The sequence below is a fragment of the Eleginops maclovinus genome, chromosome 16 (assembly GCF_036324505.1).
Source record: "Eleginops maclovinus isolate JMC-PN-2008 ecotype Puerto Natales chromosome 16, JC_Emac_rtc_rv5, whole genome shotgun sequence".
NCBI lineage: Eukaryota > Metazoa > Chordata > Actinopteri > Perciformes > Eleginopidae > Eleginops > Eleginops maclovinus.
This window is the reverse complement of record NC_086364.1, coordinates 20,510,770-20,756,990: the sequence shown is the minus strand read 5'-3', so window position 1 is coordinate 20,756,990 and position 246,221 is coordinate 20,510,770. Positions and strand designations below refer to the sequence as shown.

At 41.6% G+C, this 246,221-nt stretch overlaps 21 protein-coding genes and 2 non-coding genes across 42 annotated transcripts; 12 read left to right on the top strand and 11 right to left on the bottom strand.

Annotated features, from left to right (window-relative positions):
* Window positions 1-1,444: 1,444 nt before the first annotated feature.
* On the bottom strand, window positions 1,445-17,342 carry LOC134878284 (trinucleotide repeat-containing gene 6B protein-like). Its single transcript, XM_063904222.1, has 21 exons — window positions 17,043-17,342; window positions 14,860-14,947; window positions 14,530-14,551; window positions 13,785-14,207; window positions 10,317-13,121; window positions 9,472-9,627; window positions 9,109-9,299; window positions 8,883-8,948; window positions 8,383-8,544; window positions 8,163-8,300; window positions 7,533-7,742; window positions 7,247-7,363; window positions 6,942-7,149; window positions 6,581-6,724; window positions 5,861-6,028; window positions 5,454-5,600; window positions 5,240-5,332; window positions 4,849-5,064; window positions 4,591-4,661; window positions 3,609-3,748; window positions 1,445-3,484 (listed from the first exon to the last, which is right to left on the bottom strand). Exons 2-21 carry the CDS (start codon window positions 14,914-14,916, stop codon window positions 2,911-2,913), a joined length of 6,108 nt encoding a protein of 2,035 aa, XP_063760292.1. The 5' UTR covers window positions 14,917-14,947; window positions 17,043-17,342; the 3' UTR covers window positions 1,445-2,910.
* Window positions 17,343-18,452: 1,110 nt separating this feature from the next.
* On the bottom strand, window positions 18,453-35,323 carry zmp:0000000896 (caspase recruitment domain-containing protein 10). Its single transcript, XM_063903001.1, is given in 25 exon segments — window positions 18,453-19,415; window positions 19,605-19,720; window positions 19,894-20,006; window positions 20,421-20,579; window positions 20,677-20,779; window positions 21,229-21,295; window positions 21,703-21,943; window positions 22,031-22,154; window positions 22,478-22,655; window positions 23,391-23,511; window positions 23,616-23,662; window positions 23,746-23,831; window positions 23,920-23,957; window positions 24,416-24,452; window positions 25,049-25,153; window positions 25,243-25,422; window positions 25,565-25,690; window positions 26,155-26,274; window positions 26,419-26,471; window positions 26,474-26,633; window positions 29,442-29,580; window positions 29,842-30,028; window positions 30,480-30,617; window positions 31,589-31,828; window positions 35,198-35,323. Coding segments are annotated over 25 exon segments (3,093 nt in total). The 5' UTR covers window positions 35,205-35,323; the 3' UTR covers window positions 18,453-19,207.
* Window positions 35,324-44,323: 9,000 nt separating this feature from the next.
* cdc42ep1b (CDC42 effector protein (Rho GTPase binding) 1b) lies at window positions 44,324-56,120 on the top strand. Of its 6 annotated transcripts, none has more exons than XM_063903963.1 (5): window positions 44,324-44,439; window positions 49,944-50,017; window positions 50,229-50,443; window positions 51,968-52,504; window positions 54,543-56,120. In XM_063903963.1, exons 4-5 carry the CDS (start codon window positions 52,048-52,050, stop codon window positions 55,214-55,216), a joined length of 1,131 nt encoding a protein of 376 aa, XP_063760033.1. In that variant the 5' UTR covers window positions 44,324-44,439; window positions 49,944-50,017; window positions 50,229-50,443; window positions 51,968-52,047; the 3' UTR covers window positions 55,217-56,120. The 6 variants fall into 6 exon arrangements, with proteins under 6 accessions (XP_063760033.1, XP_063760034.1, XP_063760030.1 ...); XM_063903964.1 differs by having other exon boundaries at window positions 49,944-50,021; XM_063903962.1 differs by adding an exon at window positions 44,602-44,676 and having other exon boundaries at window positions 44,356-44,439; window positions 49,944-50,443.
* Window positions 56,121-56,187: 67 nt separating this feature from the next.
* On the bottom strand, window positions 56,188-61,908 carry LOC134878132 (galectin-2-like). Of its 7 annotated transcripts, none has more exons than XM_063903966.1 (6): window positions 61,694-61,908; window positions 61,130-61,274; window positions 57,803-57,863; window positions 57,556-57,635; window positions 56,874-57,045; window positions 56,188-56,490 (listed from the first exon to the last, which is right to left on the bottom strand). In XM_063903966.1, exons 3-6 carry the CDS (start codon window positions 57,809-57,811, stop codon window positions 56,344-56,346), a joined length of 408 nt encoding a protein of 135 aa, XP_063760036.1. In that variant the 5' UTR covers window positions 57,812-57,863; window positions 61,130-61,274; window positions 61,694-61,908; the 3' UTR covers window positions 56,188-56,343. The 7 variants fall into 7 exon arrangements, with proteins under 7 accessions (XP_063760036.1, XP_063760040.1, XP_063760037.1 ...); XM_063903970.1 differs by having other exon boundaries at window positions 57,556-57,632; XM_063903967.1 differs by having other exon boundaries at window positions 57,803-57,858.
* pick1 (protein interacting with prkca 1) lies at window positions 59,628-66,456 on the top strand. Its single transcript, XM_063903959.1, is given in 14 exon segments — window positions 59,628-59,781; window positions 60,247-60,320; window positions 60,928-61,039; window positions 61,154-61,282; window positions 62,873-62,939; window positions 63,048-63,137; window positions 63,232-63,285; window positions 63,379-63,441; window positions 63,734-63,867; window positions 63,953-64,045; window positions 64,128-64,178; window positions 64,329-64,473; window positions 64,575-64,603; window positions 64,605-66,456. Coding segments are annotated over 13 exon segments (1,233 nt in total). The 5' UTR covers window positions 59,628-59,781; window positions 60,247-60,279; the 3' UTR covers window positions 64,830-66,456.
* A 626-nt stretch (window positions 66,457-67,082) lies between these two features.
* Window positions 67,083-67,155, top strand: trnar-ccu (transfer RNA arginine (anticodon CCU)). Its single transcript has one exon. It is a non-coding gene; the product is annotated as a tRNA-Arg (tRNA).
* A 169-nt stretch (window positions 67,156-67,324) lies between these two features.
* Window positions 67,325-72,568, top strand: plbd1a (phospholipase B domain containing 1a). Its single transcript, XM_063904991.1, has 11 exons — window positions 67,325-67,534; window positions 68,189-68,411; window positions 68,621-68,704; window positions 68,903-69,044; window positions 69,739-69,879; window positions 69,967-70,111; window positions 70,199-70,399; window positions 70,533-70,673; window positions 70,762-70,947; window positions 71,339-71,445; window positions 71,892-72,568. Exons 1-11 carry the CDS (start codon window positions 67,465-67,467, stop codon window positions 72,066-72,068), a joined length of 1,617 nt encoding a protein of 538 aa, XP_063761061.1. The 5' UTR covers window positions 67,325-67,464; the 3' UTR covers window positions 72,069-72,568.
* A 3,348-nt stretch (window positions 72,569-75,916) lies between these two features.
* gucy2ca (guanylate cyclase 2Ca) lies at window positions 75,917-88,446 on the bottom strand. The gene is made up of 27 exons (XM_063904840.1): window positions 87,940-88,446; window positions 86,071-86,183; window positions 85,360-85,427; window positions 85,061-85,279; window positions 84,862-84,980; window positions 84,457-84,556; window positions 84,230-84,335; window positions 84,002-84,143; window positions 83,112-83,197; window positions 82,906-83,020; window positions 82,709-82,790; window positions 82,402-82,495; window positions 82,122-82,184; window positions 81,949-82,020; window positions 81,696-81,800; window positions 81,080-81,166; window positions 80,230-80,362; window positions 79,996-80,133; window positions 79,805-79,893; window positions 79,584-79,675; window positions 79,308-79,466; window positions 78,875-79,067; window positions 78,526-78,700; window positions 78,109-78,207; window positions 77,762-77,856; window positions 77,571-77,647; window positions 75,917-76,968 (listed from the first exon to the last, which is right to left on the bottom strand). The coding sequence occupies exons 1-27, from the start codon at window positions 88,148-88,150 to the stop codon at window positions 76,761-76,763; spliced, it is 3,240 nt and encodes a 1,079-aa protein (XP_063760910.1). The 5' UTR covers window positions 88,151-88,446; the 3' UTR covers window positions 75,917-76,760.
* Window positions 88,447-94,461: 6,015 nt separating this feature from the next.
* Window positions 94,462-103,494, top strand: LOC134878290 (phosphomannomutase 1). Its single transcript, XM_063904236.1, is given in 9 exon segments — window positions 94,462-94,848; window positions 95,746-95,857; window positions 97,217-97,293; window positions 97,413-97,504; window positions 97,773-97,872; window positions 98,927-99,002; window positions 100,856-100,971; window positions 102,288-102,342; window positions 102,345-103,494. Coding segments are annotated over 9 exon segments (777 nt in total). The 5' UTR covers window positions 94,462-94,764; the 3' UTR covers window positions 102,410-103,494.
* Window positions 103,495-105,784: 2,290 nt separating this feature from the next.
* On the bottom strand, window positions 105,785-113,697 carry csdc2b (cold shock domain containing C2, RNA binding b). Its single transcript, XM_063902919.1, has 4 exons — window positions 113,510-113,697; window positions 109,789-110,122; window positions 108,903-109,025; window positions 105,785-107,513 (listed from the first exon to the last, which is right to left on the bottom strand). The coding sequence occupies exons 2-4, from the start codon at window positions 109,968-109,970 to the stop codon at window positions 107,351-107,353; spliced, it is 468 nt and encodes a 155-aa protein (XP_063758989.1). The 5' UTR covers window positions 109,971-110,122; window positions 113,510-113,697; the 3' UTR covers window positions 105,785-107,350.
* A 1,403-nt stretch (window positions 113,698-115,100) lies between these two features.
* On the bottom strand, window positions 115,101-118,559 carry polr3h (polymerase (RNA) III (DNA directed) polypeptide H). The gene is made up of 6 exons (XM_063903038.1): window positions 118,178-118,559; window positions 117,896-117,992; window positions 117,631-117,717; window positions 117,479-117,542; window positions 116,756-116,984; window positions 115,101-115,834 (listed from the first exon to the last, which is right to left on the bottom strand). The coding sequence occupies exons 1-6, from the start codon at window positions 118,286-118,288 to the stop codon at window positions 115,784-115,786; spliced, it is 639 nt and encodes a 212-aa protein (XP_063759108.1). The 5' UTR covers window positions 118,289-118,559; the 3' UTR covers window positions 115,101-115,783.
* A 767-nt stretch (window positions 118,560-119,326) lies between these two features.
* LOC134877823 (aconitate hydratase, mitochondrial-like) lies at window positions 119,327-132,846 on the bottom strand. The gene is made up of 18 exons (XM_063903482.1): window positions 132,771-132,846; window positions 129,687-129,823; window positions 128,349-128,607; window positions 127,896-127,988; window positions 127,636-127,794; window positions 127,372-127,522; window positions 126,828-126,932; window positions 126,656-126,747; window positions 126,382-126,487; window positions 125,892-126,049; window positions 125,739-125,812; window positions 125,446-125,557; window positions 125,137-125,319; window positions 124,564-124,659; window positions 124,271-124,462; window positions 123,206-123,338; window positions 122,519-122,640; window positions 119,327-121,977 (listed from the first exon to the last, which is right to left on the bottom strand). Exons 1-18 carry the CDS (start codon window positions 132,804-132,806, stop codon window positions 121,846-121,848), a joined length of 2,340 nt encoding a protein of 779 aa, XP_063759552.1. The 5' UTR covers window positions 132,807-132,846; the 3' UTR covers window positions 119,327-121,845.
* A 1,443-nt stretch (window positions 132,847-134,289) lies between these two features.
* On the top strand, window positions 134,290-142,251 carry LOC134878680 (protein Tob2). The gene is made up of 3 exons (XM_063904863.1): window positions 134,290-134,538; window positions 137,193-137,796; window positions 138,020-142,251. Exons 2-3 carry the CDS (start codon window positions 137,397-137,399, stop codon window positions 138,805-138,807), a joined length of 1,188 nt encoding a protein of 395 aa, XP_063760933.1. The 5' UTR covers window positions 134,290-134,538; window positions 137,193-137,396; the 3' UTR covers window positions 138,808-142,251.
* Window positions 142,252-144,387: 2,136 nt separating this feature from the next.
* tefb (TEF transcription factor, PAR bZIP family member b) lies at window positions 144,388-152,641 on the bottom strand. Its single transcript, XM_063903785.1, has 5 exons — window positions 152,097-152,641; window positions 150,596-151,108; window positions 150,519-150,563; window positions 149,212-149,414; window positions 144,388-148,461 (listed from the first exon to the last, which is right to left on the bottom strand). The coding sequence occupies exons 1-5, from the start codon at window positions 152,236-152,238 to the stop codon at window positions 148,246-148,248; spliced, it is 1,119 nt and encodes a 372-aa protein (XP_063759855.1). The 5' UTR covers window positions 152,239-152,641; the 3' UTR covers window positions 144,388-148,245.
* Window positions 152,642-157,224: 4,583 nt separating this feature from the next.
* Window positions 157,225-172,214, bottom strand: zc3h7ba (zinc finger CCCH-type containing 7Ba). The gene is made up of 23 exons (XM_063904833.1): window positions 172,004-172,214; window positions 171,290-171,357; window positions 171,142-171,178; window positions 169,975-170,172; window positions 168,924-169,082; window positions 167,913-167,993; window positions 167,548-167,607; window positions 167,095-167,149; window positions 166,808-166,980; window positions 166,090-166,570; window positions 165,336-165,397; window positions 165,147-165,249; window positions 162,632-162,790; window positions 161,659-161,873; window positions 160,898-160,998; window positions 160,611-160,792; window positions 160,114-160,199; window positions 159,849-159,997; window positions 159,555-159,660; window positions 159,292-159,400; window positions 158,622-158,758; window positions 158,359-158,528; window positions 157,225-157,909 (listed from the first exon to the last, which is right to left on the bottom strand). Exons 2-23 carry the CDS (start codon window positions 171,346-171,348, stop codon window positions 157,729-157,731), a joined length of 3,063 nt encoding a protein of 1,020 aa, XP_063760903.1. The 5' UTR covers window positions 171,349-171,357; window positions 172,004-172,214; the 3' UTR covers window positions 157,225-157,728.
* A 1,167-nt stretch (window positions 172,215-173,381) lies between these two features.
* On the top strand, window positions 173,382-181,419 carry rangap1a (RAN GTPase activating protein 1a). Of its 2 annotated transcripts, none has more exons than XM_063902928.1 (16): window positions 173,382-173,533; window positions 175,127-175,246; window positions 175,341-175,468; window positions 175,958-176,017; window positions 176,197-176,376; window positions 176,639-176,773; window positions 176,880-177,038; window positions 177,369-177,482; window positions 177,758-177,857; window positions 177,979-178,063; window positions 178,182-178,314; window positions 178,744-178,860; window positions 179,063-179,168; window positions 179,336-179,424; window positions 179,996-180,117; window positions 180,740-181,419. In XM_063902928.1, the coding sequence occupies exons 2-16, from the start codon at window positions 175,135-175,137 to the stop codon at window positions 180,819-180,821; spliced, it is 1,722 nt and encodes a 573-aa protein (XP_063758998.1). In that variant the 5' UTR covers window positions 173,382-173,533; window positions 175,127-175,134; the 3' UTR covers window positions 180,822-181,419. The 2 variants fall into 2 exon arrangements, with proteins under 2 accessions (XP_063758998.1, XP_063758999.1); XM_063902929.1 differs by having other exon boundaries at window positions 179,996-180,160.
* Window positions 181,420-182,784: 1,365 nt separating this feature from the next.
* Window positions 182,785-189,198, top strand: chadla (chondroadherin-like a). Its single transcript, XM_063904451.1, is given in 11 exon segments — window positions 182,785-182,943; window positions 183,117-183,311; window positions 183,475-183,538; window positions 183,541-183,629; window positions 184,146-184,291; window positions 185,040-185,278; window positions 186,633-186,889; window positions 187,458-187,794; window positions 187,884-188,236; window positions 188,582-188,748; window positions 188,883-189,198. Coding segments are annotated over 11 exon segments (2,316 nt in total). The 3' UTR covers window positions 189,193-189,198.
* Window positions 189,199-190,011: 813 nt separating this feature from the next.
* Window positions 190,012-190,083, top strand: trnaq-cug (transfer RNA glutamine (anticodon CUG)). The gene has a single exon. It is a non-coding gene; the product is annotated as a tRNA-Gln (tRNA).
* A 17-nt stretch (window positions 190,084-190,100) lies between these two features.
* rbx1 (ring-box 1, E3 ubiquitin protein ligase) lies at window positions 190,101-192,331 on the top strand. Its single transcript, XM_063903928.1, has 5 exons — window positions 190,101-190,355; window positions 191,281-191,359; window positions 191,536-191,606; window positions 191,905-191,990; window positions 192,171-192,331. The coding sequence occupies exons 1-5, from the start codon at window positions 190,215-190,217 to the stop codon at window positions 192,181-192,183; spliced, it is 390 nt and encodes a 129-aa protein (XP_063759998.1). The 5' UTR covers window positions 190,101-190,214; the 3' UTR covers window positions 192,184-192,331.
* An 891-nt stretch (window positions 192,332-193,222) lies between these two features.
* Window positions 193,223-198,251, bottom strand: st13 (ST13 Hsp70 interacting protein). Its single transcript, XM_063903927.1, has 13 exons — window positions 198,084-198,251; window positions 197,561-197,700; window positions 196,672-196,720; window positions 196,495-196,579; window positions 195,504-195,577; window positions 195,347-195,413; window positions 195,149-195,233; window positions 194,950-195,060; window positions 194,686-194,788; window positions 194,427-194,543; window positions 194,265-194,304; window positions 193,961-194,091; window positions 193,223-193,846 (listed from the first exon to the last, which is right to left on the bottom strand). Exons 2-13 carry the CDS (start codon window positions 197,668-197,670, stop codon window positions 193,712-193,714), a joined length of 1,107 nt encoding a protein of 368 aa, XP_063759997.1. The 5' UTR covers window positions 197,671-197,700; window positions 198,084-198,251; the 3' UTR covers window positions 193,223-193,711.
* Window positions 197,561-204,899, top strand: xpnpep3 (X-prolyl aminopeptidase 3, mitochondrial). Its single transcript, XM_063903926.1, has 12 exons — window positions 197,561-198,729; window positions 198,820-198,932; window positions 199,443-199,565; window positions 199,704-199,891; window positions 200,334-200,553; window positions 200,891-201,075; window positions 201,224-201,286; window positions 201,837-201,950; window positions 202,039-202,124; window positions 202,552-202,735; window positions 203,425-203,545; window positions 203,684-204,899. Exons 2-12 carry the CDS (start codon window positions 198,869-198,871, stop codon window positions 203,848-203,850), a joined length of 1,515 nt encoding a protein of 504 aa, XP_063759996.1. The 5' UTR covers window positions 197,561-198,729; window positions 198,820-198,868; the 3' UTR covers window positions 203,851-204,899.
* A 1,341-nt stretch (window positions 204,900-206,240) lies between these two features.
* ep300b (E1A binding protein p300 b) lies at window positions 206,241-237,645 on the top strand. Of its 7 annotated transcripts, none has more exons than XM_063903205.1 (30): window positions 206,241-208,158; window positions 210,810-211,408; window positions 212,832-213,008; window positions 214,118-214,415; window positions 214,829-214,942; window positions 215,250-215,483; window positions 216,150-216,255; window positions 216,366-216,494; window positions 216,855-216,972; window positions 217,612-217,807; window positions 218,480-218,557; window positions 218,907-218,983; window positions 219,119-219,271; window positions 219,721-220,323; window positions 220,568-220,807; window positions 220,893-221,076; window positions 223,577-223,695; window positions 225,546-225,785; window positions 226,353-226,441; window positions 227,379-227,459; window positions 228,801-228,857; window positions 229,139-229,216; window positions 229,604-229,671; window positions 230,294-230,444; window positions 231,176-231,436; window positions 231,533-231,698; window positions 231,828-231,995; window positions 232,073-232,234; window positions 232,394-232,666; window positions 233,078-237,645. In XM_063903205.1, exons 1-30 carry the CDS (start codon window positions 208,065-208,067, stop codon window positions 236,405-236,407), a joined length of 8,643 nt encoding a protein of 2,880 aa, XP_063759275.1. In that variant the 5' UTR covers window positions 206,241-208,064; the 3' UTR covers window positions 236,408-237,645. The 7 variants fall into 7 exon arrangements, with proteins under 7 accessions (XP_063759275.1, XP_063759269.1, XP_063759273.1 ...); XM_063903199.1 differs by having other exon boundaries at window positions 223,577-223,728; window positions 225,543-225,785; window positions 227,349-227,459; XM_063903203.1 differs by having other exon boundaries at window positions 219,718-220,323.
* A 1,393-nt stretch (window positions 237,646-239,038) lies between these two features.
* Window positions 239,039-245,138, bottom strand: cbx7a (chromobox homolog 7a). Of its 2 annotated transcripts, none has more exons than XM_063903246.1 (6): window positions 244,873-245,138; window positions 243,877-243,920; window positions 243,426-243,485; window positions 243,218-243,284; window positions 241,527-241,845; window positions 239,039-241,431 (listed from the first exon to the last, which is right to left on the bottom strand). In XM_063903246.1, exons 1-6 carry the CDS (start codon window positions 244,939-244,941, stop codon window positions 240,911-240,913), a joined length of 1,080 nt encoding a protein of 359 aa, XP_063759316.1. In that variant the 5' UTR covers window positions 244,942-245,138; the 3' UTR covers window positions 239,039-240,910. The 2 variants fall into 2 exon arrangements, with proteins under 2 accessions (XP_063759316.1, XP_063759315.1); XM_063903245.1 differs by having other exon boundaries at window positions 243,426-243,491; window positions 244,873-245,135.
* Between the last annotated feature and the right edge of the window lie 1,083 nt (window positions 245,139-246,221).

Sequence of the window (246,221 nt, the reverse complement as noted above, 5' to 3'; positions counted from 1 at the left end):
ATGTATACAAATCAAAATAATTAGATTCCAAATTAAATGTGTATCATGTACATTTAGCACTTTTAAAACACACAGCTGTATACATTATTGTATACTTTGAATTTGCCATATTCTCACCTATTCTTATATTAATATTTCTTGTAAACATTTATCTCAATACATATTTCATAATGGATTCAACAACTAAATCTAGTGGGAAAATACAAACACAATTACCCTATGTGTTGTAGTGGAGTAGAAGCCTAAGGTATCAGAAAATAGAAATACTTCAGTACAATTTGACCATCGGTAATAATAACCCTTGACCAAATTTCTCCAGCAGTTGGGAAGTGTCTCATGTCCTACAGTTTGTGTTTATGTTCAGTTATCAGCAAAAATTGTCACATAAACTCAGGAAATCTTTTAAACCTGAGCTTAAATCTGAAGGACTTTCATCATAATGTGGTTGTTGGCAAAACTATGTCCACTTAACTCAATAAAAACCCAACACTGCATCAGAGGAGGCAACTCATTTCATACAGTATGCAGTGGCTTACTGTAGGGTGACGTGGGTTTAAATAGGATTGGTTTGTAGATGGTAATGAGAGGGAGACAGATGGACCCACTGACTTGTTTTTCTGTCCATGAAAGCCTTTAGGCCTTTCACTGGACGAAAGGTCTTTGTCATATTTATCAGCGTAACATTCTGTGTGCAGTGCTTAGTGTGCACATGTGCTTCATAGTGGATGCCCTAAAAGAGGAACAGAGACAGGGACGATTCAAACTAGGATTGTTAAACATAGAAACTATTTAATTGAGCTGCAACTTAGAAACATTTACATTTTCGATTCATGTGCTGTTTATATTTAGACTAAGATCAATTTAATTTTAGAAGAAAAAGCAGGAATTCTCCATATTTTCATGGGTTAAAACATATTTTTCTGCCTGTTTTTGCATTAAAAATCATTTTAATGATCATAAATAACCAAAAAGACACCGATTATTTCTCATCCAATCAACTCATTATTAAAGCTCTAGTACCTAACACAAAATAGATAACAAAAGACATTGATCACATCTTTAAAAAGTCCAGTCCAGCCCTTTAAATGTCTTGTTTTGTCAGTGCAATATTAAAAACACACAAAATGTCCATATTTTAAAGGTTGAAACTGAATTTTGCATTAAAAAAGATCAATTATCAAAATATATATAGATTATTTCCAGATTAAGATGACAAAGAAGGTTTTAAAAATTGTTTAAAAATAAGGCCCATCCCATTTTCTCCAAGATGACTCTTTCAAATGTCCAATATTGAATATGCAACAGGAGAGTAGTGCATATTTGAAGGGGTTTAAAATCAAATTTTCTACAATTCTTTGTCAGTATATTCAACGTATTGTTAAAATGTTTCACCTCCCTCCACAAACCTAAATACTCCCACACAAAAAGGACCACGAGGACAGAATTAGAAGCCAATACTTTCATCTTTATTAATCTTGTTCTCATTTGTTTAAATAAATTTTTCCTTTGTAAAATCTCTTAACGAAAACACTGAACAGGAGTGTTAAAGCCTGTCTTAATTTAAAACGAATACACAACAACAGAACATTGAAAACGTACGGTAACTCTTACTCTGCATCTGTAAACAACCCGCCACCCCCCCCCCCCACCCCACCCCCATGTCCCTCCCCCTTCCCCTCCACACAGTTTGATAAGATTTGGCATGTCCATTTACTCAACGCATATGCCTTCAGCTCTTTGTGTCATTAAAATTTTTCTTTTTTATTATTGCAGGTCGGACAATAAAAAAGACTAAAAAAAAACAACGAACAACTTCAAATGAGAGAAGAAAAAAAAAGCATTAGTGCCAATATTTCTTAACACAGTCAGCAGTTTACCGAATGTACTCAAAAACATTTTTGTATAGACCTTCTGTATAGTAAGCAGCCTTGCCCACATTATGACAGGCAGTAACATGCACACACACACACGCAAACACACACACACACACACACACACACACTATCCTCACATTCACACACAACAACTGTGGTTTTAATCCACAAACTTGGTCTCAGTCTCACTCATACTCGTGTCCATATAGTGTGTATACGACACATGGAGAAATGCAACGTAGCCTCAAACTGCCAGCAATTTAACATTTATCACTGCAACAGTAACAAACATGTTCAAGAGAGAATAACAGAGAAAGAGTGCGTGAGATACAACAGTAGGAGGTCAGCATTTTTGAAAACAGAACAATGACAAATTTTCAATATTTTCACTGTTCAAAAAAAAGAAAAGTTGAAACCATACATACAAACAAAAGAAAAACACACAGTAAGATACAGTTCTGTTTTCAATCAGAGCTGTTTGCATGTGGATTCGGTCTCCGCTTTTAAGGGGACGTGAATACAAAATGCACTTTAACCTCACATCATGTAGTAGTTTTTATACGATGAAGGTAATGCTGTTTACAGTGCCCATCTGTCTGAAGGCTCGTCTGTATTTGGTGTGTGCATGTGTATGTAAATCTGTTTTGAAAAGTCCCCTATTTACTAAGCACATTGCAATCCAGTCAAGTCTTTGAGACTCCTCATTCTTTCTTTTTTTCAGGTTTCAAGTCTAAGCAGTTGAAATCTTCATCTGTGGAAAAAAAGGCTGTATACACATCTAACAGTCCCTGCATTTGTTTATATAATAGCTTAAGTCTGGCCACGAGAATGTGTGTAAGCATGTCTCACATTTCTGCTTGATGTGTGTGTGCACATTTATATGCATACTGTGTATATGTACGCACGTGTGTGTATAGGTGTATTACATTAATATGCATACCATGTGTGTGTGCTATAGTAAGTACATATGTATCCCAGTGTATTTTTGTATCAGTGTGTCCAAACCTACACCTACAAATAGAGGGGGGGGGGCTCGTCAGATTGAGTCAGCCCCTCCCCCCAGCAGATCGCCAGGCAACAAGGCGGCAGGGCTGTCCATTTGGTGCCTTTCCTCCATTCGCGGTGCCCCCCACAGGCTGCTGCTGCTGGGGTATCCTGCAGTCATGCCCCCCCACAGCCCAGACCTAGCAGAGTCCACTCCCCCGACACCTCCCCCTCCCTCGCCGGCACCGTTGTTGCTCCACTGGGAGAAAACTCCCAGCCCGGGCCCTTGGGCTGAAGAAGCTTCTGATGAACTTCCTGTACCGTCGAGACCCTGCCAGGCGGAGCCAGAGGATCTCCCTCCACCCAGAGCCGCCGCTCCACTCTCCCCTCCGCCACCGTTTCCACCTGAAGTTGTGCCCCCCGCCACCCGCTCACTCCCAGGGGAGCTGCCTCCGCCACTGACCGCCGCAGTGCCTGCTCCAGGAGACCCTTTCGTCCCGCCGGCTGCCACTGACCCTCCCGAGCCGGACCCCTCCGCGCCTCCCGCCTGGGAATGTGCAAAATAGCGAGCCACTTCCTCCTCACTCACAAACTCTGCCAGGATGGTGGTGTTGCCCAGGACACACCTGAGAGGGAATTAACAAGAAAAGGGAGTTTAGATCCACAGCAGCAGGTATGAGGTTAAACACACGCGACCCGTTCATCAGAACCAGCCGGACATCTCAAAGTGCCAAAGAGAGGGTAACCTACATGTGCAGTGCACCCTGGGCCTTGGCTGCTTCCTGCCGGCTGCTGTAGCGAATCAGAGCGCTGCCCTGTGTGAGGCCGAGGTGGAAGGTCAGCAGCGGGCCGTGCTGCATGCAGATCGTCCTCAGCGTGGAGCCGTCAATCTACACAAGAGGAGAGGGGAAGGGTAAATGACTGATGTGCAACAAATATCCCAAGACTTCAGTTATAGGGACAGGGAAAGGTCAGGGAATGTTATGCAACACTGGTTATGTGAATAAACTGTGCATTAATGAGTAATACAGGGAGACACACTGTGGCTCCATCAGCTGTGCAGATGAGCCCTCTATTAGCAAAATGGATTATGGTAGAAAAACTAAAATCATTAAAAACTTTGTCTAGACTTCTTCAAACATTTCATTGCTTTTCCCAGAGCAGTGTCATGCAAGTGTCATTTGTGTAAGCCCTAATTGATTAAACGGCTCATCCAACTTCACAATCCAATTACAGCTGGGTCACGCATCATCTCCCTCATTTGCATAAGACAGGCTGAAGGGGGGGGAAGGGGGGGGGAGGCAGATGAATGTGCTCAACGATTTCACGTTTTGGGGATTTCAAACCCCGACCGATCGGTCTGAAGCTGCTTTATTTCAATTCTGCTTTTAGTCCTTATTGCTTGCACAGCATACTCCCGTTTAATCTCAGTTTATAGCAGAGGTGCAAAGTTACAAACTAAATGTACTCAAGTACCATACGCAAGTACTATTAAGTCACACTTGCTTTAAGTATTTCCATTTCATGCTACTTTATACTTCTACTCCACGACCTTTAGGAAGAAAATATTGAACTTTGTATTCTATTACACTATGACAGATAACCTATCTTCAAAGCTAAGTCAGAACCTTTCGATGGAGTCTTTACAGACTAAAGGAACTGGTGGTTAATTGAGTTCATTATTGACTTTATTAGTAGATTTCTGTCTCTTTCCACCTCTCTCACGTTATACCTGAGGGGTGAGGTTGCTCAGCAGCAGCCAGCAGCTTCCTCTGGGGGTAACACCATCGCTCCAGGTTGAGCCTATAGGAGGAGACAGAAGAAGACATGGATGGAACAATTAGTGAGGACGTTTTAGTTTTTGACAGTTTGCTGCAAATAAATGTATTCACAAAAAGCTAGATGTACAGATACAGTCTAAAGATGTGTCATTTTATCACTATCAAGAAGAGCTTCCTCTATCAAGATATACAGATAAGTCGACTAATACCTGGGCCGTATCTTGACTCTTGATTAATCCCGCCCCCTCCCCAGTTCCGAGCCATCCGCGGGCCTCCGCTGGCCCACGGGGAGGGCGAGGCCTGCTTCTGACTGGATAAGCCAGGAGGGGGGCGTGGCAGCTGTGAGCTGTTGCGATTGGTCTTCCACATCTTGTTTTGTCCGATGGGCTCCGGGGGCCAGCTGGGCTTGTACTCCGAGTACTTTCCTGAACAGGAAATGGGGAAGTGGGAGAAAGAGAGAGGAGGGGGTGGATGAGTTTGGACAAGCTGACCACAGAAATGTGAGAGGGGAGGGCGTAGTGCTTTCACATCAGGAAAGTACAGAGCAACAGAAACGAGCATATTACAGGATGAGGGAGAGTCAAGATGCCTCATACATACCTGTGCTGTGTGCATTGCTGAGGGGGCTGTCTGAGGCACTGTAGGGCCAGGCACCAGGTGAAGGCAGCGAGGTGTTGAGGGAGGGGTTTGGCCCTGCAGAACATTAAAGGGAAAGTTAAACCTCCTGTGAAAAAGGCTGGACTGCAGATAGAGCTTGTGTCACTGGAGCATGCTTTCAACTAAAACCACAGGTCTGGCACACTCGGAGACATACCTATGTTGTCTCGCAGTAACTGGTGGTCAGAGTCGTTGAGACTCGGGGGTCCCGGGGAGCCCAGGACACTCCCGGGGGTCATGTAGGGGTCAGACTCCGGGTCTCCACTGCTCTGGATTCCTTTCCAGGGCACACCGGGCTGGAACTCTGACAACAGAAACAGTGTTGGCTCTGTTCAGACCTGGCAGCAACATGCGTCTTAGGTAATCAGATCACTGGTGGACAACCGAGTGTGTCAGATCACAGCTGGCATCTGAACGCGGCTCCATGTGCGTCTCAAGTGACCGTGTGTGATCCGATCTCACTTACCTGCTCGGTGTGTAAATAAACTTGTGCTTAATTATGACACCTCACGTTCCAGTAGATGACAGAGGTGTATTCCTTCTATAATCCTCCTCCATATTCACCTGGAGGCCAGCTGGATGTGGCAGGTTTGTTGCCCATTTTACTCCCGGGGGTCCGGTGCCAGTTGTCTGCAGAACCTTGAGGGGGAATCCCCATTCCATCGCTGCCCAGCATCTCATACTGGGAGTACGGGGATCCTCCTCTCACCTTCATACCACTGGGTAAAGGACCTTGGGCGCAGAACACAAGACAGGAATAAGGATCGATTCACAACCTTAACACCGGGGAACTGAGGAGAATCACTTCAGAGCCGTCCCACAGCTTAACATCAACAGACCGGAGATACATTATGGTGCTTTCAAGGTCTATTTAGTCAAAAAACAACAATTCAAACTTGGATTGTCAAGCTATGTTCAAAGGTAAATGTAGAATTTAGCTTTTTGTATGACTTGCAAAAATATTAGAGGGAATTAATAACTGTTTACCTTTAAGCAGCTTATATTGCATAACAAAACATAAAATAAAATCTACTTATGCCAAGAATAATATTTAAATCAATGTAAATAATCTCACTTTTGTTGATATAGAGTACTGAATTTCAGGTATTTTCACTTTCCTGAAAGCAGTACTTACAATTATTATACAAGAGGATTAAATACGTGGAAATATTAATTTTAAAAAGGTACTCTTTGAACCATTAAATGAGAGAATCACTTCTGATAATAAAGTGTTTTAATTGCAATGTTACTCTGGAAAGGTTGGACCGCCTGGTGTTAACGTACCATTCTTGTGAAGAGCTGCGTCAGGGGGGGATGGAGCCGGGGAGTGTCCCTCCATCATCCATTTGAAGCGGGACTGCTGTCCTCCTGTGTCCTTCATCCCTCCCATCATGGGACCCAGCTCCAGGCCTCCACCAGGGACGAGCCCTGAAGAGTGGAAACACACATTTATGAGCACACTATTGTAATGTATTGTGTATTTTCCCCATTTGTTGTTGAAAATCCCTGGGATTGCAGCGAGGATTAAGGACTAGGGACCATTTAAAGTGGATTTAAATGAGCTGTAGGAACATGCATGATGTTTGTTGAGTCTTTCTCTCACAGTGAGCCATCTCTTCCTTTAACACCGGCCCTTCTGACTCACCAGAATACATCCCTTGTGTTTTGGCATGAAGATCTGATAAGGCGCCTCCCATTCCAGGGTGAGGAAGGGAGTCTACCATGGGCTGTTTGGATAGGCCTCCCCCCAGGTGAGAGGGGGACAGTTTGGAGCTCCCTCCTGGAGCTGCTCCTCCGACTCCACCCTGCTGATGCTGTCTCTGCTGCTGCAGAATAGCCATGATCCTGGCCAGCTGAGGATCAAGAAAAATGTGTGTTTAGAAAATCTGCAACCTAAATAGGCAGATTGAAGGCAGAGAAAGTGACAGTGTGTGACACTTGGGTGCTGACCTGCTGGGGGTCAGGCTGCTGCCGGAGAGGCTGAGGCTGGGGGAACTTCCTCTGGTTCTGCAGGAGCTGCTGCTGCTGCTGCTGTTGCTGCTGCTGCTGGAGCAGGAGCTGACAAGCCTGAGGGCAGACATGTTGAGGGGTGGAGGTAAAACAAAGGTAAACAAAGAGGAGCTCACACACACACACACACACACCCACACACACACACACCCAGAGTCATTGGAGGGTGGGTTTCGAGTGTGACGAATCATTACATCTCTTAGCAATCTCAGAATGTGTCACGTACCAGATGGAACTGCTGCATGTGGGGGTAAATGTTGCCGAGCATTGCTAGCTGCTGCGGGGAGATCTGAGGAGGGAACACTCCTCCGCCAACACCGCCGACCCCTCCGACACTTCCCACGCCTCCGACCCCGCCGACACCTCCCACTCCTCCAACCACTCCGCCCACGCTGCCACCGGGAGAGGGCATCTGCTTCAGCATGGGGCCCGGCACCTGCGCGTCACAGGAAGTTCTTAATGTACCGACACTTGGGGGAGGGTTTATGGGAAACGGGGACAATCTATTTATGGTTTATTGTATTTTTTTTGCAGACTATTGGCTTGTGTATTAAAGCACTGGTTTCCTCCCACAGAGTACACAGGAAATAATAAAAAGCTAATTATTTGGGGATGTTTAAACTCCGTCTTAATAGCAGCTGTGTCTTTTTATACCCAGACAATAAATAACAATGCGATCCGGCAGTATTAACATCAGTGGATTTCTTTAGCCTTTTTGAAGACCATTGGCTGTTAAATAATGTCCTGATTTCTTATTCTCATATACAGAATTTGTTAATGGTGTTTTAAAAACCGCTCAAGGTAAGAAATAAATATGCATCCTCTCTCTCTCAATGCATCATCCATCACCACCAACCTGAGCAGACAGGAACTGATGAGGCACTTGAGCACGTATACCCTGGGAGGGGTTCATGGGATGCATGCCAGGCTGGTGCATCCCTCGAGGTGGAGGCATCCCCCCGCTGCTGCCGACGTACACCCCGTGGCCGCCCATCTGGGGAGCGATGGAAAACACACACAAAGTTAGTTTGTGTTGTTGCATGTGTTCACTTGAGTCATCCAGCTCCCACACTTACCTTTTCACCATAGGGCCCCATGTCAACAGGACCCATGTCTTTGGAACTAGGCATGCGGTAGCCCCCTCCTCCACCTCTCCCTCCCCTCCGCATCTCTCCGTTGTAATCAGGCATTCCTCTCTTGTCTCCTTCCATCTTCTTGTCCAGACTGGGGTCATCGCCCTGGGAAAACAACAGCGTGGTAAACAAACTGGTGCATGGGACCGAAACGGAGACCAGGAGGTGAAATTACAGATTACAATTGATGAGTGATGGGTAAATATTCTGCTCATATACAGGTTATTAATTGTATTTTGGGTTTATAATACTATATGTGTATTTGCATTTACTTCTTTAGTCCCCCTCTTTTTGATAGTCGATTTTAGCTCCAGTTTTCTTTTAATTCCCTCTGAAAGAAGGGCAGTCTGCTCTGATTCGCTGGCTGATTAAACTGTATGCTGTTTGATTTGCCGCAGGGTTGAAAGTGCCATTATTCATCATTACTTTTTTGTGAATCTTACCATGAGACCCATGTTAGAAAACTGGCGTGACACTGGGTTCATCCAGCTGTCCCCCCCTCCTCCACTCTGTAGGGAAGAAATGCACACGTTACTCTCAGTCTGTGATACCTGTTTACTTTCAAAACACTTTCCCAACGTGGGATGAATGAAGTATATCTAATCTCATCTAATCTAAATCTGAAGATCATGAGGCCTTGTTTTTTCCTAGAGTCTCCTCTCCCCCTACCTTCATGTTGCCCCTCTTTCCTCCATGACTCTGCCCCCAGCCTCCGGAGTTGTAGGAGGAGTTGTTTCCCTGGGAGCCGCCGCTGTTCCACGGTCCTCCACCTCCATCGTCCTCTTCGTCCCAGCTGGGGTGACGGGAGGCCGCCACAGAGCTCTCTCCCTTCCCTCCCCAGCTCTCCATCGACTTGTTGCCTGCAGAAAGAAACACATCAAATGATTGGAACAATGTCGTCAGTCCTTCCCGAGTGTGGTTTTAAAATGCTGAAGCCATCATTCATCAAGAGAACCTTGTTTACTTTGAGCATCGTGTCTCAAAGACACCTGTAGGCTGATATATTGTAACTTTTTTTTCTTCACTTCTTACCAGGTTTACCAGGGTTGGCCGAAGGGTTCCCCCAGCCAGAAGGTTTGCTGGGTTCATCCTGATCCCCCCAACCTGGCGCTGCCTCCGACGACTGACCCCAGGTGTTCGTACCGTTATCCCCTGACTGTGCACCTCCTCCCCCCCACATGCCTGGACCTGGAGATTGGTGAAATACGAGACACATTAGGAACAGGAGTAAACGAGCTGAGGTCACAGAGGGCAATCTTCCATCCATCAGCCATACAGTCCTCTGTTTAGTGTCGTTATCATGCTGCTTTAGACCACCAGTGCTATGTTTGTAAGGTTTACAGACACCTTTATAAAGGAGAACATTTGGTACCACTTAACAAAAAGACTATAAAGGGATTACGAATAGTTTGTGATTCATTTGATAATTAGGTTGTGAAAAGCTTTTATATGACAAGATCTGTCACTGGCTGCTTGCCAAATAGTGAGCCCACATTAATCTGTTCTGCTAAAGCTTATATTGGCTACTTAGCTTAAGAGATGCCAAAAAAACATCAAGATGGATGGGGGAATCAACTCAGAGAACAACAGATACCAAGGATGCTGGCTGATGAAGACGGAGTAAGCTAGGTAGCCAATATAAGGCTTAGTCATCTTGCCAAATAGTGAGCCTATAGTGAGCCTGTGTTGATGTATGAAACTATGTTGAACTGGTTTATAAATGGTTCTTAATGGTTAATAAAGTGTTTACAACCTCATTAATAACCTCGTTATAAACCCTCTATGAATCCTTTATAACGGCAGTCTTATTGTAAAGTGGTACTGTAAATATAAATGTGTGATTCTGATGAGACTCTGGTTGTGGGACATGCTCTCACCTGCTGCAGTGTTGCCAGGGTTACCGTCCCGGCCGTGCTGCATCCCCTGCTGCCTCCTGGGTGGTTGCTGGATGGATGGCGGGGGGGCCTGCTGACCGGGCGTAGCATTCTTTTTGTCCCACAGATTCACATTCTTGCTTTTGTAGCGGGTCGGGTCCCCCCAGGCTGACGTGCCGTCGTCGATCTCCATCTTGCGGCTGATGGACTGAGGGGAGGGCTCTTCCCAGCCGCTGGGCTCCAGGGAGTCCCCCCCCCCACCTCCGGGGATTTCAGGTATCGGGCCAGATGTCCAGCCTGAACTTTGGTTCTGATTCTTGGGAGGTGGAGCTCCACCCCCGGCATTGGAGCGGCTGTTCCACCCTCCCTGCCCGGGGCCTCCTGGGGGGGGCCCCTGTGATTGGTGTTGCTGTTGATTTGGGGCTTTCATTGGAGCCGCTTGGCTGTTTGGTATCGGTGCTGCTGCTGCTGCTGGGTGGGGCTTGGAACTCCCCCAGTCCTGGTGAGGTTTGCCTCCACCCACATCTCCCCCTCCACCCCATCCTCCCCCCTGAGAATCATCCGAATGACCCCAGGAAGATCCCTTCTCCTCAGAGTTGCTTCCTCCTCTGCTGCGTCCATCTCCTCCAGGCATTGAGTCCCTCTGTCCCCTGTCTCCCCCCCAACCACCGGCCTCTCCTCTTCCACCCCCCTTCCATCCCATTGTCCCTTTATCCTCTGGACAGTCTGTCCACCCACTACCCTGTTCGCCGTAGTCTCTCCAGTTCCCTCCTCCTCCCCGATCACCTCCTCGATCCCCTCCTCGATCCCCTCCTCTGTGATCCCCCCACTTCTTCTCTTCAGTCCCCCACCCTTTGCCCTGGCTCTCAGGTGGGGGATCCCCCCATCCTCCAGCTTCTTCTGGCGTTCCAGGCTTCCTCGCAGCGCTACCAGCCATGTGAGGACCGGAGGTGGACTGTGATGCCCCCCCCTCCCAGCCGTCCCTCGCTCCGGAGCTGGAGGGATCATTGGTGGTTGAACTCGAGTTAGACGGGTAGCTGCGACTGGCGGGGGTGTTCATGGCGGACGAGGAGAAAGCGGAGGAAGATGAAGAGCTTCTTTCGCTTCTGCTCCTGACTCCCGTGACAGGGTCCAGGTCCCAGGCCACATTCTGTCGGATCTGGGTCTGCCCCCACCCGGTGTTGGACAGGATCCTGGGGTCCAGGTCGGATCGGCTGAGCATGCTGAGTAAGGCCACGTCAGCAGTGGAGGTCTTCTCGGAGGACGGGGGTTCGGACGAGGCTTGCTCTTGTTTGTGTCCGCTGTCGCTCCCTCCTCCGCCACTCCCGGCTGTCGACACTCCTCCGCTAGAGGATGAAGGCGCTCCACCTGCCGGGCCTCCGACCTGTCCTCCCCCTCCCCCTCCACCCCACTCCACCTCCCCGCTTTCCATCCCTTTCTGATTGTCCCAAGCTTTTGTCATAGTTGCAAACTTTGGTGAGGTGGAGTCCTTCAGAGCGCCGCCACTGCCTCCACTGCTGCTGCTGTTGCTGCTCCCGTCTCCTCCTCCTCCTCTTCCTATTGCTAAGTTGCTCGAACTTACACCTCCCGCCGTGCCCCCCCACTCCACTTCTGAACCGCCTCCCTCCCACGCTCCCTGAGATACCGCTGTGGTATTTGAGCTACCATCATTTCCCCTGCCCCACCCTCCCTTGTCACCCTGGCTTCCAAAGCCCCACACACTCCCATCCTGCCCCTGAGCTCCACTTCCTCCTCCACCTCCTCCTCCACCACCCCCCCACCCATCTGCCTGCGAGCTCCCACCTCCACTTAGGTCCGAGGACACCGGAGGCATGGATCTCCAAGAAGAAGAGGCGGCGGAAGAGGAAGACGAGGAGTCGACACTCCCTTCGCCTTCTGCACCTCCGCAGTCCCGCTCGTCGCCGCCTTCTTGATTTGGTCCTCTTGCCCCCCCGCCTGAACCCGACTCCGGCCCGAGGTTTCCTAAGTGCTGCTGAGCTCCACCTGCAGCCGCCTGCTGATGGACGCCCGGTTGATTCACAGATGAGAGAGAGAGAGTGGTGCTGAGGGCGGCGCTGGCAGAGAGCGAGGAAGCCGGAGTGATGGACGAGGGTAGTGGAAGTCCGTCGCCAGCTGATGTGGACGTAGCACCCGTCGCCAGGGTGGGCCAGGCGGAGGGGTTCACGTTGGGGTTGAAATTGGCACCAGGGACGCCGCTGCTGCCACCTGCGGGGCTCTCCGGAGGCCCGGGAAGAAGATGGGAGACTTTGGAATTGTAAAACGCTGCCGACCCGAGCCCTGTCTCCGCCTGAGAGGAGGAGGAAGAGCCCCACGCACCGCCACTCGACTGAACACATTCATTAAGCGAGGAAGAGGGGGAAAGAGGAGAAGAACGATGAGAGGAAGGATTGTCCATGTTCCCTGCTCCTCCTCCTCCTCCTCCTGCTGCTGCTGCTGCTGCTCCTCCCTTCTGCTGGATGTTTCTCTCACTCCATGAGGCACTACTGTTGTTGTTGTTTCCAGGGCAGTCTTGCTCCTGCATACCCCCTCCTCCTCCTCCTCCTCCTCCGGCCCCGTCAGAACTTGATTTGGCCCCTCCTAGGATGCTAGGCCAATCCCCCAGGTCCGTCCCGTCCACAATTACCTTCCCGCAGCCCTGAGAAGAGGACTGGCTGCCAGAGCCCGCCCCCCAAGTGGAATTTGCATAAGTTGAAGTAGTAGTAGTAGAAGAAGAAGAAGACGACAGAGCAGCGACGCATGATGAGGATGAGTTGGGGGGTGAAGCGGAGGATGAACCCAGGTTGGAATCTATGGGGACAAAGTTAAGACCGTTTGTATTATTAACAATTAAAGCTTTTTCAGCACCAGAATGGAAGCAAAGGTTCTCCTATTACTACAAGTTATTAGTCAGTACAGTGAATGCACATTAAAGCATAAGTCCCTGCTGCAGCAGACCCCGGTTCATATCCAGCCTAGGGTCCTTCTACACATGACATCCCCTCTATCTTCCCCTTTTAAATCTATCTCTTTAAAAAAGGGATAGATCATTATTGTAAAGACAGGTTTGCACGTACAAAGAATTTGCTTTGGTGTAAAGAGTGCATACATAGGCACAGTAGGATAAATTAAGTATAAAAGATCAAGAAAAAAGCAAAACATGATTTTAGAAATATTTACAGAAAATATAAATACAAACTCAAAAAGTTGTGCAGAGTGGAGCGCTGTGCACATTTTCTATTTCTGTTTGATAAACTGTAAAACACCTATTGTCCTTTCTAAAAATGTATAATTGCTGTATATATAATATCCTACTTTATATTTTGTGTATATGTTGTACTTCTTTAATGCTATATTATTTCTATTGAGATGTTTACATTTTGAATTGTTTATTTCTAGTCTTTTAATCTATCTATCTATCTACCTATCTAGTGGACTTCGTATCATATATTTTTCTCCGAGACATTAACCCACCTGCGCCTCCAGCTGTGTTTGCATCTGCTCCCTGGGAGGAAAGAGATGGGGCGCCTGCCCAGCCACTGCCTCCTCCAACACCCCCGTCCCCTCCGCCTCCCCCCAGTAGCATGGAGGACAGCGGTGGCTGGCCCCTCTTCAGTAGCACTTTATGGTCCTGCTGGCAGCGAAATCTCGGCGGAACCTCTCTGGACATGTATCGCTGCTGTTGGGAGGTCTGGCTTCCAGAGGGGGAGGAGGTGGGCTGTCCGTTGGCCACAGCAGTCCGCTGCTTTGCATTGTTCCCGCCACCAGGAGGAACTTGTGCAGAAACCCCGGCTGCACCAGGACTAGGGGACAAGGGGGCGACAGGGCCAGGGCTGGGGGACACTGAGCCTGGGGTGGCTAGCGGCTGGGAACAGGAGGGCTTGGCTGATTCTGGCACTGAAATAAACAGGAAATAAAATATATTAAATAATGACTTAAACATGATAAAGAGGAAGATGAAAGATGCATCTAAAATGCACACAAGTTAAGATACTGTATAGCTGAAAGTTTAAGAAAAGGTGTCTAAAACTGTAGGTATTTGTGCATAATCCTACACATTAATACTCATGACCATCACAGTTGTTATACAAACAGGAAACTACTTATTAAAGCATATTTTACAACAACATATAGAAGACTGCCACTGACATGGTCCAGTGGAATAGTGAGTGATAAAAACATGATAAATGTAATGATGACAAAACTAAAATAAACATACCTTTGATTTTCTGTTCTGGCACCTAAAAGACAACGAATAAGTGAGTCAGATAAAAGGCAGAACAGAATTTGTTGGGGGCAAATAAATGTTTTCTTGCGAAGCTTTAGTCTTAGTACTAGACCAGGACATGTACAAACATTAACAACATGGCATTGAATGCTCCTTTTACAATTTATAAGCATGACATAATCCTTCTGAAGATGATAGGCCATAAAACCTAATAAAATATTCCAATTCAACAAACACCGTTCTTGGTAAAGATATGTAAGCCAGATTATCCCGTGCAAAAACAGGAAAAGTCAGCTGGAAATGTTCTGTGAACTTGTTTACCTTCTGAGAGGTTTCCCTTTTCTTTTTATCTTCTTTCTTCTTTTTCTTGTCTTCCATGAACTACTGTTCCCTTTCCTGATTCTCCTGTCTGTGAAGAGCAATGTACACGTTCAATTATTTATATTACACACACACAGAGGCACACCGATAGTAAAGTTGAGCTCACGAAAGCACGACTTTTCTCACAGAGGCACATCCACACATGTATACACTTTCACTCAAAATGAATAAGCATTTCATCAGATAACAGCTAAGTAATTTCCCACATGGTCAAATTTGTAAATGCTCGTAATGTTAACCAGGGGTGGCCAGCTTGACAACAGTCCTTGGTAGCCTAGCTTCTCACTACATAATTCATTAACCAGCAAACGATTGCAATTCCAACCAACACACAACGCAGGCAGCAGGCAAACAAACAAGTGACTTTAAACTCTACAACATTTCTAGAAAGGACCAGCTCTTCTGCATTACAGTATAGACAATAATAGCAGCATGATCCACAGAATACTAGCTTTATTGTCAGTATGTATGACTGGATCTGTCCAGTGTCATAAAAGACAGGCTTTTGCTGACTTTAGCGTTGCAAAAGTAAACCTATACAACATGCGATTACACAACTCAAGTCAGGTACACGTATTTGGTAAAAAGCAAAACAAACTATAGGAGCTATTATTTGTGTTTGTTCATGTAGATCATGTGTAGGTGAACATGTCAAAAGAGATCAGGTACCTGAGAGCTGTAAATGCAACTGGGCCCTGTGTTTGTGTTAGCTAAACTGCACATAATTAGCATCATGTCACTCAGCGCTAATGTAAGCTAACTGGGCAACGTATGGCTCTAACCCTTCACCTGTACAAATGCACACCTGGCATGACCTTTATTATGCAGTTTATGTATTCCTTACAGAGGCAGACTATATTGGGAGCAAACAGTGAGAATATTATGTATATAACAGGCCAGTAAGGAGCAGCTAACACTAACAGAGCTTCACTCGCGTTAGCAGCGAGCTAATGCTAACCGACTTCAAAGCAGCTGAAGAGCCGTGTGCAGTGACCTGAGAGCCGGGGGCTGGAGGAGGTATTCTGCCCCAGAGCAAGGTGCCTCCGTGGGACTAAAAACCTCTACGCAGTTGACTACAAACAACAAACACGCCGTATAAATGAATGATATGCCCCACTATAGTCAAACAAGAGATAATCTCATTCACTGTATGCCAGAGGTGGATGAAGTACTCAGATTGTGTACTTAAGTAAAAGTAAAAGTAACAAACTCTAGGAATACTCTGTAGCATTCAAAATCTTAATTAAGTAAAAGTACAAAAGTATTAGCATGTCAAAGTACTTGTTGTTTGATTGGTCCATTTCAGAATAATATCTCTGATATGTTTTATAATGATTGATCATTAAAGTTTTCTCAAAGCTGGTAAAGGTGCAGCTAGTTCTAATGGCTTTGTATACTGCAGGGTAGCTGCTGAATTTACTCCAGGTGAACTACAGTCTGATTATAAGGGCTGATTATATTTCACACCATTAATCCAAATCTGATAGATATTATATAAATGTAGTGGAATAAAGGTACACCATTTACCTCTGAATTGTATTGCCGTAGAAGTAGCAAACATTTGAATACCCAAATAAAGAACACGCAAATCAAACGTTACTTACTGTACTTGAGTAAATGTACTTAGTTACTTTACACTACGGGTATATAGTTGAACAGAGCATTTAATATACATACTTTACGGTATTTATTCGTCTATCGTAAAACCGAGATCCTTTAGTGTACCTACTTTACGGTAATTATTCGCAGTGGTGTAAAGTAACTAAGTAGATTTACTCAAGTACTGTGCTAAAAAACAATTTTACCTGGCAATAAACTCGATTCTGATGTAATGTACCTTCTTTACGGTAATGGTTCGTCTATAGTGGAACAGAGATAATTCCATCTACACACTTTACGGTAATTATTCGTAACTTTATAGTAAAAACAAGTGAGGCTGGCTCATAACGATAACGGTCGACAGGGCCAAATCAAACGACGAACTTCAGTGACGTTTCTTCAGCGTTGCAACAACCTACCTCAACTGAGAAACACTAATGTTGTTACCTGTATAAACGCAATATATCCAACGTTAGCTACAAGCACATACAACATGAAAGCTGCGTTAATGTTAAAACACTCACCTCGGGAATCACATAGGACATAAAGTGCTTCTGTGCAAAAATTCTTGCAGACCCACCGCTAGCAGGCTAGCAAAGGTAGCTAGCCTAGCGAGCTAGTTCTTCGAGGCGTTCAAGGCTAAATTGAATAAGAAATGACATCACCGAAATGATAATCGTAGAAAAAAAACCGAGGAAAAGGCGAGTATTCCTTTTTGTGAGCGACTGTAGTTCTCAAGCTGTAAACAAAACATGCATAACCCCTTGATGACTGTCAGACGCTGTGTGATCGGTTAGTTTGCTATCGGCCATTTTGCTTCTGTGTGGAGGTTTTAGCAGCAAATGATATCACCAGGCTGGTTGTTGATCAGAGAGGGGAGGAGGAGGAGCAGGAAGCCGCCACCAGGGGGCGGTGCTGACACTGTATACATGACGTCATACACGAGGGTGCACAGTGCAAATAAGTAAACAAACATTTCTGCTGTGAAGGTATAGGGACACTGCTGAGCATTTATCTTGGAATAACCCAAATTACGAAGAGGTTTCTCGGGGCAAAATTGTTGCGCTCTTATTTATGACACTACTGCAGAGACGTTTGATTTGCGTTTGGGTTTGTTCTTGGTAAATAATCATTAAAAAATCCACTTATGTAATCCTGTTTTTATTCATTTCATTTAGCAGATGCTCTGTCAAAACATTGTCAGTGCTACAACAATGGCTTCAATTAAACCACACCTTCCTAAGTATGTTTTACATGATTATTTTTAGCCAAGATGCAGTTCAATCAGGTGTGTTTTCAGTCTGCTACGGAAGATGTAAATGATTCATCTTTTTATGATAATTGCCAAATTCCATATGCATACAACAAACAAAGACTACGACACCACTGTTGTGCATTAACACTTGTGTGCAATATGTAAACTGGAAAATGTATGTTATTACATTATGTGCATTCTGAAAGTGTTTTTATTTGTTGTCCCTATCTTAAAATTCGTAAATTTCCCCTCTGTGGGACGACTAAAGGTATTCGGATTCTGATAAATTCATATCAAATAAACCATGCTTTATTGCCTTTAGCATTGAGTTAAATATATATTATTTAAATTCCCCCAACCTGCCTGTTCAAATTTAAACTCAAGCATTAATCCTGTATATATTTCTTATTTTTCTCTCCTTTATCATGTGTTGCTTTTGTACAATCTCTTGAAATGGATGTGTTGCTAAACTCTCTGGAGTAAGAACTCTGTGAAATGTTTTTGATAATAAATATTTTTTTCATAATAAATTAATGTGTTCTCATTTTTTTTATGAGAACAAAGAACTTCTTAAAGTGGGAATTAATACAAAATAAAGTCTAGTTAGTTGTGTTTCAAATTATAAGTATTATAATGTTCCTGTCTTAAATGTTTGAGCACACACATGAAGTAAAAACAATTATTTTTGTATACTTTTAATATTGAAAAAACAAAAAATGGTAATAGCAATCAAAAGACCATTTTGTCATTGTGTACTACAGCTCTTACTGTACAGTTTAGTGCTATAAAGAAATGCAGTATTTGCAGAAATGTGTGTATACCAAAACAACTTCAGTTGATACCTTTAGGTTTGATCTGGATAAAAGTTTTTCATCATGAACTTTATTTCAGACTGAGAAGAATACTGTCGTTACTGCAAATACACAATGTGGATAAGCAGATTTGCACCCTTCGCTACAATGCCCACTTCACAATGTTTTCACTTTATTTACGTTGCAGCCAGTCCAGCTTGGCTAAATGTATAACAATATATATATGTTTGCATGAATGTACATATACCAAATGGGGCCTCACACATTGATCTTGATATACTATTCTATTGAACACTTATACTATGGTGTCTCTCTTTGAATAGCAGAATGATCCAACACCATAGTATAAGTGTTCAATAGAATAGTCTCATTTAGACAATTGTTATCAACCTCCGTTTTTAAATTCACAAGTGGGGTCTCTCACTGATGTCTATTAGTCGTAGGAAAATCTCTTCATCTTGTGTCAACCACAGACCCCTTTTTCACGCATTTAATCAAAAACATATTCAAAAACTATTGATTTCAAGACGGGTGAACCAGAAGTGTCAAAATGCGGACTTATTCCCAGGTTTCAGGACTCATTCCTGCACCTCTCCATATATCCACATTCTTTCTCTCTCTTCTATTGCAGTCGATCCAGTTCGATCCAGGCCACCGCCCTCTGCTGGCTGTGGATGGCGTTGCGTATGGCTGCCAGCAGCTCATCCGTGCAGCTCCAGGCGCTGGGCTCCAGGCTGAAGTAGAGCAGGGGGAGCGTCTCCAACTGCAGCTCCTCTGCCTGGCACGCCTCCTCCATCACATAGTCTTCTCCACACCGCGGGAACAACTTCCTATTTTGAATTGGAGATGCAGCAAGTTAAAGGAAAAAATGTATATCTGTAAGGTATCAACATATCACACTCCAGTATTTGCACATGGAGTTCAAGGTGAATCTGGGCTTAGTGATGCAGCTAGAATCCAATGCATTCTTACTTTAGCACTTAATTCACTGACTTACAAGCTTATAAATGCACCCTTACCTCAGCTTCTTGTGCTTTTTGTTCTTCGGGCGGATATGGATGACGATCGGGTAGATCCCCTGTCTCAATAAGCCCTCCACACTCTGCAGCCCCAGCTCCAGCAGACAGTGCTTGTCCTGAGACAAAGAGGGAGATTTGGATAATGTTTATCAGCGTTTATTCATTATTACACCATAAAAACCTCTTTCCACAAAATGAACAGCTTACAAAAAAAACACCCTTATGCTTTATCTTGAGAGACCTGGGATGTGAGAGCCTTTAAATGACTTTAAATCTCCTATTTCCTTACCTGGCTGATGACGTCCTGTATTGACTGCAGCCGTATTCCCAGCTCCTGCTCGGGAATGCTGGAATCCAACAGGAACACTCTCTTGTCTCGTTTCTCGGAAGCCTGGATAGGTTCTGCAGACCACAGGAAACAGAAGAAAGAGGAGAGTGATGAAGGTCAAAGGAAGAATCAGCAACCTTTTAGACGTGTCTGGGGCATTATGGTTTTTGACCGAGTTAAAGGCCCTGAAAGTATCCGAGCCATGCCAACAGTTGTATGATTTCTTTGGAGGGTAACAAAGGAGCTTCCATGCCTCCTTTATTATCTCACTTAGTTTAGCATACACTGGACCATCCTTTACCTTAGGAAAGGTAACGCTGTCCCACAACTCTTTAAAGTGACGTAACATTTGGCGGTTCACGGAAACAACATATCATGACAAAAAAAAAAAATGCAGATCATGTAGTTTATTACGCTTATTAATATCAGTGTGTGTGTGTGTGTGTGTGTGTGTGTGTGTGTGTGTGTGTGTGTGTGTGTTTGCATACCTGGTGGGCAGGTGTTGAACTTCAAACCAGACTCGGCAGGCTGCAGCAGCCTCTCGATCAGACCCCGGGAGAGAAGAGAGGGGGAGAAGATTACCGGCCGCTTCGTCTGAACCTGCACCGGCTGCACCAAGCTGTACGGGATCAAGTGCTCCTCGTGACCTGAGGGGTGGGGGGGGGGGGGGGTACATATATAGAGATATTTAAAGAAATGTAATAGTGACAAAAATAAGAGGATGAATAGAGGGTGAAATCTTACGTTTGCTGAGTGTGTATAGGACCTGCTGTGTGGAACCATTCCCACGGCAACCGGGGTCTACGGCCTTGACCAATCGCACACGACCGGGCACTTTCCTCAGGAACTACATGAGGTTACCAGTGTGTACGTGTTACCAGTTCTGTCATAGTTCAGTTTGCCCTGGTGACTTAAATCAAGCCTGCTCTTCATTTACATTTATTTCATGGCCAGGTAATTTTTCTACCACACATAATATTTACACATCATTTAAAAGTACAAACATATCCAGCTTTATGTTTGTTCGAACACAAACACTGATACATACTGAGGAACAAAGGAAAACACATAATAAAAAATGAGGATAAAATGAATGAATTAGTATTTAAAACACATAAGGTGTATAGATAGCATGCATAACTCAACATGTTCATTATTGTAAAGAGTTTATGAATAAATAATAACAAATAACAACTCTACAAAAAGTCCAGTCAGTTGTAAAATGATAGGAAAGTGCATTTATGTAATCTATGGGAGCTGTACATACTTTATGTCCTTTAAAATGAGCAGACTTACCTTCCTCTTGAAGTCCTTTTGCCCCAGCGCCATTTTTCTTAACCTTACAAGTAACAACTGTTGTGCCCTGGGATGGAAAAGATGGACTTGTTGTTATTTACACTCCTCATACTGCATAGTTTAAATTCAGTACCTTTTTTGGGTAACAAACTACATCAAGGTAGCACAATTAATCCAAAATGTATCAAATCCCAATATGGACGAGTGCAATATCTAATATCTAAATCGATTTTGAAGTAGTATTGCACAGCGACTTAAATATCCCATCATATTCTACAGACTTAACAAAGCATATTTGTTTGTTGCAGTTCCTCTTTAAAATGACAATGAGATGCAAAATGATAAGTATTGCAATTTCAATATCAGTCAAAAATAATTACCTTTTTCTAAATCTTGCAGCCCTGTACAACACATATTCCAATATTTGTAACATTTATAAAACAAACTGCACTGAAAGGAAGGTCTCTTGGTTACCTGTTGTAGTTGGGCATGGTTCCTGCCTGCAGGGGCTTGGCTGTGCACGGGTCCACCAGGGAACAGTGCCAGTTATATTTCTCATTGTGTCTTGTGTCTGTGACGTGTACGATATCATCACAGGACACACCCAGAGACGGCGGGTCCCCGTGAGGCTCCATGTTGAGATTGACCCGCACGTAGAAGGAGTCGACGCCTTTAAAAGAAGGCGAGGAGATCTGGGAGCACAGCTTGGAGTATCCTGAGGACGGGGAACAGAAACGGAGACGGATTAGTCTCCCAGAACATCACATCGGGGTTAGAAGAAGACAGAGAAACACAGACTCACCCTCTGCGTTGATCCGGTGTTTGAGAGACGAAGGGTCAGCCCACCACTGCAGAGAAAAGTGTGCGACCTCAGCGGTGCACTGACCCAGCAGCACACTGCCCCCACCGAACAGGACGTGCTCCAGCTGAAGGAGAAAAACCATGTCATGTTTCAGCCTTACTTTCTTATGTGCATTTGTTTTTAATTCATTTATATTCTGCGCTCAGGGTTCATTTAAAAATGTATGCTGTTATAAACTTGTTAAGTGTTGTCAAGTGTGAGCTCTTTTAAAAAATACTAAGAAACATTGTAATCCTGCTGTAATCCCCTTTTATTATGCAACTGAAAGGGAATACAGTTTCCTTATTTTGTAATCGGTAATGCAAGGCGTCTAAAAAGAACATCTATTTAAGAAGCATGATACACACATTTCTCAAACATGATTTATGCACACACACACAAACACACCTCCAACAGCTCACTGCCCTCCTTCAGTCCACACAGCTCTGCGGGGGAGCCGGCTCTCACGTGGCTGACGAAGATTCCTGTCTGGTTTCCTCCCACGATAGTGATGTCGTCAGCCAGACTGGCTTTCCTGTGCCTCGGTGAGACTGGGGGGCTGGAGGACGGGGAGCGGGAGGGAATTCTGAGACATAACAATGGTAGGACATGAGGCAAAGATTTGACAAAGAGCAGAATTCAGATTCATCTTATAATGAGTCAACCACCCTGCATGATGGATTATTAAAAGCTAATACTTTCATTAGTTGGCAGGTTTGTGCAGGAGCAACTACGCCCACTTCCTGTTCATGCAATTAATGAGATGTTTATCACATCTATATCAGCTAGAAAGGAATTGTTGATTGCGTAACAAAGGTCCCACAAACAAGATAAAGATCAGCAGTCGTGTAACTGTCAAAAAAGTTAATGGGCCACACCGTACCCTTGAAAATGATATCCATCATATGTGATACTGTGGTTGGATAAAACCCTTTAGCTAGTTTGTTTTTTATAATAATGAATGTTTATTGATCTTTGTTTTATTTAGCTCTTCTTTAAATGTATTTTCTTTCACCTTTTATTCACGTTAAAATAAAGTATAAGAAAATAACTGCTTTCGGTTTTATGTGATACAGTACAGCATGTTTTGTTTGACTTATGCTGCCTGTACAAGTAATCTTGTCCTTCCAGAAAAGTACAGTATGGACAAACCAAGTCAATAAATACAAAGTAAAAAATCTCTCGAGTTGTATTTATTCGTATCTTAGACGGTGTCAAATGTCGATGTGAGCAGGGTCAATGTGACATAGTTGGTTTGCTAATGCTTTAACAAGGTTTTTAGCGACTTTTATTCACAGGTGTTACAACCGAGTGATTGTACCTGAGGGCGCTGAGGTTGGGTTGGTGTGAAGGGACGGCCGGCAGGTTGACGAGGTCCGGAGGGAAGAGATGAGAGTGAAGCGAGTGCCAGGAATCCCACAGAGACGGTTCACTCTGCTCACCTGGAAGCCCCGGAGAAAAGCTAATTATACTCCAAACAAGAATGAAAACAAGCACTGGAGCAAACTGCTTTCTGGTTTCCAAAGCATAACAGAATCAGATATACCTGTAATGTTATCGTTCTCATCGCTGCCCCACGACTCCAAGTCAAACCTTTAGAGAGCAGGGATAAAGAGGTGTTAATAAACAAACATAATTTAAAAGGTGAAATAATCTGATCGTTATGTAAGGCTCACTCTTTGTTGAATCGTCGGTTGATGGAGTTCATACACGGAGGAAAGGGGAAGGTGGAGAGGCGATTGATTTCTTTTTCGTCTTCTGTCTGAGGGTGGAGAGGTGAATAAATAAACACATTCAGATATATATTTGAATCCTTTCCTTCCTGTGATTTTCAGAGCCTTGATACTCACCGATGTCAGGAGATTCTCCTCCGAGTTGAAACTAGAACCTGAGGAGCAGAAAAAAAAGTCTGAATTCATTGGAAAAAGTGATAATAATGAAAAAATAAATCAGCCATATTTAAAAGTGATTAAAAAAAAGATCCGAAAGTTGAAAAAAGTAACACTTTTGAAGAAATAGTCGGAAATTCAAATTTGGAAAAAAGGGCCACATGAAGAAGGAATGAGAAAGTAGTGGGACATTTTTAAAACTCAAAATTTACAAAAAAAGTCAGAATCTTTTTTTAAATAATAATAATAATTCAACATTTACAAAATATTTTCGAAATTTGAAAAACAAATCTGAAATCTGAAAAAAAAGTCTGAATTTTTACGAAAATTTTGAAGAAATAGTCGGAATTTCAAATTTGGAAACGAACACGTTTAAATAAAGGATATCAACAGCATATGAAGTTAATAAAGTACTTTACATTTTGCAGGACTTTAGTATCATTTTCACAATGCTTACCATCCGAGCTTTCATTGGTTTGGCCACTTGAGGGCGTCTGCAGCACAGAGGAGTAGATATAGTATCACTTCACAGGTAGTGAGAGGTATTGTGCAGGTACTAACACGCCGAGAGTTGCATAACAATCTATTACAAAGTCTCATTATCAGATAATAATAAGAGCCTAGGGTTTGTAGTGCAAAACATTCCTCCTTTAAACAACGTGAGAAAACATATGGCAGTGTAGAAGGAAGAAGTTCTATTTCTTAAACAGGACACATGCTGAGACGTCTAGTTTGTCCAAAACTTTTCTGTCTTAATAAACAGCGGTTACTAACAAGTGATAAAATGAGACGACTAAACGTCCTCTAGCCAAACTTTAGCCGTCTTTAGCTTAGCATCAAGTCATGCAATATTATGGAGTTTGTTTATAGCCTATAACGTTAGCTTTTTACTTTTTATAAATCAGAAAAGTGGTGGAAATATGTGGAAATTAGTGTTATCATAACTTCTGAAATAGGAAATTCTATGTAGATATCCCATTGCTCTTTGTTGATGGTGCTATATTTCGGGTTAGCCAACAACAATACAGCACCCATACACCATTATGTTGCTGATGTGAGTAAAATAACGGTTATAGGAACTAGCTCCGACCTTGCGCATCAGCAGGCGGCTGCTATTGGCCTGGGGTCGCAGGTCCAGGCCGAGGGAGCAGCAGGGGCCGTAGCACTGGTCCTCACTGCACAGGGAGAGGCGTGACTGGGGAGCAGATACACAGGGAGTAATATGTAAATGCTATGTGGTTGCAGTAGGAAGAGAGTGCTGCAACGCTACGTTTCTGTACTCACACAGTGCAGACCGGGGCTGCTCTGCTCCATCTGCTCCCGGCTGCGCTCCCTCTCTTTCTCCAGCTCCATCTCCTGCTGCTCCAGGTTGGCCTGCAGCTCTGCAATGCGTTTACGCAGACGGTTCTTATCCAGCAGACAGTCTGTGTACTCCAGCTGCAGACTGTCTCGACTCCGCAGAGCCTGGAGAAGAGAGAGGAAATAACTTGCATGGTGTAAACTCTTTTAAAGACTAGTCAGAGATCCTAATATGTGGGGAAATTAAACGGCATCACAAGTAACTCCAAATGCACTGTGTGAGATGATAATAGACGGGGTTCCGGACCTGGTCTCTCTCCTTCTCCAGCTCCATGATCTGGTTGAAGTAGGATAAACTCCTCTTCTGCTCGGTCTCCCAGTCCAGCAGCAGGGTTCTCTCCTTCAGCTTCAAATGCTCACTCTGCAACACCAGCTACAAACACAGATTACTTTACAACCTCTATTCAAAGGCAGAAAGGAAACACTGACACTACTTAGACAACATTTTGAAGTAAAAATGAAGAGTTGAATCTCACAGTCTGGTATCATGCCTAAACTTAGTGGATCATAAAACATTGGGTATGGAATGAATCTGCAGATGTTCTGGATCAAAATTAGACCACATTTTTCATTTTCTTTTTATGGATTTCAGTGGTAGATGGATCCAACAGAAGGCACAGTAAGGATTTGGATCTGATTGAGCACTTTTGGATCACTTGTGAATAGACATTTAGGAGTGAGGAGGAGTCAATGACGGTTAAACCCGAAAGAGATATTTGAGCATACAGTCATAATAGCTCACAATAAACATTAGCCTGATGTATGTGAGATAAGCGTTGGTATATTCACACACACATACACACACACACACACACACCGCACACAGGTGTTGTTCACCTTGTCCCAGTCCTCCTCGGTGCTCTGCAGCTCCGCCTGCAGTCTGCTGATGATCTCACAGAGCTCCTGCCTCTGCTCGGCCGCCTCCCTGCGGTCCTGCTGCAGGATATCCATCAACGCCTGAAGGTAAACAACAGAAAGCACTATAAATCATCACAAGACAACAATATGCTAGATCTTGAGGGACAATAATGAGGAGAAGGTTTGTTGAGACAGAAATTTTAAGTAAAAGGGTTGTCAGAGGATTGAGATGTGCAGACTGACTTTGACTCCAGTGGCAGGAACTGAGTCCCTCATCCTGGTCTCTTTATTCTCAACTTCTGAACTCCGATGCGGTGCAGCGACTTCTCTGGTAGATCAGGTGGCGAACTATTGACTCCATTAAAGAGCAAACTGTTCCTTTTTGAGGGCGAGGTATTCGCCGGAGGATCTATGGTTTGTTTCTCTGCCTCCGTCAACCTGGACTTCAGCTCCTCCACCTGCAGAGAGAACAAGCAGAAAGAGTTCTTGACCTACATTTTGACGAGGCATGTATGATGCTTTAGTAAAACAGGGTTTATTGCAAGTTTAACGAGCTCTTTATGGTCTGGCAACCGCCTTTCTCGCTTATTCTCTATTGTTGTATGTCCCTAGACGAGACCAGGTCTTAAATCAGGAGGGTTTTGGAATATTCAATAAATAGAAGTGATTTAAAATAGAAAACCTCCTTCTTTAATTTAGGTCTATTGGTATTTATTATTAATATTATTATTAATAATAATCTTTAATGAAGTATCGTTTAATTCATTTAGTATTTGTTATTATTTACAGTATTTATAAATGTTTTCTTATATATATTATTATCATTTGTTTTAATTTAATGAATTTAATAGAATTTTTACTGTATTTTTATTTGTATTATTATTCATTATTTTACTATTTTTTATTATCATTATTACCAAAAACAGTATCATTTTATTCTACGTTATGTTGATTAAAAGGTCATTGTGTGAATAAATAACATGCTTTTTTACTTACTTCTCATAACAACAGGTCTGTGCAGGAGTGTTTTGTAAGCTATGTGGTACAGACACATTTCTCCTTTCAAAGCTTGTGCAGGTGGGAGTAAATAAAAGGTTCACCAGCCTGTTTATTAATCACAGAGCATTCCTGTCAGTGGGCGCATGAGGTCATTAAAACATGGCGGGAGTTATGCAGCGGTTTATTGTAAAAAAATAACCGCATATTTTTCCAACAAAGTGATTCTGTGGTATGGAGGACATGCTGTGGCAGGGCAGTGACTAATTAAAGGAGAGGCTGATACCATCTTCAATATTTGATATCTTCTGTGTGCCAGCCTAAGCTAACTCACCTGCCTTGGGCTGTCGTTTTCTGCCTTATCAGGCTATCAAAACAGATACACATTTTTTCTGATGCTAGGTCTCTGCATGCAAGGTTTTTCAACAAACTCTATCTCTAGCAAACAGAGCCAAGTGTTAAGGTGCAAGTAAACAGAAGCGTTCAAAAGGGCCCTATAATTTCAGGTTCATTTCTGTATTTTCCACACTTTAATGCTCAAACTGCTATCTTTCTCGTACTGCCTGTCCTGCAGCACCTCTTTTCACCCTCTAACATATTCCCTAAATTAAGACAGTTTTTGTTTTACAAGTTTTCTGAAATCTGATGTTAAGATATGAAGACGGGGCATATTGTCATTTTTAAAACGGTAGAATCAAAGGTTTGTACACAGGGAGTTGTGGAAATCGCTTACAGTCTATTTGTAGGTTATTTTTGGAAATAAAATGCTATATAACTCAGGCATTAAATAACATGAGAAAACTCATGCATTTTATAGATGCTACTGAAATACAAGTATAAGATACAAACTCATTTTGAAGGAAAAGCCTTTAAAGATATATCAAAGGACATACATTTAATAATAAAATACAGAGAATCTTTTGGTCTTTATCCTTATTATTATTATTATTATTATTATTATTATTATTATTATTATTATTATTATTTAAATTCGTATCATTTTTTTATCGTTTAATTCATTTACTATTTTTATAGTATTTATAAATGTTTTCTTATGTCTATTATTATTATTATTATTATTATTATTATTATTATCCTTTTCATTGATTTAATTAATTTATTCTTTTTAGTTTAGTTTTTTACTGTATTTTGTATTTTGTATTTTTTATATTATTATTATTACTTATTATATTTTGCTATATTTCTTAAGAAATCCACATCACTTCAATTAAAGGCACTTTTTCCAAATAAAATGTGTAAATAATGCAAATGCAGTGTCATCTAATGAGTATTTTTGGTGAATTTAGGAGAAGTCTACCCAATTACAACATTTTAGTGGAATATACGGCTAAATGAGTATTTGGGATGTTTTCATTACACTAGTATTAAAGAAGACGTGCTACAGAAGCAAAGTAGCCTCAAATTGACCCGTGCATGGACCGTGTGTTTGCATGTCGTGTCTCTCCTCCCAGGAACCTGAAACTAATCCTTAAATGCAAAAGCAAACATGGAAAAACAAGTTGGGTGACTTGTGATGAGATGATCACTGTAATTAGTGAATTAACGGTTTCTACAGCAAAGACACAGCTGCTCTTAGAGTCGGGAGAAACTGGGGAATGTGGTGGGAGTCAGGGAAGGTCCTCTGACGCCTGCAGGAGTTTTGTAGTAAAAGGTTTGTTGTGTTTGCAAACCCCCAGGTAACGCTATCTGTGACTTCAATGATTTTGAAACCGGGTTATGATGATGAAAAGCATGCTCTGTCTTCGAGGCTTCTGAGATAAACTAACCTTAGTGTTTACTTCCCTGTGCACCTGTTTGTCCTCTGCAATCAGTATGAATCAAATCTGTGTCACACCTGTTTAGCCACCTAAATTCCAACTCATTACCACAGGTTTAACTCTTTCTTTAGTAATTCATGTTCAAAAGACCTCATTTACACAAAGTTACACCACATTTTAAAGGTAAAAAAGTCTGTGTATTTCTCTGTCCTCATTTCAGTCGATGTGACATTTCTTTGGTGTTCAGAGGACTGTGGGTAAGAATAGCCAGAAATCATGCAGGGTAGAATACTGCAAAATATGAACGGATACACGAGAACATGCAGGTATTATCAGCATCTTGCATTTGGCAACCTATATTAGGACATACTGAATCTTCTCTAGCATACTATGTAGGTTGTACAGGTATTGGAACGCACCACCTGGCTCTAGAAATGATCAAACGAATATCAAAGTGTTTTCAGTTTCTGTTTTCACTAATGCCGCTCTTACCTGCCCCAGTAGTTCTCTCTCGCGTGTGGAGGCCTTGCTTTGATCCTCCAGTGCACGGGAGTACTTCACCGCCTGCTCCAGGCGCTGGTCCTTCAGCTTCCCCAGCTCTCGAGTGGCCGACTCCCAGTCCTGACGCAACCTTCAGACCACAAATCATCCAGATCACACCTTTCCTCATTGAGCAACATCTTAAAACTCACTCAAGTTACTAATCCAATATGTTGCCTTCCTTATCCCTTCAGATTCTGTTTGTATAAAACAATCATAGACAAGATAATAAGGTACACATAAGAACTATTTCAACAACTGGATGTCAAAGTTGAGGCCATCATCAACAGTAATTGCCTGGTTGAACTGTAAGAGAATGTTGTCTAAAATCAAATCAAGAATGTAGTCGCACCTCTCCAGCTGCAGCCGGTCCTGCCGGAGCTCCTGAGTTTTCCGTTCGGCTCGGCTTCGTTCCTCCTCCACCATCCGGCAGCGGTGAGAGAGGCGGCGCTCACACAGGCGGCTGTTCCTCAGCTGCTCCCTCAGTTTACGCACCTCCAGGAGCAGAAACTGAGTCAGACCCTCCGGACCTTCCTCATCTGGGGGGGACAGAGAGAGAGAGAGGTTAAAGTAAAGTGAGGGATTTAGGAATGGTTTTGTGCATCAGTCAATCCTAAAATTCAATATAAAGGTTAATCACAGATCAAATGTACAATAAAGGTCTTGAATATCGGTTTGCTTTGCTACTGCATCACATTATTCCTCTGGTTTAAGATGCCCTTCAGTCCTGTAGATTTTATTGATACCCTTTAAAATCACCTTTATCTCAGGTCTGTTTGCTGGCAATGGACTACTCAAATATAAAGCCTGTGAACTCTGCGGTCTAAAGGTTTTAGCTCTTAGTGTCGATTAAGAACCTTTTAACACACCTCCCCATGAAGACACACAGGTCAGCAAACAGAACCGGGGCAAAGTCTGCATTTGAAAGTCAGATTTAAGTCATAAGCCGAAAGGGGAACTCAACAAACGTCAAGAGTCATCCCAGCTTACCCAGTATGAGGGAGCATCTCTGTGTGGGCTGTTGTCCGGTCAGCTGTGTGTACTGGTCTGGGTGGTAAAACTCCAGTGACTCCATGAAGGCCTGAAGACCTCTCTGACCCTGACCCCGCAGGATGTCCAGCAAACGGCCTGAGGAAGGAGAGAGGAAGGTGCGGAAAAAATCTGTAAAAACTTGGATATAATCACCATCCCAGGCACATCATTTTGCTTCTGTTAATGAAAGCACAAACATGCTCTCCCTCTTTGATGTGAGTGTAAGTCACCCTGTGGTTAGCATAGCTGTTTCAAACCTGACCGTGATGGATGACGGGCATTATGAGAGCAGTGAAACAACAGTGATAGGGAACCCGTCTTTACTTGAGACGTCTCTCCTTCATCTTTATCTTCTTTATCAGTCTGCCTCACACTCCCCTTGACTTACCCTCTTTCATCTTACGATCTGTTTGTTTCTCACACGGCAACATTTATCTGAACCCACCTGTTCTTCTCTGACAACCTGCTGTACAACCTCACACACACACACAAGAGTGTTTACGTTCATTTATCTTCGTAAGGACCATATCGTCCAACTGTCTTTCTTCCAAGGTCTAACATTATTTGTCTGATTTACAGGAGCCTTAACATCCCTTCACTCCATAGCTGATTATGGGCCTCAACTCTTAAAGACACCCTATTATGCTTTTTGGGTTTTTTTTCCCTGTTCCTGTAGAGCGTTATATAGGTTTTAGTGTATGTAAATGGTCTGCAAAGGCTAAAATCCCAAAGTTCCAGAGGGAGCTTCTCAGTAACATAGTGACATCAGTATTAAATACTCACTCTTCTGTTGGCTAGCGCTCCAACACATTGTACAAGATAGGCAAAAGGGGTGGGGACATCCCTAAGCAGTTGACCATTCACAACAGCTAACCAATCGGAGCAGACTGGGCTCTGGTTTCAGATGGAGGGTGAAAAGAGGTGTTGCAGCACAGGCAGTATGAGAAACATAAAGAGCTTTTTGAACATTAAAGCATGGAGACATGTCCCAGGAGAGGAAAAAATACAAATATGAACCTGAAATGAGCAGAAAAGGGGCTCTTATGAAATGATTGTCCTCCTCTTACCGGCCTTGCTGATGCGCAGAGGGTACTGTGTGGAGTTGAGCACCTCGTCTTCATCCTGCTCATCGATGACTTTGCACTGCCGCAGGTACGGGGTGAGTTTGGCCGGGTTGAGGATGCGGGTCAGTTTGTGCCGTACCCCCTCCACCCGATCCCAAAGCTCCTCACAGTGCTCCTCCGACCAGGGGGTAGAAGATCGTGCCTCCTCCTCCTCCTCCTCCTCTGCTGCCCAATCTGTGACACCTGCAGGACAAATACAATTAACAGGAAGCTCAGGAAGTTCAAGAGGGCTATACTTTAGGAATGAAATAAACAACGCTCTTAGACACAAAGGTACATTCCCTCGCTGTGGGACTAATAAAGGACTTCTGATTGTGGATCATGTCTCTTTCACAGTGACACTAAGGATATATATCTAATGTCGAGTCGCAGTCTTAATATTGTTTCCTCAAGAAGAGATTTTTTTTTGTCTGGGAAAGGTATTCTTTTTGTATTGAAATAAAAAAATACACATAAAGGACACAACAGGTTTAAAACATAAAACACATTTAAAAATAAATAAATATAGCAATAAATAAATAATGGAAAAAATACTAAAATAAATAAATAATAAGAATAAATAAATAATGGAAAAAAATACTAAAATAAATAAATAATGGAAAAAAATACTAAATAAATAAATAATGGAAAAAATACTAAAATAAATAATAAATAATGAAAAAAAAACGCTCGCCTGTTTGATACTCAAAAGAAACAGAAACACACATTATATTCAGAACATACTTTTACTTCCTTATAATCCCACTCTTTGTTATAGCTTATTTTGTCCCATGTTGTGTCTGGCAAAGCTTATCTTCTAGCCTCAGCCATCAGACTGTGAGTCATTACTTTAATGCCTGAATAAAACACACAACACACCTCTTTGAGAAACAAATCCCTCGGGATAACAATTTGTGGCAAGATGATCTTCTTTATCAAATGCTAAAATGTCTTTATGATAGAAGCCGTTGTTAAAGATCCAATAAAGGATTAATGGGTTTACGTGCTGCATTGTGAAGGGATGAGATGGGGCTCATTGCTGGGAATGTTCCAAAGAGGCAGATTTAATTCCTACAAAATAAAAGTCTGACGGATGAACATTTAGCCAGAAGTCTGTAGAGCAGAAGTGGTGTTAAATCTCACATAAGGAGGACGCCATTACACGCTTAAAGTCAAAGAAGTGGATGCATTTTAAACAAACCTATAATTCACAGACCATGGTTTCAGACACTGCTTGATTCCAATGGAGTTTGCCTTTACGAGGGTCATAAACTAAAGTGGGGGGAGGTCATTTCATGTGTCAGAGCACAGGAATGAAATTACTAGCATGACTCATAACATACACCTATACACACACCGGGGGCACCGCAGACCAAAGTTTTCTTTACCCCATTCACCTCACACTGTGGAGGAGACAACGAGGGAAAGTGAATAACCCTGACACTACGGGAGGCGGCTTAAAATAGCAAACTTATATACTCACACTGACGGTTAATGACCTACAGTGATGCGAGGGTGGGAAAGCTTTTAAATTGTACAAATGTAGAGAGGATTTGGAACCACAGAGGCCTCCCAAAGCTCTTTCAGTTCTACAAGCAGAACCCCATGTCTCATTTCTGTCGGTTTAACAAATGTAGTTAGAGGTCACCATTTTATTTCTCATCTCACTGCAACATGTGTTTGATTTTAGAGCAGCAGTGGTTAGTCCAAAATAAATGAACAGCTATCTTTATAATAGATTCATTTTAGGAGTAATTTATCTTTAAAAATGTCAGAAAACTGCTTTATCTTCAGCCTCACAAATAGAGAGATGTCCTATTTTATTTCATATTATTTAATTGTATCTTTTATTCATTTCATTTTAAAAGAAGTAACTGTCACACAACCCATTTCCCCCAGGATATATACATTTCTCCGAATATTATGACTGACTAAATTAGATATTTTGGGTTTTCAATAGAAAAACAAGACATTAAACACATCATCTTGGACTTTAGGAACCTGGAGATGATAAAAACCCAACTAATCATCTCTAAAATAACCAACAGATGGATAAATAATGGAAATAAACCAGGGTTGCTTGCTTATTTCATTGTATAAATGTACATTGTATAATCCGCTGATATGCCAAAGAAAGAAAGGCAAACAGATCCCCATAGGCTCTGACATCTTGCAATAGGAATGTGTCCCACTTTAAAGAACCATTACAGAAGCAGTCTATATTAGTCACTAATGGGAATGATCCTGTATGTATCCTCAGTGTTAAATAACAGTGGGGCTATAGTGTCAGCCGCTCTGTGCAGCTGATCAGAGGATCTGAGCAGAAGGCAGGTCGAGGCACGTCTGCATGCTCAGGAATCTTAGTCACTATAAACATCTCTGCTGCTCTCATGAGATCCTCTCAACTCTTCCTCGTCACACTCGGTGAGAAAAAACTAATGGAAATACTTTCCCGGAACTCAAATAAAAAACAAATGAAGTAAGAGGAAGTTCAATTAAAAAAACTGCCTGAAAATAAGTGTGAGAGTAAATGCATTTGTGTGTTCCCGACTGAAGTGGGAGTAATGTGACGTTTATTTTTAGCGTTAGCATCACCTTTCCTTCTGAAAATGATTGATTTAACCCAGGTCAAACTATTTTCAAAGCTGTAAAATAAACAGAAAAAAGGTTCATCTGCACTGAAGTAGCATAATAAAAGTTTCGAGTCTAGAGTCTAGCTTTTATACACAAAATGAAATGTTGTGTTGGACATGACTTGAGTTTAGATTTGTGTCTTAACTGCTTTGAGAAAAAGAGGCTTGTTTTGGAAAAATGAGCCAAAACATGGGAAGTGATGCATAAAAACCAGAACACAACAGAAGAGAAACAGAATTATTAGATGCCATGATGTTTAAATTAAGCATTTCAATACTTAATTCTGTATTTGACATTAATACAATTCAGTATGTCTCAACATAATCAAACAGCTTGATCGTTCATAGGAAAATGTAAGCAGTTTATGGTCTAATTTCAGTCATGTCCAATTAAAAAATCCCCCCTCAAATGTATTAAAACTAGACTCTTTCACACAAAAAAAGAGTTAAGAGTTTTTTCTGAACTGGTTTGAGAAAAATATATATTTAGTTTTGGTAAATTATGTGCAACAACAACAACAACAACAACAACCGCAGCAGCTGCAACCACAGAAAAACCTGGCTATCATTGGCTACCATAATTAATAAGTAGTGCACTTTTTAGACTGTCACTGGACACTTCATTTCTAGGGAAAGATCACACTCCGGTTCATGCTCCACCACTGACACGCTATAGTCTTACAGATTCACACACATCTTAAACATAATGTGAAAGACTATTGAAAGAAATGCAAGTTCAAAATGACGTTTTTTCAATTGTAGTTTAATTCATTGTGTTGACCCTGCCCGGAACACAGACTGATGTCAAACCAGACTACAGCGGTGTTAGTATCTGACGTTATAATGACTGACTCAAGTCAATCATTTCCTAGAGACACATTTCCAAGCGAATACGAGTAAAAACAGCGCAGTAAATCCTGAAATCTTAAATATTTCTTACCACTCATGTCTTAAACTTCCTTGAACGTGTTTTGAAAGTGAGACCAAAGCCCTCTACATCCCAATCAGCTCCAGACACGGTACTGAGCAGTGAGTGTAGGCACCACCTGATTTGGAGGTCTTTCCTTTACGCACACTTTGGCACGCTCAACTCCTCCACCCTCTGTCAACCACAACCAGCCAATCAGAAGGCAAGAAGAGGAATACAAAATCTCCCTTGTCACCTCGTCATGGCGGATTTCCTCTATCACAAGTTATTTATTGGTCACGAAAAGTGACATAGGAAGAAACCTGTGTAATGGGTGTGTGTTTGAGCACTAGATGGCGCTTTCAACCAATGAGTGTCCACTCCAGGCTGTGGCCCCGCCCTGAAACACACCACTTCTTTAATGAACTTTTCTTTCCCTCTTTTTACTCCATACATTTTTTGATAACATTAGTAACTTTGCAGGTTCATTCAATTCATTACATTTACTCAACTGTCATTTATATACTACCATATGTTTCTGCTACTGTAATATATTGGTCTTTTATAGAACAGTAACAGTTTAGTCTTTAAATGCCTATACACATTGTTGCTGTAACAAAAATAATCAATTAGGTATCTCTCTATCTATCTATCTCTCTCTCTCTCCCTCTATCTATCTTTCTATCTATCTATCTATCTATCTATCTATCTATCTATCTATCTATCTATCTATCTATCTATCTATCTATCTATCTATCTATCTATCTATCTATCTATCTATCTATTTATCTATCTATCTATCTATCTATCTATCTATCTATCTATCTATCTATCTATCTATCTATCTATCTATCTATCTATCTATCTATCTATCTATTATCTATCTATCTATCTATCTATCTAACATCCATCTGATACAAATATATAAATAAACAAATGAAAACTGGTTTAAAAATCACCTTCAAAAAGCTGCAAAATTCTAAGTATTCACATTAATTGACCATTCTGCACAATGAGTACTTTTAGTTCTGGTAATTTAAGTTTGTTTTTATACTCATACTTTTATACATTTGAGTTGCAACACAGTATGTCTACACCAAGGTATGACTACTCTTACTTAAGCAAACTCTTCCTTGTAATGGAGTATTTTAAACTGCAGCAATAGTTTTACCTAATCTGAAAACTCCTTGCTCATTTACATTTGTATTATGTAGTTTCCCCAACACCGGTAATATTCAAGTATTCTTACCCTCTGAAATTGTGAGTAATGTCTCTAAAGCTTGTCAAAGGATTAAGACTTAAAGAGAAATTGACTCATTAACTCTGAGTCAGTTAGAGGTGTTGACAGCAGTGAGCGGAGAATCACCACTCACCTGTCGAACCTACAAGAGAAACAGCTCTGTGCTGAGGGAAGTACCTTGAGTTCGTCACCATCACATGCAAGGATTAAGTCTGATCTTGTAAATCAATGAGACAGAGTACCATCCTATATCTCCTTAGACAGTGTTGTTGTGATGTCTCTCAAGTCCCACAGAATAACTTTATTCAGTAAAGAGGAACTGATGAGTCAAACTATATGATATAAAGTACTTCCAGATAACTCGTTTGTGTTGATTCGCTGGCTTCCGGAATGAAGGCAAGGAGTGATGTCAAATGAGGAGCCATGAAGCAAATGCATAATGCCAAAATTGATTATGTGGTGATTACAGGCAGAGGTGGAAGAAGCAATAAGGAAATGTACCTGTGTAGAAATACTCTGCAATTAAAATACGTACCAAAAGTACTCATTATGCACAATGGCCCATTTCATAGTATATATATATTATTGGATTATATATATAAATGCATTAATGAGTTTTCTTGAAATACTCCACTATAGTTTGCATTAAAATATGACTTGAGTAAAAGATGTAAGTGTTATCAGCACAATGCACAAAGAAAAAGTAGTTAAAAGACAGGAAAAAGAATGCTGTGTTTTAGTATTGTTGTAGAATTAAGATAAGATATACGTTATTCATCCCAAATTGGGAAATGTTTTTGTTGCAGCAGCATTAAAACAAAGTATTGCACATAATTAGAAATAAAAAAAGAGTAGAAAATAAACAATTAGACAATATAAACATCTCAGAATAGAAGAACAAAACTAAAAGAGTGGAAATATAAAAGTTGACCATAAATATAAAAACAAATACACACACAATAAAAAGTAGGATATTATTTACATGTAATGTGCAAGAGTGGCAAATTAAATCAAATATAAATGTAAAATTGCTGATGCACTATAAAAAGTACTTAAGAATTTGTACTTAGTCATCTAACACAATTGAGCATAACACATAAAAATGGTAAAAGTAAAATGAGCAGGAAATGGAAACACTTAAAGTACAAGTATTATTTAATATTTAAAAATAATATGTATTTATTTAGTTTTCATTTGTTATTAAATTTGAAATTAAACTTTGTTACATGAGGAGGATTTAAACCCCCACTTATTAAAAAATAAGTATGAGTGTGGGACTGTAGGGTGGGGGGGGGGGGGGGGTGTGAATGTCTTGCAGCTCCACAGAAGCACACAGGAAATATGGGGTGCCCGGCAGAAGAATGTGTCTTTTTCTTGGCATGTGGACAGGAAATGTCGGCCTGCCCTCCGTCTGGGCCTCCGCTGAATAAACAGGCCTCCTTCTCAGGGTCTCAGAGCTGCTGCTGGAAGATAATGCGGGGTTCATTTAGACAGAGATATTATGAGCGTCACCTGAAGGTCTGATTAGATATACTTCACATACACATTAGGGGCATTGACATCATTGCAGCAAAGGGACAAGAGTAGACAAACATGGACATAAAACAGCCCACCAGCACATCTTAATAAATAAATGAATATGAACACATGGCCGCATGCATGTGCAGGAATAAATACAGACTTCCTACCACACTTAGCATGTGGTCAGCTGTGCAAAAATAGCATCGATGACGCAGTTTTATTACCTCAGGGTGTGCAGTTATAAATGGAGTGTGATCTTTGCACACTGCATGTGACATGTATCATTAAATCTGGTCATTGATTTAAATGTGCTGGGTTTTATCTTCTGGTTGCATTTCTTAGCAACTCCTTAAAAACTCACACCTCCTGTGTCCTTCTTCCTGTACTTCTCTTATCACTCTTGCGTGGTTGTTCTTTTCTTTGTCAGTGTTTCTCACTTACTCTCGGCCTCTTCTTCCAACAGACCAACTCGTCCTCCAGCAGCAGTCCAGGCCTCGGTCTGATGGAGGGAGGGGTGGAGTGGGTGGGGGTAGCATTGGATGAGCATTCCTGTTGTTTCTGAGGTGACGGCTGCACAGAGGAACCATTGACGTCCGCGCTGAACCCCACAGTTTGCTCACGCTGGAATGTGTGATGTTGGGACAAACGGAAATAGGCTGTGCAGAAGTTGCATTTTTAGCCTTACATTTAGTGTGCATTCAACTAAAAACAATCAGGAGAGACATTTAAAAAAAGCACGAGTCCTGCAAGTCCTTTATCTGTCAATAAGCCAAACAAGTTTAAGAGCTACACACAGTGCAGACAATTGTGTTGGTGCAATTAAAACAGGTGACAGGACATGTGTAAACATCCTGCTGTCTATAGGAAGCTTGTTTGTGTTATAAATTACAGTTTGTTGATATTGATGCCTCTCCGGACAACAAGTGAGTAAGCAGTGCCTTTAAAAAAACAACAAAACCAAGTCAACACCATAAAAGCCCAAACCCATGAATCAGATATCAGAATTTATTTCAAAATGCAGTCCTGCATAACTACGAAATGTACATGATTTAACGGCACCAGTGTCTGTGGGTTTTGTTTCTATGTTTGTCCCACTCTGGTGCACACAACACCCCGGCTCTTCACCCTGCAGCTGACCCCCTGCGGCTCCAGCTATGACTCAAGGCTGGCGGCTGCACAGAATCGCCCCTTTGTCTCTGGAAGAATGTGTCTTTTCTGACTTTTTTTTTGGGGGGGGGGGGGGGGGGGGAGAGACAGAGACAGAGAAAGAGAGGGATGGTGCATGAGTAATGGAGACAGATTTAAATCTTGACATGTGATTTATCCCTTGTAGGCAGGATACTGGGACAGTGTAGCTTTCACTATTTGGGCTGGTGGTACTCACGACATCCACTTAAACCAATGGTTAAGACTTTCCTTTTTGCTGCTTCCTTTTAATTCAATGTTTTTTAGTGTTTCTTGATTGTTATGTACCTGCATAAGGACTACAGATGGGAATGAGCTATAAACTAAAATCAAGCATAAATCATCTCTTCTCTTTTCTGAGATAAATGCATTTGTAAGCATAGTCAAAACATAAATACTATCCATATCTTATACTGATCTGAAATTTGTATTCTTGTATTTATACCTCTTATGTCTCTTTAAATGAATGTATATGGAGCTTTATCTGTGTGAAGCCCTTTTAAAAATGTGCTTTATAAATAAACTTGCTTTGCCCTGATGTCTTACAATATGAGGAAACTGGGATTAAAAGTGTGAAATTAATACCAGGTTATGGTTGTCTCCTCTGTACATAAGAGACATATTTTTTAGGGTGATAAATGTCCATAGAAACCACTTGCACAACCTCAATGCAGCTAATATGTCCTCTCATTTTCAGCTCTGCAACTCTGTCAAATATGGCAGCACCAGCAACCCAATGAGATCTTGTAAATATCCCAGAGTAATACCATGCAATTTCCTGTTTAACGTGGAATCAACCTCAATAACACCAGAGGGTCGGAGTCAAGTGAAGAATTCTTATTACAGCAAACAACAAGCTTGGACAAACAATAACCGGGACAGAAACATCAGAACATTCAAACCAGAGGTCACTGTTATTTATCACTGAATTAACTTCAAAAGTTTGTCATTTTTCCACTGTGTGAAATATTTTCCGAAGCCATGTTTTCCCTGCTCCAATGGAGACAATGTGGCTGATCCCTAGTGATACAAATCAGACCTCACAGGATTTCATCAACACATTACATGCTTAGAAGAAGACTTTTCCTCCGTAGAGTGGTGCAGTGATGACGTACTTTTGCAGGCTAAACCAAAGTTAGCATTGCAAGGGCGCCTAGAGTTTTGCAGAAAATAAGCAAAACTAAGTTTGGGATACTTACACATTTTTCTCAGCAGGAAAATCTCCACATATTTACACCAATTTTATGATTTTTGAAGCATAAATGCAGAAGTAAAAAGCTAAAGTTACGGGCCACATAACTTCATGTCACCACCGCTAAGCTAAAGGCGGCTAATGTTTGGCGCGTTGACGATTAGGAGTCTTGTGTAGTCACTTGTTAGCTTCTGCCATTTCTATGACCATCAAAAGCTTCAAACATCCACCAGTGAGGTATTTACTGACGTATTTATGTCAAAGAACAAACCCAAAAAATATCTTAGGCTTGGGTTAACCACCGATCTTATTTCAGGTCTTTAACCAAAAACCTATAAAAGTGCTACAATGCTAACTCAGCATTTAGCTTAGCTTGTTTCCCAACACCCACAGTAGGTGTATAAGTCGATCCTATATGAATAGGTCGTTTGTATTATAATAATATTTGTAATAAATGTTCATTGAACTGAATATTACATCATTGACTCGTTTTAAGTCTGTTACTCGCTGAGAAATGTGCACACATGCATGTATTTATGGTGCCAGATAAAACTGTCGCTCCCCTTCCTGTCACTCTCCTTCCAACGCAATGAGGTTTGAGTGGACTTTTTGAATTACAGGGTGTTACATAGCTGTCTAAATCGGCGCTCCACCACACATTTGCACTGCAAACACAGACAACTTTACCAACCACTGCTGCACATCAATTTCCCCGATGCACAAACAGGTTTTTTTTTTTAAAGCAGCTAACGCTAACCGCATGCTAGAAGCTGCTGCGGAACAGGAACAGGGTTAAAGCTAGTAATAGATCAGTCACACTATTTCAGTATGTTGGATTTTATGTTCCTGCTGCTGTTTGTTTTTTTTCTGTGATTCCAATGGACTAACTTGGATATGATGTCCTCTGTTTTCAGTTGCATCATGGGCCTCACCTTCTGCTGCATCACTGGTTTCCCCTCTTTAACTGGCATCAACAAAACAACACCAGGAAGTACGCCATTTCTCTTGGGAAACATAAAAATAATGCAAGGGAGTGGCTGTGTGTATTTTCAGCCTTACACAACCATGTTTGTGTCTGCAATGTTGCAAACAGGGAATATGTTTAGGGTCCAACAACAAAGACATGCAATCCTTCTTATTGCAGGGATTAGGAGATGCTAGTTATTCATTAAGACAACAGGAAGCAATTTTGTTTATGCTAATAAACCCAATATAATAACACTTGGTCTCTGTTTCTATGTCTGAGTCTATCTGTGTGTATGCTCTAATCATACAGTCTGTCTGGAAGTACAATGGCTGTGCTCACCAGATCTACCAGACATCATCATTTGTTTCCTCCATTAGGCAGACAAAAAGGAACAACAGACAATCATGTGACTCCGTCCAATTTGTGTTATTGCTGGCATGTCAAACCATGTCAAAATGCTTGCTGTAATCCTCAGAGCTTTCAGCAACAAAAGACACACTGCATTTATTTACAAAACGCTTTGCAGTGGACACATATATATAGCAACATGGCTAATGCTAGCAGCGTAAGTTATTGTACATTGATATGATTTTACGCTCCTAAACACATTATAATGCACAAAGTAAATGAGTGTTTTTGAGCACGTACAACATCCAAGCTGAGTTTTAAGATGCAAGCTCCAAAGATTCAAAGAAGAAGAAGCTAAATATGTTGCAGGTTTGAGGTTTGTATCAGGAAGTTGTGCCTACTTTACATAGGAAGTGGACACAGCACCCATTGGTGTTTGGATTACTGTTTTGAATCCTCGAGTCTGGCATTGTGGCATTTCACATTGAGTTATTTGGCCATTGATGGGAGCCATTAACTCTGTCGGAAAATGTTTACTGGGAAAATCAAATGAGAAGTTAGATCACTTTTTCACAGACTTCTATACAATCAACCTTTTTGTACTGCCACCCCCCATAACAGAGACTGCAGGTTTAAGGCGCGTAACTCAATTCAAAGGTGAGTGTTTGACTCTTAAGGGATGGGTGGGGGTAATCTTAGTTGTATTAATGTAATTTCTCTGCAGTGCAGGTCGGTTGAAAAGCAATGTTCTGTCTGGACTCCTAAATGTACACCAGGTTTCTCCAAACAAAGGTGAGCAGTATTTGTCCAATGACAGTCAGAACTAAGTGTTTCAGTGTGTGTCTGCTCAGTATTCATGTCTGTTTTTATTATTGTACTCTGGAAAGCACTGAGGACAGAAGTTACAATGCTCCATTGTCTCTGGGCCAACACTCAGCTTCCTGAACGGCAAGAATCCACGGAAACAAGAGCACAGTCCAAACAGAGACACAGGACTCCAATCCTTTCATATACACCAGACCTCCATATATCAACCTCATCACCCGCCCCCCCCACACTTCAACCCAACAGTCCCACTTCAGGAATAATGTTCTTTAAAGGCAGAAATGGAAAGTATGACTCAGCATATTTACTCAAGTATTGTAATTAAAGAGGCCCTATTTAGTTTTGGGGGGTTTTCCCTTTCCTGTAGTGGGTTGTATAGGTTTTAATGCTTGTAAAGGGTCTGCAAAGGCTAAAATCCTAAAGTTCTCTCCCACACACTCCCCCAACCCCCTGCCTTAAACGCCTTCATTGGACTCCTTTGTTTACTTCAGGATCATAGTGACATCACTTTGTAATACTCACTCTTCTGAAGTGTAATACTTTTGTACTTTAAATGCATTTTGATGGCAATAGTTGTGTACTTTTACGTAAGTAACATTCTGAAATCAGGAATTTTACTTGTAATGGAGTCAATTAGGACAGTACTAATATCTGAGTACTTCTTCCAATGCCATTTAAATGCACACCTGGGTTTCATGAGAGCCAGATTCAAAGAACTAAAAAGAAAAATCACGTTCAGACTGACGGACACCCAGCATTAAAAGTGGTGCTCTGGGTGAAGTAGAATCACCTTTACTCTGATCCATAAAAGTGTTTTTACTGGAGGAATTCGGTCTGAGTGAAAGGGATATTAGTGAGCCGTTGAATACTAAATGAGTTTCACCTGATAGCTTCTTGGCTGCCTGATTTGTGAGCAAGTCATTTCCTGTGAAGAAAAATCTTTCTCAGAGACTCCTCATCCTGTTTGAGTAGAACTCCTTCCTCTCCACCTCCTTCTCTCTCCTCCTTTCCTACCCATGAGCTCCATGTTTAAGCCTCTTTTATCCAGGCTGGACCTCTGTTTCTGTCTGCATTCCTACCATAGCTTGAATATACAACAAGGAATCAAAATAGAAATTCACACAGGATTTTTTTTGTTTCTGGAGTTAAATTTCCACCTCGTTGCTCGTTGCTTTTTTCTGTTCCTCACCTTCATGCACTACTCATCACTTATATCTGATATTTGCAGCTGTTGTGAACAGGAGCTCCTCCCCCTCACAGTCACATATTAAAAATGATCCCTCGATTTTTCAAATGTGTTCTCAAGGCACAAACCCTCTCCTATCATCTCCTCTTTCCAACACTCAGGTCAGCCAGACCCAGTAGTCCACTCTGACAGCACAGTGTGGGAAGAGTCACAGCGGTTTATTATGGCAGCCTTCATCATGTACACATGGGCTCCTTCAACGGCCTCAGACAATGTTGTCCTTCTGTTGTTCTACTCTTCATGTTTCTCCTCTCTTCTTTTTTCATGTGTTGTCATAGTTTTGCTTGAAATGCAAATGTTTACATGGTGTGAAGCAGTCATCCACCAATCAGAGGGACTGCTTTGATCACAAGCCCTTGCATTTTCAACATGTCAATACTTAAAATACTTAAACCCAAATCTCCTCCTGTGGCCACAACGTGTGCATGTGTGTGAATGCTAGTGTCCCTGAGCAGGTGGCACCTTGTTTGGAAGCCTCTGCCTCTGTGTGAATGCTGACTTATATAAGTACAGTAAAAGCGACTTGTATAGCTTAAGCTCCGACACACTGGAGTCCATCCTCCCCTCCTCCTCCTCCTCCTCCTCCTCTCCTCTTCCTCTCCATCTCCCTCCCTCCACTTGTCAGAGTCTGTGCACGTCGCGCTGCACACACTTCATGTCCGAGCGGAAACACACGGTGAGGACCGCAGACCGAGGAGGATGACAGAGAACAGAGGTGTGTTTTTTTGCGAGGGGACTGCTTCATCTACAGGTAGGCTTACTCCGAAAAGCACACTTTGTTTGACGCATGGTGCGAACCGTGGACTGAAAGTAGCTCACGTGCAACCAGCAACAAGAGTGGTTTAGAGTTACTACACAGTCCACATTAATCCGGTATTGTTGGTTTACAAAGTGTATTTCTGTGCGTAAAAAGAGTCGCCCATCTCTTATGGAAACAACTTCTCCATGCCCACGTGTTTACATCGCTGTGCAGCCTCTTGGTTGAATGGTGAGTTCATGTTTCTGTTGGACATTTAAGTGATTTTGACACAATAATGTGTACAAATCGGGACTTGATCACCGTTATAATCCACAGGGGTGTAAAGTAACTACATGCAGTTACTCAAATACCGTAATCAAGTCAATATTGAGGTACTGTATGTTACGCTATACTGCACTACAATTCAAAGGGAGAAATTGCAGGTGTATTTAATACATGTTGTTAATTATTTTGTGCAGATTAAGTGATGCTTCCGAAATATTATTAACAAACAAGATGAGCTAAATTAATTGTATTTTTTATTATTTTCTATTTTGTTTATTATTATAATGTCACCTTTATGAGCTTCCACCTAACAACTACATCAATATATTAAATTATAGATGCTATGATATCATGTATAATTTATGTTAAAATGGTTTATTATGCATAATGAATACTTCTACTATGGGTACTTTGATTCAATACTTTTACTGTCCCAGCTCTAGAGCTAGAACATAATCTTGCAGGTGCATCTGTGCATTATACTTCATTACTTTAATGACTTAATTCTCTTACTCCTTACAAGATGTAGAAAACAAACTGTCTTATAATAAAGTCACAGCCTTTCTACATATATTTGCAATAGTAACTCAGCTATGATATATGTTAAATGACTGCATGCTTTATGTTACATCCTCTTCTGCAGAGTGACTTCCTGTTAGTTCAGCGGCTACTGGTGTTTTAAGGTCACGTTTTAAATAGAACTTGCAATTTGAAAATAAACTGTGCTGTATTATAAGCCATAGAGTTACTGTAAACTGTAACTCGAGCTGCAGCTTCTATGAGGTTGTGAGTCTTCGTTAGGTGGAAACAATCAATTGGTCACTGTGTGAAGAAGCAGAAGACTGGCAGCCCTTTGGGGGGGGGGGGGGGGTCATGGTTAGAGAGACGGTCCTTTATCTGTCCGAACATCTGGACTCTGTTTAATGGACACTGCAACAATGACAAAGGACCCAAAAACATAAAGAGGCCCCATTATGCTTTTAGGGGTTAGTGTGTTATATAGGTTTCTGTGCATGTCAATGGTCTGCAGAGGCTAAAATCCCTCCAGAGGGAGTTTCTCTCCCACACACTCCCCCCTGCCTGAAACACCTCCAGTGGACTCCTTTGTTTACTTCCTGAACATACTGACATCACAATGTAACACTTCTATGTCTAGCATTCAAAAGCATTGTACGTGATAGGCTAAGGAGCGGGACATCTCTCAGCGGTTGACCAATCACAACAGAGCCGGCCAGCTAACCAATCAGAGCAGATTGGGCTCAGGTTTCAGACAGAGGGTGAAAAGAGGTGCTGCAGCACAGGCAGTATGAGGAAAATAAAGAGCTTTCTGAACATTAGATCATGGAAACAGTAGAGGCACAAAATATAAATATGGACCTGAGAATGAGCACAAATCATAATGAGCTAAAGTGTGTGTGAGGTGGAAACATGAGGTCACTTACACAGACTTTCTAAACAAGACTTTAATGGAAACTTTCACTGTGCCTCTGTGTTTATATTTGCTAGGTGGAAGTTTGGAGAGGCCACATTTCTTATGCCTTTTGTTGGGCATGGCTTTTGAAGTGGGGCATGTTTGCACTTCACAGTCACTTCGCCTCATTTCCCTTTTGACAAGAGTGTACACACACACACACACACACACACACACACACACACACACACACACACACACACACACACACACACACACACACACACACACACACACATTAAACACAAAAAACAAGTTAATAATGGCAAGGGTTAAACCTGACCATAAAAATTGTTTTGGTTGCCCTGCCTGCTATTGCATTGTGGGTAATGATTTCTTTGTGCTGTACAAGCAGTCATTGAACTAGTGGAAGAGGTCGGTCTTATCTCGAACATTTCTTCTATCAGTTATTTTGTTGACTCGGTTATGCATTAAGGAAAGTGTGAGAGGGACAAACAGGAAGTTCACATGTGAGTCAAACTGCTCAGAGATAGCATTTATAAGATATCACACATATCTGTGCTCACACCCTGATACTGTCACACATCAAGAACATGCCATGAGAATATTAGAGAAAAAATGTGTTGTTTTTTTCTGTCCTGAAGAGATTAGCCTTTTCATAGGCGTTGTGAATCTTTGTGTAGTCTCTTTATGTGGCTTTGCAGCTGGTTTGCATCTCTTTGTAATCAATTTGTGTTTTTGTGGTTGTTTTGCCCTTATTCATGGCTGTCTTGAGTCTTTGTGTGGTCTCTGTATTCTCTCTGCTTGGTTGTGTGCCTCTATGAGTGAAAGGTGAATGTCAGTAGGGAGCCTAGACACTCTTGGCATGTGCCCGGTATCCTCAAGTAACATAAGTGCTCTAATCTTAATCAGATAGACAACAAACTATTCGTCAGTCAGATATCACACACTTCCTATTTAAATATCATTACATTCACATCTCTTGACAGTTAGCTATGATTGGAGCCAGATAACACACAGAGTAAGTCAATTGAATGCACAGACACACACAAGCAGGATTTGGTGTGTGTTGTTGCCACGTTGCAGCAGTAAATCCTGAGAGCATGCCGTGTTTTGGAGCCAGGGTAATGGTCAGGCTGTGCTGACCTCAACCACAGTTAGCTGCTTTCGTGCTGCAAAAGGTCCTCCGGTCCAGCAGAGGAAGCAACCTCAGAGCTGACCCACTGTGACAATGTGTGTGTGTGTGTGTGTGTGTGTGTGTGTGTGTGTGTGTGTGTGTGTGTGTGTGTGTGTGTGTGTGTGTGTGTGTGTGTGTGTGTGTGTGTGTGTGTGTGTGTGTGTGTGTGTGTGTGTGTGTGTGTGTGTGTGTGTGTGTGTGTGTGTGTGTGTGTGTGTGTGACAAAAGCTTGTGAAACAAGCTGTGAAAGGGGCCCTTTAGTGCTCATTCTCAGGTTCATATTAGTATTTAGTTCCTCTACTGGGACATGGTCTCCATGCTTTAATGTTGAAAAAGCTCTTTATGTTTCTCATACTGCCTGTGCTGCAGCACCTCTTTTCCCCCTCTGTCTGAAACCAGAGCCCAGTCTGCTCTGATTGGTTAGAGATGTTCCGCCCCGCAGCCTATCACGTACAATGTGTTGGAGTGTTAGCCAATAGAAGCGCGTCCAAAGTCCAATGGAGGCGTTTCATTCAGGAGGGAGCGTGTAGGAGAGAAACTCCCTCTGGAGGTAACACAGGGATTTTAGCCCCTGCAGACCATTTACATGCACCAAAACTATATAACACACTACAGGGGAGCGAAAAAGTACAGTAGTTGAGTAAATGTACTTTCGTAAAGGAGCAATGAGACCATGTTCCAGCGCACAGGCAAATATTTCTCAGAGCAGATGTGAATGAATGCTCCCTTAAATGTCATCCAAACCCAGTTTCTGCTGTCTGTGGCCCTGTGGCTCCAGATGTTTCCTTTATTCACTAAATCTGCTCGCACCGAGGTTGAGTGACAGAGACAGAGTATGTGTGTGTGTTGGTGACATAGGGAAAAGAAGGGACAAAAAAACCCAGCATGATTTACTGAAGGAAGAGCTGAAAATAGACGACAGGGAGAAAAACACACATAAAACCAGGAGGTGAAATGTGGTTCTCATCAGCGTCCTTAGATCCTTTTTATTTGATGGCCATAATAGACGGCGTCAGGTCTGCTCTCCTCATTGCAATCTGTTCCCATTTTACTTCTCAAACCCCCCCTTTCGTCTTGTCTGCAGGCATTTCAAGCAGAATAGGCTTGTTTATGGATGACTGCAGGTACAATTAACTTCCAAATAACACGTTTAGCAGATCTAAGTGGTGTCTAAATGAGACCAATTTCTCTCAATGAACTTCCCAAAGTACATTTCTCTGCTGGTATTTACCCTTAATTTGAGTCGAGCTGTGTTTACTGCTCGCAAAACCATGAAGGAAACCGTATAAAAGGCTGATATGAGGGTGAAAGAAATTGGCAGCTATAAAAGCAGGAGAAAACATGTTAATTACCCAATGAAAAGCTGGGAATTACGCGTGAGAAAGCTGGAAAGCAGCAGCATAATGACAGATGAAGGAGTTCTAGTTTCGGATTTTGGGGTGAAAACTATATCTCAAGGAATTAATCAATCTGGGGACTAATCTGTGTGATGTTTGGATGAACTGACAGTGCGTGTTTGCGTCTCTTAATGTTGATCTGCCGCTCACCTTTTCGTGCCCCACAGGTCTTAATCGCTCCTTTAAGCTAAATGTAACCGAGCTAAGGGATCAGAAGTTGTCAGGCAACGACTAAAAACCACTTTACCTTCCTTTCCTCAATTCATGTTGATTAGTCAGAGCCTTACTTTAATTCTCCCTCTCTCTGACGAACATTTGTCCAGTTAAAAAAACTGGGATTAGTTAAAGATTTAGGGAAGGTAATCAGTGCCCAGTAAGAGTGGCAGCATCACCTTGGCAGATTGGTCAGATTAATCCACCATGCCAGCAGTCTGGAGAGGTCACATGTTTCCAGCTTACCAGCGCTGGCTTTGAGTTATTTATTTAGTAAACAGAAAAAAGCAGATACACACGGCCTTTAGGGGGCTGTGAGAAATACTGGATGGATTTATGTTGTGTATTATATTATATGTCTGGCATCCCTGTGGCTCAGCGTAATGATAATTAAAAAATGTCTCGTATAAAATAATAAATATGAATTGATTGATTATTATAATATATTGTGATTATTATTTAATTATAGGTTGTTTTTATGACCATTTTATTGTAATATGTTGACATAATGTCATAGTTTCTCTGTCCAAGATGACATACTGTATATTGGCATCAACATTTATTTCTTGAACCAGCATTTCAACACCAGATGCTAAAAAAACTTAGTTTAAATGGCAATAGTGTTTGAATGTTGATAGCATTTAGGACTCTACATTAAAGACACAGTCAGCTTTTAATTGGATCCCTCTTTGATACAGTAGGCTCTAAAGATAAGGCTGTCGGGAAGAGAATAATGCAAAGTGTTTGTACTGAAACCAGTAATTAATCATATGGGTCAGACTTTGTTTGTACACAAAAGACTCTTCAAAGTTGTCGTTGTACTCTGGTTTTATTTGCAAGCTAACCAATTCCTCGAAAAGAGAAAAGCAAGAGGGATAGAGAAAGAGATTCCCAGCATCCATCAATCCAAAACGACACAGTTACGTGCGCCTGAATGCTCCTGCTTTCAGTGTTTGGTCCAGTGTGTAACTCACATCTCTCTCCCTTTCTTTCTGTCTGTCTGTTCTTCTAGCTGGCTGCTCTGAATGAAAACACAGAAGCCCCCCCTACCTGGAAACCCACCGGGGAACTAAGTGGATTGAAGAAGCAAGTGAGGGAGTCAGGGGAGGGAGGGAAGACATAAGGGATTAGCAGCTAATCCAGTGCATGGACAATCCTGGATGAGCCTTTTTTTTTCTTTTCTACGAGGGTGAGGCAGACAAAACAGTCCCTGGATTACGGCACTTTACATTATTGCCCTTTTTTTATCAAGAAAGAGTAACCTGGTTTTCCCTTCGCTCTGATTGCCTCTCTAAAGGCCCGGGGGTCTCGGCTGTAGAGGGAGGAGGACAAAGAAGCGGGGCCCGGTGACAGGATGTCCCGTGGACAGTGTGGAGCCACACATGGATAAACCTCTTTAGGGGGAGACGGTGCATGCCAGTGGACCCCAAGATCGAGACTCTGAGGAGTGAAGAATCGGATGAGACACACAAGAGGATCTGTTCAAGACACATCTGAAAGGACTCGCTGCAAGTAAGCTACAGATACTGCTGTGTTGAATTTCAATTTCATGATTGCAATATTTGTAAAGGCTTCTGTGTTTGTGAAATGACTCATTTTATTCCCCAATTTTTCATTATTTATCCGTTGGTTTTATTCACCGTTTGACATAAGTGCGTGTGTGTGTGGGGGATGCTGAAGTAAGGAGAACTGACACCTCAGACGTAAACCCATTTACTAATCCTCCAACCTGAAACTTAAAAAGTAAAAAGGGGAATCCAATGGTAGAAATGTGCCTTTGTTGCATCCGTTACGATGATTATAGGTTGTTTGTGGTTATTTTGAACACTGCATGACGTATTGATGCAACAGGCTGCGATGAGCAAACATCGTTTTCATCGTGGAGCCATGCACACGCTGTTTTTGGTCCAAATAAATGGAAAGGCAAGCTATAGTCGTCATCATTGGAGCTACTTTACCCCAGTTTATCAACCCCTGTGTGACAGTGAGTGGCAGCAGCCCGCTGGTCCAGACTCACTTTAGTTTTGCAACGCTTCTCGGTGAGACGATCCTATAAGTCGTTCTCCATGTTGAAAGATATGATATAAATTTGTATGTCCTTACTTTTGTGTATGAATCAGCTGAGTTGTATGGTTTAGTTTGTTTGCAGTTGCTTTACTTTATACTTTTACTTCCCCACATTTAGGAAGCCAGTATGACATAAATGCATCAATGATCATAATCCTGTATTTTCACATATATATGATTCTGAAATATTTAGGACATTTTTTAATGAAAGAACTGTCAGTATTTCTGATTCTGATGCTGTATATTTTGATGCCAATAATAAGTTAGACTTTGAGTCCAGTTTCTTTACATAAAGTATTTTTTAAACTTAAAGAGGCCCTGTTATGCTTTGTGGGTTTTCCCTTTGTGTTACAGGTTTTTGGGCATGTAAATGGTCTGCAAAGGCTAAAATCCCAAGTTCCCTCCATAGGAAGTTTCTCTCCCACACACTCTCCACCGCTGCCTGAAACCCCTCCATTTGACTCCTTTGTTTACTTCCTAAACATGATGACATCACTATATAACACCCACGGTCCTATTGGCTAGCTCTCCGACACATTGTACGTGATCGGCTTAGGGTCGGGACATCTCTAAGGGGTTGTGAAAAGAGGTGCTGCAGCTCTCTCCCACAGCATAAACTGAAGTGACCAGAGGAAACCAAGTATGGCTTTATTAATTCCCCCCCTTTTGTTACTTTGCCATGACTGAAAGCTGCTGTTGTGCAGGAGAAGCAAGCTGAGCGTTCAGAGAAAGAGACAGAGGAGAGAGAGGAGAGCGTGATGCAGAAGGAGACTTGACTGACTCTGCGCATACTGGCATCATTCAGTGCAGATCAAAAAGAGAAACCGGGGGCAGACAGTGGGTGAATGCTTGGCTCCGGCCATGTGGCGAATGGATTATAAACACATTCTCTCCTGACTTAGCAACCGCATATTTCTCTTCCCACTGTCCCTGCTTTTAAAATGTTCTTTTCTCTCTTTGGTTTTACAGTGGACCCAAAACTGGAATTTAAACTCGACTGACAGGAGCTCGGATTCAAATTAAGGGACATTACGCAACTTTCTGCCGCCATGAGTCTGGGCAAACTGCCAGCGATTAAGGGCCTTGTGTCCGGCTCTCAGGGGAAACGCCGCTTCAAGAGCGAACTGTGCGTGGACATGATCAGCCCGCCGCTGGGCGACTTCCGACACACCATGCACGTCGGCCGCGGCGGGGAGGTGTTCGGCGACACTTCCTTCCTCAGCAACTATGGCGGCCCACGTGAGCCGGGAAGTCCTGACTCGACAACCAGCTCCAAGTCTTCAGGGTTCTTCACGCGCACTTTTAGGAACGTGAGGAAAAACTCTGCGGTGCGACCGAGAGGGGGCTCCCGTGATTTGTCGTCGCTGCCGCCAGAGGTCTCTCCCATCATCAAGAACGCTGTCTCGCTGCCCCAGCTCAACCTGGACTCCTCCAACGGCTGCCTCCAGAGGGTGCAGTTTCCCAGCTCCGTCAGCTCCACAGATGACCCCCTCTGCACCACATATGGTGAGATAATGAGGTTAATCACTGCCTTCATGGCTGGGGGGGGGTTAAAATCACCTTCATTTAAAAATCAAGCTGAAAAGAAGTAAGGCTCTCAGAGAAGTGAGGAAAGAGGGATCAGGAGTATGATAACTCACTATTATTAGTAATAGTGTGTGTGTGTGTGTGTGTGTGTGTGTGTGTGTGTGTGTGTGTGTGTGTGTGTGTGTGTGTGTGTGTGTGTGTGTGTGTGTGTGTGTGTGTGTGTGTGTGTGTGTGTGTGTGTGCAGCAGTGAAGGCTACATGCCAGGTTACTGTAATAGGTATAAACTCACAATACGAACAGGACAATGTCAGTTTTTTACTGACATTGTACGCTGATGATAAGCTACACCTATTGAAGAAGTTTATTATTATTATTTATAGAATATTTGGATAATGCTACTCAAGGAGCAAAGCTTTTCCACAGACTTCTACAGAGAAGTTCATTTAGTTTTCAGCTGGACCTGTTGCTTCAACCATGGGTAACAGGTCGAATCATAATTTGCATTTGAGTAAAATACGTTTTTCAAAACTTCATTTTATATGTCGATTTATTAAATGGCATTATACAAAACAAAACACATTCCTGTCAACGCCGGCTCAAGTTACAGCACAGTCTTTTCTGCAACACTGTCACAAGCACTTTTAATAAACGCTGTCAATTTGATTGTTATTTTGCATCGTAATTCAAATGTTTTGGACCGTTGTCATGCGTTTGCACCTGTCGACCACCGTACACCACACACCTTTAACATGAGGGAGCATTTGGTGTGATGTGAAATGTCAAGATACAGGAAGAGGCATTGAGATTGTAGATTATTTATTTAGGTCACAGTAAACTGAAAAATAAAGTCATAAACGAAACTAAATAAAATAAGAAATCATAGTGGTAGACCAGCGATGCATTAGTCACTGTGAATGACAGAAAAACCCCAAACTGGTGGTGTATACACACACACACACACACACACACACACACACACACACACACACACACACACACACACACACACACACACACACACACACACACACACACACACACACACACACACACTCTTTCCTTCAGGACAAACATGCAAGCTTCTCTTGAGTCATCCACATTCACCATGGCAACACCTGTACACAATCAGGTCTACAAACACACACACACACACACACACACACACACACACACACACACACACACACACACACACACACACACACACACACACACACACACACACACACACACACACACACACACACACACACACACACAATTGGTTCAGCATAAAGAAAGATACTTAATGGGCTTTTTCCTGTCATCAGTGTGTGTGTGTGTGTGTGTCATTGCTCAGCATAAACACACCGGTCATCACACCCGCTAACCAATCAGAGCGTATCGTGCAGCAGGGTGCTGAGTCTCTAGCGGAAATCCCCGCTCCGTCTCCAGATCCCTTTCCCCGCTCTTCTTTCAGTGACATCATACCACCCCCACATCTCCTCCTGGTTTCTGCTGTCAGTCACAGTCACTAACAGATGTAACTTTTACTGAAACTCAGGAGTTTGAGGAGTTTCAGCAGAGAGTGACTGGGTTGTGTAATGTATTAACCTGTAGCTCAGCTCTCACACATATCGTTTCCTCTTGGTTTCTTTTTTTAAATATAGTAAGTCTCGGGTCAGATGGTTTCGTATAAAATCCAAAGACGGCTGATCCATCACTTGTTTGAAAATAGTGGTAGCAAACCATCTTAGGTCAAATCATTTCAGAAGAGATGGGGAGTTAGGTTTTGTTTAAACTGAGACATGTTGGTTTAAAATCAAAGACTTTTCAGAATAAACCTGATCAATGTTTAGTGCTTCCAGTTTTTCACCAGAGGGTCTTCAGTGATTGTGATGTTGCTCTGAAGGTCTGTGTCCTTCTGTATTTTCTGAATGTTTGTCCTTGTCTAGTCCCTTCTTTTCCCTTGGATGTTTTCATTATGTTGTGTCACATTTATCAGATCATTTTACTGACTTTTCTTCGTGTTTTTAGGTCTTCAGTCAGGTTTCGTCACCCTGCCTCGCCTTTCCCGCCTCGACAGACAGTTTCAGGAAGGAGACGTCCGGCGCGGCTCTCTCCCCGAAGCAGGAGACTTCCCCCTGACACGATCAGACTCCCTCGCCTCCTTCACCGTGGACCTCGGGCCTTCTCTAATGTCCGAGGTCCTGAGCTGGATCGACAACCCCAGCTGCTTCCAGATGTCCAATCACAGCCAGGAAGCAGACGAGGAAAAAGAAGAAGAAGAAGAAGACAACGGCTCTTTAACACCTGTGCAAAGCCCCGAGGGGACTTCCCCCAACCCCTCCATGAGCTCCTTCAGCAGGAACATGAACAGCAGGAGGCGCTGCAGTCGCAAATGGAGAGAGGAGGAGGAGGAGGAGGAGGAGGAGGAGGAGGAGGATGAGCAGGAGGTGGAGGTGGAGAAGGAGGAGAGGCCAGTGAGGACTCCAGATGTTTGTGCCGGGTCTCCTCAGAGAGTGGAGCATGCTATGGAGGCGGAGAGGTTTCAGAAGGCAGCGGATGTTTTGTCCCGTCACTACGGTGGAGGATCCTTCACCAAAGGAACAATGAGGAGCAACAACAGCACCGGCTCCCCGGCTTTCTCCCAAGGACGCCAAACACCAAATGATTCGTCTTCTGAGGAGGAGGAAGAGATCAAAGTCTAGATGTCGTGATATTTCCTATCAAATACGCTGACTTTACTTCAATACTGTGTGGTGGATATTAAAGCTTTCGCTAAATATAACACAATTTGGTAAAAATAACCATGTGCGATTGTTTTGACTGACATTGAGATTGCTATATTATTCACATAACCACTAGAGGCCCTATTATGCTTTTTTTGGTTTTCCTTCCCCGCCTGAAATGCCTCCATTGGACTCCGTAACAAAGTGACATCACTATGTAACACTCATGCTTCTGTTGGCTAGTGCTCCAACACATTGTACGTGATAGGCTAAGGGGCGGGACATCTCTAAGCGGTTGACCAATCAGAACAGAGCCAGCCAACTAACCAATCAGAGCAGACTGGGCTCTGGTTTCAGACAGAGGGTGAAAAGAGGTGCTGCAGCACAGGCAGTATGAGAAAAATAAAGAGCTTTCTGAACTTTAAAGCATGGAGACATACAAAGAAAATACAAACGTGACCCTGAAAATGAGCATCAGAGGGCCCCTTTGATCAGAACTCTTTAGTTTGATCTCTAACAAACATTTGAAAGTGAGTGAAGATTGTCCCACCTATATTAATTATTCTTGTAAGGGTTGATTAACACCTCTGGGAAACTCCGATTTTGATACTTTTTCCACCCTATATACACAAGGCATCACTACAGAGCAATGTATTTTACATAAGGATGTTAAGGCTCATCAGTCTGAAGCTGAACGGGACATTTAAGTTTGTAACGCTTGTGATAAAACCTGTGTACATTGTTAATAAATGACCTGGTGTAACTCCACTTATCTTTTCCTGAAGGCCAGAGAAAACATAATAATACAAGACAATAAAAACTGTAAATGTAACTCCTACTGTTGCATGTGTTTTGTAGTAAAGTAAGGGCAGTGTTGACTTGACTCATACTGTATCTCTTCAGTTGACCTACCGTTTCCAAACCCAGAATCAAGCTACAACCTTTCAAGATCATTTGAATTCAAACATTTTATTTTCTTGTGCACAACGGGACATTTTAAATAACATTTCAAATTCACATTGAAGATCTAAACCCTTCAACAATATTTCTTACAGTAACCGTTTAAAAGTCTCATCTTTAACCAATGCATGCGCTACAGGAGTCTTTTAGCAGATCTTAAAGGAAGTCAGTTTGAAGTCTCCTGCGATTCTGACGTAGTTGATGACATCCACATTCTCACGGTTGGGAAACTGCACTTGCTGTCCGTCAGGAAGCTCCACCTCAAACACGTCTCCAGCCAGCATCAACCCCAGCTGGAATAGAAAAGATTATAAGGAAGGAGTCTGAGACGGACATCTAAAAACGATTCCTAAAAAAAATTCCAATTGTTGATCTAATCTGGTTTAGTAAATGCACTTGAAGAGAAAATATGTGTTTACTTCCAGGATTCGCTAGCGATTCAACACACTGTACGATAGGCTAAGGGGCGGGACATATTGAAGCGGTTGACCAATCACAACAGAGTCGGCCAGCTAGCCAATCAGAGCAGACTGGGCTCTGGTTTCAGACAGAGGGTGAAAAGAGGTGCTGCAGCACAGACAGTATGAGAAAAATAGAGAGCTTTTTGAACATTAAAGCATGGAGACATGTCCCAGGAGAGACACAGAATGCTGATATGAACCTGAGTGTTCCTCACCTTGACCTCTCCGCCCCTGTGAAGGGGGTTGTGTGTGTCTCGTATCTCATTGCCCCAAGAGCCAGCAGTCTTAGAGTTGAAAACAAGAACGGATCCATCAGCGTCGTCGTCAAAACGAGGGTTAAAGTGCAGCGCGATGTCGTCTGTGCCAGAGCCGAGCTCGATCTTGAATCTGATTGGATCAGAGAAAATAAACACAGGTTTAACATGACATAATCACAAGGACACTTTAATGGAAATGTGATTTTAAAGGTGTGTGAGATGTACTGTAACCTTAAGATTTTCCTGAAGTATTTTAATACTAAACAGATGTTTTTAAATATAGAACAACATGTTTTATAACATCAAGATTAAGGGTTTTAGGAAAATAACAAAGCTTACCTGAGGTTATAAGGAAGAAAGATACTTACTGTTTTCCCAGAGTGAACCAGCATAAATATCACCATAAGAAGGAAATAAAAACAACATCTGTACAATTGACTGTTGTGTTCCCGTACTACTTTAACGTTACTCAGTGTAGGATGAGCCATACTCTCAAGAATTTAAGATCCTTAAGAGGGTAACTAAACATGTGTTGTGCATTTATTGTTCACTGATCATTCTCTAGAGAGCAACTGATTTTAAGTTGCAACAAAAACGTATTAAAGTTAAAAAATGCACGTTTTGTGTTTGGTTTGCTTACCTCTCAGCATCATGCTGGATGATCCCCTTCACCTTCAGCCTGTCTCCGGCTGTCAGACTCAGATTCTTCATTTCAAGCTGCTGAGAGAAACACAGAAATTAAAGTTTTAAACAATTTATTTGGAAAAGGACAGAAGGCTGAATGTCATCATAGAATTAGAGTTGTATTAAATCAATTTCAGGATGCAAACCCATACTCTGTTCATAAGGCAGTACATTAAGAGATGAAACAAAGCAGATAAACTTACCATGGTCATTTTGGTGTTGCTGTTGGTCAACACTCCTGCAGCTGATGGAAGTCTTTCTGCACTGGAAGACAACATGTAAGTGGTAAGACTGTGAAGTTTCTCCTAATTTATAATGTGAAGCACAAAGACTCGTTCATTATCATCATGACAATCAAGGAGCCCATTTAACGCAGAGGCTCTCTTTAATCACTGCTGTTGAACTCATTTAGAAAATGAGATTAATCACGGAGCAGATTTTGAGTAGCAGCTGCCACTGTGGTACTGTGATCCGTTTATAAAACTACTCTGTCAAGAACTTTTACAAATATATCAAGATTGGGAGCCATTGTTTCCATTGAGTAGGGTCTGCAATGCATTATACAAACACCACTCACTAGAATAAATTGTACATGTATTAAAATTAGTTAAATGTTTAACTTTCAAAAAGGAAATATATACAGGATTATTACTGAGTATTTGGGACTTGTTTTATTCTCATTCTATGTTATTGCATGCTACAAATGTACATTTCCCCACTGTGGGACTAATCAAGGATTTCTGATTCTGACTCTATAAAAACGTATTTTATTTGAATACATTTGTTACACTTTTGTGATTTCCATGACTTATTTATAAACGTATCTGTTTTGTTAAACATGGTTATCAAACATTAGAACTGCGAGACATACAATTAATCAAGCGCGTCACTGTATACAATTCACTTCCGGATAATTTCAGAATAAAAGATAATGTTACGGCAAACTAATTTAAGGAATAACAAAAAAGAGGTAACACAAATGACCACTTAACGGTTTCAAATTTTAAAAAACTCTTGTCAAACGACACGAAATGTGCTACAAAGTTTGACTTAAGTGGCTAACGGGAGTAACAGTTTATAGAGCCAACATGCCGCAGTGCTAGCAAACAATTTCAGTAGCATCAGTAGGCTACCGTAAACGTTAGCCACCTTCTTGAAATGTCTTATTAAGTAGTCTCCATCGGCAAATGTCTCAAAATTTGTTCCATTTTTGATTGACACTAGGGGAATACGGACCGACAATTTAGACAGATTAGTTGATATTGTCTCGAAATGCTTCGGTTCCGAAAATACTCACCGAAAGTGTTAGTATGTGTTCTGTCTTCAATGCCGCTGGCTTTATTAATTTCCTATCCTGCGGTTCCCTCTTGTGGCCACAGGGTGGCGGTAAATCTCACAGTTCTAATATCTGCCCCGACAATAGGACACATATTACGGTTAAAATCGAGTTTATTTAGAATCATACTTTGGTGTGGGTCTTTTTGGGTAAAAACAAATGAAAATTGTAAGGAAGGCGACCAAAAATCTATAGCCTCCTCCAATCTGTAATCCGTGTATGGCCAACCACCGCTTGCTCCATTTTGTTTTGAAAGTAGTCACCAGAAGTGCTATGATATGTGCATTGAAGCTGATTTATATCACTGTAGCTGACTATGATGTGCTGCAGTTCCAATACCATTTCATCTTTAAATGTACACCAGTTTGACGATATTAAAAATATTAGTATTTTGTATTCATTATCATATTTAGTTAGGTCATTATAATCAGAATTTCCCCTTTTTTAAAACAAAATGAATATGTGGCAGTTCCAGTCTCTGACCACTAGGGGGCATTACATACTCATGAATATAAATACTTGGTAGTCAATACATGGGGTTTGTATTGGTTGCTAACCAGGTGTACATAAATAAAGTGTTCGGGGTAAATATACCATTGAAAAATGTGGACTGGTTGTTTATAATAAAGAAAACCATCTAAAAACATTGAAGATGTAAAAAGTCTTTACCTATGACCACTTCCGCTATGACCCCGGCAGTGACGTCAGAAAGTAAACAGAGGAGCTGTCAGTGGATCCAGAAATTGAATTAAAAGAGAAATTGCGTCAAAAGACACCGATTTTTGGGGCAATTTATGAACGCTAAGGGACACTCGAATGAGAACCCGGTGCCTAAATAAAAGAAAGGTAAATTATTTACAAAGTTTTAACGTTTCTGAACAAACGAATTCTGCTCTTCCATCTGCAGTAGCCAACAGTAGCAGCTAATGTTAGCATGTAATGTTCCTGCTTTTGGCTTACGTCATTATATATATAGGTCTTACACATGTTGTTTTTAGATCATAGTTCGATGTATTTAGTTTATATGTTGCATGTGTTCAGACGGAGTTAACAGGTGAACACCAGGTAGATAGCAGCACGATAAGTCACCAGCTGTTTGTCCACCTGCTGCAACTCAGATCAGTTTCAGCGAACAAAGATCTTCTGTCCTGCTTTATTTAGGGCTGTAATCAATGTTATAGATACTGTCTCTCCCATCCCAATAAGCTTACTTTTAGCTCGTGAATCAGCTGCTCAAAGTGATATTTCTGTGTGTATTTTACCACTCCTACATGATTTGAATGAGGTGGTTTTTGTATTGATCATTCTCAGGTTTACCAGGGACAGGAGTGACACTGTGCTGGGATGTTCACAGACATGGACTATGAGTTGGAGGAGGACAAACTGTGAGTTATAATAATGTGTTTCCTTTTTGTAATCTGAGTTATTCAGTGTGTGTTTTTCAATATGGAAATCCTTTAATCTTCAGTTCATATAAAGACAAACACAGTAGCTAACAGTCTGACTCCTGATATGAACTTTATACGCTTTCTTCTCATTATTTATAAACCTGCTAAGCTTTATGATAAAATCCTGTATTACTGGGAATTTTGCAATGCAGGGTACACTAAAAAGCTAAGAATCACAATGTAGTGCGAGGTGATATGGAGAAAGTCAGATATCATTTCTTTCTGAGCAAATAAATATATATCCATATTTTAACGTCATTGCAGGGTTGGTATTTGTGTTTCAGCTTATTTACACAAGATAAGTAATCATCAGTAATGTGCATTTAATGGCAGAATTGGTAAATGCAGATGCTTAAACAGCTAGTACAGTCTGGTTCATTCAGAAAATGACATGTATTGCCGTAATGCATCCTTTAAAACCAGGAAAAGACACATAAAAATGTCTAAACTCTAAGACGATATCTTGTTTCATATCATGATATCGATATCATTTGATATATATTGCTCAGCCCTATTTTAATGTGTGATGTTTTCTTCTCATCAGGGGGATACCAACGGTACCTGGTACTGTGGTTCTGAAGAAAGACGCTAATAACCTCATTGGGATCAGCATTGGAGGTGGGGCTCAGTACTGTCCGTGCCTCTACATCGTCCAGGTATGTACAGAGCAAGGGATTATAAACCTGTTTATGAACGTAGAACATTTCGATCAAGTTTAGAATAAAAAGAACAGGAGTCATTGGTACCTTTTTTAATGTGTTGTCTCCCAGGTCTTTGATAACACCCCCGCAGCTCTGGATGGGACTCTGGCAGCCGGCGATGAAATCACAGGCGTGAACGGGAAACCAGTGAAGGGGAAAACCAAAGTGGAAGTGGCCAAGATGATCCAAGCTGTTCAGGTACACACATACTGACACAATGATTTACAGTCCCAAACCAAACCGGGATCAGAGGGTTTATTATCATCTCTTATACATATCTGAGGATACAAAGTCTAGTATTGAGCCAAATTCCAGGCATTCTTCTCTGTTAGTGATTAGAGAAGTATTGGATTCAAAATTAAACCCAGTCATCGAATGCAGCTAATTATTGCTTTGCTTTTCCCACATCATGAACATTTCCATTAATCATTTATCAAGTGTTTATACATAAAGGATTATTCCTCAACCCTGGAATTTGTGGTAAAATGTTCTATTGGTTTCAAAATTGAAAGCCACACCAACCAAACGTCAAACCACCAGTGTCTTTTAACACATACAAAATAATCATTTAAACAGGGTAACATGGAAAAGGAAGGAAACGTAACTCACATTTTTCCTGTCCCGCCGAGGCTGCAGGCTTATCAGTGAACAGTTGGAGAGTTTACTTATTATGGGTGCAAACACAGCGGCCGTCTGGTTAAAGGGACTTCACTGCCAGGGATAAAAGCAGGATAAAGTGACCGGAGCAGAGCGGCTGTGTTGTTTCTGCCAACCATTGTTCGCACCCACAAAAATGTCCTGACTTCCTGCATGGTGGATTAAAGATGGGGTGCACTGTGGATTTAAAAGATTACATTCTGCTGTCCGTGCAAATAAAAGTGCACGTGAATTTCACCCGTGCCATTTATTTTCTTCATATATTTTTTATATATATTTCTAGATTTATCGCATATTCTATATTTCCAAATTAAATTTTGTACAATTGTTTCATTGCAATTCTTTTATGCAAATATTTATTTTTACCACCGACAAAAACATTTAATATTTGTTTATCTGTTTATTGCATTTAAAAATATATAGTACCAATGCATTTTGTATTGGGCGTAGTACCCGAGGACTTCCTGGAAGATAGCCACACAAAATTGTTAAGGACACTTCTGCTAATTGCAAATAAAGTCATAACGGCCTCCTGGTTGAAGCCACAGCCCCCAACAATAGTTCAATGGAGGGATAGAGTCCAAGAGGTTTATCACATGGAATATACCACTGCAGTTTTACATCTTAAGTCAGAAGCATTCCTCAATAACTGGACCCCTATTGTGTTGTATTTCCACCTTGTATGACTGTATGACCTTTTTGTATGTTTTTCAACTTTGTCATATAAGATTTTGTTTTGATGCACTGCACGACTGATGTGAAAATAAAATAAAAAGAAGTTAAAAAAAATATATATATAGTAATAGTAATATTAATATTTGTATTTATAATTATATTTATTTATTGTATGTTTTATTTTGTAATATTTCCAAATGTGTCTCCTTTTTTATTGAATTCTTGGCACAAATGCTTTGAAATGTTTGTCATCTCTTCATGAATAATTATACATTTGAATCCATATTTGTTTATTTATTGCATATAAATGACTCCATTGTTCATTTACCATTTTTTATACATTTCCATATTTATTTATGATGTATTTATTTATTGGGATTATTTTTCTCTTGAAGTGGCTGACTCTGATATCTGAGGCGTGTTTGTTGTTGTTGATCTCTGCTCATGTTTCCGCAGAGTGAAGCAGTAATCCACTACAACAAACTGCAGGCGGACCCCAAACAGGGGAAGTCTCTGGACATAGGTACACACACACACACACACACACACACACACTATATTATTGTAGCATACATGTTATATACTGTAATACAGTCTGCATATTTGTTAAACCCCTGTATTTGTGGTTCAGTGCTGAAAAAAGTGAAACATCGCCTGGTGGAGAATCTGAGCTCCGGCACAGCTGACGCTCTGGGACTCAGTCGAGCGATTCTATGTAACGGTAAGATTAATATTAGGATAATTCTGGTATCTTTAGGGATTTTTATAGAGGTCAATATAAAGGTAAACCTGTGTGGATTTAATTTGCTTCACAGACGGACTGGTCAAAAGACTGGAGGAGCTGGAGAAAACAGCAGAGCTCTACAAAGGTAAAGAGAAATCTGTGATAAATCGTGACTATTTTAAATCTGATGTTTTAATGTTGTTTGTTGAAACCAATGCGTTGTTCTGGTCGCCTGTAGGACTGATGGAGCACACCAAGAGACTACTCAGAGCCTTCTTTGAGCTTTCTCAAACACACAGAGGTGAGTTACTGCGACACAATAGCTTGGTAAAACCTTTTCTGCCTTTTGAAATGTACTAGAAAAAGAAAAAACACATAAGAATGATCTAATCAAACCTATTGTTTGTATTTTGGATGTGTAGTTATCTGATTTGATTTCATTCATGTGTGCATGCCTCCTTATTATCTGCCTATAACAGTGTGAAGATCCTGCTGTGTGACAAATAAAGGATTTGTGATTCTGAAATCATCCTAAGCGATTCAGTTTTAGTGTCTAGTGTATCTGATTGTTATCGGGAAATGTTCCCCTGCAGCATTTGGCGATGTGTTCTCGGTCATCGGGGTGCGAGAGCCTCAGGCCGCAGCCAGCGAGGCCTTCGTGAAGTTTGCAGACGCTCACCGCAACATCGAGAAGTACGGCATTCAGCTGCTGAAGACCATCAAACCTGTGAGTACAGATCACGGTGTAGCTTTAAAAGCACAACCTTGAGACCTCTGGTATGTTTTTGAAATGCTCTCTTCTTGTTGTGCAGATGCTCCACGATCTGAACACGTACCTTCACAAAGCCATACCCGACACCAAGCTCACCATCAGGAAGTACCTGGACGTGAAGTTTGAGTATCTGGTAAGGCGGCAGCTCTTCTGTAAATCTGTTCAACAATTTCTCAGTCAACGGAGAAACTGCATTAATCCCTATTGTGTTTCAGTCGTACTGCCTGAAGGTGAAGGAGATGGATGATGAAGAGTACAGCAGCATCGTGAGTTCTCCTTTTAAAACATTGAAATAACTTTATTGTAATGCTTCGTTATTTTGACAGAGTTTGTCTTTGGGGTTTAACTTATTCAGTTTATTTAACATGATTTCCTTTTGGTGTATTATATTGTGTATAATGGGTTTCTTGCTGCAGGCCATGGGGGAGCCGCTGTATCGGGTCAGCACCGGGAACTACGAGTACCGTCTGGTGCTGCGGTGTCGACAGGAAGCCCGCGCTCGCTTCGCCAAGATGAGGAAGGACGTTCTGGAGAAGATCGAGCTGCTGGACCAGAAACATGGTCTGGTTTTGTTTTATTAAGTATCTCATCTTTTATGTTTGTCAGTGATTACATTTCTTAACAAACTTTTCCCTCGTCTTCCTCCTCTTCCTCCCCTACAGTCCAGGACATCGTGTTCCAGCTGCAGCGCTTTCGTCTCAGGAATGTCTCATTACTACGACGAGTGCTACGCCGTGCTGAAGGAGGCGGACGTCTTCCCCATCGAGGTGGACCTCTCCCGCACCACCATCAACTACGGCAGCCAGTCGTTGTACACCGGAGAGGACGAGGAGGAAGAGGAGGAGGAGGAGGGAAAAAGAGAAGAGGAAGGAAGACAGGCAGAGAACGGTGCTGAGAAACTGATCGATGACGAATGAGAGTGTGTTTGTGTGCTGTGTATTATGGAGATGAAGTCCATTCCTCTAACATGCTCTTTACTTTATGTCACTGCACTCACCAAGCAGCGATCCTTACAGTGGACGACCCTTCCAAACGTGCTACAGCAACTCGAAACATTTCCATCAGGAGAAACAGGCTGCAGTTTCAAAAATGATGCACATACAATAACACAAAGGTACCAAAACACATGCAAATGAAGGAACATCTTCACCAAGTTGAGGAAACCTGCGCAGCGTTTACTTATTTATTAAAAGCGACACATAAACGTAGCGCTGCAAGAAGCTCCAAAACGGAAAGAAAACGGGACACTAAGAGGTGATACACACTTTGAGGGATTAGAGAAGAGTTAGCCTTTTTCATAACGACCAAACTATTTTGTCAGTACATTTTAAATGGCTAGGTTAGACGTTAGCTAGCTAGCTCACCGCAGATCTGCAATAATATCAGAAGGAATCATGTGATCACAATGTTTAAAAAAAGCTGATAAAAAGTATATTTGACCAACATTTTGGCCAACTTTATCATCTCTGAGTTTCAACAAGCGCTCCGGCCCCAGCTGTGTGCGTCACTTTTTAGTGTCCCCGGTTCCGTTGTCTTTGAACTTCTTGCAGCGTTTCATTATTTATGCAGCGCTTTTAGTAAAAGTGTTTCGTCGTGTTGGTAAAGACGTTCCTTCATTTGCAGGTTTTGGCACATTTGTGTTTTTTTTTATGTGTTTGGATCTTTGTTTTCAAACTGCAGCGACAACCCTCTAATGGAAACGTTCACGGCCGTTGTAACGCGTTTGCACCTGTGGGCCACTGCAGCTAAAATGGATGAAAGCGAAGACTACTGAAAAGCGCTGCTATTATGCTGTTTGTTTGTCTTTTTGTTGGTGTTTTCTTTGTCAAATCAACAGCTTTGTGATTATTTTTCCATATCAACTTTACTTTCATTTTGAATCTGAATGCTTTGAAGGGTTTTTATTTGCAGTACGATTGATATGCATATCTGGTGTGCCTTCTTAGCTCTTAATGAATTGTAATGGGCTGTGTTTCAGTGTTGATATTGTTGTTGATTGTATAAGTTATTCCTTTATATTTGCATTTTTATTAGACATTTTGAAAAGGGAACTATCTACTGACTACCTTAAATGATGTTTAGTGGTTAATGTCAAGTGGCATTTTCTCCTCAGCTTAACAGACAAATAGCTAACAACACTACTGGATAACATGTATGAAATGTGAAGGTGTTGATGAAGATGATGACTGAAGCAGACTTCATTTTATTCCTACATGAAGACTTTGTTACATTCCTTTATCCCCCCCCCTTTTTTTTAAGGTCATACGATTTGATTCACTTGTTCCTGCTGCTTGCTTTAAATCAAATGCGTTTATTTCTATCCTGTAACACACTGGCATTGCTCACTTCTTCATAACAGCATGTTTCTGTTTATTGGGAGGGGAAGTGGACACACAGAGCTTTACCACTGTGTGGAAACAATAAATAATGCAAACACTACATGTACTGTAAATAAGTGTGTACAAATGGAAAGGGTGTAAAAACAGTGTACCTTCATATCAACTGTTTTTCTCTCTTAAACCAGTAAACAGAAAAGCAACTGAATTTGTTTTGTGTGTTTTTGCCTTATCCCATCCCAACAGATAAAACTCAAGAGCATAATGTCAGATCAGAACACACGTTTGGTTAATTATATCAAACCCTGAGAAAAATCAGTAAATATCTTTCTGAGAGCTATCTATATTTATATTATTTTATGTTGCAATTTAGACTTTTTCTTTATTTAATGTAAATATAAATGAACTGCTGTTGAGTTGGATCAATGTGCTGCTGCTGCTGCTGCTGCTGCTGCTGGTCTCTTCCTCCATTGTGAAGCGAATGAAAACATTTATTTTAGTACTTTGAATTTGGATTTCAACCAAACATAAACTGCATTTAACCCTAATATAAACCAATAATCCCTTTCAAATTGGACATGGTTTACTGTTGAACACTTGGAGGCAGCATTACATCATACATCCTGGCGTAAGTGTAGTCCTGAACATATTATTATCATGTTAAGTTGACTTATATGGACTTAAATCAAACTGATATGGTCTTAAATCAAACTTATAATGACTAAAATCAAACCGCTAAATAAACTATAAGTAAAATAATAATGTGTAACAATAAGGCTGTGTTCACTATATGAATCTATAAATAGTTCTATGACGTAAGTGATCTGCCGCATAGCCCCAGTGGCCTAATGGATAAGGCACTGGCCTCCTAAGCCAGGGATTGTGGGTTCGAGTCCCATCTGGGGTGAAACTCTTTTGCTTTAAAAAAACAAAAACTCTAAATACTTAAACACTCAAATTAACTGACTCCAAATTCCCATTTGCAAATTCAGATATATGTTAACCTATCCTAACGCTCAAATGGCACACATATAATGTAGTTCCCGTGTTCTCCTGCCTGCAGCCAATCAGGAGAGGTTCCGCTGCACACTCAGGTTGCTTTGGATTTTCCCTCCCTCCGCCGTATGATTTATTTCCTCGTCACCTAAACAGCTTCGGGACGATCAGCATTCCAGTCTGCAGTCATTTAAAACTTTTTAACGGTATTTGCACAGCCATGCCTTCAGTAAACCGACTGTGTGTATTTCTTTTGTTTACCGTGTCTACGACCTTCGCCTCTGCTGACAGTAAGTAGTCCGTGTTTACGTTAAAATTCGATTAGTTAAAGGATTTAATGGCTTTACCCAACAGATAGAGGTTGCCTGTAAGCATGCATGCACATTTGTATACATTTTACCCTGACTTTCTGTCAACTGTTGTGATTTAAGGTGTGATCGCTTGACTTGATTTTGTTTTCCTTACCTGTTCTTACACATAGTTTACAGGGTAATCTCCAGATTCACGAGTGATCCTGACACTGAAATCTATTAGTTTTCACTTTCATTTTAGTTTAATTCATGACTCTTACTAATAAAGACACAATAACACATACAAGAATAAAGTTAGACATGCAGGGGATGGATATTTTTAGTGAATGTGAGATGTAGTCTAGTGACCCCCAAGTAGATATATTCTTCTGTCACTCAATCTTAAAAAACAGCATCCAAAATGCAATGCACAGTGTGCACAGTGTAGATGCACCAATATACTGTATTACAAGTATTATAGGCCAGCACAAACCTAAAAAGAAATATAAATATAAGTTGATTGTTAGAGTTACTGAACATAGGACTTCATTTTCAACTGTTTTGTCTTTTTCCATCTACATAACTTTTGTAGCAGACTTTGAAAAGCCATTTTGTTGTGCCTTCTCAGTGCAATGTTTTTTTATTTCTTCTCAGATATGACCGCAGCCACTGTGTACTGGGATCCCGCCCAAAAGCTGGTCCTGCTGAAGGAGGGGGTGCTGGAGACGGAGGGGGATGCATACGGGTATCTGAATGACACGCTTTCCACTTCAGGCTGGAGCATCGTAGAGATCCGGGCCGGGTACGGGAACACCCCTGAAACTGATGAGGTGACCTTCTTCCTGGCCGGCTACCTGGAGGGCTACCTCACTGCCCAGTAAGTCTCTAGATGCTGTCTTGTTGGTCTCCATATAGAGAACGTTTTAATCTACAGGGTCTATTAATGCAACAGCTATTAATCTAGCATATGTGAGGCAAGGCTGTAAAAAAATATGTAAAAGGATAGAAAAGATAGTGGAAGGTCACATTTACAGATGAGATGCCACGTTTACATACAGTTTATGCATGCATTCTCTTCCTCCCCAGGCAGATGATGGACCACTATACCAACATGTATCCACAGCTGATCGACGACCCAAAGATCCTGGACCATGTTCAAAGTTTCATGTCGTAAGTTTGTTCTCTTTTACTTTTAAAAAATCAAAACCGCAGCAAAACATACAATCTGAGATATATCATCAGATCCTCTTTTCAGAGTTTTTCAGTTCAGCTCATACTGGTGCAATAACAATGTTTACAAGTGTTTTAAAGGAAGAAATTCTAATGACAACGGTAAACTGTAAAAACCCCTGTCACCTGGGCTTGTAGGAAGCAGGACTCGTGGACCAGAGAGCAGGTGAAACTGAACAAGAGCTCTGATCCTCTGTGGAGACACGCCGGCTTTATCGTGGCTCAGATGGATGGACTGCAAGCAGGAGCTGCAGCATGGGCCAAGAAACAAGGGAAGAAGGTATAAAAGGAGAAGAAATCTCCAACAAAACATATGCTTAACATGTATAAATCAAGGGGAAACATCAGATGTAAAAGTGTTTGGATAATACCAAGAAGTTCCGTAGTAAAAAGATCTCTAGGAATTTATGAATATGAAGTTTATCTTTATAATAGAAATTGGAAGTTCTGCTTCAAGATCTTAAAGCTTTAAATGGTGCTCTGCCATGTTCTTATTCAAAATGAGGAACCTCCTATTCATACCAACCATGTGACTCATTTATCACAGTTTGTCACTGTAAAAATGTAAATTATGAGACATGAGATTATACGTCTTATTCTAGTAGATAAAAAGATATAGTCATAATCCACAAAATGAGATGACTTTTGGTTCCGATCTGTCTTCTTACTATCAATGAAACTGACAGTAATGCTGGATAACACTTTTTAACCATGGCCTTATTGAATCTACACCTGACATACTATTATTTTATTGTTTTAAGCAACAGTTTAAGATCAGTAATACATTCTTGAGGAGACATAACCTTCAAACGCAGCTTAGGAAGTGCAGATTTGGTACGAAAAGCAATTGAGTTCATTGTTTTTAAGCTTGAGTTATATAATATTGTGTTGGTTATTTTCTTATTATGGAAGCGGCACTACTATTCATTTTCCTTTGCTGACCAGCATCTGTTTATCTGGTGTCCTTCCCACAGCCGCTGTCCCTGTTTGCCATCCAGTTCCTGAATGCAATGGGGGACCTGCTGGATCTGATCCCAGCTCTGGTCCCATCCTCCAAACCTCCGGCTAGAAACTACAAACTCCCAGGGATGGGACACTGCTCTGCTCTCATCAAGGTGGGAGGGCAACACATGTCATGCTTTTTACATGCTCTACATTATGCACAGAGCAACAGAAACAAAAATGCTGTTCCTCCCTTTCAGATGCTGCCCGGCTTTGAGAATCTCCTGTTTGCCCACTCCAGCTGGTACACTTACGCTGCCACCATGCGGATCTACAAACACTGGGATTTCCGCATCACTGAGCCCAACACGGCCACCGGGAAGCTGTCCTTCAGCAGCTATCCTGGTACGTAGGGATTCACCACAACAAGAATCCTTCAAACAGTTGTAACAGTTTTCCAGATTGTCAGAAAAGCTTATCTTTCTCTTTTAGGTTTACTCGTGTCTCTGGATGACTTCTACCTCCTGGGCAGTGGTCTGATGATGACCCAGACCACCAACAATGTCTTCAACTCCTCCCTGTTTGACACAATCACTCCCAACAGTCTGTTTGCATGGCAGAGGGTCAGGCTGGCTCACAATTTGGCACATACCGGGGAGGAGTGGGCCAAAACCTTCTCTATGTTCAACTCTGGTGAGTGTTGGCTCTAAAGGCAATAACAGAAACCTGCAATAGCAATATGAGTCACCCTGGGCTAGAGGCTACATTAGCCACTATTAGCAGGCGTGTAATAAAACAGAAGATGTATCTGGCTCTGCTTGTGAAGGTACCTACAACAACCAGTACATGGTGTTGGATAGGAGCAAAGTGAAGCTGGGCCACAGTGTTGAAGACGGCGCTCTGACGGTGGTGGAGCAGATCCCCGGGCTGGTGGAGTACTCTGACCAGACACAGGCTCTGCGCAGAGGTAACTTCAGCTCCTTTTTGCTATTTCACTTTAGTTTATTTGAACATTTTTTAGACCTTATGTTTCTCTTTGCCTCCGCTTACCACAGGTTATTGGCCGTCCTACAACATTCCTTTCCACCAGAAGATCTACAAGATGAGTGGGTATGGACAGATGTGGGAGGAGTACGGAGAGGACTTCTCGTATGATCTCTGTCCCAGAGCCAAGATCTTCCGCCGTGACCAGGCTGATGTGAAGGACATAGACTCCCTGAAGCACATCATGAGGTTCAATGGTGTGTGGATCTGTCTCGTTTTGCCTGGTTATGACCAGACTGTATATAATAAGTGGACGTTGTCACCGTTAAATCACCTGTTTTTTTACGTGACCAAATGTGAAAAGCTTTGTTGATCTGGACAGAAGCGAGGCCTGTCGGGTACCTAGTCATGCTAGCCCTAATTACCTAGCTTGAGTTGCATCTGTAATTGTGTGAATGCTGGTTCAGTGACACAACATTCACACTATATCTTTAAATCTAAAACTTCTTGATATTTCAGTTCTTCCATTCATTCTTTGCTGTCTTAACTACTGCAGCATATTTAACCGTGTGAAGGCAACACCTCTGCTCTAAACTCCATATCGAGCTCATTTATTGTTCCTATTGTTTTTTTTCTGCTTGTTTGCAGACTACAAGAAGGATCCATACTCTAAGGGGGATCCATGCAAGACAATCTGCTGCCGTGGCGACCTGAGGGCAGAGAAAGCTACACCAGGAGGCTGCTACGACACTAAGGTAGCACCCTGTCACCACAGTGCCATATCACTGTACTAATGACGTATTTTGTAGGCTGACAAAGCAAGATCTGTGGTTAACACATGTTTATGATATTTCCATGCCAAAGGCGGCAAATATTCAGCATTATGACGTGTAGTAGTTCCATTTAGTCACTTGTTGTCCACCCTTGTTTGAAAGACACATAAAAGCTTCACCAGTGGGTTACTTACTGATGTATTTTATGTCGTAGAACAAAATGTTAAAACCTCCTAAGCTAACAGACCTTATTTCTGGTCTCTAACAAATTACACAGAAAAAAAGTATTGACTTAGAGACGAGGGGATCAAAGGTGAACAAGTGCTAACTCAAGCCGGGTTTTTATGACTCATTCCTGCCCCACTCTATAGAGGCAAAATGTCTTTAAGCTCAGATTCTCTCTGGTCTCCGTGTTGTTGTTGGTCCAGGTGACGGATTTCAACTTGGCTGGAGAGTTTGTTGCGGAGGCTGTGAACGGGCCAACGACACAGGACGGACTCCCACCGTTTATTTGGGATAAATTCAGCAACATGAGCCACCAGGGTCTCCCGGAGTTCTACAACTTCACCTTCGTCCGGATGCAGCCTCTCATCTTCGAGCCATGAGGTGTGTGTGTGTGTGTGTGTGTGGGTGTGGGTGTGTGTGTGTGTGTGTTTGCATGCATGCGAGTCAGATTGAAATGCTGTCTGTCTGATGCTTTCAGACTGATGAATGATGAGTCAGGTGCGATTTGCTTACAGTTCAGAATTGCGTCCTTCCATAAAATGCTCTAAAATTCTTGCCTTAACCACTGAGAGTTACTTGATGATTTTATGAATGGCAAAATCAATGCACTAAATCCTTGGGTTATCTGTAACCCTTTTTGGAAATGCTTTAATGTCTTTTATGTGCAAACACTATCATTACCACGCTAAATGAATCAATAAATGCAATGTTGTGCTCAGGGCTGGTGATCTTCTCTAGTGCTGAGATTTGTGTGCAGTTTTTTCCGTGTACAAAATGAAAATATCTCAGGTTTCTCTTTTTGATTTTGATGTGTAACACTGCCCATCTGCATCATGCCAACATCTTATTTGTGAATTGTTTATTAAAGTTTTACAACACAGTCCTATCTCTCAGGTCATTACTTGTGTAACAGTGACTCTTGGTTTGCATTTTTGTTGCTGCTGTCAATAACGAGAAGTTAAGGAGATAAGGAGGAGTGGTAGAGCTCAACAGCTGCCGTGTAATATCATTTAGTGCCACAAATATTTGTACGTAGTTCATAATTACATGAAAGAGAGGTTTTATGTTTTAGGAGTCTGCCTGTGTTAATAATACAAATCGTATTAAATAATATCAAAATAAAATCATTTAAAAAGATAAAGCTTTTTTCAAATAATTTCAAAATAAAGTAATTTCAAAATAAAGCTTTAAAAAAATAGTTTTCTAATAAAATTACTTCTAAAATAATTTCAAATAATATAATTTACATGTTTTTTGAAGGGGGGTAATAATTAAAATAAAATACAACTAACATAATTATATTAGAGCTGATGAACGTAAAAGCTATCTTAACAACTCAAACAGTTGTAATGAATCAATATCGTTACCAATTAACCTTGTGGACAGATTAAAAGGATCATAGATGACAGCAATATTTAATAAAACTTAAGAAGCTTAAAGGTCAGGACCTCTTTGTTTTTTTAACAGAAACACTGAGTTCTCTCTCTCTCACTTTGCCCCCGAGGACACATGCAGTGAGTCACCTTTTCCTCTGAGATAGAGGAACTGAAACGTCTGTTAGGCACTCCGCATTAGTATCATCAATCCACCCGTCACAGCCCTCCTCTGTGTCTCGCAGCACGGTGTTTTCAACTACACGTTTTCTTCCTTTTAGTTTGTGTCTTAAACCATACGCTCAGGGAGACAGCAGCAGGTCTCCACTTTGCTTCTTCAGCCATGGGCAAGAATGACTGTCCTGCTGGCAGCAAGTGGGACAGCCTCATCAGCATGTGTGTCCATTGCATGACAAAACCAACAACAGGTGAGTTTCACTGAAAAGGTATATCATCTCAAACTGAAATCTGCCTTCCGAACAGAGTTTTGTTAGGTTTTGTCTCAAAACTTCTTTGAGTTAGTCATGGTTTTGGCCTTAGTCTGATTTGACATTTGTTGGTTACTTTCTGATGTTGACTTTGTCTTTCCATCTAAAATTGAAGTGTAGTTTTCAATCAGGGCTCGGCAATGATTTTGACAAAATAATCTGATCCCCTCAGAGCCTTCCCTGGCTGTTGTGGTGCAGCTGAGAGCCAAGGTCCCCAGTGCCCAAGCCCCCACTGCCCGGGCCCCCTCAGTAATGCTGCTGAGTCCGGCCCTGTGGATCGTTGTGGTGCTGGCCACAGTGGGATCCCTCCTGGCGGTGATTCTCTGGTTCATCATTTACAGACGCCAGACCAGGCACAGCAGCGACTCAGGTAATGAAAGCTGTGACATCGAGGATCAGTTAGATTTTCTTGTAAAGTCTTTGGAAGTCAGAAAGCTTGAAAAAAACATTGCATATTATAACACTCACGCTTCTATTTGCTAACTCTCCAAGACATTGTGTGTGATAGTCTAAGGGGCGGGACATCTGTAAGTGGCTGACCAATCACAACACAGCCGGCCAGCTAACGAATCAGAGCAGACTGGGCTCTGGATTCAGACAGAAGCTGAAAAGAGGTGCTGCAGCACAGGCAGTAAAAATAAAGAGCTTTTTGAACATTAAAGCATGGAAACATGTCCCAGGAGAGGCTCAGAACGTGACTGTCAGCAGGCGATCTGACATGCAGAGTGTGCAACTGAGAGTAGTGAGGAGGAAATGGGTTCGCAGAAGGATAGGCGATGAAGTGCAACGCTCATTAGCTACAGTAGAAACTCCACAGTTTCTGTTCTCTTCTTCTCTGTGTCCCATGGGTCAGTTATTCTGGTTTCAACACACATCCTGAAGAAGAACTGCGGAGAACCACCAACAGCTTGCACTCGATCGTATAACGGCTCTATCTTTAAGTGTGTCCTGTTGGACCGAAAGACATTTTATTCGATTAAGCGAGGTATTTGAAATCAGCTGAGCATTCACTTTGGAAATCATGCTTTCTGACTGCAATTCTTGGCTTTTAACCGTCTTTGCTAAATAAGCCAAAATGATCGTGGTCGTAATGTGAAATTGTCTGGAATGCAGCTCCTGCAGTCTTAACTCAGTTAACGAAGAAAAAAATGTGATTATTGAAGAGAAACTAGTGTCATTTTATCAATAGGGTGCCTTTTATTCTCATTCAGTAAATTGTCTATAGTGGACCTTTATCCGTCAGGACAGCCAGGAATGTAAACATCTTGATAAGCATAGTGGAGCTATTCAGCTTTGCCCAATAAATTGTTGTTAAACACATGATTGTTTTGCACATGATGTGATGTTATGTAGGAAAGCATACCATAACACCCCTATTAAGCTTTTGGGGGTTTCCCTTTCCTGTAGTGTGTCATATAGTTGTTTGTGCATGTGAATGGTCTGCAAAGGCTACAATGTTTACTTCCTTAACATAAAGTGACATCACTGTGTAATACTTGCAAACCCGTTAGGCTAGCACTCCAACACATTGTTCGTGATAAGCTAAGGGTCGCGACAATCACAACAGAGCCGGCCAGCTAGCCAATCAGAGCAGACTGGGCTCTGGTTTCAGACAGAGAGTGAAAAGAGGTGCTGCAGCACAGGCAGTATGACACAAATAAAGAGCTTTTTGAACATTAAAGCATGGAGACATGTCCCAGTAGAGGCATATGTCCTCTTTAATGTCAAAAATCTTCCAATATCTGACAGTTGTTTGTCATGTTGCAGAGGTTGCAGAACCAGAACAGCGTCTTCAGAAAACCGACCCAACCGCCGAAATCCACCCTCCGCCTTCAGAGATGTTTCAGAGAGCAGCATGGGTCCCTTCTCCCTGTCATCACCAGCACCTCGGGGCCCAAATAGCCTCGGAAGAGGGCTTCACTGCTCGCAGGGACCCCACAGAGCATGCATGGACAGAGGGGCCCACACTGTGGGAGCACAGGATCCCACTTCCTGCCACAGAGCTCGGTGGCACAGCATTAGTTACAACTAAAACTGTGTAGGGCGGTGGGTGTGTGTGTGTGTGTGTGTGTGTGTGTGTGTGTGTGTGTGTGTGTGTGTGTGTGTGTGTGTGTGTGTGTGTGTGTGTGTGTGTGTGTGTGTGTGTGTGTGTGTGTGTGTGTGTGTCTCAACTGTATATACTTTGGAGTTTTCCCTCATGTCTGTATGCAATATGTGGATCTATCTTTCTTTTTCACCATGTTTTTTTATACTTTTCCTCTACCTCTTGCATTGCAATACAACTTAAGACTGCTGACAGTTCTGTGTACTTTCTTGCAAAGTGTTTTAAATAGACAAACCAAAAAAAAAATTGCTCTGAATATCATGTAACATTTCAAACATCCTTTAATAAAACACAAACCAAAATCATTACAGAAAATGTATTTCTGATGTTTTAGGTGTTTTGGTGTGAAAGAGAAATATTCTCAGATGTCTGCTTTATCATAACAAGCACTGTTTGGATATAGTTTCACTGTCTTTGCAGCAGAAAAGGAAATTTACATGGTAAATAATTTCGTCCAACTTTCTCAATCAATGAGCTTCCTTCAGGTGACGTCTAAACATTAACGGAGAACTGTTCATAAAGCAAAGTCAGGAAGAATACATGCAGTATCGTTATATGGACACCTTACCATATGTATTTATAATAGTATATAATAAAAAAGGAGAAGGCAACAACTTTGTGATATATATAACAAAAAAGCCCATCCTATTTTTATTTTTTAAACATTGAATACGCAAAATACACCCAAAACAGTTCCAGGTACAATTTATAGCCATTATTTCTGGAGAAATGTCAGACTTTTGTGCCCCCAATGCACATTAATGTTCTCTTATATTTGTGAAACTGTGTCTGACCCACACAAAAACAGAGAAGGGTGGCTTATTTATAGCACTTCTTTCACCACAACTAAACATCTTTAATGATATATAACATGTATATTTTCCTTTTAACAAAAATAGACTAAATAAACATATATATAGAAGAGGGGGGAAAGAGAGAACTATGTGGCAGGCACTTTTATCCTCTGGGTCTACCTTTCAGCACGCCTGATTTCTCCATCTCTGCTTGACCGTCACTCAAAGAAACCCAGCAGCGGTCGTTCAGACAGCCACAGACTTTTCTACAATACCCATTTCTTGACCGTTACTGCACGGAAAGCTCCTCTCATCACAAGTAGGTGCTGGGGTTCTCTGTGACGGCCAGGTGGAAGTACTCTGGTGGGCCGTTCCCCTGCAGGCTGCTGTTGGTTTCCCTCCGTTTGATTTTGGTGGAGAGGGTCTTCCTGTTCTTGAAGCCCTCGTTCCCGAGGCCACGGTGGTCCAGACTGGACACGATCATCTCCGCTAGGTCCTGCTGCAGCCGCTGGAAGTTCTCCCTGAGAGACAACGTGACGATTATTGATTATTATGGATACAAATGGTATACAAATGTGCAAATTGTCCAAAATCAAAGCCTTGTCAAATTTTTAAAGAATTCACTACAGAAGGTCATAGGTCAAGGTCCTTTAATCCCATAAAGATTTTTTATTTATTTAAATAATAATGATACTTATTAATAATAATAATTCATAACAATACAATTGATCTAATATTATTTAATTATTATTGATTAAGTGATTAACACCCACCCCAATCTACAACTTGTTTCTGTAGGTTTATTATTATCATCATGTATTTATTGAGCACCTTTTATATAAGAGCTCAAAGTGTGCTACAGAAAATCAATTCAAATGCAACACATTAGATGCTAAAATATGTGGCATAAATAAAATAATAAAACATTAGAGAATTAGTAGAAAACATTTAGAAAATAACAATGATATTAATTATTATCCAAATTAAATAAATGTGTGTTCAGCTTTAGTTCAACATCTGTAATGGATTATTTATTTGAGAAAATACTAGAGAAATTGGGAAATGAATTGATGTTTTCATACTGTCAGTGTTCACATAACAGAAGTGAGTATAGATTACTCACGCTGTTGGCGGTATCGGCAGGTTGTATTTCCCCCCGGTCACTCCTGTTAACCAATAGGTCATCTCTTTGCCTTTACCCTGTGGGCCAGGTTCACGTTGACACAGGAAATAAGAGTAGCAAACAATATATGTACAGTTTCCACCGGATGCAAACAGCTGGATTAATTTAAAGTAAAGGCAAACCCAGCTTACCTTCAGGTACGTCTCGCCTCTTTTTTCATACTCAAAATTGCAGTCTGTCCTCTGCAGGATGTTGATGGTGGACTGGCTGGCATGAATTCTCAGAGCTGGAAAGAGGACATGAGGCAGAATCATGAGAGACTAACACTCAGGTCTCTTCAAATCATAAACCAGGGTGAAAATGAGTGTGTGTACATGTTCGTCTTTATGACATTGTGGGGCTCGCAACTTGTTAGTACAGTCACAGTGTGGGGTCCTTCCACAATACCACAAAGTGTGTGTGTGTGTGTGTGTGTGTGTGTGTGCGTGCGTGTGTGTGTGTGTGTGTGTGTGTGTGTGTGTGTGTGTTTGAATCTTACGCAGGCCTGTGGACTCCATGCGTGATGCAGTGTTAACTGAATCTCCGAAAAGACAGTAGCGAGGCATCTTGTTCCCCACCACTCCTGCTGCACACGGTCCTATACACAAATAAACAAACAAGCATTAGTTCCAGTGGTAAAATGAAACCAATTTTCTTTAGGTTAATTATAACATCTATGATAATGAGGAACTGTATCAGATGTTGTGTGATTTATCTTTGGCTAATCACTTATACGGTTCAGCCACTAGATGTCAGTACGTTTGCAAAACAAACAAAAAGATAAAAATAGGTTTGAAGGTTAAGTTACGAGCTTACATCTGGTTTGGACTTTAGTAAATAGTTGGCAGTGATTCAGTGTATAATTGCCAATAAATTTGGGAATTGTGTGGGGGGGAATGAGAAATATCGATATTACCTGAATGCACACCAATACGGATCCACAGAGGGATGCCGGGCAGGTGCTGCAACTCAAACGTCCCCACAAATGCCAGCATGTCCAGGGCCATGTGGGCGATGTCCACTGCATGCCGGTCGCCGTTGCGTTTAGGCAAACCTGATGCAACCATGTATGCATCCCCTATCGTCTCAACCTGAGGGACAGATGCATTAGTAAAAACATTTGAATTCAGCATGATTCATAAGAAACAATCTATCCTCTAAGTCCAAATCTTAGATAAAGAAGCAGTAGTAACATCCTGCCTGAGACCCTTTTGAGTTTCACTTCCACCACTGATTGGTAAATGGCACGTTAACATGTTTATCACCTTGTAGACATCATGGTGGTCCAGGATGCTGTCAAAGTTCTTGTAGATGTCGTTGAGCATGTCCACCACCTCCATGGGGGTGCTGTAGTGGCACAGTGTGGTGAATCCCACAATGTCGCTGAAGTAGATGGTCACCTCCTCGAACAGCTCTGGCTCCACTCGGCCCGTCTCCTTCAGTGAACGCACTACTGGGCTGAGGGAAGACACACAAAATACTGATGGTGATTGATGTCTTTTATTACAATATATGTTCAGGGAATATGACAGACATTTCCCTGCAAATACAGCATACATAAGCTCAAATGCTCAGGGTATTTTCAGTATTAGTCCTTAAATATTTCATCAGTGCAGCTTTTAAACGGCAATACAAAACTTCTCATAAATGCAAGATGACATCCCCAGCAAAACAGCATCAGATCCAGTACAAACCTACCCAGGGAGTAGCATAAAGTTGAGGCGATCCGCTCGGTCCCTCTCAGCTTTATACAGAGACGTTCTCTCCTCCACCAGATTCTCCAGAGTCCTGGAGTACATCTGCAGGCGGCGGATCAGGTTGTCCATGTACGTCTCAGTGGCCTGGTTGTGCAGGTTACTGTGGAACATCATCACATTACTACCAAGTCAAGAACATTTGATTTATATTGCCCCAAATCACATATCCACATAAAGTGTTAAATTGAATTGGAATGAACGAGTGATTTTGACGTACCTGAAAATTTTACCCAGATTTAACTCTATTCTCTTAAAATCTGGCCGTCGCTCTGGGTCTTCATCCCAGCAGCTTTTTACCAGCATGTACAGCTATATAGGGACAAAGAAAGAAAAAGGGAGGGAGGTTAGGGTCTTCTTTGTTTGACTATCATAAGCAGCTTAACTTTATAAACCATCAACCTGTACTGTTACCGGAAGAGCAAATGCTTTAATTCTTACCTCGATCTCTCTTTCTGACGCACCTTCAAAGATGAGGTCCGGTCTGAAGACGCTCATGCCGCTGGGATGCTGCACTCTGTAGAGCTTCTCTGATGGATTACATGACAATACATCAATCAGTGGGAGTAGGGGGTGTACATGTGTGTTTGTTTTGATGTCTATTGCAGGTGTACCAAACTATCTGTGCCTACCTGCAGGATCGGAGCAGTTCTGTGTATGGAACGGGGGCCACCTCATAATGATCTCATGAGCAATGATGGCATAACTGTAGACGTCGCCTTTTTGAGAGACTCCGTCTTTACGGAGGTGCTCCGGGGATGTCCACAAATCTGAGGAGGGAGAAAAAGAGGTGAGTGGATGGCGACTTTAATCTCAATGTTCTGAATAAATATCGACCTCAATGAGGATGAAACACTTTCTCTCACCTCTGCCTGGACTCAGGATGGTGTGACAACCAAAGTCGGTGATCTTCACCACCATGCGGTTGTCCACCACACAGTTGGTGGACTTGAGGCGACCATGGACCTCGATGTTACTGGAGTGGAGGTATGACATGCCCTGGAGAAGATATGACGCAAGTGGAAGAGAGAACACACCAAGAAGAATCAGTTCTCAGACCTCTTACTTAAGTCAAAGTAGTAATACTGAAGTGTTGAAGTACTTTTTTCCAATTAAAAGACCTGCATTAAAAAGCTTACTTAAGTAAAAGTCTAAAATGATTGACCTCAAAGAACTCATAGTGTGTTAAAGCACATTTCCAAACCATATACTGTATATTAAATGACTGAATCATGATTATTAATGCATTAGTATGTTCATAACAGCAAATTAAAGTGGAGCTTACTTTAAGTACTTCATATACAGCTGCTGGATATCTTAACCTATAATTACATATCAATGTTCATACTGTATATGAGTTCATTTATATTTGGTTTGAGCTTAAAACCTGAATCTATAATGTACCTGGGTAGCTGTCAAATGAATGTTGAAGTAAAAATTGGCACACAATTGAAATACTCAGGTGAAGTACAAGTATCTTAAAATTGTACAGAACTTCATTAAATGCCACCACTGGTTGTATCACTTTACTCTCCTTGAAATGCATGAAGGTTAAGTAAAAATATGCTGATTATTATCTTTAAAACACTTAAAACTAAATAAATCAGGCCACTTGCAGAATCAAATTAGATAAAAGTATGTTTCGTACAACAGAAAATGAGGCAGAATTCATATCCTTTCCCTATTAGATCCGGTTAAGTGAAAGACGGGCAGTACCTTTGCTATATCATACATGACTGATATCTTAAACTCCATGTCCATGAAGGTTTCATCTGGGTAGGAGATCCTGTCGTTCAGAATGTACTGCGGCAGAGAAAAAACAGATAAAGAAGTTGATTTTAATCCCTTTAACTACTCATTATGTGCATTCACACATCATATTAGTGCTCTTTAAACTGTGTCTCCATGACTTATCAAATGAACAGTAAAGTCATTGTGAGTCATAAACAACATGCAGCCTTCTGTAGTGATGTAACGGGAGGGAAAGTCAGACCAACTGAGCACAAGAGTGTATATATGCACCATCATTCAGAATGGAGGTCAAAACGATTTAAAAAGGTAATAAAAGCGAAGCTGAAAGACGGTAGAGATAATGAAAAGGAAGAGGATACAATAAAAAGGACACAGTAATAACTACTATGACAACAAGACCAAACAAATAAATCCACCGGGCGTATTCAATGATTCATTTAAATGTGTTATTGTTAATTCTCTATTCCACTTTTTAAGTATTTGTATTTTAATGTCTGAACACACTGCTGCTTCTGTAAGAAAATAGGATATAGGATATGACATGCAGGGAAAGTAAGTGGAAGTGATGCTCTGCTCTTACCCTGAGTGAACCCCTCTGACAGAGCTCAAACACTCCAAAGACGCCGTACTCAAACTTCACCGTACCGTAGAACTTGGTCAGGTTGTAGTAATCTATCCGCAGCAGCTGAGGAGAAAATGAAGGGTTATAGGCAGCTGAAACGCATCATTAGGAGAAAGAACACTTTATTATTATTGAGCTACCAGTGGAGAAGAAGGGGCAGGTTGTTGGACCCAAAAAGTGTCGAGTTTGATTAAAAAAATAAGTGTCTTACAGTGTTAAGCTCAATCCTTTGGTCCTCTGTGAAGTCTCCGTCTGTTTGTTTCAGCTCTTTCAGGATTACAGGCTAAAGAATATAAGATACACTTTAACACTGAGTGAAAATACTTTATTATTTCTTGGTTTTTACAAACTAAAATGACTTTCTGAAAGTTGGATTGATCGTACCTTCTTGTCATATCGGCCGCGATGATTGAAGCATGTGCTGTCTTTCCTCTGATCTTCATCAATCTGTTACACACACATACATGTTTTGCTCCAATTGTGAGGACCATCAACCCAAACTATGTTGTGAGGACCACCTTTTCTGATGTGGCCAGGAGAATGTACATATCATTATACCACAAGGTTAGGGATAGGAAATCCGAAAACAACTACAAATGTTTATACACCCAATGTTCACAAAACTTCTCTTACTGGACGTAGGAAACAGCTGATTGATGTTTACCTTCAGAGACACCTCTTTCTCATCCAGCAGACCAATCAGATGCGGGTTAATGTGAGACCACTTCTTCTGCAAATGACGCTCTTTCCTGTTCTGTCTAACATTAAAAACAAATAGTACATACAAACATAAATGAGGACAGGGGTAAAGACGACTCAATGAACAAATGCAAACGTGAATAAAACGCTGATTATTTTTGTGTTTCAGATTGATTAAATCAATTATAGCTGGCCGTCTCGTACCTTTTGGTCACTGATTCTTAATGCCAAATTCAACTTTATCGATGCTGTCAAGCGTGTTGGTTGTTTACCTGTAGAAGATGAGAGCGATGGCTGTCACCACGACAACACTGAGACTCAAAACGATCACAATCACGTCCTGCATATCCAAACCTGGAAGCCCACACAAAGAAAACGCATATACAGTCATACAGTCAGGTTAATAGTGACATTAGACTAAATCAATGTTGTTTTTGCTAGAATACAGTTTCGTGTGTGTGTTTATTACCATCTGGGATTTCTGGCTCGTCAAAAGGCAGGCGACCGTGCCAGGGCAAGGCGGGGTTTTCGTCTATCACTATAGTTTTATTTTGTGATGTGTCAAACAGTAACAGGGTTTCGTACTGGAGAGAGAGAGACAGAAGGAAAGTATTTAAAGCAACATATTTTAAACGGGGGAATAGGGTAACATTAACGTATGGACGATCGCCTTACCATGCCAGTCTCAGTTGATGTGTAAATCATAGAGAAGTTGGTGTCTCTGTCGCCGTACTCATCGATCACATAGTGTCCTCCCATACCTGTGTGAAGCAAATACACAGACACACAGCATATGTCAAAACAAGCAAGACAAGACAAGCGTGCATAAGTGTTTTCTGCTGGAGGAGAGAATAAACATTAGTCTAGTGTTGGAATAGCATTTTTAAGTATGGGACAACTGAGGTGGATTTTAGTCAGAGGGAGGGCGAAACGATATCATAGGAGAAGTAATCAAGGAGATTCAGCCTAAAGAATGGATTAGTTAATTTCTGGAAATGCTAGAGGTACAATATAATATAACGTAATTGATCCAAATAAAAACATGCTATTTCTTTGCACAAAATAGCAAAACTTGATTATTAAAACAGTTGCCAATACACAAAACACTAAATAGCAATTTGCTAGAAGCTCTGGCTTTGACGTTGGTGTTGTCAAACAGGTCCCCTGGCAGGAAAATTACTAAGTGGAGATGTACTAGAAAGCAGTCCTCATAATTTAACTTTTTTGTTGAATTTTGTGGCACTTTTAAGCATTTACAGGCACTGTCCTTTAACAATCTCCACCTAGAAAAAGGTTAAACATTGCATTTTATCATCTCCATAGCCTCAGACCCTCCTGAATGTCTGACTGTGGTAAAAGTGCAACACGTGTGCCAGAACCCCTGACACCTTGAAGTATATTTTCATTACTTCCTGCAGCTTCATTTAGGTTGCTATTCTCTTGGGTGTTGCCTTTACACAGGACCATCTCATGACAGTATGACCAAGCAACAACACAATTAACCACAAACAAAGATAATAACATTTATTTTGCACTGGATTTCTGGAGTCTGTCACTGAACATACCGTAGAAGGAAGTGTTCCCAAAAGGGTTGTCGCTCAGAGGCACATCGTAGTTTCTGTCATTGCGCTGACCCAGCATCGTCTCTCTGAGCACTTTGCCAAACAGCAAGGCCCCGTCGTGATACCCAGCCACGTAGTCGTTAATCTGCCCGTTAAAAACATCACAAAAAAGTCAAATAATTCACTAAGACGTTTCCTCTAAAAACAGTGTGGGTGGAAAACGCTGCTCACCGTGTCGTTCCAGAGAGATCCAGAGGTGTAGTTCCTCTGTGGCAGAGTGACAACCACCACATCTTGCATGGCCTTAATAGATGTCCTGTTGTCGTAATAATCCGGGCTAAAGGAAGGGAGAGGGTGGCACTGTGATACATCTTTACTTTCATAATGCAGAGAAGGTTTGACCATCAATTCAGATGTGTTCTTTATCACTGAAATACTCATAAAGTAGACATGCTTACTTGTAAATATCGATGAGAATGAACATGATGTCCTCAGGGATCGGGCCCACCTTCCCCTTTATTGAAATGACGTCGTCAGGGCTCCCACATAGGATGAAAACTGGGATAAATGAATCAGTTTCAGTATGACAGGAAGGGAACTGTTTTAGCTGTACACATGTGAATTTAGGGGTAGCAAATAAGCACACTACTCTTTGCAATCTTTGTCACTTAAGAGTCGTTTTTTACTGTCACTCTTCTTGTTAAACGTTGTTAAACCAAACATTCCTCATAGGAAAGTATTGTTGCACTCTTAAATTAATCCGTATGGGATTTTGAATATTAATCTTTGGGGTCAACATTTGGTTTTCAAGTGTTGTTGAATCTCAGGAGGAAATACTTGGTGTCACTTGAACATTTACTCACTGTTGCTGTGTCTTTTCTTAGCTGTGAGTGCTTTCTGCAGATCTGCCTCCCCACGCAGCATCTCTCTGTTTATCTTTGAGGCAAACCTGGCAGAGGGGGCTTCCAAAGCATTGATATACCTGTTACAAAAGCAAGGAGGCAAAATGTAAAAATTGTACACATGCTGCAGAGGTCAGTCGGATAAACTGTGTCGTCTCACCAGAAGCAGTCCTCAGATGCGTTGCTGGGTTTCTTGTAGACATAGACTTGCTTCCAAGGATCCTTGAAACTCAACGGTTCCTTCAGGAAGTTGACAAAGAAGTCTGAGATCTTGCGAGCCGGAGGGAGAATTCGGGTCAGTTTGGGTTTATAGTCGCAGGAGAGGCCGAAACTCCCGGCTGAGATAACGGGTATGCTCAGACTCAAGCCAATCTCATCACTGAGGTAGATAATAGGAGGGGGGTTTAAAAGTTGCTTTATGGTGGACAATCAAAAAGAAGTCATAGGAGTCATACTCACTCCACTAACTGGAAGGTGGCATAAGTGCAAGAAGGCCCCAGCATGACGCATCCAACTTCACCGTTATTCTGCAGAAACACACATACTGTCATCACAAAGGCCCCGTAAGTGATGTCACTGTGTTAAAAAAGGAGTGCAATGGAGGCATTTCAGGGAGGTAGTGTGTGGGAGAGAAACTTTGGGATATTAGCCTTTGCAGACCATTTACACGCACATACACCTACAGAACACACTACAGGTAAGGGTGTATAATCAGACAACTTCCCCAGTGACAGTAAGAGGGTTACACTTTAGTAATGTTTAACTAAATGACTCTTTTATTATTTTGCATTTAGGTGAATCGTGTCATGAAGTAATAGTGGTGTGACTGTGCCAGCTAGAGACTAATCTAGAGATGTCGTAACACAAAAAGGGAACTTGTTATCGATGCACTAAGCCACAGCCTCCAGTATGAATACAGTTTAATCCCTTGATCTTATCACCATCAACAGTAGCTCAAGTTTTAACACTGAGATTCACGAAAAAACAAAGAGGAAAGGAAAGGAAACACAGAATAGCAGATTTTCAGGTACCAAATTGTCCTGCAGGAGTTTTTAACTCTGACTCTTTACCTTGAAGACCTCAGTGAATGAAAGAAAGCCTCTAAATATTCTTAGTGTATCTCATCGTTGGTGTTTGACAGTGGAATTGGACCTTTTTTGACCCACTCACATGCAGTAACTTCAGTATTGCCACCCCCTCACAGGTGCTGCTGCCACAGCCCTGCCGGTTGTACACAGTGGTGTTGAACCCGTTGTAGTTTGCTGTCAACGTGAAGTTTAAACCTTGGGGAATGGAAAGAAGATAAGAGTGATCAATATTAAAAATTAACTCATTAATCTCTTAAAGGCTGTCAACATTAGATTACACTGATTCAAGCAGCCACTGGTCCAGATACCGCCTTTGATTAGTCAAACCAAGTATTTTGAAAAGGAATTTTACAGCAGCAGCGAGAAATAATAAATCAGATGATAAAAAGACTAGCCTATGACCTTATTTTTTATATGAATATCACACATTTTAAACCTGGTCTTATTATCACAATGCCAATAAAAAACCAAATCTTTTAAAGGAAGTTTCTAAAAGTGTTTGGGAGAGAGATTCCCTTAGGCTAGGTACAGATGCTAACAGCTAGTTTTGGTTAAAAAAAACGATGAACAGCTTCACCACGGATTTATTTACACGTTTACATGTTTTCTTTCAGTTAACAAGGCGCCAACATTTCCAAGAATCAAGTAAGAATAAGTTAAAGCGAGTAAAACATAAAGTACGTAATATTTCACCATGTATTATTTATATTAAGATAGTTATACTTTGTATTTCGCACTTTTTAAATATTCAAAATACTCATGTCTATTATCATTCATGACTCAAGAGCCAGGTTTATTTTGTTTACATTTTAAAGTCAGGTTTTCAAGGTTTTTATAGAGGGAATTCTCTGTGAGACTGTCCATAAATCAGCAATACAACCGCAGCCGTAAACAAATCAAGATTTCCCACGTTTCAGGAAACAAAATGCCAGCTAAATCAGGCTCAGAATGGTATGAACAGGGCCTTCTTTCAAAAATGTCAGAACATGTTACTTCTGGGTCTACACACGTGTGCATTTCAGTGTACCTGCATGGTTGGGTACCAAACCAAACCTCCTAATTTTTACTTAATAACCACAGTCTGCCCATAGAACTGAAATTATATCAAGACTTGACTAGCATTGAATGTCAGCTCTTTTTTATTTAAATCCGATAGTGCTTGTCCCTACGAAAAAACACCACTCAGCCTCGGTTCTGCTCGGACATGAGGAAGCTGAACAGCATTTCTTGTTTTAATTCATATCCCATGCCACGTACTGACGAGCTGCTGGAGAAGTTAGAATGTTATTTATTTATTTTAAATTGTTCTAGTATTTGGCTTTTTTATTTAGCTAGTTCTTGAGTTCTTGGACAGTTACGTAAGTTGAGACAAATAAATCTTATGTTTCCCAAAGTTCTGCATCAAAAAAGGTCATCTAATCTAATAGCCGTCTAATATATATATAATAGATAATATAATATAATAACACTAATACTGAAATATCCCATGTTCAAACCTTCTACAAACATCCTGGTACCTTCACTACATGTCTTGAATTACTTGTGAAATGTAAATAAGTCCATTGTAAATTGAATTTAAGTCCATTTAAAAGGTTATTTATCCGTAAAAAGCAAAAAAGAAAAGGGAAATCAGAAATAAACCATTAATCCAAAATAGATGTCCTCTTTTATGACCAAATTAGTGAATAAACAAAACAATTTTGGCCAGATTTGAGTTTTAAATGAAGTGATTGTATTCACCGTTGATGCTGCTATCCCTTCCAGGTTTAAAGCTGATCTCCAGGGATATAACTTGCCTCATAAAATGTAAATTCCTTCATGATTGATTCTTTATTCTTAGGTTTAATCATTTTGTCTGCTGCAATAAAGGTGCAGATTGTATCACATTATTATTCTCTGTGAGATGAATTGATCGGCCTTTATTAGGGTGAGGGTTAGGGTCAGTCCATACCATGTTTAATGTTCTCCTGCCTGTCCACTTCGATGGCTTCTTTCACAGCCTTCTGTACAAACCTCCGACTCCATCCATAAGTGTCGTCCTCCAGCAGCACGACGTTCATGGTGATCTCACGCTTTGATGACAAACACTCCTCCAGCATCTTGTTGGCGACCACCGCCATTACTAACACTCCCAGGTAGGGTAAACTGTGTGAGCTGTACATCTTGTTCCTTGAGTTTTTACTGTTTGTTTTCCACCGTTTCTACATGACAAACACTATAAATCAACCTGTTCAGATAAAAAAAAAACGCTGAAGGTAGGTTTCACATTTGTCCGACGGAAAAGATCCTCTCCATTGACGAAACGGTTCCAGAAACGGACGTGAACTCTTGATTGTCCAGAATCCAGAAGAAGGAAAACTTTGATTGTAATCCAACCACTTTTACCACAAAAGACACTGTCTTTACACCACTTGTTCCTCGAGTGAAAGCCTGAGATCAATAAACCTCCACCTTGCTACAGACTGGTCTACCTGTCCTCCACACGTTAATGAACAACAGTCAAGTGACAGTCGGTGCACCAGTCAGAGGGAGGGCAGGGCAGGGAAGGCTCTCACACTCCATCTGGACTCTCTGAGAAGCGGATCATAATTCATTGTGTTTGTAAGAATTACATTTAAATCTCCTGTCTGATAAGATGGAAGATGATTCCAAATACCATCTGTCCGTAATTATCCATACATTTAAAGAATGAAAACACAAGTCTCTTTGCCGGCTATTATTTATTATGATTTATTGAAGCGTGTTATTAATTGCAGTCATGATTTGTCAAATGGTAATTTACTCTATATGTGACATATTAGATCATTTGCCTATTTTTACCCAATCTGTTGTGTTCAGAAGAGTCTTTGTTCGAAGCAGAGGCGGGGGAAAGCTCGCATAGTGTGAGGGGCAAAGGTGACAGGAGGCCATAAAAGTGAAGGCTTGTGTGGAGCTGATAAATATTGTCTGCTGTAAAAGCAGGGTGGATTTAGCCTATAAAAGTCTTGGCCAAGCTGCTCATAAACCAGTGTCATCTCATTTGGAGAAAAGCAGCTTTAATCCTTTTAATACAACTCTAAAGCAAACACACACGCTATGATGTGTTGCTCCTACTCATCCAGTCACACCATTGCACTGTTTACATTTCCTGATAAAGCTTGGACCAATTGTGCTGGAGCTCACCAAATAAGCATGCGATTATTCACCAACAGATGCACTATTTACTTCTGTTTCAGAACTGTTTGGTAGAAACCATGTTGCTTAACTGCTTTACAAATCAGAATACCTTTATTCGATCCACAGAGGGGAATTGTGCATTAGTTACAGCCAGAAAAGAGCCACAGACAGCTTAATATTACCCAACAAGCATGCATTTAAAAATATGAAAGATCAAATGAAAAAATACACATCCTGTAACAGTTCTGAGATATAGCAGCCAGGTATATATTGCACAGTTATTAACGGCATATTTAGATATATTGCACGTCATTGGATGCACAACAAGGGGTGTTATAGTCTGTGGTGTTATATGTGTGGGGGCTCTACCAGGGACCATGATGGTTATATAGTCTGACCGCTGCAGGAAGGAAGGACCTTAGCCTTCATTTTATTATACTCTCGTTAGCCGTTTTTTGCCATGCTAGTGACGTGGCTACATGGATGCCAATAGAGTGGTGCAGGAATAAATCTTAACCTGACCTAACCTGGAAATGAGTTAGCACATTAGCACTTCTCAGTCCCTGTCAAGGTATTTTGGGTGAGATGCCTGAAATAAGGTCTGTGGTTAACACAAGCTAGAAACATTTTCACGTTTTGTTCTATGTCATAAAATCCATCCGTCGATAATGGGGTATTAGCCGCCTTTAGCTTAGCGGCGGTGGCGTGAAATCATGTGACTGTGATGTAGTAAAGTATCATAAACGTGTGTTGGCCAGAGGTCTTATTTCTGCAAAATCCAATGGAAGACTCCTGTCGCTTTTGCAATGCTATCTTCCGGGTCTTCACCATTCCCAAATACTTACTCAATCGCCACCATGAGGTTCAGATGAATAGCTTTGAGCAACTGCACAACTATTTAGTGGATTGCTATGAATGTTATTTCAGGTATTTCACTGGAAGAAGGATAATCACTTCCTTTAGCCCTTACTTTATTTAAAGCATCATCAGGTCAAATTTTGTATTTTGTGTAGAGCTGGTTTCAACTAAAGATCAGGTGGAATCAGGTGTCACTCCACACTTTAATTTAAAGCTGTTACCTTAATCTGTTATACAAAAGTGCAGTCAACTTGTTACATGCACTGTATCTTTCAGGGTATTTACAGTGACAGTTATCGATGTCACCCATCTTATACAAACGCACTGTATTGCCCATCCTAAATCCTGCTGGTGTCAAACTCTTTTATCACACTATTGGACTTTCTTTCTCACACTGTTGTATGCTCTCTGTTTCTCTGCTGATAAGAAGAACAGTCTAAATAATTATCATTTAGATAAAAGTCATGCATGACATGACATTGGTGAGAGGGAAACTGAATGAATGCTCCGCTGCGCACATGGAGAAAAACAGATTGTGGTGTGCTCTTTCATTTCCTCCAGACAAGTCGCAATTAACACCAAAACCCATTAAATGGTTCCACCGTGTGACTCAACACACAACACATATATTTACACACATATGTACAACATAACCTCCTGTCTTTCCAGTACAGTGCATCATCACTCAGCTTCCTTACAGGGTTGTAAACGTCCTAAACAAACACACACGTATGACGTCGTAATAGCACGGTTGGCTTGGGCCATTACCATGTCAGGTGAAGAGGCTTTCCATCCACTAACACACCCTGGCATTTTATCAGGCATAGGAAATGGTAACCTGTTGAGAGGAACAAGACCCTTAGTTTTATTGGGTCATGATGGCTGTTTAATAGCGACTGAACGCTGTTAACAGAGGTTGTTATTGTTAGTCGGGGGGAAAAGGGTGCAACTGAACACTTTCCCCTCCATATGAAGGTAGATAAGAGCTCTGATTTAATGGAGGCCTTCAACTCAGGTCACACAAACACGAGGGTGAGCATGTCGGCCACACACACAAACATGCATACTCTTATACAGGACTTACATTAGAGAAAAGTCTGAGGGAAGAAGAAGAAGTACTTTTTAAGCACAAAACCCAAACTATCATTGAGTGCACGTCTTAATCTTATTATACAAAGTTAGGACAACTCAAAAGACACACTCTTTCTGTCTAACAAGTTTTGAGTTCTACTTACTAAGAAGTTGTGCCATTTTTTTATTCAGAAAAGATATCTTCCATAACGTATCATTTTGAGTTCTACATAATAAGAATTCCAAAGAGTAAAAGTTGGAATCGTTTCCAGCTCACATGACGTGTTTGAGAGGAATTTCTAAAAGCACATTTGGAATATAGCTCTGGTGATTGGTGTCGTGCAAGAAATCCCAGAGGGAGTGTCCCAGCTTGTGATGCAAATGCTCATAGTTGCCAAACTACTGTATCAGGAACGACCAGAATACCACAGTGCCACATTCACCAGTAATCAACTCACAACCTTTTGAATGATTTGCATGCAGTTATTGTAATGCTAATTCAGAGTTTCGTTATTATTCAAATGAAGTGCTCACATTAGGATGACAAAGTCCAGTTGAAAAGAGGAGAGATTGCTGCACATGCAGATTCCCGTTGGAGACATTTCTCCCCAATTTGAGTTTGAAAACTGTAGGGACACTAATCCCCCAAAAAGAAGCAAACCCTTGAACAAGGGTGCTGATGTGTAGTGATCCGAACAAAGAAATAGTCCCTACAAAGCCAACTTTCATTCTTTGTCTAGTTAGTTCGACTAGAAACAACAGCTGCTAAAAGGCAATTACTGAGCTTTTCTAAACATGAAACTATTTTCAGGAGACTGAGGGCAAGTGACAATTTGAGTAATTCAAGAGTTTGGAGAAGGATCAACTAATGGATTTGCGGGATGTGTTGACAATAACACTTATTTTAAGCACCAGCCTTATCCCCTTGGGTAAAGGTTAAAGCAATAAGACCCCGTCTGCCGGAGTCAGAGAAAACATGGGCATTGAGGTCAGATAAAGAAGCATGTTCATTATTTAAGAAGCTAATCATTAGTCTGTTTATGATAAGGCAATCATTCCCCTCCGTTCCGTCCAAACACTATTTGGCCATGTTGATTGGCATCTTACTAATAAAGCTTGCACGTAAATATTTGACATTAATGACATCAAATTCTTTAGCTTTTCCAACTCAGACACAAAGAGCTCTGACAGCATGGTCAAAATACACCCAAACATACAGGTAAACATGCCAAGAAACAACACACATCCTAATTGGGTCAAATACTTTTTTTCTGTTCTTACCCTATCTCTTATTTAACCTCAGGTCCATTCAGAGGTGATTTATGATTGCTGTGAAACGCAGAAAAGATAAAACATGCAGGTGATTTATGGTGCCAGTATTAAGCAGGGCAGGTGTTGCAAAACTGCCCTCATCAATGATTAAAATAATAATAATAACGAGGAATTCAATCTGTGTTCTACAGAATAGTTTGCTTTAGTGCAAATAAGGACACCAAATCACACACAATTAAAACAAACATCACGGATCAGTATTTTACGATATGTTAAAACCCACAAATTAAGGTTTCTAAAGGCCAAACAGACAATAAAGACCTATCCTCTTCAAAACCTCATCAATTAAATAGATTCAAGTCACACTCCAATATGTCTTTGAACAGTTATGTAAAAGGTTTAACAGTTTAAATATTTTTGTTGCCGTTTTAATCTGAATTGACAGGATTCATGTTTAGGTATACCTGAACTTTACTGGCATTTTTTTTGCTGACAAATCTTTTGTAAATCTAATTGCAATACAACATTTTACAGTAAAATACATGCAACTTTAGCTGACGCTTTTATCCATGGTGACATACATAAAATGCCTGATAAACAGTCAGTTAATGTGTCTTTCTGCGAGCACAGTAACACTCCAGAGTTACATCATCTACCTCTCTGCCCTCTTGTGGATGTGTTGGCTCAATGAAGATGAGAGGCATGCAGAAGATGTTTCCAATGCTTAACAGTGGAAATGAGTGTTTTGTTGAAAGCATTAAGAAAAATAAAGGGATTCAGGAGAGCACAGGTAGTAGTGAAAGTATGAGTTGTTGCACATTGTATACCCTGCATCATTTTACCACAGAAATACAGCATTAAAAATCATGCCTGTCAGCTGCAAGTCTTCCACTACAGTAAAGTAACAGACGTGGTTGGAAGACAGTAATCAAATAAAAAAGGAGGGGTAATGTGATCTGAGCTTGCTAAATACAATTTCAAAAGGACACAGAAAATGTAAAACGACCATACATTTGTTGCGTAACACACCATTTTCTCAGAAGAATAAAGCACTGGTAAAGTAATTCATATGTGTTATAAAACCTCTTAGAAATCTGTCATTATATCTAGATTTTAATCATTCTAAATGTCTTAAACATAGAAGGGACAGCCTGCACACAGGAACTATTTAATTTGTGAAACCAGAAACAATGCAACATGTAATTATGCCATTTCAGGAACTGTAATCTTGATTCTCAAGGATACTAGCTCGTGTAAGCTGACTACCTTCACAAATGGATGGGGAGGATTAATTGTGGCTTGTTTGGTTCATGGAAAGACATATTTAATTGCAGCGGGGGTGTAGCTGCTCAAGTCAAGTGCCAAGGAGGTGAACTGGCTTCTCTCAAAGTACTTTGAGTTCTGTCAAAGTGCCATTCTTGGTCTATTTGGGGACCTGAACCGGTGACCTCCCGGTTCCAAGCAAAGGCCCACACAGTCTGAGCTACTGCTGTCTTATTTAGGTGTGTAATTGAGTAATTAAAACCAATGTTCAAACAAATGCAATGTCAAAGCACTTTAACCTACAAATAAATAATCTCAGCAATATTACTATTTATTTTTACTTAGTAGTATAATTTTTACTCATTCAAAATATATAGAAACATTACAAAGCAACTGGTGTTTACATAGATTTCATGTGAAAACAAATCATTTTAAGCAATATATTAGTTTATTTCCAATAAGTATTTGCTCCCCTTACGGTTGTGCATGATTTGTAGCATGTACAAGTGTTTTTTCCTTAGGTATAAAAAGGAAAAAGGTATAGCTCTTCTCTTTTTATGTAAATAAATATTTTAAGGGAATGTGTTTGCTCCTTACTGTTATGCATGACACTTTCATAAGCAGAAGTTTATTAAGGTATTATTCTACTCTTATAAAAACGCTTTACTCCACACAGCCTGTTGTGTTTCCATTGACAGTACATATAATTGTTCCTGCTGTGTTTCTGTGCAGCATCCATCATTTGATTTGTAGGTAAAAGGTCGGCTTGCTGTGGACATGCATGGAAATCGATCTGCCCCGCCCACCAGTTGACGTCACACCCCCTGGCTTCTGATTGGCTGAATGAATTACAGTGTTGCGAAAGAGAGCCGACACGTACAGGGCGCTGTGTTTGTTTGTTGGTGCTGAACCGGGTCGAGCTGAACCGATCCGAGACAGCAGCACCAAAGAACCGAGGAAGGAAGAGAAACGAGAAAAACAACTGTCCCGGAAGAGAGTATTTCCTTTAACCTTGGAGTCTGTTTTTATTCTGATGTAACTGACAGCTGAACACTCCGTCCGTAAATGTGTGTTATAAGGTGTGTTTCTGCACGAGCCTGGACCTTTAGCTAAAACGTGCATTAGTTAAACAGACTCACTCGTAAGAGGGAAACAAATGGAGGAATCAGACGTCCTCTCGTCGGAGCGAAACATCCTCTGCCTGTTCGACGTGGACGGCACTTTGACACCACCTAGAGAGGTAAACTCTATAATATCAATTATTTGATTGATTGATTTGATCTGAAACATTTAATAACATAATGTCTCTCGCACGAGGGGCTGTGTGCTATAATATGGTAATGTAAAGGTCTGTTAATGTGTGGTGACCTATTTAAGTCCGGATTTGATTCACATCGAAACTACCCCCCCCCCCCCCCCCCCTTGTCTTTATTGGAGTGTCTTAAAGCCTTGTTCCTATACTTGGTTTAATTTTGATGTACTTCCTCGCTGTCCTCATTGGGCTGTTTGAATGCTCGGGTCATGTAAGGTAACTAGTGTGTGTGTGTGTGTGTGTGTGTGTGTGTGTGTGTGTGTGTGTGTGTGTGTGTGTGTGTGTTTCTGCAGCTCAAGAGTTTGCCTTCCCTATGTTGGAGTAATTGCACTTCTGTGCCAGATTGAAATACCACAAAGGCAATCTGTACTGTTGTGTCCATTGTTCTCTTTCTGCACAATAATGCTTCAATGACACAGTGCAACACACAGATATTGTTCACATATGTGTGTGTGTTCAGGCTAGGGCTCTGCGATGGCGAGAAAATCAAGTATCACAAACATTTTGGCCAAATACCGTTACAATGATTTTGCGAAAACTTTGTAGGATGACCATTGCTTTCACAAAATATTTGCGCAATTGAGAAATAATAATCAGAAAACAAGAAGAAGACACACATTATTATGTAGATATAATGACTACACTAAAAGAGAAGTAACAATACAGCTTGACACATGCAGTCAAGTTAAGAAAACTATCTCCAAAATCTGAGAAACCATCCAGTTTTATATCACGATAACAACCAGTTACTTAATGCGTGTGTGTGTTTTAAAGTGGAGCTTACACAATGTATTAACATGCCGTGCATTTCCCTGTAATCTGCAGAAAATCGACCCTCAGTTGGACGAGTTCTTCCAGTCTCTGCGGAGGAAAGTGAAGATCGGCATTGTGGGAGGGTCGGACTACTCCAAGATAGCCGAGCAGCTCGGGGATGATGGTGAGAGTCCTGTTCTTCTTCCTGTCTTAACCCCAGGCCGTTTATACTGTGCACTGCAGGCTGTATCATTCACCCAGCTGGATGAAAATGCATGACCTCACACTTTTTATTGTAACTTTAGCAGACAGAGTGTGTAAGAAAGGGAAGGGTCCTTGGAAATTGTGTAGAATTTTGGCACAGAAAGACAGAAAAGACAACATCCTGGTTACAAACCTACTGTCAAAACAAGTAGTTGATTCAGGCCGATCAGCTCTCTCTTCCTTTATCTGTGTCGCAATCCATTAGTCAGGGCTGACCGTTGTGCGAGTGTTGTTTACTTTAACTCATCATGATTGTATTGTTGATTCTGCATCAGAACGTAGTGAGCCATACTTCAAAAGAGAGACCTTTTGTCTAATTGGTGCAAAACCTCTGTACAGTATGTAGCACATGCAGGATTCTTGCTTTGACTGTGTATCTTCAGTGGTTTGATTGATTTTTGCTTAATAATCTGGTAAAAACACACTGCAGCTCTGACAACCTCACAGCTGAGTTGACACACGGCTGAGTAGACAGAAGGAAAACTTGTTTATCTGTAAATAATGTCGAATGCGCAACTACTGTGCCAAGAGGGAGCCATGTGGTTTCATATCCTTGCCAAGTGTTCTAAATGTGAATCGTTTTTCATGCACACATTGCAGCAGATGATGTGTGATGGTTTAGACATGCAAAAAATTACCCTCCAAATGATGATGTTTCTTCAATATCTTCCACGTCATGTGACCCAGTAGCTTTAAATCCAAATATGACTTCACTGGAAACCTCTTCTTCTTTTAAGGATTTTAGGGCTTCTTCTATTTTATATTAAAATTCAGCTGCTTTTTAATGAACAACTCTTGGAATTGTTCAGTAGTTTCATTATCATCGTACCTAATGAAGCAGTTTAGGATGTCTTACTATAACATCATTAAAATGTGTTAATCCTAATATTGTTTTTCTCACAGTAATGGACCCAGTTAAACCCACTTATTTATGGTAATTCGTCTCTCACAATCAGCCCGTTTTGAATTATAAGCTGCAAAAGGCCTTCAGTTTTTTTTGGGTTATGCAGGTTCAATGACCAAGCAGCTTTTTAGCCGAGTTACCTGCAGAGTGTTGCAGTGCACTTCCAAGCCAAAGTGAGTAGGAAGGTCAGGAAGATTAAACTTGGCTTTCTAGGCGGTGTTACACATGCTCTAATCTGCTACCAAGTAAATATAGCAGGCCTACTTTCCCCTTTTCCGATTTAGCAGAAGAGCCACTCTTAATTGAGTTGAGCGCGCAGATTATTAAAGATCCAGGTGAGCTTAAACCACATTTAATTTGTCTCTTCTCTCACAGTGGTGCACAAGTTCGACTATGTGTTTGCTGAGAACGGGACGGTGCAATACAAAGACGGGAAACTCCTCTCAACGCAGGTACGTAACAGTCCCATGTCACAACGTCACAACATGTTACCTGTTTTAAGACAAATGCAAAGAGCTGCACTGGGTTTTGTGTGATGAAGAAATGAATGAGCGCATTTTTATCCCATCAGGCCATTCAGAACCATCTTGGGGAGGAGCTGCTGCAGGACCTGATCAACTTCTGCCTCAGCTACATGGGGCTCATCAAGCTGCCAAAGAAAAGGTGAGCAGTCTCATAAAACACTCAAGCCACGGGTTACTCACACCCTCAGCTGGACACACAAACACACACAACTGCATTCCTGGTATCCCTGGAATCTAATCATCAATAGCATCTTGAAGCATAAAAATAATTCCTCTCGTTGTGATCCCTGCGTGGGAATAGAGCTAAAAACGACTGTGTTTTACGTGCTATGGGAAGGAATAAAATCCAGGTTCCTGTATGAGTTAACAACTGCCTTTAACCATGCATCTTTTATTTCCTTCTGCAGGGGGACGTTCATTGAATTCAGGAATGGCATGCTCAATATTTCCCCCATCGGTCGAAGCTGCACACAGGAGGAGAGGATAGAATTCTCTGAAATCGATAAGGTGAAACACTCTCATCATTCTGTCATTCATACATTAATAGTGACCAAACCAAAATCCCTGTGGTCAGGTTGAGAGAGAACTACGCAGTCTGTTGTCGTCAGTGGTCTTTGTTTGTGGTTTAGCATATTATTATTCTGTCTGCACTGCCTCGTGGTGCAGGAATAATAAGTACTAAACCCAGAAAGGAGTCAGCATTTTTGCAATTCAAGGTTTTTTGTGTATAAGACATATAATTAACATACTTGAGTTTCATTATGATGCACAGGAGCTAAGTTTAGCAGCTAAGCTAAACAAACTGTTCCCTTTTAAACATCAGGCACGGGGAGTCACAGGCTGCCTCTCTGTTTCTCGGTTTCATGAAATGTGCTTCATTAATTAGACAGAGAGAGGTCAAACAATGTTGAGCTTTCAGCACGGTTTAACAAGCTGTCCATTGATGGTTCACAGAGTGAGAGATAGCAGCAGAGGAGGAGACATTTAACCCTTTAGCTACACGCTAACATTCATGCTGCTGGATCCTTTTTTACATTCATGCATGGAATAATGTGTACTCAGATTATATGAACGAACTGCATACATTTAACCTCTTGGAGAAAAGTGCAGATGAATGAGGGTAATTAGCTCCTCACTGGGACATGTCTCCATGCTTTAACGTTCAGAAAGCTCTTTATGTTTCTCATACTTCCTGTGCTGCAGCACCTCTTTTCACCCTCTGTCTGAAACCAGAGCCCAGTCTGCTCTGAACTGGCTCTGTTATGATTGGTCAACCACTTAGAGATGTCCCGCCCCTTAGCCTATCACGTACAATGTGTTTGAGCGCTAGCCAATAGAAGCGCAAGTATTACAAAGTGATGTCATTATTTCACAGACGTAAACAAAGGAGTCCCACACAGGGACTTTGAAGAACATTTACATTCACAACAACGTATAAAATACACACTACAGGAACGGGGAAATCCCAAAAAGCATTGTAGGACCTCTTTAAGTAACTGTCTTTGCATGTGTGCAATAACAAAGGAGACGGAGTCTGACTGCGCTGTCACTTTCTCCACAGAGAGAGAAGATCCGGGAGAAATTCGTAGCGGCCCTGAAAGAGGAGTTTGCTGGAAAGGGACTACGGTTCACTAAAGGTGAGGGGATATCAGAGTCTAAAGTTAAAGAGGTGGCAATAAACACAAATGTGCCAAACATACAGAGGAACCTGCAGGGTTGACATCATGGAGCATCTCAGTTCTGTCTTGTTCTCTCACAATAAAAAACAAGTTCCTCAGTACGCTGTTTTTTTAAATACCATAGTGCAGCATACAAACCAGTTTTACAACATACCTGTCTGTCTATTGTTTCTTATCACTGTTTTTAAAAGTCCCTCTACCCCCACTCTACTGATGTGTGGAGGTGCTGGTGCTGGACATTGGAGCCATCAGTTAACCATTACACACACACACAAACACACTGTTTCCACTCTCTAGTAAGGGGAATCGGATATTCATGTTTGCTTACGTGCTCTGCGAGGTGTGTTAAGCTCCGCTGACGTCACCTGAAGGCTGTGCAGTGTGCACAGTCCAGACTTGTTTTTCTTCATTACTCGTATAGATCTCTGGCACGTAGAACAATAGAGAAAGGTGATGTCAGTACACTTCTGCTGTCAGAGTTCTACAGAGTTCTTTCTTAAACTTCTTATTAACCGAGGTTTCTGATTTATTTGAGGGATTCTGATTTGAATCATTTGCAAAACATTAAAAGTCATATAAAAGGTTAGATGATAAGGTGATTGTATGAAGAATAGAAACAATGCCAAAATCAGGGTACCAATATATTAAGAGGGGGGGAATTTGGTGTTGTGACATTTGCTCCAAAATATAATAAAATAAAACAAGTATATTAACTTAAAAGTAAGCACAAATGTGCAAAAACAGACACAATAAAATAGAATAAAAAGATGTATATTGGCATAGAGAATCAAGCAAAAATGTGCACGTTATAAACTAAAATAAAAACATTTAATGAACGTAACCCGCAAGTGTGTTTTCGAGGAGTTGGTGCTGTTTGCAGATGTTCCACTGTAAGGAAACAGCCTGATGTGTCCCGAGGATGTTCAGAGAGATACATTACTCCGAGTTTATCTGCGCCTGCACAGCTGCCTCCTGTCAGACGATCCTGCTGATCTGTGCGATGTTATATAAACCTGACACTGTCTCCGATCTGCTCTGAGAGGACAGAACGTCAGGGACACCGAGAGATGATGAGAGGGCAAAGCTATTGATTTTCTTTATTAAATGTTGCGATCCCAGAGGAGAACAGGTGGTTGATGAGAAGAAGAAACCCCCACAGACTTACAGTGTTTGTGTGTATGTCCTACCCTGTGTGCAGGAGGAGTTCATTCAGAGAGTGTTGAAGCCCTGATGTGTTTTACAGTGCGGGGGTTGAAGGTAATGGAGGTGTGTGAGGGAAGCAGTGCTCTGATTGGCTGGCTGCTCCTCAGCTGTACCATTGTTATTGACTGTTGATCAGCTGAGACAGTGAGGGGAATCTAAGAAGGGGAGGGGGTAGAGAGCAGATTTCAGGTTTGTGGGAGACTTTTCTCCATTGTGTCAGAGTCGTGCCGCCCTATGACACATGCTGTTTCTCTCTGACCAAACAATGCCAAGAGTTTTGTTTGTCATGCATCCTTTTTCTCTGCCAACCAGTCCTCTGAACAAACCGGTCTATCCCTGCCGGATAAAGACTTTCAAATGTCTCCTTCAGGGCGGGGCGTTAGTCCTGCAGAGTCTAATGTGTAAATGGAGGTTAAAAAAAGGGAATCATGTAAAGTGTACTGGTCACTCAAAATCCTGTCCTATAAACCTGACATAAACACTGCTTCCTCTGCTCTCTCCAATCCCGATGTCTAGTGTTTCTCCTTAAAGGAATACAGAGTACATGAGTGTATATAATTAAGTTGATGTTTATTACAATGTCCTGTTTTTTATTTATCTTTTTCCAGGCGGTCTCATCAGCTTCGATGTGTTCCCGGAGGGCTGGGACAAGAGGCTGTGTTTAGAGCTGCTGGACAGTGAAGGCCTGGACGCCATCTACTTCTTCGGCAACGAGACCTCGGATGTGAGTTGATATTCAGATCTCTGGGAGCACATCTCTCTGTAGGACAGGCGTCTTTCGTCCAGAAGGTTGTGGGTTCAATCCCAACCAGTGCGGTCAACATGTCGGTGTATCCTTGGGCAAGATACTGAACCCTGAGTTGCTCCCGATGGCCAACGGTGTGTGAGTGTGTGTGAAACTTCCCTAGAGCAAGTGAATGAGGTATGAATGGGTGAATGACACTTATAATGTAAAGCTCGTTGAGGGGTCCAGAAGATCTGATAAAGCGCTATAAAAGTACAGTCCATTTACCATTTCAGTATCAACTTTTTTAGGTTTTAACATCCAATTTCATTCAATTATCTTAGGTGTTTCATTCCTTATCTTATCTAATTTGAGGTTTACCTTAAAAAAAAAGGTCATCACTAACCTCCCATGAACATATATTTATTGTTATATACATTTTGAAACTTATTTATCATAAAGTTTGAAGTTACTTGGGCATTTAATCAATCAAAAACGATGGAATTGTATAACTCACAGGGGGCTATTTAACCTATCTAACATAACTTTGTTTTTCTTGTACCTTGGCCATATTGAATTAGTCAAAAATAATAAGGGTTGGGTTCAGATGAAGAGGATTTTATGTCAACGTTCTGAGGTAAAAGCAATTTAAAGTAGCCTGGCTATACCAGCCTACGTACTTCCGCCCAATTTCATTTTGCTGTAAGTTAGCGGTTCCCAAACTTTTTTGGCGGCGCACCCCCTTCTACGTCCCAACCGGGTTGACGCACCCCCAAAAAAACGCAAAACCCCCCCCCAAAAAAACGCGACAAAGCTTTGTTTTATCGCCGTATAAATAACTTTGTCATGAGACGTTCCAGCGGCTGTCTTCTTCTACGTTTCTATCAAAAACTAATAAATTATAGTTTTTTTATTTAAAATAAAAGGGATTACAAAGGAAATGTTTATTGTTCCTGTTTTTTATTGTAGCCTATGGAAAAATCCCACTTAAAAAACAAACTAAATATGTAATATTAAGTAATGTAATGTAATGTAACATTTTTATACCAGACCACCTTTACATGTTTCATCTTGCGCACCCCCTGGTGGCAGCTCGCGCACCCCCACTTTGGGAATCCCTGCTGTAAGTGATCGAAGTCAAACAGGCTGGTGTTACCAGGCTACATTTAAAGAGCTGTATATCTGCATTTTCCTTGTTGTTCGGGGTTTAAATATCCATGTTTTTTGCACTTATTCTAAGTCGCTTTGGATAAAAGCATTAGCCAAATGAATGGTAATATAATCTGTTATTTTTAAATATGTTTTTCTATTTTCAGGGAGGGAACGATTATGAAATCTTCAACGACCCTCGGACCATCGGTTTCACCGTCTTCTCCCGGAGGACACGGCCCGGTTCTGTCGGGAGATTTTCTTTGACACTCCGCCTCACGAGCCTTGAGTCCCCTGATCCCTTTACCCACAATCCCCTCTGTTTTCCCGCCTGTGGCTCTCCGCTTGTACGACAACAAGCTCCTCTAACGCAGGATGTTTATGAACCAAGGTACTACTACTGATTTCCTCCTCCTTAATAATATGAAAACAATGGACAGCAGCAGCGGGGGGATTGGACTACATTTTAAACCTTAATCCTTCTGCTTTTTAAGTATTTTAAAAAGGGACAGAGAAGGTGTTACATGTTGTATGTTAAAGTCATGTGCAATAAGATTAGCATGTAGCATAAGTTAGCCAAACAGCTAACAGAATATAAAGGTTGTTATTGTTGGAAGTTCTTACTACAGATTATTTGGGTATAAGTGATGTTTTGCACTAATTCTGGGCGTAATGTAATATGTTTGATCATTGCTGAAAGAGATGATGACAGTGAAAGGGAGATATTAAATAGGGTGAGGAAATGGGATATGAGCGAAGCGATAAAGAAGATGTTTTTATTCCTCCAAAGTTGAGGATATATGAATCATTCCAGTTATTGTAACGTCTCTGGAGATTAATTGTGTGATTCCTTAAATATCAAATGTTTTTTAAGCTTCAGGGAAGAGAAGAGCTTGTTTTGCATCTCTAGGTTTTTAAAATTCAATTAAAAGGAACACATATCAGATGTATGTATTGACTACAGACTCAATGAATTCATCTTAACCAGTGAGTGAAGCTACCACCTTCTGTCAGTCCATACTTTTAGTGTCAAATATTTCTACAAACTGTATCATGGCTTGAACGCTGTATCTGGTATGCTTGGTTCTTTGTTGCTAATTATTTTAATATGAAGGGTTTTACAAATAACTTTTAAATATGTGAACACTAAATGGGTAATGCCTCTTTGATTTATCAGTATTGTAAATGTGAGGCTTTTAAATGCATCAGCTGCAGGACTGTTAACACTCCTTTAAAACGACTCAAAGGATCATGTAGAAAAATACTTTTATGCACAACAGGAAATGTTTATGATGCTAACTGATTACTTTCAGTCTTTTCTGGATAAAAAAAGTGGATTAATTGTAATAAAACATTTTGATATCTTGCACTGAACTCAGTTCTCCACTGTCGTTCTTGAGCTTTGACTTTACTGATGTGCGTTTACATATAAGTCACTTACAAAATCACAGCGCTTTCTCAACTAAAGGAATACAGTTTCTGCAGGTTTGATCCCGGCCTGTGCCATCAACATGTCGAAAGATACTGAACCCTGAGTTGCTCCCTGGCCAACGGTGTGTGAGTGTGTGTGGATGTTAGCTTCCCTAGAGCAACTGGCACTGCTCTGCATGAATGAGGTGTGATTGGGTGAATGACTCCTAGTATATAGGTGTTGAGACCTGATAAAGGGCTATAATATATACCAGGGGTGTCCAGACTTCAGCCCGGGGGCCCTCTGCAAATTCTAAAAGTAAAATGCAATATGGCCCACAAATTAAACTTTGCTTGTCTTATCTTGTACTTCTCAAATATATATGTTCAAATATATTAATGAGCCCAATTTTCAGATAAATTCAGTAATTTAGAATGTAAAATATGTTCTAACAAATCTTAGTTGATAAAAAAACAACCCAATAACTTATTTCTATAACAATCTTGAAATTGAACCTTCCTATTTACTCTTATTATCAGCAGTCTGAGGCTTCTGTTTTAAGAAATGAGCTGCCAACAAAATAAATGAAACCCTAAAGACAGATGGGATAGGCAGTTCTTTCTTTAAAACGTGTTCAAGTATTCTTCAGCTACATTTGATTTGTTTTGCTAACTTCTAACTTCATTTTTGGGACAATGTTCACCTCTATCAGTGGCCCAGCTCTCCGTGTATTTTCTGTATGTGGCCCGCGGGGAAAAAAGTTTGGACACCCCTGATATACATTTGTTTTTCTGCCTCGGTGTAATCCCACATCCCACCACTGGGGGTCGCCAGACACTCACATCCTACCTACGCCAGGTGCTTCTAAAATAAATGACAGTTTATCTTGTGGCTGTTTGACCACCAAATGTTAGATGTTGAAGAATGTATCACCACTTTGATCATGGATTTTTCTTTAAATCATTGAAGTCTTCTTAAAACTTTTATAAAAACCACTCGACAGTCAGAAAATGAGACTTGGTGTTAATAACCGTAAGACAAATATAGCTGAACTCCTCCCCAATAAACACAGATGAGTAGATACAGAGCACCAACAACTTTGAAAGCCAACATAGCTTTTGTTATTTCACTGGTTTCTTTTGTGATTATTTATGTGTCGACTCACAGTCAAATGCTTTCGAGGCACATAAAGGCCTGAATATCACAAAAGGCTTGTGTCCCTGCATTGCAGAGTTTAAGTGCATGCTTCCTCAGGCGAGACGTGATGCTGACGTGTCTCTAGAAACAGAGAAAAGGGAACTGATTTAAAAACACATGATGTGTTTACTTTATTTTGTTCTTTTCTTCAAAGCTATTTTCTGCCTCGCCCCCCTTACAAGCTAGTGTTGTGTACTGTATAGATATTTCACCAAACAGAAGGGAGGTAAGAGACTCACCAAGGTGTAACAATGAGAGGAGGATGTTTTCTATTCTGTATTTCAAATATAAAGTTAAAATACCATGTTGAGAATACAATTAACATAAGGGTTTCACTGCATTACCAGCTTTACTTTTGGCATATAATGAAATCGGACTTTATCCTGTACGTTATTCTTCATATATGCAACATTTCTAATGAAAGATATTCGTCCTCTCAGTTTTAACATAATATAAATATATATGTAGATTTTATTTATCTTCTTCTGAGAGTGTATCTTAATGGTTTATTGCACTTATTGGAAACCGCTGTGGATAAAAGCATCAGCTAAATGAAATGCAATCTAAATCTGTCATCTACTTATAATCATTATTCCTCATTTTTTATTCTTACATATTTATTCTTCTCAATTGTTAATTAATATATATTTTTTTACCATTATTATTATTTGTACTATTATTGTTATTATTCATTTTTTAATTATTATATATGTATTTGTGATTGTTATTATTTTAATATATTTATTTCTCTTTTATTATTATTATTTTGTTAAGATTTTTATTATTTTAGTTATTAGATTTAAAAAAATAAAAAAATAATTATATATATTTATTTATTATTGTTATTATTTTTGGTATTATAATATATTTATGCCTCTTATTATTTTGTTATGATTTTTAATATTATTATTATTATTAGCTTTTTTTATTTTTAATTATTACCAGCGTGACAGTTTCTCTCCCCACGTGTTTATCAGTCTTCACCCTCCTCCTCTTCCTCTTCCTCTTCCTCTTCCTGTCAGATGCAGTTAAATAAACACACTCTCGTCAGTCGTGTGAATCATAAAATGCTTTAATGTTGTTTTTTTTCAAGGCTCAGTAGAAGTCCTCACTGTGATCACCACCACAGCGGCTGGTCCACAACAGAAAGTGCCCTTTGAAGGTGACGGAGAAAATAAACGGAGTGATGATGAACGGATTCAGGCAGTGACGGATGCATAGAGACTCTATGGAACAGATATATCATAGAAAATGACAAACAGTACTTAACCGAGCAAAACCTGAAGTACTACGGACCACGTTTATGTGACAGATCTCTTTTGGCACCACCAATGAAGTCGAGTAGTTCACCATCACACTGACGAGACGCTTAATAAATCACACACAGATGCATGTCTTTTTTTCCTGATAATAGAAAAAGAGATTTACAAATCGTTTTGTTTCGTGGCTGCAGACGCTTTCAAAACCTGACATTTTTCCACCAGAACGACAAATGTTTTGGAGAAGTTTTTTCTGGCAGTTTTCAACTAATTTGTGCAAGTTATTAAAGCTTGCAATCTGAGGACACACACACACACACACACACACACACACACACACACACACACACACACACACACACACACACACACACACACACACACACACACACACACACACACACACACACACACACACACACACACACACACACACACACACACACACACACTGATAAATACAAATAAATAACCACACAACAAACAAGGATATGCATTTTTGTAAGGAAAATACTTGCTTTCCATTCACAGTCAAATATTTTTCAGTTGTGTCCATGCCTGATTTAATGTGATTCCTTGAGTCCTCGTCTGCCTTCGTGCTTTTCATGAATTTCTAACTTACTTACACCTTCTCTCTTTCAAAATAAAACTTAAATAACCCTTTTTTGTCCTCAAATTCAGTTTATGTTCTAAACTGGTCACACAAAGGGGTCCTGAACCTTTTATTTTGGGGGATTTAATCATATTTCATTTGATTTTTAATGCATAAACCTTCTAATACACAACCATTGAAATGTCTTCCTCTTTAATTACCTAAACAACTTCCTCTTAGGTCCATCATTTCTGTTCTTGAATTCAAATTCCCATCTTTACAGCGTCTGCACTGTGTACGACTTATGATAGCAAGTCATCTGACCCACGCTTGCACCCGCAATGTGATCCTGGAAATGTTCAGCAAAGTAAACAAGTGCCAAACAGCTGCAAAGAAGGGAAGTGAAACTGAATTCAGCCTTTTGTCCTACTTACACCGCTCTCTCCACTTCACATACACTCAGCTGTCATGCTTTGCTTTGTTTTCCCAGTGTTTCAAACTTTACCCAGCTGATACCCGCAGGAAAATAAACCCCCAGCTGTTTTCTTTGTTTTGTTTTGAGGGGAAATAAATAAATAAATCGTATTCAGCAAATTCAGCAGAGTAGGAGACAGCCCTCTGCACCTGTGTCATTAAATCTGGACCGGTGCTGTGTAGGTAAAGCATGTTTTTAAAGAAATAATGAGATGTAAAATATCAGTCCTACAACAGGTTGATGCCCCAGCCCCCCCTCCCCCTCCATTACCCATGAGCCCCCGGGGTTTTCTGGGTCTACGAGCTGATGATCTGGCCTGACCAGGTCTCGTGTTTCGTGCCGGGGTTCAGGTGTATGATCTTCACCTCCACCGCCTGCACCTTCAGGTTCTTGGGCGGCACTCGGCTCACTTTGTACGTGACCTCGTCTCCCTCCACCGGGACGTACTCCCCCTCGATGCTGGAACAGAGACAAAGTAGGGCCATGAAGATGAAGTGTGGAAAATGGAGAGTTTTGTTTCACACAGTCTTGATGTGAAGATGCACAGGGTCACAGACTATGTTTAATCCAAGAAGAGTCACTACGATGAAAGAAAGACCCTCCGATTAAAGATCTTTAGATATTTTAAACTGTGCAGCCGCTCTACTGATATAATGGATGAATGCACACACTCAATGACATCACTATGTAACACTTGTGCTTCAATTGGCTAGCGCTCCAACACATTGTAGGCTAAGGGGCGGGACATCTCTAAGCAGTTGACCAATCACGACAGAGCCAGCCAGCTAACACAGGCTGAAAAGAGGGGCTGCAGCTGCTGTTCTTTAATGATTCTTAATTGGGATAAATCTTCCCATAACTGTTTGCCAAATATGTGGTCACACACACACACACTCAGAAACATCTGCAGGAGCTCTTACACTGAAGACATTTGAAACAAGATAAACCCTCCGACCCACGATGCAGCTGTTTCAGATCCTGCAGAATCTGTTTTCACAAAAGGGCTTTTGCTGAAGCTGTAGAAACATTTAGCTTCGTGCTGAATGCTGAATAAAAACAGATTGCGTAACTCTCTGTGCATTTCCTCTTCTTGCAGGTGTCAGAGTCCTGTGAGAGTTGGAAAAAATAGCTCTCCCTTTGAGAAAAGTACAAACGTAGACTTTAGTTTGCTGAGTTAAAAGAGTCCTGAGGTGATGCTGCAGATCTGAGGTTAGTTGTTAGTGTTGCTGTTTTTAATTCAGCCGACGTTTGTCTGCTGTGACTCTCGGAGGACACAGCTGTAAAACACATAACAATACTTTGTGCAACTTACTAATATTATAACTGCTGCTACTTCAGTACTTTTAAGTCAATTTTCGTGAACTTGCCTCTGTATTCAGTCCATTAGTGTCTATAAATAAAATATGATATATAACACAATATTTTGTATTTTTTAAATATATTTATATTAATATTTATTGGACAGAATATTTTCCTTTTTGTTATTTAATTTTAATTTAGATTTCTGTCTTATTTTTATTTTATGCTATAATTATTTTCCTTGTAGATATTTTTCCTGCACTGTTCATTTGCTGTAATCTGTATATCTTTTAAATCTATCTTTATTCTATTGCACATACATTTTCCTGTACATATCCTCAGTAATTTGCATATTTTATATATTTGTTCTTTATTCAGTATTTTTCATTGTATTTTTCTTTCTTTCACAATATTTTTTCCTGATTTATATTTTAGTTTTTAGTTCCTTTACTATAACAATGTGCATGTCCCCGCTGCGGGAGAAATAACCCTTTCTGATTCTGATTCTGTTAGTTTTTTAAGATGCGCTTCAGTGTTTTTGTTACTCACTCTGAGATGTGAACAAAGATGTCCTCTCCGCCGTGGGAGGGTCGGAGGAAGCCGTGACCTTGTGACCTGGAGAAGTTCTTACAGACGCCTTTAAACACCGGACCTGATTGAGCGCGTACCGTACTGCAGGAATGGAGACAGAAAAACAACAAAGTTATCGCATGTCTCTGCACCGATAACGACTGACTGATGTTGTTGTTTTAGTAAGACGAGAAGGAGACCTTTACAACAACATCTTTCCTCTTTTATGTCAGAACATTTATGCTTCAGGCCCTTCAAACGAGCCAGAATAATAGAGAAGTGAGAGGACTAAGAGCAGGATTCATACGGAAGGTAATCAAATGTAAACCTGTTGGTTGTTTTTATTCATTATACATTTCACTTTTCTTCCTTTTTTCATTCATTTCCGGTACGTATTATCATAGTATTTTTATCTTATTTTTAGTTTTAGTTTCTGAAAAAACTAAAACGTTGACTTTAATTATATGTTTTATGTCAACTCATTTCAGTATTAGGTCAGTTGAAAGCAATAATGTTGATTTGAACCTAATATTTTTTATTTCAACTTAATATTACTGCTTTCAACTGACCTAATACTGTGGGGTTGAATTAGTTGACATAATAGATTTAATTAAAGTAAACATTTCAGTTTTTCAGTGTATTTACCTAGAGTGATTTAGTTAATGAAACACTTTATTTAGTTTCAAAGTACAAACTCTTTCACAAAGGTTGCATTGGAATAAAAAAACAACTTTGATCTGTAATCTAATAAAGTTTAAAAGTAGCATAAAATGGAAAAAATCCAATGTCTGTGGTTGGATGTTTTCACCACCACACACTCATTGCTTATAATAATAATAATAATAATCAATAACAACAAACTCACGCTGAGTAGGTGCGGGTGCGTTTGGTTGGCAGAGGGCTTGGTAAATCTCGAGGCAGCGGATGCTCTTTCCCGTCCTCCCAAACCCGGCTCCTCTCCCTCAGGAAGGGGAAGGACAGGGTGAGGGAGGCGTTGGGGGAGCGCAGAGGGGTCCTGGAGGGCGACGTGAGTCCGGGGTCCGCCATTTCAGAAGTGACAGGGGTGAGGAGGATGAGGGAGGAAGAGGGAGGCTGTTCTGCTGACAGAGGCGTCTGTCTGCTGCTATCTCTGTGAGGCCGGCTGCTTCTGATTCTGCTTCAGACTCGGAGTTATCCAGGTCAGCGCTGTCGCTTCAGGTCTGTCAGGAGGAGGGAGACCACAGGGTGAGGAAGGAGGGAGATCAAAGAGTTGTCATGTGGCCTGAGAGGTGATGGAGGGGGAAATGAGGGATGGGTGTCCTCCAGCCGGGAATTCAACACAGAAACAAGCAGGCAAATAACTAAGAGACGTGTGAGTATAAAATGCATTTTCAAATATCTTTCCTTCAGTCTGTTTTCTATTTTGAATCAAGTCCACTCAAATGTAAAAGTGGTACCCCAGTGATGTAGTATTGGGTATCCTAAAGTGAGGGAACTTGAAGACTAAAAAAAGTGCATGCAGTAAAGTGTTTTCCTCCCCCCACCCAAACAGAGAGGAGCAGCTTTTTATCCAATTGTCCCTCTCGGTTCCCTTACAGTCAAGAAAGCACATACAAGGTTTAGCTCGTTGGAAACTATTGCACAAGCACGTTCATGGGTTTGCCACTTATTGTAAGTCGCTTTGAAATGTAATGTGAGGTAAAACATGGCGGCGGTGCTATCATGACTAACTTTAGTTCATCTCATCCTATCATGTATGACATTACTCTGCAGATGTTTCGGTTCAGAGTGACAGCAAACATGTCTATGGATATTTTTAAACTAGGAGAAAGACCAAAACTTTGCCTCGAACAAGACACATGGCTGGAAATGCATTTTGCTACCAAAGCAGTTATTGATCACTTGAGAGGAATGGAGAATCAGCAGTCAATTGATGGTATAAAACTGTCAAAAGGAGAGCTTTTTCAAAAGGTGTGAATCCCTGCAACCAGTGCACAAGAATATTAAGCTGATGTGACAGGTACTATGAAGTACTACAAAAGCAGTGGGTCCTACACTTCCCATAATGCAACTCAATTGCATCATCAAAGCTCTTAATAGATTCCACACCTCTAGTTTGTAACCTGACACCATCTCTCTTCAAAGATGTGCCGTCTCCAAGCACAGACACATCATCAGGCTTATTTCTGATTAACAAAAAACCTCCGCTGAAGACATTACACAACATTTTTCACAAGATAAGTCCTAATGAAAGGGAGACTGACCTTGGGAAGTAAATTGTCCCTTTAATCCAGCTTCATCAGAGGTCATAAAGCATCACCAATTTCCTTTATTTACCCTGAAGCCTTTGGGAGTTTTGCAAAGCACTGCAATCCCTAAAGATAATAATACTACCGGGTTTATCTCTTACCCACTGCACGGTATTAATAATAGATATGGAGATTTCATTTTCATATCTGCTTATGCATCCGTACTCTTCAGTGAAGAATCAATAGTGTATTCAATGCACATCAGCCTCTTGATTTTGTTTTAGTGATTTAGCGTATTTTTCTATCTAGGCCGCCGCTCATCATTTCCTAAAATAGAAATGTATTAGAAATAATTTGCTCTGATCTGTTTTGACAGTTTTTAATTAAGAAATGTGCATAAAATAAATATATATATTAATATTTGGTAAACCGAGCCTTTTAACATTATAGTTTTAAAAAACAAACATTATTAAACACTATTATTAATAAGTAATTAAGCTACCCATCTACAGTAGGGACCCAAGTCATGTCGAGCTGTGCGCATTATCTTTGCACATTGAGCATCAACTACATCCCTAAATGTTACAGCTCATACATTAATCAGATTTAGATTCAGAATCGGTTTTATTATCAAGTAGGTTTACACAAATGGGGAATTTGCTTTGGTATATATGGTGCATTCAAAGACACAGAAAAAAGAATACTTAGCAAAACGAACTTCAGTAAGTTTGTTTGGGTTAGTGTGTTTCCCTACGCCTCCACACGTTTAATTCTAATTATACATCTGATATATTTAATTTATATAATATTCCAGTGGCTATAGACTCCCATTATGTGTATCACTCACAACACATTCCTGTTTATTTAGGTGAACTTGTCAATATACCTTTATCTCGTTTCTCCCCACACTGCTATTCCCAAGGTTACGATTCACCACACAAACACAGTGTCGTGCTATACGTGTTTTTACACCCCCTCATATCGCCTGTGACGATAGTGATGCAGGCACGGCGTGACGTCAGAGCAGCTGCAGCACGCCGCCTCGAGTGGGGCGTTCGTGACGTCAGTGCCCCATCCCCAAATGAACATCATATCCTACACGAACTGCACTACACACATCATGTCATGTTAAAGCCTCTATGTTACACTCACAGAGAAGGATGCACACATCATGGATTGTAGTGAGACAGCATCATTTTCACACAGCAGGAGAACATCTGGATGAGCAGAAACGAAGCAACAGAATTAAACAGGGTCAGGTCTCCTTTGGCCCGGGTCAGGAACAAATCTGTTTCCGGTCCCATGCTCATGAAAAAGCACAGTGTGTGAATTGTGTGTTGTTTTTCGAGAGCTGTATTCATGCTCTAGCCTGTGCTTTCCTTTAAAGCAAAACAGAAAGAAATGATTTTGACAGCCCAAATAAAACTACCTAAATTACTCTTGTGTTGAGTTTGAAGAGCTGTATTCGTGCACTATGCTAAAAATCCAATATTTCACTCGCTTTTCCTCTGGTTTCATGTTAGCTAAGAGCAAAACGTAAATATATTCAATTTCCAACACCAATAAAACATGGCAAAATTACTTTAAAAAGCACTGTATGAATTGTGTGTTGGTTTTAGAGAGCTGTGATCATGCACTAAGCATACAATTGTATTTTTCACTCGCCTTGTTCCTTGTTTAGATGTAGCCAATAAAGGAAATACATTGACAGCCCCGATAATATCTGCCAATATTACTTTTAATAAAAGCAGTGTGTGAATTGTGTTGACTTTCGAGAGCTGTGTTCACACACTACGCATAATATCCGGCATTTCACATCATGTTTTATTAAGGCCACTAGCAATAAAATGTCATGGACAGCCCAATCATATCCAACAAAATGATTAAAAAAGGAGTTTCTGTGAATTGTGTGTTGATTTTAGAGACCTGTGCTCGTGCAATATGCATACAATCCCGCATTTCCCTCGCTGTCGCTCTGGTTTTATGTTATCTAATAGCAAAACGTAAGGAAATCACACATTGACAACCTTATTAAAACTGCCCAAATGAATGAAAGGCTAAACAAGCAGTCAATGCTAATGAGAGTAGAATTGGACAAAAGCGTGGTGCGTTCATTGACACCAGCTTGGGATCTAACATGGAGGAAATGTGACACCGATCAATCGTCCGTACATCCAGATATAAATACAGAACCTGTCCTTATGATTTAGCAGTTTTTCCTCCAGGCGTGCAAAGAAGACATTGTCCCAGATCCCAAAACAAAGACACACACACACACACACACACACACACACCACACACTCCCCCCATACAGGCACTACAACACGCATATTATTTTTCCGTAGAAATGTTACTTACTGGTCTGTCGGGGACGATGAGCGAGTGCGTCTTAAGTGGCGGTGTGTTATATAACGAGTTATTAAATAAATAAGTCGGCTAAATCCGCGCAGTCTGTCGGAAAACCCTGATGATGATGATGTGACGAAGAGCTGCTGAGTCTGCGCAGCTGGCGGAGATTCCGATGGCGTGATGCGACTGCGTGTGTGAGAGACTGTGTGTGAGAGACTGTGTGTGAGAGACAGTGTGTGAGATGTGTGTGAGAGACAGTGTGTGAGATGTGTGTGTGTGTTCAGAAAATTGCTTTCTTCATTCCTTTGAATGTATGCAATCTATTATGGGACCAGTATGCCCAGTGTAATGATATATCTTTGCCTTGATTGATCGTCTTTATGCAGCTGCTGCTTTATTTTAAGGGATGTATAGTAGGGTTGATATTGTGGAATAGACTCCACTAATGCAACACGTCTGATATTGCATTAGTGGAGATATGTCAACAAAAAAACAGTGAAGGAAAGTAACATTTACTCAAGACATTTAAAAGGGACTTCTACTGTTATATTTCCATTGTATGCTACTCCATAAATACTCCATGACATTTTGAAAGGAAATACTGTCACTTGTTTTGCTCTACATTTATTTTACAATATACTTTGCAGGTTCATATTCCTAATAAACATAAATCAACAAGTTCTTTATGATGTTCTATAAAGGATAAAAATACCTTTCCTGTAGTGTGTTATACAGTTTTCTGTGCATGTCAATGGTCTGGAAAGGCTAAAATCCATGTTCCTTCTAGAGGGAGTCCCCCCTGCGTGAAACACCTCCATTGGACTCCTTTTATGACTTCCGCAATATAGTGACATCACTATGTAACACTCGTGCTTCTATTGGCTAGCGCTCCAGCACATTGCACGTGATAGGGTAAGCGAGCGAGACATCTTTAAGCGGTTGACCAATCACAACAGAGCTGGCTAGCTAACCAATCAGAGCAGACTCTGGTTTCAGACAGAGGGTGGAAAGAGGTGCTGCAGCACAGGCAGTATGAGAAACATAAAGAGCTTTTTGAACATTAGAGCATGGAGACATGTCCCAGGAGAGACACTACATACTGATATACAATCTGGAAATAAGCAGAATATGTCCTCTTTAGGTGAAACATCTGAATAAACTTACAGAAACAGTTTTAATGTCTAAGATAAGTTGAGATGTTGAGTCCTTTTCCCGAGCTTTACTCTCTGTAAGCAATATCTCTGCAATGACGGCCACATGCAAACTTCTTTTTGTTTCATCAAAGCTCCAAACAGTCTGACCTACTTTCACTGCAGACAAATGAGACAAACATCTAGGGGCCACGCAGTCGTCACATGAAACACAGCTCGCTCATTTCTGACAAACATCAGTGTGTGTGTGTGTGTGTGTGTGTGTGTGTGTGTGTGTGTGAGTTTCTATACTGACAGTGACCAGCGGTTAGAGAGCAGATCACTGATGAACAAGCAGCGCTGTGGCCTTCACTGACCTCCAAACTGTGGGATTTAAAGGCTGGCTGCTAATCCGTATTTGGTATTCCTCTTCCTATAATCACACAAAATGACAAATCACAAACACTCACTCTGATGATACGTCCTTTTACTGTGAAAGTGAAAAACACTAAATATCACAAGGCTGTTAAATACACTGAGGATAGAAAGGTGACATTTCAAATCAAAAGTAAGTATTTTAATCTTGAACAACGTTAATCCCACTAAGAAAATGTGTTTTATTCTTGAATTGTTTTTGTGGATCTTGACGATACAAAGGAATAATTAATTGTCTTGTGACTCACAGCTTTAGGCACATTTATCATCCCGGACATGCTGTTAAGTGCTCAACATCACCTGCTTTAACCCTTTAAAGTCAGAATACCTGGTTAAGTGCTGAGGACATTATAATCCTAATACCAAATTACTTATTTCATTTGCATTTGGGGTCAGAACTTCCCTTTAAATATACCAGAATGACTGTAAACGCATGACAAATCATTGTGTTTTCAGATCTATGCTCAGGTTTACATGTAAACATGGAGGTGGTGTGTTGAGGGCGGTATTTACAACACACTGTCTCAGAGGGACATCCGTCTCTCACACCAACAGTGTCTTGGTTCAGAGAGCGTTTGACTTCATGTCTTTACTTCTGTACCCAAACTCCTGGGTATCGTGTCTCCGGCTCACCGCTCCTTGTCTTTTCGGTCCGTTATAATGTTCGATCTGTTCGTAAAACAATACATCTTCACCCTCCTCCTCTTCCTCTGCAGTGCTAACTGTTCCACCAGGACAGCAGCCCCAGCCCCGGGTCACAGATGGTCCCCTGAAACAACAGCGCCATAAATCACAACCAGAATACTGAAATTGGGTTTTAGAAACATTTAAGAGTTAAATAAATGATATTCATATATTTCTAAGATATAAAAAAAAAAGGAATTAAAAACATTTATGTAAAAAAAAGGAAAATCTCCAATCAGCAATAAAATACAAGTAGTAGGAGAATATTCATAATCATAAAAATAACAAATGGGAAATAAATTCATTAATTAAACATATATATTTATATAAGCATAAGATGTTATAAAAAAGAATACATATACATACATACATATGTGCATATGTGCGTGTGTGCTATTAAAAATAAAATAAAATAGATTACATATATTTATCCCAACCTAAGAATCAAAAATGTGAAATAAAAAAGGCACATTTTATTAAATAAAACATTGAGAATTTTAGGAAAAAAATGTTCACTAAAAAAACAGAACAAGATATTCATTGAAACACAAGAACTTAAAGTACATTTATCAAGGAAAGAGAATCACAAAGGCTTTTTATATAACTAATAATTGTGGGGTCATTGTGTTATTTTATTAATTCCTAAATACTGTTTTGTTAGGGACTCTAAACCAGTCAAACCGACCCTGTACATGCACCTGTATGTGAGTTACTCCATGTAAAAAGTCTGAGCCCCTTGGTACCGAATTGAAAAGTAATAAAGGATACTTTAAATGCTAAGATATTTTCTGGCTAAAGTTCCTAAAAAATATATAAATATAAATAGCCCAAATCAACAAACAGTCAGCCAAAGTATCTATTGTTTCTCACTCTTATCTGAATTTATTCAAGCAGATCTCATGGTGGTGTGTGTGTGTGTGTGTGTGTGTGTGTGTGTGTGTGTGTGTGTGTGTGTGTGTGTGTGTGTGTGTGTGTGTGTGTGTGTGAGTGAGAGCTGTGTTCTTACGATCAGAGTGTACGGCGCCTCTTTCTTCTCCACGACCTCCTCTGCTGGCGGCGCCGTCGACTGTCCGGGTTGTGCTGGTGTTTCTGCGGCGGCCGGTCCCGTTGGCGACGTGTCCACAAACATTTCATCTGTCACCCGGAAACGGATGTCCTCCCCCTGGTCCATGTAGAGGTCGTGGGCCCCCTCGTCCGTCTCGTATTCCCAGAGCCAGACCTGCTCCGCTTCGTCACTGAGGCTGAGGTTAAGGACTACAGTCAACTCATCAGAATCTAGTGCAGGTACAGGGCTTAGTTCAATACTTCATTCTGATTGGTCTCTTTGGGAAGTCAGCAGTCTGTTATTTCTTGATAGCAGATTGTCTAAGGACGCTCAGATCAAGGGACTATGTGCAGTCATATCAATACGCAGAAAGAAGTCCGGTCAATTTAACATAAGTGTTGAAAAAAAACACATTATTTTCCAACTTTTCCATCAGAAAACTATCAGAAAACAACAAATTTGAATTAATTTTCATATTTGTCAACAGCAGAAAACAAGAGAGGGAAAGAGGTAAAAAGACTCATGCAGCTGGACGTCAACAGAAGAAGACAAACAGGAAGTAAACACTGCTATGAAGTGAATGACTGCCTTGCATCATGTTATCCCATATTCCATGATACACCTGTGGGTCCTTGAGATGAAATCACTTCACTTTATTTATAGAAACATATTCGGGCAGGATACAATTTTGCTGGCTGTTGAAGAGACTCTGGAGGAATGAGGATGTCGTCGAAGAAGCCCATTGTCACTGTGAACCAGAGAGGGAACAGCGTCAGAGTTTACAGTGGTACTTATATGAAGTGTGGTTCATGCTGAAATAGAGAGATTCAAATTACCGTGAACTCCTTCTTGGCTGCAATACTTGATTTTGCCGAGTAGGATTTCATCGAGGAAAGGGTGAAAAACAACATACCTAAAGTTAACTGAGAGGAAAAACAAAAGGAAGATTGGAAGGAATCAGTTAGGTGTTTTAATATTGGATACGAAAGTTAAACAGGGAACTGTGAGACCATATTTACCATACATCTCAAATCTAATGCAGCAGTATGAACACAGTGCATGGCCTGATGCAAGTGAAAGAATGTGGGAGCAGCATTGTACCTTTGGTGTGTGAGGCTCCGTCTCCTGGAAAGATATAGGAGTCGTCCAGTTTAGTGATGTCGTACAGGCAGACGCAGAGACCGACGTTGTAGACCACCTGAGAGGAGGGCAGGTAGCAGTGATCAGACATGAGGGAACTATGATAATCCAAGTAATAGGGAAACCTTGTAATGCTGAGAGTTAAAACTGACTTGGTATGTTCTTAACTTTAAAAACACGTACTCATCTAAACTTAATTTACTTACACAAACACTTTGTATATACACACACACACACCCCTACCTTGTTGGCCAGTTTCTTGTTGAGCTCCTCTGCTATGGCGTCGTTGAGTTGCCTCTGGAAGTTCCACGGAGGGATCCTGACAGTGTCCACCATCTCCACCAACACGAACATGGTGCACACTGTTACACACACTCACTCACTCACTCACTCACTCTATCACACACACATAAATACACACACACCCGGTGAAATCACCCGGAGTGATGGAGTGTTGCTTATTTTCAGGAAAGCGTATTTTTTTTCAACACCGAAGAAGGAAAAAATAGGTCAACAAGTTTGCTAGATCTGCCGAAAAACTAAATTTAAAGTAGAATAATGTCGAGAAAACTCAACAGTATCCATGAAGTCTCCATGTGAGTATTTACGACAGTAAAACCTTTACGACATGTCGCAAATCTTAAAGGTACAGAGCACAATTGCGCAGCTCTATATTTCTCCCTTTCTGAGCTTTTTGTTTACCAACCAAATTATAAATATGTTTTACTTGAGTATTTCCATTTTATGCTACTTTGTACTTCTACTCCACTACAATTCAGAGGTAAATGGTGTACTTTTACTCCACTACATTAATTTAATCCCTTTAGTTGCTAGGCAGATTTGGATTAATGATGGTAAATATAATCTCCCTTAAATCAGACTTTAGTTCACCTGCAGTAAATCCAGCAGCTACCCTGCAGTATACAAAGCCATTCAAACTAGCTGCACCTTTACCAGCTCTGAGAACACTTTAATGATCAATCATTATAAAACATATCAGAGATATTATTCTGAAATGGACCAATCAGACAATGACTACTTTTACTGTCGCTACTTTAAGTACATTTAGATGAGAGTACTTTCTACTTTCACTGGAGGAAAATTTAGAATACTTTTACTGTGACAGAGTATTCCTACACTCTGGTACTTCTACTTTACTCAAGTACAAGACCTGAGTACTTATACGTTTAGGCACATACTTCTGTGAGCACTACAGTAAATACCACAGTGTATCTATCTAGGAATTTGAAGGCTTATCAAATTAGATCATATATTGAAATGAGTGAAAGTATGTAAATACTAAATACAGATTTGATCAGGAGACAATTATTTTTCAGAGCCTGGAAGTCAGTGTAACACATGCTGTCATTACAGAAAGAAAACACACAAATATTCACTTCTGAATGTCATCTTTATTCATTTTATCAAGATATTTTTAATCTCTCAAGCAATAAAACCGCAGACGATTCGAACCATCTACTTTTACAAAGAGTTTAATGCTGACACCGGAGTGTGAGGGGAATCATCACTAAAACATCTGTTCACATATTCCATACTTTGTTAGCTTTATCTGAACACATGAAGCGTGGTGTGAAGGTAATTCAAACACACAAGAGGAAGCCGGACGCCTGAGTACAAAAGGACATGATATACATGCTTTTTTTTTTTAAACATCATTTGATTTGTCGCTTTACAGAACTTTAAAAACTCAGGGTTACATTAGCAAAGTGTTTCACAAGCAGCTGGTTTTAAAATGGACAATGGATGATCAGATTAATCAGCATTTTTGCAAGATGGGTAAACCGGGTGATTTATGTAGGAAACAACTCCCTGTACATATTAAAACAATTATGGACATTTCACAGATCACATAATGATGGGTGGATACTTGAACATATTCATTAGGCATCTTTGGCAGTAAATCTGAATACAGTGGCACAGGAGTGTGCAGTGACGATGATTTTCAGTTGAATATATGAACCCCTGAATGGAGTCATTGACGTCCAAAAACGTCTTAAAAGTTGGCCGTCCGCTCTTTCAAATCACCTTTCCCCTTAAAACTATTCGAACAGAAGTAAAAATCAAGAAAAAAATACACAAAGTCCCCTTCCTAAAAGTCCCTAACAACTGTCAAAGCCCACAGCTACAATCCGGTATCTGTGCTTTAATTCACCCACAATGCAATGTGGTTTTTAACACGTTACATTAATGCCAGTTAATTGACGACCACAGGGGGGACTCTACATCATGTTAACCGCTCTCATTTAGACAGGCAGCCCACACTCTTTCTTTGTTTTAATATATATATTTATCTATTTCATGATTTATGTACACGCCCCTATACAAAGTGCAGCTATATATCACATCATTTACACACAGGTCCAAACTTTTTTTCATAGGGACTGAGCTCAGGAACCGTTCATCCTGACGATTTTACTGTGAAGATTTATAGGTGCCACATTACCCATAACAGCAGCGATCACCTCAATTATATTTAACCACCGATTCAACGTCATGGCAAGACTTTTGTTTTTCTACTGTCTGATAACTGGTGCTTTAACAGTGACTATTACTGAAGATGTGCACTGAAGACGTAAATGTTTGCAGTGGATGAATCAAGCAGGGCGAAGCAGTCCCAAAACAACTCTCCTAACTCTTCAAAGTGCTAGTAAACAGGTGTCTGGACACTAGATTGTGCGTTAGTTTGTGTAAGAGGACAGCAAGCTATGGCGAACCAAACCTCAACCTCAGTTTCAGGAGAGCCTCTACTGTGACATGTCTCCATGCTTATGGAGATGCCTAACACGTACAATGTGTTGGAGCGCTAACCAATAGAAGCTCGAGTGACATATCAGGTTGAGGTTTGGACTACATTAACAGGCCTAAGGGAGAGCAAAGAGGGAAGCAGACTGATGTTAACCACCAAAACAAAAAGTCTATATACACACACACATGGAAATAAACAAAATTGGCGAGTCCACACAAACACAATGGTCGTATGTGTCTGGTTTCAGTCCCAGGTTGTCACAACGGGCTGTGATACCACATGAAAGATTTAGGAAAGAGCGAGCAAGCGTTGGACGAGCAGCAGGGAGTGTGTGTGTGTGTGTGTGTGTGTGTGTGTGTGTGTGTGTGTGTGTACCATTACATTGCAGCAGGGGCTGATGGGATATCAATAATGCCACTACAGTCAATAATTGCGCCGTCTACAGTGTGGCTCTCAACTAGCACAGGTCCATAAGGGTGACTCTAGCAGCCGAACAAAGACGAAAAATGAATGAAAACGAACGGCTTTCATTTACATCTGGTGCAATGTTATAATAAATATGGATGAAGTTAAAGGAAAAGTACATTCATAGGACTTAAATGACTCTGATTTTAGAACCGTTTGGATGGAATCAAGACAGACACTTAAAAAGGATGTGAAATGGAGAATGAGTGGATTTTACAGTTGATATTGAAGCAGGAAGCCGTTAACTCGTCTGCTAACACCGTCTTTTTTATAATATTCTGCGTGTAGATCAGGTTTGGTTACTTCAGACTAAAGTGGGAAAATAAATGGCGTGTTAAATCTGATAATCGTTATAGGAGTGGATCCAAGCTGTGGTTCTGTGTGGTTGTGTGAATCTGCCTGGTGGTGCAATAACAGTAATCCTGGCTGTGCGTGAACTGTACGTGCTCATGTGTGTGTGTGTGCGCTTTTCATCTGTACAGCGACATTGTGTGTGTGTGTTTCTTTTAATTGAGCATCACTACAGCTGTCCCTAAACAAACTAAAGTCTGGTTACCATCCATCGTCTCTTCCTCTTTGCCCTCTCTAGGCCCACGTTTCTCCCCTTTCTTTACCCACGCCAAGGCCCCTCATTGGCCCCCCTACAGGCCCCGCCTTCCTTCCCTCCTCTCGTCGTTGATTACTGGAGCTCCTTCATTCTGTTGAGGGCGGAGCCGGCCTGGAACCACTCGATCTGCGTCTCGTTGAAAGTGTGGTTCAGAGTGATCGACTCCTGGCTGCCGTCGCTGTGCTTGATCACGGCTGTCAGGGACTAGGGGGGCAGAGGAGGGGAAAATCATTCATCTAGGGTTTTCCACAAAGGTACAGAATTGTAAAAAGTTAAATTTGTGATTACAAAGTAGGTGTGGGTAACAATTAGTATCAAAGCACTTAAATCATGAAGTAATGCACAACATATTTTTTTGTATTTTGCTGTAAAGGGTATTAATAGATCAGATGTACTTAATTGATGCTTAATTGGATAATTGTTTTGTTACAGCAGCATGTTTACAACACACGTTTCCTCTTTTGTGAATTTAATGGTTAAATCTCAAAGAAAGAAAACGATACTTAACCAAAATGCATTTGTTTATGAGCTACATATAGGAAGGACAGTGAGGAAGGGGGCGGGGCTTAAGGGAATAGAGCTAAAACTGAGACAGGAAGTGAATCAAATAATGTTTTTTTAGAACGTTAAAGCAAGTATTATGTACCTAAATGTACGGTCTTGGTGCCTAGCCTAACAAGTCCCCTTTAAGAGAAGCTCAGCTGTCCTGTGGATCAATACTTCGTTACTTCATCATACTGCTCACCTTGCCGGGAGCAAAGGTCTTCAGCCCGGTGATTGAGATCTTGTCATCGGGGCGGATTTTGTCGTAGTCTTTGGGGTCGGCAAACGTCAGAGGCAACAGGCCCTGCTTCTTCAGGTTGGTCTCTGTGAGGAGGAGAGAGAAAAGATGGAAATAAGAGACGGACCCGTAACGATCATCAGGTAACCGGAGAAGAGCTCTTTGTGTGTCGGGAGAATATCGATTACACAGATACACAAGGTCATGCAGAATAATGCATAAGAGTGTGAGTGTGTGACTGGTGGTTATTGATCAGCGCTTATCAACATGAATAAGCTTTTTGCACAGAAGTCATGCTGTTGGAATCTTTTTTTTGCCAAGACAGAATAAGCAACAGCATTTATTTTGTGTCTTCTGAAATGTTTTCAGTGGAATGATTGCAGGCTTTCATCTCCCCACTTCACTACATGTAGCGTCCTGTAACAAACGGGCTCTAATGGACAGTAACTATTACTCAGAGACTCTCTTAGGAGACATCCCTTTCTCTAGCACACTGTAAACACGCCAGTAAATAGTCATCAGTTTGTTCTGAAACCAAAACACACTCATTGAGACACTGCTTCCCTTTCACAGAAGAAAATAAATGAACGGTTCGAGTGAAAGCGTAATGAAAGTGCTGTAAAGACAGACTGATGTTGGCGGTAAACATACCGTGGATTCTGGCGAAGCTCTTGACGATGATGGCGCGTCCTCCGAGGTGACGAGGCTCCAGGGCGGCGTGCTCTCGGCTGGATCCCTCTCCGTAGTTATCGTCTCCCACAACCACCCAGTTAACTCCGTTGGCCTTTAAACGAAGAAAAGGAAGTAGTTGGGACCAGGACAGAGAAGACAGAAGTCCCATCGAGGGAAACTGGGAAATCAGTTGCTCGGAAGGTACGCAACTCGAATAAGAATAGTGCTTTTCTTTGATAGCACTACAGCATGCTACATAATCCACCCTCAGTTTAAGTAAGTACATCTAGCTAAAACAGAGCAGTAACAATCGTTAATTGTGCCTTTAGGTTCAGTTTCTTGTTAAATTCAGATATAAAGAGATGACACACATTGCAGTTTCATCCAAAGCAATTTACATACACTTTAATATCGTATACTATGGTAGACATTTTTGGGGTTTAGTATCTAGCAAAAAGAACGCTTCAGGATGTTAACGAGGGGACACGGGTCTATAAATCAATACGTTGTGTTAAATAATTGATTTATTTAACAGTAGCGTTGTAATAAGAGGGATTATATGCCAGTCATTATGGCAAAAGGAACTTGAATCGTCCCATTTAACATTTATATTTAACCCTTGTGTCGTCTTCTTATCAACTGTTGTCCTCATGGTTGGACTATTTATAAAGCATATAGTGTAAATAATCACCCAAATCTACACAACACCTTTTAAGGCAACTTTATTCCTACTTATTACCACCAATTTTACCAGAATTTATGGTCAATTGACTTAATTTACACAAAATCAAACCTCTTTTCAGAGTAAAAAAACAAAATGTTTACAATGATTTTACAAAATTGACCCCAGATGTTACAGATTTGAATAAAAAACCCAAAACCTAATTAAAGTAATCATAATCCTTTTTCTCAATATGTATGCAAGCCAGCCTGTTATTTCTGGCACTAGCATAAAATGAACCCTTTATCCTGACATAAAAACATTCAGGAACGGGTAATGTATAAATGTATACATGTCCACGGTCCCCGTCCCCTCAGACTCACCTTGTAGTGGCGGGCCACGTCAGGCACCCCTCCGAACTCCCCCGTCAGCAGGTTCTTCACCTTGTTGATGGCCTCGTTGTCGATGTTGACGGCTCCGATCAGCATGTTGTTGGAGATGTTGTCCAGGTGACCGCGGAACTTCAGCCAGGGCCCGGCGGCGCTGATGTGGTCGGTGGTGCACTTCCCCTTCACCTACAGCAGCAGAGGATCAGGACAGGAGTGCAAATTAAACGATGGTTATTTACGTCACACACGGCAGCATTGATATAATTCAGTGGCGTTTCTCTGCTCACCTTGATGAGGACCCTCATTTCCTCCATGTCTTTTCCGTGCCACCTGTCGAAGGGTTCCAGCAGCTGCAGACGGTTACTGGAGGGGCTCACGTTCACCTGAACAACACCAAGATCACAGTCAGACATCAGGGTTCATCCAAGGATATTTCCAAAGGACAGAGGAGCAGACAATCATTTAGTGTCATTAGGTCCATTTGAGCTGTTTATGCTTTGCTTTTGAAGGCACTGGGTGATTTGGGTAATTATTGGATGCAGCAGGATGATGTTTTATAAACACAGGAAAGAAAAAGGGGAGGTGAAGCCATTGTTTTTAACCCAAGGAAAATAAACTCTCTAAACAGAATTCCTGCCCGGACAATGACTTTCATCCTGCGTAAGATCCGCTACCTGGTTGCTCAGTTTTCTTTGATTTCTTTTAGCTTTAAGGACAAACAGCTGCTACGATGCTGTGTATTATTCATGTAGCTCTTCTGGGTTTATGATGCTCAGATCCCTTTAAAACGGGTGCATTAGTGCTGTGCTGCTCTCTGGATTGTCACGATTAAACACTGTCTCTTTGGAGAGAAAAATCACCTTCAGTGAGGTACCCTCGGCGGGGGGGTGCTGGTAGGTGTCCTGGCCGGGGTCGAAGTCTCTGGAGGGAAGCTCGTCACCGGTGGGGGGCTCCAGCTTGAACTTCTCTCCGTTGGCAGCGGTCAAGTAGTCGGTCTCTGGGTTGAAGTCGAGGGTCCCGGCGATGGCCATGGCTGTGACGATCTAGATTCAATTACATAATTAGGGTCAAAGAAGTACAGACATTTGTATTCATGAGCTACTGTTGGTCTGTCTGTGGATTTCACCGTTATTATGAACTTCTGAGCGTGTGTGTCGCTTCATTCTTACCTCAGGGGAGGTGACGAAAGCATGAGTAGCAGGGTTAGCATCATTCCTGGCGGTGAAGTTCCTGTTGTAGGAGGTGACGATTGTATTCTTCTCTCCCTTCTTTACATCCTTCCTGAAGTTGTAAAAACACGGAGCATGTTAGTCTGAGGCGTTGTGGTTGACATGCACCTCTTTTATTTGATCCTGAGACTTCATTTTGTATATTTGTGCAGTGAGCAACCTGTTTAAATCAGACTTATGAGGGGAATACTTCTACAAAAAGTCATCTGGACTTTAATGAATGAGATGCATACCTGTCCCACTGTCCGATGCAGGGTCCACACGCATTAGCAAGGACAATCCCACCGACATCACTCAGGATCTTCGCCTGGAGGAGGGACAACATGAATTAGAATAAATCCTTTCAGTATGCTGGAGGAAAATGCCCCTGACAGACTCTGACTCACATATCCGTCTCTCTCGATGGTGGCGCGGATCTGCTCGGAGCCGGGGGTGACAGTGAACTGGGCCTTGCACTTCAGACCTTTATCCAGAGCTTGTTTGGCCAGAGACGCCGCCCTGCCCATGTCTTCGTAGCTGGAGTTGGTGCAGCTGCCAATCAGACCTGCAGGAGACGAGATGTGAGGGAAGTGAGAACAAGGAAGCGAAGGAGTGCACAGTTACAGTAAAGAAAAAAGACCCTTTCTGCATCTAAAATGAAAGGAACAGTGTGGAAAGGAACTGGCCTTATCATCCTAATTATATTCTATTCATTCTGTAATAATTGGACCTATTTTGCACTCATTCGACTAAGCTACTCTTAAAAGGCCACATGACAGGGGCTGTAACGAGATCTCCGGTCAACAGCTCATTGGAACAAAGAAAGTCATATCAACTTTCACCAGACAAAGCATTAAAACCATGTAAGATAATACAGCTGCCGTCACAGATACTGACCGACTTTCACCTCCAGGGGCCAGCCGCTCTTCTTAGCCGTGACCCCGATTTCAGACACAGGGTGGGCCAGGTCGGGGGTGAAGGGCCCGTTGATGTGGGGCTTCAACTGTTGGAGGAGAGAGTTTAGTTTTAACACATCGAAGCTGCCTTGGAATAACTTTTACTTACAGCATATGCAAGGTTTTGTAGGTCAGTGTTTCTACATGAAGAGATTTGTTTTACTGCCAAGCTTCGAGTCAATTATGAAGCTCATTTATTTATTTCTATGACTCACCTCACTCAGGTTGATCTCGATGACCTGGTCGTATTCACAGCCCTTATCTGGAACCAAGTCGTCTTTGAACTGATCGGCAAATACAGCGATCTCTGAGAGGGAATGAAGAAGGAAGCTGTTGGTAAAACACATTTATTAAACACTGAAGTGAGACTGACGGTAGGGGACTGACCTCCACGGCCGGTTTTCTCCAAGTACGTCTTCATGCGGTGGTTGTACGGGAAAACGGAGGTGGTGGCTCCGATCTCAGCGCCCATGTTACAGATTGTGGCCATTCCTGAAAAAACAAAGTGTTATTTTAGCCAACGAGTCAAACACACCGCACTAAAGATAATACACTAACCTTCTATTCAAGCAAGGAACGGATGAATGTTGGTTGTTAAGTCTTGATAGTTAAGTTCATTAAATACATCATACTGGATATATTTTTCACCCTGAAATTGATATTGCCAGTTGGGTTTTCATGCATGTTTGTTAAGAAACATGAAGACAGAATAAACATTGAAATCCCGACAGCAATCAAAAAATAAAGGGCTCTGACCAAAAGAAGAACACATGAATCATTATGACTTCAAACAAAACGTAAGTAATTCATCTGAATTATTTCTGGGTGCATTTATCGTCAGGCCTGGTCGTTGAAGCGTTCTCTGTTCTCTTTATCACTTTGAATATCTTTCACCTGTGTTTTTAACATTTGTAATGAAACTGATCCCCACCTGTGCAGGAGATGGAGTCCACTCCCGGTCCGTGATACTCCACGATGGCTCCGGTGCCGCCCTTCACCGTCAGGATGCCGGCCACTTTCAGGATGACGTCCTTCGGAGAGGTCCATCCAGACAGACTTCCTGTCAGCTTCACTCCGATCACCTGAAAGGAAAACCAAACACACAGTTTAGACACACAGCTGGATCATTTCAGGGGGATTTTAGTCACTTAAACTGCAAATGATATAGCAATTAATTTGAGATATCAGAACTCACATTGGGACACTTGAGCTCCCAGGGGATTCCTGCCATGACGTCCACAGCGTCCGCTCCTCCCACTCCGATACAAATGGAGCCGAGGCCACCGCCATTGGGAGTGTGTGAGTCTGTACCGATCAGCATCACTCCAGGGTATGCATAGTTCTCCAGGATGATCTGTCCAAGCAAAGGGACAAACAGTCAGTCACACAGTCAGTTATCTTGGGATGCATGTTTTAAGGACCGCTGTTTTTTTAATTAACAGAAAAGGTATTTACCTGATGGATGATTCCTGATCCGGGTTTCCAGAAGCCCACTCCGTACTTGGCCCCAGCCGAGGCCAGGAAGTTGTACACTTCCTCGTTTACTTCCTGTGTTCAGAGAAATTGGGGAGTTTTTTTGGTTTTTACTGAATATCCTTGATGTCACCTTTTATTAATAAAATGCAATGTAATCCTAGATCCTGTAATTTAACTGACTGTTTGATCAATCAGGGTTTTGAACTAACCCATTGAATTATTGTTTGGAGCCACCGTTAAGGAGGTTTTGACTGAAACCAAATTATCTTCCAAAAGGTGCCTTTGATTAAAAGTGGTTGAAAAATGTTATAAAAAAGGTGTACTGGGTGGAAAAGCAGTAATTCTCTGAAGCTGCAACTAGCGTTTGTTCATCTGGTTTTTAAAAATACATGTACAATATGTATCATAATCTATTCATATGTCTGCCCTCACCTTGGCCCTCTGCAGGTCCTCCACCCCTCCGATCTGGGCCTCGATCAGATGATCGCAGTGGATGGTGGAGGGAACAGCCACCCTGGGCAAACCGCTGCTGATGAACTGAAGCATTGCCATCTGAGCCGTGGCGTCCTGCATGGCCACGCGGTCGGGACGCAGGCGCAGGTAGGTGCGGCCACGGGCGATATCCTGCCCCACTGGATCGTCCAGATGACCGTACACGATCTTCTCCGACAGAGTGAGAGGACGGCCGAGCCTGGAGGAGAGGATTAAGAGACGGGGGATTGTTTATAGTCTGTAAGTGTACTTGAAGTGTTCCTCAGTGTGTGTCTTACTTCAGGAAAGTGCTAAAGTGTATCTGATGCTCTGACAAAATAAACTTTGGCTTATCAGGACAGCAAACACCTGGGAATTCACTGATAATATGACGCCATAAAGAAGCAACACAAGACGTTTTTCCTGTGGAGTGGTGCAGGAATGAGTCCTAAACCTGGAAATGAGTTACAATTTTACCTCAAGGCTCCCTCGTCTTCAAGTCAATGGTTTGATTCCACAATGAAGGTCTGTGGTTGAAACAAGCTGGAGAGGTTTTCACGTTTTGTTCGACTACATAGAAAAGGTCAGTTAATACCCCCATGGTGAGTCTTAAGCTTCTATGGTACTAGAAATGGTGGTTGCAAAACACATCATCACGCCAAACATTAGCCACCTTTAGCTTAGCGGTGTTGGCGTGAAGTCATGTGACCGTGATGTAGTTTGTTTTAGCATAATGTTAGCTTTTTAGCAGCAGACAACACACTAAATATAGGTCAGAGTAGAAATACTATGGCCTTAAAATAATCTATCTAATTTAAGTACTGAATTGAAAATGTTATTAAGGTAAAATGTACTTAAAGTATCAACAATATCTTATTTTTCTTACACCTCTCGAGTCAATTTTAGATATACTACTAAGTATAGTAGAAGTGCAGTCAGGTCATATGAGGATTTCTGGGACTAGAAGTGGTCGTTTCAAAACACATCATCACGCCAAACATTAGCCACCTTTAGCTTAGCGGTGTTGGCGTGAAGTCATGTGACGGTGATGTAGTTTGTTTATAGCCTAACGTTAGCTTTCCAGGGAGATCTTTACAATGCTAACTTCCAGGTCAGCCGACAAAAAAGGAGCCTCAGTAGGCGGGAACACCAAGACATCCAAAGGTAGCTCTGTAGGCCCTCATTAGTCAACACTGTAAATGTCCCGGGATAAACCGCGCAGCTGTCATAAACAGCCACCCCTCCTCATGAGCCGAACTGTACTCATCAAGCTCTCTGTATAGCAGGGCAACTTCTGACCTTTGGCGCACAATGTTGATGTTCTCGTGCAGCTTCCCATAGTTCACGCTGCTGTTGGGCTCAAAGCGGCTCATGGCCACCTTGGCGCTGAAGGCCGAGGAGACATGTAGACGCCTCGCCCCGCTTCCGAGGGCCAGCTGGAGCAGAGGAGACAAAGGACAGTTTTGAGCAATTGCCCCATAAACAAAGTTTTACCGTACTGTGTGGTACGACGCATAAAGATTTGAGTTATAGACGCAGAGGAAACAGAGGCCATAAAGTGTGAAAGAAGAGAACCACATGGGAGGATGGTTAAAACATAACCTATAATAAACAGTGGGTAAAAACACAGACGAAGAATCCTCTAATTTGGTCACAAATGGCTCGGTTAATCTGGTTGAACATTGACATCTGAATAGAGAGCACATTCTGAATGTCCTGAGCAACTCTTAAAAACCATTATTGGAGGTGAACACAGCATACTTTAGTTGATCAGTTTTACAATTCTGTTCATCTTTTCCCACTGTTTTACAGACAATAGATGCCCTACTCTACTGGACTACAACCTACAATCTAACTCTGTCATTTGAAAAATATCCAGATGTTTGCTTTGGACAGCAAAGCCAGTGGGGACTCTTTGGGCTTAATAACTTGCTTTTACTCCATTAAATCAACACAAAACGGTTCTGTATTGTGATGACACAATTTGAATGTCAGGCTGTCAAATAGGGTAAGAATCTTCCTGAAAATCAGACTGATACAAATCTGTACACTGCATAAAGCATTTTAATAAATCTAATTGTGCTGTTCTAGCTTTATTAGGGAGCACAATCCACTCTGTATACAACTGTTTCATCCAAAATATATCAAAAGCGTAATATTAGACAGAATAAAGCCACATTAGCTACTGCGATAACTAGCCTATATCAAGCAATAGTACCGGATTTTATTTTAATCTCTCTTGCCAATGAGTGACCTTAGTCTACCCATGACCGGCCGCTATGTTTACCATCTGCCCTCAGTGTTGATATTCAGAGGAACGCACTCTGCTCAGAGGAAACTGGGTGAAAGTTCACACAGCTCATATTTCAGGGTTAGCCTGTTGCCGACAGTCTGAAACACTACACTGCTGATGTATGAGCACTAGAGACAGAGGCTGAGAAAATCAGAGGAGGTATATTAACTACAGAACTGGAAAAATCCTCTGGAAAATGTTGACTTTTATTGTGTCCCATCCATCAAAAAAAACTAAACATAAAGAAATGATTTTAAGGAACAGCTTTTTATATAATGTCAACACAATTCTATGCTATGCTATGCTATGCTATGTATCTCATAATGATCCAAAAATAACCTTAACACGTGGATTAAAAAAGGGAGACTAAAAGCTGAGAAAGCCTTTTCTACTTTGCTTTGCTATATTGTCAATTGACTTTCTTCAAATGGAAAAAGACTTCGTTACCATCTCATAAACGTACACTACAGGAAGTAAAGACAAATCTGAAACGTATACAACTCAAGCACACAACACTGGCAGCCATGTTTGTCCTCTTTTCAAAAATGAAGCTCCATTTCTGTCTGTAATACAACATGTTTTTGTTCCTAGTCTCCCTGTATTTTTCTCCTCGTTTATACCATAGGATGTTAATGATAAGAATAATGCATGAGGTCGTATGTGATGGGGAGGGTGGGATGACATTATTCTGGAAGGGTATTATTTGCTCCGCGACCCTGACGGAAAAGCGGGAGAAGATGGATGGATGGTATTATTTGGATGTACCTAAATAAGAATAATGAGGTTATAAACTGACGAATCACCAAGAAAAGCATGCCCTTACAGAGCAGACAACACACTAAATATAGGTCAGAGTAGAAATACTATGGCATTAAAATAATCTATCTAATTTAAGTACTAAATCGAAAATGTTATTAAGGTAAAAGTAAAGAAATAATATCAGCAAAATGTACTTAAGTATAAAAAATATCTTGCTTTTCTTAAACCTCTCGAGCCAATTTTAGATAAGTATAGTAGCAGTGCAGTCAGGTCATATGAGGACAGCGTGTTGTTTATTGTGTTAAAAAGGAACTCGTAACAAAGTGTAGTGGAGTAAAAAAGTAAACCTCTGTCTTGTTGTGGAACAGAAGTATAAAGTGATATAAAATGGAAGTTATAAGTAATATAACATAGTATTTATGTAAATGTACGTAGTCACTTTCCCACATTAGACATTACGTTAGATTCCTTAACCCATTTGTTATAGCACATACGTCTGTTTACAGTTCACATAGTTAAACACCCTATCCCTATGACAATAAGCAATATTTTGTTCCACTTATTAGTATTTCATTCTATAAATCGGCTTCATCTTTTTCTATTTTACTTGCACCAATATTGCAGTATTTCACTTCTTTATTTCGTTTATGTATTAAGTACATTGCATATTGCACTTTTAGATGATGTTCTCAATACCAAAAACAATGCTGTAACTATTCTGCAATTACAAAAACAACCTTGAAATCCTTCAGCACTGAGTTCAAACATGTATGAGAGTGAAGGCTGTAGGTGATTTTATGAGTGGCATAAATACTTGTGTTTACATCCTTTTGGATACAGCTACGAAGGGAAGGCCCTGTGCTATTCAGACTGAATATATACTGTCTTATTTCCTCAACTTTCCAACAAAACATCAGAAACAGTGCTGTGCATCAGTCCCAGCTGTCAGGAGGAGCTGTGATGAAGTGCGCGTTCAAGAAAACTCTGTAACCTTGTGATCACCTTGCAAATATCGGGCCACCTGAGAACGTTTCCACACAATATTCAGCTGCTACTGATTTAACTACATAGTGATATTAACAATTACACGGTATAATGCTTGTTGTTGTGAAATCTGGGTGCTTTTATAGCCGTTACAAGCCGTCGCTTCCAAGGCTCACACGAGGACACGGTGACCTGAGTAACGGTTGCTATCTACGCACTTACCGGCTAACGGTAAAACTTAAGAGAAAAAAAATATGACGATACAGAATCACATATCTGTTGTCATATATGTACTCGAAAACAAGCCGGTTATGAAGTCTGTAAAAGTTAAAATAACGTTTTCTTACCCGCAGTCTGGTGACAGTCAAACAGTAAGACGCCATTTTGTTCACTGACAAAGATGTGTGTCGCCCTCATGTGACGTAACCGGCTTAGAGCCCGTTATGTTTATTAGTCGGTGAAACAGGAAACGTAATATAAATTGTAATAAAAAATGTTTGACTATTACTATTATTATTGTTATGTGTTTATTTAATTATGTATTTGTTTATTCATTTATTCATCATTATTATTATCATGTTCATTGCTAAGTAGGTTTACACATACAAGGACTTTTCTTGGGTGAACAATGGTGCATATATTAACAAAGTAGGAAGATTGTTAAACAAGAAGCAAATATAGAAGATATTAAACATTATCAAATAATTAAATAGAAATATATTTAAAAAAAGAGGAATAACCCTGACAATTTATTCAGAAAATATATGTACTTCAGAATTTAAATTATAAAGCAGAATATCTGTTAAATTTTTTGAAATGGGATTTATATTAAAATAAGTTAGATCATGGTCATACCTTTATTTTAAATGAAATATGCCAGACTTTCATGCCAATAAATCAAATAGGTGTAGAATAATACTTTGTTACACCTTTTCACATAAGATTCTTTAAATGCCATCTGTCATGAAAGATGTAGACTATCAACAATTTTGGTTAAATGTCTTACTTGTCTTAAAAATTGAAGACATTATGGATGAAATCAAATAATGCCTACTTAACTCATAAGACTAAGTGAAAAACATGGCTTTCATATGTGTACCTGGAGAGGTGAAATGTCTGTGTTTTCATTTAGTCCATATCAGTGAGTTATATTTCTTTATTGAATATACACTCCATAATCACAGTACCTCTTGTAGGCTACTGTAGAGGAATGATGAGCAAAATGTAGATTGTTTTGAATCCATAACAAACCTGGAATCAATACATTTCCATTGCATGTCTTTTATTTAACATTAACAATACCGCACATCATTTAGTGGGAAGAACCACATTTCCCACAAGCCCCTGGTAAATGTCAAGTTGCTTTAGCTGCTGAATGGATGCTGAAGCCCAATAACGTGAGGGTCCTCCCCCCTCTCAGCCAATAGGGACTCTGTTGCTATCACCGCTTATATTTTTAGCAAATTGCACAGCACCGTTAGAAACTACAAATATCCCTCCGCCAATTTAACTAGAGCCTGCAAGGTAAACATGGAGGAAAACATGCCCCAAATGAGCGTTTTGGACATTGCTATTTTTTAATAGAGGACTATGAAATGAAGTCTTAAATGTGGTGTGATAAATGAAAAGTAAGAAAATAGCTTTTGGTTTTATTGTTTTTCCAAATAATAAATCTACTTGGTAATAGTGATATAAAAATTCTGCATACATATGAAATGACCTCAATGATTTACTGATAGCATCACATATGCATAAATACCGTTGTATCGAATAATAATAATAAAGCACCAGCTACTATAATATGACGAAAGTAGTCCCTGCCGTCACGGGCGTGTGGGCGAGTCACTCTGTATAAATACGCCGGGTTGTCAAACAGTAAAGTTTCTCTGGAGCCTCCATGCAAACTGTCAGCTGGAGACAAACTGGGAAACCCTTTGGACCTTGCAGAAATGGGGGCAGCATCTTTATAAAAGCAACACTGGGGTGAGAAAAATATCCAGTGCTCTGCATTTGCACCAAGGACTCGATACATCCGCCTTGAAATCGAAGACAACACAGGGGAATTACAAGAGAAACGCAGAAGCTGCAAGACAAGAAGAGCATCAGAGACGATATGTGAGTAAATAAATATCAGCTGGTGCATGAAACTGCATTTAAATGTCCTTAAATTGCATGCATGTTGTGTTTGTCTTTGCAAAATGCGCTCATTGTAATGAATGACAGTACTGGTTCAGCCATTTAAATGGAGACCGAGCTTTTGTTTTTATCCTGGCCTGTTGTAAATGAGCTAAAGTCCTTCGTTTTTAAAGTATTTGCCGCTGTCATGCTTATTTTATACGTTGTTTGACTGTTTACGTTGAGAAGGGACTGTCTGCTTTATTGCTCAGTGGGCACACTCGCTGTTAACCACTTATTTAGCCTTATAATTTAATTTACAGCGATAATTTGGCATGGTTGGGGGGGATTCTGTACTAAACCAGTGTCCATTCTGCTCCACTGCCTTTTGACATATGGCAGTAATCCTCCAGGTAGACCCTGCTCCTTTTTAATATCTGAGTTTAGCATCACACATAGCTGGTATCCCTCCGATCTCACCCTCATCTTGCACATTTAGCATCTGGTAGTGCAGAAATATCCCCATTTTAAAGGCATCTATCATTATCAGTCTGTTTGTAAGTGAGGGGCATTCAATGAAAAGGAAAAACATCACAATATTCATGTCCAATTGAGGTTTCAGGTGTAACTTGGTTGAGGTAGGCCTCTATTTTCTGCTTCAAAACCTCAATTGTAATATTTCTAAAGGGTTTTTGCTTTCATTTATCTATTGTGTTTATATTGCACATTAGCTAATGCTATCTGTAAGCTCACGTGTGCTCAATAGATAAAAACTGGGGGGTTCGCAGCACACAGTGGCACACATGCAGCTCTGATAATGAGTCCATGTAAACAAAAATAGATCTATAGATCCTGCTGCTGCTCTGACCTGCAACAACAGGCCTGCAGAAATCACTGTAGCTCCTTTAAGTTGTGTAACAGTGAACAATACAAAGACAGGGGATTTGTGAGCGTGGATGTTTTTATTAAAACTGCAAGCTCTGGTTTGGGATTTAGACCATTAAATTCACTCTTAAAGCAACATATACTAACAGAGCTTCTCCTCTTATGTCATTGGATGACATTGGATCTTGTGTATCTTGCTTTTGTTTATATAATGTTGGGTATGACATGCAGGAGAAGCTGCTGGTAGCTTTAGCTGTGTGTTGACTAAAGGGTTGTAGTGATGGTGGCTGCTGCAGGTGGACCAGGGGATTCTCCTGTGCTCAAACCTCCCCTTTTATGGTCAAACTCATTTTAAAACAAAGTGCTGGAGAGGAATAGATGCAAAATGGGGCCCTATTTATAACCCATTCTAACCAACCCCCATTTTATCCTTCAATGTCACCTTTTTCATGCGATGGGGGGGAGGGGAGGGGAGGGGGAATGTGAATCTCAATCTCATCTTCAACAGTCCCTCTGCATGCAGCTTTATCTCTGATAACATTAGAATTGTCTTTAATCGAGGCGTCCTTTTAATCTTAGCTGCTGAATCCCCATCTGGCAGGGAAGTGGATGTGAGTGAATTGTTTGTGTGTGTAAGGGGGGGAGGGGGGGATCACACGCACTGCATGGTGGGAAATGGTGTTCTGTGTAGTCGACTTACTGTCCTGCCATTTTACACCTCCTGCTTCTCCTTCTTTTCTGAGTATCGGTGGAGTTATTGCTTTTTTTTTTGTTGGTTTTTTGTTGTTGTTGTTGTTGCATGTAATCCGTCAGTGGGTTTTGACTCAGCATGGCCTCCGTGTGACTGTGTTTAAGCATCAAAGCAGGATGAGTTCCTGGGATCAGATTCAGATTATAAAGGATTTATGGAGCCCACAACACAGCATCTGGTTCATCCATCAGTAGATCCCGCTGCTGATAAAACCAGAATATAGAATGTAAAACATGCTAGATGCTGTGTGTCATGCATCTCACACATGTGCTGTATTATTGCTATAGTGCCATCTGATTCCTGAAGGCAGTATGGTGTGTTTTCTGCACTGTTCGTCCAACCTCTGTGGATTTATTTTTGATGGCTTCAAATGAATTCCATAATAAATTGTCTAGTTTTTGATTTGAACCAAGGTGTGCACTCTATCAGTATAGAAACGTCTGAACCATAGCTTATTAATCCCTTTCTTTTCCTCTCTTGCCTTTTTATTTGAGTCAATGACCCATATGGAGGCATAAGTGTGCCAAATAATTATGTAATTTAATGAAACGTTTACATTTACTGGTGCATCTGTGTTTTCTGTGACCAAAAGGGTATCATTTGCATTTATTTTGGTGCAGTTTGTGTGTATATACAAAGTAAGCACAATAAGAAACTGACAATTGACTTTCAGTATATTTTAGTACTCTTGGTGTGCAGACAGTTACCCCGTATAGCTTTCTATGGCCTAACATTTTCCCCATTGTGTTTATTATTGTTTTCCACATATACCATCACACACAGAAGAAAGACAACACACAAAATAAAAATCCTAAAACAATAATATCTAGATTAGACATTAGCTATGGAAACCATTAACTGACGTGATAGCTCTTAAAGAAATGAAGTACCAAATAAAACATCTGGATCGCAGTGTCCCTTTGTTTATTTTCAATCCACTTCCCTTGATCTCCCCTTTCATCTTCCTCTGGCTCTTTCAAAATAAAATAACCCTTTTCTTCTCTTTTCTCCCTGACAGTCGGGACCTGAAAACACAGATCCACATTTGTGACGACTTGGACAGCCTGCAACCTGCCGCCTTTGAGGTGCCTTTACCATGGTGACACTAAAGGAATCATACACTTTACAATAAAGCCAGAGGAAAGACTCCTTGTTACCGTTTGCATCGCCTCACCCTCCAGCGTCTCGACCCCCTTTGCTCCCACGCTCACCCGGTGCAGCCATGCATCTCGAGGTGAAGGTCGCCCTCAACTTCATCGTGTCCTACTTGTACAACAAATTGCCTCGACGCCGGGCGGACCTGTTCGGCGAGGAGCTGGAGAGGATACTGATGTCTCGGTTCGAGGGTCACTGGTACCCCGAAGCCCCTCTTAGAGGTTCTGCTTTTCGCTGTATTCACCTCGGAGCCCCGACAGACCCCGTGGTGGAGTTAGCCGCCAAGAGGAGTGGACTGGACACCGAGGAGGTTCGTGCAAATGTTCCTGCAGAGCTCAGCGTGTGGATCGACCCGTACGAGGTTTCCTACCAGATCGGAGAAAAGGGGGCGGTGAAGGTTCTCTACCTGGAGGACCCTCCTGGGCTCGGGTGTGACAGCGAGAGGCCTGAGGGGCCGATCAGAGAGGGTAAACGCATTTATATCATATTGGTTTTCATATTGTGTTTTTTTTCTTCTTCTACTGCTGATGTGTATATCTTTATTATTTTACATTTGTATTGGTATTTGATCTACTTCTAACTTGTCTTATCTACTCCTGTGACAAAATAAACTCCCAAATTGGGCTCAATATAGTATCTTAACCGAGGCAAATCCCTCGTATGTGTAAACCTGTTTCTGATTTCTTAAAGGAGACGCAGAGGCGGAGGAGGCCAAGAGTTTGGGGTTCAACCCGGACGCTCAGGTGTTCGTGCCGATTGGGAGCCAGGCATCCCCCTCCCTCATGCCGTCGCTCTCCAGCTCCCCCACACCGATGTCCAACGCCCTCTTCAGCTACCCTAGCTCCAGCACGCCCACCGACCCCGCCGCCCACTCCTCCAATACCTCCACCCCTTCTCCTCCCAGCGGCGGGCTGCCCTACCTCTCCGCTCAGCAGCCGCCCTCCGCCATCCCTGCCGCCCGCCCTCAGCCCATCACCTTTACCACCGCCAGCTTCGCTGCCACCAAATTTGGCTCGACCAAGATGAAGAAGTGCAGTGGGGCCGGGTCGACGGCCAGCTCCGGCGCCGTCATCCCGCCCACCCAGAGGATGCTTACTCGCTCCCCCACCGCCATCTTGGCGCCGGACCTGCTCAAGCACAAGCCCCTGTCGCTGTCCTTGCACTCCCTCGGAGGAGCTCCCATCGCCAGCCAGCTCTCCCCCAATGCCAAAGAGTTCGTCTACCCAGGATCGCCGGGCGCCCTTTACTTCGAAACCGACTCCCAGCCCATGCAGCCTCACGCCAGCCCGTTCCATGCGCCCCACACCAACCCGTCCTTTGACCCCTTCTCCAGCCCTCCCCCAGCCCCCAGCGTGGGCATCATCGGGAGCAACGGGGGAATCCCCTACATGGAGAAGCCGCCGTTCGTGGAGGGGCTAGGAAGCTACAACCTGCAATACCCCAGCCAGTCCTTCCAGCCGGTCGTGCTGGCCAACTAAAGCCTTCATTTGTACCGAGAAAGAAATGTTGTCCCGAGGTGGGTTTAAAAAATTACACTCCAGATATTGTTACTTTTTTCTAACAAATTGTTCTGATACTAATACGAGATGAGAATTTGTTTTACTACGAGGATTTAAAAGTACCATTTCCACTGAATAACTAATGCCGTTTTTGTTACCTCCAATCTCGCCGTACCTTTTCATTTGTTGCTTTGATGACCGGAGTGGTGTGGAGGGTGGGTTCCTTTCTACATTTGAGTCCTTGCCAATCGCTTTTATGTTCATGATTTTGCATTGAATGTTAAGGACTTGTTGTTGTGTTTGTTTTTTTCTTGGTTTAATGGACCCGGTTCTAGTGTAGCTCCATTTTTGCACTGCACTGTCATGCTGTGAAAGAAGCACCTCGCCAAGTCCTGCAGGGAACGACGGCTGTGTAGAGCTCAGCACTTTGCTCTGCAATCTGCTCTGCCCTACTTGCCACAAATACAGAGAAGTGGGTGGGGGGGGTTTTGTGTGTGTGTGTGTGTGCGTGTGTGTCCCATTGTTTGTACGGTGGTGGGCCCTTTCGACTCGCCGGGCGTATATTGGGAGCAGTGTGTCGTCAGCTGGGATGAGTGTACATGACACGGGCGTAAATGAAGCGAGAGCAGTGGAGGGAGCAGAAAAGGCAGCTTGGGGGAGTAAAGGGAGCGACGTAGGGGAATGTATTGCATCTGTCGGGGGGATACTGCAGCCAGGAAGGTCAGGGAAACCTTGGTGACACGAGTTTGCATTTTAAAACTATAAACCCTGCGCTGATACCTCAATTAAACACACTGGGAGCTAATTCATGCTTTCATACGTGCACACACACACACAGGCGGTAGTGTGTGAAGGTGAAAAGGGATGCAGCAGGCATTGTGATAAATGGCTTAGCATGACTTTGAAGGAGAGGTTTTCCTCAGCATGAAGAAGAGGAAATGAAAGGGAAAGCAGAAGCTGCTAGAGGCTTCTTTCGCCTCGGTGGCATCCAGGCTGTATTGGCTTGGAGAGCTTTAAAACCCAGAACACGTTTGTGGTGAGCTTAAATGCTATTGAAGCCAACTATTCTCTCCCTCCTCTTGAAATTCTCCTCTTCTCCTCTGGTTGCTGACAAAAGATTCATACAGATGAGGGATCCTCAATTGGTCTGCGGCTTTTTCTGTCTCTTTATCGGTTAGGTTTTGAGTCCTGTCTCTGACAATGGTTTGTTTACCAGCCGGGTCCACGTGATTGTTGGTTAGTCTCTGCAGGGAGGGGTAGCTCTCAGATGAGCAGCACTTTATTTCTGAGGCTGTGTGTGGCTACATCATTCCTTTACCCTCCATGAAATGCTTTAGAGATTCGAACAGGAGCTTGATTTGTAGACGCATCACGCTGGTGAGGAGATGCTGGTAGTCTGTTTATTTGAATGTTTTCAGAAACCCATTATTAAAGAGGACCCTTGCAACGTGACCGCTTGTCATTTGCATGCAAGATTTTACTGTCTTTTCAAGGGAATGGGGGGAGGTCTATAAATGTGATTATGATTGTTCGGGAAAAGATGCATTTATATAATTCTTTTGTTTTTGTAATTTATTTCTAAATATTTTGGGTTTTTTTTGCAAATATGATCACTGACATTTGTACGAGTAAAGAAAAGACAAGTCCAGGAAAAATATGTATATATACAAAGTTCTTACGTTCAGATTTATTTGTTTAGTTTCTTACATGCCGAGGTTATTTTTTCAGAAAATAACGTGAATATATGCAAACGAGACAAAAATAAAGATGTATAGAATAAAGTATTGAATGTGTATTGTACCTTGTACCTTTTTGGCATTTGTCTAATAAGACGGGTAAATGTATTCATTCTTCAAGTCAGATTTGAAGTTTCAGATGTGAATGTTTACAGTGGGTTTGTGGAAAGATGGCTGATTTCATTTTGACTGTGTGCTCCCAGGGCAGTCTGACAACACTACTCCCCACAGGCAGTGCATTTAAACCAAAAATTACACATTTCAGTTTTTTTGTCAATTCCTTCCATATTTAGAGTTACCCTGCTTATCTGTTATCCTCAGAGCAAACTTATCCATTTATTTTTCCCTGCTTTATTCAAGCACATCCACTCACCCACCCATAGACATGCATTTAAACCAAAACAATCCACATTTTACATTTATTTTCACATGCAAAGTCAATTTCCTCTTTTCTTTTGCCTGAAATCCCATCATATTTGTATTTCTCCTCTGAGGAAAAACAACCCACTTATTTTTCCCCACTTTATTCAGACACTACTCCCCACGAACACTGCATTACATTAAAAACAATCCATACTTTAGATTGTTTTTGAGTGCAATTTCCATTATGAATTTTCTAAATAATTAGGGTCACTAAACCATTCCCCCCCCCCCCTAGAGATTTCCTAGATTTTTTTTATTTTGTTCTGCCCCTTAACCAAGTTGAGATTTATTAGAACACAATGTCCTGTTATATATCCCATCACATTCCAACGTACTTAATCTTTTTCCCTTCCCTCTATGATCCTGGTCCGTTGGTCCTGATACTATAGCCATATCCCAGACTGTCTTTGCTCACACAGATGCGCGCCCTTCTCCAGTGCAATGTAACGCCATAGTTTAAATTACCCTGAAGGATTTAAGGGGTTTCTACCTCTCTGCACCCGGGAGAAAAAATACAAAAAATCAGTATATCGTCTCAATGAGAAGACAGTGTTACGGAAAGGAAGAAGGAAATGAATGTGCTGTGAATGTGACCTGTTGTTCAGTCGACCCTGGTTGAGATTGGCCTGCGGAAAATAAACGAGGAAACATTTGTGTTTTTAAAAGTGGAGTCACGTGCATGTTCAAAATGTCTAAGTGACCCTTTTTTTTTTTCTTCTTCTTATTTGTGAGATTATCAAACGAGGTTTTATTGAAATTTCCTCTGTATACGAATCGGGCTCCTCTGAGGATGTGACGATTACTGTAAAAGAGTACAAACACACTCCAAACGCAGGCCATCCAACAACCAGGGTTGGGCGTTATGAAGGAGGAAAAACAAACAAGAATTTTGTATTCTGATGTCCTTTCTGCTTATATCGATGTGTGCGTTTTATTTTGCACTTTGGAATATTTCATTGTCATAAAAGAAGTTTATTTTCTATGTAAAAAAAATTAACATTTAAGAGTACAAATAAATATAATTAAAGGTTCAGATGTATAAATATAGTGCTTTCTTTCCTGCCTGTATTTTATTATTTTTTTCCTATTTTGTATCTGATCTGTACACCCTGTAGATGTAATGAATCTTTCACTACTGAAATGCAATGACCTGTTTTCTGTGCTGCCCCCACCCCCGGGAATGGGGAGTTACTACTGCAGTTTCTTATTGTATCAGATTCTTTTTTAAGTTTGTAATAAAAAAAACAGATTGGCAAAAAAAATAAGCATGGAATATAAGATAATTGTGTCATCCTCATTGTTGTGATGGAGAAATAGTGTTGCATTTTCAGATGGGTCATAGATGCATCCCTCTTATTGCCAGTGGTGGAAGAATTACTTGGATTTTATACTTGAGTAGCAATACTAAATGGTAAAAATTACAAAAAGTACTGCCCAAATAAGTACCAAAAGTATAGGTTTACCCATTTCATAATTAAAGATCTTCAGGAGGATTCTGCTCATTTTCAGAGTCTTATTTGTACTTAGTGTCTCTCCTGGGACAGTTTGGAGGTCAGTGAAGGCCACAGCGCTGCTTGTTTATCAGTGATCTGCTCTCTAACCGCTGGTCACTGTCAGTATAGAAACACACACACACACACACACACACACACACACACACACACACACACACAGACACAGGTGTTTGTTGTACAATCGGAAATGACGAGCTGTGTTTCATGTGACGACTGCGTGGCCCCTAGATGTTTGTTTCATTTGTCTGCAGTGAAAGTAGGTCAGACTGTTTGGAGCTTTGATGAAACAAGTTTGCATGTGGCCGTCATTGCAGAGATATTGCTTACAGAGAGTAAAGCTCGGGAAAAGGACTCAACATCTCAACTTATCTTAGACATTAAAACTGTTTCTGTAAGTTTATTCAGATGTTTCACCTAAAGAGGACATATTCTGCTTATTTCCAGATTGTATATCAGTATGTAGTGTCTCTCCTGGGACATGTCTCCATGCTTTAATGTTCAAAAAGCTCTTTATGTTTCTCATCCTGCCTGTGCTGCAGCTCCTCCTGTCACCCTCTGTCTGAAACCAGAGCCCAGTCTGCTCTGATTGGTTAGCTAGTCGGCTCTGTTGTGATTGGTTAAACCGAGAAGAGATGTCCCGCCCCTTAGCCTATCACGTGCAATGTGTTGGAGCAATCGAAACCAGTCGAAGTGCAACATAGTGATGTCATTATGTTACAGAAGTAAACAAAGGAGTCAAACGGAGTCAGTTTTTCTTTTTTATTATTAGTCTACTTATATTTTAAGGTATCTCTCAATCTGAATTTGTAAAGTAACTAAACCTGTATAAAAAATAGTAGTGGAGTAAAAAGTTTAATTTTGACTTTGCAGGAGTGGAGTAGAAGCATAAAATAGCATAAAATGGAAATGCTTAGTAAAATTACCTCAAATTAAATATTTTTTAGCAAATGTACTTCATTACCTTCCACCGCTGCTCACTTCTGTGTCATTTCATATTGAAAATATTGCGGATCAAAGCTTATGAGAGGTAGATCCCCTGTGCTCCTGTGAAAATCCTCAGTCTTAGGTTTGTGGCAGTAAACAAACTCAAGTGATGTTTGATCAATAATTCAAAGCAAAGCTAAAATTCTCAAATGGTGAGGAGCCAGATTGCTCCCCACCCACCTCAGCTGGACGCATCCCAGCAGATATTACATTAGATTTCATCATCAAGTGCTCTCTGTGAACACACTGCTCTCTATAGTAACATGCAGTGGTGTGACATTAACATGCATGGCTGGGCTCCTCCTTGGCTCTCCTCCACGTCTCCCTTGCCCACGCACTGCATCCCTCCCTCCCTCCCTTGGATCACATGTTTTTAGCTGCATCCCTGTTCTCCATCTTTCTATGTCCATCTTGTTTGCACCCCTCTCCCATTCTCCCTCCCTCTCCTTCTTCTCCATCCTTTCCAAACACCTGATCCTTTCTTCCCTTTGTCCCCCTACCCCTCCCTTATTCCCAGCGCCTCTCCCTTTTGCTTTTCTTCCCTCCTCACACACACTCACACACACACCCCCATCCTGCTGGTCTTTGAAGCTGCTGTTACGCAACGCTGCTCCCCAGTGTGTCGATGTGATCATTACGCAACATCTCCTACTCCTCTGGAATACTGATGAGCAGCAGGACCGAGGCGATGGAGGGGCAGTAAAATAAACAACTGGTCGAAGGGAAAACATGGGGGATTGTGTTTTTGAACATTTGCATCAAGGTTAGGGTAAACAAACTAGGGAAAACGTCTTGATCCGTGCATCATAGTTCTGTTTTCTTTTGTTTCTTTGTCTCTTAGCACCGCTACATCTACCGCAGCTGGCTGATGACTCAGGCAAGGTCAAGCAAAAGAGCCAACGTGTCATTAAATCTCGATTTATTTTCAATTGCATGATACAAGATACAGTTAGGACATAGTACTGCATCCTATACATGGTTAGGACAATAAAAAAACACTTAACAAAAACATATGTTTATATAAAAAAGGGGGGAAATCAAGCAAATCACAACAGCTTAGAAATAAATGGATGATTTCTTCAGGTGTTTTAAAGCTACTTTGAATAGCAAACAAAGACATTGGGTCATTATTATGATGCAGCAACAGTTTCAGGCTAGAAAACAGCAGTTTAGACCTTTATAGATGCTAATGTTTGCCAACTAGACGCACAAAAACAACAATTCACACCTGTGCAACCTGCAGGTAAAGTATTACAGCTGCAATTATGTTACGCGTTTGGCAAGAGACACTTGAAACACAACAAATATATCTGTCAGTATAAGAGAGGATAGAGTTTATATTCAAACCCTCCAACAGACACAAAGAAAATCACTAAAGACGCCATTACTGTTTCCATCTGTAGGAAGCGACACAGCTGCAGATCTAAACCGCTGCTTTCTTCCTTTCCTACTGGTTTGAACGCCTGCTAAATAAAAATGTGCAGGCTTTAAGAGTTAGTAGCACAACAAAACGTTGCTACATGCCGTATCCTGTACTTAAAGAATCTGTACTTCTGTCTTTTAAAATAATCTCTTGGCCTGTAGCTATAGAGTGGTGCAGGAATGAGGCCTAAAACCTGGAGTTAGCATTTTGCTAAAGTTCCCTCGTCTCAACTTCAATGTTTCTTTTTAACACGTTTGAATTGTATTCTAAAAGTCACTAAATTCCCCACTGGTGAATGTCTGGAGCTTCTAAGTGTCATAAGCACAGCAGTAGCTAACACATGTCCACACTGAAGATCAGCCGCCTTTAGCTTAGCTGTGGTGACTCAAAGTCATGCAACCATGTTGTTGTGTGTTTACAGCGACTGCATTTAAAACATAAAAGCATTTTTAACATTTGGAGATTTTCTTGCTGAATCAAACATGTAAGTATCATAAACGTGTGTTTGCTACAGATTTTGTTTCTGCAACATTCTGAAATCCAATGCTAATGTTAACTTCCAGGTCGGCCTTCAAACATACACTATATAAACAAAAGTATTGGGACCCTCCTCTTAATCATTGAATTCAGCTGTAGTTCCAGTGAAGGGGATCTCAATGCTTCATCTTACCAAATCATTCTGGACTATTCTATGCTTCCAACTTTGTGGAAACAGTTTGGGTAAGGCCCTTTTCTGTTCCAGCAGGACTGTGCCCCAATGCACAAAGCATAAAGGCATGGTGGATGAGTTTGATGTGGAAGAACTGGACTGGCCCACACAGAGCCCTGACCTCAACCCCACTGAACACCTTTTGGATGAACTAGAACGGAGAGTCAGGCCCTCTCGTCCAACATCACTGTCTGACCTCACAAACGCTCTTCTGGATGAATAGGACACACTCCAACATCCTGCTGAAAGCCTTCCCAGAAGAGTGGAAGCTGTTACAGCTGCAAAGGGGGACCAACTTCATATTAATGCCTACGAATTTGGAATGGGATGTCATAAAAGCTCCTGTAGGTGTAATGTGAAGGTGTCCCAATACTTTTGTCAATATAGTGTACATCACTGCACCTCTCTATAGTCAGCCTGGCTGCTGTTGTAGAACATTTTTAAGGTAGTTAACAAACGTAACTAAACGTTTGCATTCATCAACGACACTGATGTATAAAATGCAATCGAAGCAACATAAACACGTTGCTAAGAAAAAGTCACAAAATCACAAACTGACCCAGTGTATCTAGATATAAATCAATGTTGAGTTAATAGAAAACAATCCACACAGTGATCAAAAGATGATTTCTGCTGATGTTCGCCCCAAGGACAAGCACTGGCTGCACGAGGATAGATGGCGCTAGTATGCAAGTCGTAAACACAGGAGATCGTTGCAAACTTCTGACAGAACTGTACAATAGACCATCAACGTACCCATCTAAAAACATATGGAGATTTCAGTGATGGTTTACAGACATAAGTACACTTTGTGTGAAATATTCAGCGCAATAACAAAGACAAGGTCACTGGGTTTCATGCATTAGGATCCCGGACTACAGAGGATCTAAACTGGAAGCACAAATGACTTTGGGGCATTTCTATTCAGTACATCATAATACTTTTACATACATCACTGAAATAAAACGAGCATTACATAACAGAGTATTATTGCCACATCTTTTTTTCTTTCCAAGATTATCACGGCGATTATGAGCACAACCCAAACCGAGCACAAAATGTGCATCAGCCAAAGACATTTGAGCTATCGAGTCCCATAACAGTCTGAAATCTATTTAATAATTTAGAAACTCAGCAAAAATAACCCCACGTATCCACTCGGAGTTCTGCCAAATGGAAATAAGCTGCTTTATGTGCTTTCTGGTTCCAACCCTGCTAAACTTTATATCATGTAAAATAGGAAGTGTTGGATGAGGTAAATAAGAGCGTCTTCTCTGTGTTCAGACACATGTTGTATGAATATATATATAGAAACAAAACAAAACTATATATAAATCTGTTTAAACATCCAAAAGCACAGTTTACTCTTTGATTTCCCTGCAATGGTTTCATTATAGAAGTATTGTTCCTCAAAGGAAATTATCTGACATGTTGTGATACATCAAAATCAACAGATGCATTATTACCATCAGAATAAATACAGCACTCATTTGGCAAACATATGGAATAATATTGGGCTTATAGAGACTCTTAGTAAATCAAGAACTATATTTACAAAGTTTTGTTTAGAACCAGTCGACTTTGGGCCTGGTTAAATCTTTAAAAAAATAAAATCCAGCCCAGGTCTTTACCCCATGACCAGACACACGGGGGCTCTAGCGCCCTCTACCTGCAATGTGAAGTAAAATAAACTTCCCTACCCATGAGCATACCCCTCCCACTGGTGAGGGCCCTGGACACCATCAAACATAGGCCTTAAAAAGTAACATACAAGAAATAAATCTCTCTTCTTGCTATACTCATCTGTCTTCTCGCGTGAGGTCTCTGGAAGCTGATCTGAGGTCTGTAGAAAAAGGGAACCACATCACAGTAGCTTAAAATTGTAGGGCATGCATGTTTTTCCCCCTGATAAAAAATATACTGTCTCCCATGGTGTTTAAACACTGGCGAGACGACTATATACACAAAGAGATTTTGTGGTGATGTGGAAGAACTGTGACTGAATCACTCATTTTCTCCTCCTCTCTGCTTCCTCTCTCTGGAAGTACCTGAATCTTTCTCCTGCTTCTTTATCCTCTGTCACTATCCTATCGTCTTGGCCTCAGCTGGCGTTTTTAAAAGGAAGTACACACACGACACAAACATGAGTGCACCACGAGGAAATGTGAGGGACGGCAAAGTGTGCACCACTCTAAATACAGGACTTCTAAACTGACATGCTTTGGTCCACTAAGAAGAATAAGTGCTGTGCAGTTGTAAAAAAAAAGTGATTCTTTTGTACCACTTTGCTCAGATTTCCTGACTTTTCTCGAGACAGATTAGATTTTCCATGTTTGTTTGACAACGGGAGTGTCCACAATCTTCCTCTCCGAGTGTGTAGGAGCCAGGCGCTCTTCCACAGGCCTTCCTGCGGCCACCGCTCCCATCACGAAGCCTCGCCGCCTGCCAGTGTGTATCCCGGGCATCGCGTCGGTAAAACACAACCGGAGCTCGACACATGGACTGGAGGTCGGCGAAGATGCAAATTTAGATTCCCTTGGTGGTTGGAGTCCGTGTTGAATTCTGCGGGGAAGGGAGTTCTGCTATTCGTCTCATTGATACGTCGTGGGTTTTGTTTTAATGAGTTCATTACAGCGGGCCGTACTTGGCCTCGTATCGGGTCAGGATGGTCTTGCATCGGCCGCAGTCTTTCCGCAGCTCGGCCACTTGCTGCCGCAGCGCCGCGTTCTCCCGCTCCAGGAAGGACGCGCGGACCGTGATCTGGTTCTCCTTCAGCCGCCGCGCGTCACGGGAACGCTTCGCCGCCACGTTGTTCTTCTTTCTCCTGGACCAGTATCTGTCATCCTGCGGGACACGAGAGTGAGCGGTAGAGTTGACATTAGCAAGGGATTTGAAACAAACGAACATCTGTGTTGTGAAAACATCCCCCCCTACCTTTGACCTCTAATCCGCCACTCTGTTGGCAAACGTGTTAATCTTCATGAGAACACTGCAATCACACTTAGTCGTTCTTTTTGTAGTAAGAAATAATGTCACCGTGGTGTTTCTGTGTTTGTGTTTGTTGATATATATATACAGCCCTGTAAAAAATGAAGAGACCACTTCAGCATTATCAGTTTCTCTTGTTTTATTATTTATAGGTACGTCTTTGATATATATTGATATACTGATATTAAGGCTTCCTCTTCCATGACCTTCAGTCCTCGAGAAAATAAAATAAAAGGTAGCAGGTTTTTTTTATTGTAGTCTATAAACTATCGACAGTTTTTCTTTGTGTTGAAATTCAACAAACACTGGAATGGCTGCCATACATGTAGAGATTTAAGAACATTTTAGAGTGGTCTCTTCATTTTTTCCAGAGCTTTATATATATATATATATATATATACATGTACATATTTACTGTTTAGTCGTTTTCTTTTTTATTTCAGGTTCAACTCATGTGAAATGCATCCTTTACCGACTGCTGTACCAAAACTATTTCCAAAATCTGGATCCATAAAGCAAATTAAATCAAATCAGAATATGTATTTGTAGGTCTCACAGTCGTCAGTCCTTAGATAAACATGTTATCCTTGATTAAATGAAGCCTACCTTCTGCTCGTCGGGAACAAACACTTTCTTGGCCTTCTTGATCATGGGCTGGGGTTTCAGCTCCTCTTCGGAGAACTTGTGTTTGCGCGGATTGAACAGCTCCCCGCCCGGCACGCTGGACAGAACCAGGTCCGTCGGGTCCGGCTGGAAGTTAATGTCCACCTCAATGGCCTCCGGGTCGACGGGGGAGGGGGTGCAGCGCTCTGCGGGGTACCGAGATTCAACATTAGCTTGGACACAAGCAAAGACACGCCCATAAAAGCAAAACACTACATCTACGGCAAATCAGAGGGTTACCGGTCCAATTTTGTATCTGTTGTTTTGTTTATACATTGAGAAGTGTATAACCGGCCTTCTACCTTATTATGTTTTTAAGTGGGGGTGAAAAAATAAAGTAACCAAAGCTGTAGTGCAGTAAAAAGTACCTCAGAATTGTACTTGAGTAAAATGTACTTCACGGCTTCCACCATCGTTTGTTATATGTGTATGACTTGTCAAGAGACTTAAGAGAACAAACCAAACATTTGCTGCTTACTGAAGACCAAACAAAGTGAGCTTTATATGTAGAAGACAGTCTTTATTTTATTTTTCCTCTCTGACACATTGCATTGATTGTTTAACAGGTAATGTGTTTTTTCTCTGAATAACGCGCTGTAAATGTGTGCTTTAAGTTGCAGGTTCCTACACGATAGTGAGCTGGCCATGAGCCAAACCAAGCCAGCTATAGCATGAGCTCAAAGGTCTATGTCTACATGTGCAACGTAAGTTTATGTTATCCCAGAATCTACAAGACTAGAGCAAATAAAAGGAGACACTACAGCACCCATAAAATACACCCATACAACTACATAGAACAGAACTAATGGCAACCTTCAGCCACAGAATTATGCAAATGTTCAGGATCATATTTGTATTGTGTGTCTGTACTGGGACACCTCTCCATGCTCTAATGTTCAAAAAGCTCTTTATTTTTCTCATACTGCCTGCAGCACCTCTTTTCACCCTCTGTCTGAAACCAGAGCCCAGTCTGCTCTGATTGGTGAGTTAGCCTATCAAGTACAATGTGTTGGAGCGCTAGCCAATAGAAGGGCACATTTTCCATAGTTATGTCACTATCTTCCAGAAGTAAACAAAGGAGTCCAATGGAAGCGTTTCAGGTAAACAAGTCATCACAGCTGTGAGTAAAACTAATAGATTAAAGGATAATGTGATACATTTCTATTTGAAAGACTGATCTAATTGGCTAAAGGAAGCAAAAGAAAGGAAGTGTTCATCCAAAAATAATATATAACACTTCTATTTCTCACCTGCTTTTTTCTCTTTCACTTCCACTTTAACCTCCTGACACAAAGAATCCTCCTCTGTTTCTTCCTCTTCCCCTCCTCTTCCTCCTCCTCCTCCTCCTCGTCCTCCTCCTCCTCCTCTTCTTCTTCTTCTATCTTCGCCGGCAGTAACGTAGTGACGATCACTGGTTCCTCTGGCTCTGAGGTGACCGTCGAGGTGGCGGAAGCCGAGGGGGAAGACGCCGAGGCGGGGACAGGGGCGGCAGCAGGAGACGTCGTCGTAGCAGGAGTAGCTGTAGGAGTCACCTTGGAGAGGAATTTGGCTTTGATTCCCACGGAGGCTAAAGTCTTCTGCAGCTTCACCTCCTCCAGGCTCGCAGGGATCCCGTTCTCCAGGAGGAACTCGTCCAGGTCCATGTACTCCAAGTGGAAGGTCTCCCCATCGTAGGGAATGGTCTTGTCCCAAATGGCAGGGGTTAAGGAGGCTGAAACACCTCCACCAGCACCTGCAACTACGCCTCCTCCTCCTCCTCCTGCTCCTCCTCCAGGACTGGCTGCTCCAGCCCCGCCTCCCTCCACATCCTCAACGGAGCACAGCTTCTCCTTCTCTATTTCTGCTATAAAAAAAGAAGAGGATAATACATAAATGGATCTGCGACACAATGACAACCAGAATATTTTTTCCTCTATGATTTTATATTATTACTGCTATCCCTTAGTTTTAAACTACTGTCATACATCCGTAAATAAGCAATATATACTTCCACTTGTAATACTGACTGCTATCACACTACTTGATATATGCTACACTTATTTAAACAAAGATATACTTTTACTGTCTCATTGTTAAATGTAATGTGTGTAATTTAAATGTTTATCTTTAATATTTTATGCATGCCTCTTAATGAATACTTTTGCTATTTTTGGCTCTTTATTTTTGCTGTAACGACGTTTGCAAATCTGTAGGATGAATAAAGGTATTATGATTCTGGTTTAGAGAGGATCAGACAGGTGCACACAGAGGAAAAGCTCTTTGCATATGGTGGTGGAAAAAGGGGGTGTGGTGGCAGTGTGTGAAAACAAAGATTGGGTTCATCAAAGATTGTGTCAATGAGTTTGAAACTGAAATTCTAGACTAAACGAGGCTTTCATGAAACCAGCATTAGACGAGGAAAGGAGCAGGAAAACAAACAATGAGCAGCCCTTTCCCACACATGTACCACCTCACACAAAACACCAGCACACACACTCCTGACCCAATTACACACCAGACCAAAGAGTCTAATAAAAAAGCCAACATTTCCTTTGTCTCCAGGTGTCTTCACTGTGTGTGTTCGATGTTTGCAGGGCTTTAGAAAGGAGTTAGAACTTTTTGTTCTTTTTTGGTTGTCTTGCAGCCTTGGAAGAAACTGGCTCCGTGCAACATATAGGGCTACAGTATGCAATGTGTGCGTCCTATAGTGGCCTGATTATTTTATCCACACGCAAATAAACAGCCCTTTGCATGGATTTATGCACGTCCAGTTAGGTTAATAGGGTCAAATCCGTAGACATAAACAAAAGAAGCGCTCGTTTTTGCTTTTTGTTGCGTTTTGATCTTACCGTCCTCGGCTTCCTCCAGGATGTTAGGAGGGGGAATGTCCATGATCTTCTTTAAAACAAAAGGGAATGATTTCTGAGGAGCCTCTGGAGCCTCTTTACCCCCAGGCTTCAGCGCAACTGTCACCGCGGCTTTGCCAGACATTGTTCCCTGACAGGGGGCGATGTTCCTGAACCGAGAGATCCCTCCACCACCGGGGAGCTACAAACTCAACCAAAAAATCCGCTTTTATTCCCAGCTAAGTCTTGCTTTCAGGCCTGTGTGTCAATATGAAACGATTTTAGGATGCAAAAACAAACACTACACAAGCCCCTTGTTCTGTGCCCAACGAGCGCACTCATTGGATATTCATGAGCAGCAAGTCCCGCCCACTCGTGGAATAGTAGAAGCTGATTGGTTGGCGGTGATGTCCATGGTAATGTGTATTACAGTGTGAGTGAGTGAGTGCATTGTTGCTCTGCCAGAAAGACATTGAGACTGTGGAACATCATTTCTTTCACTGTGAACATGTTTAACAATTGTGCCTGCATTACAGAGTTGAATTCAATTCAAAGGAATATCAATGTAATGTCAATCAAAGCTGGAGTATTTTTAATAGAATATAAATATGGAATTTGTAATGATTTCACTTCTACTTTATGTTGCTTTAATAGATCCTTACTCTGTTGTTAATGATGTTTGTTTTGCAAGAGGTAAACTGATTTTGCACCATTCAATGTTATTGACTGAAAATAAGTGGTTCAAATGTGGCTCTTCTTTGACTGTAGCTTGCTACTGCAGCAGAACATTTCTCGACATGGAAATGAATTATCTATATGAAACATGTGCAGCCATCCTAATAACATCTTTACATTAGACCGTTTCTCTGCGCACACAACCTGCAGACATGCAGCATGCAGCGGAAGCTTACTACATCTCCCATTTTGCAGACTTGGATCATGACAACACGTTAAATGGCACGCATGCACCCGATCACCCTTGATACACCCTAATAAAAACAACGAAATCTTTTTGTCACTCGCACGTCCTCCAAAAAGAGATACTCGTGGCAGAACACGTGCCCCCGCCCCTCGTGCTCACTTGAAAGTACAATCTACCAGGGGGTGTGGCTTCCGATATTTAGCACATGTTGGCACGAACTGTAGCAGGCAGGGCATCCAGAGGTAACAGAGTTCTTCTGCAGACAGCCCAAAGAATACCTCCAGTAACCACCAAGTGTCTAATGTTCTTTTTGAGCAAATGTTTCCAAATCAACCCTCTTGCATTCAATTATACATGCCATGAGTCATTTCACATGGTTATTAAATGTATGCTATTAAATCTTACATGAAAAGCTCCTAGTGCAACAACAAAGATGACATCCTATTTTTCTTGAGCGTCTCTCAGAGCAGGATGTTTGGGTTTCGGAACATGACGTTCTTCAGTTTTGGTTTTTTTTACAGATTAGTCAGAGTCACCACCCCGGCAAACAAAGTGTCCTCTGTCTGCTGAGAGGAATCCTGCAGCAGCAACACACAGAGGGGGGCCTGAGGACCTGACTGTGTATTGTCAACACTCCCCTCTTATCTATCTAGAGAAAACACCTTGGCATGGACGACCATGGCTTTTCAAAATGTCCGGTTCTTTTTCCAAAAAAATCAGACTTTTTTTCTAAATTTAAACTTTAAAAAATCCCACTTTTTGTCTCCCAATTGTTTTTCCTTTCGATTTTCTTTTCAAACTTCAGGGTTTTTTTCTCCAAATTTGACTCTTTAGAGTTTCCGACTATTTCTGCAAAATTATCACTTTTTTCCCTAAAAGATCTGACATTTTTATCAAATTTATGACATGTTTTCTAAATGTCGACTTTTAAAAGTGTCCCACTGTTTTCTCATTATTCTAACCCTTTCTTTATGTAACCCTAATCTTCTTCTATACCATTTTTATAATTATATGGTAGAATCCATTTGGAGAATAGTAGCATGATAGGACATATAGTAAAGTAGTTCAGTGTTACAAGAGTCACTGTTTATACATAGACAATGTATGTATGAAGGGAGTAATGTAATATGCAGTACAGGTGAGAGGGGGGGGCTCAAAGTATAAAGGAAAGGGGCGTCCCTGAGGCCTGGTGGTCCATGTCACCATAACATGTGATGTATCCTTAACAACAGCTGGAGGCCTTTGTTTAATGCCACCCCTATTCTCTGTCACCTAATCACAATCACAATACCAATGTTTACTTACATGTGTATTCCTTCTGTTGTCATATCAAATAAAAATGCCAACAAACAAACAAACAAAAACACAAGAATGTAAACAAGACAGGTGCAAAACAAACTATGATGTGAGAAACTGAGTGAGGACTGTTTCAGGGTTGTTGCATCAGTTGCAGTTTTTTGGCTGACACTTTTTGACCTAAACTTGCAACAGGGTTAACTTCAACATAACGCCAGCATCGTACCTTAGTAATTAATACAAGTTCCTGACTCTGCAGGAGGACGGTCTATTAGATATGATGCAGTTCAGCAGTAGATCAAAACCCCAAATGTAAGATGTTCAATACATATATGGGAATAGTACTGTACTTAAAAAAAAATAGCAATGCAAGTTTGTTTGAATGTAAAAATACTACTCCTGCATTCTGAATTGTACCTTTGTAGTACATTCAAAAGAGAAACTACTGTAGGTATTGTGGTGTATTAAATCTGGTGATATGCAAAGGTAGATACTCTCTGATGTCAGACGAATGTTGGGTGATAGGAGAGTGAAACACAACATCTGGAATATGTTAGGGGTCCCCTATGAACTGACCTAGGTCACCTTAGTGGGGCACACATTGTTATTGACTACCTCATGTTAGCACACACACTTTGGTTGAGCACACTCATTTTCTCCTATAAATGGCATGCACAAAGACAGTTCGGGGGGACTTCCACAATTGGCTCTAGGAACCTCGTGTTGCCCGTGTTGGGGTATGATACTATGCTGTTGTAATAAACCTTAGTATATACAAGCTGGTGTCTCCAGAGACTTCTTCATCATCTTCACAAACATCGCTTCAAGATATGCATCAGTATCAAAAGTGAAAGTACCCATTAGGCAGCAGAATAGACATTAGATTATAAATAGGTGATGTGTGAAAGGCTCGAGCTAAGTTTATTTAAAGGATGCCAAGGACCATTTATTTATATTTTACTACACAGATGTGTGTAATGCAATGCAGTTATATGGGTACTACACTTTATATGCAACTGGATAGTTTATTCTTTGGAAATGAATATCTTAAGTGACATGAATGCAGTGGAATAGTATTAGCTTGGCTATAGTATATAATGACAGCCAACGGTTAAGAAGAATAGCACCTTCAATTTGCACACATAAACTCTATGAAACCAAGTGCAACGCATTGACAAGTTTAAAGTCTGTTATTTTGCTTGAATACATATTAGAAAAGAGTCTTACCGGTGTCCAGAAAGTCAGGAAAGCAGAAGGGATATTCAGCCAAGGATTTGAGCAGATCAGGCACCTCGTTCCTGTCTCCGAAGCAGTTGTGGCTAGTTGTTGACATGATTAGCAACAGCAACGTGTGAAAGTATATCTGAAATCTAAAATAAAGAGTCCAACAGAGTGAGAATCCCTCAAACCAGTCAGCAACAGCTTTCAGTCACTTATAACCAACTTTCTATCAAGTCACGTCACGCGGATTCATGCATGTGTCGAAGCCAAAAGCCAGGGGTACCACGCCCCCTCGGGACCAGGCTGATTGGACGACAGTGGTGCCCGGCTCTGTCAGTCACACCACGGAGCCAATGAGAGAGCAGGAGGCGGTCTCTAACGTGAACCCAGACAACAACAACACCGCTCAGCTGAGCACATTTGTTTCCATGCAGGCACGGAAGGATGTTATTGGAAATCTGATGGGCTCGAGGCCAGGTGAATGCTAGATACAGCGCCATCTAGCGACCTAATCCGAGTAAAGCAATAATAAAAGAGAATGGATGTAAAGCAGGAGGTTGTAGTTATTTTCAGCAGTGAAGAAGTATTCACCTTTAACTGCTGGGTAGCTTATCCAATAAAAACAACCCTTATTATGCTGCACAGTTTAGGCCCATACCCGCCCAAAAATGTGTGTTTGTATTTATTAGCATTCCCAGTATAGTGAACATCTATGTTGCATGTTTTTTTTTAAATTTAAACATAAATTGTGTACATCTGTCCAGACACTACAGATACAAAAAAGACTGTAGTTACTGTCCCTGTTAAATACCAAATAAATAAGTCAACCTGCAACACATGTCCATATACTTTGCTACTGTGGATTAGCACTCACTTATATATATTTATCTTACATTTTAATCATTGTTTTCTTCTATACATGTTGTTTTATACAGTCTTATCATTTTACTTTGTTTTTAAAAGGTATACTGTTGTTTACATTATTATATTTATACATGTTATTATTCCTGTGTCCTCTCTCTCCTGCCCATACTTTGTTTCCTGTGTCTCTTATTGCCGTTGCTAACCCCTGCCTCTTGAATATTCCTGCAGAGATTAATAAAGGTGTATTTAATCAGAATCTGTAGCTAAGTTACTTGTAACTAAAACTTTAAAGTAAATGGATTTGGAGTAAAGGGTACACTATTGCTCCTATACCTATACTCTATATACAGCTTGGATTAACATACAGTAAAAATACTTGAGGGACCCTGGTTGTGTTTACTAGATAGATAGAATCGGAGGATGAAACCCTCTTTATTAGTCACATACATGCACACAGCAGAGCACACACAGTGAAATTGGTCCTCTGCATTTAACCCATCCTAGTACTAGGAGCAGTGGGCAGCTATTGTGCAGCGCCCGGGGACTAGTACTAGTACTTGTCTCTGTTCATTTCTACCACCGGTAGCAAAACCACACTGAACATATTCAATACTTTACAAGTAAATAGTTCACAGATCTGACAACAGAAACAGTGCAACATGTAGTTTATTTTCCATTGACTTAAAATCTTTTTTAGTTGATCTATGTGCAAATCTTGTCAGTCTCACAGTAGAGTCATCAATGATGCAACACCAGACTGTGCCGATGTTACTCTGAACAACAACAACAACAATAACACGCACATGATTCACAAGTCAAAAACACGTGTTGGTTTTGTTACATGGTTTTTATTGAGACTGAGAAACAATGAACTCAGTGAACTGTGTTCTGAACGCACTGACAATAATAATAAAACTCCCTTTTGAAACAGGGACAACATAAGGTAAAATAGCTAAACAACTCAACACATGTTTGTGTGAATTACATATTAGTCTGAGCAACGAAAAAAGGCTTGTGTCTGGGACAATATGATCCTCTTTGAATATTCTGGTGTGTGTTTGTTTTTTTAACAGTGGCGCCAACATGAGCCTTACTTCACATCACTTAAAACATCTTTGGCTGGACAGACACGAACAAAAGTGGCTCTTAAAACAGGAAGTACAAACATCTAAAACATAAAATATCTACCATTTTTAAAGTAAGGGCTTTATGGCATGTTTGAAATTATCTTTTGGCAGTAACATTTTTAACACTGCTAGTTTGATTTGGTCATGTTGAATAAAAAGAAATGTTAGTTTGGCAGTTAAGGCTCATAACGTCAAATAAATCTACTCAGTCCTTAAGTAGAAAGTTAAACTTCCCAAAGTCAATCTCGTCGGGCATGATTAGCATGTCTTCTCTGGCTTTGGCTAGCTTCTGCCGCAGGAAGTCCCGCCTCTCGGTCCACTCCTGCAGCTCCTTCATGCTGTGGGCGTAATCGCAGCTCACGCCTTCAAGGCAGCCACCATCCAACCTGTCAAACATGAACATTACTCAACACAAGCTGTAAATATACACTTCTAAAGCTGCTTATTGTGGAAGCAAACATTATTATTTACTCATTTGGATACAAACCTCAATATTCAATCTTCTTTGAAAGGGGCCCTATTATGCTTTATGGGGTTTTCCCTTTCCTGTAGTGCGTAATATACTTCTACTACTATTACTTCCATAACATAGTGACATCATTATATAACACTAGTTCTTCTATTGGCTAGCTCTCAAACCCAACGAGGGTGAAAAGAGGTGCTACAGCACAGGCAGTATGAGAAAAACAAAGATCACAGAAGGGGGCACAATAGATATACTGTATGAATATGAACCTGAAAATGAGCACAATATGGCTTCATTAAGTAAAAGATCTGAGTACTTCTTCTACCAATGGTCCCAATTCAAAGACTGATCCAGGGTCAATGGTCTTACTTGGGGCAGAGGTCAAAGCAGGGTCCAGGGAAGCGGTAGCTCCAGGTCAGAGCCTCCTCTTCTCCCTCGCAGCTGAACACTCGGTCTTTGTGCTTCTCAGACGAGATGTGCTGCTGCCACTGCCGCTCGCCGTTACTGTGCCGGCCACACAGGCGGCAGTACAAGCCAGTCTGAAACACAAAGAGGAGGAACCACTGTCAGCTCATGTGAAACACTCAACAGGTGGAAGTTTTTTGTTTGTAGGAAATGAAATGTGAACCCACCATTGGCTCAGCGTAGTCAGTGGGCATGACGATGTATTTCTCCTCAGGTGAGGGCTGAGTGAGCGCCGCTCCGTTTGCTTGGTGGTTGTTGGCGGTTAATGACAGCCACATGTCGTACATCTGCTGCATGTCGTGCACTACAGAAACACACACATCTGTCATCACTCTGAGGATATTCAGTGAGAGGCAGTCAAACAAAGCAACATTTCAAATCTGGATGTGTAGCCCTCTGCTTGAAGGCTTCATTAGCTGCTAACACATCCAAGCTGTCATTGTGGAGACAACACTTCCAATAAGTTATGTCATTTATGTCAATTATGTTGTCTTATCATTTTGATTTGTTTCAAGTTAAAGTCTGTACTAAAGTTGTTGGGTTTTACTATGTTCTATAAAGAAATAAAACAAACCACAACTGAAGCAGGACCAGACAGCTAACGGAAGATATCTGAGCCAAAAGATATCTTTCCACAAACCAAAATAAAAACCAGACTAAATACAAACGGGGTCCAGTCCAAACAAATGATGATAATAACAGAACTAATAAATTGTGATAAGGAATTCATGTAATAAAAAGAGACATTGTGTCTGTGTCAATTTTGATCTTTTTCTAAAACGTGCTCAGGGTTAATCCAACAATGCTACGAGTGTAAAGCTTTATAATCAAACTCACGGTCGTTGTTCTTCATGTACATCCACATGTCCTTCTCCTCCGGGCTGTGAGCAAAGGTGCATTTCCCGGTGAAGTTACATTTCTTTTTCTCCAAAATCTGGGTACATATCTGCCAGGAGGAAAGGTTATTGCTGTTAAACACAGATCACACACGTCTTTAAAAGCACCGGATAAAAGAAAAGCAATGCTGGGACGATTGGGAGAGACCCTTGCTAAACTACTTGCTGTATTAAAAAGCATAATGGCAGAGGAAGCAGACCTACATCATAATACATGGGGAAGTTCTTGGCATGTGGCAGCGGTCGGACCTCGACCCATTTACTTCTCTCCAAAGACTTCACCAGCAGGACGCTTCTCTCTCTTGTCCACCTGAAGACGAAGACACACAACAAAGATAGTCTTTTGTACTACAAGAAAGGAAATAATTGGTGTAAATATACAAATGAGCCATTATCAAGAAGACAAAGAAGCCCGATCGCTGTTAATCGAACAGTTCATTAAAAAAGAACGTTTCTATAAAATGTTCAAGGCTGTGCAAATACATTATCGTTACTCACGGATGCCTGGCTTTTGCTTTGCAGTACTTCAGGGCTTTGTCTGGTTCCCCGATGCGGCGGTCCCCCCAGCAGCGAGCGCAGACAAACTTCATATTCATGTTAAGAGTCCTCCCTCCTTTAGGTTTACCCCCAACGCCTCCAGACAACAACTGTTTAAAAGCAAATTATAAAGTGATTTAATGTGTGACATTCAACTTTTCATCCGTCCATATCAACAACATCTAAATACAGATAAACCTTTAAAACGGCAGAAATGGTTTCTGACCTTATTTCCATTCTGTTGTCTTGAGATTTGCTCCTGCTTCTCAGCATATTTTGTGGATATTTTCACTATCTCTTCAGGGCTGATACCTGAATGACACAAACACACAGGAATAAAGTCAACGATCAATTCAAAAGGAAACATCACAGGCAATGAAAAAGCTAACGTTGGGCTATAAAGGAATGACAGCACGCTCACATGACTTCACGTCTCCACCGCTAACCTAAAGGCGGCTAATGTTCGGTGTGATTAGTAGTCTTTTATTTTATTAGCAACCTCATTATTAAGACATGTAGAAGCTTCAGATATTCATCAGTTAGGTATTTACTGACCTGTTTAATGCTGTAAAACTAAACTTGAAAATCTCCTCAGCTTGTGTTAACCAAAGACCTTACTTTACACTTCTAACCAACATCAAAAAACCCATTGACTTTGAGCTGAACAAACCTGGAAGTGCTAAAATGCTAACTTATTCCCAGCATTAGGACTCATTCCTGCACCTGTATCTTGCTGCACCCTCCAGGTTTTGAGCTCTATGACCGAGTGGGCGAAGGAGCAGCTGTCCTCTCGCTGGCAGCCGTAGCGGATGGCATGGCGGCATAAATCCAAAGAGCACACGATGTTCAGGGGCCGGACCTTTCTGTAGTTCACAGTGTGGGTCCTCATCACAAACACCAAGCATCTGACGGACACAGAGGATACATTAAAGCATGTCTTAAATAAAGAGGAGATATGAAGTGTTAGTGTTTGAGAAAATGAGCAGCAGATATGTTGTAAACACGCTCACTTATTGGCATCGAAGGTGTGGTGGGCATCCAGGTTCGAGCAGGAGGTGCGATTGTCTCTGCAGCGATTACTGATGATCCTAGGTTTACCGTCATAGCATTCCTAGAGAGACAGGAAGACAAAAATCAAAGGAGAAAGAAGGTGAGCGATAAAGTCATTCAATTATAAAAGGCTTTGTTAATGTGCAATGTGATTCTTATGTTTCCAATATTATGTTTTTATTACACAATACAACTGGAACTGTGCTCAGAAACAAGAGTTCATTATAGAAATAAAATCAGTCAGTTTATAATTTCAATTCAATTCAATATTTAACTTCTTTTTAACTCGATATTTACATACATTTCTGTTGATGTGAACACGCTCAAATTGCTGTTATTTTTTAATAGATTTTTGTCAAATCAGGTCAGTGGTCCCAACCTAAAACAATAGTGTACTGATTTTTTTTAAAAGGTAGGTTACTACCACCTACTTACCAGATTCCATGCCAAAAAAGTGACTTAAAGAAAATAAAAAATAAATGAACAAATTATTTTAAATAAATTAAATAACTTTATTTTATTGATTTTTTTTGTATTTATTTCAGCATTTGTTGTTTGATCAATACAATCTATTATGTAGAACACAGAAGAATATACATACTGTATGCAGTGTTAAAATATAAAACAAACCCGTACATAATTAATATTACAATAAATAAGAAGAGATCCGAAACTGTCTCGGTACAATAATAATATCACTAACAGGAATAACAGCACTGACCTGACACAGGAACATGAACACGCCCCTGTTCTCCTGCAGAAGGTGGAGGATGCTGTTCACGGGGTCCAGTTTTAAACTTTCCGTTTCAAACAGCATATGTCGGTCCAGCGTTCCCTTCCTCTCTTCCGTCCAGACGTCGATCTCCAGCTGGTTGTAAGCAAACGTGCATTCCTCTCTGTATTTACACACGCCAAAATCACCGGAGTTGATCAGCTCTGAAAGGTAAGAAACAATGCCGAGCTCATTCACGGGCAACGGGGGGAATCGAATATGACAATATAACCGATATAGTAGGGCACAGTAGAGTTAATTTTTGTAAGACAAACTGGAAGTTAGCATTGCAGGGGTTCTCAAAACTCAATTGGTGACGTTTAATTATCTTAAGTCAGGTTCCTTTTAAACTGCTTCCCTGAATTCATGTGTCATCAATAGCTCTTTTTCATAAAACCAATTCTGACCAATCAGACAGAATGTTGCCTTGTTTGGATGGGACGTTTTCCTTTAAACATGGTTCCCCAAAACTACTATAACATATAAATCCAAACTGCCCTCCTCCAATCAATCACAGAGAGTAATGCATCTGGTTGTCTGGACAAAACATGGCTCTGTGAAGAATTAATGAGGGTACTAACAGTTAAGTGAGGGACAAATGGTCAATTTACGACAGGATGGGTCACTCCGAGTTAAACTGAACTGATACCAGTCCCCACATTCCAGCATGGGGTCTGCTCGGTCACACAAACACACGGGAAACAAAGACCCTTCAGTGCTAAATAAAAACTAAACATGTTTAGCTAAAAGACAACCGACTTCAGTGAGTCTGTCATTGTTGAACCATAGACACTGAACTGAAGTGTGATTTGGTAGATAATAAGGAGAATGGGAAAAACAAATACTGAATTAGAGAGACCAAGGTTAAGAACAATGAAAGGCAAGAGATAAGAACAGAGCCATTTGATCTGGAGATGCTGACCTCTGCAGAGCACAAACGGCCCCTTGAAGGAGCAGTTGGGAACCGTTCTGACTCTGGTCCACTCTGAAGGAGGGTCTGTTTTCCGTCGACACAGCAAGATGTTTCCTTTACAGCTGTGGACCAGGTCCGGCTTGTGAACAAATGAATAAATGCTCGCACCTGAAACAAATTATAAAAAAAGATGAATAAGGATAAAAAAAAGTAGCAGCACAGAAAGACACATACGACCTGCTCTATCAAAATCAGTCACATCGACCCCCGAAACACTTTTTGACTTATGTACATCGTTAGAATGAGATTCTTAGCTCTCTAATGAGATTCTACTATTGTGTTTGTTCTCCAAATATTCAAGTAAATGATATGATGACTGTTATCAGGCCAGGGTTTTGAGAAAAAGGGCTTTGTTTTGTTTGTTTTTAACAAAGTAAAGGATCTACCTTCCTGCTTTCGACAAGCCAACCATTGTTGTTGTTTTTCTATACATTTATTATAAGTTGATTTATATATTTGTATTAATTACATGAACCTGCAATGTAACAAGTAACTGAAGCTGTCAGATAAAAGTAGGAGTTAAAAGTAACATTGTGCTTCCAAAATGTATATAATATCCTGATCTATATTTTGTTTACTTCAATAGTGTTTACTTGTCTGACAGTTTACGGATTATTTATGCTCACATACATACATACACACACACACACACACACACACACACACACACATACTAGGGCTGTCAAGCGATTACATTTTTTAATCTAATTAATCACAAGGTTTCTTGAATTAATTTCGATTAATCACAATCCTAAATATGACTGAAAAATTGGATATTACAAATGTTCTTTATTAATGACAAATCAAAAAAAATGTTTTAATTCTAAACAATTTTGGCAACTTTCTTTAGCAAATACAGGACAGGTGAATGGAACGTATTCATCTTTTAGCCAGTTGCTAAGGCAAGCTAACTGGTTAACTGGTTCTGAACGTTAAGCAGACCGTTTCTTCTGAACAACATGGCCTGCGACTGAGAAGAGTCGGTCGCACGGAACCCTGGATGCAGGAGTCACTATATATTTGCGGGCAAGCAGGGCCAGCTTGTCATTGTGCTCCTGAATGAGCAGCCCACCACTGCATGGGGCAGTCCTCCATACTTATGACGCTCTTCTGTTTTCATTACGGTTAAAGCAAACGACTTCAGTTCCCAGGTTTTAGCGATGTGATGCGCAGTCACACCCGGATAATTGTTGTTACTCACGGAGGTCCAGTGGCCTCCTGTCAAAGCAACATATTCCGCTGAAGCCAAATCGTCTTCCTTCGTTTTCTTTTTAGCGTCATATAGTTCGTTGATTTTAGTCATCACTGTACCTCTCGACGGTGGCTTGTAGAATGCGTCTAAAGTTGCCACTTTCAAAACTTCTGCGAGGACCGTGTCCTCGACAATACTAATCGGTCTACAGTCCTTGGCTATCCATCTGGCAATAGTGTCTGTCAGCTTTTCAGACGTAGACTTACTTAATACCCTGCGTTCGGTGAGGGTGGTCTGACGCATGCCAGGCGTAACACCTGAAGTTGAAGCCCCAACAAATTAATGCTTGGCGTTAAGATGATACTTAAGTCTCGAGGTGCTTTGGTGAAACGAAAAGTCCTTCCTGCAGTGTGAGCAAACCACAACATGTTTGTTTCCTGTTCCATCTTTGGTTTTTTTATACTTGAACTGTCCATCCAGAGGGCCAACGCGTTCCTCGGACTCCTCCATCTTGCTGTTTGATTGTTTAATTGTGGGCTAACAGGGCGGGAATGCGGGAATGCGTTAAAAAAATTATCGCCTTTCTCTTTCTTGTTCTATGTTCATAATTTAAAATAATGTATTTCTTATTTTATTTTATACTAAGTGCAATGACTTGTATTGTATTATGCTGCTGCAACACAAAAATGTCCCGGTCTGGGATTAATAAAGTAATTCTTATCCTATCTTGTGGATTTGAATTATGAAGTAACCTTAAATGGAAATACTCAAGTTCCCTGTACTTAAAAGGTCCCCTATTATACTCGTTTTAAACAATATATTATAGGTCTCAGATATATACTGAACCTGTCTCTGAAGTGATTGGCTGAAACACCAAACAGATCGTTGTACCATCCCTGGACCCCTCTATTTCAGCCCCGTTCCAAAAGCGCTGATTCTGTGTCTGTAGCCTTAAATGCTAATGAGCTGCTGCTGGCCAAGCCCCTCTGTGCAGTGATTGGTTTTTAAAAAAAACACAATGGTGCTTTCGGAGGAGATTCAGGTGATTAGGTGGGCGGGTGTTACCTTGGTTGGTTATTGGCTAAGGGTTGCACAACCCAAAAAACATTGTGACATCACAAAGGGGCAAAACTCTGATCAGGATTTTACAGAATAGGTGACCTTTAAGCACAGTACTTGTGTGCGTAAATACTTTCTAATTCAACTCTGGAAAAAAGCTTCAGCCGAATAAAATGTAATGTATTGTAGTTTGGGTCAAGATCGTACACGTACCTTTCCGAGGGAAACAGGCGGTGCAGGCCTGCAGGAACTCGTGAGTGGAGGATAACGGGTGAGTGACCGCGACCCGTGGGGGGTTATTCTTCTCCTTTGTTGCCTTGGTAGAATAAGATTTCAGTTAATGCTAGAAAACGAAACAGACAATAAGAGAGCAGGTAACACGAGCCAGATAAGAAGTCTTACTTTGGAGTTATTCTTTGGAGGTCGTGTGACTGGAGCTGCAACAGCATGAGAGCCTGAGACACCTGAAGAGCAAAGAGGAAAAGATTAATCACAAATGGGAAAATGTGGAATAAATGGGCTATAAAACGCAGATACACCAGTTAGATATAATAAAAAGCAGGAGCACTCTTTTAAGCTGCTTGAAATTTAAATAAGGTGTCTGGTTTCACTTTATCTTGATTATTTTCATATCAAATTGTACGTGTAAAATACATTTCTAGAGTCAGTCAGTAAAATGTTATTTAAATAGACCTACATCCAAAATTACACTGCTTCATAGTGTGCACAGCATATGAGACCCTCTGTCCTCAGACTTTTGAAGTGCACAAGGAAAAATTCCCAAAGATATCCCATAATTAATGCAGGAAAAATGGAAAAAGCCTTGAAGAGAGCAGGACAGATGGAGGAGCAATAGAGCTCTCGTTATAGAATAAACAGCACTAAAAAAAATACAGATGTTCTTATTTTTTTTACTTTTTGGGTAATATTTAATATTATAGTTTGACGTTAGTAAAACAATTAAGATTTTTTTTACTTTTCATTATCAGAAATTGTCTTTGTTCTATCAAACACCGCGGAAATAAATAATTCTCTCTGATATTTTTCCTGTTGAATGAGACCTCACTCGTCAATTGATCTGCCAGCCGCTGCATTTCCCTTTAAAAAAAAAGAATAGGCGTTTGGCAACAAAACAAGTAAATCCAGTCATAATCACCGGTGGAGCTGAAATCCGAGAGCGTGTCCAGGCCTGCCCCCCCGATGGAGACAGCTGGCAAAGGCGTTGGTAAACCTTCCACTGAGGGAAACGAATCCAAGGCATCCAGAGAGTCCAGCGCCTCCACGGAACTCTGACCTCCTGCGACACAAACCGAGTCCAGGGGATCGAGTTCATCCAGCAGGTCGTCCAGAGACTTCTCCCCCACCTCCACTTCAGAGATGGACTCATTCCCAGCGAAGGTCAGCGGCGGCTCCAGAGCAACGCTAATCCCAGAGGTCAAGAGGTCATCGAGGGCGTCCAGTGAGCCAGTACTGGTGCCGGTGACACAGCAGAAGGAGTCCAGGGAGTTGAGCTCCCTGATGGAGGAGCTGAAGAAGGCCGGGGGAAGCTGAGGGGTCGGGGCAGGCAGGATAAAGGGAAGGGTTTGTTCGGAGGTGGTTGTCCTGCAGGGGGCTGGGAATACTGCCTGGGGGGGGGTCTGGAAAACATGGGAGAAGGAAACTGGAATGATGATGGAGGAAAAAAAAGGGGAAATGGGATGTATTCATGATACAAACTATGAACAAAGTGCTATGATGGCTCCATTTGGAGGTTTGGGTGTATGTTGGCGTTGATGTTTTATCATATTGTGATCTGAGACTAGACAAGGCGAAACATTTTGGGTATCGTAACATCCTGTGCCTGGCATCCCATGGCAGCAGAAACAGATTTTTACCTCAGTCAGGCCGTTCTCCTCAGGGAAGTCGTCTAGCAGTCTGTCCAGGTCGTCTCCCATTAGCTCAGTGTCGTCTAAAGTGTCGAGCATTTCAGGAACAGAGGAGGCCGCTGGTTGGCAGAAATTAGGTGCTCGGGAGGGAACGGTGGATTGAGGCATGCTGGGAAAACTGACTGAAGAGAAGAAAGGGCGGAATTTATTTAGAGCGATTGATTTTGTACAATTATTTCAAGAACTTGACCAAGGAAAACATTCATTATGATCAAGTCAAAATCAAGAATTCCCACCTGATGCGAAGCCACTGAGAGGATTCAAACCATTTCCTACATGAGCGCTAGATACCTGAGGACGAGACACAGAAAACAATGTATTATAAGAACGATTAAAACAGATCAAATGGGTTGATATTTGTATTTATATTATTATGTCTACCAGAATACTTTAAAAAAACAACTTTGGGGAATAAAATAGAATAACGATAACTTAAAAAGGAAGACATTTACAATAAAAAGGATTAAATAAAATACAAATGTTTATATAAAACAAAAGAAAGAAGGAAAAAGTGCAATTAAATGATAAATAACAGCAGCAAAGCCTAGTATACATGTCTTTAAACAGGGAAACATGCATCATCCATGCTTTCGTGAGGTTTTCTATTTTATAAAAAGGTTAACGTTTGGGATTTTAAGCCATGTAAGAATAATAATATTCATTCAATCTAATGCTGAAAAGGAACCTGCCTTGATGGCTTCAGCAGTCGTGTTTCCGTTTGTGACCGCTCTGGTGATGAGTCCGTCTTCCTGGAGGAGAAACAATAACACACTGGATGTGAGAGACAGCAAACTCAGGAGCAAATAAAGAGACAGAGTAAGGCAGTATGAAGATGGCGTATCAGAGACTTTTCCCCACTGATGCTAATAGCCCCCTGCATTGCATCTATACTACACTAGGGTTTAGCATCAATGTGATATAACATTTGATCAAAGTCCCAACCTACACTGCATCCTCTACAATCACAACAGAGTTAGAGAATGAGAAATCACCTTACAATTATTCATTTGCTTTCCTTATCGGAAGAAATCTTATCAGTAATAATTCTTCTTACCTTTGCAGCCACATATGGTTTCCGGTTCCTCAGTTTCAGATGGACGGCCAGCTCCTGAGCGAGCTCGTTCACCTGCTGGTCCTGTTGGGAGGTAATCAGAAAGAGAACAAATCAATACTTTGTGCAAGAATGTAGTATCTACCATGTGGTGTCCCCTACTTTATATCATACTGGAACTGGTCCACAAAAGCTATTTATTTGCAACTACGGTTCAATCAACAAATGCAATTAAAAAAGACCTTCAAAGCTACAGCTGGTAACTACTAGTCATGTTTTTGCAACCTTCTCTCTATCCTGATACTAGTGCATGAGACAGAAACTCTTTGATGAATAAAGTAATGTTCTTCTGCCTCTCTAATACTCCTAAATGGCATTTGCAGGACTCCAGGACAGCCAATCAGAACCAAGGTGTCAACTGCTGCTCCTAAACTCATGTCAAACAGGGCAGCGCGGTTAATAGGACTAAAGATTCAGTTACTGCTGTGGTGTATTAAATCTGTTCTGTTAGTTACTCTGTGAGGTCATAGAGAAGGCAGAGAAGATGTCGTTCAGGGGCCATATGGTGGGCAATCGGATGTCGCAAAACAACGTCCGAAATACGTTAGGGGGCCCCTGTGATCGGGGACATGTCACTTAGTGAGGCATACATTGTCATTGATTACCTCCTGTGAGCACACACACACACACACACATTTTCTTCTATAAATTGTATGCACAAAGACAGTTCGGGGGACTTCCACAATTGGCTCTGGGAACCTCGTATTGCCCGTGTTGGTGTATGATACTATGCCGTTGTAATACCTCACTGCATTGCCTACTTTTTTACTATAAATGTTTTACAAACACATGTTAGTGTAACAGGTAGCTTCAGATCAAAAAGGTGGTGCTTTGTTTGGTCTCAGGGAACACATTTTCTCATTGCATAGAGCATTTCACTTTAAAGGGACACCCTCTGATTTGAAAAGTTAAGACTTATTAGCCTCCACTTCCACAGCTCAGTCTTATCTTTACCAGTCTGTTGATAAGCAGGCAGTCCGTGGTGCAGTTGTACGCCTCCTTGTACATCCGGAGCTCCTTAAAACAAAGGGCCTTCCTGTACAGAGCCCTTCGGCTTTCCTTACACACCGTCAGAGCTCGGTCGCAGTCCTTCACACCTTGCTCATATTTCCCCTGCAGGAAACGAGTAAAAGAACAGGTATAAAAGAGTCATAATCAGATCAATATGTATTTATTTTAAAGAGAAGCTTTTTGGTGAATGTTTGAGGGGTGGCGAGGACAGAAATACTTCCTTTGGTGGAATGTCTATAGTCTTTTATTATTTCGTCAAATCTGAAGTGTAAATGTACAGATAACTCTTCCTCGCCTGAACAAAAACAAAGGCAGTTTTTTTTTTTATGTTAAACATTATTTGTCGGTTGAAATATATCATAGATTTGGGGATTGTTATTCCCAATTCCAGGTCTGAATTGAAAATGTATTTTATTAATTGAATTGATTTTTTTTTTTTCAATTGATTCCAATGAGAACTGAGCACAGGCCGCCTCCAGAAAAGGCAGTTTTTGGGCGGCTCAACGAAAATATTTAAACTTTTCAGAGCAGCGCTGGTGACATCACTGTAGAAACTGGATAAAACTTGTTTTTGGACCCTGTCTGTCAGATGGAATCTATCACAACAAAGACCTAAAAGCTTATTCTCTGGAGCAGACCAGCCGGATGAACCCCCGATGTCGCTGCCGCTGAGTGTGAGACTCCTCCTCCCTCACTATATGGCTGTCAACAAACTCATCCATAAAGTGTGATGATAAGAATTTTCTGCTTGGTATATAGTGAACTAAATATTGTGAAAAGATATATAGTAACATGACAGATGACAAAATCCATGCTGAAAAAGGCGCTATGTGGACATGGACCCTAAGCATCGTCTGGTGTTGGTGGTGCTTCCCCCTGGATTGTATTCTAAGTAAATGAATTATTATTATAGCAGAATGTAACACACACACACCACCCGCCCCCCCCCCAAGTTTCTACCAAACTGAAACCCACTGGACCAGCTGTTTCTCACCTTGCTGTAGTAGGCAGCAGCCCGGTTCACATAAAGACTCTCCTGCAAAACCTCGGGGATCCGGATCTCCTCGGCTTCGGCGTAGCTCGAGACGTTCAAGGCTTCACTGAACTGTCTGACCGCCTGCTCCCAGGCCTCCTCTCTGAAGAAGGCGTTGCCCTCATCCAGCAGATTGCACACCAACTTGGTGAGGAAGTCCTAGAGGAGAGGAAAGACAGGGTTAACATGCTGGTGGTGATCATTCTAGAGTAGTCACAACACGTTCAACACCATGTTCTTTATTTAAATATCTGCCTTGTGCAACAGTTAAAAAACGTTGTTTAAGTATTGATTTTATATTCCAGGAATTGTTAAAGTCTACATTAAGTTATCACAATGACTTCCATAAAAAGTAACCGGTAACTATGTTGTCATGCTTACCAAGGCAGCAGAAATAATAAAGACTTGATCAAAACTGGAATATAGACAAACGCATTATTCAGCTTTCAGGAAGCAGAATGATTGTTAAAGGTTAAATAGGTGTTTGGGCAAATCCTCTAAAAGGAAGAAAAAAATGATCATGATAATTACAATTTAAAACGTGATCCATCCTTCCTATATCGTGACCCAATATTGTTCAATTGAAGCATTGAAGCATTATGGACAGCTCAGCATAACTGGAGAGTGAGTAGTCTGCAAGTATTTAGTCATTCACCAGGTCAGGAAAGGTCAGTGGATCTATGATTCATAGTCCTGAGGCCATTTACCAAATGTTATACCAATCCATCAAATCACTTTACAAGATATGTCACTTCAAGAACTTTATCATTTAGGATTCATCCTCTGGAGACAAAATGTAGCTAAGCTTATCTATTCAATAATTGTTGGGTGTGTTGGCAGGGGGCCTGATAACAGCTCCCAGTAACACTTTCAACATGAGAATTGAATGGGCAACGTATGTGAAAAAAGGTCCTTGATTTACATCCAGCCAGGAATGGAAGGAAAGACGGTAGGAAAAGATAGACCGAGGAATTCACAGGAGAAACAAAGAGACAAGTGGGAGTTGGGGTTGGGGTTGTGAGTTATGTCCAAGCGATTGTAGATCATAACATGCATAAATCCCACAATGCAAAAGGGAAGTGACATAGGAAGAAGACAAAACAATGTGTTTGTAGTAACAGCTGGTACCTGGTATCCATCCGGCTCTGGATAAGCTAGGGAAGACCTAGGAAACAAGTAATTAGTAGTTTAGAAAAGTCCTGACTGGCTTATTAACAAAGGTATGAGTCATCAGGGGCAAGTTAGGTTTCATTTTTGGTCACTGAAAACATCTTACTGAATGAAAGTCAGAGCTTTTGTGATATCCTCCTGGCGTTTCTGTCTGGCAGGGTCCATGCTTGTTCCCTGGAGAGAAGACGAACAGACCAAAAGCAGATAGTAACAAATCCTGACAGTGATAAGGCCAATACAAATAAACCTTTATTTCCTTGAAGAGCAAAAACACAACATCTACATGTCAAATGATCATTATAATGTTCATTCAGTATTTAAATCCAGAGGTGAGAGAAGTAATCGGATCTTGTACTTCACTAAAAGTACCAGAGTGTAGGAATACTCTGCTACAGTAAAAGTCCTGCATTCAAAATGTGAATCAAGTAAAAGTAGAAAAGTATTAGCATCAAAATATACTTACTGTACCAAAAGTATAAGTAGTCATTGTTTGATTTCAGAATAATATCTCTGATATGTTTTATAATTATTGATCATTAAGGTGTTCTCAGAGCTGGTAAAGGTGCAGCTAGTTTTAATGGCTTTGTATACTGCAGGGTAGCTGCTGAATTTACTCCAGGTGGAACTGAAGTCTGATCCAAATCTCCAAAATCAAGTACAAGTACAAGTCTCTCAAAAATTGCACTTAAGCACAGTGCTTAAGTAAAAGTACTCTCTTCACAACACTGTCCAAATCAAAGGAGAAACCCAGCATGCAAACCCCCTGAACCCGGCATGTCTCCCTGGCTATCACGGCCTGAGTGACTTCAGACACACCTACCTGATGAAGCGAGGAAGTTCATGGAACTGAAATAAAGTTTAAAAGCGTGCCATGTAATGTCCGAGAAGGGAGGAAGACGGAGAAACTTCTTGGTGATATATAACTCGAGTTAACGCTGCGAAACAGCCAGCCGAGGCTCGGTGTCTGCCTTCAGTTTCCAGTTAAGTTTCGATTTCCAACAACACCAACGTTATCACACCAACTACATACATTTACACTGGCCCTTTAAATGATTGTGAGCTTTTAGCCCCGAGTTTGGACTGACAGGCACCACTTCCTGCTCACACGTCATAAACCTGCCCCCCTGAGACCCTTTTTTTCCCCTGGAATATATCCTCAAACACAATTTACTTTAGTTTTCTCTTTGATTTAACATTGTGTATGGGTACGATAACAATGCATTTCTCAATAACGGTGAAAATACCCAAGATCTGCCTGACAGGTGTTACGTATTAAGGCAAAGAACACAAAGTCAACAGTCAAATTACAATAATTGTAAACATAAAGAGACGTTAAAAAGTCACATGAATAACTAGAATTAATTGTGGTAGAATAAACAGCTTAAAAATCAATTAAACAGAGTTATAACAAAAAGGAGAAAGGCCAAAGGAATGGGGAAAAAAGGTAAAATATTAAAATATTGATCAACAAAAAGGGGATGAATCATGACTTTGCTTTTTGACTGGTACTATTTGCCTGTAATGATGAGACTATAAATCATGCCAGATGTCATAAACTAGGATTCGTTGTTAGTTGGATGGTAGTTCATAGTTTTTCTGTAAGGTTGTTAATTGTCCAAAATATATGATATCTTGCTGGACCTGCAGTTGTCAACAACAGCCACTCCTGGAAGGTTCAGAAAAACTGTGTCGACAGACAGTCAGTATTTCCAGGATATTTTGTCCATACATTTCTGTAGCGATGTATGTGAGGATGACGAAGAAATCTCCGGAGACACCAGCTTGTATATAATAAGGTTTATTACAAACAGCATAGTATCATACACCAACAGGGGCAATACGAGATTCCCAGAGCCAATTGTGGAAGTCCCGAACTCTCTTTGTGCATGCAATTTATAGGTGAAAATGTGTGTGTGTGTGTGTGTGTGTCCAAAGTGTGTGTGCTGTGCTCACAGGAGGTGATCAATAACAATGTATGCCTCACTAAATGACATATATCCGTTCATAGGGCCCCCCGACGTATTCCAGATGTTGTTATACAACATCCGATTGCCCACCATATGGCCCCTGAACGACATCTTCTCTGCACTCTCTATGACCTCAACTAAATGTATATGAACAGATGTAATACACCACTTTAGGTTTCGGTATTTTTTCCCCACAAACATATCCTGAAATGAAGGTAACCGCTTCCCACACAGTTGTAGTCTCTGTTGGACTACAAGTCCCTTGCCTCCCAGCTCTATGGCCGTCAAGCGTTCTAGTGTCGTGTGCTGGAATCAGTTTTGAACGCTAGGAGCGAGCGGGAGCGTGTGACTGGACTGGATTCAATCAGCACAGCAGTGTTTTGGTAATATCTATGACATTTTTGAATGAGTACTGTTAATGCAATAGCGTTACTGTATTAATATTATTAAACCATGGACTGTTTGGTTGAGAATATCAGCTTTGAAGTTGCCAAAGTTCCAAATGTCCGACTCGAGAGGCCGAGCAAGACCACGCTCTGTCCCACGAACCAGTGCTAGCTAGCTGACTCAGTTTTCCGTTTTCTACTTGTGTTACCACTTCAATTTGTTTGTTAAGTTACTCAAAAGCTTGATATGTCACTGAAATGACAGTTGTCAACAGTAGCCACTGACCTTAAAGCGTTTTGTTGTGATGGCACAGCAGCAGCAGCAGCAGCAGCAGCAGCAGCACTCGGCTAATGCTAACCGCAGTCAGGGAAACACCTTCCCCAAAACAACAGTGATTTTGACAGAGGTGGAAGAAGCTCTCAGGTCTTTTACTTTAGTTAAAGTAACAATACTACAGTGTTGCTAGCACAAGTTATGATTTCAAAATATTACTGTAGTGAAAGTACCAAAGTATTAGCATCAAACTGTACTTAAAGTTCAAAGCCATATATATTATTATAAAAAGTGATGCATTCATCTCTCTATCACCTTGGTATTGCAGCTGCTTAGGGTGGGGTTTATTTATATTGCTTTATATGCTTCTTGATAGTATAATCTATGATAATATTAAAGTACATCATAGTTTATTAGTTGATTAGTTTATAATATTGCTCTTAATCTGCGAAGAACCTATGAAATAAAGCTGTCGTATGGATTCAAATGAAGTAAAAAGGTCAATATTTGCTCCAAAATTGAGTAAAGTAAAAGTAATGTTAATTGTATACAGGGAAAAAAAGACTTTTGCTCATTTTTACAGTTTGTTTTTCAGCATACAGAAATGAATATAAAAAAGCCATGAATAAAATGTGAACTGCTGTAATCTTTAAAATGTATATATTGCACCGAAAACCTCCGCTTTCAAGTTCATCCATACATTACTGTCTGTGTTGGGGCTTTATTGATGTAGGAGCCATGAAACGTACACTTTTGATGTATTTTGTTTTAATACAAATTAGGTTGGTACTATTTCATGTTCGGTTAATGGTTTGTATTATTATCGTTATTGTTGTTATTAGGCTATAAGATATTATTGTGTGTGTGTGATCGCAATGGGTTGGTTTGTTTGGGTCACATGGATAGGGGCGGCACTCATAGGAATTCATTATAATCACCTGTTCACCTGAGGCGTGTGTGTGTGTGTGTGTGGAAGACAGGGTGACGACAGGGTGTTTGTATTTTTTGTTGACCGCAAACTTCATGATTACTTGGATTATTATTATAATTTCTTGTCCTGAGTTGATCGTCTCCGTTATTTCATTAAATGACATTATTATTCACCTCGTTTTTGATCTCAACAAGTTATTTTTTGATAGCGTGTCACACAATTGCAACCAGGCCCGGCCTCAGCCTCTCAGCAACGTATTTGTTTTCTGAAGTCGCTATAATTGACTCGGATACTTGTGATCAGTGTTTATGGTGCTACCTTGTCACTTTCACTGGACAGCAGTATTATAACGAAGCAGAATAAAAACTAATCTGTCGGTCTCCAGGTGTCCCGATGGCGACAGACATTGTTGCACAGTTGGCCGAATCTCTGGCTAAAACTGGAGTAGAGGATGGAGAGTTGAGCTATAAAGGCCAGGGAAGAAAGCTGGATGATGCCCAATCAGGTGAGAGTCAGACTCTACTGTCGTACTGTTATTAATTATAACACTCCATCCCCCGTTCCCAACCCCTTACACTTAACCTTGTTCCCCTGACCAGTGGAGGAGATCGTTAAGGAGATCCAGGACTTTGAGGACCTACAGGCCCTGAGGTTGGAGGGAAACACTATCGGTGTGGCAGCAGCACAGGCCATCGCCAAGGCCCTCGAGACTAAGAGCAAGTTCAAGGTCTGGAGGGTTTATTCTCGATCATTCTCAATTTGATCATCACATTTTCTGACACTGTATCCTGGAACGTTTACCACAATAAATGGCATCTTGTCTATAAAACATCAGAAAAAAGTCATAATGTACTTGAGCCCAAGGTTATGTCAACATATTGCTTATTTGTTTTATGTCCAAACCAAAATCAAAAGTCTATGGATATTGAGTGTAACATCAGAAACATCTGTTTGGCATTGTTCCTTTAAAACTCCTAAAATATTAGCAAGTACATTTTCTCTCTAACAGTGAATAAGTAATTGTTTTATCTTTATCATTAAGACATAATTGTGATCTGATGCACCTCACTGGAAGAATTGATTATTTTGCATCATTATTTTCATGATCATTAAAAACACATGTTTGACTTTAACAAATCCATTTTGTCATTTTGATTATATTTCTAATAATTGTGCAGCCCTACTCAAACTGTTTATCTTTGATTGTCTCTTTCAGCGCTGCTATTGGAGCGACATGTTCACAGGTCGCCTGCGCTCTGAGATCCCACCTGCCTTGGTAATGCTCTTTTTTCAATTTAAATCAGAGCAGGATTAAGCTTCCTGTCAGAACTTGTTTTGATATCACAACCTTTCCATGTCTGACTCTACTCCTGGACTATTACAAAGCTGTAACTATGTTGGCTGTGTTTTGTTATACCTATTTATTCGGCCATCTCGTGGCGTGACGTGTTGCAGAATTCTCTGGGTGACGCTCTGATGCTGGCGAATGCCCGGCTGACAGTTTTAGACCTCAGTGACAACGCCTTCGGTCCTGACGGCGTGAAGGGCATCGAGCGGCTGCTGATGAGCACCGCCTGCTACACACTGCAGGAGCTGCGGCTCAACAACTGCGGCATGGGCATCGGAGGGGGGAAGGTACGTCATGAGAACGTCTACATCTACATTTGGAGTTACCATCTTGCTTGATAACGTACACTAATATTATCAGTCACCTTTTGAAAGGTACACCTGTACAGTTAATGCAATAACCATACTCCTTGTTATGTTATGTTTTGCCTCTCTTGCATTACTGCTGGGTATCTTGACAGAGAGGGAGATGGTTTCTGATTTATTGGCAGCAGCCTGAATGAAAAGAGAATTTTCCAAAGCAAAAATGGTCATATGTGTGTCTCCTCAGATCTTGGCTGCAGCGTTGATCCAGTGCCATAAGAAATCCAGTGCAGCGGGCACCCCCCTCGGCCTGAAGGTGTTCATCGCAGGGAGGAACCGCCTGGAGAACGATGGAGCCACCGCTCTCGCTCAAGCCTTCAAGGTACAGAACTTACTTCTATCGCACCATAGCTGCTGTGCGGTTCTGTTATTATAGACATACTGCTAAAGATCTCTGAGAAGGTAGAGTAATCATTCTGTGTTCCCAGCTGATGGGCAGCCTGGAGGAGATCAACGTGCCGCAGAACGGTATCAACCACCCGGGAGTGACGGCACTGGCCGGAGCCGTGCAGAACAACCCCAACCTACGCGTCCTCAACCTCAACGACAACACCTTCACTGAGAAGGGAGCCATCGCCATGGCGCAGGTACATTGGTGTCATTGCTGTAGGTAGCTGAGGGACAGTTTCTGACAGAGAGATGCTCCTGGTCAAAAATGATTGTTGAGAAATGAATTTAGTTCTTTTATAATGTTTTTTTATGACAAGTTCAACTGATGCCCACGCATTCATTAAGGTTTCAACAGTGAAATACGTTTAAAAAACATTGTTTGTGTAAAACAGTAATCAGTAGAGCTTTAAAGGTGATAAACAAGGAATTACATTTGTTATTTGAAAATGATTCAGTTCTTCTGCTATTAATCATGATTATTTTCTGGGTTTGAAAGCTGTAGTGAATAACCTCCATGTCCTTCACAGGCTCTGAAACATATCCGCAGCATCCAGGTAATAAACTTTGGAGACTGTCTGGTGCGGCCAGCAGGAGCCATCGCTATCGCAGAAACTGTATCAGAGGGACTACCAATACTAAAGGTGAGTGAGTGCTAGACTGTTACACTCTGCACCAGCATTTACTCAGAGTAGATTTTGGTTTTAACATAATTTATTCAATCTAAATGCCAAATACACAGACTACTGAGGATGTAAGGGACCATCCCTAGATAAAATGCAAAGCTTTTAGTGAGTCCAACCTCTCCTTAATGCTGGGCTTCTACTATGTAAATTATATTCTGAAAAGTCTTTATTTTCTAAGCCTTTGATTGAATTGTATCTCACCTTCTGAGTAAATCATCTGTTGCGTTCAACAGGAACTCAATCTATCGTTTGGGGAGATCACAGAGGAAGCCGCTCTGGCTGTGGCCCACGCCGTAAAGAACAGGGATCAGCTGGAGAAACTGGACCTAAACGGTGAAAAGATGCTAATAACTCTGCTCTTAACAAATCTACAGTTTTAGTTATTGCTCAGTATCTGTTATCTTATCGAATAGTTTTATAAATTTGTAAAGACAAAAAATAACTTGTTTTCCAGGTAATTGTCTCGGAGAGGACGGCTGCAAAGTTCTGAAAGACGCCATGGAGAGCATGAACATCGGCGATATCCTCGGATCGCTCAGGTAATAAACCTTCTTGCACGCTGTAGATACAGTTATTACAGTCGGACAGTATTTGATTTGAGAACATTCGAAAGGATGCATTTCACCCATAACGAGCGTTTTTAAAAATTTGCCTCAGTGACGATGATGGTGAGCCGGAGGATGATGACGAAGAAGATGAAGATGAGGAAGAAGACGAAGATGACGAGGATGTGGATGAGGAGGAAGAGGAAGAGGAAGAAGAGGAGGACGAGGAAAGCAATGGCTTCAAGGTAACATCAGTTCAGACAAAACAAATAAATCCATCACCTGTACAGAAGTTAAGTAAATATTACATTTCCATCTGACCAACAACACGTTCGATGCTGCATTGAATAACTAGAAATAATGAAATACAAATGAATATTTTACAGATGAATCCACAGGGTTTTTGCCACTAGGGGGTGCTTTTGCTGAACTTTGATCAACTCTTAAACAATATTTATTTTCAAGTTTTTGATAAGCTTTAGGACCAAAAAAATGGAAAACAGTCACAACTGAATTTGAAATGAGTTGATCATTTTGTACCTTCACTTTCCCATTTGTTAGGAGCACTTTTCTTAGTTGAACATCCAATTTAAAGGGCCACACTAGCTGTTGTTTTGTGTACGATTGATGCTGTGGTTTGGTTGACTTCCTCTTCTCCCCCCCCTCCCTCTCAGTTGTCCACCCCTGCCTCAGCTCCCCGGCCTCCTGATGTCTCCTCCTTCCTCAGCTTCCCGTCTCCAGACAAACTGCTGAAACTGGGAGCAAAGAGAGCGCTGCTGATCGAGCAGCAGGTAAACACAGAATCCACCAATACCTGCACACCAGTTCACACTTTGATCCGTTAATGAAACATACTGAAGGCTAAATGAAGTGTTGTATTCAGAGTCACCAAATAACCTGTGTTTCCGTGATGCAAACAAACAAATGAGGAGCTCTATTATGTCTGTACAACACGGTGGCCATCAGTGAGTGTTTCTTTCTCTCTGCGTGTAGGTGGATGTGTCCGATGCTTCAAAAACAGCTGAAGCCTTCCTGAAGATTGCGTCTGTGTACAAGGAGGAGAATAATGACGTTAAGAATGCCGTGTTGGACAGCATCGGTGAGACTCTTTGTCTGCTTCACTTGATTTGTCTGTTTCTTTAAATCAAGTTTAAATATGATTTTTTAAAATGTGTTTACAGTCTTTGCTGACAACACACACCTTTGCTGTTATTGTCTTTAAGTGGACATTGGTGCAGTATAAAGATGTGTTGTGTTTCCTCACAGATGCCCTGTTGAAGAAAGCTTTTGCCGCGCCGTCCTTCCAAGGCTACAGCTTTGTATCGTCTCTGTTAGTGCTGCTCGGACTTCTCAAGGTATGCTTAGTCTGCATTTATTCAGCAGAATGTGTCGAGGCATGGAGAGATATGTCTCTACTCTTTTTACCCTATACTAATATTTCACTTTATATTCATTAACTTGGTGTTTCCATACATTTGAATGACATTTTCTCACAATAAAAGCACTTTTAAAAAAATGTATTACGTGAATTAAAGGGAATAAAAGGGGGGAGAATTATACATTATTAAAGATAAATAATTGTATAAATAAAGATAAGCACATACTTTTGCACATAGTCAAAAACCTTGATCTTAAAAAAAGGAGAAACAAACTCAATGTACTTTGTTATTAAAAAAAAAAAAAATGTTGAATTAAAGGAAAAATAGAGGAAGGGGCAATGAATGAATGAATTAATACAATTATAATATAAATAAAGATGGGTTTTGAAACATACATTTGTACACAAACCATCAATAATATTATTATTTTTTAACTAGTTGAAATTATTCAACTAAAAAGTTGAAATTAAATTAAAATTCATATACATAATAATCATTGACTTGTTGTTTGACCCTCGTCTCTCATCTGTCCCGTGGTCCCGCTCAGAGTGAGGACAAGGTGAAGCCGGTGCTCGTGGTTCCCGGTCACCTCCACGCCTTAGAGCACGTGGTTCGGCAGGACTACTTCCCCAAGGAGAACGTGGCGGTGCTGGAGGCCTTCTTGTCCCGGTAAGGGCGTGACAGAATGAGCCAATCAGCAGGCAGCTCCCAGGTACAAAATACCCCGTCTACTGTCCGAAAAAGAAGCACGTGATGAATGTTTTTGCACTTGGGGTCCACAGTGCGGTGGTGGGCATCCTCTGGTGATTGTTCATTATTGTGTCTCAATGGGTTCATATTTTCACTTTCAATGGAGTAACACAACTTTAATAAAGATAAAACGTCGATGACATCTTTTGAGTTAGAATCGTTCGGGTTTTCAGCCTCAATACTCCTTAAAGTTGCACAGCTATGGGAGCTAGCGGTCACAACATTATGAACACATAATGACATCAGTATGTAACACTCAATTCTATTGGCTATCGCTCAAACACATTGATAGGCTAATGGGCGGGACATCTCTAAGCTGTTGACCAATCACAACAGAGCCAGCGAGCTAACCAATCAGAGCAGACTGGGCTCTGGTTTCAGACAGAGGGTGAAAAGAGGTGCTGCAGCACAGGCAGGATGAGAAACATAAAGAGCTTGTTGAACTTTAAAGCATGGAGACATGTCCCAGGAGAGGAACAAAATATATGTCCTCTTTAATAATAAGATGATGTGGTTTTATAATACGTGTTCTCATTCACAGAAACAACAATGCTCTGGAGTCCTGTGGAAATGCCAGAGACGACCTCCAATCAACACTGCAGAGAGTCAGGTCTGAGGGCTGAGGACACACACACACACACTCACACACACACACACACACACACACACACTGAACTTTGACTGATCAATGTTGGACCTTTGGAAACCAGCACACATACATATAGGTGATCGAATTTGAAGCAGAGCAGACTCCACTCAGACACTTCGCTGTGTCACAAACTAACCTCTCTCTGGACTCTGGACTGGACCTGAATGTGTTTTTGAAGAAGACGGATGCTCTTACGGTGTGGAATAACCTAAGTGCTTTGTGTACAATCATACAACCACAGGACGGCACTGACAGCCTGGTCACCGTGCTCTTTTTGTATTTTGCTCAAAGTCTGAGCACAGATTACACGTTTGGTGAAAACTCAAAACCCATTCTGTACATTTTCTATTTCACACACACCTTTTATTACTCTGTTGTTTTATACTAAATATTAAACGTTTACTGAATTTGAGAAATATGTTCAAACAATGGCGTTATTAAAATATGTATTGAGTGATACATATCGAAATAGGACTGTAAAATACAATAGAATTATTAAAGGGATGAAATGTGCTTAAATGTGCACAGTATTTGGATTTGTGTGCATAAATAAAGCTGCTTTAAGTGTTCAATGTCTGTCATCGTCTTTTAATATCCCCATCTTATATTTCATTATTACAGCAACTATCTTTGTGTTTGCGCCCGTGGACAAAAGCCTTTTTTTCCGTGAACGCCACCACCTTGTGTTGTAAAGATACCGATATGACTAGTGCTATCAACATCATTTTCCAATAAGATAAAGAAATAAGGTGCTTTTTCATAAACAGTACGACTAATATCAATTATCTGGTTTGTTTGTTTGTTTGTTTGTTTGTTTGTTTGAAAATGCTCCTAACGTTAGCTTTGATAAGCTAATGTTAGCGTTGGCTAGCTTTGTTTTACACCAACATAAATATATGTCCATCTAAAACTTGTCTTGGCTCAATCAGTGTTTTGAATCCTTGTGTTATTTATATCTTATCAATATCTTGCCCAGTTCACAAGTAAATGAAAACTAAGCAGCACAACATTTGTAATATAATCAGTGGACCTATGGATGACATTATGGAAAATAGGCTTTCTTCACATTTTATTCCTATTCTGTATTGTTTTGAGGTAGTGGGGGTGTGGGGGGGGGGGGGGGGGGGGAAGTGCAGAGAGAAGCCAGTGTATGTCTTATATCAACCAACTCTCAACCTGAGCAACAAACGTAGGGTCTGCCTGTGTTTTAGCTTGTTAACGGCACAGAAAATGTGAAGCTTAGGTGTTAATTTGCAGTGAGGGGGCTCAGGGATCAGGGGTCATCTTTAAAGAATTTACCAAAGCCTTGTTTGTTAGCCTGCTGGACCACAGACAGTAAGCTCTGGACACACTCAAAGCGAGATTCAGCGGCACATAACTGAAGCATAAACTAGCAGATTAACATTTAAACCGCCTTTCATTCACAGCCTGTGAAAGGAGGACATACAGCTTGAAGGTAAGACAGTGTTTTTCTTCTTACTTCGTTTTTGAGGTTAAACCATGGATTTCTTGGAATTATTCTTCACTTTGCCTGATTTATAGTTCAAATTTCAGATCTTGACAAGTATAAACAGATTTTCACAACCAACAATTGTGTTTTTGTTCATTTGTTTTGAGTATTTAAGACGGATATTGTCAATGTTACTCATTTGAAAACGGCAAATAAGTAGTAGTTTATCACAAGTAGTGTGCTGTCATTAATTTGTTTAACCATACTTCTGTGATAATTCATCAGGATATGTTCCTTTGATTTTAAAATACCAGTGTGTGTGAGAAACCCCCTCTTGAGGGAATGTTGAGATTTGGGCTTTTGCAGACCGTTGACATGCACAAAAACCCATATGAGCCTTTGTGCCTGCTAACACTGAATGGTGAATTTGTTTTGAAAGCAGCTTTGACTTTTAATTCATATTTCTAACATGTTTTTTCTGCCACAGATGCTTTTCTTCTCTGCTGCTTCCGTCCTGCTGGTTTTGGCACTTATTTCACATGTCGGAGCAGAAAAATGTCCGGAAAAGTGCAGCTGTGACGGCAGAAAACTCACGGTCTCCTGCATCGGCAAGAACCTAACAGAGATTCCCGAGACCATAGATGAGGTGAGTTATTCAAATGTAGAGTGTAGTGGCTTCCTTTAACCTCACACAAGACTGATGAAAAAGGTAAATGTCCTTTGGCCTTTTCAAGACCTCCTGTATTCATATTGTTGTACAGCTACGAGAGCAAAAGAGATCTCAGATGCGTCCTGTGTTCTGTTTCATCGCTCTGACAGATCACACTGAAACTCGACCTGAGGAACAACAACCTGGAGGTGCTGCCCAAGGGGGCGTTCACCCTCACCCCTTACCTCACCCACCTCACCCTGCAGCGCTGCAACATCTTTAGGGTGAAGGAGGGCGCCTTCAGGAAGCTGGGCCGCCTGGTGTCTCTCAACCTGGCCTACAACAAGATTGACGTCCTTTATCAGGTGAGAAAAAGGGCAGAACTCTACGGAGGATCGTTAGAGCTAGGTAAGAGGGGGAATAACACTACAAAACAACGTTATTTTTGGGTGATATGAGGGTAGCCAATTTCCCCTTCCCCTCATTTTTCCACCTCCTTCATCTGACCTGATCCTCTTCCGCTTGCAGGAGTCCTTCGACGGCCTCTCCGCACTGAAGGAGCTGCAGCTGGACCATAACCGTGTGGAGGAGATCGGCCCGGAGCCTTCACTCAGCTCGGCTTCCTCAACATGCTCGCACTCACACACAACCAGCTGGTCTACATCCCCAACATGGCCTTCCAGGTACTCAGAGTTATGGGATTATAGACCCTTTATTATAACACACTGTTACAGGAATCAGTTTTTACAACCTCTGTAGTCCAGGGAAGCTTAAAAAAATACAATTCCCACAGCGCCAGCCCCTTACCAGACTCAAATATGGGCAACTTTTGTTCAGAGACACAGTTCTTAATGGATCAAACAGGAGGACAGATAATCTAAGTTTGCTTATCGCTTTACTAGAGATTTGCCTCGTTCTGATTTGTTTTGACTCGTCTTGGCCTCGTTTCTTTTTTTTATGGTTGTAGAAACTATTTTATTTCATTTTAATTAACCACACAAGCCATTTATCAAGCCAGCCTCTCAAGCCACACAAGTCATCACAAATAAAGCAATACCTTGAAAGATAACGCGTTGGAATTGTCATCTTCAAAGCTGTATAAAGTAACAACAGCTGTGACACACATGTTGTCCACACGCTCCACAAGTTATAATTATGTTTGTCTGTATGATCACATGACACTCTGACTCCTCTTCCAGGGCCTGCAAAACATAAAGTGGCTTCGTCTCAGCCGCAACTCCCTGAACAACTTGGCCCCCGAGGCGTTCACTGGCCTGTTCACCCTGAACCGCCTCAGCCTGGACCACAACGAGCTGCAGTTCTTCCCCACACAGACCATGAGCAGGTGGGACCATCTGCAGGATTATGATGGGCAATATGCGAGAAGTATTTTATTATTATAATGGTGCTAATGACTTCTCAGCAGTGGCACTACCAAAAATACAGCATAGCTATAGGTAAGAAAACCAAGCCTTAAATACTCTAAAGAGTTACATACATTCATGGTCCCCAGAGGATGAGCCCTCCTGATTCCAGTGCCAGCATTTCATTTGTATTTTTCATTTTTAGGGACATGCTTTGACAAATATTACCATGCTATTCCACATATCCACATATTTATATATACACAGTATTTATTATACTGTACGCTATTTATTTCACACTCTGCTTTATGTTATTCTGTCTTATGTGTAAATATTAGTTCTTATTCCTGCACCATCATGTCTATTGCAGTATCTTCCTTTTAACGTTAAGTATATCTCATGTTGCAGTGTCTGAGAAGCTTAAGACTTAAGACTTGAATTGCCAACAACCGCTCTGTAGCTATTGTGCACATGACAAATAAAGCCTCTGAATCCAATTTGGTTCATTAATAATGTGATTTAGGCCTGCACACAGCACTAATTAAATTACCCCTAATTAATTGAGACTGTTCAGCAGGGCTCAACCAACCTTTAAGTAGTTAGAAAAACACACAATATAATATGTTCTGTTATTTAATGCTTGAACAGTGCAGCAGGGACAGTAACAGAGGTAGGTATGAACTTGCTATAATGAAACTAACCACAGTAAATTCTCTTCTCCTCTTTCAGACTCCCTGAGGTCACGCGTCTGGACATGAGCCATAACCCCATGACCTACCTGGGTGAAGAGTCCGTCTCCATGTTGAAGCTCACGCACCTGTACCTGGACCACATGTCCATCCAGGACCTGTCAGATCAGGCTCTGTTCGGAGCCCCCCTCCTGTCTCACCTGGACCTGAGCCACAACCAGCTGCGTTACCTGGAGCCCCTCAAGGGCCCCAAAGAGCTGAGCAGCCTCAACCTGACAGGTACAAATCTGATCCTGCTGTTTTAATTCACACAGACCAGATTAGTGGAGCATGGTTATTATTTTTTCATGTATCTTTTAACCATTGTCATCATTCATTTTCCACATTGAAAGACGTTATTTTTAATTTAACAACAGCAACTTAAAAACAACACCAAAATAACATTAAAAAATGCCCCAAAAAAGAACATAATGTTAATGAAAAACATTCACATAATATGAATGTGATTATAACAATAAAGGTTATTGTATAATACAGATGATAATAATAAATACAGATCATTATTAATATAATAACAATGAATATAATAATAATACATAATTAAATCAACTAATTATATGACTAAATAATATTATAATAGCAGGAAACCGATGGATTGTCCACTCCAGGTAGGGAATGAAGCCTTACCCCAAGTGAAGGAGTTCAAGTATCTCGGGGTCTTGTTCTCGAGTGAGGGAACAATGGAGCGTGAGATGGGCCGGAGAATCGGAGCAGCGGGAGCGGTACTGCAGTCGCTTTACCGCACCGTTGTGACGAAAAGAGAGCTGAGCCAGAAGGCAAAGCTCTCTGTCTACCGGGCCATCTTCGTTCCTACCCTCACCTATGGTCATGAAGGATGGGTCATGACCGAAAGAACGAGATCGCGGATACAAGCGGCCGAAATGGGATTTCTCCGCAGGGTGGCTGGCATCTCCCTTAGGGATAAGGTGAGAAGTTCAGTCATCAGGGAGGGACTCGGAGTAGAACCGCTGCTCCTTCGCGTTGAAAGGAGCCAGTTGAGGTGGTTCGGGCACCTTGTGAGGATGCCACCTGGGCGCCTCCCTAGGGAGGTGTTCCAGGCACGTCCAGCTGGGAAGAGACCGAGGGGTAGACCTAGGACCAGGTGGAGGGATTATATCTCTTCACTGGCCTGGGAGCGCCTTGGAATCCCCCAGTCAGAGCTGGTTGATGTGGCCAGGGAAAGGAAAGTTTGGGGCTCTCTGCTGGAGCTGTTACCTCCGCGACCCTGACGGAAAAGCGGGAGAGATGGATGGATGGATGGATGGACTAAATAATATTATAATATATGTAAATAAAAAGGTTAATATTTCTTGCCGTTCATTGCTTCAAACATATCCTAATTTTCCATAAAGAAGTATAGTTGCATACCCCATGATAATTCCTCATTCTCATTCCTAATTGCATACATATTCTTTACTTTCATATCTTTAAACACTTGTTTTTATTATTATTGTTGTGTGACCTCTTGCCTTTCCATCTTCTGCTTCACTCGTGTTGCTGCTATAACACTTGAATTCCTCTACAGTGATCAATAACCTTTCGTTCTTATCTCCCTTACTTATTCTTCTCAAAGGCAACCCCCTGTACTGTAACTGCTTCATGCGGCCCCTGAGGGAGTGGGCGAGGGTCCGTAATGTGAAGCTGCTGGGGGCCTGTGTGGGACCCCCCCACCTCTCAGAGGAGCCTCTGCAGAGTGTGGCTCCTCTGGATCTGCGCTGCCGCAGTAGAGGGGAGGTACTGAAGGAGGAGTTTGAGAAAGATGATGAGAGCACCCCCCCCACGGAAAAGCCGAAACCGAAAGGGAAGTGTCCGGAGAACTGCGACTGTGATGTGAGTGAACACAACATTGGTCTACATAATGTTCTTGAGTTGTGCTAAATGCAAACGACGGTGTTTGTAGAAATGAAACCGGATAACTATTCACAAAATGTGTATTTCTTTCAGACCTTTTTAGCGTCTTTGAGCTCATTGTTGTGGTTTTCCAACCCACAGAAAATTAAAACCAAGGATTGCAATTCTTGGGAACAGTTTTAGCTTCTTTTAGCTTGTTGTTTTGGTGTTCCTGCCCAGAGATAATACACACCCGTACTCCAGTTCTTTCAGATATTTTTAGCGTCTTTTAGCTCAATGTTTTGGTTGCACAGCCCCGAGCATAGCTTTTTCGTAACATCATTATATGCTGCAGCAGGCAGGTATTGTTGGCTTAAAGATGCTCAAAAAATTAGGTTAACACTTGTTGCCTAAGCACCAATCTACACACAGACACATTTTGGGACTAGATATTGAACATATTGGTATATTTACAAATTAAGTAAAGCATCTGAATTATTTTCACACTACTGTTTCAAAATCCACTAAGACATAGTGTTTAAAATACTCTGATTTGAACCCTACCCAGATTGAAGCTCAACACGCCACCTGTGAGGGTCGGGGTCACACCAAAGTCCCGCGAGGTTTCCCCGCCAAGACACAGCTGCTGGACTTCCGCAGCAACCACTTCCACTACCTCCCCGCCAACAGCTTCCCCGGCACCAGCCAGGTGGTTTCTCTCCACCTGGATTTCTGCAAAATCCACGAAATTGAGGGCGGTGCCTTTCGGGGAATGAAGAGCCTGTTTTATTTATATCTTTCTGATAATGACATCATGTCTTTGGACCCCGGGGCATTTTCTGGAGCCCCAAAGCTCAACTACCTTCACCTTGAAGGGAACAGGCTGCTACAGTTTCCAGGATCAGGTGAGTGGTTTGAGGAATTAACATGGTAAAGATGCTCATAATAAGCACAGGAAAGTAAAAAAAAAGGTCTCTTTGTGTCCCTCCTGTAGCTCTGGCTCTCTTACCAAGCCTGTTCGTGTTACACCTGGAGCGAAATGCCATCTCCAAACTAGATACGGCTGGTTTGCTGTCCTCAAAAACTCCTAAACTCAAAGAACTTTACTTGACCAACAACACCATAACTTCAATTGCAAAGGGTGCTCTGGATTCTTCTTTCCTCGGTACACTTCATCTGGATTCAAACCAGCTGACTGAGATGCCTACCCAAGCTCTGTCCCGCACCCCGAACCTGGAGGAGCTCAACCTGTCCCGGAACTCAATCCGCTACGTGGGACCAAACGCTTTCCAGCCCATATCTCAAAGTCTGAGGAGGCTCTACATGGATCATATGGGCATGGCGAAGGTACAAATACCTTAAACATTTATTTTAAACAAATAAATGATGTGTTGTATTCTGCAGGAGAGCTAGTCCGCTGTAAGGAGCCGAGGAGGTGAGGGTACATAGACTTACATCATGATGCGTTCAAGCTCTACCAAAGTGGCCTTTGCATCATTAACATTTTTAATCCATCATCATATTTGTACCTGTAGAAATGCGTAGGTGTTCATTGTGTAATTTCTCAATTTGTTGAAAGGGCTCTTATGGCATCGAAGGATTGATTCAATTAACATTTTACTGAGTGCGCGCAATGCTGTGTACATGAGACGATTGAACATAGATTTGATTTGAATAATTGTACCTTTGCAGATGTCCCTGGACGCTCTGGCAGGACTCGGTCCGGAGCTGAAGGCTCTGACTGTGAGAGGGAACCAGCTGCAGGAGCTTCCAGACCTGAGCCCCCTCACCGGCCTGGAGGTGGTCGACCTGCAGGAAAACCGCCTGCTGTGCGACTGTGCTCTGCTGTCACTACGCAGGTCAGTTTACCTGGAATAAGAGGAGAATTAAGTTTTCCAGATATGTTGCAGGAATGCGTCCTAAAACATGGAAATTAGTTAGTATTTTCTAGTTAATTAATGACAACCATTTTTTGTCTGTTTCTCTCTCCCAGGTGGATGGAAAATGTTACATTTGAGATAATCGCAACCTGTGGGCAGCCTCCTGAGATCAAAGGTCAGAAAGTCCAGGATGTCCCTGTGTTCAAGTCCTGCCCAGAAAACCTATCTCCTCCAAATAAGAAGGTTGTTACGGCCCCCAGACCTCCAAAAGTCAAGAAACCCAAAGCCAGTGTCTCAAAGGCCTCTGAAGTCAAAGCCAGGCCTGCAAAACCAAAAGCTAAACTACCAAAACCCACCAAGAAGAAACCTCAGATGAAACCTTTGGCACCAAAAGTGGCAAAGAACAAGAACACAGTGACATAAGTGAAATAAAACCAATTAAATGTCTGAAAAGCATCTTTTTATTCAAGAGTTTAAGATCACACCTCACTCTGTTTGGGGGTACACACACTGTTTACTGTCTCAGCATGCTAAAACAGAATAGCAAAAAGTGATAAGGGGGCAAAATAAGAAACAGAGAACCAAACAGACCTGTTGCCTGTCTAATGCAGCAGAAGATTTCCATTAAAGGGATTTGATTAACGGATAGAAATCATAATCAAATGTAGAATATCCCATCTGAAAACACTACAATAAATAACAAATAGTATATAAATGTTTGGTAGGCCAGTTAAGGTGTTATCTGGTTATTTTGAGTTTAATGTTAAACCGAGAACAAGATACTCTACCAGCCAGATTAATATGATATTGATTTTGACGCATTAGATGATTGTATGTTGGATTTTGAAATGCCGATGCTACACTTATATCATGCATTGAGTGTGCGAATGATGGTGATGAGAGTGCCTCCTGTTCACTCAGCTGTAATGTCACCCACTTATGTTCTGAATATTAAGTCCTATGTTAAAATCTGACAAAGGGGAACTTTTGCTTAGTCTCAAAGAAGGTAAATATTTGTGGAAGTTTTAAAGGAGATTTATAATTGGCCCAGAATGTATTGAAGATGCAAGTTAGAGATTTAAGATAAAAATCACTCAATAACAATTCAAAACCATCAAGAATTGTTAAAACATGCCAAGCATACATTTGCAAGGAAACAAATGACTAAATAGGAAACCAAAAACAGTTTTAAAAATATCAATAGCATTTATTAAATGTGACTGTACGTTCAATTTGTCATGTGGTTCTATGGTGTAATGGTTAGCACTCTGGACTCTGAATCCAGCGATCCGAGTTCAAATCTCGGTAGAACCTAACTTTTTTATTTCTTTTTTTTTTCATTTCTTACGTGAAACTGTAAATTACAACATAAGATTAATCAAGTTATATACACTATGACTATATCGTGACAAACGCCTATAATCGGGATCAACAGTAAGTATTCTATGACGGAAGCGCTGTTTTTCTTCCGGGTTACGTTTACTTCAGGCCAAATTTCTCCTTTCAAGATGGCAGCAGCTATGGATGTTGATACGCCGACCGGCACAAACAGTGGGGCTAGCAAGAAGCGATTTGAAGTAAAAAAGGTAAATTGACACGGTGTCTTGATGTTCAAAAAGTTTATTATCTCTCAGAAACCACAAATGACCGCTAATTGAGCTAACTGCTACCAGCCTAAGTTACCGTTAAGGCAGTTAGCCTGCCAGTTAGCTAGCTAGCTTTTAGCCTGCCACAAACAGGGCATGAATGTGCACTTATGTTATTCCTAGCCAAACATATATCCTTAGGACTTATAGTGACGTGCAAAGGAATCACCAATCTTAATCACGGTTTGATAAACTGAAAAGCCTTCCTAAGGTTAACTTTAAATCTTAACCTATGTAACGGTAAATAACAAAGCTCTTAACTGCGAGCTAAATTAGCCTAGCTTAGCTAAGCCGCCCTCCGGAGATTAATAGCCTCTAGAAATATTCAAAACATTAACTCACAACTTTATAAGTAAGTTTATATTATGGTTTGAATATAAAACCTGGAAATATGATCCAGCATTTAAGGGCTGTGCTTACTTTGTGATAAACTAACCGCGTACTGCGTTTTATGAAACCCTGACATCAATTAACTTAGCAACGGTTAATTAACAGCAGGTTAAGGTTATGACGCAATGACAGTTAAGAGTCGTATTACAGTGACAGTAATGTAAACAGTTATCAGTATTGGGGTTTCTCAGATGCAAGCTTTGCAACTATTGAGGTTATTCTCAGTGAGAAAGAAGAAGTGAGGTCATTCTTTGCCTTTCCCATTTGTAAGTAAATGGACATCTGGCTGAAGTTCATTCCAGTTATACAAAATATGAAGCCACTTTGTGTGTCCCACCTTTTAACAGTACCCCAATCATAACGTGGGTTATGGCATTTCTTATGTACTGTAAAACTGTCTTTACGTCTCTACATCTGTCAGTGAATGTAATGCATCTTCTTCTGTTTATTGTATTTTTTTGATATTTCCCTCCAGTGGAATGCTGTGGCGCTGTGGGCCTGGGACATTGTGGTGGATAACTGTGCCATCTGTAGGAACCACATCATGGACCTCTGTAAGTTCACTTTCCCCTTCGATGCACATTGGACTGTGAATAAGTAATGACAGAAGCAGCAGCTGTGAAGGGAACGTTATAACTTAAATATTAGGCTCTAAATGACAGTCACTAAACATGTCAGTCTGTCTTTCGTGAATTGTATTAACAGAACAGATTTCTCTCTCCCTCTTCAGGTATAGAGTGCCAGGCCAACCAAGCTTCAGCAACTTCTGAGGAGTGCACTGTAGCCTGGGGTGTCTGCAATGTGAGTTTCTATACTCAAATTCAAACACAAGCTGTACAAACAATCTGTATTTGTGAAGGAAACATTTTAGGTCTCAATGTTATGTCACACTTCTATAGGTGTTTCCTATATTTACTAACATAACCAAGGCAAACAAGTTTTAGTTTAATAGAGTAGATCATTGCCAACAAATGATTCATTATAAGCTTAATTAATTGAGGACTTAAGCTATAATGTTGTCATTGTAGCGCTGGTCCCACGTGTTTCTCCTAAGCTGCACAGTGCGTGTGTTCATGTGTTTTATCGTTTTTTTCCACAGCATGCTTTCCATTTCCACTGTATTTCCCGCTGGCTGAAAACCAGACAGGTGTGTCCCCTGGACAACAGGGAGTGGGAGTTTCAGAAGTGAGTATTAGTACTTTTAGATTACTTTTAATTCTTTACCAGAGATGTATACGTTTGGGGAGATGTCTGTGGATTAGTTCATCTGCTCATTTGTTGCCTTTGATAGTGAAAAGTTGTAATTTATTTATTTAAATGAACACCTGTACTGACAGTTCCTCTCTCTCTGTCATTTCTCCACAGATACGGACACTAGCTGTATTATTGCTGACCTTTTCTTGGCTTCTAAAAGCATCACCCATACTGCATCCCTGGCTAATAAGCCTAGTTGTTATTTTACGCCCATGTCTTTGTTTTGGTATGTTGTAAGTTCATAAATAAACATAAATGTTGTCACAGAGAAAGGGTTGTTTTTACTGCTGCAGATTCAGTGTGCTGGATGGAGAAACAGGAAGTCCAGCTGCTGAAAATAACAGATCTTCAGATGTTGGTTGTTGGTTTAATTACATTTTGTTGGACTAAGAGATCAGCTCTGAAGCAGTGATGCAGGACTCCGTGTGTCATACAGCAGTAATCCTCTGAAATAGATCCCTTATTAACCCCGTTTCCCTCTGCCTGGTTTACGCTGCAGCACCTGTAGGGACTCGCATATATTTAAGTTTCTGTTCTGGAAAAGATATTGAAACGCATCTTGACTTTTATGGATTTTTCATGAATGGAATTGAAATGTTATTGATTTAAAACAGAGAAAAATGGGAACAACAATTGGACGTTAGTCTATAACGGTAATAATACCCATCATTTCCTGTAGTAATATCTTTGAGCTGCTTGTTTTTGACCCAGAATAATCAAACTACATTAAATCCCTTTTTGTCCTTTTTATTGATAAATAATATCTATCAATCCAAACGGTTTACTTTATTCAGCTTTAAAGTCTTTCCTACTTTGAATAATTTCAACTTTTGTGAACCAACATTTTAGTTAGACCTTTTCACTTCTCCCAAAAATGTTCAAAATGCAGCTTTTTTTGTTCAGGTAAAGCAGTCTCATTCATCAGGATGTGAGCATGAGGTTTAATTTATTTACGCTTAGCAAAATAGAGAATGGATTCCACAAATGAATCCAAACACGCTGCTGTCATCGTGTTGCTTGTAAAACTCACAGTAAAAACCTAAACTCATCACAGGTTGATTGAAAGTCCTTCTGGATGCTAAAAAAAGACTGCGTGAGATTCTGTAAAATCAGTTTAAATAAAACAAACATAAAAATGGAACTAGAACAGAAAATCAAGTCTGTTTGCAGCAACAAAGGTTTTATTGTGAATCATTTCTTTCAACAGGGTCGGACATCATCAACAGTGATTTCTCTTTTTATGCATTAACTTAACATCTGATAGGAAAAACAATCCCAACCATTGTCTGTGAATACGGCTCTGTTTGGAGAAAGGAAAAACAAACAGGAAGCTAAACAATCACCACGAGTTAAATGGCTGTAAAAATATCTGTGAGTTAGCATCTTAATGCGGGGGTCCCCAGTTTACCATTTCGGGATGCAGGTTAGAGAAGAGACCTCTGGAGAGGCTGTCAGTCAGTTAGGAGGATGCTAAGTGTAACAGGCTCATTAAGATCATTTGAAAAGTTGCCCCCCTTTCTCTATGCAATTAACCCGCCCCCCCCCCGCTGCCCTGTTTGATCTGCACAGTGGAATAATTGTTGAAAAGCGTTGTGGTTCTCTGGATTGTTTCACCACGGATCCTCTCTCCAGTCTTTGGTTCTCGTCCTCGTCTACGGCTGTGGTGCGGCTCCGAACTTGGAGCTCAGCTTGGTGACGAGCGCCATGATTTTGGGGTTGTCCTGGTACTTGGAGATGTTGGCCGGGTTCTGTGCCACGTCCTGGAAGGCCGTCATCACCTCGGGGTCCTGGAAGGGAATACGGAGCAGAAACAGGGTTCAAAAGTATCCAGGAGGTGCATTTTCTTAAAGCTCTGTCTATCATTTGGGTACGAAGGGATTCATGTTGAGCAGTTAACTCACCTTCATGGCGTTGAGCAGCTCGGGATCTTTCAGCAGGTCACCGAGGCCGGGCATGCCGGGCATGCCGGGCATGCCGGGCATGCCGGTGGGGCCTCCACCGGGGAATCCTCCTGGAAATCCAGCAGCGCCCGCTGGAAAAACAACCAGAATCATTAACTGTAGCAGCAATCACTTATAATAGATCAATAAATCCCAACCAAACAGAGAGACACTCAGGAATTCTGCAGTTTTGGAGAATAATGTCCTTGGGGTCCATTGATTCGCTTCCCGTATAATGACATGTGAAGGGTTTCTGCTCTCCTACCTGGGAAGAATCCTCCTCCAGCCTGTCGTGCTTCCTCTTCCTGTTGGAAAACAAAAGGATAGGAGGAATTTATCAGCATCGGACAAATCAGGAGTGCTTTCTTCTTCAACCTCACATCGCTGCCACCCTGGTCTTAAAAAGGAAATCTCTAAACCCACTCACCCTCTGAGCCCGGGCATGCTCCTCTCTGGCCATCTTTATCCGCTCTTGTTTCTCTTTGACCTCCTTCTCTTCTCTCTTGCGCTCGTATTTGCGTTTGTGCTCTATGATTTTTTTGGCCTAAAAAGGAAAACAGGGAAACATGACAGTAAAAATGAAGCACAGATCAACTCCTCCTCCTTACAGGGAAACATATTTGCACTACTGTCACTGAAAAAAGAGGCTTTATTCTCTCCTTTCTCTCCATTCTCTGGCACTATACCTTGGGCTGGACCTCCTTCAGCAACGCGCTGGCGTCGTCGTCATAGTCCAGTTTACAGGCTACAGCCAGATCCCGGGCGGCCTCCTCCCAGTGGCCCAACAGCCTGCAGCGCACACACACACGATAAGCAAGCAGATACAGTACCATCAGATCACACGCTCAGCTGATATATAAACAAGATGAGGTGTGTCATATTTACACTGAAGGTTTGGTTATGTCACGTGTGCGTGTGTGTGTGTGTGTGTGTAGGGATAGAAAATGCACCTGTGAGCTTTTCCCCTCCACTTGTAGGGCTGTGCAGAGTCTGGGTTGATGCTGATGGCTCGGTCACAGTCCCTGATGGCTGCGTTGGGTTTCTGCATCTGGATAAACACACTAACACAGAGAGGGCGACTGATGACACTCTCAATCATTTATAAAAAGGATTAGTCATGAAGCAAAAACACACACGGAGGATTCTCACCTGGCCCTCTTGGCATACATGATGGCTACGCAGGGGTTCAGCTTGATGGCTTCCGTAAAAAGATCCAGAGCTTTCTGCAGATTGCCTTTAACAGACCAAGCGATAATAAATATAATTCCAATTTTAACGTCATTCCATTTATGCAATCCACACAGAAGATGTGTCTGTGTGCACTTTCTAAACAGAATATCAACCCACCTTCTCCTAAAGCATCAATGGCCTCCATCTTCTTCTCATTGGCCTGATCCATCATCTCCTCTGTGACCTGAGGGAAGGAATACACACAGTGATCTTTTGTTAATACGGTCAAATAAAGTAATGTTTGATAGATAATATAGAAATCTCAACACGTTACCTCAGTGGTTTCAATATCTCCCATCTCCTGCGGATCGTCGTTGTCGGGTTCAATCACTCCCTCCATTTCAATTTCTGAAGAAGCAAAGAGGTTTACAATGAGCTGCTGTCGGGAACACAATCTATGGATATGGTTTTGATATTCTTATGAAATAAAATCATTTGTTGTGAGGTAAACAACTCTAGGTTTTGGAGACTGCACTGCAATAAAGTTATGTCATTTTCCTCCTGAAGACCGGCTTCTATAATTATATCTTCAAAAAGAAACAGTTTGACATTTTGGATAATAACCCTTTTTGCTTTCTTGCTCAGTTAAAAGATGTATTTCACTCTCATGACTATAAATATGAAGCTTGTTGTGCGGCATCTACTCTTTCCCGGGCTTGGAGAGTAACAGTTTACATGTACCGGGATGATGTAATCAGAATACAAAACTGTGTTCCCTTACAGTTACATTAAAACTATCGGATTACTTTCACTTTCAACAAAAAAAAAGGGTAATAGCAGGATGACAGCGTTACCAAGAAATTAAAGAGTATATAGTGTTTGTTGTAAAGGATCAGATGTTCTCTCTCTCTGTAAGCTGTTCTGTTCTGTAGGCTAAAACTTTAAGAGTGAATCTGTATGCCCACTGGCTGAATCTGCTTTATGGTTTTCACTTTCTTTAATTTGCTCCATTTTATATTCAGCAGGTGGACTTATATGTTCACGCAATAGTGTGTGAGCTTAACTGTGTGTATTAAACTAAAAACTCGTTTTTTGTGTCAGCTCATTTAATTTCTGCTTTTTAAAGTGTAGTATGAGCTCATGCGTTTCATAGTTGGAGTAAACGCGAGTCTGAATGTGCTCAATGAAAGGCAGCTTTTCCTATCAATAACATCTCTGAGCAGAGGACGTTTCTGATACTCAATATCGCGGTCTCCTCTTTCCTAGGCTTACATTGTTCTGTTGTCTTAGATAATACACGTTAACATTACGATAATGTTTTGTACCTAAATCACTCTCCTCCTCCTCAGAGGTAGGCTGTGGCTCTGGAGGTGGAGCTGAGGTAGGAGGAGGACCACAAGGACAGCCGCCCTAAAAACCAGAGAGCACACAGTTACAGCATAAAATGTGGGGGGGGGAAATGGTACCAAAAGTGTCCAATAAATGATTTATTTATTTCTCACATGGCACGACCCCTTTTTCTTGGAAGGAGGAGGGATTTTTGCGTCCATGCTGAAATAAAAAAAGAAGGATTCAGCTAACATTACAAGGGCCATGACTTTTTATGGTATTGCATTAGCTGGAATGACCAAATATAATCTCACATTTATTATCAACAGTCATTAAAGATTAATAACCAGGATATGTTGTACCAGAGAAACTAGAAAAATGACTCTTAATTGTTGCAGACGGACTAATAGACTATTTCATTAAAATGTAGGTATTGTTTCATAACTTTAGGATTTTAGTTCATTTATGAATCCAAATCCTTGACAAAGTATCGATTGTTTAATGGTATCACGGAATGCGATTAAAAACACTGTATTCCTTTCTTTTCAAAAATGAATTCCTCTTAATGTGTTTGTGTTGGCACTATGAAACACCAAAAACAAATTCCTTAAATGTGAGGTTTACTTAGCAATACGCCTGATTCTGATCCAAACTAAATGTAAGTTAAAGTGATGTTTTAGTGTATATCTTATATCCTGTATCACAATTATTTCAGCCACTATCATTTTTATTTCCTCAAATCCGTAATTGCAGCTATTTGATTTGAATATAAAAAAAGAAAGGGATGTAAAAAGTGTCTTATCACGAGTTATGTTATAAACACACACACACACACACACACACACACACACACACACACACACACACACACACACACACACACACACACACACACACACACACACACACACACACACACTTCCATGTTTCTTTCTAGAAGGTGGGCGGGACTGGGCACGTGGTAAACTTGCACAATGTTTTAAACTTTTAGTACTTCATGATGACAGAATAATTCCTCAAATAAACTTTGAGTTGCACACACACACACACACGAATACTGACCCATTCAACCAGGTCCGGAAGAAGCTCAGCTCCGGCAGGTGCAGGACATCGGGACTGGCCTCGCACATCTGCACGAAGCCCATTAACTCTGCCACTTTTCGTTTGTCCATGTTGCTCGGTCGCGTCGAGCAGACAGCACACTGAATTACGTAAAAAACAAGTAGACAGAAAACAAACAAACAACTCAGCTCAGTGTGGCTTTGTTTACGTGCTAACACTAATACCAGCTTTGCTAAGCTAGCTATGCTAACGTGCAGAGGATGAATTAGCAAACCTCGCGTTGTTTACTCTACAACGCAGAAAGACTAGCAATGAAGCAATCGTGCACAACAAGCTTTAGTGGCTATGTTTAATAGTCGCAGAAGGCATGAGTTTGTACACATTTCTGGAAATGTAAAGCCGTCCCAGTTTGACGCATGATAACGTCGTTAGCTATCAGCGTTAGCTTCCAAAATGGACGGTGATTTATAAAACGAGTTGGAAAGCTACAGCCAAGAATGACAATAACTGAAGGGAAACGCACCTGATAGCAGACGCGAACAGTTCACACAGGAGAATAATAAACAGGAAGGCTGCAGGTGAATTTTATCGACACTGCTCTGCTTCAGTTGCGTGTCGTCGCTTTTGTGTTTTCATTCAGGCGAGAAACAGGACAGACTGACAGAGGACCCGGGGTTCTGATGCCCTGAGTAAAACCCGTCAGGCAACTAATAGAGGCATATAATGAACGATTAAAGCTTGAGTATCTTTGCTGAACTCAGAATCTTACTCAATTATGTAAAAGTTTCAGCATCAACTTAAAGTGCAAACATTATACATAATGCCGAATGGCCCATTTCAGAGCCATATTTATCACTGAATTGTAATAAGTGATGTATTTAATCAGTGTTGCAGCTGGTAAAGGTGGGGTTTATTTGAATGACTTCATATCCTTCTTGGTAGTATAAACAATAATAATATATGTAATTTTAAAGATCTGAATACTTTTTCCAAACTCCGAAGCAGAAGGTGGCGGTATTGCTTGTAGGCTGTTGGCAAGTTTCCTGGGAGGCAAAACTCAGGGCAGTAATTCCCCATCTACACACACGACCAGTGTTAGCATTAAGCTAACGATGCTAACAGCCAGCTTAGGAGCGATTTAATAGTTATATGAAAGTATTTTAACAAAGGTAATTTCCAACAACACATTGCTATGTTTCTCCATAAGTGTCCAGCGTTAGTTGACCAACTTCACAGTCTGTTGTCTCATGTCTACACAGGTTAGCACACATTGCTGTAACTGGTCGGTGTCCTCCAGTTGCAGAAGCAATGTTGCCCTCAAACAGCTCCTTGGTGAGGTCTGCTGTCAGGCTGCTGAGAACCTGGAGTCCAGGTGAGAACAATTTAGTGTTTAACGTTTTATTTGTATTTAAATACAATTATAAGGCTCTTTTGCTTCAATATAGTTGTTAAAATAGACACTACTTTATACTTCTACTGCACTAATGTTGCTGATAACACTATATTTCACATGTTATACAACCTTGTGCTCCACTTGTATAGTAAGACTTTGAATAAAGGACTTTTTCTCCTACTTTTACCTTTTGTAAATGATCTGATTAATGATAACTGCATGTCATATTGCATTAGGCACTCCAATTCATAAATACGCCTATACAAATGTGATATAAGCAAAGTAAACAAAATGTATATTTAGTTGGCATTCAATCAATGGAAATCATTTCTATACCATCATTTTATTCTGCAATCTCTATGACAATATATTTGTGATACATTTTCAAGTTCTCCTTCATCTCCAGCCTTTGAATGCAGATGTGTGCAGCATCGTAGGATCCCAGCTTAAGATTGTTTGCTGTGTGTGTATCTGTGTGGCTGTCTGCAGGATGTGTCTCATGCCCGTGCAGAAACATTTCTCCGAAACCCGGAGGTTTGAAACCAAACACTCTTCCACAGCGGTACCTGGGCCAGCCGAGCCCCTTCACTCATCCGCACCTCATCAAACATGGTAGTGTTTATGTTGAATCACTGGAGCACTACTTACACACCTTTTATATGTGTATCATGCAGCAGCATTTTCTAAACTGTCTCTTTGTTACAGTTGTTTAACACTATCACATCACATGTTGTGATCTGTGCTCTTCAGGGGAGGTGACCCCGGGTTTGACCCAGACAGAGTTCGAGCTCCGCAGACTCAAACTGGCCTCACTGATCGAGGCGCAGGCCGACAGGCTGGGACCCTCTGCCTCCTCCAGCACACATGTGGTCGTTGTGTTGTCTCACCCGACTCGCTACATGACCAACGACATCCCCTACCCCTTCCACCAGAACCAGGTGCAAGCCTAAATTTAATCTAAAGACCAGTTTTATCTGTTTGTGTCTTTGTGGGGTTTTAACAGTCACAGGATATAGAATATGCTTTATTTTAGAGGTCAACTTTGGAGTTAGCAACCCAGGGGCTCCCTCAACTAAAAGCCAAAAGGGTTTGTTGTGAGAAAACGACTCATTCCCAAGTGACTTACTTACTGACATAGTTTATGTCGAGAACATAAAATGAAAATCTCTTCAGCTTGTGTTCAACCACAGACCTTATTTCAGGCATCTAACCAAAAACCCATGAAAAAGAACACACACTTCAGGGGCCCAGAAGCAGTATAATGCTGACTTATCTCTGGGTTTTAGGACTCATTCCCAATGTTTTTGTCATTTAAAGTACTGGTAGTGTATATTTGAAGCTAGGGTTTCGTCAAGTAACCTGTGTCTATATACTCCAAAGGATTTTCTCTACCTCAGTGGCATCATGGAGCCTGACAGCGCCTTGGTTCTGTACGGGACAGGACGACCGGACCAGGCCATCTTGTTCGTGCCCCGCAGAGACCCGAGCAGAGAGCTGTGGGACGGGCCCCGTTCTGGGAAAGATGGAGCGTCTGCTTTGACCAGGATCGAGAGAGTTCACAGCACAGAAGAACTGGGTTTAGTGCTCAAGAGCCTTAAAGGTGGGTGGAGGCAGCATCATTTAACAAGGTGTGTGTTTGTTTAACCAATCTGACTCCCCTCACTAAAATGAGGGCGGTGTCCGATGAAGAAACAAAGCGCTATATTTTAAATATGAATAAACAAACTGGTTAGTTTACATGCATGAAAGAAAAACGTTACTTTCTGTGCCTGGAAGAAACACAAAGCTACTACTGTAGGCGTTTCTATTTCCACATCATTGAGGAGCAGACGAACACAGTGTAACCCCTTTCCCTACACTCTTGTTCTTGTGTTTTATTTTTTTAAATTTGAAAATTAGCCTTCTTTAGCTAATGTATTATAATCCTCCTCTTCCAGGCACTGTGTTGTGGTACGACAGCTCTCAGCCGGCACACCCTCGGCTCCATCAGGCCCACGTTGGCCCCCTGCTGGAGGCGGGGCCGATGCCACACTCCCTCCGACCCCTCATTCACTCTCTGAGGGCTGTCAAGAGCTCCGCTGAGGTGGCCCTGATGCAAGAAGCAGGTCACATCTCTGCACAGGTTAGTGTGTAAACTACTCCGTGTCGACTTTATACAATAACCAACAAATTCCTGCAAATAAGACAACATCTTCTATGACATGTATTGTTAAGTTACATTCTCCCTTTCCGTTGTTCAAGATCTATGCAACCAAATTCTTGTCTTTCAGGCTTTTCGGAATACGATGGCCATGTGTCGAGGAGACGTGGATGAAGCTGTGATCTTTGCTAAGGTACCCGAAGATATTCAAGTATTTAACAGCAGAATTACATTTATAACCACTACTGTCTCCTTCATTTCTGTGAATTGTTTAACAGTATAATCAATATGTCTTTGTATAATGTGTGTTTAATTAAAGACAAATCAATGATTTAGTTTTTATTCATTCTTATGTTACAAGCTAGCTTTAATATAACATGACTGTGGTTTGTTTTTATAGCTTTGTTTTGTAGTGACTGTAAATGAAAAGGCTTTTCCACAGGAATTATGCATTATGCCATTAGGTTACACCTTTTTCAAATAAAAAAGTTCTATAATAATAAACTTTATTCATTGGTTTTATTTATATAACATCTTTAATACAGGGTGTATGAAGTGCTTTAAAACAAAGTGGAAAAACGAAAAAATAATGAAACAAAAGGCAAATACAACGAAACTAAACCAAAGAAATCGATGAATAAAATACAATTGGCAGAATGGAGCAGTTTATATTGCTGCACAGTATATGACAGAAAACTTTCAAGGTAAAAAAACCCCCATAAAATCTAATTTCATCCTTCCAGTTTGATTTTGAGAATCGGATCCATGGCGCTAACTTCCTGGCCTACCCGCCTGTTGTTGCCGGAGGAAACCGAGCCAACACTCTGCACTACATCAACAACAACCAGATCATCAAGGTAGTGGAAGCTGCTGCAAGTTATTGTTAATATAAAGGAATAACTTAACAGCTTTACTGACTCATCTTACCTTCCTCTCCTCTGTCAGGATGGTGAAATGGTGCTGCTCGACGGAGGCTGTGAATACTTTGGTTACGTCAGTGATATCACCCGGACATGGCCAGTGAATGGAAAGTAAGTTTCCCAATATAATCAGTTAATTATGCCACCTCAAAAGAAAGATCTGCTTGAAATATTACTTTTAATTTAGTTTCAATGCACATTCTTATGGTCGTATTTCACTAAATATTTCAACCAAATTATTTTTGTCATCTGAATTCTGGATATTTAGTTATGAGACAAACAAGCTGAGCAAACTTTAACCTTTACCCCATAGCCATTCAATCTAATTTCCACCGAAACACACAGATTTTAAAGGTGAAAATGTTTTATTCAGTGTTTATACCAGTTCTTTTCACCATGTCTGTGTGTTCTGGAAAGGGGTAAAAGCCTCCTCAATAATGAACTATGAAGTAATCCTAACCAGGAGACCTTGACTGCAATAACAAGCTCCCAGGATCCCTTTTACTTCACAATGTTCCATCCGTTATTATTATTATAGGTTCAGTCCTGCGCAGGCTGAGCTGTACGAGGCGGTGCTTGAGGTGCAGCGCTCCTGTTTGTCGATGTGTTCGCCGGGCGTCAGTCTGGATCACATCTACAGCTCCATGCTGGCTCTGCTGGGTCGGCAGCTCCGGCGGCTTGGCATTGTGAAGGCCAGCAGCAGCGACGCTGACGTACTGAAGGTAAAAATCTAAAAACAAGGCTGCTGCAAGTAACACAATCCTCAGGATGAGTTGCACATGTTGTACTATACAACCAAGTTATGTTGAGGAGAATATTCAGCTGCTCCTTAAATTAGGATGAATAAAAGGTCTATAAACCATTTATTCAGAGCCACATGCACGCACATAATGTAATTTTTATTGATTAATGTAAATTGAAATATTTCCCTGATGTTGTCATAAGGTCCAACATTCAATTTGTCTAATACCTCGCTTTATGACTTAATAGCTGCTAAATTAATAAAATCCCCATCACCAACAGGTGAACTGTGTGTTAAGTGCTAATTAGCAAATGCTTACACTGTAAACTAAGGTGATGGACATGGAAAACATTACCCCTGTATACATCAGCAGGTTAGCATTGTCATTGTGAGCGTGGCTGTGAATTTCAAACCACAGAAAAAACCCTTCTTAAAATGTACTGCAAAAGAGATCAAATATGGAAGATTCCCCAGATTTGCATGTTGGAATTAGTACTCACCTTTGTGCTTTCCTGTATTGATAGATAAAAGGTGACCTGACAAGCCACAGTGGCCCCATTCATTTCACTTCCTTAATGTTTAGAAGCAAATCAGGTGTGCTATAGGACTTTTGCTAGACATTGACAAACTTCTGTACAGCTGCTTGAAGCTTTGAATGTGTTTACCCAGGCTGCACGGCGGTACTGCCCCCACCACGTCGGACACTACCTGGGGATGGACGTCCACGACACTCCTGAGCTGTCCCGCTCACAACCTCTGCAGCCGGGGATGGCCATCACCATAGAACCAGGTAGAGCAAACTAATAATAACCTGTCAGTCTTTTGATTTTTCCAGAATACCATCAGGTTTATGTCTCATTATCTATTCTACATTCTCTTTTATTTTCACTTGCTGCTTCTTCCCCACTTTCCTCTGTCTTTGTCACAGGGTTGTACATAGGCGAGGACAACGACCAGGTGCCCAAGCGTTTCCGTGGATTGGGCGTCAGGATAGAGGACGACGTGGTGATCCGAGACAAAGGAGGTGCTCTGATTCTGTCTTCCAACGCACCAAAGACCATCGCTGATGTAGAGAAAGCCTGCGCCCAGAGATAGGGCAGGGAGAGACAGACAGGTGACAGAAGTGAGACACAGCTTCATCAGTGTGCTGGGATTTTCCTAAAGTTTCCCTCCGTGGTGACGTCATCCGACTCAGGATGATGAAAGGTGGGAGTACACTGCAAAGACTCTGCCTCAACAAGGCCCAAAAATATAGACAATATGATGTGGAAGACATCTTTCTAACTGTTTAAAGAAACTGGTTCTTGTTTGTGTTTGACAGTGAGTGATTATAAAAGATAAAAGGTGGGTTTAGTTGTGGGTGCGGAATAGTTTGAAGTGGGTTTGTATGAGGTAGTACCTACAGTAGGTGATGAAGTTTGGAGAAAAAGACAGAAGGACACCTGATTGAAAACTTGATTTAAAAATGTAACTTAACCTAGCGAAATGCAAAAGCTCAAAAATAAAAAAGGTCTTTTACTGCATTGATCAGTTTGTTTGGTTAGTTTGGTTAGTATGGTTAGTTTTTGGATAGTCGAACAATAATGCAAACTTAACAAGGCGGTGTGAGACCCACAACTTCTTTGTTCTTCAGCAGTACACCCAAATCAGGGCCATGCAGATCACCATCTACTGTAGGTAAAACACTATGACTATCAAAAAGTGCTTCATCCAACCCCACTTCAAAAACTATACCTTTAAGGGGTGACAGTGAAGCTTGAGATAACTGACGTATTGCTTCTCAAAAATGTAAAAACACCTAAGGGCTAAGGCAGCTAAAGCAAAACCACATGGAAACTTGTCGTACATCCTTCTGTTGCTGTGTGGTGATGGTGCTACAGCAGCTGAAATCCCATGCTGAACTTTAGATTTTAAGAACCTAGGAACACCAGTTACCTACTGCCTCAATTAAATATTTAACTCAAGACCCAGTGTTAACATCCAACAACAATGGACGCTTCAGTATTATCAACATCATGGCACACCAGGGTATAATTGTTTGTTGTCTCACTCGAAAAAACCTTCCTGGTACAATGTAATGTGACTTGTGTTGAAGTGAACACAGTATGTAATTATTCAAATAAAATAAAAAGGGATTTCGACAATTATTATGATTTATTAAGGTACAAACATTTGATTCAATAGGCTCTTCTGACGGGGTAACACATCAGGACCAAACATTGAATATTTTGAGCAGTTTTGTGTTTATAGTACCTGCATACACGTGTTAATTTTGGTGTAAAAAAGTAACTTTAAACCCATAATTATTCCCCAGTACAAATATGAAGACACCAAATGTCTAAAATCCGCTCACTAATCTGCAGACGGATCATGAAGTCTATCAAGTTAATACACACAACTGATAAAAAGCTACTCCTAATGAACATGGAATGATGGTAATGATGAAACCTATACACTGTGTGTGTGTGTGTGTGTGTGTATGTGTATGTGTATGTGTGTGTGTGTGTGTGTGTGTGTCTTTTCAACAGAGAGAAAATGTAATACTTTAAAGGAAATATGTGTGTATATGTATTAAAAAATATCTTGTCTAATTGTTTATGCACATACATGCCTTTTTATGTCCTAAGCTAAGGAAAATGATTGTTAAAATATGCACCCAGTTTTTCAAAAAGTATATTCTGGACCTGGATGTAACACTGCTTTTAGCCGATAATATTTCTGTACTTCTACTAAACTAACATTTAGCATTTTGGACTTTTACTTGTAACAGAGTATTTTCAGTCCATAGTATTTGGACTACTGCTGAAGTACAAGAGTCTTCCACCTCTGCTGTTTGTGTGAGGAAGAGAATCACGGAGCGCCACTGTCCCTTACAGGAAGAAAATAAATATATGTATTATTTGAATTACTTTACACACTGCTGAGTAGCTTAGCCTTTAATAATGTATGATGTTGTGTGGACTTGTATAAACCGAAATCTGCAAAGTAACTAAATATGTAGCACAAAGGAAATAGTACAACATTTGCCAACAAAAACTCAAGTGGAAATAAAGTATAAAGTAACATGATGTGAAAATACTCAAGTAAAGTACCTCAATGTTTTACTTAAGTACTTGAGTAAATATACTTAATAACACCACTGTTTACTTGTAATGGAGTATTTTCAGCCTAGTATTTCTACTTACTCGTAAAATATTATTTTCAGGCCATAGTATTTGTACTTTTAGTAGAAGATCTTGGTACTTCTTCCCCCTCTCTTACTGTTTGTTTGAGGAAGAGAAACACGGGAGACTTCTTTCCCTTTAGACAGATTGAAATCCGAACGATCACGGAACCGGTAGCCGGACATTCCCGAAGCCCTCCGAAGACCAACCTCCCCTCTTCCTCCCTCCTCTCCCTCCTCCCCTTCACGCCTAATGTTGCTGTACCTCCAACCCTCCCCCCCGTATCAGAGGAGTAGAAACAACAAGCCGCCATTTTGTTTGTGCGGACAGACCGTCAGAAACAGGAGATAACCGAGAGGAAGGAGCGATTCTCCGGCTACCGACGGCCAGCCACACCGGGAAGGGAAGAAAGAGTGGAGGAAACCTGTCCGTGTTTCTAACAGAAAGAAAGCATCACCGTGGAGGGGAACCGAGTCGGTGATATATATATATATATATGTATGCATGAGAAGGAAATACTCCAAATCCAAGGAAGGGGGTGTTTTGCGGAGCGGAGACAGAGAGGAGAGGCGGAAGAGCGCAATATATCTTATTATAAGGAGGAAAAAAAACTGCGAAAAAAGGGAAAACATGAAAATTCACTATGTGTCCGTCGCGGAGGAAGGAAAGAGTCCGCATAGACAATTATATAAATAAATTGCTGCCGGGCAGAAGGGAGAGGTGGAAAGAAAGACGGGTTTAAAGAGAAGGGGGAAAATTGCCAGGATCAACACGAAGGGGGGGCATTTCTCCATCACAAAGAGTCAATGAGAGGATTTTTTTGTCAGTGCAAAATATTTTAAAGCTTGGTGTTAACACCGATCTGGATCTTTCCGCTTCCGAAATAGCCATATATATTTTTTTTTTTGCTACCAATCGTCATTTTTTAAATTCACATTTTCGCCTGTCGCCCTCGCTGTGCTCCGGTTTATTTTTTCTCTTCACTTGCATCCTATAAAGCAGTGACTGACAGCTATTTGTTGGGGAATATTTCTCTTTTTTTTTATTTCAAGTGCTAAAAACCAAGGGAAACTCTTGTGGAGCACAAGATAAGTAACCTCTGCAAAAATAAAAAAACTAATTGGATCAATCTGACTGCCCGTTGATTGCCAATTAGACGCTGTGATTGCCCCCAAGAAGTCCAAGAACTACATTCTGCATCAGGATCGATTGCACGGTGCTTTTTCTGACAAGATTTTCTATTTTGTCAACCCTGCTGCTCTGCAAGAGGAAAAATCGCGCAAAAAAGGGGGTTGCAACAACCAAACGTGCAATACGAGTTCCTGACCCAGTGCCTTGCGTGGTCAAACACTAAGTGCACATTTTTTCGTCAGCATGCACATGCAAAAGAAAAGTCATGCATGGACATCTGCTATTATTCTCCTATCTGAGTAACTGCAAGTGTGGGACCTTCTTTCTGCAGAACTGATAGAGCATTTATTCAGTTTCTGTTAAGCCAATGCAAGTTTCTCAGTATTGCAATTGAGAGGACTTCTTTAAACTGTATTAGAGAGATACTTCTGGTGTTCTCCACAGCCTTTTAACTCTGCAACATTAAGTGGAATGTCTAGTCAGGTGAAAGCAACCGTGGATCTTATAACTGTTGCATGAGGAAAACGACCTGCAGAACTTAACACTCCTGGTTTGTGCTTTTTGGATCTTGCTTATCTTTTTTTGTGCCCTGGTCGAGACTCCCCATTTCAGAGCTGAAATTACAGGCTTTTTCCGGCCGACTATGGCGGAAAGGACTGAAAGCAGCACGGGGGACGGATCTTGGGACAGTTTGTGTGTCGCAGAAGAGGCTACATGAGGTTGTCAGAGGGGCCACACACGCTTGCCTTTTTCGACGACTCCACCTTCCCACCTCCTCCTGTTGAAATCAGTGAAGAAACAGAATCTCCGAAAGGGGAGGGGGACTGATATCTGCAGAGAGGAATAAACCGAGAGGGTGAGGAAAGAGTTCAACATTACTCTCTTCTCCCCTACCGTCCCCCCAAGCGGTGGGGGAACGACCATTTCTTAAAGGGAAAAGGAGACGCAAATAAAAGGAAATACGTTTGCCCCTCCGTGGATCTACAGCTTTTTTTTTTTTTATTCGACAAAAATATGGCCGATAATGTCCTGGAGTCCGGCCCGCCTTCAGCCAAGAGGCCTAAGCTGTCCTCTCCAGCTCTCTCCGTGTCTGCCAGTGATGGAAACGGTAAATATATTGCATGCATTACTTTGCTGGTGATTGAATATAAAATAGCTCCAAATGTGTGTTCATTAATGTGTGTGGAGTCCCAGAAGAGTTACCCTGCAACTTGGTCTGACACAGAGCTGCTCCAGAAATAATGCTTTGAAATGCACATTTATTTGTAGCTTTGTGGAGGAAAAGGCTAGTCTTTGAGTTTGTTTAAAAAAGAAAAGAAAAGGAGCAACTTTCCTGCAGGCATGTTTTGATGCGTTAGCCTCAACATGCTAGCTAACTAGCCACTAACTATTAGACCAAACAATGGAAGAGCAGAGTCACCCCAGTCTGATTCAAGTTGTCTTACTACTTTTAAAAGTTGATTGATTTGAAACATAAGAGCACATATTCATCAAACAACAAGCGTGATATTGTCTCCCTAAAGTTACAAACACAGCATCCTTTCCTGAATTAGCTTTAGGAGAAAAAGTAACGGTTACTGAGCTAGCGAGCTAACTAGCTCGAGATAAAATATAAAACAGCTCAAACTGTTTGTTAATTTAGGGCCAGTCTGTGGAGTCCCCGCAGAGTTACACGTCAACTTCACTAACAAAGCACTCCATAACTTATGTTTTATTTATGTGTAGCTTGGTTGAAAAATGGGCTAGACTTGGGAGTTTGGTTTGTGAAAAGGAGCAACTTTCCTGCAGGGCTGTTTTGATGCGTTAGCTTTAACAAGCTAACTAACTAGCCACCAACTATTAGACCCCTTTCTAAACAATGGAAGAGCAGAGTCACCCCAGTTTGCTTGAAGTTGTCTTACTACTTTTGAAAGTGGATTAATTTGAAAAACATGATAGCACGTACTCCTCATACAACACCAGGCTTTACAGTTTCTCCCGTAAAGTAGAAACACCGCAGCGTTTCCTGAATTAGCTTTGGGAGAAAGTAACGGTTACCGAGCTAGCTAAGCTAACTAGCCACCGGCTCAGCTGAGCTCGATGCTAGCCAATAAAATAAGTGATTTTCACCAACAAAACCTAATTCTGCTCAATAAGACACATTTTCTGTGTGAACCAATACTTTATATAGTTAAAATATAAACGTTTGGGGTGAGAAATGTCGTGTGCTTCACGTGTTGTTAGCCGCTGGTCTGTTTTTAGCGAACTATTGTCGTAGCTATTGTTCGTCACAAAGTTGCGCAAAGCCTTTTTTCCCAGCCGATTGAACAGCACTGTGTACATTTTTGACTTTTCAACCTTCTAAATGAAAGGGGGAACTCGGTGTGCCGTCTATGAAACATCTTGTTTCATGTGTTTTTGGTTCAAAGGCTTTCAGTTTCTCAATTGTAGTTAACCGACGAAGCCCATTCTTGTTCATCCTCCATTGTTTGACTCGCTGCACGTTGACTCGGCGCTGCACTTTCTGCATTTACTCTTCAAACCGATTCAACACTTAAAAACGGTTCACTTTGTTTAGGAATTCAACTTTAATTGAAAATGTATTCATTTATACACAAACATCTTTACACGTATGACCTCTTGTTGCATCCATTTGAAACGAGACACAGAGAGAATTTAGCTTTTTTAGGTGGGAAGTAGGAAAAAAGAAAAGTATATCCCTCAATACAAAGGTGGTAAATGTACTCAGGTCTTGCACTTAAAAGTAAAAATACTACAGATTAGGGATACTCATAGGTAGCTTAACCTATAATAGTAAATATACATTTATTAGTTGATTTTTTAATTGTGTATTTATAATCTTAATGCAAGTAGCTATCGTTTAAATATGTAAAATAATTGTAGTGGAGTAAAACTATAAAGTAGGATAACATGAAAATAATCAAGGAAAGTATAAGTAGTACTTACATTTTTTTACTTGAGTAAATTATGTACTTCCACATTCCACCACTGTACACGACACAGAATTGCATGAGGACATGGGTAATATTCCTGGTTTTGTTATTTTCTGGGAATAAAAAATCACACGTGTACACTTTATTTCAACTGCGCAATGTTTGGTGGCCATACAAGCTCACAAAGTAAGTTATGTCAATTTCAAGTGTGAAACATGTTTCATTTCCTAAAGTATCTAGGCCCCTAATGCAGTAAATATTCCAACTGCAAGTCAAATACATGCAAAAATCCATCATACTTAAAACTAAACATTATGCTGAAACTGGGTTTTCGCCATTAAAGTAGAGATATCCGATATTTCTGTCTGAGAGGTTTACTGGAGAAAAAATATTTCAGATTTTCATATTTCAGCAAAAACTTACCCTTTTTTTAAATTTGCAGTTCAGTGCAAATTACTTTTGCCACTTTTCTGTTTAATGTTTGTGCGTCACATGACTGGAGATCCAATGCACTCACCTACCTAGGTACTGTGCTGTTTACTCTCTGCGGCTTCTCACCCTGACCCTTCTGCGTTCACTCTCCATGTTTGGCACCCCATCAAACCACAAGCTGATGCCCAGGAGAAAAAATCCAGGCTTTGTGTGGCAGCTAAATCTGCTCTGGCTGTCCAGCTATGGGCTCCTGATGAAATGGTTTTCATAATAATGTCAGCGTTATACTTCACTAAATTAGGTTTTAAATGGTATGCTCTGCACATCCTACCTTTCCTGAGCAGTGAACATTATCTTTTTCTAGTTTTAAAGTTTATTTTGTCTTTGTGCCTAGATTTCGGTTCACTTTTCGACCTGGAGCACGACCTCCCAGACGAGCTCATCAATTCCTCGGACTTGGGGCTGACAAACGGAGGGGATGTCAGTCAACTCCACACCAGCCTCGGCAGCCTCGGAGGTGGACTGGGTTTGGGCGGCCATGATGCTGCTGCCAAACACAAACAGCTGTCGGAGCTGCTGCGTGCAGGAGCACCTGCACAGCAGGGGGGGCCCACATCCAACAGCACAGGACCCGGGGCTTCCATGGGGATGATGGGGGGTGTCTCCCCTGGTGGACCTCAAGGCATGCCCTCCCAGGGACAGCAACAGCAGCCTGGATTAATGCAGCAGGTTGGGATGGGTGGAGGGGTGGCAGCCCTCAATCGGGCAGCTGCCATGATGAATGCCCATAAGGGCAACACTGGACAGCAGCAGCAAGGCCTGATGGGGGGGCAGGTGATGAATGGCTCGCCAAGAATTGGTTACCCTGGCAATGGAGGCATGGGTAACAATAGTAATTTGTTGGCGGAAACCCTGCAGCAGCAGGGCGGGCAACAAATGGGACCCGGGGGTCAGGCAGGGATGAGACAACAGCAACCCGGAGCATTGAACAAGGTAAGCTCACTTACCCATCTTAAGTTCTGGTTAAAACTTTAACTGAGTTTAGGATGTTTTAAACGCCGGCCCAAACACAGTAGGGTTTTGGTACACTGCTGGAAACGTACATGTAGTTCTTTTCAAATTTAAAAATGCTCTTTTACATTGGAAATTTAGCATAATTTAGAAGTCAATTCTAGAGTATATTTCAAGTTTAATGTGTTATATTCTGACAACATTTACAAAAATAGGAATTGAAAATATTGGTCACTGTGATAACAATTGGGGCAAGTGGGAGAAAGACTTTTATAGGTTTCTTGCTGAGTTTTTATCTACATGCTTAATTTAACTTGTAATTCATAATGAAATGTTGTTAAGGTTTGTCTGGTACAACCAACTAAACTATCTATTCACATGTAAGATATTGTAAAACTTGCAAAACTATGGTGGAAATGTCTTGGTTTTGATCAAATAGTGTGTGTGTGTGTGTGTGTGTGTGTGTGTGTGTGTGTGTGTGTGTGTGTGTGTGTGTGTGTGTGTGTGTGTGTGTGTGTGTGTGTGTGTGTGTGTGTGTGTGTGTGTGTGTGTGTGTGTGTGCATCACTGTTCGCTCTGTGGTGTCTACGGTAAACCTCCTCTATATGCCACAGGATAGTTTTGATTGAAGGTGTGAAGACCGTACAGCAAACCACTGAGTTAAATAATTCAGCAAAACTAGAAGCATAACTCTTTGGTGGTGCGCCGGCGAGCACAGGACTTTTTGTAACTAATGTCCTGTAGTTAAATTAAGCATCAGTCAAGTGTGTGTGTGTGTGTGTGTTATACATGTTCAATGCAGAAGAGATTGTGCAGTTTAATCTGCCCTAGTGTATGTTTACAACATGAGATTTAGGGACAGTTTAATTTACATCTATAAATTGCATGAAAACAAATAAGATTAGTCAGTAGGTGTTAATAAATGTGTTGTCTTGGTTCAAATCTAAAGTCCTTTGTAGTTAAAAATGTATTTACAGTTTTTAAAGTAGTTTGGGCGGATACGGAAGTAGCTGAATCTTACAGCATAGTTGGTAACCTTTTTTGAACCATAAAAAGTGGCCTTTACTTTGTGTCTGTACTACGATTAATTCATTGGGAAAATTAAGGTCAAGGCAACGAGCAAGTCATATTTGTAACTCATTATGAAGGAATATTTACCTGTAGTAGCTGTAAAGTGATTCCAAGAAGATTTATTTTCACTGCTGCAGCAATTAACCGTTTTAGTGTACTTTCATAGTTGTAGTTTTTTTTTAAACTGAATACATTTTAATACTTCCCAAATTTCCTCTTCGAAAATTGAACATCACTTGGCTGTTCTGCTGTAAAAGTTGTCAAAGTGATTGATTTGATCTCTAAATGATCCATTTCCTTCCCTCAATCTCATTTCTCTTTGCTCCTCTCTCCAGATGAGTATGATGGCCAATGCGGGCCCCTATGGCGGTCCGTACGGCCAGGCTGGCCAGGGGCTTCCTGGAGCAGGGCTGGGCCCTCAGCTCCAGAGTAAGGCGGGGATGCCAAACAATATGGCCGCCCAGTTCAACATGGACAAGAAGGCGCCGCCGGGTCAAGGCATGCCTGGGATGGTAAGATTAGTTTTATATGACCCTACACTCAAACTGAAGACTCTCAAATTGTATGAAGTAGAACATAATCGTCTCTGAGTGCTTCTCAAAAGCATCATCAAGGTATCGGTAGTCCATGCGGCTGAAACTTCCTGGTTAAAGGATTAGTTTGGTGACTTTCTGTCTAAAACCAATAATGAGTTGACCTCTTGAATATTTGCACGTGACATGGGTTGACTGTGTAAACAATGTTAATAATCCTATGAGGAGGTGTGAAAGCACAAAGGATATGAACGATTCTAAAGTTTTTGGATGTGTGGCCGTTGGCTTGATAAAAAAAACAAACTTGCAAGACTTTAAAACAGAACAGAAAAGAGTGTTTTTGTAAATAATTGTAATGCAATATTTCGGCACAGCCTCAGGATCTTAAGGCAGTGTCAAAGCGAACATCCTCTGTTGCACCTGGCTTATGTTTATAACTTCCTGTATATTATTGTCCTTCTCTGTGGCTCTTATGTGCCCTTGACTGCCTCCCATCTCAGTCATGCATTACTCTGCTGGTGTTATTCTAATTAAATTTTACGTCTATTTGTTCCTTCTTTCTTCTGTTACGTTACGTCTCTCTGAGGAGTTGAATCCATAGTCATTTGTTTTGCGTCCCTTAATGTATCTTCTAGGAGTTCAAATTTCCTTCCAGATGTTTTTGACAAACTCCTAGTCTGTGCAAAGGTGTCCTGAGTCCTCTGAATATATATAAATGATCATCAGCGCGGTTGTCTTGCAGGGCATTTTAGTAAAGAATTAGTTCAAATTACCACTGCAATAATCTTACCTGCCTCAGAGAAATTAAACCTCCTTTTTTGAAGTGAGATTTACCAGAAGTCAGAACGTCCCTGTCAGATGGCAGTGAGTCACTGCAGGTAATTAACATCCTGTTCCGTTCTGTAAACTGAACATGAAGGTACCATGTGTCTCTGGAAATAGTGCCGGTTTGTTTGTTTTGTGGATTAAAACTTTTCTCATGTCCCCCACTCTGTCGCATGCTCAAATATCAAATGAAGCAACTGTCACAAAACCCAACTTCTTTTCTTTATAAGTAAAGAATTCTGATCCTGATCCTCTGTCCGTAGGCGTCTCAGCAGTCCGGAGCAGTGGGTGGTGTATCCGTTGGCGGAGCAGCAGCGGTGGGAGGCCCCCAGGTTGGACTCAGTGCCGTTGGGGCCGGTCCCGGCTCAGCGCCCCCAACCGCAGACCCCGAAAAACGGAAGCTGATCCAACAGCAGCTGGTCCTCCTGCTCCACGCGCACAAGTGCCAGCGCAGGGAGCAGGCCAACGGGGAAGTGAGGCAGTGCAACCTGCCCCACTGCCGCACCATGAAGAACGTGCTCAACCACATGACTCACTGCCAGGCTGGCAAGTCCTGCCAGGGTGAGTCCTTTGAGTTATGATGATTGCTGCTTTTATGGTCGTGTGGTTTGTATCAAACACTGAGGGCTGCGTTTAAAGTTGTCATGTATCTGCAATTCATTTTTTGCTTTTGCCTGAGTGTTGTTTATATCCCTCTTTGTTTCTCGTCCTATCAGAATGAGTTATTGGATCTTGAGCCCCTTCTTTACTGTACTTTCTCTCATCTGGATGTAGTTTTGTTTCACTGAGTGACTCATACAGTAACTTAGTCTCTGGCTCCTCTTTCTACTGACTGTTTCTCCCCCTTCTATTATCGTCTCTATTCCTCTTCCTCCTTCACTGTCAAATTTTTCTCATATCGCTCATTCTCCCTCCCTTTTCATGACTCTTCCTTATTTCTGAAACATATCTCCATTTCTGTCTCCCCCCCGCAGTGGCTCACTGTGCCTCATCCAGACAGATCATCTCTCATTGGAAGAATTGCACACGACACGACTGTCCTGTTTGCCTGCCGCTGAAAAACGCCGGAGACAAGAGGAATCAGCAGTGTGAGTGTTTCTCTCTCTCATTTATTTACTCAATTTAGATATATATTAAATAATATATTAAGTGTTTTTTTTTTACAATTCCTACATTAAATTAAAATATAAAACATAAGTCAAAATAAAAATGTGCAAATATATTTTGAATACAATTATTTATACAAACATAGGAAGTTAAATGAAAAATGTACACATTGTAAAATAAATACCAGCAATAAATACATTTTAAAATGTAATGTGTGTATTACAGTATATGCAGTAGAGTATTTGACTGTCCACAGACGCTCATCCTCTGTCTCCTCTCTCCTTTCAGCTCTTGTAAACAGTGCAGGGGTGGGTCTCGCGAATGCTTTAGGTTCAGGGGTTCCCGGTGGACAGTCCAACACTCCCAGCCTGAACCCCCCCAACCAGATCGACCCCAGCTCCATAGAGAGAGCCTACGCTGCCCTCGGCCTCACGTACCAGGGGAACCAGATCCCTCAGGGGGCGTCGCAGGGCAGCATGTCCAACCAGGGCCAGTCGGGGATGAGGAGTCTCAACGCCATGGGTTAGTTTCTAATTCCATCGTCTATCACTGTGAAAATACTATCACATTAGCAAGTTATGCTATTTAAAACCTCAAACAAAGGGCCACTTAACATATGTTTGAGATGTTGGACTCACTTAAGTGTCATCACAGGACATGTGTGTAATTTAAAGGCAAAAAATAAGAAGGATTTTCCTACAAAACATTCTTTAGACTCGTAGATTATCCCTCTCAATCATCACATGAAAACTAGAAGTGTCTGACGGTGTCTGTTTGTACCCTGCTGATTCTGATGACATCTTATTTAGCCTACACTCTTAATCAAAGCGATTTGCAGAAACTTCAAAAGTGTAGACATGCCTACAGAGGACTCTAGGGTAAAGTATATTGCCCAAGGACACTTTCGACATGTTGACTGCAGGGAATGATATCAAGTCCCTGACCCACTGATTGTTAGATGTCCATTCATTCCCTAAGTCACAGCTTGTTCAGTACATTTCTACGTGTCAACCACTATACAAACTTAAAGACCAGGTGCCCAAATGGTGGCCTTGGGACTGGCGTAAACAAAGCTTGTTCCAAAACAACAGTTAATCACTTTCTACCAGAACGCAGTTGTGGGCGCACAGGCTTTGTTTTTTCATTAAAATTGCGTTCTTCAAACTCTATAAATGCAACTCTTTCCAGTTGGAAACTCTATGGGAGTGAACGGTGGAGTGGGGGTGCAATCCCCCAACCAGCAGTCCAGTCTCCTGCCAAACTCCCTGCTGCACGGCAACATGAATGCACAGAGGTAGGAATGCGTTTTATACTTCATATATTGGACTTTAAGAGAGTCAAAATGAGTTCATATTTTGGAGGAAGCCTCACTCCCTCCTTCTCTTCTTGTCCGTCATTTCCCAGTTTGATGAGCGATAGCTTGGCGACCCTGAGCTCGATGCCCATGGCGACTCCCCCCTCTGCTCCTGGCATGAGGAAGTCGTGGCATGAAGACATCACACAGGACCTCCGGAACCACCTCGTCCATAAGCTGTGAGTCTGCTGTGTACTGCATGCGCCCTCAAGACATCTTACTAGAGCTGGGAGCTAAAGAAATACACACATTTTTTAGGATTAGAATAAAATGCATGGAAAATAACATGTTGAAAAACAGCAAGAGGTAAACATAAAGTAGTAGCAGTTTGAAGCAGGTTTAGTACTATAAATGCTGATAGTAAGAAGAGATATACTTCATTTAAAAGCTAGAATATGCATGAATACTATATTTACACTATGGATCAACTAGGCACAGTATACAGTGGTGCCAGATAATATTCAGCTCTTGGTTTCATCCTCTTGCCTCAAGTTAATTGTATCTGTGTGTCCTTCTTGTTTGTGCATGTGTGAGAGTAGTGTGCAGGCAATCTTCCCCACTCCTGATCCGGCCGCCCTGAAGGACCGGCGGATGGAGAACCTGGTGGCGTACGCTCGGAAAGTTGAGGGGGACATGTACGAGTCAGCCAACAGCAGGGTAAGAGACCAACACACAATTGGAGAGAAGAAGTATCGGAATATGTTTTTTATCCTAGGTGGAGATTGGGTTTTGTGACGGTTGCTCCATTTTACAACAAAATAAAATGATAGGAAATTAAGTGAAAAATCTGCAATAAAACAATCAGATGAAATAGAATACACCATTTGTTTTATTAAAAGTATTAAATACAATGGAGATAAAAATAAATGTTTATATACATAAGAAATTAAAGTATACGTTTGCTATAAAAGGATATGATAAAAATATGTCAATAAATAAGTGAACATTTTAAAATTGAATCCAAATATTTATATGAATATAGAAATAAAAAGTGCAAAAAAAGGATCAAATTATTTTTGTTGAAGTAAAAATGTGCACATGGTACAATATAAATATGAAATTACAATGCTTGGAGTGTTATTATATTATATTATATTTTGGTGTTAAACTGCCCATTTAAAACGGTTTGTGCTGCTGATGAGCAGCCGCGGAAGTATGTCCCTGTGTGATCCGTCTCAGTTTATAATCGTGTTGAAAGCATTAATTTCCAGTTGAGAAAGTTTAAGTATTAATTTATGCACTGTTGCGATTAAACCTCATAACCTCCTCTGTCCCGGCTGCTGCCTCCTTCTCCAGGCGGAGTACTACCATCTGCTGGCAGAGAAAATCTACAAGATCCAAAAAGAGTTGGAGGAGAAGAGGAGGACGAGACTCCAGAAGCAGGGCATGATGCCCGGCATCCCCTCCCCTGGCCTCCCACAGGTGCCCCCCAGCCTGGGACAGCCCCCCAGCATGGGACAGCCCCCCCTTATGGCTCCTGGGCAATCTCCAAGTAAGTGGACATTTTGTTTTTAGCTCCTTCACACCTTTTTATGTGTGGAGACGCACTTGACTGCATGCTATCAGACTGCAAATAGAAAGACATTTGGCTGCTCAGCTTTTTACATATCAGTAATATTCATATTAATTGGCACAGAAACATGTGTAGTTTAAATGTAGAATAAAAGCACACAAGCAAACAAATTGTCCCTTACGCTTGAATAAATAAAACAAAACAAAAAACCAATTGTTGGTCCTTCACTAGTCCAGCGTTACCTTTTTCACATGCATTTAGGGTGAACCAAAGGGTCTGGAAATGTAGGAAAAGTCTTGCTCAAAATACCCTTTTTACAAACTAACAACTCCTGCAGCAAAAGCGTACTTATAATTGTATGTTTACATACCCAGTAGCAGGTTTCCCCCAGTGTGTGAATTGTCTGAACAAGTACTGTTTATGCAGAAGCGTAATGAACAGTAAGGCCTACGTAACAGCTACTGAAAGTACTTGTTTAGACATGTGAGATCTGGATTGATATGGACATGATACTGCATGAGTCGCGTAAAACAAGTTTTCCACACAGCCCGAGTAATATTTCTCAGTTTTTCTCACCCTTTTTAAACACATTTTGGTCACCTATGGTTTTACTGGTATTGAGTAATCCTGTAACTCCTCTCTCCCCGTCAGATGGTCCTCACGCTGATCCATCCATGGTCCGACCAGCTGGACCCAATCAGATGGTCAACAGGATCCAGAGCCCGGGAGGTATGTCTAGTATTTGTAAATAATATTATTAGAAAGGCAGCCAGACTGCTTTCAACAACTAGGCCAGATCCAAGGTTAATACAAATGGATATTAATGAATAGAATGCTTCGGACAGGCTCTGTGTTGCAGAAGCTTTAAAGCAATCCTAGTTAATAATAAGAGAACAAATAACCATGTGAGTTTACTGAACAAGAAACAGGACCTACAATTGGTCAAAATGACCCCCAATTAGGAACTAAGCTTCTGTTATGCAGACACACCTTTGACCTTTGGTATAAAGAGGGACCATATTCCGTTCTCCTTGCCTTTTTTAATTTAGACATCCTTTCTGTCCTCCTTTTCTTCTAGGAATGAACCAGTTTGGTGGTCAGATTGGGATGCAGTCGATGGGTCAGAGGTCTCCTCTGCATGCTCCAATGAACCAGGTTGGCACCACCATTAAATACTTCATCTTCCCAATGTTGTTCCACCTCCAGAACCACACTTCCACTTCTTTATTTGGCTGAAAGTATGACATATTTATGCACAACTTCACTCACCCCTCGCTTTGTCCTTTGCAGATGGGTATGGGAGCTCCGCGCATGGGTCAGCCCAACGCCTCACAGATACAGAACCAGTATCTCCCCCCGGGTCAGTTCCCCGGCTCCAGCCCTGGACACGGCTCCGGCCCGGCTGGCATGAACCAGCAGGGAGCTCAGACTGCAGTGCCACAGGTTAGCATTCAGAGACAGAGTGCTGGTACCTTGTAAAGATGAGTTTAATGGCAAGGGGGGACTTTGGACTTTGCAAAAGCAGACAAAGCATGTGATGAAAGGAAGCCGACATTTCTTTAGTTGACTTTAAAGCCTGCAGAATGAATGAGGATAAACACAGGTTTAAAAAGGTAAATTAAGAAATACATTATGTAAAAGATTCTATAAACAATTCGACAACTGAAACATAGTTGTAGAATTAAAATACAATTATGAAAAAAATCTAAAAATATTCTAAATAAAGAACAATGAAATTATCCTTAAGAAATGCAACAAAAACACTATTATGGAATAAATTACCATAAATACAAAAAAGGGCAAAATGTTTAGCTATACAATATAACTGTTATTGAATGACAGATGAGTTTTGTGAATCTTTTCTTAACCCCCCCTCTTCCTCTGTGCAGCAGAACCAGATGTCCACGCCACCCTCCCTCCCGGCCAGCAGCCCTGCAGCTCAGTCTGCCTCCTCTGCTCCGGGCTCCGCGGCCCCCGCAGGCTCCATGGGATCCGGTAGTGCCACCCCCAACCAGCCCACCTCCTACCCTCACTGCCCCCCCATCCGAACAAACTCCCCGTCGCCGGCACGCAGCTTAACGCCTCAACCGCATCAAACGCCCCCCACGTTACCTCGCTCTCAGACGCCGCAGCCACAGACTCCCAGCACACCGCAGCAGCAACAACAACAACAACAACAACAACAGTTGCAACAGCACCAACAGCAACAACACCAACAACAGCAGCAGCAGCAACAACAACAACACCAACAACAGCAGCAGCAGCAGCAGCAACAACAACAACAACAACAGCATCAACAGCAGCAACAACAACAACAACAACATCATCAACAGCAGCAGCAGCAGCAACAGCCAACGGGCAACTCTGTGAGCTCCGAGAAAGCCAATCAGATTCAACAACAGGGGGGTCCGGCTTCCTCAGGACCTCCATCAGGTCAACCTGCTTCGGTGCCTACCCAGAATGCACATGTGCCAATGCAGCGTCCTCAGACCCCGGTGAGTACATCCTTTCTTTCCCAACAACCCAGATGTGTTATTCTCAAACCTCCCGTAAGCCTGGCTGATGCTTTTACCAGAAGTGCAAATGTTAAAGTAGTTCTAAAAAAGTAAAATGGATTTGAGAAAAATTCGGATGATCAAAAAGTACAACAGTGATGGAAAGAAAATCATGCGTCCTGCTGCAGATTCCACCGTCCCATTTGTAAACCTCTCTCCATCTCTCTGTGCTTTTCTCCCTCAGCTCTCTCCAAAGCCTTCTCTGACCGCAGACAGTCAGGTCTCCACTCCGGGCTCGGTCAGCAGCAGCGCCGACACCAGCTCTCAGCTCACCCTGAACGAGGGCTCCGCTCCCAGCCAGGAAGAAGTGAAGATGGAGGTGAAGAAGCAGCAGGAGGAGGACGACGAGGGGGCCGACACTGAAGGAGAGGGCAAGGGGAAGATGGGGAAGGGTCAACGAGACATAAAAGAGGAAAAACCAGAGGTGACATTGTCTTTGTCAAACTTACTGAAGTCTTGAAATGTCTGACATGAATATCCCCCCTCTGACACTTTCATCCTCCCCTCAGATAAAGAAAGAGAAGACGTCCGGAGACGGGTGTAAAGGCGAGCCCATGGACACGTCTTCATTCTCGGCCTCATCGACACCATCGACGGGCGAGGACAAGAAGCCGGAGGTGAAAAAGGAGCCCAAAGAGGAGGAGGATGCTTCAAACAGCGGCTCCCCAGCCAGCGAGAAGAGCAAGAAGAAAAGTGAGTTTGGACCTCCTCAATCACCGTCACCTGCACATTGATCAGAAGTGTGGTCTTGGGTGAAAATAGAAGTTTAAATATGAGTGAATTTCCTGTAAAGGTCTATTTTGACGAGTGAATTTGTGTCGTTGACCAATAGCAAGCTGTCTTCATCATGCTGATAATTCAGGTAATGTGAATCCTGGGAATCCAATATGGAGGAAGGAAGGAGGATCATAGTTTATTTTACCCCTTATGTTGGTGTTATAACTGCTCCTCAAAACAATGATGTTTTTACACCTGTTTATTGAAGCAAATCTGCATCTCTGCAAGTCATCAGCTCTGTGCTATCCTTTATATACAGGAGAGAGGAGACAGTTGTTAAGTAGCCAAAATGTACAAAAGTACTATTACCAACAATCCACCAAAAAGTACAAACATGACCGTGCTGACTTTCCAAAAATACAGGAAGCCATGGTAGCTTTTTTTAGCCAATAACTTTGAATACACTTCCTCTGTCTGGATGGGAAAGACTGCATATAATAGAAATAATTGAAGCAACTATTTAACCAATCAGATCTTATATTTGAGTGTTGTACAGTGGGGCAAAAAAGTATTTAGTCAGCCACCAATTGTGCAAGTTCTCCCATTTAAAAAGATGAGAGAGGCCTGTAATTTTCATCATAGGTACACTTCAACTATGAGAGACAGAATGGGGGAAACAATCCAGGAAATCACATTGTAGGATTTTTAATGAATTAATTGGTAAATTCCTCGGTAAAATAAGTATTTGGTCACCTACAAACAAGCAAGATTTCTGGCTCTCACAGACCTGTAACTTCTTCTTTAAGAGGCTCCTCTGTCGTCCACTCGTTACCTGTAATAATGGCACCTTTTTGAACTCGTTATCAGTATAAAAGACACCTGTCCACAACCTCAAACAGTCATACTCCAAACTCCACTATGGCCAAGACCAAAGAGCTGTCAAAGGAGACCAGAGACAACATTGTAGACCTGCACCAGGCTGGGAAAACTGAATCTGCAATAGGTAAGCAGCTTGGTGTGAAGAAATCAACTGTGGGAGCAATTATTAGAAAATGGAAGACATACAAGACCACTGCTAATCTCCCTCGATCTGGGGCTCCACGCAAGATCTCACCCCGTGGGGTCAAAATGATCACAAGAACGGTGAGCAAAAATCCCAGAACCACACGGGGGGACCTAGTGAATGACCTGCAGAGAGCTGGGACCAAAGTAACAGAGGCTACCATCAGTAACACACTACGCCGCCAGGGACTTAATCCTGCAGTTCCAGACGTGTCCCCCTGCTTAAGCCAGTACATGTCCAGGCCCGTCTGAAGTTTGCTAGAGGGCATTTGGATGATCCAGAAGAGGATTGGGAGAATGTCATATGGTCAGATGAAATCAAAATGGAACTTTTTAGTAAAAACTGAACTCGTCGTGTTTGGAGGAGAAAGAATGCAGAGTTGCATCCAAAGAACACCATACCTACTGTGAAGCATGGGGGTGGAAACATCATGCTTTGGGGCTGTTTTTCTGCAAAGGGACCAGGACGACTGATCCGTGTAAAGGAAAGAATGAATGGGGCCATGTATCGTGAGATTTTGAGTGAAAACCTCCTTCCATCAGCAAGGGCACTGAAGATGAAGCGTGGCTGGGTCTTTCAGCATGACAATGATCCCAAACACACCGCCAGGGCAACGAAGGAGTGGCTTCGTAAGAAGCATTTCAAGGTCCTGGAGTGGCCTAGCCAGTCTCCAGATCTCAACCCCATAGAGAATCTTTGGAGGGAGTTGAAAGTCTGTGTTGCCCAGCGAAAGCCCCAAAACATCACTGCTTTAGAGGAGATCTGCATGGAGGAATGGGCCAAAATACCAGCAACAGTGTGTGAAACCGTGTGAAGACTTACAGAAACGTTTGACCTCTGTCATTGCCAACAAAGGGTATATAACAAAGTATTGAGATGAACTTTTGTTATTGACCAAATACTTATTTTCCACAATAATTAGAAAATAAATTCTTTAAAAATCCTACAATGTGATTTTCTGGATTTTGTTTCTCATTTTGTCTCTCATAGTTGAGGTATACCTATGATAAAAATTACAGGCCTCTCTCGTCTTTTTAAATGGGAGAACTTGCACAATTGGTGGCTGACTAAATACTTTTTTGCCCCACTGTATGTCTTTTTAAAAAATGGACCTCGAGTCTCTTCAAGAAAGCTGAAGGATTGATTATCTATAAAGCCTTAAATCACAATTCAAGAACACATTTGTCTCAGTGGGCTGTTCAGTCTGTATTACGACATATGACAGAGACCCTGGTAGCACACAGAGAAACTCATAGAGAAACCCCACAGGATGTCAACAATCTTCCAGGTGTTGTCAGAAAATAATACCTCTGAAATGCCTCAGAGAGGAGACGCCTCGTTGTAGTGTGTTACAGTGCCTCTTCCTCTCCCCTTTCACTCCTCACTGTGTTTCTCTCACTGCTACTCTTCCAGTCTTCAAGCCGGAGGAGCTGCGTCAGGCTCTGATGCCCACCCTGGAGGCTCTGTACCGGCAGGACCCCGAGTCCCTGCCCTTCCGCCAGCCGGTGGACCCCCAGTTACTGGGAATACCCGTACGTATTCGAACTAGTAACAAAACTAACCTGGTAAGGGACTGCACTGGCTGCCATTTTGCTTCCTCTGAAAAAGTAGCTTTTTTTTTTTTTTTTTTTTTTAATTATTCTTTATTTTGTCATCTTAATTTTTCTTTCTCCTTTGTCATAGATGTCACAATGTCTGAGTTAGTTTAAAACATCTGCTTCAAGTTTATTTAATCTTTTAGTTTACTCTCCTCCCATCGCTTGACAGAAGCTAAGAAAATTAGATTTGGATGTGCGTGCGTGTGCGTTTCCTTTTTGAAACTTCTTGTCATTTGTAAATCAAAGCAATGACTTGTGTGAACGGTTGCCTTTTCTTTGATGGAACAAGGTGCAAAAGGGATTAAAATATAGTAGTCTGTAAACAAAAGGAAGACATTTTTCACACGGAAATTAAGATTTTTGTGCTGACAACACATTTGTAACCCCCCCCCAAATGTAAGAATCTAAAAGTAATTGAATATAAAAGGACCCCGCCTCCATCAGAGCATTATTCCTATTTAATTCCTCTATATTTATAATCCAATTTTTAATTTGCTTCCAATTGTTCGAGTCAATTGCTTTCATTTATCACCTATTATTTATTTGATTACATTTTAGTTTTTATTTTAAATCATGTTTTTTTTTAGTTTTTTTTTTAGCTTTCATCCCATTGCTAGCTTTCTAGTTCAGTTCCTCACCAGTAGTAGTGTGTAGGTGTTCAAGCTGGCGGTGTGCAGAGGTTGGGCAATGACTATTTTACCCTCATTAAATCCAAATTAGAGGAAAATCCTCACTTCAAATTCAAGACTCAGTATGTGCATACATACAGTTTGAAATCACTAAATATTGAAATATTGAACCCAGAGGGAAGGTGTCCGTCCTCCCGCTGCCTCGTGCAGTGTGTGGTTTAATACAGAGCAGTGATGAGGCTTTTGGCTCAAGTGATCCAACTTACTACTGTTGTGTGATTATCTAACACAATTATTTGGATGTAAGTTGTAACGTTTATCACTTCTGTTGGATATTTTCAAGACAGAGGGTCTGTTTCCTAACTGTGTTTGCCATGGTGACACCAAGACGGACCGTGCTCTTTTAAATTCACACCTCCTCTTGTTCCAAATTTGGTTGATTCTCCAAAAAAAAGCATTTCTTTTCCTCGCCATCTTCTCCGTTCCTTTCTCAAATTTAGTTTGGAGGAGCAGCAGATGTCGGTAAAGGAAATATGCAGACTGGTCCTCCCCATCTTTACATTTGCTTCCCCTCAGCACTGTTGGCTTTAACTCCTGCCATCGTATCGCCAGACTCTTTGTTGCTTTTATATAATAAGGCAGTGATTTTCTGTCTGCCTGTTGCTGTTTCCACTGCTCTGTTCTTCTTGGTTTTGCACCCTTAATGCTTCCCGAGGCTGAAGGCTTTCTTTGCTTTCAGATTTCCACAGAAGCATCAACCGCAGTGTGGCTAAATGACAAGATATGTTTATAAGGATGTATACGTGTTAGCTCGAGCTTGTTTCCTTTAGTATTTAGCGGTAGAGGACAGAGTTGTGGCGGTATCCTGGTCCCTGAATGCAGCACAGATTTATTGGAGGGTGCAAAGCAGAGAGCTGAGGGCAGAAGTTGTCATGTCTCTCTGTTTGCACGCAAACCTTCTTTTCTGCAGCGCTCAACTACATTGTCCTCCCTGCACCCTCTTCTTCTCTCCCTCCTCTGGTCCCGCCTGGATCATCTCACCTGATGACCACAACCCTGATGCTGACGATCATACTCTTCTTCCCCCTATTTCTCTCCCCCCCTTCTTCAACCACACTTTACCACATGATCCTTGATGGCGCCAACCCCAAGCAGGACTACTTTGACATCGTGAAAAACCCCATGGACCTGTCGACCATCAAAAGGAAGCTGGACACGGGACAGTACCAGGAGCCGTGGCAGTACGTGGACGACATCTGGCTGATGTTCAACAACGCCTGGCTGTACAACCGCAAGACGTCGCGCGTCTACAAGTACTGCTCCAAGCTGGCCGAGGTGTTCGAGTCCGAGATCGACCCCGTCATGCAGGGCCTCGGGTACTGCTGTGGGAGGAAGGTAAGGCTTGGTTTAGGGTTTTCTAATCTTGTGTGGTCCCAGATGAGGATTATTTCCCTTTAGTGGAGCTATTTTTCATTCCCCTTTTAAGTCAGGAATAGGTTTGGGTTTCCTTCATTTTGAGTCGCATTGTTTTAAGTAACAGGTTGCACAATCATCCAGAGTTGGATCTATTCAGTGGTCCATGTTTTTAGTTTCTTCCAGTTCAATTAAACTCCAACAAAGCACAAACAAAGCAGGTGGTAAACAAAAGCGACATGTCCTTGTTAATTGCTTTTCTAGCATCTTTGTTTTGTTTTTTCTCTAAAAATAAGGACACCTATCGTAAGTGTCTGTTGAATATGAGGCTACAGCTAGCCGTTCATTAGCTTAGCATAAGGTTTAAACCAGATGAGATCAGCCTGAGAATCTAGAGTGTTTTTAGCTGTGATTTTTGTCAAAGTGAATCTTACTTTATTAATCCTGGCTGAAGACGACTCTGAGAACAGTGTCATTCATTCAGTTTGTGTCCGATGTTCCTCAGATAACAAATCTTCACACATCTCTTGTCTCTTCTTATCCCTGCAGTTTGAGTTTTCCCCCCAAACTCTGTGCTGCTACGGAAAACAGTTATGTACCATCCAACGAGACGCTGCTTATTTCAGCTACCAGAACAGGTAAGGGCTTTCGACGCATTGGAAACACTTGTAGAAAATATTATGGGCACCTTGCTGTTGTGTTTCTGCACAGTGTGTATTATATTTCCTGTATGCAACCAGTGCAATCACAGAGGAGTTTTAATTTGGCTTCAAATGGTTACCCTGGCATCATCTTCCATCTTCATAGCTCACCGTTTTATTAAATCTCCATTATGGTTTCATTCATAAAGTGGGCTCCTGTCTTCCGAAGCACTCACCGACTAACTTCACAACACTTTCATAAATAACGACAGCAGGAAGTGTTGCCTCTACTCTCTTCCACAGGGGAAAGGTTCCCACTTTATGAATGAACTGAAGGATGATGGGTCTCTGTTGCTTTACCGTTTATTTTTTTCCTCATCCGCCCCTTCATGTCCTGAGACTCATACCCCCCCCCCTCCTCCTCCTCAGCTCCTAGTGGTCTCTCATGTTGCTGTAATGTTGTTGTTGTTTACCACTGGACGTCTGACGCTAATCTTTGCTTTGCCTTGGCTCTCTGTCCTCTGTTGGTTGTTGTTCACATCCTGTCCCCCCTCCCTCTCTGTCCCCTCCATTGTCTTACCTGTAACGATTTATTTCACGCTTTTTTAATATTCATTTTGACTCCCCTTTCCCCGTCCCTTCTCCCCCCTTCTCTCCCTCCTTTTTTAACGCTTGTGATGTCTGCATTGGCCTGTTTTGGTGTGACCAATCATCCACTCCAAAATTTGCGCGCAAAATCAAAACACCCGCCCACACAAAAACCCTGCATCACGATTGGCTGCTTCCTCCTGGCGACGACCTTCCTTGCCCTCTGCCTCCTCCTGTGTGTCCTGCCCTGCCCTGATTGGCGGCTGCTTCTCCGTGCCCTCTCTGTGATTGGCTGTGCTGATGACGAACGGTGTAGTTCACCAAAATATGGGCTTCTTGCTGACAGGTACCACTTCTGTGAGAAGTGTTTCAACGAAATCCAGAGCGAGACCGTTTCCCTGGGGGACGACCCCTCCCAGCCTCAGACGTGAGTACCGCCGCACACTTCCTGTCTTCCTCTCACACACTCGCAGCAGACACCACACACACCACATTAAAAACATACACTTTCTCATGTAATGCTTGTCCAGCTGAGCAGTTGGGCAATGTACCAGCTTTCATTAACTCCTTTTTTTGGATTTCAATCAACAAAAAGTTGACATCAGACACAGTCAAAAAGCCAAAATAACTGCAACTCCAGACATTATATTACAACTCTTGAACATGTGTATATAATCTTAATAAGATGAGTATTAATTATAAGGTTACCTGCAAACAATAAATAAAGAATTAGCAATGTGGTGTGGTCTGTTTCATGATAATGCCTGTGTTCAAATTAAATGATACTCGATTTCTCATTTCTGTGACATGATCTTGAGCTAGACGCTTTTTATAGTCACTCGTCAGGATATTTACCTCGCTAATGGAAATGAACTACTATCAACTTATTTATGCTTTAATCTCCATCCTTTATACCTTCTTGCTTCATCCCATCGCTATCCCTGAGGGGAAATTATAGATATTTCAGCAGCACAAGGACAAAAAGTACTATAACATTAAAAGAGAGGCCTAATAAAAGGTATATAACAACTGAACTCAATTAAGAATAGATCATACATAGTGACTGTTGTATTATCCCTTTAACATCCCATTTGACCCGTTTTTTTTTACCCACAAGTGACGTTCGGATTAAAGAAAATGTTCTAATTTGAAGTATCACACGTATATATTTGGCGCTATATTATTCCAGTTTTTCAAGCTTCATGTTTACCACGAGGGAAACGATCAAACAGGAGTATTTTTAAGGGGGCACGAGTTCAATCAAATGTAAATATTAAACCCTAAATATCCTGTGTATCATATTCCTAATTGGTATGTTTAGAAATGAATGATCTTTACTAAAACTTCCATTTATCAAATTAACGGGTTATGGAGTTTTATGATTTGGGAATACCAAATGTTCCAGCCTCTGAAGAGTTGCTGCTTTTCCACGTTTTATTTCACTGTATATGGAATGTTTTTTGGGCAAACTGAGACGTTATATGACTCTTTGAAGCTGTGGCGGGTATTTTTCACTATGTAAAGACCAAATGAGCTAATTGAAAAGTAATTTGATCGATCAATGGCAATTATTTCCTAAGTTGAAGCTATAATTAAATGGGATTTAGAAACAATGGACGCAAAGGGTCCTTTTTTAGGCAGTATTTCGACTGTCTTTCAATGAAACACTTTCAATATCTACATCACCAGTGTATAATAACCATGTTTTATGTGTATTCTTATTATTCTGTGAGTGTTACAGTGGTTAACTTCCACATTTTCTCCACAGCACCATCAGCAAAGAGCAATTCCAGCGAAAGAAGAACGACACACTCGACCCCGAGTTGTACGTCCTCTTTTTTTACTCTCATTAATAACGGTTTCCCACCATCCCTGTGATCCTTTTCAAATCTATAAGTATTGTATCAAGATTTCAGATTTAAAAACAAAGGGATTGTAATGCTAATAAATCCCTTTTTTCAATTAAGAATTGGATTTAAATATCATTACTTTATTTATTTAGCTTCTCTGTGTCTCCTTTAGATCAAACGGGGTGTTTTCTATACTGTGACACGTTGCGTTAGTAACTGGTGTCTGTCTTTTCTCTCCCGCTCTCTCTTCTCTCAGACTTGTGGAATGTATTGACTGTGGTCGTAAAATGCACCAGATCTGCGTGCTGCATCATGATACCATATGGCCTTTGGGGTAAGCCAGCTATCAAACGCACATACTCACACACACACACACTCTATAAATTCTGTTTCTGTATGGGTCTGGAAAATTAATCGGACCTTCTTTGTTTTTTCTTTAAAAAAAAGCTTTAGATTCATCCAAAGCATCGATAAAGGTGCTCGGGGGGAGAAAATACTAACACACATGAATAAACATTCTCAAGTAGCTGTGGAGTAGCTATTTTAAGATCAATGTTTATAATAACAGACTTTGAGCTGCAGTTTGAAGAAGGTGTTAAAGCTGAGATTATATAGAGCCGTTAAAGCTGATTTAAAGGAAGGACATTAAAGACATCTCTTAATCTATGTCATGTTGCTCTACTTCATTTAACCTTTTACTCTTCTCTTTCCTCCCGTACAGTTTCACATGCGACAACTGCCTGAAAGCGGCCAACAAGACGCGGAAAGAGAACAAATACGCGGCCAAAAGTAAGTCCTTTCATGCCTGTGTTTATTTTCATCCTATCCATGTGATATATGGATAGACTGGGGGGAAACAGAAATCCTTTATCCGTCCCACAGAGGGGAAATGTACATTGTTAAAGTAGCACACAGACAGATAAAAGGCAAAATCAAATCAATAGGATATTTAATAAAGAGGCAAGCACAGGTTAAATACAATCAGGTGTCCGTGAAGTTCAGGATCTACTCTAGTCTTCTCTGTGGCTTAAAGGTGGTTTGGTAAATGTAAGACTTAAAAGCAGACTAAACGAGTATTTTCTAGACATTAAAAACAAGTATTTCTTTTCGGCAGTTTCAGAATCTGAGAAGATGGAAATCACGATACTTGTATAACGCAATTGTTCAGAATCCCATCCCTATTGATAACCAGCTGTCTAAAAAGTTGAGGAAAAGGCTTGTGAGGGTGATTGAAATGTCCATAGCTGCATTAGCTTTCATTAGATGTCATTAAGCTGACACTTATCCAACAACATGTGCGCTGAACTGTGAATCAAACTCAGATAAAAAGCCATAAACCTGCAGCTTTTAACGACCCCTACTATTGTAAGAGCGTAACTCTGACACCTCTCTCTTCCTCCTCCTCCTGCAGGGCTTCCTCAGACTAAGCTGGGGAACTATCTGGAGACGCGAGTGAACGACTACATCAGGAAGCAGAACCTCCCCGAGTCCGGAGACGTCACCATCCGGGTCGTCCACGTGTCGGACAAAGTGACCGAGGTCAAGCCGGGCATGAAGTCCAGGTAGGAGGTCGCTTTTCACTGCTGGGTCAAACATGGACGTGTGGTGGATCTCGTCTCACAGACTCAAACCCTTTTTTAACACACACACTCTGAGATGACTTCCCGTTCCCAAAGCTGGTTGTTGTGCTCTCAAATGTCCTGATTTTTATGCTGATCTGAAAGCTGATGCAAATTTTTAAAAGCAACAGTTCAACATGAAAATAAACGACTAAGTGTACATTTTATTATTTCATTTGTCAGAGAAGTAAATCAGCCTCTACACTCCATAAATCATGTGCAACAAGCTTTAATATCCATTAAAACATTATAAACAGATCTGTAGCTGTGTTCTAAAATATAGCGTGCATATGGGCTTTGCGGTCCAAGTTGGTTCTGACCAGCAGGGGGTGCTAGTTGATGGACCGGTTTCCAGGCAGCATTTCCTCCACACCAATGCAAAAACAAATGCTTAAGGATGTTGTTGCCAGGCAACAGCTGGTTGACACAGAGTGGACATCAGGCTGTAACAAGAACTTAAATACTTTATTTATCCTGTGATGAAATTGGGTTCATGACAGTATCTCCATCCTTAAATGAAATAAATAATTCTATAAAAAGTTTAAAAAATGTATACAATTATTTGACGTTGAAGTCAAACGTCCGATAAAGGATCAGTGATAAAGAATTAAAAGTAATTTTATTTCTGAGGACCTCTCCTGTGTTATCTCACCCTGTTTGTGTTCTCCCCTCAGGTTTGTGGACAGCGGGGAGATGTGCGCCTCCTTCCCATACAGGATGAAAGCCCTGTTTGCATTCGAGGACATCGACGGAGCAGACGTGTGTTTTTTCGGGATGCACGTCCAGGAGTACGGCTCCGACTGCCCGCCCCCCAACCAGAGGCGAGTGTACATCTCCTACCTGGACAGCGTGCACTTCTTCCAACCGCGACTCATCAGAACGAATGTCTACCACGAGATCCTGCTGGGATACCTGGAGTACGTCCGGAGGATCGGGTAAGAGAAAAAAACATTATGCCTTGCATGAAAATGAACATAAAAAAAGGGAATAAAAATACTTTTTACTAATGAATTCATGCCTTCCTGTTTCAGGTACACGACGGGTCACATCTGGGCCTGTCCGCCCAGTGAAGGCGACGACTACATCTTCCACTGTCACCCCGCCGACCAGAAGATCCCCAAGCCAAAACGGCTGCAGGAGTGGTACCGGAAGATGCTGGACAGAGCTGTGTCTGAGCGCATCGTTCACGACTACAAGGTGAGTCTTGAGTTATTGTTCAGACCTAGAACAGCTATCGCTCTGATTTAATTCAGCAGTCAAGGATAACATCTGGACCTTAGATATAAAATGGACATGCTCTTAAACATATTTCTCTTTGTTTCTCAGGACGTCTTCAAGCAGGCGACAGAGGACCGGCTGACGAGCGCTAAAGAGCTTCCGTACTTCGAGGGAGACTTCTGGCCCAACGTCCTGGAGGAGAGCATCAAGGAGCTGGAGCAGGAGGAGGAGGAGAGGAAGAGGGAGGAGAACAGCACCTCCAACGAGTGCACAGACGTGAGTACTACAAGAGTCCACATCATCATCATTCTGATTTTTGTCCTGGCGGTGCTCTGACTTTAAATGGTTTGCAGGTGACGAAAGCAGACAGCAAGAATGCCAAAAAGAAGAACAATAAGAAGACGAGCAAGAACAAGAGCAGCCTGAGCCGAGCCAACAAGAAGAAACCGGGGATGCCCAACGTCTCCAACGACCTCTCCCAGAAACTCTACGCCACCATGGAAAAACATAAGGAGGTCCGCACGTCCACTTTGATCCAATGTGATAAATGGCTTAATTATAGGACATAATGCCGCCTCGTGTCACATTGACTCCACTTTACAATTTAAAGCTATTTAATGAAACCCTGACTGTACAAAGATCCTCCAGCTGACCCTCTCCCCTTCGATCCCCAGGTCTTCTTTGTGATCCGTCTCACCGCCGCCAACTCGCTGCCCCCCATCTCGGACCCAGACCCCCTGATGGCCTGCGACTTGATGGACGGCCGAGATGCCTTCCTGACTCTGGCCCGGGACAAACATCTGGAGTTCAGCTCCCTGCGCCGGTCCAAGTGGAGCTCCATGTGCATGCTGGTGGAGCTGCACAACCAGAGCCAGGACCGCTTCGTCTACACCTGCAACGAGTGCAAGCACCACGTGGAGACCCGCTTCCACTGCACCGTCTGCGAGGTGAGGAACACACATTCACTCAAATCCTGCTCTTATGACTTTGAGTCGGACTGGAGAACAAACTATAGCAGGAGAACACTGATCCTGTGGATAGTTTAAATGAAATGAAATGGGTTTTAGTGTTGCCGAATAGACAATGTTACCTCTCTGAGATCACTCAGCTAAACATACTATGTTGAGTCAACTCTTTAACTGTAAAACAATTATTATATCTAAGTTACATTGCAGATTTCCTTGGTTTCCAATCAGTATTTGAAATCAAGTCAGTTTTGCACATTATTTATAGAAGTGTTGCACAAAATATGGTTCATAAAATCAGACATGAAATATTTTATTTAACATGCATTATTTACTCCAGTTCTTTGGTTCATACTTATTTTCCCGTCTTTCTTCTCCCCCTCCCTCCTCCAGGACTACGACCTCTGCATCACCTGCTACCACGCCAAAGGTCACGAGCACAAGATGGACAAGCTGGGTCTGGGTCTGGACGACGACAGCAACAACGCGTCGGCAGCAGCCACCCAGAGCCCCGGAGACTCGCGCCGCCTCAGCATCCAGCGCTGCATCCAGTCGCTGGTGCACGCCTGCCAGTGCCGCAACGCCAACTGCTCGCTGCCGTCCTGCCAGAAGATGAAGCGCGTGGTGCAGCACACCAAGGGCTGCAAGAGGAAGACCAACGGGGGCTGCCCCATCTGCAAGCAGCTGATCGCGCTGTGCTGCTACCATGCCAAACACTGCCAGGAAAACAAGTGTCCTGTCCCGTTCTGCCTCAACATCAAGCAGAAGCTCCGTCAGCAGCAGCTGCAGCACCGGCTCCAGCAGGCGCAGATGCTGAGGCGGAGGATGGCCAGCATGCAGAGGGTGGGGCAGCCGGCCGTCGGTCCTCCAGGAGCCGTAGGCCTTCCATCGCCCGGGAACAATGGCACGGCTCCCAGCACCCCGACGTCTGGTGGAACACAGCCTCCAACCCCCCAGACGCCGACTCAGACCGGTCCTCCAGCACCGCAGCAGGGAATGGGTCAGCAGCAGCAGCAGCAGCAGCAGCAGCAGCAGCAGCAGGGGGGGGGGATGCCTCCACAGAGCGGCATGCCTCCTCACAACATGCACCATCAATTCCAGCAGATACAGGGTGGGGGAGGCGGGGGGATGATGAGCTCCCCCCAACATCAGATGCTCCCTCAGGTCCAGCAGCAGGGCAACCCGCAGCAGCACCAGAACAATCTGCCTCCGTACGCCGGCCGGCCCCCGGGCTCCTCCCCACTCCACCAGTCGCAGGGCAAACCCGGACTCCTCGGCTCCGCCACACCCCCCCAGCAGCAGCAGCAACAGCAGCTCGGAGGCATGGCAGGAAACGTTGGAGGGCCACAACTTCCCAACCAGCCTCAGTGCCCGTCGTCCCTGCAGCAGCACCCCAACTCCGGACCCCCCCCTGCAGCGGTGGAGATCGCCATGAAGATCCAGCAGGTGGCGGACGCTCAGAGGAAGATGGCTCTGCAGAGACAGGCAGCTGCGGGTCTGATGCCCTCTCACCCCCACCATCAGCAGGGGCAGGGGCAGCAGATGGGCATGGGGCACCCGGGGGCCGCTGGGATGGTTGTATCCCAGGGTTTGCCCCCTCAGAACCAGGCAGCAGTGGCAGCAGCTCGGGCCCACATGGACCAACAGCAAGGGGCCCCATCCGGGATGATGGTTGGTGCTGGAGGGCCCATGCAGCAGCCCCCCCAGCAGGGTAACATGCCGCAGGGCCAGATGCCCCCTCAGGTTCAGCTGCAGCAGCAGAGGATGGGGCCCCCACATCAAAACCCCCAGCAGCCGCAGTGGGCGGGTCAGGGGATTCCCCCCCAGCAGAGGCAGGTCATGATGAGCCAGATGAACCATCCGGCCTTGACTGCAGCTCAACAACAGCAAATGCAGCAACAGCAACAACAACAGCAACAACAACAACAACAACAACAACAGCAGCAGCAAATGCAGCAGCAACAACAACAACAACAACAGCAGCAGCAGCAGCAACAACAACAACAACAACAGCAGCAATCTCAGGGCCACTTGATGAACATGGCCCAACAGCAGCCAGGTGCCGGAGGCGGGATCCCTGGAGGGATGGTTCCTGGAGTTGCCGGGGTCCCCGGGGCCGCAGGGGGGAACATCCCCCAGGCGGCCCTGCAGGAACTGCTGCGGACCCTGCGCTCCCCCAGCTCTCCGCACCAGCAGCACCAGGTCCTCAACATCCTGCGCTCCAACCCGCAGCTCATGGCCGCATTCATCAAGCAGAGGGCCTCCAAATACAAAGGGGGCCCGGGCGGGCCAGGCGGTGTCCCCGGAGGGCCCCCAGGAGGGCCTGTTGGGAACGTCATGGTGGGAGGAGGCGGCCCCCAGGTGAACATGGGGGGTCAGGGAGGAGCCAATGTTAACATGGCGACCATGGCCCAGCAGCTGCAGCAGCAGCAGCAGCAGCAGCAACAACAACAACAACAACAACAACAACAGCTGCATCAACAACAACAACAGCAACAACTACAGCAGCAACAACTACAACAGCAGCAACAGTTGCAACAACAGCAACTACAACAACAGCAGCAGCAGCCGCAGCAGAGGCCGATGCTCAGCAGTTTACAGCAGCAGCAGGTTGCAGCTATCCAGCAGCAGCAGCAGCAACAACAGCAACAACAGCAACAACAACAACAAGGTGGAGGGAGGGGGATGCCGGGCCAAGGGCCACAGATGGGAAATATCAACAACCCCCAGTTTAGAGAGCTGCTCATGAGACGGCATCTCCAGCAACAGCAGCAGCAACAACAACAACAACAACAACAACACCAACAACAACAACAGCAGCCACAGCAGCAGATGGGAGTGACCCACGGTCAGTTCCAACAGCCGCAGCCCCCTCAGCAGGGCTACATGGGGCAGCCTGGGATGCAGCCTCCTACTGCTGGTCAGGGGCCTCCGGGAGGTCAGCCTCTGGGCCCCCAGCAACCCGGTGGGGGTCCTCAGGGCCAGCAGGGCCAGGGATACTCAGTGGCCCAGCAGCAGGTCCTGCAGCAGCGGCTGCAGCACCAGCACCACCTGCAGATGCAGCAGCAGCAGCAGCAGCAGAACGCCATGTCCGGCCTGCAGGGCGGCGACGCAGGGCCTGGTGGAGGGGGGGGTCCTCAGCAGCCCCCTCAGGGGCCGCAGCCCCCTCAAGGGGGACCCCCGTCGACTCAGGTTCTGCTCCAGCAGGCCCTCCACCAGAGGCTCCTCCAGCAGCAGCAGCAGCACCTGGGCCCCGGGGGGTCTCCAGCCCAGCACAGCAACCCCATGAGCCCCCAGCAGCCGCAGCAGATGGCTCAGTCCCCGCACCCCCACCCCCACCTGCAGAACCAGGCGCTGTCCTCGTCACTCGCTAACCAGGTCCGATCCCCGCAGCCGTCGCCCCGACCACAGTCGCAGCCGCCGCATTCCAGTCCGTCGCCGCGCATGCAGCCGCAGCCGTCCCCCCACCACATTTCCCCCCAGATGCAGACGGGATCCCCCCACCCGGGTCACATGAACCAGCACCACCCAGGGATGGTGGTCCAGCAGCAGCAGCAGCCAGGGAACCAGCAGCAGCAGAACTCTATGGATCAGTTTGGGTCAGACCCGAGCGCCATGCTGTCCCAGCTGAGCGGCATGGCGGGTCTCCACGGGCCGGGGGGGGGCAGCGGGCAGGACCCTCTGGGCCAGAACATGAATCACAACCCTCTGGACATCATGTAGGAGGTGGTCTCTGCACAAACTGCACTCACCCAGGACAGTGTTATTGTTCCCCAGCCTTTCCTCTTTTATACGATTTATTAAATGTTATTTAAAATGTTTTCCAGAAAGATGCATTGAACTGAACTTCCTATGGGAGATGAACAATAAATCAAAGCAGTCGTTAAATAAATTAGAATAAATGAATTGTAAGTTATTGCTGTTAATATATTTTTTTGCCAATTGTGGACAAAGAAGGGGGTTTCTCTAAAGCGCCCCCCCACTCACCTCCTCCTCTCGCTGAATAGGTGATATTTTCTGGGAGGGAGGGGGGTAAATAGGCCTTTTTTTTAAGAAATGTTTTTAAGATTTTAACAGTGGTCAAGAATTAAAGAGGAAATGATTTAATGCAAAGGACTTTTCTATCGGTTTGATTTCCCATCATGCATCGGGCTTTCTGTTCTGCGGAGTGATGTGGATTATTATTAATGTAAATCCAAACTCGATGCATATCTTCATTTTTTATATATATATTTGGGTTTATTTATTGTTTTCTTTCAGGGGGGGTGTTGCGGAGGTGTTATGTACCCTGAGACTGCTACAATTCGTATAGAAATATATTTTTGTTATGACTGTTATGACGGGGGGGTAGTGGATATTTCATTTAGGTGGGAATAATTCAAATGTCAGTGTTTTATCGCAGCGGCTGAGACGGACATTGACACTTCGGTATCGGACATCGTGCTGGACTCTCCCCTGCAAACATGCAAACCCCCTCCCTCGAATGTGTGTGCACTCCTTCCTTTTTAAAGACACTTAATACAGTGGAGGCTTGGGGAGGGGGGGTGCATACCTGTGTGCCTGAAACATTTTGCGTACATGGGCTGAGATGAGAAAATAACGGGTGGGGTGGGCTCTCTTTTTTTTGTGTTTTTTTGTTTTTGTTTTTGTTTATAAGGATTCTCGGAACAGAGGATTTTGATCCAAATGAACTGTGTTGCACAGAAATGAGGAGAAAAAGGAGAAATCGCTCTCCGTCTCTTTCTGCCTCGTCCCCTTTGCTGCTCCCCTCGGACTTTAAATCCTTCCTCCTCCTCTTCCTCCTCTGTAGGGGAAGTTGCTCCCCCTCCCCTCAAACTCCATCCTCTTTATCTTTCTGCTAAGAACTTTGGGAGTTTAATTTAATATTTTTTACTGTACAAAGGAAACACGAACTGTGGACTCAAATACTGTTTTTTATAATAAAATGAAAATTACCAACAGTGACGTGTCCTGCATGAGGCTGTCTGTGAGGTATGAGAAGTGGGCGAGAAAGTAATACTAAGAGTACTAATACTACACTGTAGGAATACTCCATCACAAGTAGAAGTACTGTATTGAAAATGGTAATGGGAAAAAATATGTATTTTTATGATCGGGAAAATGAACTTAAACTGAGCAGTAAAAAAAACACATTGCAGAAAAAAACTGTTACAAAGAAATTGAAATATTTGAAAGGGAAAAACTGCGCAATTTAAGAAGTTTGAAGTGTTTTAACACAAACAAAAGCTATCTCAATGAAACACTCATTATAAAAGTGGCTTTGAGCTTGGAATATGTTGACCCGTTTCCTGAAGCTGCCTCTCTCCTCAAAACGATTTCATATTTTTAATGTTTGGATATCATTCTTTTGTGTTTCAATATTATTTGAGTTTAAATGCTGTGTATTTGACACACTGAACTTGGCTATAAGTAAAAGTCATGCATTCAAACCTTTAAGCAGGAGCAGAATGCACTATTAAAAATAATGATGTGCTGTTAAATGTTCCCTGTCACACATAATGAAAGCCCTACTGTATAAAGTATATTGTATTTGGATCCAGACCCCTTTGATCACAGCTGGTTTGGTTTATATACACACAAGCACACACACTTCAGACATTATGAGCCTGTGATTCACTGTAAACTGGGAACTCGCCCTCCATGACGTCACTTACAGTAATGTGTCTTTCCTGAGAGCAACTCGCCCCCCTAGTGGCGACACGTAGTACCACTGTTGTTGACTGAAGGCACTAAACATTTTGTCAGACGTGGAAAAACATTTTTGTTTAGTCTGGTGTTGGTTGTTGTTGTTGTTGTTGTAAAGACTTTGAGAAATGACCCCATTCACCCAAGCATAATGTAATTGAAGAAAATGATCGTGGCAAAAATTAGTTGCACCTTCATTAGTCATAAAAACTGAGTTGAGGTTAGAAAACGGATCACCCGATGCAAAAATTCTATCTTACTTCCTTATCGGGGTTTCTGTGCCAAAATCAGGCATTTCAAATTCAAGCTGCAGTACTCTGTTCTTAAATGAAACATCAGTTGCTTGAAATTAGATGTTAAAGGAACTCTATTCCTCAACAGGACCTCCAATTAAAATCAATAAACATTGGATATTCCGTGTTTTCTTTCAAGAGGCAACTTTGGGATTTGGGAAACACTTTTGACAACAAATGTAATAATAACTAAATACATGAAAATTCAGATTTGCATATTAAGACTGCCTCCATGCTTAAATGCACCTATATAAAACTCAGGGTTAGGGTTGTCGTCAAACCACTGTCTGATATTCAGTGTATATAAAAAGGACGTTCAGTAAACCACATAATAAGTAAACTCCATGTAAACAAGTTATTTTAATACATATTTATTGGAAATGTCGAAATAAAAATACATTTTTCAAGAGAAGACATGTTTGACAGTTTATCTTTTTCAGAGAAAGACACATATAAGTGACATAAGTTAGTTTAGCTTATACATGTGACATGCAATAAATAAATGCTCACTACAGTCGAACCTAATGCACATTTGCTTCCATTATTACACATCAGAGCGGCAGCGGTGTAAACTGATATCTCCTCTTTTGAAATACACAAAGGCTAGTGAGAAGATTGGACTATCAATTGGTAATACAAAAATAGAACCAGGAAGTTTTTCATGCTTGAAAAGCAAAAAGGACAGACGACAGCAAACACAACTGTGTACTTCATTTTGTGCATCTTAGCCTCCTTGAAATGCAGAACTTCATCTAAGCGGCAGGCATTCATTTCTTTCCCTCTTTGTTTTATGTCCTTTGTGACAGAAATAAACCCTTCAACAGACCGCAGGACAGAGCTTTGTGCACGTGTGGCACAAACTGACAGGGCATGCAGGAATCTCTGTGTGAATACTTGGAACAAATAAAGAAAAGAACAATGTCTCTACAAAACGTAGAAAAAGAGGCGACTGAAACAGACCCCGAGAACAGATTTGAGCGCCTGGCTGGAAAGCACTGAGGACGACTGGAATATAAGTAGCTGCTGCATGGAAGTAGTAATGTGCACTGTTACATATGCTGTCTGTCAGTAGCCCCAGCGACCCCTGGAATGAAACCTGCCACTGATATCCATTGAGTCCTCTGGAGTGCTATTGATGATTTGAGGATATTTTTGGGGCCTCTGGCTTCCTATCACGCCTGACAGAGTGGTGCAGGAATGCTTCCTAAAACCAGGAAATTAGTCAGCATTTTAACACTTCTGGTTCCCTAGTCTAAAAGTCAACAGTATTTTGAACGTGATTGTGATTAAACGCCTAAATTCAGCTCAGTATTTCTTACAGTAGTAAAAAAAAAACTATCTTCAGAGATTTTAAAGTTTTGTATGTGAAGTCATATGACCAAACTGTAGTTTGTTTTTAGCCTAACGTTTTAATTCTGGCGTTCAAATATACGTGAGTTAATACCCCACTGGTGAATGTTTGAAGCCTTTATGTGTCAGTGGTTGCTAACAATGGCCAAAAAAGACCACTCAACATCAACATTAGCAGCCATTAGCTTAGCGGTGGAGACGCCATGTGGCCACGCTGTAGTTCTTTTATAACATTAGCTTTTTACTACAGGAGACTCAAACATCATGTGTTGGGGTAATATCTGCAGATTATCCTGCTGAACGAAACGTGTAGGTATCATAAATGTGTGTTTGCCACAGAGTTTATTTTCTGCAATATTCCTAATGTTAACATTAGCAGCCGTTAGCTTAGCCGTGGAGGTGTGAAGTCATGTGACCGTGCTGTGGTTCGTTTATAGCCTAACGTTAGCTTTTTACTTCTGGAGATTGCATTACTGCTTCTAACATCATAAAGTGCCATTAGTTTGCAGAGATTATGAACGGAACGTGTTTGTATCGTGGACGTGTGTTTGCCATGGATCTTATTTTCTGTAATATTTTAAAATCCAATGGAAAAATCTCATTGGCTTCCGGTCGGATAAACCCTTGCAATGCTAACTTCCGCGTCAGCCTGCAATAATCTGTCATCACTGCACCACTCTATAAATGCGCCACAATAATAAATGTACCACTCACTTGTTTATTTATTTAAAAGGCAACAATGTCTTCAGTGAACTCAGTAGGAAATGAGTGTATCTTTGTAAACGTGTGGACTTAACTAACAAACACGACTATTTACACGTATAAAATGAGTGGCAGGTCTACTTATGGTTATTTAAATCTCTCTTTTTCTCATCATTTAATAGCCCTTAAAGAAGCCTTCTGCCACCGGGGCTTCCTTAATCGTCACCGTCAGAAAGTTGATCGTCACGTCAGTAGATATCACCTTTCTGGGATGTTCGGCCTCAGCGGGCGTGGTTTCCGTTGTGCTCTGATTGTTGCCACTTTCTCCCTTCTTATTCGCTGCCACCTCAGTAGTGGAGCCTGTAGTGCTGCTGCTCCCTCGATGACTCACTATCACCGAGGTTGTGTTGTTGCTTCGAGAAACACTGCTCTCCAATCTGGGACACTCGGACTCTAGGTCCTCCTCACTTCTGTCCCAATCTGACCCCACGGAAATTTCATCTTCCGCTGCAGCCTTGGGCGTGGAATCACTGTTTTTTGATTGGTCGCACACTAGCGTTTGTCTCGTGTCCGCCGTCCATTCTCCCGGTTTTTCAGTCCATGTTTCTGTGCTCACCGTTGCCAGCTCGGCGTCCAACTTCTCCTCCTCCTCCATCTCTAAGTCCTCTCGCTCCAGCAAAGGCGGGGAGCTGCACTCTGCCCGACATTAAAGAAAGAAAAAGGTTTTGACCTTTAAAAGTTCAAGGGGTCATGACTTATGAATTTGTAAGTGATTAACTTTATAAACCAACCATAGAAACTGTCTTCGCATGTCTCCTCGGTGATGCTTTCCGACTCTTGCTTCTCTTCTTCGCTGGTGCCGCTCCAGTCCTCCTCAATGGGCTCCTCACTCCTCTTCTTCAGTGGGAGGATATCTTTGTTTGAGGGTCCCTCTGTCCCCCGTTTGGACCCCATCTGATTACTCTTCCTCCGGGCCAGACGTCGGTACAGGCTGCCTCTTTCGCCCTGGTCCACATCTGTACTCATGGATCGGGTGAGGGAGAGTCTTAATCGAGGGGGCGGTTTCTCCGAGGCCTTGTTGGCACTTCGGAGGTCCATGGCAAAGATGTTCTGCAGCAGAGGAAAAGTCCAAAATCATTACTGTGTTCATTTTGAGACAACGGCTACACAATGTTAAACAATTCTGTCATCTGTGCGGAAACTACCTGAAGTGTCATATTGTCCCTAAAGAAAGTTATGTCGCTAAGCTAATGGGTTAATTTAGGAGTGTTACATAAAGCCTGTTAGGTTTGATCAGTGCCTGTATGTGTAGTTACCATTGTTAGACGTTACTCTCTTAATAGCATTACTGTCAGTGTTAGGTCGTGTCCACGTAGCGTCTTTCTCTGAAAGGTGCTGGCTGGTTGCTGGGCAGAACCTCCCAGCGTTTTATAGAAAAGCTGAGGGAAGCGAGGAGAGTCTGCCCAGAGTCCAGCCAGCGTCTTTCCTCCAGAAAGAGATGCTATGTGGACACAGGGTCTCAGCTAGCTTCTTCAGAGTGCACAGGAAAGAGAAAAATCAAATAAAAAGAATGTCAAATTGAGGACAGAAATTAGAATGTTGTTCCCGTTAAAGAATATGAAAAGGATTTAGTTTTTTTAAATACGCACCATGAGAAGATGTGTGTATCGGTAAAAATGCATTTTGGTATCTCCTCAATTAATTCAGCCATTGTCTTACGATCCACATATGATTTATCTTTTGAGAGACTGGTATGGGTCCCTTACATTTTTTGGAGGAAAATGGTCACTAATGACCCAATAGCTTCTAGCTAATGGCAAACATTTGAGGTTTGATTTGTCACACAAAGGAAATGTATGGAGCATGGACACTCTTGTGATATTTGACATTGTTCTTGCCTTCAACAAAGAGAAAAACAACAAATAATTGATCCTACTAAATATCTAAAATGCTAGGAGGCTTCAGACCTGATCTTTTAAACCTTCATTACAAATTGAAGACGAGGGATTTGAAATATGATGGCTATCACCAAGCAGGTAGAGTCTCATGAAAGAGGCTACAGTAGCATATGAGGAAATGGGCTTAACTCATACAAGGGACTAAAAGTCGGGAAACTTGGGGCTCTGCTGCTTCAATCAGGACTTTTCTAGAGCTTTGGTTGTGTTTGCGCCTGATTTTCATGAAACTTGGTGGGAAGGTGGAGCATGGGCCAAGGATAAATACATTACATTTTGGAGGTCTGCACGGTCCGAGTGCCCTTGAGGTGAGAGGGTTTTTGGTGGGAATTTTGGAGGCTCCTAATAGTCTACATTTACAACCAACAATCATCTCAGGGGTTAAGGATAACAATCTATTTGGATTAGAAAACATTAGCACTCAAGAAGATACAACAAAGACATGTGAGACTAAAATAAAGGTTAGAGTGCAGTCAACATTGAGAAAGGTACAACACAGTGATGTGGGGATAAAGCTGTCTTCTTACCCGCAGGAGGAGCCTCCTGGGTCTGAGACCTTTCCTCCGGTAGGCCAGAGCTCTGATCTTCTCCTGACTGGATGAAAAGAGGAAGAAGTAGAGGGTTGGGAGATAACAGAGCAATAGAGACAAAGAGAAACAGATTGTGAGCTAGAGCACATAAACACAAAAAAAGGGCTTAGCAAACATAAAGTGAAAGCTCTCAAAGATTACTCACTGCTCTTCGTAGGCCAGGACGAGGCGCGGGTCCAAAATATTGTCCTCTGGTTCCCAAGTACTGTATCTGCCAACACACACATTTAATATAGTCTGTCTATCCATCCATTCATCCATTCATCCATCCGTCTGTCTGAATTTGTCCCTATTACTATTTCAAAAGTATAATTTGTAAGAAATATTCAATAAATAAAACTTGCACCAAGTTATGCTAATAACGCTATATAACAATACACACTATTAAATATCTGTCTGTCTGTCTGTCTGTCTGTCTGTCTGTCTGTCTGTCTGTCTGTCTGTCTGTCTGTCTGTCTGTCTGTCTGTCTGTCTGTCTGTCTGTCTGTCTGTCTGTGGTATCTCAGGTATGAAGCAGCATATCTTTTTTATATATAAAAGGGCCACTAAGTTTATATGGAGGATATTAGGTTCATGATGACTCAAGGCTTACTCACTTTGGGGACCATCCCTGCCATTTCAGAAGATACTCCACATTACCCTGAGGGGAGAGAAAGAGGGGAGGGGAAGAAAGGGGGGAGTTACGCATTACATTCACCCACATGTCCCCCCTCAGTGTGGTGCATTAAAAAGCTAAAAACAAGAGCAAAACAGTAGGACTGTCCCTTTAAAGTGAGGAGGGTCATGGACATTTTTTTTAAATGTTGTGGTTTCATGGGGAGGGGGTTGACGTCAATGACAGGTGACGTGACCGCACATGGGCTCCACGCGCCGGTCTCGTAGAATGCACGAGCTACTTCTAGAACGTAATGTGATAGGTGGGGCCAAGCGAACATGTAAACAACGTGGTGTTGCGCAACCGGAATGATCACAGTCATACCGAGAAGAAAATAACAACATGACCACATCCATGGATAAACACAGTGAGCATGTGGAGGAGAGCTTTTATTTATGAGCAGATCTATTCCGATATTATTATGTATTACATCACTATTTATTTCACAGAATGCACTGTATGTGCACATGCTGCGTGAAATACAATCTAAAAATGTTCTCCAATGTGAAAACAACCATTACGCAGCATCCAGTGACATTACGCTGCAGTTTCCCACCGATTCTCCGCCGCTCACTGGCGCAACTCATATCAACTGCGTAGCTCCACTTACTGTGTCCGTAAAGCCGTTTCCTGGATACCTACACACCCCCTTCCACTTCTTACTACAGCTGCGTGGGCATCAAAACATGCTTAATGCTGCAGCATCTCATGAAGCTGCACGGAGAGGCTGCAGGATGAGACTTATGCTGTGAAACAATCTTGAACTTTGGCACAGAGGATTGAAATAATAGATTTAGAACTTGTGCGTAAAGTAGGCTGTAAGGATATTGCGTAGCCTAGTTTTGTTGTTCACAGCAAACCGGAACATACTGTTCATTATTTGGGAAGACAAGCAAGTTATGTAAGTTATATGTTGTGTGTTATTAGTTTGTCTTACCTTTCTCACTCTTTTCTTAGTTATTGACTCCACAGCAAACACTTGGTCTCCTATTGATGACCGCTCCATCGCTCCAAACAACAACTGGGTCTCTGCTGGTTTATTTGAGAAGTGCCGAAATAAAAATAGTTATATATGACCGGAAAGTGTCAGCGCCGCCGCTCTGATTTATGTTCCTCTCTCTTTCCTCTCTCCAAAAACTCCCAGCTCCTGCCTCCCTCACTTTCTGAAATCTGCGACAGATCAACACACAGGAGGACAAGCGCGCTGCTTTAAGTCCTGCGCGCCGCCCCTCCATTGCGTAGGAACCGAGCCCCCAATGCGCGTTCCCGAGATAGCGTGACTGCGCACGCAAATTGGGGCAGAGTGCAGAAGAGGGGCAGAAGAGGAGCGGAGGAGCGGAGGAGCGGATGGGGGGGGGGGGGGGGGTCAAAACCACAAGGTTAATGAACTTCAGTTTCAGGGGAAGTGGAAACACAAACATTTTGTGGTTAAAAACCTAGAAATCAATCCAGTTACAAGGAATGTTTGACTCAGTGAACTCCTATTATACTTATATATATACATGTACATTATCTTCAATAATATTTGCATATATGTGTATTCAGCGCCTCCGTTTTTCACCTTGCACCTTGTTAATCATTATTACATGTTTACTCCCATTTATATTTATATAATCCTAACTATTATCTGTACTGTTCTTTGTTTCCCTCTGTTGCTGATATGACACCTGCATTTTTAACAAGCTTAATAAACTCCAGTTTAAGGGGATGGAGTGGAAACACACAATGAGGGATTTCATCACCATTTTATCTTAAAATAAATAACATTATTATGTCTTTATTGAGCAAGGATCATACTTACAATAAATGAAACTCAAAAACAGAGGAGATGATTTATCAGTCAGGTACACTCATAAGAATCAACAACACAACAAACACATACATACCAACACATGAGTGAAACTGTAATATTACAACTCATTTGAACTTAAAACTCAAATTATGCTCACGTTAATGTTGCTCAACATCCATTCTGTCGCACCATGGCAAATATTTCCTAATCATTCCAGTAGGAGGAATTTTAACTCAGTGAACCCTCTTTATCCTTTTATTTCAGGTCATAACTTGCTTTTAACCTTTTAGGAATATCCAAAGGGAAACGCTTTATTTCATTTTTTACATTTATGGCATATATTATTGCAAATTACATAATTTATGACTCCTTTCATAATTTAGAAATAGTATTGGTTAACTGCAGCAAATTAGATGATGCAAATTAATATATGATTGGGATTGTTACCTGCCAGCAATTTCCTGTCTGGGGCAATTTACCATAAATCCAAAGAA

Coding starts and splice junctions, on each gene's coding strand:
- LOC134878284 (XM_063904222.1), bottom strand. CDS start 14,916: ATGGAAGACAAGAAAAAGAAGAAAGAAGATAAAAAGAAAAGGGAAACC. Junction 6,725..6,941: donor AACACAAGGGATGTATTCTG/GTGAGTCAGAAG, acceptor TCCACTCTTCAG/GGCTCGTCCCTGGTGGAGGC. Junction 4,662..4,848: donor AGAGTCAAGATACGGCCCAG/GTATTAGTCGAC, acceptor CTCCTCCTATAG/GCTCAACCTGGAGCGATGGT.
- cdc42ep1b (XM_063903963.1), top strand. CDS start 52,048: ATGAGTCTGGGCAAACTGCCAGCGATTAAGGGCCTTGTGTCCGGCTCT. Junction 52,505..54,542: donor CCCCCTCTGCACCACATATG/GTGAGATAATGA, acceptor TCGTGTTTTTAG/GTCTTCAGTCAGGTTTCGTC.
- LOC134878132 (XM_063903966.1), bottom strand. Junction 57,046..57,555: donor ATCCAGCATGATGCTGAGAG/GTAAGCAAACCA, acceptor TGATCCAATCAG/ATTCAAGATCGAGCTCGGCT. Junction 56,491..56,873: donor ACAGGGGCGGAGAGGTCAAG/GTGAGGAACACT, acceptor TTTCTATTCCAG/CTGGGGTTGATGCTGGCTGG.
- plbd1a (XM_063904991.1), top strand. CDS start 67,465: ATGCCTTCAGTAAACCGACTGTGTGTATTTCTTTTGTTTACCGTGTCT. Junction 68,412..68,620: donor GAGGGCTACCTCACTGCCCA/GTAAGTCTCTAG, acceptor CTTCCTCCCCAG/GCAGATGATGGACCACTATA. Junction 68,705..68,902: donor CATGTTCAAAGTTTCATGTC/GTAAGTTTGTTC, acceptor CTGGGCTTGTAG/GAAGCAGGACTCGTGGACCA.
- gucy2ca (XM_063904840.1), bottom strand. CDS start 88,150: ATGTACAGCTCACACAGTTTACCCTACCTGGGAGTGTTAGTAATGGCG. Junction 80,134..80,229: donor CATCCTGAGTCCAGGCAGAG/GTGAGAGAAAGT, acceptor CTCCCTCCTCAG/ATTTGTGGACATCCCCGGAG. Junction 78,701..78,874: donor ACCACCATGATGTCTACAAG/GTGATAAACATG, acceptor TCTGTCCCTCAG/GTTGAGACGATAGGGGATGC.
- csdc2b (XM_063902919.1), bottom strand. CDS start 109,970: ATGGCGGACCCCGGACTCACGTCGCCCTCCAGGACCCCTCTGCGCTCC. Junction 109,026..109,788: donor CGCACCCGCACCTACTCAGC/GTGAGTTTGTTG, acceptor CCATTCCTGCAG/TACGGTACGCGCTCAATCAG. Junction 107,514..108,902: donor ATCTTTGTTCACATCTCAGA/GTGAGTAACAAA, acceptor TCTCTGTTCCAG/CATCGAGGGGGAGTACGTCC.
- polr3h (XM_063903038.1), bottom strand. CDS start 118,288: ATGTTCGTGTTGGTGGAGATGGTGGACACTGTCAGGATCCCTCCGTGG. Junction 117,718..117,895: donor CGGAGCCTCACACACCAAAG/GTACAATGCTGC, acceptor TTTTCCTCTCAG/TTAACTTTAGGTATGTTGTT. Junction 116,985..117,478: donor CTTCAACAGCCAGCAAAATT/GTATCCTGCCCG, acceptor CCTCAGCCTCAG/TGACGAAGCGGAGCAGGTCT.
- LOC134877823 (XM_063903482.1), bottom strand. CDS start 132,806: ATGGCGTCTTACTGTTTGACTGTCACCAGACTGCGG. Junction 127,795..127,895: donor GATCAGGAATCATCCATCAG/GTAAATACCTTT, acceptor TTGCTTGGACAG/ATCATCCTGGAGAACTATGC. Junction 125,813..125,891: donor CCATCGAGAGAGACGGATAT/GTGAGTCAGAGT, acceptor TCCCTCCTCCAG/GCGAAGATCCTGAGTGATGT.
- LOC134878680 (XM_063904863.1), top strand. CDS start 137,397: ATGCATCTCGAGGTGAAGGTCGCCCTCAACTTCATCGTGTCCTACTTG. Junction 137,797..138,019: donor TGAGGGGCCGATCAGAGAGG/GTAAACGCATTT, acceptor GATTTCTTAAAG/GAGACGCAGAGGCGGAGGAG.
- tefb (XM_063903785.1), bottom strand. CDS start 152,238: ATGTCTGGCAAAGCCGCGGTGACAGTTGCGCTGAAGCCTGGGGGTAAA. Junction 151,109..152,096: donor CCTGGAGGAAGCCGAGGACG/GTAAGATCAAAA, acceptor TTTTTATAGCAG/AAATAGAGAAGGAGAAGCTG. Junction 148,462..149,211: donor TTGTTCCCGACGAGCAGAAG/GTAGGCTTCATT, acceptor CGTGTCCCGCAG/GATGACAGATACTGGTCCAG.
- zc3h7ba (XM_063904833.1), bottom strand. CDS start 171,348: ATGGACCCTGCCAGACAGAAACGCCAGGAGGATATCACAAAAGCTCTG. Junction 159,998..160,113: donor GACAACAGAATGGAAATAAG/GTCAGAAACCAT, acceptor GCTTTTAAACAG/TTGTTGTCTGGAGGCGTTGG. Junction 159,661..159,848: donor AAAGCAAAAGCCAGGCATCC/GTGAGTAACGAT, acceptor CTTCGTCTTCAG/GTGGACAAGAGAGAGAAGCG.
- rangap1a (XM_063902928.1), top strand. CDS start 175,135: ATGGCGACAGACATTGTTGCACAGTTGGCCGAATCTCTGGCTAAAACT. Junction 176,377..176,638: donor TGGGCATCGGAGGGGGGAAG/GTACGTCATGAG, acceptor GTGTCTCCTCAG/ATCTTGGCTGCAGCGTTGAT. Junction 178,861..179,062: donor CGCTGCTGATCGAGCAGCAG/GTAAACACAGAA, acceptor CTCTGCGTGTAG/GTGGATGTGTCCGATGCTTC.
- rbx1 (XM_063903928.1), top strand. CDS start 190,215: ATGACGGAAGCGCTGTTTTTCTTCCGGGTTACGTTTACTTCAGGCCAA. Junction 191,360..191,535: donor GAACCACATCATGGACCTCT/GTAAGTTCACTT, acceptor CTCCCTCTTCAG/GTATAGAGTGCCAGGCCAAC. Junction 191,607..191,904: donor TAGCCTGGGGTGTCTGCAAT/GTGAGTTTCTAT, acceptor TTTTTTCCACAG/CATGCTTTCCATTTCCACTG.
- st13 (XM_063903927.1), bottom strand. CDS start 197,670: ATGGACAAACGAAAAGTGGCAGAGTTAATGGGCTTCGTGCAGATGTGC. Junction 196,721..197,560: donor TTCCGGACCTGGTTGAATGG/GTCAGTATTCGT, acceptor TTTTTATTTCAG/CATGGACGCAAAAATCCCTC. Junction 195,234..195,346: donor CATTGATGCTTTAGGAGAAG/GTGGGTTGATAT, acceptor GGTCTGTTAAAG/GCAATCTGCAGAAAGCTCTG.
- xpnpep3 (XM_063903926.1), top strand. CDS start 198,869: ATGTTGCCCTCAAACAGCTCCTTGGTGAGGTCTGCTGTCAGGCTGCTG. Junction 202,125..202,551: donor ACATGGCCAGTGAATGGAAA/GTAAGTTTCCCA, acceptor TTATTATTATAG/GTTCAGTCCTGCGCAGGCTG. Junction 202,736..203,424: donor GCGACGCTGACGTACTGAAG/GTAAAAATCTAA, acceptor GTGTTTACCCAG/GCTGCACGGCGGTACTGCCC.
- ep300b (XM_063903198.1), top strand. CDS start 208,065: ATGGCCGATAATGTCCTGGAGTCCGGCCCGCCTTCAGCCAAGAGGCCT. Junction 223,729..225,542: donor CTAGTAACAAAACTAACCTG/GTAAGGGACTGC, acceptor GCCAACCCCAAG/CAGGACTACTTTGACATCGT. Junction 231,699..231,827: donor GCATCGTTCACGACTACAAG/GTGAGTCTTGAG, acceptor TTTGTTTCTCAG/GACGTCTTCAAGCAGGCGAC.
- cbx7a (XM_063903245.1), bottom strand. CDS start 244,941: ATGGAGCGGTCATCAATAGGAGACCAAGTGTTTGCTGTGGAGTCAATA. Junction 243,492..243,876: donor TGGCAGGGATGGTCCCCAAA/GTGAGTAAGCCT, acceptor GTGTGTTGGCAG/ATACAGTACTTGGGAACCAG. Junction 243,285..243,425: donor GTCCTGGCCTACGAAGAGCA/GTGAGTAATCTT, acceptor CTTTTCATCCAG/TCAGGAGAAGATCAGAGCTC.